The sequence below is a fragment of the Falco punctatus genome (genome assembly GCF_963210335.1).
Source record: "Falco punctatus genome assembly, chromosome: 1".
NCBI lineage: Eukaryota > Metazoa > Chordata > Aves > Falconiformes > Falconidae > Falco > Falco punctatus.
The window spans coordinates 70,404,278-70,692,635 of NC_137580.1; the positions used below are offsets into that span (position 1 = coordinate 70,404,278).

Genomic DNA, 288,358 nt, shown 5'->3' on the forward strand with positions numbered 1-288,358 from the left:
AGTGCTAATTAAGTAGTACCAAAAGGGGCAGAGGGACTGACTTAATTCTGCCTTGGACTGTAATCCACATAATCTCTCCTTCTGCACCCTACATGGAATGCCCTACTCTTATCTCGTTGCTTACATGTGGCAAAACTACTTGCAGTGTTGCAGCCCAATGATCAACAATATTTTTAGTTAACATAGCAAGCTTTTGAGGTTAGAAGCTTTTGTTTGTTAAATTAAAAACAAAAAAGGGTTGAAGACTTTTCACAGCTTCAGTCCCTTTGCTCCAATGCTCAGTTGGCAGAGTGGCCAGAGTCACTAGGGTAAGGAAAAACATATGGTGAGAACATGAAAATTCTGATAAAGCAAATAAAATCCCAGCTGCAAACACACACAAACCCTTCATTACTGACCCAATCATCTTGATTTCATGGAAAACACCAACTCCTACAAAGCTAGTTAATGATTGTTATGGCAAATTGAAGTGTCTAAAGTCATCTATTGTTATAATCCCAACACAGTTAAGAGAAACTCCTCTTTGGTGCTCTGTATGTGTTACGTATTTGATGTCTCACTGAAAATGATGCATCTCAAAGCACATGCAGTTCTTTAATGCTTGAAATGCAGCTTTCCAGAACTGTGTTCTCTGCTGAAGGTTTTCCATAATCATGAAGCCAAGATCTTTGATTTGAAGAGCTTATCAGCACATTTCTGTGCAATTTAGTGCATTGTTCATACTCCATATAAAGTAGAAGCACTTCTATCTTAACACATCCCACACCTGTTATAGCTCCAAAATATCTTCCAATTTACAGAGCTTCTGTAACAATTACTCTTTGTAGTGTTTTCCGGGTCAAACAGTTCTTTTTAAATAATTAATTATCTCTCATTTGGTTAAACAATTATTCATGACCTAGTCTCAGTTTCCTCTGATGGTTTTCACTATTTGTGATTTACCCAGGTAGTCCCACTAAAAATCTATGGTTTGTTTGGAAATCACTCACCTTTTCTGTGCTTTTTTATTTGTTATCATAGCTGGTCACTTACATCTCATGGGATTATTTTTATTTTCTGGTTAGGTAGTTGACACTTTTTAGGCACAGGTTTCACAAATGAGCTCTGCTGTGAAAGATGGGAATATAATTATGCTACTGTAACTATGGGGAAGCTAATAGTCATAAGCATTTAATTAGCATCCAGAAGTAGCTTGAATTCTTCAAAATAAGTAATTATTGCATGACTTACTCCAAACAAAATACACTCTTTTGTTAAAAATTCATTAGCAAATTGAGGATTGGGTTTGTGCTTTTAGGGGGAGGTTAGGGTTCTCAGACAGAGCTGTGACAGACACTGGTATCACAACATTACTGTGTTGCCCAGTGATCTCTGAGGACAGCACAGAAATTACCGAACAAATCGTACCTGCAGCACAGAAGGTGCCAGAAACCACTCTCAGCATAACTGAGTGTATAAAACCAGAAATTCTTGAGTATACAGGAAAGGAGAAACATAAATAAAATGTTATTTCCTGAGAGAGAAAGTGGAATACATCAAACAGACTTTGAGTGAGAAAGAAATAATCATGCTGTGGAACCTCCCAGGAAAAGAAAGGGAATGTAGGTTCTCAAGATTGTTCCAGTATGTGGTGTTAAACTTTTATTATGGTCCGTTGTTTTTCCCAGTTCTCTTCACAAGTGAAGCAGCTCTCTAGCTTCTTAGGATCCAGTCTGACTGATCTAGAAATACCCATCTCTCACACTCTGTCTTTTTTTAATTGCACGACACACTGAACAGTAGTCATCTTTGTTTACAGTACCTGTCTGGAGATCAAGCATCATTAACATCCCTCCATAGTTTGATTACTGGAGCTTGTGGCCGTTGCTTTGGTTACATAGACTTTGCTGTCACTTCTGCAGTTTTGTCAGGCTGTGGCTTCAGGAGCCTCTCCATGTCTCTTCCCTTTGCCACTTCAGTCTTCAGCCACTAAGGATCCTCTGGACTTCAGAATTAACTTTGTCGTGCCCCATTAAACACAATCATTTGATCAGTCTTGTAAGGTTTTTACTGAGTCTCTTGGCAGCCAAAGTAGAAGGATCTCTTCCAATAGCTGCTGATTATGTCCCAGTAGCTTTTGTTGGTTTGTTTAAGTCCCAATTGCAAAGTCCTAATGTTGGGTCATGCAGACGGAGCTGAGCAGACAGCTCAGGCCTGCATCAGGAAAGCAGGCTGCAGGGCTGGTACCCAGCTGGGGCTGTGAGGCCTCTGTGGCCAGGGAGCACAACTTTCTCCTGAGTCTGTCCCCAGCTTCAGTGGCCAGCACATGTGAGCACCTGGGCTTCTCTGTGTAAGGCTTAAAGGGTATGTGCTGCTCCTGATAGAATAAAGGGGCCTTTGGAAAACACAGACTTTGCAACATTTGGGACTTGTCAGAAGTGTGAGGATGAGACCCAATGTGCATGTTCGGTCACATAAATGTGCGTGCATTTTCTACTTTCATGTACAATAATGGATACAGTAAAATTAAAGCTATTTAATGGCTTGCTTTGGAAGGTACCATCTGCTTGAACATAGTATTTAACATTCAGGACTCTATTTATAAACAGGAAGATGTGTAGACTGCAAAGCTAGATTTGCTCATCCCAGTACTATGGCCACCTCACAAGCTATATCACCTCACAAGCTATATATATATATATATATATTTAACATGATACAGATCTACAGACCAAGCCCTGTACGTTTAAGTGAAGGAACAGAATGTGAAAGCGAAGGCTTATACACCCTCATCCCCAGGCTTAAACTAGAAGCAATCAGTGGGCGATAATTCTTATCATTCTACTTTCATTAAATAATCACCAGCATGTGAAAATATATTAGAGAAATAGAAATTACATAACCGCTTTGCTGTGATACAGATGTATTTATAAATAGATACTGGAAAAGAATACCTATTATACTGATCTAACAGTTTAGCTTTAGTCTTGCCACTAAAAATTATTCTTTACTGGTCAAAAAATAAAATTGGTTGTCCATGATGTGTTTGCACATATGATATTTGGATTTGATCCATTTTCTGCCTGAACTAAGTAGCTGAATGCAGGCAAATGAAAGCGTGAAGGAACAGTCCAGAGAGGTTTGTGGCTATCTGTATAACTAACCCATGAAGCAAAGCAAGCCAAGGTTTGTCTGTTTTCCACATGAAGGCAAGAGAGGAAACCACTTAAAGCCAATACTTATCAGTTGAGTAGTTTTGGTTTTGTATTATGTCTTTGTATTCAAATGATAAATTGTTCCATGTAGCAAGGACCTTTGAAGGACACAGTCACGATGTTTGCTTCCCTTTGGGAAACAGCCTGCCAGGTTACAATGTGTTTTACACTTAAAGGCAGTTGTTAACATATCCATTGAAATAGCGAGCAAATTCTTAAAGTTTTTTAGTAATAGTGATGATTTTTCAGAATCTACTTTTATTTTTTCTACAGAAGCTTTGAATTGGGAAACATAGCTATGAATTCATGTTTCAGATATGATCCAGATAAAAATTAGTAACTTGTAAGATAGGTTTACAAAGAAAAAGTTGAATCTTTCATAATCATGCTCTCATGGTTGCCAGGAGTATCATCTGCCAGCAGTATTGATTTCAACCATCTTTAGTCAGACAGAACTCCTGGATCCATTTGAAAAGTTTAAGCTGTCTTTATTACAAGTTCAAATGGGTTGCAGATGTGAAAAAAACCCCATCATTTTGATACACCCACAAATAAACTTGAGATGAAATCTAAGTGCAAACAAATTCAGTACTTTTTGTGATAGAGCATATGAAAGCACAAGTACCTGAATTGTAAACGGGTTTGTTTTCAGAACTTTTGTTTGACATTCTGGGTTGACAATGAAAAGTCATTTTGACATTTCACATTGAAAAGCTACATTTGCTTACTACCATGGTTGGTTTACACTACCATCAGCGTGTACTGTATTCTCCCTCGGGAGACAAGGTACAGCGCAGACTTTCTGCTCCAAACCTCCCTCTTGTTAGACACATGAATTTGGGCCTTTATGTAGATTTGGGACAGGAAATGACATAGAACTTCCTTGTTAAAATATTTTATTTTGATGGGTGTTTCATCAAAAACATTACATACATGGACATTTAATCAAAAGTTTAAATGAGGGAGGAAGAGAAGGCTATAAACTTACTCACCTATGTGCTTGTTTTGAATGTCATTGGACTGCAAACCGGAGAAGAACAGATCTGTTTTCTTAGGAGTTCAGATGTTAAGTAATGCAGAATTTAATCATTGAGATGAGGTAGCCTCTGCACAATGCATGTACTCTGGCAGTGCTGAGCCATGATGTTTCACCAAGAACTCATCCAGCTGTAAGTTATTTCCCTCAGCATGTACATAAGGTGTATATCTTAAAGACAATTGTGTCATGATTAAAGATGATAAAATCACTGGTAAATGCAAAGAAAATTGCCACCAAACTAAGAAGATAGAAATACCTGTAGCCTGATACACTTCAGACTTACTTTCCATACATCTGACAGCACAGGTTATTTATCTGCTATTTTATATGCCAGAATCGTGCATGTGTGTATGTTTATAGGTACATACTTACCTGTGTATGAAGCATGGAAGTTATTTATTGCCACTAAGATGTACATAAGTAAAGATGAGATCCCTGCTCAGTGACTCATAGGTTTTATCCTGCAAGGTTTAGATTTCACAGAAGAGCAGTGCCTCAAAGTCCCTCCCATTGCATTAGTGGGAGGATGATTTTTTTTCTTGTCTTGGAATTTGCTCAGGATGTTGCAGATCCTAATAGGAAAGACATTAAGATCCATTCAATTCCACAGGTGCATTAAGTCTAGACACACTGGCTGAGGAATAAACCTTTGCACAGGTTGTTTTTCATTTGTCTGGTGATAGACATTAGTGAGGCAAAGTAGGTGGTTGACTGGATTATTAAAAATAATTTATGATGGAGATTCGAGTCTGTTGAGTGAGAACTGGGTACAGAAATTTTTGGAAGAACATTCTGCATACCATACGTAATTTGAAGGAAGGGTTAGAAATGCTTTTTTATTGAAAAAATGAAAATAAACAAAATGTTGATTGCATTCAGCTAAGACATCTGTACTGCCTTTGCCTTGTCGTTGCTAAAACCAGTGGAGAGACAAAATGTTTACAACACTTCCACTAGAGAGAAAACAAGTGCATGAATGTATAAGTAAAAGAAAAAAAAAAAAAAAAAAGGTCTACAGAAGGCAGATAAAAGCTTCGGTTTGCCTGGCCAAGGGGTGAGCAGGGTTCGTTGTAACTGGACAACTGTAAATGCAGGACTGATGGAAAGACTCTTCCTTCCATGTAAATTCTTAGACTATTGGATTCAGTAGTGGCAGCTGCATTTGGGGTCAGCCTTTTTATCTTTTAGAATACCTAGAAAACAAATGTATCCAGAGCTATAACATTAAATGCACAGCAAGTACATAATCAGCTCTCAAATGTCAGAAAACCAAGGAATTTCAAATAAATAAATTTTGGGAGGAAATTTTTTTTCTGGAGACATGTCTCAGAAATTTTCCACTGTGTACTTTTTTGCTTGTATTAATAGCAAAATACTAGACTAGATGGAAAACAGTATGTCTTGATTCCTTATAGCCCAATGTTTTTAAGAAGATGCATGCTTTAATCTTTTTAATTACTTGAGAGTCTAAAACTGTAGTGAGATTTTCTAAACTGCTGGAGCATCCAATTAATACCAAAATCAACAAAAATAAAAGGGATGTTTCCTGCAGGTCTTAATGTTACTCCTCTGAGAATATCTAAAACCAGATTAAAAGCTGATGTAAATTACCAAAATACTATAAATTGGCCACCATTTCTGTTAAAGCTTGTAAATTACTATTGTTTGGTCATGGTCCTATTATATCTAGATTTAAGCCTATCCACATCCATAGAAACATCATGCATCATTTTACTTAATTCAGCCCTTTTCAAGTGCTGCATGAAATCCTTTGCCCTTTCTGAAGCCCAGGGAAAACCTCTGACAACAGCAGATAAAGAATTTACCAGGTTTGTTAGTGCAGGTTTGCTACTGAATGTGTAATTTCTAGCGAAAAAGAGGTAACTAGCTTAATTTTACCATGGAGAGCCTTCATTCGTCTCACCGGCAAACTTAAGCCAGGGACTATCAGCTCAACTTCATGGGCAGAAAGCTGAGTTTCCTGAGGGCAGAAGGAAGAAATTTATCCGGGTACCATAAAATTTTGGGGTTAAGGAACTGTATCATTGCTGTAGACTTCTCCAGTGCTACTGCCAGCGTGGGCCCCTGCTCCCTTCCAGTCTTAGACATATACATGCAGACTTAAGTATCACACGTAGGTAGAGATACATGCAAAAGGTTTTCGCTAATTTGTTTGTATACCCAGCTTTTTCTCTTATAATTGATACTTCATCATGAGGTAAATACTGCATGTTGCAAATAATGATCAACTCATTTCAGTTCCACAATGATTACACTTCTAGGGCCTACGTACTGCAAGTATGTATAATTTCTCTCCATAATCACTTCTTGCATCCATAGATATCCTTTTTTTAAGTTTTGGGAGCTGGGTAGCTAGTAGTAATTTGAACTGAGGACTTAGAAGGAATCCCATGTGTGACATTCTACATTGAGTAGAGGCTTAAATCTGAAACACAGCAGAACGATGGATAATTCTGGCCATCTATAGTTTCTTATTTTAAAATGAAATCATTTGCTAATTCAGTTTGACATTATAGGCCAAATCATAGCTTCCTTGTTTATCCTATAGATGTGAAATGTGAAATGTGAGTAGGAATGAACTGAGAAAGGGTAAGTTCTAGGTGAGATACTCCACAGTGTTTCATTCCCTCTTTACCTGAAAGAGGTGTTTATGAGCCCTCTGTGGAATAACATGGATCTATGAACACTTTGTATTTGGATTTATAAACTTATTAATATGTTTATAAACCGTATTAATCAATAAGCATATTTATGAAGCATATTAATTGATAAAAATGTTTCCTTGGGACAATATTACTTGCTCCATCATATAATATGTTCAGCCCTCACTCATGGTTTGTTTTATCAGTTGACAGTCATTAGCCTGGGAGTGGACTGTAGCAGATGCACATTTAGTTTAGTTTTATAGCTGCACACTCTTCGATAAACAGTTGGTGAATCTCCATTAAAAACTCCTGATCACTGAAGTTATAATACCATCTAATCCTGACAATTTTTTTTTTTTTTGCAAACACCAGCCCTCAAAGCCAGTCAGACTCCTCTGTCCTATCCTTTCTGGCTGCCCAGTCCCTGTTCTTCACAAAATGTTGACAAAACACTGGTGCTACTGAGTGTCTATTTAATTTTTGACTGATTTTCCTGCTGCATGAGACCACTGGCAACTAGAACACACTCTTGCTTTCCCAAACTTTGTGTTTATTTCCCTGAAGATCTTGCCATCTGCTGTGCTCAGCTGCCCAAATAAGTAAAATTTTCCATGTCTTTTAATTTTTTTCCTGAAAACATTATCTGTTCCCTCAATCTTTCCAATTTTCATCAAGTCCTCTATGATCAGTTCATCTCTAAATAACATGTATCGTAACAGGCCATGTTACCACAAACAGAAGTATTGATTTTGGCAGTACGACAGAAGTTACTGAAACAATGTTCAGTAAGTAGCATTCCAGATTCTGTCTAGAGGTCAGCCAACAGAACTGTGGACAACAGATTCATATATGATGCTCTTTGTGCAGTATATATTTTGTTGGCCTTACTTAGCATTTACACCTCATTTGTTCCAACTTGCTTACTGTTGCCAACCCCAAGCGTTCAAAATCATGAAATTGGCTTGAAAGTGATAATGCTTTAACCGATAATACATTTAGAAGTTCTTAACTCAGAGTGCTTGCACTTTCAAGCATTCTCCTGTAGCTAGCAGGAAATGTGCTTTCTTGCAGGGAGGGCTGAAGTGACAGCATACATTCACACAAAATATTGTGACCCCCTCTGATCTGAGAAAACATCAGATGTCTCACTTCTGAGAACTTCATGCTGGCTAAGTGGCTGACATACTCTTGATTTATACTACCATAAGTAAATGAGAACGCTGCATAAATAACTTCTAAAATGACTGTGTGCAACAAAAATAATTTTTTTTTCACCTGTTAGAACATACATGATCACTGCCTCTCCCCACTGGTTCTATATTATTTCTCTTTAAGAATGAAGTAGACAAAGGCTATTGCAGAAGGAAGGGTGTGCTGTGCAATTAAACAGAGAACTGAAGAGTGAAGACATCCACGCTACCAGACTGGTAAATTCTTATGTTAATCTGTTTATGCCTATCATCTGTACCACTCCACAATATCACAAGATCAGTTTGAGCATACCTTGGGTCAGCCTGAGCCTTGCTAGAAGTCACTGCAATATAAAATGGGAATTAGGTTTGATTGCATGAAAGTACTCTCTTCCTCTGCCTCGAAACCTGTTCAGTAATAGAAATGTGGTGAGGCCAAAGAAAAAAAACAACAAAAAAAGACCCCAAAACTTTGAATACCTCACAGTTAGCTGTCTGAAAAGTAGAACTGAGACACAGAGCAGAGAGTTCTTGTGAATGTTAACTTCAAATCTGTTTTGTCTATAGCTTCACTGAGCAAGCTCTTCACATTCTTATACTCAGGTCCTCGTTTATTTTTCTCTCTTAGGTGATTTCTAGTGGGATGAGAGTGGGAGGCTGAGGGAAAGAGCAGAATGAAGAATGAATGAGTGTTGCTCGTATGTGGATCCTGGGGACTCCCATAAAATCTAAAAAAGAAACAGTGGAGGAGGATGTGGCTGGCTGCTGAAATGCTCTGTGGGCTACATCCTGCCTGTGGCTAGGCCAGAACTTGCACACCCTTTTTGTTTGTTTTCGTGTGTGTGCGCTAGGTCCTTAGACGATGCTTTGCTGCAATGGCATATGTATCTATCATTAAGAGAGAGACTGTGCCTTGGCACCACATCCTTACTGTTGGTACACATGTACTGTGCACACTTGGTTCGTTAATTATCTGTTTTATACAGATAGGAAGCTAATGTGAACTAGCATGGTGTTACAAGGATGAACTTTCACTGTGGGAACCATGTTGGGATTTTTTCTCCAACACAATCTGAATTTTTGTCCTACCGTGCAGCATTTTCTCCCAGCTCTGCAAAACTTTTCTGAAATGTCTTTATATCACTTCATGTAGTTCAGCAGAGTGTAAAATAACCTCTCGGCATTTGCTTTAGTTCTGTCATATTCTGTTTACAAATTCAAAAGGACGTAACATAAATAGCTGTCAACACATATATTACTGTGATTCACTGACTTCACCACAAGAATTTTGGTACAGCGGCAGAAAGAGCATCAGTACAAAAATCTTATCTTGAAAGCCATTGCAGTTGTTTATCTCTCTTTCAGTGAGCATGCACCCTGAATCTAATTGTGCTAGTTGAGACGAAATTACACAGTTGCTAGAACAGGACATCAAAATGGTACCTCAGCATTAGTGTGTGGGCTTGAACCACCTAGAGTGAAGGGCTTTCTTTTTCTTGTACTGCTACAATAGGTACTGCTTTGATCATCTAGGTTTAAAAAGTCATGTAAATAGGGGGAAGAGGGAAAAAAGGCAAAAAAGAGAAGAAATCAGCAAAATCAAAGCATGTATGTCTCTTCTTCTTCTGTAGCTTTTTTTATTCATAGGTCAAAATTTCCTACAAGTCTGCTGATTTTTTGGGGGGAGATCAATTCTGAAAGAATCCTGCTATGCAGTTTTCAGGCCTGAGGAGTTCAGCTTTAAGGAAAGACTATTTGGGGTCTCTTGTTTGTTATAGCTATTTAATATCTAGTCATAGACTAGGAAAAACTTGCAGCACCGATAGGTAGCTGCCTACCTGTGTTCCTGTGGTTTATGACATCTGAAACCTGTCATGGGAAAAGCCATCAGCATACAGCAAACATTGCAGACTGGGGTTTAAATCGTGTCTGCTGTGCCATGGGAAAGGGGAAGCAGAGAGACATGTTGATCCACTCTTCCATAAATGTGTGATGGACAAATACACATCTCGTGTTACATTTTGAAAAAGCACTAAGCTCCAAGCTTTCCTTTAAATTCTCAAAATCAAAAATGCAGACACAGTAGAGGAGAGTTTGTGTTGCAAAATGAGGAACAGCTAGCTCATTTGTGGCTACAGGACCTCTATGCAGGCGGGACTGTGATGTCCCCAGCTGGTTCACTTTAGTCTTACTGTTTGGAAATGCAGTCCCAGGGAGCTCAGTTTGACATATCACCTAAGAGACCTGGTTTCTCTGGACCACAATGTTACCTCACTTCAGTGCTAGCTCAGGGGGCTCTGAATTACACTAGGACTATTCTGGGCAGTAAAAATATCCTAGGACACATATTTAGCTCTTGTGGAAGCTTGTGGAGCTTCACTGAAATAAATGGACTAATTGAGGAGTAAGGTAAAACCACTGGCTTTAGTGGTTTTCATGCACAGGCTGAATGGACTAAGTGTTTTCTTTTTTTTTTTTTTTTTTTTTTTTTTTATAAAATTATAAACAAGGTTCATCTTAGGGCACAGTTCTGGTTAAAATGTTCCATCTAGCTAGTCCAATTGATGAAGTTTATCTGGAAATCAAATGGATAATTGGATAAAGTTGAGCAAAGTAATGATGGACTGTAAGCAATAACTTGTACTAGTGTCACTAGAAAGATATCCTATTGGGCCAGTGCCATGAAGCAGTCAGGTAAGGGACTTTGTCACTGAGTTTCTAAGAAAAACGGTTCTGTGTTTTCATGCCTGGCATATTTTACTTGCCTACAGGTACTCAGTGTAGAGTATTTAGGAAAAAGGCTCGCATAGTCAGCAGGCTGGATTGATAAATTTGATGGCATAAAATGTCATACAGAACTTTCTGAATGAATCGGAGGTGGCAGGATGACATAGGACATTCAGCATTCAAATATGTGATTACTAGGAATGAGAAGCTGCCATGGATTCTAACTTCGGATAAAACCCAAATCTTTATGCAAACCAAAAAGGCATGAGCTATGGAAACAGCTTCACTGCTTTCTTGCTGCCTAGTCTGGCTGACCAGTGCTCCAAGGAAAATCTCCATCAGTGGGAGCTGTTTCTTTCCGGCAATGGCTGGTAAAAGCAGAGTGGAGTTTTATTCTTCACTCCCTCCAAAAAGGGTTTTGCTTTGCAGGGAGCTAAGACTGTCTGACAGAACTGTAATTATGCTTAGGTTTACTGTGGCTTATTCAAATTAAATGATGATGACATATAGGTGTATCAAAAGAAATCCAGACTGCAGTGCCTTGGTGGTCTCCGCAGGTTGGTCTTGGTCAATGCAGGGTTAAGCGACGTGGCTTTGACAAGCAGCTACACTTCTGTTCTTTAGCTGTAGCCGATCACTACGTTATTTTACTGGAATACAGTTCTTCATTTTCAGGCTATTAAAAATAACTGATTAAAAAAAAATACATGAACAAAAATGTGCAAACATAGGGTTCACATTTTATGGGAATTTTGGTTTGGTTGCACTTGAAGACATGCTCTGTTCCACTTGTACACATTCTGTTGTATACATTCTATATTCCAGTATGATGAGTGCACCCACAGACAGCTAATTTTAAGTTCAAGTGCTTGATTATTCTCAGCAAAAGTGAATGCATAAAGAGTGTGCATTACCAGTATTTGTGCAAGTTGTGTTTTACAGTTGACTTTTTCTGAGTCTATTTCTTAGCCGCTGAAGTCCTTAGGACAGTCTAGTCTAACTTTCCACATAACAGGGCCAATGGTTTCTATACCGAGTTCAGTATCTTGCAACTGAAGCAGACAGCACCTTTTTATAGACATTCAGACTTGATTTAAAAGTTCCAATTGTCACAGCATATTCCAGGGTAAGCATTTCCAATGGTTAATTACCCGCACTGTTAAAAATGTGTGTCTTGTCTCCAGTTTGAATTTTGCTGAGTTCAGCTTCCAGGCTGTGCGTCTTTGAATCTGAAATGTGAAACTCTCTTGTTGATGACTTACATAGCTTATCCGCAGAGGGAAAGGAAACAATTTGCTGTGGTTGGTGAGTAGGGTGGACAGAAGGGTGTTAGCATTCTTGCTCTTCTGCACAAGCAATTATGAAAGATGCCAAGCAGTGGCTTTTAAAGACCTAAAAGGATACGTAAGCCCTAGCAGGAAGTGGCAGAAGCAACAGGAGAGGCCTTGAATTAAAATAAATATATAGTTTTAGTCTAACATAAAGTGAAAGGCTAGAAAGCATCTGTTTACTGCTAAATACCAAGAAATTATAAACCTCTCTCTCCTTCCTCCCTCATTTGGAAATTCAGCATGCTCTTAGGAGAAAGTCAATGCATTTTTTTAAGCATTATTTCATATAAGTTTCCCTATATGATCTTCACATGTGAATATTATATATGAATGATATGCAAAATATGCAGAACTTCAGGGTAAAAGACTGGTATCTGTCCCTAGTGGATCAGCAGCTGCTTCTTCCTCAGTTTTGTGCTAATATTTATTTCATTGGCCTGCCTGATTATCCATCATCTCTGCAGTGTCTCCCCACCAATCGTTTGATTATTGCCAAGGCTTAGCAGTTTCTGGAGTGATGTTGTACTGCTTGTCTGGGAAATCTCAATGCAGATGGAAGCTGGCTGCTATGTGTGTTACTGTTGGCAGTGACTATATATTTAGAGCAGTATCAGCAATTTCTTTTTTTTTAATGGGAAAACAATAGATTTACTAAGCTCACCTATGTGAGTGACATAGGCAGATTTTACCCTAATGTATTTAGGTGGGTACAGACAGTGGCCAGGGAAAGCTTGAAGTCATTCTAAGTACACACTCTGATGGGGACAAACTGGAGACCACCTGCAATAATGGAGTTTAACATTAAGAATCTCCAGAATACTTTGGAAAGTGTTTCTGGACACTGTGAGCATTCTGGGAATGCTACGGAATGGCTTCTTCCTGGGACAGAACCACTGGAAAATGTCACAGCAGGGACTTATCCATCCCTCCCTATCACTACCCACTGTGGGCTGCAACAGAGCTAAGAAGATGAGTGGAAAGAGGAAAAGGGAGGGAGGGATCAGTAGCTCTAATCGGTATTGCAAAGGTTTTTCTAGGAGAAAGGGAATGTGTATGGTACTGCAAGGTGCAATCTACATCATTAAGAGGAAACATGCTCTTATAAACCTTCTGAAATACTGTTCCAGGCACTTCTGAAATAAGAGGGGAGGGGGAATAAAAAATCCAGAATAAGAAGAGAGAAAAGAAGAAAGGAAAACAAAGGCGGAAAATTCTGAGAACACAGAAATGGAAGGAGGTGAACCAGTCATACCCCACCGCATATTCTCCATCTGAGCCCATGAATATGCAAGTGAATATCTGCGCAAACATTATCACTGACACAGATTCCCTTCCACAGCATATTTGTGTTGCCATGCGTATGAATAATTGCATTAGTAAGGCAGAAGGTCCTGTTCCCATATTTTACATGCATCTATATTTTATCTGTGGCCATGCTTTGCGCTCTAATTATATGGTGCTGGAAACATCCATTAGTCTTGTTTCTTTCCAGTATGAACAAGACCTTTTTTCCAGCTGACCCAATGGCTAAAAGAAATTGAGCAAGAAGTTATCAGCTCAAGCTAAGTCTGGACAAGACAGAGACAAAAGGAAAGCATTTTAGTGAAGTGACAGAGGTCAAGTCATCTGTCTTCTGGTAGGATGCTGGTGTATTGGTAGACCACTTTTAATTGTGTATCTGCATAGCAGCAGTCACATCCTTCTGTCTTACCTCCTGCCCCTTTCTCTTTGATGTAAGCTTAATTACTAAAATAGGTAGATACGTAGATGACATGACATGGTTACATTCTTTAGGACCCTGTTTCCCAGCTGGGAGAATACACAACACTAGCATGTGGCGCTAGCATTCTCTGTGACTTGTGTTTGGCACCAGTCACAGTGTCAGGGATGCTCCCAGCCTTCAAGCCTCCACGGACTGATGTATTGCAATGGCATCCAGATCCTCCACGGATATAGTTGTGATCAGCCTTCTGCCAGCTGATGTATTTAAATGGAAAACTCCCGAGAATCTGCCAGAGTATGTGTGTCCTGGGCTACTCAATTTTGGAAGTCTCACCAATCCCACTCTGAGGTCAGGATAAACCCTTGTTGATTTTTGACTCAGAGCAAACCCATTTTTGCAGATAGGAGATGAATTCACCACTGAGCAGAAGGCCAGCACTGTAGTGCTTAAATATATTTTAGGCCTTATCTGAAGATTTGTATGAGACTTATTTGGTACATGATCTTGGCCTGGCCTTGGCACAAAGGTTATTTTCGCCTGAAATGAACTACTGAAGGGCTGACAACATCCTTTGGAAGACAACCAGCAAGAAGTCATTACTCTTGGGATAGCTGTGAACTTCAGGAGAGTTAGAGAAATATTTCCTTCTTAGGCAGAAAGCAGTGTCATATAAAACAACTAACACGAGTTCTGGGCTTATTGGCAATGCTAGGATAGCAAGAGTAACCGAAAAATATTTGCTTACACTTAATAAACAACATCTTCATAGTTTTGAATAATGTTAATGTCTGTTCCTTGCTTATGTTTCAAATTATTTCCACAAACCATTAAAGTCAAGATGATGAAATTGTCCCATCTTGTAGAGCACATCTATTTATGGAATGGATGTGCTCTGTACCAATATAGATCTTTTAAAAGGAAAATATACTATATGAGTGCTTTTCAACTGTGTTCTCCAGTCCTGTGCACTTGATTGTTGTCATCTAGAGCCATACCAGCCTCTGGATAGCACCTTTTTAGCAATTCAGAAGATTTACGTGTCTGTTGCTGTGCTGAATGCCATTCTTTGAGTAAGCACAGAGCACTGAAACTTTCTTTTGAGGAGTGAGGGAGGAGGAGGAAAGACTAAAGCAGCTCATGTGCTTCTTACATAAAACTTGAGAAGCAGATGAAAAGCAATTTGATTAAAATATGATTGAAAGGATGTTCTATGGCATGCCTGAGGCTGATGTTTTTAAATGACGTACATGCATGGGGGAGAAGAGAGGAGTTTTGTTGCCGATATTTTTGTTGTTTTTTTTAAGGATAGTAATACCTAATCTTGCAAGCTGCCCTGCAGGAAAGCCTTGTGGGACTGGTAGGGCACTGCTACAGTGAAGGAGTCCCTTTGCAGCAGTTGGTTAAGGTGGCAGCCCTGAATTTGCACCCTTAGTTGAGAATGTTTGTAGTCAATTAGAAACCTGGTTCTGCCTTGCATTAGGGCTGCTCTTCATCACCCCAGGAATATAAAACGGATTTTAAATGAGTGTAAGTGTCACTTATAACCGTTATAAAGCAGCTTTGTGTCTTACAGCAGTTTAAAAGCCTTGGGGTAAGTGAGAATCTGGATTCCCAATGTATAAACTATAGCCAGTCTGACTGAAAATTAATTGAATTTTTGTATTTTGTAATGCTACCACTAAGCCAACTTGAATAAGTTAGTTACATTTAATTCAATATAGCAATTGTGTTCATTACAGCTCCTTGAACTGTATGTTAATGTCCAGGTTTCAGTGTTTTACTTTGTAAATATTTGGAAATTTTACAGACACACACTCAGAGATCAGGTCATTTTGTCCTTTTTTTCCCATTCCAGAGTTTCTAGGGAAAGAAATAGCACAGGATGTTAGTATGGAAAACACATTCTAGGTGATTGTTCCTTTTCATATTCACTATGCTTCTTTAAATAATAGATCACAAGACACTTTACATTCTGTGAGTTTTTGGCAATTAAATTAAAGTTTTCATTGTTTGTTCCTTGGGTAGTAACTTATTGTGATTAATTATCTCACTCCTAACACCAGTTCTGGTCTGTTTGTTACCACTGAGCCCTCAGTTGGCACTGATGGCACTTGAATAAATCATTTACCCCAGGCTATGTTCCATGCACATTACCTTTAAAGTAGCAGGGATTTAATCTATAGTTTTCTGGCCACAAAGGTGCAAAAAAAAAAAAAAAAAAAAAAAAAAAATCATGGCACTTTTATGAAAATAAATAAGTCTCTACTCTTGCAAAAACAATTATACACATTCTTTTTTGTTCTTATGTCCCTGAGAACAGCATTGCTCCTGAAAAAGAAGGCAGAAAAACATCCTGGGGATTAAACATACTGAGTATCTAGTCTTACTTCAGGACCTCTTCAGCTGTTCCTGCTACGAGTAGCTTTTAATACCACACCAGAGTTAAATTAGTTATATATTAGATACTTATAAAATGAACATGTATATTGTTATTTTGCTGTTCCCATTTCCTTCAAATACTGTTCCTTTCCCTCTAAACAGGCATTGGTCTAAGATGGTACTACAAGAACATCTTAAAAAAGCAGTGAGCTTTCCTTCCATTCCCTTCTTAATTTATATTTTCTGGAAGATTTTAATATTCATTGGGATAACATCTTAAGACCCATTGCAAAATCAGTATTCTGTAGTCTCTCATTAAAAGCAATGTCTAATTAAGAACCAAATCCTGCAGGATGAACTCTCTGGGAGCAAGTGACTAATTCTTGATAGCAGGGCTGTGCATCTTGAGAATTATTTGATGATGGAAGCTGCTCCCAAGGGTCCTTTCTTTCAGTTTCATGAAGTACAGGCATAGGCGAAGCCGCTGAGGTTGGTGCTTTGGTGCCTCTGGGGCGAGGCCTGGGGATGCACACACCGGCAGGTATAGGTCTGGGGGTGTCTTTCCACTTCTGGGAGCCTTGGCATTGTTGCCTGCCTTCAGATACATCTACTTCTTCTACACTAAGGTGTTTCCACTGCACAGACTTGCAGTGCTTAATTAAAACTGTATTTTTAAACACATTTAGGTACATCACACATTTAAGCAGTGTTCTACTGGATACATAAGTTGAGTTAAATCTGCTGCTTGTACCAGTACATTTATAGGGACAAGCTACTCCTGCAGGTCAATTTTTAAGCCAGAGCACATTTATCCACACTGTTGGGCTCTGCCTGGGCTACTGGCCCTGCAGCTGGATGCAATAGGGCAACTGGGACTGTGGCCCAGCTGTGCAGGAGCTAAGGCTTGGCTAATTTCCTCTAATAGCAGATGTGTCAGGCAACTCCACCAGTTGCTCTTGGCAGTCTGCAGTGCCATTTGGCTGTAGTTTTGCTTCTGACTCTTGCTTTTCATTCTTGTTTGCTTAGTCTTGATCCCTGGTTCCTGTCTCCTTTGTGTTATGCTCCTATACCTCACCTTGTTCCAGCCCTGACTTATAATAGGGACTCTGGGTTTCAAACTTCTGTCTCTGTAACATTCTGGCTATGCTCTTCAGTTTGGTATGACTCTTTGTGTCTCTGATGTCTTGACTTACTCTTATGCTGACTTCAGTACTTGTCTCCAAACTTAATTCTAACCTGCTCTTCACCTTTGGGCTTGCTAGTGTAGTCTGATGAAAGTACGTAACTTTTAAGAAATCTGAAACTGCAGCAGAGGAAACTTGTATTAGCTTACTTATCTGTAGTATTGGAAAGGGGACAGATGTGGAAGTCCCTTGCACAATTTCTCTTGAGTCTGCATGCTGCTAAGGATTACAGGCAAGACTTTTGGATCAGTTTTGCACCAGAGGCTTAATCTGAATACAAATATTCATTTGCAGCCTTAGATGACCAAAGTTATGCTTCTTCTATATTGAAAGCTGTCGTAAGCAGGCCAGTTTTGGCAGGGGGTATAACTATTTCCAGGATTCAAGGTTATTTCCTTTCACTTGTGTTCTTTTCTTTTACCTATCTGTTGATTTTTCAAATGTCAAATCAGGCTCTATATAATTAATTGCTCATGGAACCATTTGTTACTGTTTTCTGTGTTGATTCAGCATCTTGGAATTTGGAGCTAACCTGCTTTCCCTGCTCAGTATTCCAGATGCCATTGCTTGCAAAACATGCAAAGCTCCAGAGAGGCTGACATGCAACCGGTTAAGTGCCTGCAGTGGATGGATGCATGAAGACCACACGTGGGGAAAGGAGAGGATACACTTGGTGATGGCTGTGTTTTGCCATCTGAACTTTCCATCCCTTTGCAAACACAGCCGGAAAGCATTTGGATGATACAAAGAATTGTTACCTGCTGCAGGCCCTTTTTCTAGCTCCCTCTTGTGTACTGAGGTAGAAAAGGAGTGGGATACCATTTGTCAAGAAAAACCTCAGACGGTGCTCCTTGATGGTGATCTAAATTGGTATATGGTTCTTTATATAGGCGCTCTGCCCGGGGGTGAATTTCCTGTCTTGGATAAGATAGAACCAAATGGCATGTGGGGTACTGATAAATTATATTGGCTTTCCAAGGCTGGTATACAGCACTTGCTATCAAATTTATTTTGATCAGATGTAGACGAGTGTAGTTCTTTTGGAAGTTTTAGGTCTCTGTAGTTGTCTGTAGTCAATGCTGTGAGCGTGGGCTATAACAGAACATTGATTCCACTATGGAGCATCTCCTGGAGATGCGCTGGCAACACAGAGTAGCAGCTAGTGGTTTTAATCTTGTAGACAACTATGTCATTGAGATTATGGCCTAGGCAATAGACTTAGATACACAGATGTTAAGAATCCCCATTAATTTTTATATTGAAGTAAACTGAAATCTCTCTTAAAAGAAAAATCAGGAAAATAATCAATTAAGGCAGCACCAATATCCAGACTAAACTCATTACACGTATTTTCCATGCAGCCATCATAATACTCAAGAGCACTCTCTAACTCCTCTTTACTTCCAAGATACTGTCAAAGTTACATGTGAAGCCAGAACTTCTAGGGGCTAAAAGCTAACACATAAAGGATAGTTTCCCTGTAGCTAGAACAGTTTTTCTCTAAGAATAGTGATTAAAATTTTAAATGTTATCTCTTATAATCAATACTTTAAAACAGTACCTTCATTGTTTGAGTCAGTGTGCAAATGCATGATTACATTTCTAGAACATAGTCTTCACCTTGCTGCTGAAATAAAGCCCAGGCAACTTGATTGCTAATTTTTAATGGGACATACAACAAAATTTGGAATCTATTAGTCTGTACACCTTTATGAAACTCTGGCTTAAAATTACTGCCTTCTCATTGTATGGGCATTCATTCCTCCTTCCACTTCAGCTGGATGATCCTGCTTTCTGGAGCTGCTGTGTGCTTAAAAGAATTGGCACGTCTCAGCTAAAACGGAAAAGAATCACTCATCTGAGGTGGGGACTGACTTATTTCAGACTTGAAAAAAATCCCTCTTCCCCAGCTCTCACAGACCTTGTCTCCAAAATCTGTGATCAGAAGTGACTGCTCTCCACAAGATCAGAGCTTCCAATGTATCATGCTGGGCTTGATTCTCTAGGGGGGCAAAACAACTAACTATGTTACTAGGGTCTGGTAATGCAAGAGGTCAAGTGTATTAGAATTTTCCCAGAATCCATGGACTGTGTTCTTTCCATTCAAAGATGTGATGTTCATGTCCTCCTCTTACTGTTAAATGAGAAAAAGGAATCTAATAGGACTGAGATCCCATGAAAAGGAATTCCCTTTATGGTAAAGGAGGTCTTTGTGAGAAAAAGCTGAAGGACCGCCTATGTAGGTGGGGGAAAAGGACAGATTTAAGTAATAAGGGATAGTTATACAACCTTTACTACTGACATAGATCTGAAATACAGATTTTTTTCTAGTCTGTTACCATTATGAGAGAACAAAGATGGTGTACGGTGATTTCTTTCTCTTCCTTTCCCTCCCTCACAGCAAGGATAAGGATTTTACAAATGCTCCTGAACGAAGTCATGGGGTTAAGATTGCACCACACCGTGACAGAGTAGTCATGAGGTCTTATACCTGTGATCTGAATCTTGGCCATATCATACCTTGCAGAAGTGGCATGATATGTGTTATTTGGCAGTAGTACTCACCTTTGTCTTATGAAAGCTTATATGAAAACTCCTAAAGAACAAACTAACTGAAATAGGGATTCTGCCTTGGAAAGGAAGACCGAATGAGTTCAGCAGAAGTTAACCAAGACCCTCCATGAAACAAAATGAGAGAACTTTACCTAGCCTGGGTGGCGTATTATTACCAAAAACTTATAAGCAAAGGAAAACTGTTAACAAAGAAGTCCTAGACAGCTTTCAGAATTAATACAAACATGCTGGAGTTGTGACACTGAATGCCCTTCAGTGAACATCCTTCTCTTGTTAAAACATCAGAGCTGAAGTCTTGTCCTGTGACTAATGGGGGAGCAAGCATAAGCTGGAGAGACCCAGAGTCTCTGTTATTGCAGCCTATCGAGAAGAATCCAGATGACTCATGCAAACAGCCTGCAGTCACAGAAGGACAGATCCAAACTGGTCTTCCGCGTCTCATGAAGTTGTGGCCCACAAGGTGTAGGCAAGAGCTGAATTTACTGGCCATACTGCATTCCTAACATGCTGCTTCTGCTGCTGTGTCTGAGCACTGAGTGCCGCTAAGCCAGTGCTTCCCAGCAGCGGGGATGAAGATGTAGCCTGTTTTTCTTGCCCAGATTCTTCTGTGCACTTGGTGCTTCATGGAGTATGCCTAACATATGGGTAGCCTTCTGCATACGTGTCACGGGCTTCAGGATTTGTTTGGGCATACACAAAAGACCCTTGCTTGAGCCCTAGATCTGTTTCATATTCTTGCGTCACCATTGTGACAGGACCCTCAGATGGGAACTTTTGTTATCCAGGTAGTTTGTGCTCATGGGGCCGAAGGATGGTCACACCACACGGAGCTCACCACTGTTGTCAGAACAGGCTCAGAACTCCTGCTGCTGTACTGAATGTCAGTCGCATACCGCATCTTCCCGTGTTCAGTGAAAATACCACAAGGCCAGCCAACAAAAAGTCCCCTAAAAACGTCAGGCAAATCAAAGCAGAGAGTATGTATAACTGCCATCTTGTTTTCTTTGTGGCTCTCTAAAGCAATAGTGTCTGCTAAGCAAGCACCTCGTACATCACCCTGGAGGGAAACGGGAGGCCGGGTTCGGTGTCTGCTGATTCTTGGCTCATCTACACAGAAGCTGTCCAACAGCTCTGTAAACATCCCTCTTCCAGGACAGGTGTGCCCTATTTTCCTCTTTAATTAAAAATCACAGTATTAAACTAAACCAGAAGAGCTCAGCCTTATTCTGGAAATTAGTCATGAAATTAGTCAGGAATAACTCCTCCTGAACAACTACATGTATAAACAAGCCCTAAACAATATTTATGTTGTCTGAAAGGATGGGGGACACCATCACGGATGAAAATTACTTTCCAATCCCCCAAGAAACATGAAGTAAGGATCGTCGTCTTCCAGCAGGGGACGACGACCGCTGCCCATCCCACATCTGGCCATCTCCGTTGTCCCTGCCGGGCCGCTGGAGCCGACGGCGGGGCGGGACGGCCCCCGCAGCAGGCTGCGCGCTGCAAGCGAGGCGCGCCGGGCCGCCGGCACAGCCGGGGCGGGGGGCGGCCCTTCCCCCCGCCCCTCACGGAGGGCCGCTCGCCCGGGGACACGCCCGGGGACACGTTCGCTACCCCCAGACTGACCCACAGCAGCTGCCCTTTCGCTCACGGTGCAGCCGGTGCCTGCCTGCCGTCGCAAACGGCCCCCTCTCGGGGCGGCGGCCGGAGCCGGGGCACCAGCGCGGGGCGGCCCGGCACGCAGGCGCGGCCACCGGGCGCGCCGCAGCCGCCGTGAGTGACGAGTGGCGGCCGCCCCCGCGGCCACACGCGGGCTCCCCCGTCCCGCCCCGCCCGCGGCCCCGCCGCCCCTCCGCGCCTGCCGAGCCGCGGCCCCGCGGGGCACGGCGGCGGAGCGCTGCGCGGGCCGGCCCCGGCGGTGCACCTGGGCGGCGCGGCGCGGGAGGGGCGGGGCTACCTGACAGTGACTGGCAGCTCGGCGGCAGCCAATGGCGGCGCGGGGGAGCGGGAGCCGGGAGGGCGGGGCCGGGCGGCGCGAGGGGGGCTGCGCCGCGGAGCGTGTGCAGCGCCGCGGGGCCGCGGCCGGTGTCGGTGCGAGTGAGGGGAGAGACCCTGCGGGGGGGAGAGACGGATCCGGATCCCGATCCCCATCCAGTGCGGCGGCGGCGGGAGGAGCCGGAGCAGCCGGCGGCGCGCCGCGGAGGAAGGAAGCGCAGGGCTGGCCGCTGCCTGTGCAACCTGGCTGTTCCTGCTGCCCGCGTCCACTCGCGGCTTTTCCTGCCGGCGCCGCCTGACAGCCGCCCGCCGCGGGTGTTGTCGCCGGGGTCCTTGGCGGGGGGGGAAAGAGCGAGCCGTTCTCAGCAGCCCGGAGGCGTGATTGAAAGCGAGCAATAATTAACTGGAGGAGGAAGAGGAGGAGGAGGAGGACGGGGGTGGAGGAAGACGAAGGAGGAAGGCACCGCGCGGCAGAGCCCAGCCGAGCCAGCGAGCGGCGGCGGGACGCGGCAACTTCGGCCGCAGCGGAGGAGCCGGAGCCCTGACCGCAGCGGCGGCCGCCGCCTCAGCCCGCGCCTGCCCTGCCCGAGGGGGGAGAGCCCCGCCGCCTCCCCGGCCGCCGGACATGTCGGAGCATAAGGCCGTTGATCCCAAGTTATCGACGACGGACAGGGTGGTGAAAGGTGGGTGCTGCGCCCCCGCCGCCCTTTCGGCCGGGTCGTCCCGCCGTGCCCCCGGCTGGGGTCGCCTCCACCCCCCCCCTTCCCCGCCCCGGGCAGGTACCGCGGGGCTGCCGGCGGCACGGCTGCTGGAAGCGGCGGGCTCGGCCCGGGGGCTTGCGCCGGGCCCCAGTGGAGGGTTTGCGGCTTCCCTCGCCTGCCCGCCCGGCGCTCCATTGCAGCATTTCCCCCCCTTCCTCCCCCCGCCGCCTCCCCCTCTCGCCTTGAAGGCGCTGCACAGGGCTGGCGCGAGAGAGAGGGGGAGCCCCAGCTTCCTCACCCGCCCCGGTGCCTGGGGGAGAGGGGGGCAGGGCTCGGCCCCCTCCCCCAGCCCGCCTGCTCCTCCGGGCATCCCCCCTTCCTCCTCCTCCGCCTCCGGACTGCGCCGCCCGGAGCCCCCCCGCAGGCTGCGCCGCCGCTTGTCACAGCCGTTCGGCTCCCCGCATGCAGCAGGGATGCCTGGAAACCGACAGCCGGGGCTCCGCTGCCCCCCGACCGAGCCCCCCTGCGGGAGGACCGCCAGCGCTGTCGTGTCGTGTCCCCCCCCGCCCCCCTCGCTCCCTGCAGGGCCGCCCCCGCGGCACCCGCGGCGGGGATGCCGGGCGCGGGGGGGGGCCGTGGTCGTGGGCGCAGGGGGGCGGCGGGGCGCGGGCGCTGTGGGAGGTGGCGAAGGCTGCTGCTGCCGCCGCCTCCTCCTGCTCCATCGCCGGCGCTTACCGCTGGCCCGGCCTGCGGGGATGTGAAGTTATCCCGCAGCCGTACCGCGGCCGTGCGGATGTGCGTGGGGGCGTCTGGCACACGCACGGACCGGCTCCATGATTCTCGCTCGGGCTCGGAGGTATGCGTGCGCTGCCAGCCGCGGCCCTGTAAACAAATTAAGAGTTTGGATTAACAACATATTGTGCCCTGCGGTACAGATCAAGGTCTTACTGGGGCAGTGCCCGATTCAAATCGCACATGTGCATGAAGTGTGTGTGTGTTCAGTTGCTTGCCGCGCCCCCCCCCCCCCGGGCCGCACCGCAGGGTGCAGTTGGACACCGTGTACTTCACCTGGCTGGGTTATAACTCGTGCACCAGTACAGCATGCTATAGTGGAAAAGCACAGATCCTAGGTGCAGTATGCATCCTTCCAGAACCCAAGAGGCTGTAAATTGAAATGGCCTTGGTGTATATATACGCTTTTGTACTTATGTGAGTGTACACCAAAACTGAACACTCAGTGTGTTATTTGGAAAGGCATAATACTTATATTTTTATATTTATATTTGTACTTACCTCCTCGTGCCTTTTAGCCTCTTACTTATTTTTTTTTTCCCTCCAAGTGAAATTGTAGATCTTACGATGCTGTAAGAAATGTAATTACAATAATTTTAAAAAAATGGCTCGGGAATTCACCTTACCTTCTTTCTAATATCTAGAATATTTACTACTGTTGTATCACGCTAAGTGTAGGCTTTAGAAGCCTCAAGCATCTATGTGTAACTGATGCTTATCTTCTGTAGAAATAACAAATGACCATCCCATTGGGAAGACATTTTCACAATTATGGGATGCCTAACTTATTTTTTATATTTTTTTATTTACTTTATTTAATCTGCCTTGGTCCTAATACGTGACCAAATGTCCTGATCTTTGCTGTGGCAGAACTTCCTTTGGCTTAAGTCCATGTTCATTATGAATAGGAATTATCTCTATGTTTACAAAACCCTCAGTAGTTTCAGCTCATCTTAATGTGTTTTGTCAGTAATTGCTTTTTGCATTTTTCACACCTGTAATGTCTCAAACGTCTGAAGGCACTATTTCTAAGAAAACTTACAGTATGTATAGTTAGATATTTTTATAAAGCAACTAAAACAGAAATCAACTTTGTAAAACTGAGTTAAAGTATTGAACAAAAAGAACAGGTCATACATGCTGCTTAAGTGTCCATCTCACCTGGTAACTTGTCTCATAATGTTAGTGTTTCAGTGGAGATGTGAAGATTTGTTTAACTGGTTCAGTCCTTTATTAAATATTGAAATCCTTTCAAGGTCTTAAAATAGCATCTAAAGAGAGTAGTACACAGTAAACAGATTCTTAATAGGATTATTCCTTGCTGTATTGTAGGGACTTTACACTGCCTTTGTATAGGTTGTAAGGAAATAGAGTAAGAAAACAATTGGTGGTAATACTAATAGATACAAGACAAGATTACTTTGTGTCTTTCCTATAGGACATGATTTGTACCTTCTTGAGATAAGCAACTGATGAAATAGGTTTGCAATGTTAAATGAATAAGGAATAATTATAAGAAAGAAAAAGGCACCTTTTAAGCATCTATACAAGCGGTTGGAGGGCCTTGGTATTTTAGAGAGGAAAACCAGATATTCCAGTGTTGGTGAGAGAGAGCCTGTGAAAACAACTTTTTATTTTTTTAAGTTGTAATATCATAAAACCTTACTTGGAAAGGAAATGTTTTTAACATATGGATGTAGGCTGTGGATTAAACTGTCTCTTCTGTTTGCATGTGTGGGCTTTTTTTGCTTGTTTTTATTGTTTGGATTTTTTTTAAACCCTTTAAATTTGCTGTTGCATGACAGGAGATGTCTCTTTCTAACAACAGTTCTGGGCTGGCTGGTGAAAATCCTGTCTTGGTACTGTTACATAACAGTGAGGTGGTTTGGGGGGGGTTACGGTTCCGGCAGCTTTGTGCAGATTGCTTGTGGCTGAGAACTGCCTCTTCGGGGGGTTGCTGTGGGTGTGCTTTTTTTTTCCCCCCCCCCCCTCTTCTCATGCTTAAGAAGCTCAAATATACTGAGAAGTAGGGTATTTCTATAGGTGAGGACCTCATCTCATACTCATTTTGCTTTGCTTATTGAATTGTCTGAACTGTACTTAAACTGATTTGAATCAAAAATAAATCATGCTTTTGGGAGAAGGGGGAAAAAAAGCTTAGGAGTCCCTAATGCTTATAAGGTCCTGGTCTTCTCCCACCTCTGTTATGCAGCTGGTGCACTACTACTTTTGATGGTTGGAGTGAAATTTTTGGATCTGACACTGTTGTGCAATGAGCAGTGTGAAGAAGTTGAAGTCCGTGTGTGACATTAAATTTCCAAAAGCAAATTATTTTTTGTTGAAGTTGACACAACTGTGTTCTGTTGACCTAAAGGAAAAGTATGTGAGTCCAGAGGATGCAGTTATGGTTTGAGAAGTAATTCTTTGATTTACTCTTGTGCCCTTCTGAAGATGACATGTATGTTATGCTGCGAACTAGACAATTCACCTTTACTCTCTGCATTTTGTGATCCTGTAGAGCAGTAACAGTTTGGTCTGACTGCAAATACAGTCACCTGTACATTCAGAAGTTTGCCGGGGCAAGGCTCAGGACAACATACTGTTGCAGCAAATGCTGACTTGATGTACTTACAAATTGAAATTCCTTGCTTTTTTGTTAGAGGGATGATGCACCCTTCACCTGGACAGAGCTGGTTTTAAGTTCTTGTTCTCCTTTAGGACTGAGGAAGCTATTCCTTATCTAAGCTGCTGTTAACTCCTGAGACTTGCCAGCCAGAGTGTGGGCTAGGTGGTTCTTGTGAAGGTAGTAATACCTGTTCAGGAAAAACTAGACTGAGGATACTAGCTCATTCCTCATGGGTCACATAACAGCTGTCTGATGTCAACAGCTTTTGGTCACTACTGACATAAGCAAGATTTGAACCCCACCGACCTGGAGGGAAAAGCTGTGTATCGTGTTACTTGACCTCCTTAAAATATTCAGTGTTGCGTTACTGCCTTCTAGAAATACTGTTCTAAAGCAGAGTAATCCCAAATAAAATCTTTGAAAGTGAACTGGAGTAGTCATACAAAGAAGTAAAGTCAGTATTTCTTGGAAATCCTGCTGTTAACTAGGTACAATAATTGTTGTGATTATTCTAGGCAGATCAGATGGTTATGTGGACTTGAGTGGTTTGGGGTTCCCCCCCCCCCCCCCCCCCTTCACCCCTTGAAAGAAAGTGGAGTTTTAATGAAGTCTTTTTATCTCAGCTGTTTAGATGGGTCGCTGCCACAGCTTGTGAACCTTGGTCTTGGTAATCTCCTTTTGTGCAGTGTGTGCGGAAGTGTCCGCATATCAACAATTGACAACACCCCAAAAACCTAGACACCAGCCTCTGCTGCCTCTGAATTTCAAACTGTGTCATTGTTAATGGTCTTGTAGTGTTCATGCTGTTGGTTGTTTGTAATATAATCTGAATGCCAGGTCATGATCAATAGGTTAGCCATCAGTGTTAATTTCAGGTTCGTGAAAGGTAAAATTGCTGTCAATAATGGGAATCAGCAGTGAAGCTTAGAGTTTCCATTAGTCCAGGGAGACTTGTGTGTACTCGCCAAAGGCTTGTGCTCTGGGCTGGAGTCCTGCATCGGTGTGTTGCAGAAGCCTGCCTCTGTGTCTCTGAGTCAAGTGTAATTCTTCCAGCATAGATGTATCCTGCGTGGTGCTGGACTGCTCTTCAGAAGTTTTTGAGTAATTATGTGATGACCTGAATGTCAGTAGCGTTGGTGAGTTTGGTATGTATTTTGGTGTAAACTTGGGTGTTAGGAAATGTATGACAAGGTCCAGTGTTACTTGTATAGTTACAGCTGTCCAACGACAACAAAGTAAATGTTTGTGTGCCCCCTCTTCTGAGGGTGCTGAAGATTCAGTATCTGCCTGATCCTCATGAGGGAAAGGAAGTAGTTGTTTTGTAGCAGTTCCTGTTGCCACAGGAAAGCTGACTCTACTTTTCTTTTAGTTAATTTGTCCTTATAGTACTTAGGAATTACTCACCTGCTCTGAGGAAGCCTAGTCTGTGTTTAAGGAGTGTTATTAGCTAAAGAATCCACCTTCAGCTATGCCAGAAAGGTGGCACTGCTACAGGTGGGGATTATCTGCTCTCCGCCATTCGCTTTTACCTTCATTCGAAGGGATGGGTGTGCTTCCATCTCAGCTTTGGTAACTCAGTAACTGCAGATCCCCTGGTACCTTCGTGAAGCAAGTGATACGAGATGCATCTGAGGGCAGAACACTAATGAATGCGCTTGCATAGGCTTTATGGTTACTTAATAAAGAAAATGAGGCTAGCTTGTTATTTTCTTGTACGTAACAGCTTTGTTCTTATCTAGTGGTCAAAACTAAGCCAATATGTGTAAGACTAGTGGATTCTGTCAGCTGAATGTGGCTTGGGTATTGCAGTCTTTTTGCGTTTTACATCACGTAAACCTGTAGATATGTGGGATGGGTGTATAACACTTGTAAATGATTGTGAATGTGGTAATGAGAAACTGAAACAAAACCAAAGTGCAGAGCTTGACAGTTATGCTTGTGTAATAAAGCTGGTGATTTGTTTTGATTTGTGAACTCACTGAGCCTCTTAGTCATTAAGATCACTCTGTAAATAAGCCCTTTAGTGAAACCAGTCCTTTGCTGTATAGGCAGAGGGGAAAAACCATGCTTGTGCTGAGGGCTGCCTGCCTTATGTAGTTATTGCTGCGCTATAGGGGTGGGTGGCTTTTCTCATGCTCTGTATTATGAGTGGCTTGTTGAGTGTGCTGAGTCTCAGGACTGATAGGACAAAATTGCCTTGTTTGTTTGAAAACCTTTTGTATACTACTAAATTCCACTTTGGCTAAAGCTGTCTTTTGTTACCTGCTCTTTTTGGCTGAGCCTAGGAGGAGAGCTGGTGCTTTTGATACCACTGGTGGTGGTAAGAAACTTAAAAGAGGAGTTCGTGCTGGATGTTATCAGCATTTACATTAATTGGAAACTGTGAGCCAGCTGAAGTCATTTTCCATAGTGGGATGTTGTAGAGAACAGTTGTTTCCTCTCTCCTATCTGTTCCCAAATTGAATGGTATCTACTTCCATTGCATGCATCCCACTTAGAGATGATAGATGTTGCATGGTTAGAGATGATAGATGCTTGTTTTTCTGTGCAGATTGTGGCAGGAAGACCAAATGCAAAATATATTTACCTTTGATTACATAACTTGATATTTTAAATCATTTTTTTGTAGTTCCATGGCTTCCAGAACTTGTCACATTCCTTTCTGTCTGTTATTTCTGAAGGGTTTTTCTGTCAGAAGTAATTTTGAGTAATGTCAATAAATAAGTACCTGTAGCTTGGAAACTCCAAACTCATGTCTTCCCCACCCCCACCCCCCACCCCCCACCCCCCGCAGTTTATTCTGTTTTGCTGAGTGGCTCCTACTTAAATTACACAGGCAGCACTGTAATTTAAAATTTGAAACTTCATTTAAATATGAATATTAATACATCCAAGGTTTCCCAATAATGTTGAAGCAGCATGTAGTGGGGGATATTTCCCTCTTTATACCTTCAAATAATGTGGAGAAAAGTACTTCCTTAAGAGTATTTTAAAATACAGAGATAATGCTTAACACTTTTCTCAAGCATGCCATAAAAGAAGCCACAAGTTTTTGAAGTAAAAGCCACTTCAAATCATCTTTGTGAAAAGGTGCCTTCCTACATTCTTTTGTATGTGGTTTCAGGAGTCAAATGCAAGTTACAATTGCATAATGGTTCTTCAGCTGAACACTTAAATCATTTCCTGTTCTGATAATCCGTCATTTACCCTGACTTCCCCCCATAAAACATCATTTTATGGCTACTCAATCAATAGTGGTGGAAAGTATCATCCCAGTTCTGAAAAATATTATAGCGTATGTGCAGCCTAGTTCACATCAGTGCGCAGCTCATTGAGTGATCTGCCACTTGGTTTGTAGATTCAGATGTATTATTGCTGGATGTTGTACCCTGGGTATGTTTTTCTTGTTTTCCTTTAATTATTGAATGAAGGAAGAGGTAAAAGATCATATATGCAGAAACAGGGAGACAATAAGTGCTATGATAAATTTCTCTTTTAAAGATAAAAATCTGAACTACTTACCCCTACCCTATTTACTGTTCCACCAGAAAGCTGCTACTGTTGAAATAACATCTCCAGAATACTACCTCCTTGACAGCCATTTACATGCATTTTAAACTGATACCTATATTTACAAGCAAGGTTAGTCATGTTAATGTTGATGTGGCAATACTGCTGTATGGGGAGAATGTGACTGTCTTATTTAAGATTGAATTACCATGCCAGCATAATCTCCAACTAATTTCCAGCTAATACCATGTATGTTTGGAGCAGAGTGGAAAGGCACCAGAGGTCAAACCCGGTGTTTTTAGTTAGAAGTTAATTCCATGTGCTTAAGGTGGAGGTGGTGTGCTTTCCTTTTAGGGTGTACTTCATGAAGTTTTGGAAAACACATCGTTCGAGGATTGCCTACCACTCAAACTTCTTCCTACTTCAAAATAAAGCTGTGCTGTATTCAACTTGTTGCAGCTTTCTTTTCGTTTTGGCAAGTTGTGTGGTGTTTTGTTTTTTTTTTTTTAATACTTCCTCGTGTTTCAATATGCCCTTTCTTTTCCTGTCTCTTCCTTTCCTATACTTCTGTAGACTTTTCTCTCCTTATTCTCACACTTACTGCTAAGTACCTCGAGCAGCCTAAGCGCTGGTAGTTGTGATTTGGGGGTGCGTACCTACACAAGAGGTTCACCAAACGTGGTGTCTTTCCTTTGGTGCATCTGTAGGCCCATGGGGAAGCATATGAGAATAGGGGAAGTGTATTCTGCCTCTTCCTCAGACTTTTGTGTTAATTCTGCAGCTAGCTGCTGACTCTGTGGCTTTCTTCGCAGTGAATAACTCTGCTATCAGTGTGCCGCTCAAGCTCTACACAACTTGTCACAGAAGGATGTCTCTATTTTGCAATTCAGCTGCTGCTTGCAGGTTACTTAGCAGTAACATTGAAAACTCACAGCGTGTGACTGTTAGTTTCAACTCATGTAGTTTGCAGAAAGCTGTGAGGGCTAGCAGAGACAGTGGTGTGTTTTGGTTAACTTGAGAAGAGAGGCAGTGTCAGCACTTGTGCTTTGGTGTTTTTGTAGCCCAGCATAGAAGTTAGTTAGCAAGTGCAGGTAAGATTTGGTAAAGTTGGTAATACTTGGAAAAAAATGGGTTATGCAGATGTGATTCTGCAGACAGTCTTTAACACTCACTTTGGGCATTGTTCAGTAGGCTTAATTAATAGAATCCAAACTACAGGCTTTTGGCCTAATTTAGTGTGTGATTGGATTTTAATTTTTAATTTAAACTTTTGTGACATAGATTGTACAACTTTGTTTAATATTTGTTTTCACTTGCTTGATAGTGACAGCCCAGTAATTGTGTGGCCACATCAAGCAAAGTTCCCAAGTTGTTCATGTTTTGAAGTAGCCATCATTTGGAAAGAAATCCTTTGCAGCCTAGTTAGATGGCCCAAAGCGAGAAAAAGAGGTGCAGCTTCTAGAGCTTTTTCCATTGCTGCATTTGGTTCTAAGTACCTATTTAACGATTACTTTTCTCTTTCTTTGGGTAGGGATGCTCTGTTTTTATTGTGTTTGTTACTGAGTCCCACATTGGTTCCTATGAAAATGAGTGTATGTGGTGGTAGTCTTTCTGAAGTGTTTGGAATTCCTCTTTGAAGTGTTTTTATCTCCTGAAGTGGAGAGACTGGTAAAATGAATGCTAGTTTTCCTAATAAATTAGTGATTTCCTTGGTAACAGGGAGGGGAAAAAAACCAAACCAACAGTGCAGCAGCTTGTGACTTCTTTCTGGTCTATAGATCTACATGGGTGATTTTGCAGGGGAAGGCATATGGCTGGAGAGGAACATATACTCATGTATTTTCTCTAGAAATGACATGAAATTACTTGAAATAGTATGATCAGGTCCTGTGGAGATTTTTTGTGGGAATACAGGCTTTCCCCTAGCTTTTTCTCCATCTGTCAAGGAGTAATGTGCCAGTAGAGAGAGTTATACCTGAAAATTCTTTCTGCCTCTGTGTGGAGTTTTTTATATTTTAACCTTTTTTTTGTGTTTGTGTATTTGAATCCTTATGAAAAATCTGATTTGGTTCATATATAGTGCTGTTAACAAAACAAGTAAAAGCTTCTAGATGGGGAAGCCCACCCAGTTGTTGGCTCCAGAGAAAAGATGTTTCATCATCCCTTTTGGACTTGAGATAGTTTTACTCAGAACACCTCTTTTCAATAACAAATTTGGAATTTCTTGCCTGCATTTTGCTTTTATTACTGGAAAAGACAATTTAATACTTTTTTTACCATAGGTTTTTAAGCAGTTTAACGTAATTGACAACTTGAATGCAGAACCATTCATACAAAATCCCTTCCTATCCCCCCAAACACAAAAAAACAACCCGTGAACAGAACTTTAAGAAAAAAATCAAACAGGATTAAAATAATTTTTTAGTCTTTTTTTCCATGATGCACGCCAAGTTTCAGTTTGATGTAGATTACAATGGTCATACTGTGTTACAGTCTTTGAAAAAGTGCAACTGGTCATTAGCTGCAATGACACGAACAGCTGTAGTATTTTATAACAGCTGGGAACAATCTAGTTCTCTTCAATAACTTTCTTTTATTGTTCCTTTCATGCCATTTTCAAAATGAGAAAGTCAGATTATTGTATTTTTTCTCTATTTTACACCAGGGATTTCTTCATAGGCAGTGGTGGCAATTAGGTATCAAAATATGTCGCTGCTGTTTGTGGCTTGGAACATTTCCCTCTGCAGGACCTGCTTCATAACCTGCTGAAATCTGGGGGACTTGGAGTCTTTTCATTAACTTGAATAAACTGTGAATCCAGTTGTCATCCTAGAACTTAATTTTGGCTTTCCTTTTCCATGCATGATTTCTCTTTGGTTTAAACCACTTTTTATATCTGATCTCACGTAGCTTAGGACAGGACAGCACTAACTCTCATTTAACACTGAGCTGAGTGCAACTCTACTTTGCAGTGCTGTCATCTAGCAAGTGCAAAGGGTCCTGTCTGTTTGTAGGTGGCTAGTTTCCCAAGAAATCATTTGCTTTTCTGTTGCTGTGTCTTCAGAAGTGTAGTCTGGAATCTTTTCTATGTATGTATGGTTGTGTTTTATTGGTGGAAAACCAAGTAGGAACCTTTCTCATGTGCAATTTTTTTGGATCCCCTTATAATGAGTTTTCTTCAGTAACGAACACATCTACATTGCCTTAAATAAAATCTGTTTAAACTTGTTATTCTGGTGTAATAGAGTAACTCTTCATATTAAAATCACACTGGTAGTACTAAAGATGTGCTCTTAGACCTCCGCAGGAACATAATCTTCCCTGAGAGACCCACTGTTCTGTGTCACACGAATGGTGGTGGCTGTGATTACTAGAGAGTAATGAATACTAGAATACTAATTTAGAATTAGTAGAATTCTAGAATACTAATGGCATAAACAAGGTGTGTTGGGTGTACAGCTGGGGACTTCAGGGAAGAAGTGAAGAGCGCAGTACACAAGGGTATGTGTTCTCAGTGCAGTAAAGTTTTATTTAGGGAATCCTGTCTAGTTTAGAAATTAAAACCAGAGAGCTGTTTTAGGGGTGCTTTGCCTGATGAATTATGTTGGCTTAGCTGAATATCTTAGAGGTGGCTGTGCAGTAGCTACTAGGGAGCTTGACTGTCAGTGAGCAGAGAACTGGCAAAGGTAGTTGTGTGAAATTTTTAGTTACATATTCTGTGTGTATAACTTTAAAGTTTGGTTTAGATGGTCAATGAATGGCCTTTCTGCATCTTAAAACTTTCCTGAGATAAAGTGCTTAACTGTTTCTGTTAACCATGACAACTTTTAAGCTGTTTGGGCTGAAGTGAGGTTACTTTAGGTAGAGGGAGGAAAGGAGGAGTGAGCTAAAAAAAAACCACCGTATTTGTGTGCTACAAAACAGGAAGAACCTGCATTCATTTCAGTTGACAAATTAGTTCAGCTTCTGGGCTGTTGACCACCTTAGCAGGTATGAGGTTGTTTTCTTTATCATTTAACCTTCTGCTCACCACTCCACTGGACAAATAGCGTATCCTTAATTTTGATGAATGATGTGTCAAAGAACCTTTCTCAACAACTTGTAACTAAAAGGTATTAGCTCTGACAGCTTCACAGAAGCACAGAATGGTTGAAGGTAGAAGGAACCACTGGAGGTCATCTGGTCCAGCCCCAGCTCTCTCAGCCTTTCATCACAGGAGAGATGCTTCACTCCCTTAAATCATCATAGTGGCCCTTTGCTGGACTTTCTGCAGTTGTTCCATATCTCGCAGTTTCTATGTGAAATCTAAATGTAAATAAAAGTTACTTTATATGTATGAAGAACGTGCACATGAGGGAGAAGCATACTTCTTTGCTTTTTAACAAGGTACTGCTGCTTCCCTGGAGCTCTGAAACTCAGGTGACACCTACCTCACATGCAAATACTGTTTTGCTTCCCTGGAGCTCTGAAACTCAGGTGACACCTACCTCACATGCAAATACTGTTTATGTCCCACATAGAAGATGAGGGATTATCACTTCCATTAATGAAAGTCTTAAATATGCATGAATTTTTTGTGCAGTATTGACCTCACATCTTGTATCCTGTTGGCACAGACAATACATCACTGCAGGATATTGTTTGTATAACTTAGGCTAATCTTGAAAGTACTGTGAGTCAGAAAGTTACTCTGCACTTACCTTTGTGGTTATAATTCAATGGCAATGACTTCTGAATGTGCATTAGACTCTTCCCCACCCACCCTGCTCAGCCCCCCAAATGAGTTCAGTGCAGGGCCACAAAGATGACGATGGGACTGGAGCATCTTTCACCTGAGGGGAGGCTGAGCACGCTGGGGCTCTTCAGCCAGGAGAAGACAAGGCTCAGGGGGATCTCATCCATCTGGGAGGAAATGAAGAAGGGGGAGGAAGGCTCTTCTCAGTAGTACCCCATGACAGGGCAAGAGGTGATGGGCTCAAACTGACAGTTCTCACAGTGAGTTTTCAACACTGACACAGGTTGCCCAGGGAGATTGTGGAGTCTCCATGCTTGGAGATATTCAAAAGCCATCTGGAGGTGGCCCTGAGCAGCTATAGGTGACCCTGCCTGACCAGGGGTGTTGGACCTGATGGCCTCCAAAGGTCCCCTTCCAACCTCGACCATTCTGTGATCATCTGCTGAATTCTTAAGTGGTTAATTAAAATGTGGTTTTCAATTCACAGACCTGTTGACCAAACATGAAATACAGAAATCTCCCTTCAAAAATGAAAGATTGTCTGCTAACAAGGTATTCTACAGGAAGAATGCTTTGTGTACTTATGAGGATCTTATTTTGAAGATATATTGAAAATACTTATTTTGATATAGCAGCAAGATATATTGTATTGGGAAATTATTCATATTTTTTGAACTGAAGCATTCATATGTAGCTGGTAGTGTTCCTGGCAAAACATTTGCACAGATCACTCTTGACAATTTGCAGAATCTCCCGAGCACATACAGCTCTGGAGTTTGGTGTACCTTGAAAGCAGGGACAGATAGTATGCCCACTGTACTTGCTTTGAGCAGCTGTAAGAAAAATGGAAAAATGCTTTTATGTAAATCTTTCATACTTATTACTAATGCTTCTGACATGACCATCAGAAAGGTCCCTTCTCTAATTACTGGATGGAAGTGGTTATCTTTTACTAGTCCTTGCTTAATCTGATTTTTCCATAGTGGCATGACAATTAAAACTGAGGGTGATGGCAATCGCCTTTCAGCTCCAATACTCTCTGGCATATTTTTTTCTCTGCTGCTTTCTTGTGCTTTTTCGTTTCCCTCGGAAGATGCATGTTGCCCTGTGAGGCTGACTAGGAAATACCTAAATATTGCACATGTGAAAATAAAATCAAACCTGTGATAAGGGGATCTCTTGATGTGGGTGACAGGAAGTAAACAAGTATTTGGAAGAGTTTGACTGTGGCAAAAATGTGCTGGCTGCTTCAGAAAACTTAGAGCCTACCACACCAGAAACTTCAGTAAGTTCTCTAGGTAGGATCACCTTCATAGATAATTAATCTGGGTAATGGAGATGATTTTTTTGGTAGTGAAAATGCAGCTTCCGGGGTTGCTCAGTTGATGAGATACATTTGAGGAAAATGATAGACATATACTGTAATTTAAAAGTCTGAATTGCCTTGGTGCTCATAGATCATACTGTATAATAAAAACCTGGGGCAACATACATACCTATGAAAGAAGCTTAAATCCATGTACTGTCTTTGCAACACACTGAACAACAACTGGGAAGGGGACTTACTAGTGCACCTAATAAATCCTTGACCTAATTATTTGTAATTAGAAAAGCGTATGTCAAAAGATCCCTTGTTCTGGAGAACTTCTGCTTGCAAAAAGGCAAGTAGTGCTGAAGAGTTGCCTCAAAGATGCTTAAAAAAAGGAAAGAGAACAGTTGAATGTAGATATCATGACCTGGAAGTATGACCCTGGCAACTAAACACGCCAAAGGAGCTGAAGAGGTGCTTTGAATAGATGGAAATGAAGAGCAGATGAGAAAGCCCAGCAACCTCCAGGTGCTGTTAATAGCGCATCTTCACCTCCCTGAAGCATGAATGACTATTCCAGGAATATCTCTTCTAGCCATGCTGCAGGGCATTTCTTCTGAAGTGGCTCTGATGATTATGCCATCTTCTCCTGCACAGGTACAGGCCATGCAAAGAGAAGGCTTGTTTCAGTAAAGTGGACACCTGCCATAGTCACAAATAAGTCACCAGAGGGAATTATTTCTATGGATTATATTGGTGAAAAAACGTCTTCAGAGTGGCCATAGAGGAAAAGTTACTCTATAGCTATTCAAACATGTCTTTATTTGTGAGGGAAGATATATGATGCTGGGATTTATTGTTGAATCTGCTGTATCCTGATGCTCTGATATATTGGGCAAGATTAAAAGCTGACTGATTTGTCTGAACTGATGATGCACGCTGCTTCCAATTAGTAATTTTATCACCAAATATTAACAAATTACCATGGTTTCACAAGGCTTCTAAAATTTTTGCTCGAAGTCTTAATATAACAAAACTGGCAAAACTAAACCCTGGTTCTGTGATGATTCCCAGAAAATAGAGGGCTGTGTGAGGGCAGTGAATTCTTCCCATGCTATGCAGGGGCAAGAATTTTGACTGCCTCCCTAAAGGTTTAGAAGAAGCATTTTTTAGTTTCAAAAATGCAGGTTTCATCTTTTTTCAAAGATAACTGTTGGCAGTAATAACACTTTTTCTAATGTGCAGAGCAGCTGAGTGAACTTGAAGAGCTGGTGAGATCAGATGTCCTGTCTAGCTAGGGAATGCTACAAAATCCTTTCACTCTGTATTTTTAACTGCAGAGGTTACCTTCACCTGAGTTTATGCTAATCCAGTACCATGGATTATTTTGGTGAAAAACATTCCTTTCAAAGTGTTCCTTTTTCCTTCTGAGAATCGGTCTTTTAGAAAAGCTGTATTTTCTTTACAAAGCCTAATAGAGCTTTTATAAACAGTAATCTGTAAACACAGGAATAATACATGGCAACTGTTTCTTTGCTGGAGTCCTTGTTGAAAGTAATGCTTTTGTTTGTTTTCACCTTCTGGACATGCAACATCAAATTTCTTGATGCGTATCTGCCAAGCTTTGTCAGATATATTTTAGGTAAGGTCAGCCTTCTGAGAGTTTCAGGGTAGTAGGGACCTAGGGAAGAGCAGGCTGGGTTAGCTCTGAAACTTTCCATGCTGTAGGAGGCTGCAAAAGTAACAGGCTAAACTTATTTGTGGTGCAGTACACAACAGCAGTCAGGATGTGCTCAGCTAGGGGATAACACAAGTGAAGTTTAAATTACCTTTCCTTTTCTGCATCAGCATCTGTGTTGAAGCTTGTCCTTATGCCTTCTGCCTGCTTTGCTACCATACTACTAACAATGTAAATATTTTCCACAAACCTGGGAGGGCCCTACTTTTGCACTTTTGAATTAAAGTAAGTGGCTTTTGTACTAGCTTGCCCTGGAACACTCCACTTGAATTGTGCTATTTAGTGTAAACTTCACATTTATGTAATTTGAAGGAGAAATCTTATTTGGTAGTAGCCTTCACGAGTGAGGAGTGCCCAATACGATAAATGGGCTAAGGAGGTTAGTTATTTATTCATGTTTCTAGAAGTCTCCATCAGGGGGGCTGGTTTCTCTTGAAAGAAACTGCCAGAAGCGAACAGGTCCATCTAGGTGACGTGCTTGTACATGGCAGGACTGTAATACCCTACAAACCTCTTGCTGAGACCAACGGGTGCTTCCAACCTTTACTTCAAAACTGAAAATAGAAAGAGTTTGGATGTTTGCTGTTGAACGGTAAATACCAGGTATGCTACTGGTTTGTTCTGGATAGAACAGCATCCTTAGTCCGTGTATGTGTACCTGTTTCTGATTTCACTGGTGTTGCAGCAGAAGGGGCGGTATTCAAACCAGAACCAGTGTATAAACAAAAGGGAAGTCTTAAAAGCTTTCTACTTGAAACCCCAGCAATTCCCTCTTCAGCTTTTAACTTCCCATTTAGATGGGTAAATAACTGTGGGTAGTTGTGTGGCCAGGTAGGTCTTACAGAGGTACTAGCGTGTTTTGTGCTATGTACTGGCTCAATTTTTTGATGCTTTAAAAAACTTTTTGTCTTTTTTCACCTTAGAAAAATCTTAGGTCCCATGTTGCTAAATCTTCCTGAAAATGAATAAATTTGTTCCTGAGTTAACCCAAATGAATGGTTTCAATTATTTTTTAAAAAATAAAATAATCAGCACACACCTTAGAGAAATGTATGCATCTGTACCTGACTTTTTTTTTTTTCTCTTTATATGCAAATTCGGACTCCTCATGAAAAAGAGGATGTTTTTTTCCTTTGGTGACATAGCTGCCATAAAACCTGTGTTAACATGGCCTGTCTAATGTCATACCCTTCTTCTGTACCAAGAAAATTGTGATGACTGGAATGCATGTTGTCAACTTCTATAATCAGGGTACTTGAAATATTTACAATACTGTGATTACTGTAGGACTACTTATATATATATATACACACACAATGTAGCTGCCTTATGTATTTTTGCCTTTCAAGTTTATGTTCTAGTTTGTCTCCTATTCTTGTTGTTTTAACTTAAGGTGTTTGGCAAAAATGAATAAAATAAAAACTTATCTCCCATCTGAGGTTTGCCACGGAGATGCTTAGAAAGTATCCTAGTGAAATAAGTAGGAGGAAGGAGCAGCCATGCAAAGTTTGAAGCTTTTCATAGGCCAAAACCAGACTCTTAAGCATCTACTGAAGCTGCCAAATTCTTGATCAGGGGATTGTCTGTCAAGTGACTCAGCCTTTTCATGGGTCTAGCAAATGGAATTGAACATCAGGGAGGTAAAACCTGGAAAGGTTTTGCTGGAAAGGCCTCTGTGTTTGGAAGGCCACCTCAAATGGCTGGGACCAACACATGAAGAACTGCCCAACCATGTTACTTTCAGTAGGTACGAGATGCAGAGGAATTTCAGGGCAAGAATCTGCAGTCTGATATGTTTCTTTTTGATTGTATGCAAAAGCTGTGAACAGTTGGTGCCATCCTTGGTTGGAAAGGCCAGTGCTTTCTGGAAGCAACTTCTACTTCTTTCAGACCCTGATAGTCACTCCAGTGATGGTAGCCCAAAACCATTACAGCTATGATATTTCCTGTCTGACAGGCAAAGTTCACATAAAATCTTCTAAACCCAGACTATAGACTCATTTATTTGAATCTCATACTTTAAACTGGACGTGTTTTGGGTTGAGTCGAGGGCATGAAGTTGGAGAGGATATGGTGGCCCTAGTAGATGTTGTTCTCCTGTAACTGGATTGCCAGGTGTCTGTTGGCTGCCCCGGAGGAGGCAGTGTTTAAGAACATGCCCACCCAGAGATAGGCAAAAACCTTCCCTCTTGGATTGCTCCTTCCTGGGGGTCTCATAGAATCTTTGTGCTGGAACCTAGAGCTCCAAAATGAGGCTTTTGTAAATGGTTTTACTCCTCTGGCACAAGAGAAATACCCACAGCAAGAGGATATGGATTTTGCTTTATTGCTAGGCTGAAATTGTGGGGTAAGTCCCTCTTTTTCCACTGGGATGAAGGCTGGTCCTAGATCTTACGCTCCATGCACCTGTGTAAAATGAGTTTATCTGTAAGCTTTCATATTCTCATGCTGTCCATTGTCCGTTTAAAATCTAGGTGATTTGATATAACTCCTACCTAAGTGAAGGTCTGTCTTTTTTTTTTTCTTTTTTTTTTTTTTTTTTTTGCTTGCTTGCTTGTGCGCCTCTGTGGAAAAGCAAATTGTTCAAAACTCGCATTGTTGTTTAATTTGGTTCAGGTTCTTTGGCAAGAAGGATGATGTAAGAACAAGTAGTGAAAAGAAGTTGTGGTAGGAACAAATCATGCCTGCATATGTGGCCATGTAGCTTTTGTCTTTCTTCAGAGCTGAGGGCGTCTCTGTTTGTGCCTGGCTGACTCACCTGGCCTGCAGTGCCGGGCTGTGCAGTCTGTCTTCCCTGACAGGTTTTAACAGTGGGTTGTTTTTTTTTCAGGTCTGTTTGAGGATTTTCCATTTTGCAGGCTTTTTTTTAGAAGTCCAGTCCCCTCCCCCAAAAGTTGTCTCCTTTATGTTGATGTACATAAACTACCTCAAGGTTTTCTTGAAGAATAGTGGAAGCAAGCCCGCTAGTTCTCCCAGGAGGAAAGTGCAGTGAGGTCAGTGGTATTCCTTTTGCTTCCCTTTCAGTTTTGTTCACTCCTATGCCTTGTAAAACAGCCAGGAAGACTTGCCACACATCACTTTTAATTTCCTCTTGTGCAGAATGTAATCCGATATGGATGTTTATTTTTCTTACAGTAATCTACCAGAAATTGTTTTTAAAACCTTAAAATACAAACCCAAAAATGATCCTTCTCTCTACAGCTGGGATCCCAGAACAAAAGCAAGAATTAATCTTTAAATGAGAATATGAATTATTACTGTGAAGCTTGGACTTGAAATACAGTAAGTTGTCCTTAACTTTTCAGTAGCAAATATCTTTCTCCAGAGAAGTCACAGCTTCTTATTTCAGTCTCATTTTTTTACTGGAATATTTGCTATCTTTTAATAACTTCACTTGAATTGTTATGGATAGAAAGTAGTTGAGCTGTTCACAGCACAATATTTAAAGGTTTACAGTGTATTTTAAGAGTCTGTTGCTTTCACAGCACATTTGTTTTTTTTTTTTTTATTCCTCTCTCTTATCTAATTTTGTCAAAATCCAGGGTCTTTGTGGCTCTGGGATGTAAATGTTAAAGGCCAAAATGTCTCATTTGGACAACTCAGGTGTGCGGTCACTTAACTTTTCAAAAGCTTTCTTGTATCTTAGAACAGTATGTGCATCACTCTGGTGTATCCTCAGACCTTGAGGATGTTCTTGGGCACTCAGCCAAGTAAAGATTATCATGACCCTTGAAAACTAGTTGGATACCAGTATAGTTTGCAGTAATTTGTTTTTATATAGCAGTGATGAATTAAGACAAATAACCTCTGAAAAGCCTCTTAATATTTTAGAAAGAAAAGGCCTTATTTTCTCTAATACATACTGTCCTAAGGCAAAGTTATTATTCTATAAAATCTAAATCTTCTGTGGTGATTTTTCTCCCCCAAGAAAATCTGTGAAATTCACGGAAGAGCTGTGTATAGAGAACATATTGCTCTCAGCTTTTCAGAGGGAGAAAGTGTTCTTAAAAATTGAAAGCATAATAAATTTACATCATTAGGGAGGGCAGCTAAGAAATATTTTTTTATGTTTTTACCTTGCAGCAATTAAAAAAGTAGTTTTGCAATTCAATCTAAAATGGACATTGCTGTTCATAATGGCTTCTAATTTGTGCATTTAATGAAAGGAAGGACCACAAGTATTTGTCCTGTCTGCAGAATGGCTCATGCTGTGGGTTAGGGATGCTGACTTGCAAGGTGGTGGTATCTGGGGAAGAAACCCTGTCCCATTTTAACTTTACTTCCACTTTTATCCCTTACCTCTTATTTTTCTTTTTTTTCCCCTTTTTTCTCTATTTTTTTTTTTTTTTTTTTTTAATTTTTAACCGAACTGTGTTGATTTGTGACATGATCCAAAAGACGATGAAAACGAAGTGTGTTGACAGGTTGGCGTTCTTTGAGATCTGGTGCCAGAAGGCTTTTGGAAAAAATACCTAATTCTAGCACGTACAGAAAGTCAGATGAAATATTCTATGGGAGACTGCTTTGGTCAGTAGAAAGGAGGAACAAATTATATTCTTGTAACAGTGTTCTAGCTCAGGCGGGCTGTCAGGAGTCTTGTCCTTCTGAGGCCGTTTCTATACAAAAGTGAGAAAGGCAGGTTGTGTAGTTTTAGGATGAGATTCCCCATATATGTCACTTCTAAATTGCAGTTATTTTTATATATAAACCGACTTTCCATCTAAACTCACAATTAAATGGAAGTATGCTGAAGGGGATATTTGTCTAAATCATTCCTAGTCATGTAGAATTTTTTCAGTATTTCATACCAGAGCTCCTAAACCTCTGTGTACTGGACTGGTCAGGGGTGGAAATGGACCACTGTCTTCAGCCTTGTCTAATAAAATTAGAAGTATTTGCTTCAGCTGTATGGAGACTATGTTTTGTCTTCAACTCAACTAATGTGATACCCAACAAAAGCTATCAGGTAGATGGATTTCTGTGCAAGAAATGCGTCTGGCTGCTGGGCTTGTGGAGCATTTGCTGGGTAGGATGGCTTAGCACAGGCTCAGCAGCTCACCTGTTGCAAGAAAGCCTCTTCAGGGAAAGGCAACAAGCTTCCAGTTGAGTCTTTTCAGTTCACAGGCTTCTTACTGAGCCAGCTTATTAAAGCGGCAAAATGCAGCCCTTTTTTTTTTTTTTTTTTTTTTTGCTAATGTTGGTTTGCAGTGTGGCTGAAGAGCCTGTTCCTTATAATGCATAGCATGTGAGTCAGCTGTGGTGCTCCCTGTATCAGCAGTTGGTACTGTCTTAATATATCAGATAAACATAATGGTTTATAGAAGGCTGAGGAAATTCACTTAAGGACTGGTAAATACTGTTTGCCTTATCTCTGTTAATCTAAACAGTTTCTCTAAATGGCTGGTGGTAAATGATCTTGACTAAGTTCTTCTATGAAAATAAAGTATTTAATTTTAAATTAGTTCAAGAGGCTAGCCAGAGTTTACTTGTCTGTGACGGTAAGTTCTCAAATAAGTCACAAAATCATGTATGGGTGGTCTTGAGGCGGGCTAATTAAATATATTGGGAATCTTAAACTCAAATTGAAATACCAAGATTTCTCTTCCTTAGTTTTTTGTTCTTAAAATGTTAGTTGGTTGTTTCCTACCCCCACCCCCCCCTGAATTATATAAACTGGTGTTTTACAGAACTTGTTACTAGAAATTGTAGAAGTTTCAGCATCGCCTCAGACTGAGTAGAAGAACTGTGTGGTGCTTTTGCAAATATCTGCAAGAGACTGAAGCTTGTTATCTTGTCATTTTGTAGAAGTGGGGATGGGTCAAAAGGCTTTTTCCTGCTGACATCTCGTTTGCTGCTCCATGGTCAGCTGGAAGGGTAATGAAGAGGCATGGTGTCTTGGCTGTGAGGGAGGTACAACCCTTGACATCTTCTAGTAAAAGCTAGAGGATGACCTGTTTTCTCTGGGTCTTGCCTAAAGCCAAGTACAGAGCACTTGTTCAGTAACTTAATGATGTTATGTTTTTTATAAGTGTTGGCAGGTCTTGTTCAGCTTATGATATCTTGGTGATTAATATAAAAGTTACAGTTCTTTTTAAACTTTGTCATCCTCTTGTGGTATAAAACGCTAGGAACATCTCTGAAATCTTACTTTGCTTGCTTTGCTTGACCTGGGAGAACCTTTTGACTTTATAATTTGTAAAAAAGTCTGTTTAAAACATGATTTTGCTGCCACCTATCCTTCTGGAGGGGATGCTGGGTGACTACCCAGGGTTTCTGAATTATTCAATACCAGTCGCTTCTGCTTGTTGAGGATGTCTTGGTTACTGTTGCCCTCCACATGAGGAGGAGATGCTGCTGATGGCCTGCTTCCTTCTGTAGTCATCCACCATCCAGACAGAGCAGCTTCAGCATTTCTGGTGCTGTTGCCATGATCGCTGTAACATCAGGCATATCAGGGAACTTCTCACCTAAGGGTGGGAAGGGCCTGTGGTCCTCTGTATGTTGTAGGATTCTTCAAAGCCTCTGTGCCAGTTTAAATGTTTTCTTTCAGCTTTCTTTCTTCTTTCTACAGAGTCCTTCTGATCCTACTTTTTCCTTTCCAGCATGAAAAAGCTTATTAGCTGATCACTAAAACGTACAGCATTCATCTGTGATGCAAGGCAAAAGTCACAATAACCAATTAAAGTTACTGTTAAATACTATTCTAAAATGAAGAATCATAAGACTGTTTTGCAGAACATCTGACATCACATCTGGAGTTCATAAAGTATAGCTGTGGATTTACTTGTCCCTCTTTAGTGGCTTTTGTGTATTTGAAAAACTTCAGTAAGTTCTTTCAAAGGTTTCATTGGGTTGAACACTTCAGCTTTTTAAATGACCAAGCACAGTGCATCAGCTATGAGATTCTCCAAAGATGAAGTGTAAGAGGGAAGTCACAAGCGCTTTCTAAAATAAATGAAAGAGTAAATAGAATTGCTGTAATCTGAATTTGCCTTTTATATCCAATATTCTTTATGTTGTTTATTCATACAGAAATCTCTCCCCAGTGCTGGAAGGTCCTGAAGTGATGCAGAGCTGTGCTTGCACAGGAACGTTTGTCCTTGGGTAGGGAAGTTTCCTTGCAAATCTCCTTACCAGTGTTGTTCTAGCAGAACTTTTCTCCAGCTGTGTGCAGAGAATAGGCTCTTGTGACTTTAAAAAATGATCCATACTGTTTATGAATGCAGCAGCGAGAACGAGGCCTCTGGAAATAGATTCAAATCCATATTTGTGGGCAGGAGCATGTGAGGTTTTATGGTGGTTTTTTTTTAATCTGATGTCTTAAGACAAGCAGCTGCAGTGCCCCTAGCATTGCTCAAAGGGCTGCAAAATTGAATTAATCAGACATGCTTCTTCTACTGATTATTTAGAAGCCAGTGGCAACCCTGCCACTGCCCATGGTCAGCTGAATTTCCCCCAGTTGGAAACCCCAGTGCTGTTCTTTGTTAGTAGTGGAAAAAGCTGAGCCACTGGACAGACCATTGCCTGTGGACCTTTCGTGGTGACTTCCACCTTCCTTTGGGAAGGCTTTCCTGCTCATTGAGGGGTGAAGGATTTAGTCCTGTTGTTCGTAGAAATGTTCTGTGATTCCGAACATTTTGACCTAGAGGTTAAAGAGTGGGGGGATATAGACCTGGGCTTCCAGGTTGAGCTTTTTTGTATCCATCTCTCTTCTTTGGGACCCAAAGAATGTAGGCTGAACAAAAGTTAAATTAGGCCTAATGTTTTGTGCCTCACTAGAATTGACATTTTTTTAAATACAGAGTCTATATGTAATTAGTATGTTGGAAATAGAGCAAGGGAAACTATAGAACTCATCATTTTTGGTTCTTGCACTTATAATATTTAGCTAATCACAAAACAGATGACCAACACTGTTTTCTGCTGGCATTACAATGCTTGGACAACTTCTCATAGCTTCTGTTTTCAGCCACTGAGTTTCCTTCCCTTGGAGTCCAGAAAAAATAATGACGATACTTGTATGTGTACAGGTGCAGTATGAATACATTTCATATAATATTTTAAAATCTGCTAGGTTTCCTCTTGTAACATGTTAGGTGGGTTTTTTTGATACTGTATATAGAGACAATTAGAGAGTTGATTGCTAATGCTTAAAAGACGTGAATGTGATGGATAAAATGCCTGTCTTACTCTTTTGCTTATTTCTCTTGTTGTTTAAAGATCCAGTACTAACAGCAAAATGGAAACAATATAATTATCCCAGGCTAATGTAACATCAGCTAAATATATGATATTTTATAATCTTCCAGACTAGCATGAAAAGTGCAAAACTCCTGAAAGGCTGGAGAATGCACGGCAGGCACAGCGTGGTGGCTGCGTTCCTCTGTGTCCCAGCACTCCCTGCCAGTACTGCGGTGGGGTGGGAAGCTCCTCCTGGCACATCGTGTCAGCTGTTGAGCACTGCTGAACTGCTCCCAGGTATCTCCCACCCTTCTCTGGAGATCAGTGTGCGCTCTGGTACCTGGCCAGATAATCATTTTGTGCTCATGGAGTCAAAAGGCAGAGCCTTTTCCCACACCTGGGTGTGGATGGTGCCTCAGTAGGTTTCCTCATTCATTTTTCTTTTAAATATGGAGATACTTGCCCAGGTCACAGAGTTGAAACTAGACCATGTCTCTTAGTACATGGCCCCATGTCTTTTTGAGCTGTGGCTATGCAACTTTAATTGCAGTATGGAAGCAAAAGTAAGGGAGGCAGAGTTTTTGCTCGCATGCAGTGTAGCATAGCGTGCTGGCCATCAGCAGTGTAAGGTTAGGTGTGTCTTGCCTTTGGTATTTATGCTAGGGGGAGTCAGGCTGAAGGCTGTACCTGCAGGAACGGAGCAGGATGGTGACAGTGGTGTATGGCCCTGCTGGCAGCACAGCAGAAGGCTTTTAGTGCTCTTGAGGGTATTTCCAGGTATCCAATTTGATGGATGTTTGGCCTTTTGGCCTTAAATTAATGCAGATGCTAACCTGCTCTCAGAGCAGTTTTGGGTATTATTCGTTTCAGATTTGTGAAAGCCTTCTGCTCAATAAATTTTTACTATGTGCATTTCACAAGTGGGGTGTAAAGACCAGGCTCTGATAGTGGCAGCCTGAGGGAGCCTTGGCATGAAGCATGTAATGAATGAAAAACATGGCTTGATCCAGAAGGTGGGGTTTGCATTTCATTTGGGATATCTCACCTTTACTATGCTCAATATGCTCAATAAAACCTGAATAATTCATGCAATTCTGACTAGTGCTTGACAACAAGAAGAAGCAGTGCTCTTGCAATTTTTGCAATTGCTGAGATGACTACTTGTTAATTAAACTGAAGTTCCAAAAAACTGAAAGTAGAAAAATATTTCAACTGGAAGCGTGCTGCTGTTAGATTTATTTTTTCCCCCCTTTCTTTGAAAATGGACCTGCAAACCTTGTTTAACAGAAGCATAGTGAAAAGGAATAGATACCATTGAAAAGGAGGATGGTATTCATGTTTCCTGTTTTATCATTATTTTGTTTTGAGCTTAATTTGTCAGTGGCAAGATTCACATGACCCAAAACATCCTTTTGAAGGAATTTGCCAACTTTTATGACTGTGCTTATTAGTTCTGCGTTTCAAAGAAATCCTGAGTGTGTTCATGAAGAAGCTTACTTTCATTATGATGCAATATATTGTGAGTTACCAAATACTGCTTTATTTTATTTCACTTTAAAGGAAATGCAGTATGGAATACCTTAAGTTATTTAGTTAGTAGTAGGTGGTCCTTGTACTTTTTGGCATGTAACTTACTGAAAAAAAAAAAACGTGTATGAACTGAGCCTGGGAAATTTACACTTTTCTTTTTGTATGAATAAACAACAAGGTTTCAATTGATACCCTAAGGAGTAGGATTTAATATTATAAACCTCTGCCTCCTTTTAGAGTGTTACAGATATGTTACTGTTCTCCCTTGGTCACTCTTGCATGAAACAAGAAAAAAGATGCAAAGCTTTCCTTCAAACTATAAAATAGCTACACTGTATAAAAGCTGTTGAAAGCATGGTGTGACTTGTAAGTTGATGTTTCCCTTTGGGAACGTTTTTGTTGAGCAGTCTCCAAAACTGTCGAGAAGGTCTGGTGGTGAGGTAGAAGGAGAGGTAGAAGGAGGAGATGAATGGTGCTGGAACTCCCCAAAGCAGTGGGATCAAGGCAGCTTCCCAGGCCCACGTATGTGTCTCAGTTACACAATGACTCTATCTCAGGCTGAGAGATGATATCTAGCATCTTTTTTCTTTTCCCCAGTTCTCTTCTGTTGTATTTTCCAACACAAGGAAGCTTGTGAGTGGTGTTTGGCAGGGTGCAACCTTGCCCTGGCTGGAGGTGCTGGATCCTAGGTGGGCTGTAGAAGGCATTTGCAGCTGGGCTTCCTCATGAAGTCTCCTCATTGAAGAAGAGGCACCCATGTACATTCCATGCAGGAGATGAAGAGTATGAGAGTTTCCAGGTAATGTGTAGAGTTAAGGGAAAGAATATTATTCATAATGGTCTTGTTTTAAACCCAGAAGCAAATCTAGGGGGTTGTAGAATTAAGAAATGGTACCAATAATGGGCATTGGAAGGAAGAGCTGAGTATTTGTGTGCAGACCAGAGCAACAGGAAGGTATGTGTAGCTCTTGAAAAGGCTGGCATTTGTCCTACTGAAGCGATCTGTATAATGTTACAGTAGACTGCTGATGCTACAGAATTTTGATAGATTAAACTGAAGTTTGTTTATATAGACTTTTCTCTAAGGTTCAGTAATTCCAATTGAAGATGTAGGTCTTTTAATTAAATTATTTTCATCTGTTTACAAAGCTTACATGGTGTTTTGGCTGAAGAGTAGCTGCTATTTTGGGACTTAGAGTAAGTTGTTTTTTTGTATAACTTCACAAACATGAAATAGCTTCCCAGTCAAGTGAATATTCTTCTAATCTACTTAGATGTGTTCCTACTTTATTTGAAGTACATGGATCATACACTATAGTTTTACCTGTGTCTTCTATTTGCTCGGGAAGGGTGAATTCCCATTTAGCACATGGTTTTGGGAGAAGTGCCTTACATCTGAGAACTTGGCAAGGAGTCTTCAGCTCATATAATTAGTTCCATTCCTAAATAGTGACTTCTTTTCCAGGTATCTTTGTGTTTCCTGCTTAATTACATACTTTTGGCAATGAGAAATGTTTTTTAGGACAGTAAATAGGTATATGCATATAAAAATTGGCCCTGTTCAAACCCTGACCACCAAAATAAATGTTAGCATTTAACAGTCTATCAACAAACTTGGTGAGGAAAGAAGTGTTTGCAGTGATGAGATGAGATCAGCTTGATTAAAGCAGATGCTGAAGAAATAATTTCTTTCCATTGCCTGGATGATGACAGGCAACACTGCAGTCCACTGAGAAATCAGGCTGAAACATTGAGCTAGGCTCTGTTGTTTGCTGTCAGACTATTAATTCCTGGAGGAGGCTGGCTTAAGTTGTTTACTAGTTGATACTCTCAGTATTCATCACCGTTTGTTACTGTTGAAGAGGGTAATTTGAGCATTTTTGGAAGACAAAGCAGGAAAGGATTATAAACAGTTAGAAGGACAGATTTAGAATTTCAGATGATGAATTGGAAAAATGGTTTGAAATCGATGAGGTGAAATTTAATAAAGACAACTGTGAAGTGTTATACTTAGGAGAAATCAAATGCACAAATATAAATGGGCTAGGCAGCACGCTGGCCAGGAAGGGCCCAGTAATTGCAGTGAGTTGCAAACGGAATTTGTTGGAGGTGCTGTGCATAGCACTGAGATTTTGTTGGGGCTGTATAGGTGCTGAAATATGTCAGATAAATAGTGGAGGAGGTAATTATTCTTCTGTGTTCAGCACTGTACTTTTAGCCTCTGCTGTAGACTTATTATAAAAGGATGCGGTAGATAAAGGGGGCAGGGTCTCAATGGCTCCAGCAAAGCTAGGGCATGAGGTTTGAAAAACTCAGCCTTTTGGGAAAATCTGAAGGCCTTGAGTTTCTGTAGGCTAGAAAACAGAAAGGTTGCGGAACGCCTGAATCTTCAGTGATACGAAAAGGTGGTGTAAAGAAGATGGAGATCAACTATTTTTCATTTCTGAGGCTAAAATAAATTATTTTAATTTACAGTGGTAGAGCTTTAGATTACACAGGATGGAAATTTTCTAGTACTAAACATGTTTTGTAGGCTGAAAGAAATTCTCCAGAGACTTAAGAGTTAGATGCAACATTGACACCATCGCAAAATTGCACAAGTAAAAGCTGGCCAAAGCAGGTAACCCCCTTCGTCCCCTAGCACAGGAAAGGAAATTGTAGATGGACTCTGAAAGCAACAGAGCAGCAAGTTAACCTCACTGAGAGCCTGTCACCTCAGCCTTAGAGCTGCACTGACGTAACCAGGGATATCTAGTTCTGTTCATGTAGCTTCCTGGGATGCTTCTGCAGGGAAATTATGTGGTGTGTGGTAGAACCGGCCTGGAGGCACCAGAGTCTGTCCTGGAGGCAGGGACTGGTGTTAGTCAGGGCTTCAGCTTTTCTAGTCCATACCCGATTTTTCCTATTAAACATTCTTGTCTCATTATGTTATGTGGTTCATGGAACGGGGAAGGGTCTTCATGCCTCACTTGTTTTCTGCAGTGCTTCAACAGTGCATTACACCTCACAAGTTGGGAAGAACAGGCTTAGATGATTGCCAGGGGCTATTTTTTCAGTTCTGGTTTTCTGTCATTCACTGTTAAAATGATCAGTTCTTTGTGTAATTCAAGACTGACTGCAATTGGTTGAGCCCGAAACCTTACATCTGTCGCATTCGGTTTCTTTTCTCTGTATACTAGCTTCTTTCAGGACAGCATCTTTCATCTACCAAGTATTAACACTAATAATATTGCTTTTAAGATGATGTTGATGTTTACTTATACTCTTGTATACAAAGATTACATTCACTTTCTCTCCAGTACCCTCTGAACTGTGTTTGGTAAGCTAATGTGATACTTAATTTATATTCTTTTGAATTTACCCAGGGAAAAAAAATGCTGTTTTACTTCTTTCTAATTGTCCAGATTCTTTAGTCCTGGGATTTCAGGTTGTGTCTTTTTAGCTTTGGTAAAGCTGCACGCAGCGGTGTGATGAATTGACGTTCTGTTAGCAAGTTGTAGCTTTATTGCTTCCCTTCTTATTTCTGAAGAGTACAGCATGTACTTCTGGATTCCCTCTGCGTGCGTGTGAATACTTCAATTGGATAGTTTTCATGTTCTTTAAATAGTACCAAGTGATTATTTCTTGGATGTTTTACAGTTTTATCTAAAGATGCATTTCAAAGTTAGGAAAATGAATATGTGAGGATTTGCTTGTGACTTTAAAACAAGTCTCAGATTCCTAAGAAGCCTTTAGTTTAGCAGGTTCAGAAGCAGGTAAAATAACAAAGTGAGCTTTAGTGTACCATCTGAGTCAATGCAAGTTGGCTTCTCAGCTGGGTAACTTGCCTACAAGTCTCTGATACAAGGGCTAAATTGGTTCTTGTACCTGAGCTAACGTGTTGGGAAGTGCCGTGGGAGTCTCTGCAGCACTGGCCTACCTGAGTTTCGGGCATGTAGTCCTCTGGTAGAACTACTGATTTTGAGCCAGCCTGACTATATTAACTACTGTATTTGGAGAATTATTAGGTGGTTACTAGAGTCAAAATGTTTTTCTTTTCCTGTCCAGATCTATCCTGCTGCACAGAGCAATGGACTTGGATAAATTGTTTACTTGCCTTTTGCTGTGACTTGTAGTAGGAGTTGCTTGCACTGATGAATAAGACATGATTTGGGTTTTTTCCTTTCTTTTTTCCCACCCCCCACCCCCCACTAGCCTTAAACAACAAAGCTGTAGATTAAAGAATTAGTTATGCTTGAACATCATGGGGGAAGAAAAAAAATTCTGATTACAGATCCTAATTACTTTTTTGCTTTTTAAATATGCTTGCTACTTTTGAAATTAATGTCTTAACTCCTGCATGCAGGAAGAGGGATGAGGCAGTTTCAGGGAAAAGGAGATTAACAGTTTTTATAGAAGTTTTGGAGCTCTAGTTCGTGATTTTACTGGAGATTGACTTTTGAGCTCACTTTTAATTTAGGTGCTAAATGAGAAGAATGCTTTTTTTGGTAAGTGAAGGGGGGAGGTTAATCTGAGCCTTCTGTGAAATGATTTTATTCTTGAGGGTGGAGGAAAGTACATAAAAGTGAAATGGTGATATTTATAATAATTCAAAGAGCAAACTGGCAATTTTAAATTCTCATTGTGTAACTTGCAGAGGCTAAAATTTTGAAACTCCAATATTCCTGTAAGTTTGATGCTTTAAAAGGGCCTGATTTTCTAAGTGCTACAAGCATGACATTCATGCCGTTCTGTATTATTTTATTTTGGTCAAGTGAAAACATACAAAACCAAAACATTGGCTTTCAACATCGAGGACATTGGTCACTTATATCAGTCTCAGGGAAGTCAAGTTAAAATGCCCTGTACAGAAGTGACACGCATTCCAGATGATTTACAGAAGATGATTATTATAATTTAGCACACTGTAATTTCCAGGCTGCTGCTATTAATTTGTCACTCAGGTGCTTCTTGAGGAGAAGGGAGCATTTCATTTGGAAAACCTTGTTCTTTGGGCAGCTGCACCTGGTGGTATTCAGACTTCGTGCCTTCTGGTATGAAAAGAAGACTAGTCTTAATACCTACATTTTCTCTTTATTGGGGTTTCTGTATCTCAGCTGCGGATCTTGTACGACGCTTGATGCGGTTGCCTCTTCAGCTGGTTCAAGGATTACGTTGGAAGCTCGTCTTATTGCTCAGAGTAAAATTAATACCATAAAGACTTTCTCAGGTAGCTCCTAGATCTGTTTTGTGGTGGTCATTGAGTTGCAGGTTGAATGATAAAGTGACAGTCATCTTCCAGTGAGCTCTTTCAGTGCACTTTGTTGGCAGCGATGCTGGTTTCACTTGAGCTCCTTTGTTTAGCAGCTTGCATTAGCCTAGTCTGTTTTAATTCCATTTCCTTCCTTGACAGAATATCTACAGAAGTTTCTCGTGCAGTTTTTCTCAAGCAAAAATAACTTTGTTAATTGGCTAACATCACTGTTAGGGTTCCCTCTGCTTCTGGTCAGTTCTTTTTTCTTCAGTGTATGAAAGTACTAGCTTCACTGTTTGCCGTAGTATAGTAATGTTTTTTCAGAAAAACACAAATATTTAGACAGCTGTTTCCTTTATTTGGTACAGCACTAAAGAGGATATTTTTACTACCCTGACACTGTGCTCTTAAACTAACTCATTAATTCATTTGGCTTGTTATTTTGCTTTCTCTGTGCTGTCTGTTTTCTTATTTCTCTGTGGCACTTTCTGCTGTCACTGTATGAGGTGCAGGAGGTATTCATCAAGGGGTTTGGCATGTGTAATATCAAGTGGTGTCAGAAATGGGACTTGACTTGCCTGAAAACCTGAAGTAATAATTTTCAGTGTTGTAAATTCACGCTTTGTAAGTATTTTACATGTATCCGACACAGGCTTTTTGCACTAAATTGAGACTAGTGTTCTGTGACCAGCCTAGGCAGAGCTCAGCATCAGTTTCCACACACCAGCACTTCTGACAAAATGCTCCAAACACTTTCCGTATTAGTTGAAAGACATTTGTTATTTTTCGTCTGATAGGATTTTACATACTGGCAGTACCTCCTACTTCTTGCAGGATGTCAGTATACTACTTAAATATTCCACATGCTTTAATATACTGATTTAAACTTAATACTTACCCAGGACATGCTTTGTGTTTTCAGCTGGTGCATCTTTGTGCATCCTAAAGTAAGACAAATCTGAGGCACCTCCTGACAGAGGTTTGCTGAACTTCTTTGCTAGTGGCACTGTCAGTCCTGTGTTGACCATCACGTATTCAATGACAATTTGTAGTCACAAAAGCAACTGCATAGGAGGGCTTTTAAACTCGTAATTCTGTGTAGGCTAAATAAATCTCTGCAGCATGTATTCTCGGCTTTCTGAATTACTAAAGCTTTTCATATTTTGAGAAATTTCCCCATGTCTACACTACCACAGAACTTTCAAAATACTCTTTATGGCACCCAGAGCTAACATTTGAAATGTATGCAATGCTGGGAAAACAATATAGCGCTCCCCACAACGAGGCTTTCGAAGTCTACAGCTTTCAGTGTTGCGAGGTTGTGAAGCATGGAGTGATGTTACTTAGCATGCAATATCTGTATTTGCCAGAGATTGTTCTAAATAGCAGATTCATATGACAGAAGCACATTTACATGAAAATAACCTTGTATATGTTCATGTTGTTTTCCACTTTTCGGATAGTGTTAGCAACAGAGGCAAATTTGGATAATGAGCTTTATAGAGTTACTGTGTGGCAGAAAGGTTCTCCCAGTGGTTCCTTCCTTTTCGTGGGAATTTTCAATATCATTAAGATGTCCAAAGGTGAAGAAACAGTATCTTTTAAAATATTTTTTTAAAGTCTTCCTTATTTCTTGTTTTCCTTAGAATTCCTTAACTGGCTTGTTTTCCCCAGATAACTATTTATAGCCAGTATCTCTGTTACTGGGAGGACTCAGCTGGCAGGGCTTGGGGGGGGTGTGTGTGTGTGATTCCTGGAGGTGACATCATCTTGTCTGCACAGCAGTCTCCTGCTGGCATGGCAAGGAGGGGAAAACCCTTTACTACAGATGAGATAAGAGAGCTTGCAAAATGCCTTTTCTAGAGAATACGTGCAGAGATGTAGTATCTCACCACTTCATACTGCCTGAAGAAATAATGTCTCAAAACTCTTGTTGCAGGCTTGGTCTTGAATTTTTAAACTGTCCACCCACTCTTTTTCTGTCCTGAAGATTGCTTTGTATTTCTTTTCAAGTGGAATTTAAAAGCTTTTTGCAGCAGAGGAGAGAAGAGATTTCCAATTTCCTTGTCTTCCAACTGGTGGAACACAAATTGGATGGAATGTCAGAGTCTTCATTCAGGGCGTGTAGGGATAAGGGGGATATGTATTTTATTGTCTCTTAGACCTCTTGGATACTCATCATCCCTCCTTCTACATATCCAATGATTAGATAGCGTCACCATGAGAAGTGAATGTACATGAGGCACATAGGTAGCTTATTTGCCACTTATATTTTTTTCTTATGAGGAGGAAAAATACTTTCTAAGGGGGAAAAAGGGAAATTGGCATTTTCTCCTGTTCATGGTATGCAATAGAATATTTTTTGACAAGTTACATATGGACTTCATCATCTGGGAAACTCCAAGTACCTGAGGAGGGAGGATAAACCTTCTTGTCCCACCTTGCAGATAAGGATTTTGAGTGGACATGGGTGCTTTTTTTTTAAAAGAATAATACTAAAAACCCAAGTGGCATGGGATCCAGCTTTCTGCATTTGAGGCTTGCATTTCCTGCAGCCCTGAGCCCAGGTAATACAGATAAGCAGAGAGTGAGTGACCACGTAGCAGAAGCAGCACTCGGGCTCCCCAGAAGGATTTTTGATTTGCAGTATGGCAGGGCTGGAGTTGCAGCTGATGAGCTGTTGAAACTTGACTAACAGTATCCCCACTTCTCTTGCCTCAGTGCCAGAATATTTGAAGTGCAACCCACCTTCCCTTTCATTGTCCCCCAGTGGTCCGGCAAACTCAAGTTCAAGGTAGTGCTTGCTCTAGTGATTTTAGTCATGGTGAATCAGATAAGGAATAAAGTGGCCAGTAAAATGCAGAGGAAACAAGTTCTTTTAAATATACCTCCAGTGACTTTTGCATTTCAGAAAAGTTCATGTGAAAAGGAAGTAGTTTGGGAGATGTACTTTCTGAAAACAAACTGTTAATTGATATGATTGATGTTACGGCTTTTTTGTGGCTGGCAGGACCAGAAGAGTATAGGTATGTATCAAATGGAGGTATTCAGGAAGCTACTTAAAATGGCAAGTATGACTCCCTGCTTCCCTCCTCAGTTCAATTCTATTTTGAGGCACGAAGTGATTTGCTTAGCTGGGCAGGGAGAAGTGTTCGTAGTCAGAATGTGTTAGCCAACTTGAAGATACTGGACTGGGTATGTTGATTTGTTAGCTGTAAAATGACTTATTCTTGCATCTTGATTCTTGTGCATGTCTGCAAAGGAGACAGCTAAAGGTGTGTCAGGGGAAGAGGTGGTCCACGCAGCAGCTGGATCGCTCCTCCTGCTCCTGTCTTGCCCTTACAAAACCAAGGGGGGAAGCTGTACAATTTCTTGGCTGAAAAATACTGGCAAAAAAGATTGCAGCTTCAGCTGTTGAAAACTGATCCTGAAATATTGCTGATAACATGCTCTTCTGAGAGAAGCTTGAACCCTGTTGCAGGTGACAGCTGACCTCCTTACTCAAGCCTGGTTGAAAAGCAGTGGCCAGCCCTGGTGCCTGTGAGGGATGGGGACACTGGGCTGCCCCTGCCACCCCATGGGGATCCTGCCCTGGCCATCTGCCCTACAAGAAATCTTCTGTCTCCTCCATGTAATTAGTGGCAGTGTTTAAGCCGGCACACTGGCAGCAGTTTGGAGCTTTTAATAAAAGCCTGTACCCAAGAGAAGAAAGGGACACGGTTTGCAAAACGCCTGCATGGTTTAAGCTTGTGTAAAAGGAAGGTGTCTAGTGTCGGGGAGGTTGTAGAAGGAAGGAAAACTTACTATGTAGATTATACTGCTTAACACAGTGACTTGTATATCCTTTGAAATATATGTATTTTTAAAATGTCAGAATAAAAAACTCACTTTGCTTAATCCCTTTTTAAACTCTTCAAAATAATATTTAGTTGCTTAAGGTGAAGTGTGTGTTCAGACTCTTGTACTACCAGTCATGATTAACTCTCCTTTCTTACCTTGCTATAACTGCTTCAGAGAATGTATTAATTCCCATCAAATGTTAGCAGCGACCTGTCAGTCTGGGATCCTAATTTACTTGGTTTTAGAATTAGAGTGGGAAGGAGGGAGAAGGACCAGGTAAGCACATCAGCAGGAGTTTTGTTATTGCCGTTTGTATACTGGTCATTTAAGTCAAGTGAAATTGGAAATGTACATTGCATGCTTTGCACTCTCACTGGCAGCCATCCTGAGGAAGGAAAACAATTAGTTCCTCTTCATATCACTGGGCTGTGAGTGTGTGCTTGGGGCTGAGTGCATGTTGGAGTGCTGTCCTCAGCTGGGGCCATTAGTCATAACGTGCAGCCCAGTCATTTTCTCTGCGTAGAACTGATGTTTTCATCAACCTTAAAATAAAGGGAATAATGGACACGTACAGTGCAGCTTCTTAGAATATTTTCAGTTAGGCTTTTATCTTGTTTATGTGAGAAGAGGTAAAGAAGCAAAGAGAGAAGAGACAAATGCAGCTGCCCAAAGCACAGCTTTTACTGGTGCGAAGCCCGGCATTGCCTAGCTGGGTCTTGTGAATGTGCGGTAGTACTGCTTTCTGGTTAAACAAAGATCTCTCCCTGTAAATGTCTCTATTTTTAAAATAGACCTGAATGTGTGTATGCTAATAGATCTGAAGTCTTTGCTTCATTAAAAAGTTCTGCTAGGGGCCCTTTTGTCCTTGATGACAATTATGTGGAGTCGAAATTTTGTGGGTTTGATCAACTTGAAAACAATATTAATGTAAGGCAGAAGAGAAACATATCTGCCAATTAGAAAAGGAAAAGAAAGAGGGCTAAATATTTTCAATACCCGTTAAAGGCAACGCCTGCTTGTAGTGTCTTGACTTAATGAAGACACTGTGTCATGGAAAGCGATTCATGTTGGTGTTTAGGTGCAAGCTGCTGTTCTGGACCCCTCCGAATTCAGTCCTGATGTGGCATGTTAATTTCTGACCATTTAAAGGGTAAATCCCAGGGTTGGAGACAGTACACAGGAGGATTTAGATTTCCCAGTTATTAAACTAATGGTGTGGGGGTTTTGGTTTTGCTTCTGTTGTTTAGCATGATGTTGGGGACTGAATGATGATGGGGAAAAACAGAATAAAACAGATAGTAACGGTCAGTTTACCTGAGAATTAAGGTTGGTTTTTCATTGCCGTGTCTGTTTTGGTGTGAAAGTTCACATTTTGCTCTTATTTTAAAACAAACATTTGCTTAGGATTTCAGGATCGTAATTTGTGGATGAGAAGTACGTCACAGGCAGCAGCTCAGATGTGATGCTTGTTTGGTAGGACTGCTTCCTTTATTTTGGTTGACTTTCCAGTTTAGCTTCCAGGCCCTGACAACATGGGAATGAACTAAAAAATGTTCATGCTATGGGTTAACTTAACGCTGGCATTCCTCTGCTGCCCCAGGTTGCCATGACTCCAGTGTGTATGATCTCCTGAATGCAGAGATGCTGAAACATCCAAAGCCATGTAGACAAAGCTGCAGTAGAACTTGCTTTTAAGCATCAGAAGGTGGCCAGCTACAGAATAATTCTTCAGGATGGATTTGTTTGCAGTGGGTTCTCAATGGGTCCATACCCCATGGCCTTGAGTCTTCCTGGTGCCAGGAGCCAGTGGCATTGTGATAGGTGTGACAGGCCATGTACTACTGGTTCAGGATCAGTTAAACATGGTGAGTGAGTGGCTACACCTAGGTTTTTCTTCCCAGTGGCTGTGACTTGTCTCAACCCCAGAAGTAAGATGCAGGAATAGAAAATAGTTGAGCCTGTAAGGTTTAAGATGCAAAGAATGAAGTTTTGACCAGCTCTGTCTCATTCAATCACACAGAAGCTGCCGCTTTCTTCTGTGGAAGCTGAATGCCATGTGTGATATCCAAAACATATATTTGTGGGAGGTGTGGGGGAATCCTTGGGTGACCCAGGCTGTCACACCCCCATCATTCACATCCCTAATATCCCTCTTCACAGTGGCATTGTGTTATGAGGTCTCTATGGCTCTGAATTCAGTGTTTGACTACTCCAAATTCCTTGTACGCAGTGCAGCATTGAAAATCCATAAGCTGTAAAATTATTATATCTTAACATCAATTTTCTACCTCCTTCTTCCCATCCTGTTTCTTTGAAAAGGGATGTTTTTTCTGCAGAGCTGTTGATTATGGCTACAGAATTGTACAATGTGGATCCAAATACTTAATAGTACTAAGTAAGCTTTTAAATAGCATTCGTAAGTGTCAATGTACCATCTGTGTTACTGAAATACAGTAGCTAAATTCTGACCCTAAGACATATTTGTAGAGTTGAAATTTTTTTGTGTGTTTAAGTGAGTCAAGACTGCTTTTAGTCAAGTAATAGCTATATTTGAAGTCCTATAGTCATTGTCAAGGCACTGGCTTCCAATTTTCCACATCCTGTAATGTTGCATCCTGTAATATTATATTGACTCTGCAGTTTGTGCTGGAAGGTGAAGAACCTGCGTGAGATTTCTGTTAACTGCTAGCCCACACATTTTGGGCCCTCAGGTGTAACCTTCCCACCTTTCAATAAATATCTTTCTGCAGTTTTGAGCATATCACTGAGCATATACTAATCTGTAAAGAATATTAATCTAATGAAGAATAATAATGATAAAAAAATTGCCACTAACGTACCTCTGTTTAAGAAGTTTATTATTTTATATTGAGTTTTGCTTTGGTTTTAGTATCTTGTCATATTCAGTAATTAGTAGTTGACAGTGCCTTAAAGAGCACATCAATACACATTAAGTATTTTTCTCTCTAGTTGGGCAAAATTGGACTTTGGTTGCAGACAGGGCAAGGTTGGGAGCACCTCTGTAACAGTGTTAGTGCATGTGACCGTTCTGAAACCAGATTTTGGGATTGTTAGGACAGTGACTTCATTGACAGTAAAAATAGTTACAGGGAATGATGTTGGAATTTTACTGCAGCTATTTTCTATCTCAGGATTTGCAAATACAACACTATACACCTACATTATTCAAGGAAAAAAACTACTTTCTGGATTTTTTGCAAAGCACCAGGTTTCATTTCCACGAGGAGGGAATGCTGTTTCAGAGTGTGTTGTAGCGGGAAAAGGGATGTCGGAGAGCAATGCTGCTGCTGCTTGCAACAGCATCCTTGAGAAACCTGTACGGCTGAACTACCAACAGTTAAAAACTGGCAGAGGCTGGGGGAGAGGGAGGATATTGCTTACCTGGACAAGGACACAAACATTGTCTAACAGTGCCACCCAGTGATGTCTGCCATAACAGCACGGGGAGCAAGGTGCTGTGTGCCTGTGGGAAGGGGGGCGGGCTGGGGGGGTCCCAAGCCCCATGGGCAGGAAGCCCTAAGCCACACACAGTATCAGTTTTGCTTGTGCTTAAACTATCCTCTAAAAGTTGCATATTTGAAATGAGGGAAATAAAGCTACCTGTTGACAAGATACATCTACTTCCAGCTTGAGGGGGGCATCTTATTTAAATACACACATACAGGATTAAGCTTTGTAGGCAGGTCTTGGGAGATAATTCTTTGAGTGTACAAAATGCATTTAGTTTAGTGTGCCTCCTTTCATGTACAGCAGGATTAAAATGACGGTGTGGTCCTGTTGCTCTAAGTGTGGTAAGAGCTCAGTCTAGCTCTTTGACCCGTTTCTGGTCTGTATGTACTAAGAATGCAATAATTTTGAGGCTGGGTTCAGGGGCTAAATGTGACAGTAACTGAGCATAACTGGGCTGTTAAATCACATCACCATGGAGTATTTCTTAGTGATCTAAACTATAAATAAGTCTTGCAAGCACACTTACCTTTCATTTTTTTTTTTTAAACAGAGGTGATTTTTGAACTGTTATGAGAAAGAAAGACTGTATAACTTCCATCTTTAATTGGCATCAGTCCTTCTCTGTCTTCTGCTATGTCTTCCCAGTTATGATGTTGGAGAACAGCAAAGTCTAGAAAGTTGGAGTTTGACTTGCAAGTACTGAGTCCAAGGTTGGAATTCAGCAGAATTGTAACTTTTAACTTCTGAAAGCTACCTGTGCAGGTGGAAAGGTGACTGGGCTCTGCACAGGCAGGCTTAACATTTTAAGAGCGTAGCAGCAGCGATCACATTTTGTAGGAGGGCAACACAGTCAAATCATCTGAACGTTTTCACAAACCATTTGTATTCAAAACTGTAAGTGGAGATCACATGAAATAAGATTAATGTGTATTTAAAAGAAAGACAACAGTGTGGTTGTGGTCTGAAACTAAAAAGGATGGGTTTTATTATTATTCAGCACTTCTTTAATTTCAAGCCAGTTAATAGTCAATAAGTCATTTCAAGGCTATAGAGGATGAGCTGCTGCCTTTTAGGGTTTACACTTTTTAATAGTATCTGGCTCTGAAACATTTTGGAAAAAAATGAAAGTAAGTGTTCTGAGTACTGATGTTATCATTGGCTAATTTATCTTATTTTGCATTCTTTAAAATATTGATGTGTTATTGCTTCAAACTGTGAAATCTTTTAGCATCATTTTAACATCACAAGGAGGAGTTGCACGTTCATGCATCGTGCTTCCTAGAAATACTTTAAAAGAAAGGAGGGGTAAAGTAGACTTTCTTCAGAGGTCAGTGGTATAGTTGCCAATAAGAATGTAAACTAGCAGTACTGTTTCAGAATATGTTTGATTTTTTTGGGTGAAGTGTAATAGTGTTGAAACAGATAAAAGAAATGCCCTTGAAAAAGGGAGTTATTTTTTATTTTTATTTTTCTGTTTTGTCTTTGTTTTTATTTTTTGTTTGGCTTGAGAGATGTAAATTCTTCAAAAAATTAGGAAACTGGAGCCTGAAGACAGGTGCCTTTATGTAGATCAGGCTTTTCTGCATCCAGTAAAAGTGTTGGCACTGGCACCTAGTCTGCAAAAACGGCTTCTTTCTAAAACAGGACTAAATCTTTAATGTTGTTTCATAAACTATGTGGAGTGAAAGTAAAAATTGCTTGTAGGTCTTTTCAGACTCTCCCACCTTTTGAATTTCTGGATGGTGGCGAAGACCTAAAGGGGGATGTCTTTTCTACTCTTGTCTTTGAAAATCTGCAGGTATAAGCTGGGTTTGGCTTTTGTGCTGTCTGCTTGGAATTAGCTGAGTCTGTTAAGCAGTGTGTCACTCTACAATTTTATTATTGTACCTTGGGACTAATGGGGTTGGGGTGTGCATGAACTCCTCATGTGTTCACAGAGAGTGGTGGTACCCGAGAGAAAACTCCCCAGCTGAATGAGTTCAAAGCACTGCCTGAATGCAAGGCTGCCTGACTGCTGAGTGGAAGTGTGCAAGGAGATTGGCACTGACTTGCACAGAACTGCTGTGAACCTTCATGTACTCCAACAAGCAGAATTTGACAATTTTCGTTTAGTGCTCTTCTCTTGCTTGTAGTTGTGTTAGGATGGAAGAGAAGGAAAAACATTAAAGCTCTGTACTGCTTGGAAATTCAAACAAGTAACTTCCAAAAAAAACCACTACTGAGCCTTTTTGGCATGAAGGGATCTCCTCTGTACCATCACTGGTTCTTCTTGATGTAAATGTTTTTTTTTCCTAATGATTTTTAGTGTTGAATCTTTGGTGTATGGACATTCTGTGGTATTTTGCATTAGTAATGTCTGAAAAACATGCTGTATGGAACAAATTGGCAGTCCCTTCTTTCACGTCAAAATATTTGGACCTGTAGCTTGTAAAGGAAGAGTTACTGAGCCATCTGCATTCAGGGCTGCATTATAGCTGCTGTTCCTGTGTGACAGTTACGATCTAGTACTGGTTTCTCCATAGCAGGGCTGTTGCTCCGTATGCTTTCTGGAGTCCAGGATTAATGTCTGTACACATGCAAACATAACGAGTCCTTTTCTGCAGTAAAGGCAGTTGTTATTTTTTAAGCTATGTGCATGATGGTGTATTAAAACTTGAAAATATATTTCCCCATATTGCACAAAGGATAGCTCTTTCTGCTAGAGGGAAAAAAAACAGGAGTGATTTCTCAATGTATTTTTTCAAGTAGTCTTTTACAGAATCAAATACTTAGACTTTACTTGGTCTCACAGTCTGAATTCTGGTGCTTGGCTTTCTTTTTGGCCTTTGTTCTAATATGTTCCATAACTAGAGTTAAACAATTCCACTCCCCTCCCCCCCCTCCCCTTGGTTTCTTAATGTCAGGTTTTTGTAACATGCTGTGTATGGACCAGGACATGAGTGTGTGTAGGTGTTCTGGTCCATGTTAGTTCTGTACTCAGATAATTGTTAGCACAATTTAAGTATTTGCTTTCCTAGCGTAATTTGCTTGTTCCTGTTGGGTTTCAAAAAAGTAGTCTGGTGCCATCTGTTAGTTTCGGACTGCTGTATAGCTTGAACTTTGTAATCCTTGTCAGATGTAGCACAGTGCTGCCTTGGCTGGGAAGTGTTTCACAAGGGAGACTTATTTTCCTCCCTGCACACTTGAAAACAAACCTGTGTGATTTCACTGTTTTGTGGGGTTTAATTACTATTGTGTGTTTTGTAAAGGCTTTTTCCCATGGAAGATGGAAGACACTTGATCAGTGTATGGGCTTCAAAACTACATGTGCTTACTGTTTGTCACTGCGTGCAGGCCATCATTTTGGTCTGCCATTTATTTTAGTCCACAGGACTGTTCAAAATATGAGAACATATAGGAAACTTGTTCAGTTTGTTCTGCAGAAGTATGGTTTGTTTTCCTTTTTAAATTGGTAAACCACTAACCTTTTAATGCTCAACCCAAAACATGGAAAATCTATTATTATTAAAAGTGTGTGCAGTCTTCCTACTGCAAAGGTAGGGGGGGGGGGAAAAGGCAGTAAAGGAATACGTGAATTGTAAACACCAAAATTCTCAAATCTGAGTGATTTGTTTACTGTATTACTGTCTTACTAAGGGGCTGATTTAAATCTTATTGAAAGGTCCATCAAAATTTCAGTTCAGAAAGTAAACTCTCAAATTTGAAGTCTGTGATGAAGATTCAAACGTATGCCACCATTTAAAACTTAGTTACACTTAGAATTAATTCTGATACTTACGATGATGATATTACAGTAGCAAAGAAAAAACAACTACTGTGGAAAAGTCCAGGAAAAGAAAGGGAGTGTTAAGACTTCTGCATTTTCAAGAAGAATGCTTAGGAACTTATAATGCTTATACATGGGACAAAACCATTGGCATTCATAGTCTTTAAATACTTAACATTGCTGTTTCCTAAACCAAAGGTGTCCAGTGTTCTTCAAACTACTTAATGCCATCTTAGTGATTAAAAAAAGACTGCAATAAAAAAACCCCAAACAACCCAAGCCCCTCAACCCTAAACTAGCCACTCTCTCAGAAACATGGCTGTGTGTTTTTCTGTCCAATTCAAAGCTTTTTATCCTTCCCAAACAGTAGAACATTGGATTTGTTTTTTGTTAAGATTTTTAAGCTCACATCTGTTAACATGTTCTTTGTTTTCATAGCTAAGCTTTTTTAATATGTTTTAAATTATCACGTTTCTTTCAGTAATTGAGCTGGGAATTAGCAAGACTCACAGTTAATTGTGCATTTCTAAGCAAATGTGTAAGCCTCTGACTAGTACTTCCTCTACTATTAGTTTATCTTAGAGAAATTAGGTTGAGTGAAACAGCATGGTGATTTTTCTTGCTGAACTGCTTTTTAGAAATACATTGACCTGTGTATTAGGTAATTGAATTGTTGGGCAGATTAATTGAAGTTAACTAATAAATAATAATAATGTTGTAGAAAGTCTTACATATCAAGCATTTGATGTCTTAATGACATCTGAGACATGTCTATATACATTTTTTCATGCCTGAAGAATACCTTACATATGGGGATCAACAGAGGCGATGTGCCAATGTCATAAAAATGTATCAGTGAAAGAAGAGAGAAGTTCCAACATGTAGATTTAAATACAAATTGGAAGCAGTCTAGTTTTATAGGTAAATAAAATACTGGTCTTAAGATGATAAACCCTCCTTGCATCTGGATGTTAAATTGCAGGAATAACATGTGTGATAAAATAGAAATTGTAATAATTGTCCTTGTCTTTAGCCACGTGAGTTTTGTGAAGTGAAAGTGCCTAATACTTAGCAGGGTTTCATAATGGAAACAGTTGCCAGAGTGTCTCTGAAGATAACTTATTATCAATAGGGGAAAAAAAGACAATGATTAGGAAAATTATTCTGGCTTTTTGAGCCAGAAGAGACCTGGTGGCTCAAAACTGAAGAGCCTCGCTCAACAAAATGGATTCCTTTACAGAAAGCACTGTAAGGTAAGCGATGTGGAAAGGTACACAGGGCATAATGTTATTTAAACTACATTGTAAAATCATCTATATTTTTATTCATACTTTCGCACCAAATAAGAAAACATAGAAATATTAGAAAACAGTGAAACTGTATGTGAGCAGTCTTCAGCCTTATATTTAGTTGAGAGGCTACTGTTCAGTAGTACTTTCCTAAATATTTATGTGAAGTAACTTTTGGATAGGAATGTGTGATATAAATATATACATTAACACACGCGTAGATAAGCGTGTGTATGCACACTATAAAATTACTAAAATAATTTATGTGAAATACATTTAAATGTTATATAAAATATAAAGATATCTTTTATATAGTAGCCACTGAGTAATGCTAGTAGTGCCCACTGTATAAGGGTTGCCTGTGCTGGGCAGTATTACCGAAACCCAAACCGTAACTGCAAATGTTGATCTTGGAAGAAATTTCTGCCTCTCAAGTCAGGAGCTGATGTTCTCTCCCTCCTGTAGCAGTGCTGCCTTACTGCTGTTAGGGCTCTTCCCTGTGTTTCTGCATATATAAATATTGGTTGATAATGAACTAGCAGTTGCTAATCCTCTGGGAAGCTGCTTACGTGAACTCTGTGGCTTGTTCGCAAAAGCAGAGCACCGTAAGCATGGCACCGCTGCAAAATTGGGAGAACAGTAATGGCAACTGTTAGAGAATCTGGAGGGATTATTTTAAAATCACAAAAGGAGAAGTTGCAGGACAGGGAAGGACCTCTCCTGGAGCACTGAATCCATTCATCTGGCACCTTCAGCACTCTTGCAGCCCTCTCCAGAAGTGGTTTAAGCTCCACTTTAACGCTGTTCAGATTTGTTTCTATCTCTACTTGGATTCAAAGACTGCGTGAGACCTTTTCAGTGCTCATGTCTGGCAAGCTTCTTATTTATGAACCGGTTTATACCCGCTTGTTGTCTGGTCAGTACTGCCCACTGGTTTCTCTCGAGCCCAACTTCCCCCTTTACGGCTCTGATGTCCCTACAGCAGGCAACCATCTCCCTCCCTTCCCCCTGCTTTCATTTTGCCTAGCAGGAGGAGACACACAGTTTTAGCTTCTCATAAAACAGACACAGGATTGCTGTGATCATCTTAGGGTACCTGTTAGGGTATGAATTTATTTTTTTGATCGCAGGTGGCCAGAGCTGTATATGGTATTCCTGGTGATTGCTCACCACAGCCTTCCCAATTACTGCATCTTGGACTTGCCTCATATGTTCCAAGGTTGTACATATTAAATAATTTGTGGTGTTTACTGCCTTTCTTTCCTATCTCATAAGTGTATTTAGAAATAGAAAGACTGAATGTGTGTAGCTAGTTTAAGCAAGGAGTAACCTGATTGTGAGGGTCTAGAACCAGGGCAAGTTTTGAAATTACAAATCTTGAGAAATAGAAATGTAAAATTTGGACTAATTAAATGGAAAATTTTAGTGGAGTTTTTCAGGAAGAAAGCAGAAGACCCTCAAACCTCTGCTGGTAAACAGGTATCAGTGACAAGAATAGTTAAAAAAAAATTACTAGTTGATATTTTTCAAGTTGGAATGTGCAAAACATCCTAAATTTACTAATAGGAACAAAATCCTGCCCTGTCAGGAGAATGCTCTGGGTGATGCAATCAACATTTCCTTTTTTAACCTCAATATTTCTGTAATACACCATTGATATTCACTTCAGGAATTCAGGTATAGAGGCAGCCTGAAATAAATAGGGTGCAGTGGAAACGCAGAACAAAAACGGTCTTGGATGTGGTACACCAAGTCTCCTAAGTGCAGTAACTAGCTTGAGGGGAATCATCAGCTGTTTTTGCTTGGGACTGAGTTAATTTTTCTTCGTAGTAGTTTGTATCTGGCTGTGTTTTGGATTTGTGATGAAAACAGTGCGGGTAATGCAGGGGTGTTTTAGTCATGGCTGAGCAGCGCTTGCACAGAGCCAAGGCCTTCTCTGCCTCTCACCCACCAGTGGGTAGGCTGGGGGGGCATAAGGAGCTGGGAGGGGACACAGCTGGGACAACTGACCCCAGCCGAACAAAGGGATATCCCATAATGTATGGTGTCATGCTCAGCATGTAAAGTTGGGGGGGAAAGGAGGAAGGGGGGGGTGGGGGTGGGGGGGATGTTCTGAGTGATGGTGTTTGTCTTCCCGAGTAACCGTTATGTGTGATGGAGCCCGGCCTTCCTGGGAATGGCTGAACACCTGCCTGCCCGTGGGGAGTGAATTCCTTGTTCTGCTTTGCTTGTGCATGTAGCTTTTGCTTTGCCTATTAAACTGTCGTTATCTCGACCCATGAGTTTTTGCACTTTTCTGATTCTCCCCCCTGTCCCACTGTGGGGGGAGCGAGCAGCTGCCTGGTGCTTGGGTGCTGGCTGGGGTTAAGCCATGACACTCTTCACCCCAGAAACTCAAAGCTCAACACCTAATATGAACTGGGCAGAATTTTCAGTTGGTGTTTGTGGCAGAAAGTACGATTTTAGAAACACTTTAAGTATTTCTGGATTCATTTTGATTTTATGCAGTGGTTTATCTCCTGCGGATAGATGATATTTCAAAAGTTGAGGAGAATGTAATCCTGGCATTTAGAAAGAAATTAAATATTTTGACGTAAAAGTTCCATTGGTTTTCTTAAATATGATATTATTTAACCCAAATCAGGCTCCATAAATTCCTAGTTGCCCTTTTGCCTATGTAACACTCTCATAGGAGGTGAGCTTCAATGAAGTGCTAGTGAATCAGAGCTTGTTTGCTGTCATGATGCTCTCACAGCCAGTTCTGAAAATTTTTATTGCAGGGAAAATGAACAGGAGAAAGTAAGACTGATGCTTGATGGCATTCAATTTAAAAAACAAACCCAAACAAAACTGAAAAGCCAACAACCTGTTGGCAATCTACAGAAGTAATCTGTTTCTAGTATAATTACTGCTCGGTAATTCTTTCTTAACTCATCACCACCTTCTGTTTGATGGGGGGAGGACAGAGTTTGCCATTTTCTCAGCTCATAGGCCTCTCCTGCTGTCTCCCACAACATCCTCCAAGCTGGCTTCCCATCCTTGAATAATTTCCCTGCCTGTGTGTCCCGCAGCCGTGCGGTCGTGACGGTTTTCGTTGATCGCTCTCCGGCTGGCAGAGGAGCCCCGAGCAGCAGGCAGGGGCAGCTGGCAACTGGAATCTCAGGGAGCTCAGCTCCACCAGCGTTGCTCTAACTGGCAGCCAGCCACAGCAAGCTGCTGTGCCGCAGACCGGTGCCGCTTTTGGACTTGGCACAGCACAGCTGCAGTCTCAGGTAGCAGAGGAAGCAAAGCGGTGCTTTCCAAGCCATTGTGAAAAGAGAACTCAGGTTACTGCTCTTCGGAGTTGAGCAGAAACCTTTGCTTCATACACCTGAATCAGCACCTCAGAAGGACTTCTTGCACCCATTCCAGTTTTGCATCTTTTTCTTGCTCCTTCCCAGCCCTGACAGAAGGGGTGCAGTAAACGGGGGAGGCAACTGAAGTAAGGCTGCAGAGGGGAGGGTCTGCGAGCCCCGAGGAGGGAAGGTGGTATTATAACATGGGCTGATTCTTGCAGAAGTGGTTTAAGAGATGTAGACTGGAGGACAAGGAGGTAGCCTGCTACCAAGGTAGTAATGAAAGGGAACTGTCAGGATCATCTAATTATTCATTCCCTTTTTATTAAGTATTGCTTGCTTAAATATGTATGAAATAGAAGGTCAAAGTTGTTGCAAGCTGACTAAAAAAAAAATAGCTAGGATTTTCTATAACTGCTTCATATAAAGGCTTCCAGTTACAATTTCTGTTTCTTAGTGGTAGATAGTTACACTTTGTTCCTGAGTAGGACTTTAGGTAGCCTGTTGTGATTGTGGTATTCTAATAAAGCTGATGTGATTTTAGCATCTTTTTGTCAATTAAAATAGAAGAGGTACAGGCATACTACTAATGCAAGTTGTGTCACCCTTAACGATGTTGCGTTTTTATGATTGTATTGAAGTGACCGTGAACAATCTACCAAAGTTATTTATTTACAGTCATAACAGGAAAGAAGATGGCACTTTGCTTCAACAGTATTGGTCCCTGTCTTTAATCTTTAATTAACTCTCCGAGTTTGACTAGATCTGCAAATAGCAGATGGTGAAGTGTTGCCAAATTGCCACTCATCATCTGCTTCTCACATACATAATTTGTAAGAATATAAGTATAAAGAAAATATATCAAAAGTTCTTGGTGCAGTATTCCCTGATAGCAGGGAATTGTGTTTGTTTTTCTTTTGGCAATTAAGTTTAACAGTGAGCAAGAGATTAAATAAAGGATTCACATAAAAGAACACTTTCATGATTGATTTTTGAGAATAAGCAAATGTGCAGCTACTCAATACTTTGCCTTGTACTAAACCAAATGAATAATTGATCTTTGATATGTTCAGATGAAATGGATAGTGACCTGCAGATGAAATATTTTACTTATTGCAGGTGCTAATAAACAATGCCTTCAGTTACTTGCAGTGGTGCTTCTGAAGTCTGGCTGGGTTGTAGTAGCTGGACACAGAAAAGGGAAGAAGTGCGCATTAAATGCAGGAGTCTCTTTTGGGGCTGGGGGAAGCATGGTGACTCTAACTTTACATGGCAGAAATACAGAAAACTTTTCCTGTCAGTTCTGAGGAAAGCTGGAATGAGACTGTTTCTTGACAGCATCTATAAGAACTCGCCTTGGTTACTGAGTATCTGTTATTGCCTTTAAAGGATAAAATATAAAAACAAATTTAAAAGTAAAATTGGAATATTGAGAAAACTTGCTGCTTGGTCAGTTACTCGTTTCCTGATTTAAAGGTATTTCATAATCAAGGCTGGTTTTGCTTTCTGTTTTCAAGGCATAAGTTGGTAGATGTAGATGGTACAATCCTCACCTTTTAATATTGCACTTGTAATTCAAATGTGGAGTTACATCAGCAGGTCTTTTTAAGGCAGTGATTTGAACCTTAATGGTGTGAGCTTGACCATATTGCTTCTACAGATGGCCTTGCCATCCTCTTATTTAGGAGTCATTTAGACTTCCGCAGCTGGGAGATATGTATGTGAAAACCTACCAAGGTGGGGGAGGAAATTGCTTCTGTCCTTTAAGAATTTATTTAGTTGTAGAAGCTTTTATGCCAGAAGAAGAAATTAGTCCAGATTTTTATAGCAGGAGCAGAGCCTTACAGCACTCAATGTTTAACAAATGCATAACTAAGCAAAATATGTCTATAGAAGCAACAGACTTCAGAGAAGGATTGGGGAGAAGTAGCGGGGAGGGAGGGGACAGGGAGGACTAGGAGTTTTTATCCATTATGTACTCCTTGGCAATATTTTATTAATGTTTTTTTATGGCGGCTTAACTTTTTGATTCCACTCTAATTAAGTTTTCATTTAGAATGTACCCATTACCTCGAACGGATATTTGTCATACTGTCAGGGTTTTATACTTATTTTTGCTGTCTAGCAATAGACATGTGGAAAGCTACAACTTGAGTATATGGGTTGAAAATGGAGGCATTCATTTTTGCCTTCTTCACAGATCAGTCTGTCATGTCACTTCAAAAAATCTGTTTCTGAAGATAGTCACTCTGAGCAATGTTCTGACATGCTTGTAGTGGGGGGGGGGGGGGAAGAAGAGGTTCCCGAAAGGGAAAAAGTAAAATATGTTTCGCTAAGTGTGGCTTGGGAGGTTGGTTGACTTGAATCAGATTAAACCTCAGAGCTCAGATGGTGTCATCTGTGTTGGTGGGAGCCTGGTGGAAGTTGACAGTTTCTCCTGTTGTCGGTATTATGCATGTGGGTAGTGTGGTTGCCATCATTTTCGAAAGAAATTCACAGAAAAGAACTGTAGCTTCTCATTTCTGATTACTGTCATGTAAGCATTCAAACAAAATAGGTGGACAGCCCAGCTATGTCATTGAGAGGTTTACATGTGCCCCTGTCGTGTTGTATATAAGCAGAGGATGGACTGTGACTGATGGGGTTTTTGTTTTAGTTTTGTTTGTTCTGCTGACTCAAATCTTTTAATCGACTATTGCTGAAAGTGTGTGGTGGTAGCAGCTAGAAGCCTTAGCTGAAAAGGAGAAGCCATTTCATGAGGTATGTATAGAGACTTGGGGCTAGATTCATCTTGCCCTGTGTCTCCACCTCAGCTTAATCTCACTTAGGCAGCGGAGAGCAACATGCATGTGGGGCACAAATCCAACCTATTTAAGATTCATCCTGTAGAATGAGCTCAATCATGCCATCAAAATGCTGGTAAAGGGAGTCTAAAGATACTTGGTTAGTCATGCACATCTGTAGGTAATCGTATGTTAGGGATGAGCTTTGCCAGGATGTTCCTGCAGTTGAAGTCTCTGCTCTGGGAAAGTGTTCTGCTTTAGGACAGCATCTCAGCGCTTGTTACGTTGACAGAAAATTCAAAGGGACTGGAAAAGGTGTTCAGCGTAGTTCTGTCTGGGATGGTCACCAAGGTGGTTTCCTAATCTGGGTTCTGGTTTGCCTGGGTTCTCAGACAAAATGCAGAGTAGGCAAGCAAAGAGTATGGGAAAGTGGTGAAACTTGCTTGCAGTCATGGAGCAGGTTCATGGCAAAGCTAGAAATGTTTAGAGCATATGAGAGCCAGTCCTCTGGACTGAACTAACTTTTAGGTTCGTCTAACAAAGCATGAAGGAATAAGTTGGTCTAGCTTTGATGTTCAGTGTATTAAATAATCTCTGGGAGTCTAAATATGACCTGACTAATTTTATAACTGGGTCAGGCAGAGCTAGAGGAATTACTTTTCATCCTGGTTTTAGTGTAGCGAATGTAAAGTGGTCTTCAGTAAAATAAGGGAGGCCCAATATTTTGAGAAAAAAACCCCGACTTTATCCCCCTAGTCACCTCTTCTAAGTAAAAGAACTCAGACCAAAACATCACTTCCTCCGGTTTGTATTTTACTTGGAAATGAACGTATCTGATGTATTCATCTGAATTTCAGCTGCTTTCTCCTGAGAGCTGTGAAAAGATGATTATGCTTCTTATGCTAATCTATAGATTAAATGCATAATGTCCTATATTTTGTCTCCCAACAGAGAGAACAGACAACTCTTGCAACTGTTAGACATAAACCAAAACTGGAAACCCTCTTTTGCAATAAAATCATGGGGACAGCAACAAGCTAAATGGATTTATGATGACAAAAGCATGTTGAAACCAATGTACAACTGTAACTTTTAAAGCCAGACATTTAATTTCTGCTTTGTAAATCCCTGTCCTTAACAGGGGATAACAAGAGATATAAGAGATAGGAAGACTTCATAGTTGCAGATAGAAGTGTAGCTGGGGTTTGGGCTAAAACCTGATTTTCTTTTAGCCTGCCTTTAGTCCCAGGAAATATGTCAAGGAAAAAGAAAAGTGACAAAAAATATGGCTGGAATCAACATTAGTAGATGAAATATGTGTGTTTGTGCTTTTGTGATTTGTTACATGATCTAAAGCTAATTTTGAGTGTTAATGTTTAGCAAGAGTGACTGATCGAAGTGGGTTGTTGTAATCCCTTGTACGTGGGAGTGTTACAGGAGTACATAGGAGGGGAAGAGAGTCCCTGGCAGAGTCAGGCTCTGATGTCGGGGTGCAGAAGGTAGCAGACAGGTCTGCCTGCACGTCAGAACTGCGTAAAGAACCAGAGATTATCCACTTCTTATCCCTCGCCTTCAAACCTGGTTATGTCTTTGACTCCAGTATAGTCTTACAGTGGTAGGACAGAGGTCGGTAGTAGTTTATTGCTATTCCTGTTACCTTTCAAGTTAGCCGTTGTGCATTTGTAACGCTTCTGGGTTGCGCACAATGGCTTTATCTTGGCAACTGCTTTGTTTGCTGTAAAGCAGATAAAAAGCTGTATAATCCTCCCGGCCGGGATTTGCAGGAGATTTTAAAAGTAGATGTGAAATTACTGCCCAAGCGAGCACTGCCATCACATGGCAGTCCCTCAGGCAGCGTGTTCTTCAGCTGCTGTGTTCAGAGTGGGAGGTGGGCATGCCATTCCCCCCTCAGTCTTGCACTGATTTCTGAGGATGACCAATGAGGGCATGTGCAGGGATTAATTTTATTGATTGTGAATGAGCAATGTACTTGACATTGGTTCTTCCTTCTTGCTTCTTTTCTCAGCGACAGTAATGCCAGTGCTCAAAGGAATGAAGTTTCTCATGACTTCTTGCAACTGTCTGTTCCATTTAGAGATGTTCATGGCATATGGATAGCAATATTAAATATGAATAGGAAGGCCAGTGGTGGTAAGCCGTGAAGAACAAGAATATCAAAAGGACGAAGTAGGTAGAGGCTCAGTATTGAAGTGCTAAAGCTTTTCCATTGTTTGTGTGTGCGTTTGTGTCTTCCAATTTTTGAGAATACAGTGTTGAAGAGAGAAGTTTTGGAAGACCTCATCTTGCTCTCTTGGTAACTCCCTGAAATCAAAATATTAGGAAATTAGGGCAGTAGGGAGTATAGCTCAGTGAAATGTACTCATACATCTTTTTGTTCTTGTTGTAACTGCTTGCAAAGATATGTTAAAACAGAGAATGAGAAATGCTGACTGGCCTTCTTGTTCTGAGGTAGCAGTATCACACCTGAAACCTGTCATCAGCTAATTTTAATTTTGAAAAACGTGCTTGTGGGTTTCTTATTTTAGAAATATAGACATTTTAAGAATAATGCTACCCTCACTCTGTTCTTCTGTAGGTATATTTAAATCAAAAGCTATTTCTTACAAGAGCAAAGGCAGTTTATCAAGTTTCTAGGGAAACCTGCAAATTGATTTCTTCCTCTCAATCATATGCTAGACATAAAAAGGTATTTTAGGTATTGATAACCAACTGATCAATGTACTGAGTGTGCCCCGTCTAGTTTGGATGTTGATAGTAATCTAGAGGTTTGGGGCCTTTGGAATGAGAGCATGGTAAGCTTTAATCAAAATTAGCTGATGTTTCTGTTCGTTGAGAGTTATTGGAAGAATAATGGCACAGTCACAACGGAGAGTTGCACAAACCGAGCACTTCTCCTTGGTAAGGTTTATTTAGGCTGTAAGTAGCCCTGGGTTGCTTAAACCTCAACAAAATACAACATTTTCTCAAGTTGTACCATAAAAGAATTGTCTGGTTAGCTTCTGATAGGATCAGGCTGATGCTGCAGCTTTTGTGTGGTTGCACTGTATGACGGGGTAGGTAATCTCTTTGAATGCATTTTGTTCCAGTTACTAACACATTAGTACTTTTTTGGGGGGGTGTTGATACTGTTTTTCTTCTTCTTTTAAGATTTTCCTGTGGTCTAACATATAGTGAGGACAAAGCAGTTCTAGGTTTGTTAAGTTAGTGTGTGTGTTATATAATGTTTTAAGTATGTGCTGAGTGAAAGTCACAACTGGGAGACTGATTCCATATCCCTGTTTAGCCCTTAGTGCTTTCAAGTAATTTTTTGTGTGTGTGTGACAAAAGAGGATTTTTGGTGCTTAGAGGTGAGATTTTTTTTTTTTTCCCCGTAATTAACATCAGAGAACTTTATTTGCAAAAGTACATCAGCAGATGCTTTTTTAAGTATGATTGATCATGACTGAGTTATGCTTTTTTTTTTTCCTCGGCTTGTAGTTGCCAGCTTTTTGGTCATAGCCTAGAGCATGAAAATGAAAAAACCCACACTATATAATATGTATTTTTAGTACATACGTTACTCCTGTTATGTAGAGGTCCTACAATTAAATTTAAGAGCTTTTTTAATGATTCATGAGTCAGAAGAGACTCCAACACCTACCCCTGTAGGTTTCAGCTGATGGTTCTGTGTTGTTCGTAGGGATAGTGGGACACAGGCTTTTGACAAAGCAGAAGACATGAAGTCAGAGCTTACAGACCAAGCTTACAGAACACTGGAGCTTACAGACCAAGCTTTCCTAAAGTGTGAATACCTGTTCAGCTGCTGCTTACATATGCATCATGGTACCACTGTCAGTTGTGCGATCACAACTAAGTCTCCCCAGAGGGCTTATTTTTTAGCTGCTGTGGCCTCCCAGTTTCTCTTCCTTTGTGATACACTTTCCCTTTGCCTCTGAATTTTAACTCCTGTTTTTGTGCCGTGAAGTTCCATGTGCTGAGTGAGGGAGGAACTGTTCTGCAGAGCTGACCACCTTCTTGTGGCTACTCTTCTTTTTATTAAGAAAATGTAGAAGTTCATTGCCCAATTTCCTTTGGTGAGCTGTTCTCAGTGTCAGAGTACCGCTATTTCTATGTGTCAGAATAAAAGTTGAGATTGTCAATTGAATCTGAGTGCAAATGGATGCTCTGGTTACCCAGAGTATAGCTAACTCAAATGTAAATCCATGTTTGTCATTCATTTTTTTTTTTATGGGTTTTGTCATTTTGTGACAAATTCTTCTTTCGAGATGAAAGCTTAGTTCATTTGTCATCTTAGTTTGTGGCGACATTATTCCATTAGAGTAGTAATAAATTCCTGCAAATCAGTAGTGCATCAGATCACTGTGTGCTGTAGGACAAGCTGTAGAAATCCAGAACTGTGCTCATTGTTTAAATATCAATTGATACTGATTTGTACATCTTCATATGTGTTATGTAAAGCTGATGGTTCTCCACCAACATCTCGTCATGCGTTGGGGTATCTTGGCACAGGCAGGAAGTACCAGGTTGTAGGATCAACCCTACCCCGCAGGGGTGAGGTCACACCTGCAGTGCTGTGTCCAGTTCTGGGCTCCTCAGTACATGAGGGACATGGACATACTGGAGTGAACCCAGTAAAGGACTATAAAGGTGACTAAGGGACTGGAGTATCTTTCATACAGGGAAAGGCTGAGAGAATTGGGGCTATCCAGCCTATAGAAGAGAAGGCCTGGGTGGATCTTGCCAGTACGTATAAATATCTCAGCAGGGTGGTGGGGAGCGGGAAATAAAGACAACAGAGCCAGGCTTTTCTCAGTGGTGCCTGCTGATGGGACCAGAGCAGTGGGCACTAACTGAAATACAGACAACTTTGTTCAAACGTAAGAAATTATTTAACTTTGAGGGTTATCAAACACTGGCGTAGGTTGCCCAGGGAGATTGTAGAGTCTCCATCCTTGGAGACGCTAGAAACCCAGCTGGACGTAGTCCTTGGCTTCAGAACTTTTCCCTTCTGTGAGAATCTAAAGATATAAATGAGAATTAATGCAAGGTTGACGAAAATTCTAAAACAACTAAGATGAAAAATTAGTATAGTACAGGTTTTAGCTTTAGGTGAAGCTGTTTAGTCATGTTTATCAGCTCATGCTGATCTACTGGGTCTTCTGCAACCACTGTATTTGGAGGGACGGGAGACTCTGGAGCCCAGGCTGCCGCCCTTTCTGGTTTTATCTTTCCTCCTGGTTGATCTCCTTGCATCCTCCGCTGCAGTCTGCCTTAGCTGATCTTCCTCTCGCTGCTGGACTGAAGTGACAGATTCATGTTGTTAGGGCTGTCATATGCAAGTGAAGCAGCATCACTTGGCAACTGTCAGAAGCCATGTGATTTCAGAGTAAGCAGGGAGAGAACCATGCAGGAGCTGCACCTCTGACAGGCCAAAGTCTGGACACCCAGTACTGCTCAAATCCTTGATGTCATGGGTTTACAGTTCTTAGGTAATTTCTTCTCCCCTCCTTCCAATACCGAAGTGCTGAAAACACACAACCTAGAAGGATGCACTACCAGTGCCAGACTGTAAAAGCGTGATATGTGAAGAGATTATTAAGGATACCATGATGTGATGAACATGTTTTAATGAGTTGAAAAGTCATTAAAATAAATATTTTGGCAGCCAAATGTTTTGTGCAGGCCTCTGAAATGCTCATGAGTAGGAGTCTGAACAGAAAGAGCAATTGGGCAAATGAAAAAGGGCGCACAGAGGTACGGCACCCCTCTTCTCTTTCTGTAATTAGGGAGGGAACAAAAAGGGGAGGGGGGGAAGCCCACAGACCAAACCAAATCTACATTTCAGAGTTACAAGAGAAAAAAGTTTTCCTCAAATCCAGTGTTTGAATTTCTAATTGAGGTCTTTCACTGTCTCTTGCATTCTGCTACAAGCAATAATTTCTGGTAAATTCAGAAAATGTAGGCAAAACTGAAAAAAACCACTAAGAAAATCACAGAAGGAAGAGTTTTTTTTTCAGTAAATTAAAAAAAAAATATTGTATTAACTTGTAACTCACACTGGTTGCTCATATTTTGTTGCCTCTACCTTCTATCCTACATTATCTTCCTGTTTAACTATTTCAGGAAATCTATGGTAATGGATGGTGCTATGTGGCTGCAATACAGAGATGGTTTTACGAATAGAAATTTGTGTTTCTGTATTTAAGCCAGTTTCTAGCTACTAGACGTGATAAGCAGTGGTGAGGGGGACCCCAGCCCTCAAATGTTGATGAAGTGTTTAACAATGTGTAGTGTAGAGAGACGTGTGTAAGAGCAGGAACTGTTAAGATACTTCACTGTGTAGGGAAATAATGTCATCCCCTCTGTGCTGACACGCGCGTGCGCACACACCCCCACCCCCACCCAGCTTTATAATCCTAGTATCCAGACCTATGTGGACACTTAGCAAAGCATTTACTTATGTACCCAAAACCTGACTTTTTTCAGTTGATCTGAGACCTGCTTTTCTTCTGGCTTAGTTGCTACAGCATATAATGCACATTTTTTGCTTTTGTGCTTCAGGAAGAGCTCTTACTGCTATGCAGGTTGTAATTTCATGTAATATTTTTATAATTAGACCCAGATTTTTGTTTGTACCTGATCTTTGTTATGTTTTAAAAAGTGTCAGCTGCTGAAACTGGTGGGGACAGTGATAAATCTATTATTATCTTTTACTGTAACTATGTATTGCATGAAACCAAGGTATGCTGGCTGGAAGTTTTATTCCTGACTTCTGTAGCTATTGATTTCATCTTCTATCTTCTAGGTCATAGACATTAATCTAAGCTTCAGCTGTGTACTTCAGGTTTATGAGGAATTCCTCCTTTATTAATCTTCAGTAACTTAACTGCAAGCCTTGCACCATCTCCTTGTTAGGCACAAGCTGCTGAGGTAGATTTCTTTTCAAGTCTAAGCACCCAGCTGTTTCACTGCTTTTCCTCTCTCCTCTTAACTACTGCCTTGCTCAAACATGTGAAGTCTCACCAGGTCTGCCAATCTGTGTTTTGTTAACTCTTTTCAAAATAAATCCCTGTGCTTTAGATGTCATCAGGGCAGGAGGCCCACCAGATTATTAGTTCATCTTGCTGTGAGACTGCAGTAGCTAGTGGACTTGAAATTTTATGAAATGGAATGGAAGATTGTTGGCAAAAGCCAGAATGTGTATTGTGATCATGGAAAAAGCTTCTTCTTGTGCTGAAATGACATTTAAACAATCTCACTCTAGTTTTCTAAGTAGCATGGCTCAGTACTTGCCCTGAAGTTGGAGTTCCTCATTTTACATTCCCTTTGAGCCAAGTCCCTGATAATAGATCAAACTGTCATTTGTAATAGAGTCAAGAGCAATGAAATAAGGACAGTGTGTGATGTGTTGTAACAGTGTGAAACTGGAATCAGGTCTGTTACTGCAAGAGACATAATGGCACATAGCTCATTCCTGCACGCAGGCTGCATCATCTCAGGATAATGATCTCTGTGATGAGACAAAGTGTTTCTGAGAGAGGATGCCAAAAATGAAGAGTATGAGTAAGACAGTGGGGTATTTTTCCCCTGCAGAAAAGCACTGTGTTCTGTAGCCTTAAATGTCAAATTCAACGGTAACTTCCAAGTATAAATACACTTTGGAATAAGCAGTATCAACTGTGGAAAACTGGAAACCTTGTAATACGTATTGGAAAAATAAGATGAGATTTCTGCTCGCTGTTGTGTTGGCTGTATAAATTATCTGGAAGAGCAGGTGAACAGTGAGGTAATGAAGTACTAATTTATTCAGGGTATTTAAGGGCCAGCTCTAAAGATTTGTGCAACTATCTTACAACCCTGCTTAACTAAGCCACAAAATTGTAAATGAAGTTCGATGTAGAGAAATGTGAGTACACACATGGGAATGGGAAACATGAGAAAATTACAGTTCTACCATGCTAGGCTGTGACCTGGCTCTTGTCGCTTAGTTGTTGCTCCAGGATCGTCTTCCCATGGGTAACTCTGGAAAGGCAGCAGCTTGTTGCACAGTAGGGCTAAGTAGTGCACAGCAAAGGGAATGGCAGGTATCACTAGGGGAAAGACAAGTCATAAGACACTGTTGTACAGCATTGTGCCTACATCTGAAATGTTCGGAGCAGTTATGGACTACCATGCGGTGTAGTTAAGCTATAAGACTGTCTACCACAAGCTGTTCTGAATGCTGTGGTAAGCTGTGGTGAAAGTTTGTAAGAATTAAAGAAGTGAATTAAAAAATTGAGGGGAAGAAATCCATTGAGTGCAAATACAAAAACATATCTGGCTAAAAAGTTCCTCAACTCCAGGTGTTTTCATTCCTCTGTTTTTAAAAGTAAGAGTGAATCCTAATATAACAAAAAGCTTCCTTGGATTACACTGCTGCTGCTTGTTTATATTAGCGTAGTGAGATGTTAGATACTGGTTTGATATCTTAGCACACAAAAAACCCCTACAAATTAAAAAAAATCAAACCCAAGTACCCCCACACCATGACAGCTATGAAGCCCTGCAGACTGACTTGCAATGTTACAAATACTTGTTCCTAAGAGGAAAAGAAATATTAGGGGGGAAAAATTGTTCAGAATTTTCTTGGCAGAGTCTCTGAGGGTGAATATTGCCTGACTTCTATGGCAAACCTTGGAGAGCTTAGCTAATGCAAGCTACCAGATGTTCAGGGGTTATTTTCAATTCTGGAAAAGAACGAGCCTTTCCTTGGGCCTAAGGCTTCATGAAAAGGAAGCAAGGGAAAGAAAAAACATCAACAACGTAGAGGCAAAGGCAGGCAACACAGCCTCCTGTTTGAAAGAACGGCTTGTCTATGTGTTATGTTTAAACTTACTTTAAAGAGCTGCTAGGTATTTACACCAAAATAAGTATTTGGAAATAGTGTGTTGCCTGTTACAGCTGCAGGAGAGATTATTTGTTGTTTCTGGAGGTGGTTTTATTTTGGTTTTTGGATTTTGAATTAACTATACAAGCCTATTAGAGAAACATGCACGGCCCTCTTCTATCCTTGCCTCATAGATGTGCTTATTCTGTGCTTGTGGTTTGCCCTTAGGGTTTTTCCAATATGTGCTTCTGAACACTGGAAGATGAGGGGGAGAATGTTTTAAGTATTGTGTTTGAAATGTCATTTCTCAGGTAACCAGATAGAGTTAAATGGCATGGATGGCAGACTTCGTTTAATGCTGGAAAAAGAATACAAAATGCAGTGTGATTGCATCTCCTGCTTTATTCTGAATTCCAGAGAGAATTTTAAGCTCTCCCCATTAACATGTGTATATAGAAGTATTTATTTTGGGTTTTGATAGTAGATATTTTTCCCTGTGGCAAGATTTTTGGAATAAATACAGCTTCAGCATGCTTCTGTATTGTGTTTTGCTGGAAAATATATGAATTTAGTTCAAATGAGGGAACTGTTGGTGTTTTGCACAATACAGCTCTCCTGCATGCTGTAAGTAATGTCTTATTACTGTTTATAGACCCGGTGCATGGGGAAACAGGCCTCTTGCTTTTGTGCTGAAACATATGTCTGTAACACAGATCAATTAAATCTAACTCATTTTGAAGTTGTATGTGAGCATTGATGGAGTTGTGATTTCAGTATTTTCATCTTGTTACTGGGGGATTCCAAAGAGAAGAGCAACTTTGGATGCAGCCCAGCGTGCATCCCAAAAATTTCAAGGTGAAGTTTGAGGAAAGTGGGACTGCTGTGAAAACTAGATCAGTTCTATTTGGCAGGATCTCTGCCAAGGCCCTTCATTGGTTGAAGGCGGCATAATTTGTTTTTTCTGCTTTGTGGCATTATAAAGTGCAGTCCCTTGTACAGAAAAGATGGATGTGCAGTGTTTTCTTTCTGTTCTCTGGGACTCTGTGAACCTCAGAAAACCCATTCATTGTCTCCTGCCTTGCATTTGCTGTGAGGAACAGCATTTTCTTCTTGCCTACTGGATTAGCCCAAACTACTTTTAATTTTTTTCATCTTGAAAACATAGCTTCATACACAGCTTCTAGCCAGGAAATATTCCGGGTTTCCTTTTAGAAGGTTTTAAGCATGTGGGGCAAAGAGGGGGGAAATAGGCAAACAACTTAACTTACTTGACATCTGCTGCTAAAGTTGACGTGCATAAATGTGTCAGAGCATTTTCGCTGCCTGCAGAAGAGGGAAACACTAAAACCATAAATTCAGTACTGTTTTGTTTGTCCTGTCAGCTGAGGTTGCAGATTCAAGTGATGATTACGGGTTAAGAGCTTGTGATTCAAATTAACAGATCTCCCCGTGTACCTGCCCCTGACTATAGGCAGGATAGATTCTGACAGTGATACTACCAACATATGAAGTGTAAGCGTAGGATTTGGGTAATTTAGAAATAGTATTTTTGTAAGACTGAGAATTTAGTAAGTAGGTGGGTTTGTTGCTTTTTTGTGTTCCCCCCCCCCCCCCCCCCCAGGAGTTAAATCAGAAGCTATTAAGTTTAACTGTAAAGTTTTAAATGTAGAATTTATCCATTTTAATTTGCCATTAAGTATCCATTTTAGTGTTTAAATATTTTTAAATGATTAGGGCAGTGACATGGGCTTTAGGAGCTTCACATAATGAAAAAAGACTGGATATCCATATACTGTGATTCTTTAATGCATCCCACAGGGCACAACTGTCAAACAGGTCTAAGTTTGAACTCAGAGACCTTAAAAAGTGTGATAACTGCCCTCATGCAGCAGAGTCTCTTGGTTTTCAGGCTGACAGGCTTTCTATGAGGTTTAGTCTATAAAAGGTGACATTAAAGCAGGGGTCTGAAAGAGCCTGATGATGATGATGCAGGTTTTGTCAAAGAACATTGTGTGATGATGCCTTAGAAAATGGCATTGATGTAGGAGTCAAGAATATTACTAAAAATTAATTTGATTATTTAGCTTATAAAGTTTAGTTCTGACATGTTATACTGAACTAGCATGAGGAAGAGTGGAAACTATAACATTATTTGCATTTAGGGGAGCAGGGAGTAGTTTGGGACAAATCTTTTAGACCCGTGTTACTGCTTTTTGGATGACAGTGCAATTAGTCCAGCATTCTTTGAGGTTATGGTTAGGGTAATATTTAAACAAAGAAAAATGTGAACATTCTTCCGTGACCAACACAATCTAAAAATGATAAAACTTGAGAAATTGGAGTTTGAGCTTGCTGATTTGCCAGCATCTGGATAAGGGGTGGATTCTTCGCTGCTTCAGGAAATTCCCAGAGGTGGTCTTGGACTTTGTTAATACACGTTCAAGAAATTAAGCACAAAGGATTTTGTTTCTTGTATGCTAAATCCTATTTAGTAAACATTAGTATCTTTATGTACTTAATGCTAAGATAGTATTAATCTTAGAAAAGCCTTTGTGTCATATGCATGTAATATATAATACATTGTACTTGCCTTTTACTTACATGAGAGAAGGGCAGGATTTTCTATTCTTTATCAAGTTGCTGAGCAATTTGAGACTGCTTGATTCTGCAGAAAATGATTCAGCTGAAGTGCACTTAAATTAATCTCCTCTGTTTCACTGAGTATTTGATAAAAGATAATTGAAAATGCCTCAACTTGTGCTTCAGAAAGTTGTAGTTAAACCAGTCTTTGCTTTGCTCTTTTTTTCCCTACTGTTCCCTCTTAAAGGTCAATAGATCTTCTTTGTAATGTAAAAAAGCCATTTATGAATTCAGTCCAGAGCTGATGGAGCAGCTAGTTAAATGTGCATCTAAAACATAGTTGTTGCATTATTCTCTGTTTTACAGTGGGAATACTGAGTTGCTAATCCAAGCAAGTTATTGCTGGCCGCAAGGTGGCCAATAAATGATTCAATAGCCGATGAGTTCTAGATTTTTCTAACATGCCTCTCTTTGTTCGTTTGTGAAGCAACTTGGAACAGGTCAGGAGAACACATGAAAGGTTAGGATTGGTTTTGCTGCTGATTTCACAGACAATAGCTTGCTGGAAGGCTGATCAGGGTGCTGGTTCTGTAAGGTGAGTTCCTTACCAGTTATCATTCCAGTAACAACAGTAAAAAAGGCAGCTCTTTCTGTCTCACTTGCATGTCCCAAATTTTTCTTTTTAAATAAAGACAAAAACGGTGTCTCCTTTTTTTGTTGTCAGTGCTTTTGTACTGACTTTCTAATTCAGTGTGTAGGGTGTTCTGTTTTTTCCCCAGCCGACAATGCTAGAAATACTACCCTATCTTAAACAGAGCAAACTTCCTCCCTGTCTTTCACCATCCTTTTTCTTAGAAAACAAAGTTGTCTCTTCCTTGTCTAACAAAATGGTGATGGTTTTGTTAACAACTGTTCTTTAAACCTTTTCAGGAAACCTAAATGTCTCTTAAAAAAGAAAGATCAGACATGGTTTATGAGCAGAGCAGTCAAAGAGATTAACGAAGTTTGAAGGAGATAGATAGTGAAAGGAAACAACTTCTAAGAAATAATGACTGTAATTAAATCTACTATTTTGTAGTTCAAAGTCTAAAATAACTTGCCAGTTGTGAGGTGAAAGATACTCCTTCTACAATCTGTGTGATATTGCTGCTGCTGTGCATTATTTCTTTGCATTAATGAAGAATTAATATAGTAGATAATTGTGGGGTTTCACTTATACTAAAAAGAGACAGAGGGAAGTCTGTGGCTGCACGGCATAAATCCTTGTTAATTAAAGAATTCCATAAAATTATTTGGAAAATGGTTCAAGAAGCTGAAGCCTACAAGTTCTGGTCAGGAACTTGAGGTGGAGTGCACCAATGAGCTGCCGTGCCAAGGAGTTCCCACAGCTCTTGGCAGGTCTCTGGCAAAGCAAAGCAAGTAATGATTGTGTGGCTCAGGTAGGGCTGGAATTATTCCAGCAATAGCTTCTCTTCACCTGATATACCAAGTCAGGGGATGATATGGCATAATCAGTGTATTTCACTGGAAATGCGCTGTTGGAAATGAATATGCATAAGTTATGTTGGAAAAAGACTTGGACAAGCTTTTGCCATAATGTGTAGCACCAAAATACCTTCTTTTTAGTATAGTGGACTTTCTTAGCAGAGATGTAATATAAACAAAGGCTCTGTGCATGTGATGTGAGGCATGCATGGTTTAAATGAGCTACTTTGAGCTGAAGGACACTGTGCTGTGTCTTGTTTGCTTTGACGGAAACCTTACTGGTTCTGCAAACTGTGATGGAAGGAAATGAGGCGTGCTGAAACAAAGAGCAAAAACCTAAACCCTCTGGAGCTTGAATATACATAGAACTAAATTTTGATAGTTATGTATTCAAAGATGGATTACTTCTTGGATATGCTCCTCCAAATAGAAAAAAAACCCAACCACAACCCAATCACCAACTTTTTTTCAGACTTCAACAGTGGTGGCCACCAATGGTGGTAGGCAGAATACACAGAGCTAGTTACACTTGGAGTGCTAGCTGGGTTTTGAGCAGTAACAGAGTTACACCACCACCATCACCACGCACTGCACTCCTCCAAGCCATGGTAGTTTATTGCATTGTAATAAAAAGATGTAACTTGGATGTCAGTGTTCAGAAGATAGTGACATATTTTCAAAACCAAATTAGATGCAAATCACTTAGGTCTTTGCAGCTCCTATTGACGTTTTGCACATGTTGGATGACAGGAATTAGTTCTGATAAGTAAGTCTTAGGCAATACAGTATAAGCATAATGAAAAATACAGCTTGCTTTTATGGTAATTGAGATGATTAATTGTAATTTTAGTATGTTTTAGTATATGGGGGGGGCAGAATAAGAGAGGCTAGACATGTTACTAGAGAGGTGTGAAGTGAATGGTAAAAGATATGGTTTTTTCGATGTCAGAACTGGAACCAGATTAATGGACTGGGAGCATTCTGGACTGAAAGAGCGTTTTTTTCGTATGACTTTTATAACAGTGTACAAGGAGCTGGTTTTAACAAGTACAGAAAAATGCTTTTGTGTATCCAGTCATAACGTGCTCTGGGGAAAAATAGAAGTTATTCCTTGTGCAAAAGTGGTTATTGTTCTTTATTTATAAATTTATTTATCTTTAAGCTATTTTCTTTTTATACTGGAATACTTTATCTTTCTGGTGATGTGCATACAATGTATTAATAATGCAGCTCTCAGCTGCATTCAAAGAAATACTATTGTAGGCAATTTTGGAAAGCTGTAGTTAAGTCAAGAAAAGCAGCCATTCCTCTGCTTAGTATCTGTTGCATTACAAATATGAAAAAAAACCATTAAAAAAGTGTGGAAGCAAGTTTAAGTATTGTTTCAGGTCTCCAGTGGTATTCCAGAAGAACAGTTAGCCGAATGGGAGGGTTGGGAACTGCTACCATCTATCTTATTTGTTCTGTGCTGTAAAACTTAAAAATAGATTATTAAATTGGAAACAAAGGGGTTCTGTTCCTTTTTGATTGTGTTTTGGAGACCTTCATAACAGGGCACACATTTTATACCTGATCAAAAATTACTCCTTAGGGTAAGGAGGAGACAAGCATCTGTCCCTCATTTGAGCACTTACCTGCAGTGTCTGCCTGGGTTTAATTTGTACAGAACTTACTGTGAAATGGGGAGGGTTTTTGAAAGGCTTACCTTCTCTCTCGAGTTTTCTGGTGATAAAAGAGGGTACTTCAATACTTCAAACCTGGAGCTACCCACTAGCTGCCCACAGAACATGAAAGACTTTTTGTGTTCTCCTCTCAGAGCAATATTGCTTCTGGAGATAATGGCTTTGCTGAAGATACTCTTTGAACAAAGGCAAGGTTGCTGTAGTGATTTGGGTCAAAATGAAGGTAGCCTGTACTGAGAAGTTTCTTTGGGCACGCACTTTGGATATAATACACATTATTTCTGAAGGATCCAAATTGCCTGGGGTGCATGCAGCCCCAAGACACATTTCTTTTTACCCACTCCCTCAAAAACTTGTTCAAATGGAATGGGTATTTCTGGTGGCAATGTGCTTTGGGGGCTTTGTGCTTGAACTTATATTGATTGAGAGTTAGTATAGCTTAGAAGCCTTGTAGCTATTCAGTACGTTTGCTAGATACGATCCTTGAGGCTTTGGGGAGCATATACGTTAATGTCCATTACCTTTTGAATTCAGCTGGAATCTCTCATTTGAGGCGGTGAGACTGAGATGTATACTTCCCCCAAACTGTTACGAAGTTGAGTTAATTTCTTAGGGCAGTACTCTGAGAAGTGATAGTTTGTTCACACCTGCACAATGTAACATTACCTGTCAGCAAACTTAAAGAAGCATTTTTACTTTCTCAGTTGCATGTCATGTGGGATGCTTTTAGTGTGGAAAGGAAATAGAAGTTGGTACAGCTTTTAGTAATTCTTTATAGTTCTGTATATCTTTAAAAGACAAATTCCATAGTCCGTATAGGTTTTATTTATGTGCATGAACATGTAAACAAGCACAGATCCGTGGAATTTACAGTTTCTGTAATCATAATTCACTATATTATTAAACATGTAAGAGAGTGTAATGAGGGCATTAGCCATATGTCTTGATATCACTGTGGTGTGTGTTATTTCCTCAATAGATTGTCTGTTAGATACAAAATGCATCACTGTTTTGTTAAGAATAATTGTGCACAGACAGGTACTATGAATACTTCATGTCTGTGTGCAATCCCTGTCCACCTTACAGGTACTTCTGCAGGTACACACTGCAGATGGTGCAGGTTAACAGAAGTTAGAAATTACTTCAAGAAGCATAATCACTGGAACTTTTGCTATTAATTTTAATTGTGTGAAGCAGGTGGTTGTTTTTTTTTTTTAAAAAAAAACCACGAAACATGATTATTTTGAAAACATGTAGGGCAGATTGCTTGCTTTGAGTTACTTCTGTGCACATTAAAGGTGTTTCCTTCTGTTACACTGTCCCCCAGAGTAACTGTTGCCTTGGTCACAGCATATCCAGAGAAGTGGTGATGAGGTACTTACTGGCTATGCAAATCTTCATATGCCTTTCAGGTCAGTAAGGTCTATATTTCAACTCCATCTTCCAGTTAATTATATTATGTACCCTTTTTCAATGTCATCCCCACATACGCTCAAAACTAGGTGAGCTTTGCCCTCTCCCTGAACAACATACCACTTTGCTAAGGCATTCATCCTCTTACCGAGGAGAGAATCCTAGCAAGCCTTGGCAGAGATGGTTTGAAGTACTTGTCTTGCGAGTAAATACCAGGCATGTGCAGGATCCCTGCTGGAGGCTCAGCTGAAGAGATGTAGCAAATATTTTGCTCCTTCTGTGATGTTTTCACCCAGCACAGTCAGGGTTGCATCAGGCCATTGGTCAGCATGTAGCATCACCTCAGAGGTTTTGCTGCATGTGTATTACCAATTCACAGGTCAAGCTCACAACACAGGGAGGCTGTGCCAGAGGTTTTGAATATGTGGTACATCAGAAATTTGCCTTTAAAACAGAGTGAAAAAAACCTGAATGTTTCTAAATTTTGGATGCCTGCAGAATTGCCAGGTTTTATGTATTTTTACCCCAATTGATTTTAGAGGCCAGCTGTACACCAGAGTTCTTGAAGATTGTTTTGTGTAGGAGAAATAAAAAGTGTGTGAGGAGCTGTTTTGTTGATTGTTTCCTAAGGCAGTTTATTAAAACTGCATGAGTACATACAAATGTAAAAGAGTTAAAAGACTTGAATCAAACAGGAGAAAGTCTTCTGCACGGTTACAGATCTCTTTCAGGAGGTGTTGAGCCCTGAAACTCTTTTCCTCACTCTACCCCCCACCCCCAAAGCTTGTGTTCCAACTGCTTGTGCAGGCTGTGAAGTTTTCTTTTCCCCCAAGCTTCTCTGTCCATCCTGCTGCCTCTCTTGCTCCGGTGGGGCAATCTGCATGAGGCAATAGATGATGAATTCTCTGTCCTCGTGCTGCCTTGTGCCCCCTCATTTTGAGTTGCGAAGCATGCCTTTTATCTGTGCGTCTTTATTATCCCCTTAATGCAAACCCATTGTTCAGTTTGAGAAGTAACTGTAGTCTTGGAAAGATGCTTCTTTCATTTACAAGTAGCTGGAACTAGATCCTTGATATTTGAATAAAAGCACTAACAATCCCATGTTCCACTTAAGTCAGAGTTGTTTTCCTTGAGTCAAGATGATATGCAGAAATGAAGTAACACATCTAACAAAACAGAACAGTGCAGCACTGCGTTGAGGACAAAAACAAAGCGGCATGTTCATGGAGTGTGTATGCTGGATGGGTGTGTATGCTGGATCGCTTTTTGGTGCTATGTTGTAATTACGGCTTGCTACTCTAGGTCCTGCTTTGCCTTGTACTACTTCGCTTCATTATGGTAATAGCCTAGTACACCAGCTATATTAGATCAGTAATGTCGGTCTAATGATGATTCATATAGTAAATTCCTGTTTCTTGCTAAAGTCATTTAATCAAAACATTCTGATGAACCTTACAGGTAAGCTTCTCCCTTGGTAATACAGTGAGCAAATGATCTTGACAGATTAAGAACCAATGAAAATGTATAGGCTAGTTTTATCATGTGCAATCCGTTGGTGAATGGATCTGGGTTTATATTTTCATGAGAAATATCAGCTGTGGCTTCTCGTTTGGCTGATGGTGCTTACCTTCATGTATAAGTAGAAATCTTACAGAAAACCTTACTTGAGATCTTTGCTAGAGCAATTGAGTGCTGTTCACCACTTCCGGTTTTTACTGTTTGTTATGTGGAAAACATCTTAATTTTGTTTGTCCTAACATTCATTATCAATAATTTCTATAAATATATGCACACTGCAAGCCTGCTGTGCTGCGGCAATAACTTGCACGGTTGTCCCTCCATTCTTCTCTTTCCTTAATCTTGTAGCTGTATTTGCATAGCACTAAAACTTTTCAGGTCAAGGAGGAGTAAAATTTCTTGCCTTCTGGGAAGGTGCACTACAACTCTGTTACTTCTTCCTGGAGGAAAAGGCAACATCCTAGCTTCTCCTGAAAACTTAACTGCTTAGTGTGAAATTTTTTTCAGACTCCTTCGGACCAGAGAAATGATGCTTATGCAGGAGAGGAATGCTGCCATTGAAATTCCTGACCATAGGACAGATGAGGTTACTTTCTTTTTATGCCCAGCAACCACTGAATTGCAAATGTGGAAGTGGTCTTTGGAGCAGAAGGCATGAGTTAATAGTTTCTGTGCTGCCTGCATCTGCCAAGGTTGCAGCATCACATTTCCTCTCCTCCTGTCTGATCCAGGGCTTTTGAGTCATCTTTGGAAAAGTTTTGGGCCTTGTCAGGGTAGGGGAGAGGACCTCCAAAACTCAGCTTGGACAGGTCTACAGCTGAGATCTTCGCAAAGAGAAGAGGAGGTGGCTGAGAGATCTTAGCTCAGTACCACAACACTCCGCGGAGTTCCGCGAGCTCTTGCTGACTGACATAACTTTTTTTCTTGGCTTGAAATAAGCTACCTGTTGTGCAGTAAGGGATTTGAAACCTGAGGTGTGACCAAACGGGCCTCCCTCCACCTCGATGTTAGCAGATGAGAGAGTCTTCTCTTGGCTTCCCTCTGGTAACTGTGCTTGTTTGCTGGATTTTTTTGAAAAAGTGCTGGAAGTCCTGTTGTGCCATGCTGTTCTCCATGCAGGCATCCTTCACAGAGCTGCCGTTCCCAACACGTGCGAGTGAATGTTTCCAAACTGTGCGCCTTGGTGCTGAGGGGTCTCTGGGTGTAATCATTGGCAAGTGAAGATTAAATTGCTTGCACCCAACAGACCTGGGAGTAAAGCACAGGTCTCCCAGTTCTCTCATAGTCTGATAAAGCTGCTTTTTTAAATTAAAAAAGAAATACAAAAATTAAAGAACAAGATGTTTCAGAGAGTATCAGCAAAATGGTAAGTTTAGACAGAACTATTTTTATCCAACGTGTTTATTATGCAGCAATTGAGATTTGAGGGAAGATATGGTTTACAAAAATATAAAAGCATCTTTAATAAATAAAATGAGGATTTAGATATCCTTTTAAATACAGGGCTAGAAGCTTATACTGATGGCTTTGAAACTGTTGCTGCCACATATACCCAGATAAAAACCAGAGCAACAGTTTAAAAAAGAGCCAAGCCTATTAAAGTACATAATGGTCCAATCAACACAAATTTGCCTTTTTTTTTTTTTTTTTTTTTTTTTTTTTTTTACAATCCTGCATGTGTTATTTTTAAAATAAAAACAACTTTCTGCAGCAGTTCAGGTTAATTGATGGAAACAAATATGCTTTGCAGATGAGTCCAAGGCAGAGTTTCCATGCGGATGCTCTGTGGTGTAAGCGCTGGTAGAGGGGAGTCATGAAAACTGAACAAAAATACCAGGGCTGATTCACAGCCATGTTACTTCAGATTAATGCCAGTGTCACTGGGTTTGGTGAGTTTTATTTAGACAATGAGAGCAGGCTGAACCCTGTTTCAAAGCTCACAGTGTGATCCGTTAATGCTGGATTAGAAAGAACATTTGTTTAATGGCATTACAGTGGCATAGCATGAAGGTGAATGTAGTCCATAATCTTTAGTAGTGATCTATGTGAACTGTAATAACATGTAATCACAGGAAAATTAGTTCTTTGGGCGTGTTGGAAGAAGTAATTTTTGACAATCAGTTCTTAAAATGTACTGAAAGAGTTTAAATTCTTTTCATCAGGAGTGAAAGGCAAAGTCGCTTACAGGGCTGTGCAAGTTTTATGAACCCTTCGCCTTCTGCTCATGCTTTTTCTGAAACCAAAGGGCAGATTTTCTCTATTAAATGAACTGGGGAATTAGTTTGAACTGGCAAGCAGTATCTCTCATATCAGGCAAGATGAAACAAATTGTGCTGAGCATGTGCTGGGTTGATTAAAGTTCAGTTCCAGGAGAAGCCAGTCATTTAAACTGTCTTTGGGTATTTAGTAAAGACTGGTGGTTTTGTGATGTTTGTTTGGTTTGGGTGGTTTTTTTGTTTTTGTTTTTTTTTAACATGTCTCTGTGTAACATGATGTGTGTCCCTAAATCCTAATCTAGACAAAGCCAAACCATGCTGTGAAGATTGTTGGTACATAGCTGTTAAACTACAGAGGAAAAAAAAATATTAAAAATTACTCAGACTTATTTATGTCCCTGTTTTTCCAGGTATATGGCCTGAGCCCTTAAACAAGAAAGGGCTGTTATTTGATCAGTAGTAGGTGTAACATGGCACAAATTAGTTTTCTGAAGTAATTAGGAGGGGGTTTTATGTCATGTTCTTCCCATCATGATCTTTACTAGCTTAGGTAAGGTGTTTGGGTTTTTTGTTTATTTTCCCCAAGATTTGCTTTTTAAAACTAAAACTTACATGATTAAAAGATGTTGCTGACAAGTCCTTTGGTCAGGGTTAGCAGCTTGGAGCCTGGAAGATACACACAGTAAAGTACCAAGCTCTGTTAGTGTCCCTATCCTCTTGGTTTTGCCCTGTAGGCTGCAGGCTTTTTGGGCAAGATATCAATTGCTAGATGCCAAAATGTCCTAAATTTGAATTGTAAGATTTTGGGGTTTTTTTAAAGGATTACTTTGTAACGCTAGCAGGAATTTCCACTTCCTCTGCCCAGTGAATAGCTTTTTTTTCTTTTTTTTTCCTTGCAGCAGCAAGAGTTGAGCTGGTGTTTCTTGTTCCAGGAAGCAACGTCTGCAGAGTTAACATTCAAGTAGAGCAGCTTCTGTAGTGTAGCATTTAAGCAGTGTTAGAAGACAGAATGTCTGCAGATAAAGGCTGTTTTACCTGCAGTTCCTCATCTGCCCTTCTACGACTGGTTTTAAAAAATTTATGTGACTAAGGCCAGACTATGCACAGTGGTCAGTTTTTGGAAGCTTACATCTTCATTGTGTTTAAACCTCGTCCTGATGGAGCAGCATTGGAAAGGAGAGGGCGGTTGATTTTCTGCCCTTTTGCATGGCACTGAAGACTTTGCCAGAGATCTCAAAGCGAAGCTGATTTCTGACCGAACTTGGTAACTGTACCCCGTTATGATCAAAAGGTGTGAGAGAGTCTTGACTAAGATTTCGGTTTCTAGGTGAAGAGTTTTCTGCAGAGACCCTTCTAGCTACCTTGCCAGCTAGGAGACTGAAATTTGGTAGTGTCAACTGACTGAAGTAGGTTGAACCAGGAGGTCAGAAGAAAATGGTGCCATAAATCTGGATTGTCACCTGAAGGTTATTCAAGTCATAGAGTTGATTTTTTTTTTTTTCCCCAGTAGATTGAAATAATTTCACATGCGGTCATTCCAGTTATGAACAATAGCGAAGTCTTACCGTAGAAAATAAAATACCCAGCAGTCATGTATTTTGGGGGATGGAGGAGTGTGCATGATTCCTTACCTAAGTCTTGGAAGACTTTTGGTATTTTCTGTTGTTACAGGGTTTTTTTTCCCCCTGACTTTGTTTTCTCCAAATGAATTGTTCCTATAAGGGAGTTTAAACTCTGGGTAATTATTGTTCTCTGTTCCAAAAGCTAATAAAAACAAAGCTCAACAGTATGCAGTTGGAGGCCTATGGAAAAACTTGGGTGTAACACACAAAGTAGAAAAACAAACTTTTCTGATGAGGCCAGGAAGCTACGATCACATTTTCCAGTTTTAACTGTATGTGTTGGTCCTAACTGGGAATGTTTCCTGCTAAACTGAGTTGTTCTTCTCTGTTTTATTTTGTAGTTGCTTTTTTAATTCATAAATTATGGACAAGAGGGGATAATAAATGTCAAACTTACTTGCATATGATCTTGAACACAGGGAAAGAATATATTTTTGTAATATTTTATAGGGACACATGTTGCTTTGTGCTCTATAAGACTGTTAGGATTTGTTTGCTTATTCCAATAGTTGGCTAAAAGATACTCTGGGAATGCTGTTAGTAAATAACCACATACCCTACAATTTGATATTTCAAACATACCTGTTTCTTTGAACTACAAGGCTTTTCTTTCATGCAGTTCTCTTAAAGTGCACCTCCTTCTGTTCCCCTTTCTAACCTGTATCTCTTCCTAGGCTCTCAGGGTATGCTTTCTGATGTGTCTGTTGCCTGTAATTGTTCTTCTGTAAATGTCCTGATGTTGGGGTTGGGGTTTTTTTAGGTTTTTTTTGAGATACTGGAAAACATTTTTATTGCTGATTGTTTGACAATGATTGAAAAATAGAGTTAGATATGGCTGGTTACAGTAATCCACATTTATTTGGATAACAGTTACTGATAGCTTTATTATAAAAGTGTTCAGAGCATTTGGGTTGGGTACTTGTCAGTCAATCCACCAAGGGAATTTTGTGTGTTTATCCAGGCCTTTGTGTATTTTATTACTCTTCATTTGAGCCCAGAGTAAGAATTAATGTGTCACTGCTCTAACCTTTTTGAAGAACATCTTTATGTAAATTCTTCTTGAGGGTTTTTAAGGTTTCCTGTGGTGAATATTAAGAATATCATATCCTATATTGCTGGGTGTTTTTTAATGCATTTTGAGGTGGGCAGGGGTGGTGGTGATGGGGACGGACGACTTCAGGTGGCATAGCTACTTCTGGTTGTTATTTTCAAGTACCGTTTGACCTGAGCTTATAAGGGGATAGGTTATGTAATGTTAAAGAGTTGAAGAAAAGTATTGCTATATACTTATTGTTAGGAACTGTATGTCTTGGAGAAGGCCAGTAGTGTAATGAAAAGACCATAGCAACTTCTGAAGTGGGGGGAAGGGGTAATACTGTGATCTTGAAATCCTCTGAGAACAGGTAACTTTGTTGGAAGGACAGAGTTAGGAATGCAGATTTAAGGACACTGAAATACTCCCTTACCTCGTATATGGGGTTTGCATGGCAAGGTTCTGGTAGCGGCAGGGGTACTGTGGTGGCTTCTGTGAGAAGCTGCTGGGAGCTTTCCCTGTATCTGGTAGAGCCCATGCCAGCCAGCTGCAAGACGGACCTGACGCGGACTGAGGCCAAGACCTTCAGTGACAGTGGTAGTGCCAGAGCAGATTATCCTGAGCCCACCTTGAAGGCTGTGGTGAGGCAGGCTGTGCCCCTGCAGCCTACTGTGGTTAACCAGGGAGGTTAATAGTAGAGCAGGTATCCACCTGCAGCCCATGGAGGACCCCATGCTGGAGCAGGTGGATGCTTTGGGGAGGCTGTGACCCCTTAGGAAGCCCTGTGCTGGAGCAGGGTCCTGGCAGGACCTGTGGCCCCATGGAGAGAGAAGCCCAGGGGACCCATGCTGGAGCAGTTCATGAAGGTCTGTGGGAAGGACTTACGTTGGAGAGGTTTGTGGAGGACTGTCTCCTGTGGGAGGGACCCCATGCTGGAGCAAGGGGTGAGTGTGAGACCTTGCCCCTGAGGAGGAAGGAGCATCAGAGACAGTGTGATGGACTGATGGCAGCCCCATTCCCTGTCCCCCTGCACCACTGAGGGGGGGCAGGTAGAGAATTCAGGAGTGATGTTACACCTGGGAAGGAGGGAGAGAGGTGGGGTAAGGTGTTCTAAGGCTTAGTTTTTATTTTCTCATTTGAAATAAATTAATTTCCCAAAGTCAAGTCTGTTTTGCCCATGACAGCAGTTGCTGAGTGATCTCCCTGTCTTGACCCATGAGCCTTTCATTATATTTTCTTTCCGGAGTCCAGCTGAGGAGGGGAGTGATGGAGCAGCTTTGGTGGGCACCAAATCCACCACACTTCAGCTGGGTAATTAGACAGAAATGACAGGATTTCAGCCCCATTCTGTGGTTCCAAGCTAATGGTGACTCTCAGTGCCATTCTTCTCTGCTGTGCCACCCATCTGTTTGCAAAAAGATCCCTGTGTGCTCATTGAAATGGCGGAAGTAGTTGAGACAAGGTTATCCTGTCAAAAACGTTATCCGCATCATTGAGAGGTAACAAAATAGCTCCTGGCACAATGTGCAGTCCTGGCTTTGCAGTTGGTTGGATGCAGCCTTCTCCTGTAAAGTTTCAAGGTGCTACAGGGGGTGAAGCAATCTTTCCTTTGCAAGTTTGAGGCTTAAATCCTGCAAAAGTGTTTTGTGTAAAGAATCGGCTTCCCTTAGGTATCATGGAGTTATGCTGCATGAGGGCTGCTTGTACTGTGCTTAAATGGGTTGGATTTTGGCTTGGGTGGGGCATTTCACTTCAGGAGTGACAGGGTGAAGGTACCAACTAGAAGGCCACATCAAGTGCCTTAGCATCTGGAAACAAGGTGGCAATATACTGGGGACACTACATGGTAGACATAGCCCTTCCTTTTACAGACACCTTCCTAATGTAACTTCTGTCCACAGTTAGGTGAGCTTCTCTGAGGCAGTTCTGTCTTTGCTGTTGTGTTCTCCAGTTATGATTGAAATGTCAGAAAATATTAAAAATAGTCATCAGAGCTGGGATATTTGAAGTGTCTTTTCTTTTTTATTTATTTTATTTTTGAGCCTTCGTACATCAAGAAATTATGCTAGCAAGGCTCATCTTAGTCTTCTGTGAGGCAGTTTCCTTGCCAGCCTGTAGCACCTTCTGATGATGACATCAGGGACTAGAATTGGTTAATGGCTTCAACAGCAGTTTGGGGGCTCTGTTGTGGTGGGGTTTATTGGCCTCAGCTGTTGTTTGATAAAGATGTTCCCCCCAACATATTGCATGAAGAGGAGTCAGTGATCTTTAGTAAATACTGACCATTTCTACTGCAACTGGCTGCCAAGTCTATTTTATAATGGTTATTTCTGGGTCGCAGGTGCTATTGCCTTTTTTCACGTGGCCTGTTTTCCATGCTGCCAGCTGAGATAACTGTCAAAGGAACTCCTATTTTCTCCGTAAATTTGGTATACGTGGGCTTTGTTGAGGCACGATCCTCTTGTCTACTCCTGATTTGGTTTACAAGTGCTGTTATTCTAAGGCGACTTCATGCATCAGCATCTTCTTTTTGATGGATTCTTTATGCAGTATTGACTAGTTCCTCCAGTGTGAGCCCCAGCTTTCTGTGAAGCAACATACCTTGTCCTTGAGTGACATTAAGCCTTTAAACAAATACAGCTGTGAACACTTCAGGTTACACTGCAAGGTCTTCTTGGCCACTGGGAAAAAAACCAATGCTAAATTTCTACAGGAATCCTCATAATTTCTTATTACTGTATATTTTCCAGAATCTAATTTCTGACACTTCCACCATCCAGTGAGAAGATCCAGTAAAAAAACCATCCTCGGTCTTCAGATACATCATGTCTTAAAAGATCAGGGTTTCATCTGTCATTTTAGAAAAGGGTGTTGTCGCACAAAGGGAGTTTGTTACTGGGTGTGCAATGAGCCAGTCTCGCACACAGAGCCGAGATACCATTTATTGTGTGTCTGTACAGAGATGGGGGCTAGACGGTAAACCCAGAAAGCTAGCACACCTCTTAACACATAGTAAAACATTTTATACAATTTCAACAGTAGTTAACAATTATGTTTAGTCACACTTAATTCTCACTGATTCTGAGGAGCCTTGTGTCCATTTAAAGGTACAGAATTCTTTTTTTCACTGACAGTGATCAGTGGTGAGAGGGGTTTGTTAGTAGGAGGCTTTCTTTACTCGAGGGTGGATCTTTTGGTACGCTGATTTGGATAGTTCATACATAGTTCAAGTAATCTTCTGTTTGGTCGTATTAACCATTTGGTTCTTCTTGAGCTTATCTTGTTGTGCCCCAGCTTGACATATTTATGGTGTCCGTTTCTTTTCCCAAGGCCATGTTTTTTTAACTATTTGTAACATCCTCTGTTTTTCAAATACTTCCTTGTGTTTAGTTATAGATATTTACATATTTTGTCTAAATTTCAAGTTAAATAATACTGACCTTCTATTGATCGCGCACCTGGGAACCAGTTGGCTACAAGGGTTGCTAATTCCAGTGATGTTTCAGAGTCAGGAGTAGGTTCCAGGCAGGCTTTACATCATCAAGTGTGCCTAATCTAATGACAGTAGCTTATGTAAAATGAAACCTGATAGTTTTTGTTAGAAAACAACAGAACACGAGTTCCACTTGTAGTTCCACTGATAAAATTTTGGGTTGAGCCTTATGCTGCCATATAAATAGTTGAGGGTTTGTTTTTTTTTTTACCAGGTAGAAACATATTTTAATGTCTTTAAAATTCAAGTGGACAAAAAAACCTAATAGGAACTTGCACATGTTATGAATGCTGTAGTATAATTTTTTAAATTTGAAAAGAAATTTTGTCTTCTAAATTACTCGCCCTTCTGTATGCTACTCCTAAAAAATTCCTGCTAAGAAAAAAAATGTGTAGTTTAAAAAAAGATCCCAGTGACCCAATGTGTCTGAATGGTGAATGTGTTGCCAGGTAACATCTTCATAGAGATGAAAGCAGCATCCATGTACTGCCTGAGGAAATCTGTGGAGGGGGATGTTTATCATGTGAGAACTCAGTTTTGGGTGGCTGAACGTTTTTGGCAGCACCTTGTCCCTTTGCTACCACTTTGGTGAGCCCAGCGCTGCCTGGGAGGCTTTGCTCTGTTCCCCTTGGCAGCTGTGGATCACAGTGACTCATCCTCTTGTTCCTGTCACCTGAAGTAGTTAGTGTTCTTGGGGGGAAAAAAAAAAAATTTTTTTCATTGTTCCTTCCTTTTTAGCTCATAGTAACCCTGAAAGCCAGAAGCTTGTAGGCAGCTGCACAGGAACACGCTCGGAATTAAGGAGTGTTAAACTGTTGCTGTTATGTCAAAAAGTTGGTCTTTGGCTGCTGCTTTATATACTGGACCGTAGCTTTGGTCATACATGGCCTGGTACAGAAGTGCAAAACTCTGATTGATTAAAAAGTAAATAGTCTAGTACGGTGGCTGTTATTGTTCAGCAGGAATGCCCAAGAATATGCCATGTGTTGAACCATGTTGTAAAATGGAGGGGGGAGATTTTCAGTCAGCCTGCAAAAACTTAGTGAGCTATTAAAAATGTTCCTCGCTTTCAAAAATACAGTTTTGTTGGAGTTTCTGGGATGACAGGAAAATTTAATGTGTAGCAAGTCTAAAAAGTTATGAATAAGTAGATGTAAAAACAAAATAAAGCTGCAGAGTGACCTGACTTTTTTTTGCATGTGGAGTGTCAAACCATTCAATAACTTGTGCTGTAGCCACTGCTATAGTGCCAATGTTTCTCAAAATGCAGAACTGCAAATTGTCATCAGACAAATGCAATTCATTGGGTTATTGAGGTGATGACAGTTCATTGGTGTGTTTTCCCTACAAATGAAGAGGAAAGTTTGTTGGTTGGGGGGGTTTTGTTTGGTTTTGTTTTTTTTTTCATGAAAGTATGGTGTGCTATAAATATAGTTACATACAGCATAAGTTGTATGAAATTACAGGAGAAGCATTAGAGGGAGATAATTTGCAAGAACTTGAATATTGAATAGCTTTTCTTATGGGTAGCCTCCTCTGAGAGTATTAATTTAGTGTACAGCTTCATTTTAAAATGAATAATATATAAACAAAATCGTTCTTGCTTTGCTGCATGCTTGTATTTTATTTATGTGTGCACACATGGTCCACTAATTAAGCACAGCTCTTTATGGTTTATTTATTTGTTCTAGAGAGGCTGCTTAATATTTGAGAGAAACAGTAATGATGTGCCTGACCTTTGCAGTGGCTGTGTTAATGGTAAGATGGGTTTTGCAGGAGCCTGCAAAAAAAATGGGTTGATTGTTTTTCTCCATTTGCTGGAATATGCTCAAGAGACCTGAAAGCGCGCGCACACACACACAAACAAGGGGGGGGGGGGGGGGGGAAGCCTAAGTGGTTAAAGAGTATTTTCATGTGTTTTCAGATGTCAGGAGGATGGTACTGACAGGCTGAGGTAAAGGGTTAAAAACTTTGTTTCTTTGCTTTTTGTTGTGGTCTGTGTTTTATTACCAAACCACCAGGGTATAGTATATTCACCACATGGTGAATAGTTGTTAGTTTGTTTTTCTTAATACCAATATAAAGAAATAAATGTAAATGGATATGGAGACCAGTCCAGGATAAGCTGGCATGACTCTTTTGTGTGGTGGTCTGGTAGTGGGATTTGTCACTAAAATTCCTAAAAATACATGTGGTATGTATGCACAAATGTTATTGTCTTTGCCTTTTTTATGGCTTTTGCTTAATACAGATTCCCACCTCTTTTTACAAAAATGTCCCCTGAGCCTGTGCTGTGGTGAGGAACTCTGTGCTGGCAGTTCAACCCGCTGCTCCTTCCCCCTCCTGCCTCTCCCAGCTCCACACGCTTCCCTGTTGTGCATGTTATGTGCACAGTTGCTGTCTGATGAGGCTCTCAGGTTTTATTTCTGATAAAAGCGAAACCACTGGGAGCGAAAGATTTGGTGGAAGGGCTAATAGCAGAGATTTAGAAAAAGCAGAAAAAGAAGGCAGGTGTGGAGAGGCTGATGGATACCTGTGTATTGAGATGGTAATGCTGCTATATATAAAGCAATGGAAATTAAATGTTATATTTATAAAAGGATGTTGGTTGGTCCAGGCGTTTGTGGGTGATACCAATAAACAGTGATGTTTAACTGACTTCCACATGAACATGACCATTTCTTAGATTGTTCTTCTGTGGAAGCTCTGTGTGTGTGTACATACAGAATTAATATTCTCATAATGGAAGATGGAAGTTGTGGTCTGTTCAGTTTCTCATGTTTTTTTCTAATTAATCGTTAATCACCTGCTATTGGAATGTATCTTTTTTTCTTTAATTATCCACTGGTACGTGTTAGAAATCTGCCTGCGGAGCTCTTACAGTGCCGCAGGGTATGCCATATTTTTCTTTTAATCAGTAGGTAACATTTCATAGCTTTTGTTTGTTTGACTGCTTGTCTGTTTTGCTCTGTCTTTATAAATATAAAAATCTACTTTCATCACACATGCATATAGAGTAGTTTCTGCAAAATAATAGGATGCTGCATGGGTTTTTTAACACTGCGATACCTTTGGGAAGAACAGAGGCAGTTGTCTTGCAAAGGAATGCAAGCTAATGGTATGTGCTTCTTCTAGCCAAACTGATTGGACGTGAGTAATAAGTTTTCCCTCTCCTTCCTCCACACAGGAAATATTGGATCATTAAGACTAGCAAGCCTTCTGGGTTTTTGGTTTTGTTTTTGATGGTTGCTTGGAGAATTGCGGAGTTCTCATACACCTTCCTTTTCCTTGCAGTGATTATTCTTCTTCCATGTTGCATAATGAATTATTGTTTATAGCTCATGTATCTGCCTGAGGATGGGTGAGGAGCTGACCAAGAGCTTTATGGGTCAGGATTAAAGGGAGGGCAGGGACATTATTGTGCAGGGGTCTGCTACAGGCTGTCTGACCAGGAAGGATGAGCAGACAAGGCCCTCTATAGACAGATAGGAGCAGCCTCACATTCACAAGTCCTGGTTGTCATGGGGGACTTCAGCGACCCCAGTATCTGTTGGAGGGACAACACAGCAGGGTATAAGCAATCCAGGGGGTTGTTCCTGGAACGTGTTGATGATAAATTCCTTTGCCAAGTGCTAGAGGAGCCAGTGAGGAGAGGTGCTACGCTGGACCTTGTTCTCACCAACAAGGAGGGCCTGGTGGGGAATGTGAAGCTGCAGTGACCATGTAATGGTGAAGTTCAAGATCCTTAGCGCAGTGAGGAGGGCGCACAGCAAGCTTGCTATGCTGGAGTGCAGGAGAGCGGACTTCAGCCTCTTCAGGGATCTGCTTGGTAGAGTAGTGTGGGATAAAGCCCTGGAGGGAAGAGGGGCCTGAGAAAGCTGGTTGATATTCAAGGATCACCTCCTCCAAGCTCAGGAGCAGTGTGGAAGTCAGAAGAGGAAGTCAGGCAGAAGAGCCAGCAGGCTTGTGTGGATGAACATGGAGCTCCTGGAGAAACTCAAACACAAAAAGGAATTCTACAGAAGATGGAACAAGAACAGGTAGCCTGGGAGGAATTTGTCTGAGCAGGGATCAGGTGAGGAAAGCTAAAGCCCTGGTAGAATGAAATCTGGCCAGGGATGTCAAGGGCAACAAGAAAAGCTTCTATGGGTACATCAGTGATAAAAGGAAGGCTAGGGAAAATGAGGGCCCTCTCTGGAAGGAAGCAGGAGACCTGGTTACCTGGGATATGGGGAAGGCTGAGGTACTCAATGACTTTATTGCCTTGTTTTTCACTGGCAAGTGCTCCAGCCACACTGCCCAAGTTGAAGAAGGCAAAGGCAGGGACTGGGAGAATGAAAAACTACCTACTGTAGGAGAAGGTCAGGTTGAAGACCATCTAAGGAGCCTGAAGATGCACAAGTCTATGGGATCTGATGAGATGCATCTGCAGGTTCTGAGGGAACTGGTGGATGAAGTTGCTAAGCCCCTATCCATCATATTTAAGAAGTCATGGCACTCAGGTGAAGTTCCCACTGACTGGAAAAGGGAAACGTAACCCCCCTTTTTAAAAAGGAAAATAAGGAAGGCCTGAGGAACTACACGGCAGTCAGTCTCATGTCTCTGCCCAGCAAGATCAAGGAGCCGATCCTCCTGGAAACTATGCCAGTATTGGGACCAGTGCTGTTTAATTTCTTTCCCAGTGACATAGACAGTGGGATTGGGTGCACCTGCAGCAGGTTTGCTGATGACACCAAGCTGTGTGGTGCAGTTGACACGCTGGAGGGAAGGGATGCCATCCGGAGGGACCTCAACAGGCTTGAGAAGTGGGCCCGTGTGAGCCCCATCAAGTTCAACAAGGCCAATTGCATGGTCCTGCACATGGGTCAGGGCCATCTCAAGTACAAATGTAGGCTGGGTCGGGAATGGATTGAGAGCAGCCCTGAGGAGAAAGACTTCTGGGGGGAGGTGGGGGCATGGCGGGGATTATTAACAAGAAGTAACAAGAAGCTCAGTGTGACCAGGCAATGTGTGCCTGCAGCCCAGAAAGCCAACCATATGCTGGGCCACATCAAAAGAAGCGTGGCCAGCAGGTCAAGGGAGGTGGTTCTCCCCCTCTACTCTGCTCTCATGAGACCCCACTTGGCAGACTGCCTTCAGCAATGGGGCTCCTAGCATAAGGAGGGCATGGAGCTGCTGGAGTGGGTCCAGAGGAGGGCCACAAAGATGATGAGAGGGCTGGAGCACCTCTCCTGTGAAGACAGGCTGAGAGAGTTGGGGTTGTTCAGCCTGCAGAAGGGAAGGCTCTGCGGACACCTTATTGAAGCCTGCCAGTACCTAAAGGGGGCTTACAGGAAAGCCAGAGAGAGACTTTTTGCGAGGGCCTGTAGTGCCAGGGCAAGGGGGAATGGCTTATTACTGAAAGAGGGTAGATTTAGATTAGATATTAGGAAGAAATTCTTTACTGTGAGGGTGGTGAGGCCCTGGAACAGGTGGCCCAGAGCAGCTGTGGATGCCCCATCCCTGGCAGTGTTCAGGGCCAGCCTGGATGGGGCTCTGAGCGACCTGGTCTAGTGGAAGGTGTCCCTGCCCATGGTAGGGGGTTGGGACTAGATGATCTTTAATGTCCCTTCTGACCCAAACCATTCTATGGTTCTGTGATACAGGTATCTTGCTTTTGAGGGTCTGCTGCAGATATATGAAAGATTGACAAAGCATATAACCTATTTTTTGTGAATGTCATGGGATGGGTTTAACTGCAGTAGCTGCAGAGAAGGGGGTGAGGTTTTTATCTTTAACAGCCTACCTCTTACAGAAGTACCATTTAAAACATAAACTAATTTCAAGTGGTCTAGTTCTTGTCAGTTGAGTGAGAGGTTTGCCATGGCTCTGTGGCAGGGCTTTCCAGAGCTGAGGACTGTATTTTAACTTCGATGTTGGTTGTAGGTCTCATTGCTTCAGGAGAATCCCAGTGATGTCTGGGACATCACAAATATTCACCTTTTCCCTGTTTTGTGCCATGTTTAAGTCTGAGAGCAGTTGGACTTCAGTGTATTGGTAAGACCCACATTCATTAGTCCCACCAGACTATTTCAGTAAATGGATTGCTGGAGCTGGTGCAGTAAAAAGGAGAAAAAAAAAGAAATTGAGCTCCACGCCCTGCACCCCCCCCCCCAAAAAAAAAAAAAAAAAAAGCCCAGCATTTTCTGAAGATGCTTGTGTTTAAAATAGCAGTGGAAAATAACTGCAAGAAGTGAAATTGTTTATTATCTGCTCTGTTACTTGTGGTGTAAGTGAAGAGTTCTTGGCTTGGGCTTTAAATGAGGTGTGTGATCTGTGGGCTGTTTCTGAAGTACACTGATTGTTAGCTTCAGTTTCCTTCTTATTTCACAGATACATTGATCTGCTGCATTAGGGTTTTGTGTCTCACAATGTGACAGAGCTGCCAGTAAGACACTCCACGGGACACAAGGCCCTTTGGCAGGGACAGGGCTGCACTGCAGATGTGGCCAGCTGGGACCAGCCCAGAGGCCACCTCCCTGCTTGGAGCTCCCAAACAACCTGACCCTCCTGCAGCTGTGGTAGGGATCAGTGTAATTACCCTGTGGCTGGTGAGGCAGGCAGTGCCTAATGCCACTCTGATTGAACTGTGAGGGAAAGGGGATTAAGCTGGGATAACACTCCAGCGTCATCCTGGCAGCTGACAGCATCAACTTCAAGCCTTCTCGCTCCAGCTGGCTCCAAGAGTGTGAGAGCAGAAACATCTGAAGTTTGCTGTATGCCTCAGACCTTACGTGACAGCAGTACGCAGCTTGCTAGTTGCTGCCATGTTGCTAGGGTAACCTGCCTATTTATTCATTTATTTCCAACTTCAGTCTGATGCATCCTCTGCCCTGCCTTTGCTGGAGTGGTCTGTTTGGCACTCAGGACCGCTTTGATGGGCTTCAAATGTATCTTGAGTAGCTAACTATTATGCAGGGAAGACATCTTCCATCTCCCTGTCCCAACTTGTTAGAGAGAGGTCTGTCTTGGATTTTAGCATATTAATTGGAGTGTATCGATGTATGTCCATGCAGGGAAATTAAATATTGCACTTGTTTGTGCATCTTATGCTCTTAATGGAAGGAAGTGTTATATCAGTGTTCTCTAGTGCTGCTAGAGCAGTTTAAGCTTTATTCCCTTCTTTCCCCGATATTCCCATGCCTTTTGGGGGGCTTGTTTGAATGTATCTACCTGTAAATGTGGCCTAAATCTTCCTCTCAGTTTTTTTATAAGGATGAATTAGTTGTTCTTGCATGCATGAATAATGTTGCCAGCAGAATACATGCACTTTAATGGTATCTTTGATAATCTATGTACAATGTAAACTACAAATTATGAGACAGTAGAAAATCCACGTTAACACTGCTTTGCAGCAGAGGTGTCTTTTGAAATGTGTCATTATCAGCAATAGAGCCTTTGCTGTAAAAAGTGACCAGATACTTTTGTTTTTTTCCACTCAGCTGTCCCATTTCCTCCAAGTCACCGGCTCACAGCTAAGGAAGTATTTGATAATGATGGAAAACCTCGTGTGGATATCTTAAAGGCACACCTTATGAAAGAAGGGAGACTGGAAGAGAGCGTTGCTTTGAGAATAATAACAGAGGGAGCTTCAATTCTCCGTCAGGAAAAAAATTTGCTGGACATAGATGCACCAGTCACAGGTTAGTATGGAGTTACGGTGATGGAGGGGATGTTTGCTGGTTTGGGATGTGTTAAGTAATACATTAGTGTATGTGGCTTCCTAAGGAGCTGAAAGGCAGCTTGAAAATATTTTTTTTTTTCCAATACTTGATTCTCTTTTTGTCTGCTACCACTAGGATAATGGAGGCCATCAAGCAGCTTGTAAATTAGAGGAAAGGATCACATCTGCTGAGCCTTCTGTTTCTAAGGCAGAGAACATTTTTAGTTGTTAGGAGAAGATCAGAACTTTCTTAAACTTCAGAAAATATCTGGGCTTTGCACCACGTATTAATTCCGTGATTTTATAGATGTAATTTACCATAGTAGCACTGTTCAGACATACAGACACTGTTGGGCTCTGAAGGAACAATAGTGTCAGAGTAAATGGAAATTTTAATTAAATGCTAAAGGAAAATAACAAGTTCAGTGTAAAGGAAAAAAAATAGCAGAATCCCAGTTTGTGTTGCCTGGGGGATTAATGAATTCTGCTGGTTGCAGAACCCATCCTGCCCTTGACTATCAAACACTACCACCCACTCATTAATCCTCAGGAAATGCCTTATACTTTGAATTTCCTTCTCTAATTGTCTCCTGCCTCTGACTGCATTCTGAATGTATGAATGCATTTGCCTGCTGTAATGTGCCTCCTCCTCTGTTTTGTTGTTGTTATTGGATATGAATGGATTTTTGGCAAGAAATTTTCTGTGGCATAGAAAGTTAGCTGTGGGGCAAAAAGTAACTGATTCCAGCCAGCTTGAACTATGAAACCAAAGTACAAAACTCTGTTTAAGAAGGCAGGTTTTTTTGTCACTTTTGTTTCTGGAGAGACCTAACAAAGATTAAAGAAATAGGTTCATCTGCTGCAGAAGAATGGTTACCTGTCTTTATCATTAGTACTGGTAGCATTCACCAAAATCTATACGGAAGTAGCAAAACCTTCATTTTCAGGAAATCTCTGAAGAGCATAGTATCCAGACTAGAATGATGCACAAGTTATTAAAGCTTGTAATTTTAAAAATGACATTGAAATAGGGGATTGTAGATTGACCTGGAGAGGTAATGTGTATCATCTTTTATGTAATAATTAGCTTGTCATACTGCTATACAATTCTGATGGAAAAGATGTCAATCATGTTGTGGCTTATGTATGAATAAAGGAAGTAGGATGAATAAAAAGATCCCCTGAGTAGGCTAGGAGTGAAGCTCTGCAGACATTTTCTTTGACACTTTAGGATAAATGAAAGAAGTCATAGAGGTGTGCAATACCATGTCCATAACTGAGTAGCAGACATTCAGAAAATTCTACTTTTCTGTTGATTTTTTCCTTTTATTTGAGTGTAATTTTTTAAAATCCATTGAGTGGTGTAGACTGTAGGAGGATAGGTGTGATGTGGTGTGTCCCGGCTGATTTCTATAAGTCCATGTTTAATGTGTTCTCTCTCTCTGTCTTTTAAATTTTTCTCTTTAGATTTTTTTCTTAAATGCTTTTGAAGGTATCGGAATTGTTCTGAATTATTTTTTGGAGATTAATCTCCTGAAGGTTACCCCATTGTATAACACTGGTATAATTTAAGTCTTTGATTCTTTTTTCAGTTGAGCCTACACGTTGCTTTGTTCCTGCTTTTGAAATTATTCTCATGCAGTGGTTGTGATCAGCAGTCTTCGGGGTGGCTACTGTCTTTTAAACTAGCGTAGGAAAGCTGGGCTCCTAATGCTTGTTAGCACTTCTCAGCTACCCCGCTAATGTTCTATATGAACAAACATGAAAGCTGGAGCTATGAAAGCAATCATCAAAAGAAGAAAAAAAAAATTATGAGGGGGAGGTTGGGAAAGCTTGTGAAGCATGTTGTTGTGGGCCTGACAGTTTTCTTTGCATGAGTAGTATGACAGCAGGTGACTAGATAAAGAGAGTATCAGTTGACCAATGATGTGGTCGAAGTGAAAGATACACAGGCAATCAAGAAATAACTATGGAGTACAAGAAAGTTTTTCTCAAATGTATGGAAGAACAAACAAAATCACTGACAGAGTGGAGAAGAAAATAAGTTTTAGATTTTAGGCATGGCAAACAGTCTTGTTGGAGTGACAGTCATAAATCATTAATATGGGGTGCTTTGTGGGAGATGCATTCATCTTTTAGAAACATATCCCTATAGCTGGGTAATGAGATGGTGATCATCAAAAAGGGGAGGTATAACAGCAAAACTGTTGAAATAAGAGTACTGTGGGTTAGTACAGTGATATGCTTGATAAATGGTAAAGAACATGCAAAGTTTTTTCATAAAGCCTTGTGTAGCCATCCCTCAGCTCAAAATTTATTCTGTTTATTTTAAGGGGTGATATAATTGTCCTCAGAAAAAATATCAGAGTTGTGTTTATAAGCAAAGTCATGTGAAACAAAGCGGGTACATAGAAGACCTGGATTTGAAGGAGATGATTTGTGTGATGGGGGGAGACATACAAACAGCCTTAATGTGGAATGCAAAGTCCATTATTTTGCATTTATGTGTGAAACCTTACTCTGTGTCTGTAGTTAGCTGGAAGCACCAATGTGACACTCACTTTGAAGTAATACATTTTGTTTTCAAATTTGGCAAGGTTATAAGCCTTTTGAATTATTTCTAATTAATTTGCGACCTTTAGCTCAAATTCTGTCATTTGCTACATACATATGTACATGCATGGATGGTTTGCTACAGTTCTGGCTTACAACCCAGGTGAACTATTTCTGCATTTGTTAGACAGATTGGCTGTTCACTGGGTATAAATCTGAACAGAGCTGGGACTAAGGAAAGACTCAGAGTCCTCTGCTATCAGGACTCTTCTTGCATCTGGGAAGTGTTGAGGCAACTTTGTCTTGACTTGTGCATGTGAGTTGGGAAGGATGGAGAGAATTAGGTCAAAAGAAGTGAGTGTATTGAGTGGGAGGCTGAAAGTAGGGGTGAGAAGTAGTGACAGGCTGCTCAAGAGATGACAAGGAGGTGATTGAGACTGGCCACTTGACTTGAAGACAAGAATGTGATAGAGGTGAAAAGCTTGGGAGACAAGAAAATGGCCAAGAGGCTGTCAGAGGTTGTCAGGGGATGGCTGGGCAGGCAAAGTAGGAGGATCAGCAAGAGGTTGACAGTATTTGGACTAGTATTGGGACTAGCTGGGCAAGGCATCTGCTCTGTCACCTGCTCTGGGAGGTGAAGGGGCATATGGTGGAATGGGCCTGGCTGTAGACCAACAGCTGTGGTAGAAGCAGTTACTAGTATAGATCTGTCTCGTGACTGGAAGCAGTGAGGGGTTGGCACAAGGGTTGCGAAGTAATCTGGGTTTCCAGTGTGGGGAAGAAGTGAGCCAGGCACCCTGGGCTACCAGGATGCTTTCCAGTTGCCTGCAGCACCATGGGGAGTGTCCATGCCGACCTTCACCCACCAGGGAATGGGCAGATGGCAAGGGGACAGGGAACCACCTTTCACAGATGGATTGTTCCTGACTTCTTCATCTATACCCTCTTCTTTTGGAGGCATGTGGTCTTTGTCTTAAGCTTGTGGGTTTAATGAGGTTGATCTACCACCAGATTACAGCTGTTCAGTGTTCAGATGAAAGACTTCTCTGTGGCAGCCTTAGAATTTCCAGTCCTGATTTATGTTCATAACAGTATGACACATGGAGAAATGGGCTCATTTTTAATTGATTTTTTTTTTCTAGAAAGCTAGGTAAGTATATGTCTGAACCTCCCTGATGGCAATATTTACTGAAGTCATGCTCCAAAGAACAGTTGGGAATGCAAGATTTTGGATTACCTGGGTAGCTTTATGTGGCTTTATTATATAGGTTCATAACTATAACAGAGTGGTTCTGGGTAACTGATGTATGCTACCCTTTGCATGACTAGTAATTACCTGCTTGTTTTTGTGGACCCTCAATTCCCGATCTAAAACCTGCTGTTCTTAAGTACTGAGCACTCTTAACTGCATGCCAAGCATGTGTCCCTTTCATTTCAGTGCATGGGTAACTTTCTCTGTGCGTGAATATATGAGAATACCTCTGTATATTCAAGAACTATCTATAAGATAAGTTCTTGGGATTTTTGAGTGTTTTATGTCAGAAAAATGAATTTAGGTAAAGTTTTGACAGCAACGTTGCCTTGTTTGGCTCCCAGTAAAATGGATCCTTTACCTCACCTGTGTGTTGAACACAATAATTAACACGGGTCTTTAGTAATTATGTAATACTGTTATACTGGGTGGTGTTGCAAGACTGTGAGCAAGCTGATCATGCTGTCTTCAGAGTAAGGTTCATAAACATTTTGTGGCTAAAGCATATTTCACACAATGAAGAGAACACAACTTGAAAGTTGCTCACTGGGTGAATATTCTGTCCACTGCATGGAAAAGAGCAGAAAGTGACTATATAATTAAGGAATCTGTAGCATGATGCATATGCAGGAGAGGTTGTACTTGAAACCTTAATTCTGTCACATCCTAAATATGGATATTTTTTATTTTTGCCAAAATTTGTAGTGTTTACTTTAATTACTAGGTGTGTGATTTATTGACATTAGTGGGCCTCAGTTCAGTGGTCCTTTACAAAGCAACTGAACCTGCACTTTTGGAACATGGTAAATTGTTGTTTTCCAACATCTGCAAAAATTACCAGCTACAGGAGGTTAAATGGCTTTACTAATCTGGAGGGGCTAGGATTAAAATACAAGAACCCCAAAGGTCATGTTGCAGAATTTGTTGTCGCCAGCTATTTTGGTGTTCAAAAAACAGCCAATTCCAGCTTCAAAGCTAGATCTAATTTTGAAGTTGGCCCTGTTTTGAGCAGAGGAGGTTGCTCTAGATGACATTCCCACCTTAACTTTTCTGTGATTTTTAATTTATACCTCCTTAAATAACATACTTAACTAGAGGGTAGACCTAGAACTCTAAGTGGTATGTTTGTTTAATATCTATTATTGTGTGTGTTTGTACCTTTTGGATTATTTTTCTTGAGGATATTGTTAGATTTTAAAAAATACTGAATGAAAATAGCATATCTCTTGCATATATGACTGCACAAGTGAATAAGCTAGTCAGAGGTGCGTGTTGGTGTTTTTCAGGTAAGTCTTTTTTTCCCTGTCAATATCCATTTAAAAAGTAATTGCTCTGTTTCTTCTTGTAACATTTGGCATCTCTCATTTTTTGTACCCAGTGTGCATTCCCTTTGCTTAGTCTCTGCCCATCGTTATTTACAAGAGCTTCCTCCAGTAAACTAAGAACAAAAAACCCTAAGTCATATTCATCTTTATAGACTTGTGCTTTTTTGCATGTGATGATTTTCTGTAATGTATGAACATTACCAAGGCAGCTGCCTGTGTACAGATGTTCTCAATTCTGTTTCTGTGGGTGCCACCAACAGCAGTGGCAATGATAATGGTTTCTGGCCTGGTAACAATAGTCAGGCCATGTGCAGGCACAGGGGGCAGCATCTGTCAGTCCCTCATTTAGAAAAAATAGGAAATAGGTAAAACAAGCATATAATCTTCTTCTGAACCTTCAGGTACTTTACTGAAAAAGCCCTGACTCTGCTGTACTGTGTTCAAAGCTTCCTGAAATGCCAGGTGCATGCAGCTTGGTATGTGAGGATAGGAGAGCACTGGATAAAGACAGAATAAAAGCTTACTGTTGCAGTGTAGGAAGTTTCAGTTTCTACAGGTCTTTTCCTTGGCCATATATTCCTCTACTAACTCCTGGTTTTGCAGTTCATGCATTTATGGATGTGGTAGATACAAGGAAACCACTGTTCCTTGCTATTCTCTTTGCATTGCGTAATGTAAGTAGGGTGTGTATGTATTTCCAGTAGGTATATAAGAACTAACCTTGTGCGTACTAAGGGGGAATACATCCACTTGCAGTTTCATTGTAATGTCTTTGAGTAAAAATTCTATTGGATTGGTTGAATGTTGCGGCAGTATGGATTTACAACTTACTTGATTTGCTTGTAATGTTTGTATTGTCATGAGCATGCTGAGAGTTTTTGCAAGTTGAACTCTAAATTGATGGGAAGGGAGACATTTTGGGCATTTGGGGATAGCCTCTGTCAGAGCTGCAGCAACTCTGGTGACCTTCAGAAACCTCTGCTGCATTATAGGCCCATAAAAACTATAGAGGGAGTGCCCTTTCCTGCCAGCACGTGCCTTTGAGGTCTTTGAGGCATACAGGTATTCTCTGGATATGTTATTTCATGGGATGGTAGGGTCTCCTAGGTCTGAACGTTTCCTCATGTTCCACATAATTTTTCCTTTGCCTAATTTCTCTACTTAAGTAGCATAAAATAATATTAGTAGGTTGCTAGTGCTGTGCAAATTACAACTTTGTAAAAATCAAGAATGTCTAGCTAAAGTGATCAATGCTAAGGCAAGCTACTAGAAGTATTTATGCCCACATTATAGTAAAAAGACAATCATGTTTAAAATTGCATTGAACTGTAGCACACGTAAATAATCTGATGCAATGGAGAGTCAAACTAACACAGTTCTTTCTGATTTTTACCTTTGAAGCAGTTTAAGATAGAATTCCAGTATGGAAAATAAACAAGATTTCTTATCAGGGACCTACATGTCCTATGAGATCTAAGCATATTAGCACAAATCAAAGTTTGTCTGAAATTAATGTTTCAGTAAAAGCACGTTTAGTTAAAACTTCTCTATTTCTCACTTAAGTAATTTACTTTATACTCTAAACTTAATATACCATGATTACTGTTGAGGCAACTCTTTTGAATTTCCAGGACAGTGTTGTAACTAAAATATTTACTTATGTGTCATGAAAATAGCATATACATGATCATATTTTAAATCTTCATCCTGAGTGGCTTGTGTCTTCACATTCCCAAATCTAAAAGCTTTAATGCCCATTTGAAGCCTAGATGCCTGCAGCTTCTGAGGTTAAGTGTTAACCAGAAGAATTATTATTTTCCCTTCTTTGCCATAATGCGCATACTCATTAGTTATCTTTAAAAAAAATCTTTAATACTGTTTGCTATACTAAGAGTATGTAAGTGACGGCATCTGCCCTCCAAACAGGTTTGGAGTTCAACACTTTTTTTCTGTATCTTAGCCAAGTAATGGTATCTTTCAGTTTTGAATAACTTCTTTAGCTGTTTTAACTGCTTTGGTATTCCTTCAGAAAATGTCCTGGAATTTTGTTTGTTCAAGCCTTTTAAGGCATGAGTCCCAAATGTTTCTGGTATAACTACAGCATTTTGAGTTTCTGTGTTACTCTGGTATACGTTCCCTGTGTGGACCAGTAACATCTGAGCACCGCACACATTTCAGCAAATTATTCTTGCTCTCAGAAGAAATTGCTTGCAGTGAATTCTCCTGCATCATAGGAAAATGAACTTTGGCTGCCCTGAGGTAACTGTCGGTTTGAAATAAACTTTTGACTGGTTTCTTTCTTAGTATCAGTTCACAATCTCATTTGTGTAAATAACATGACATTTCAACAGAACAGGTTGAAACCTCCTCCAAGAGGAGGAAGGGGAAAGTATCAACAGCACCATCTACTCTTGCATCCTGCTTGAAAACAAATCATAGGCTAAATCTTTTTACAAGCCTGTATAAGGCAGGTGTATTCTCTGACTTAAAAATAAATCTCTGACATAAATAGTGAATTAGACTTTATGAAGAAATATTTCCCATCATTTTTTAAAATGTTATTATACTCTTTTTCTCAATGTGCGCATGAGCACAGTTTGCTGTTCAAATAATTATTTCTCTTTACATATTGCTGTTGAATGTGTTATTAAAATACAGAGAACCTGCACGTTAAACTCCTGTTAAAAATAATTTGTGATATAAACATACTGTTGAACAGCTAAAGTGAATTTGATTGGATCCTTTAATTGGATTGCTGATTAAAACTGACACTGTTCCAGCTATTTTGCATGCTTTATTGAGAACTCATAATACATCAAATCACTTGTGGCTTAAAAACTGCGACTTCGGAAAGAAAGTGAAGATGTAAGGCTGTACGTATTCAGGTGGCTGTTTTTTTTATTTGTTCCTTCCATAAATGCTTCTGTCAGTTCCAGATATAGATTGAAATGTGCCTGCCTGTATCCCTGGTAGAACAAAGTGATTGCATCTTGTAGCTTAATTGAGCTGCTTCAGACATTAGCATCTGACATTTTGGCAGAGCTGATGTTTTCTAGTAGCGACTGCTTAAATCTATCATGATTGCCAAGACAGTGGATACTACAGATCGTATTCTTTACAACTACCTCCCTTGTTCTTACAAATAGTCCATCTATAGTTAACTTGCTTTGGTGCAAAAATCATAGTCAAATAAACGGGAGTGAAATTGTGGAATCTGAGACGCCCTTCAGATGTGGAGCTTAATTTGATGCTGTGAAATGGAGGATCAAATATGCGTTGGGCTTCAAGTCAGTACAGAAATTGCACTGATTAAAAAATAACCAGCAAAAATAAAAAAACAACTGCTTGCAAATATCTAAGTCTTTAGGACTTCATTCGTCTTACCTTTTATTTACCATGTGGGTGCTTCTTCATCATGTAAAAATACTGACGGAACAATATAGCATGTTAGCATTTCTTGTAGGGCTGTTCCAAGAAGACATAAACACCATTGCTATGATGTACTATTGTAGTTTCTCAAAGATTTTTCTGAAACTTGTACATCAGGTTTTTTATTTGTTTTGCAATTGTGTAGTCAGTGGCACAATTTTAGTTAGGACTGGGTAGTTCTGGGTCTTAGACACTTGGATTATTTTTTGAAAATAACCATGACGCTTGCACTGTGTAATCCTCATTAGAAAGAAAGAGATCTTTTGTTCTTGCCTTTCATGTCCTCTTAGTATTGCTTAGTTATTCCTCCTTTTGATTCTGGCCTCAGGTTAATTTAACTCAATCTTAGGTCATAGTTTATATTGGCAAGGGGTGTGGGAATGCAGTGGGATCACTGTTGAAATTGCAGCCACCCACATTCCTTCCTTCCCCATTTTGGATGGAGGAGCTACTGAAATGAGTAAGACCTAGAAGGGGGCAGAGGGAAATTCCAGCATATGTTTACCTTCCCCCCCAGCAAAACAAAAATCTGCTAGTCACACATGAACCTGCACTCCCCACTTTGTGCGTGATGCTGGAAGGAGGATTGTTTCTGTCTTAATCACACTTTACCTGCAACAGTTGTAGAGCAGCTGTAGTGTTGAAGTCAAGCCAGGAACAGCTATGGGAGAGAAGAGGAGGAACTAGAAGAGTGCAAGGGGGTGGACTAATAGCAAGACAAGAGACAAACAGTGTTTTGTGTCAGCTGACCGTTGCCACTTGGTGGAGGTACCACTATGTTGATGTGATTTGGGAATCACTGTACAGATGTGTGCCCCTGTTGTTTAGAGTCCAGCAGTGCTTTTGGAGCTTAACACCAGCCATCTCTTGCCTTCTTCTGTGCTTTATGTTTGTGTGTCTAACCTCTCACCAAAACCTGACTGTGAAGCACTGGCAAGTGAAAAAGAGATAATTAGTAAATTAATTCCCAAGAGATATTATGAACATTACCTGTCATCACTTAGGAAGAGCATAACTGAGAGAGCATCAGAAGTTGTAAATCATGCTTATAGAAGGATTTTATTCTGGGGTGGGTTGCTCCTTACTTCGTCCTGCCTTTAGATGCTTTTTCATAAGCATTTTAATTCTTCTAAATAATGCTGCCAGAGGTGAGACAGATACTTTCTCTGTTTAGTTTTCTACAGTTTATCTAGATAAAACATTTCTAGAATAATTTCCAAGTGTATATGGTATCCTCTGTGAAGATACTGCCTTTTTAAATGAAAAAAAAACCCCAACCCTCTATAGTTTTAAATATTTAAATTATTTTTTAAAAACCCTCATATTTTTAAATTGTGTTTAAACTCTGTAAAATTTACACTTACTAAATAAATGCTCCAATCGTGAAAATTAATTATGCTGAACAGGAGCATGTTTTTAATCTGCAGTTGCCTTTGGAAAGTCTTGGGAAGTGTCATAGGGGATTGTGGAAATAGTGTATGTGATTTGTACTAGAGTGTGTCAAGCCATGGCATTTTTCTTCTGACCCAGGGGTCATTATGTGCCTTTTTTAGGGCATCAAATTGTTAAATGGTAAGTTTCAAATGTTCTTTGGTGCTGTCTCCAGAATGACTGTGTTGGCTTCTTTGTTCTCTTAAATTTGGGCATTTAAATCTAGTTGCAATTCATGTATTGATACCACTCGGGATGCTAATTACTTCCTGAGAAAATTTTCTTGATAAGTGAGGAGGATTGTGCTCCTCATCTTCTGCCAAAGATTCAGCAAGAATTAAATTTTCAAGAGGAATCTAAATCTGAATTTTGTCATTCCACTTCTTTATTGTGTAAATAATCCCTTGAGCTCAGCAGTTGTCTAAACCTCTTGGATCACTTGATTTAAGTCAGTGTTGTTCCTTTTTGTGATTTTTTTTTTTTTTTTTTTTTTTAATCCAGCTACATTGTCATCTTTAAAGCAGGCAACGCAAGAACAGTGGTAATGGATTAAGTTCCAATTTAACAGCCTGTGACTAAGAATCAAAAGCATCCTTTTGGTGCTCAGCACAAGGGAACGTGCTGCAGAGAATCCTTCTGGCTCATTAGGTGTATCAGCACCATTGCTTTCAGATGTTACTTCTGTAAGTTGCCATGTTGAATATTTGACACTCACTCTTACTCGCCCTTCTTGCTCCAAATGCACTTCTGCAAGAAATTGTACCTTTACAAGTGGAAAACACCACAAAAGTATTGCTTTAATCAAAATGGGTTGAATTCAGAAATCCAATTGAATTGCATGTAGGAGTTCACTGCAGGAGTTTATCCAACTAGATAATTTTTTTTCCTGAAAACTCAAGGAGATAAAATTGAGCGAACTGTATCAAGATTTAGTCTTTATTAACCTGTATTAATAAACAACACTTTAAAATAGGATTTTAATATATAATATTAAAAAAACCCCAAACAAATAAGACAACCCACAATGCGTTTCAGTTCATCTTTCATGCATGTATGTTCTCTTCTGTGTTCAGTGCCATTTTGTACATACAGCCTGAGAGTTGCAGGGTGCTAGCGTGGGCTGGGGACATTGCCAGTGGCCTTAGAAATCAATCCTGTGACTTCAGCCTTTGACGAAGTGGCAGTACAAGAACACTTCAATTTTGTTTCTGCTTGGCTTACTTTCTGTCATGGGCAATAGTCGGAGTTGTCTGTAACAATAAATTATGAAAGCTAATGTTGCTTCTTTGTTCCACTTCATTTCCTTTTGGCTCTTAGCAGGCTTGAAGAGGGGAAAAAGCTAGCCTCAGTGCAGATAAACAATTAAAAGTAAAGAGAGGTAGGCTTGAGAGCTGCTTTTGAGATCAACCTACATATCTAAAACTAGGCTATACTTTTTTTTCTCAAAAAAAATAACAAAAACTCCGGTTGGAAGGGTAAAACTCCTTTTGAAGAGAAAATCATCTTTAGATTCTAAACAAATAAGAAAATGTGTCCCTGAACCACAATTAATTATTAGCGCCTATGACAGGTGATAGCCATTTCACCAAAATTTTACTTGATATGAGTAAACCATACATACATGGTAAACCAGTGTTCATGTGAGACTAGGTGGTATGTGTTTGGTATGTCTGGCTGCTTCCTGATGTACCTGCCATCAAGACTATATATTCTGTAATGTGCAAGAGAGAAAGAATAACCATTATGGTAAGGCCAGAACACGAAGCTCTCCAGGTGTTGCTGTAGGCATAGGCCAGACTACCACAAGTGTGGGAGAGAAGATAAGCAGAAGCAATTAATGTGAGTTAGCCTTTAATTTTGAAGTCTAATTTTCTGAGCAAGCATTTGGGAAAAATTTCAGGTTATCTTACTTGGGGACGCACTGAAAAATAAACTGGATTTGTGTGGGATTGAGGTGGCAATGAAATGATGATGATCTGCTACCTTTACTTGGTACAGATTTTTATGGCAGAAGGAAGTGTGTTTCAATTGCATAAGCAAAAAATTTTAAGTTTTTACATTAGTTGATCGAACTTTGTTTTGTGCGAGTTCTAAAACCTCAAGGGCTGTAATTTTTGTAATCTATAACAATATCAGGAATATGAATTCCTAGTTTTTATATAAAGCTTTTTTTCTTTGAAGAGCTTTTAGGGTTTAACATTAATCGAATGTGTAAAGGTTAAAACTTTGTAGCAATAGCAGTTATTCGCTGTACTATTGAAGCTAAATGACTCACTTTAGCTAGTTTAAACAAAATGAAAGCATTAGTCTGCCAAAAGATACCTGTCTTCTCTTACATTTCCAGGTTCTTTTGCTCTTATTTCATCACATGCTTTCCCTAGGCATCAGTGACTTATTCTCCAAACAAAAGCTTTTTTTCAGCATAGGATTTAATTCAGTAATGAAGATAATGTTATTTTTGTTATGTTCTTCCTGCATTAAGCCCTTTCCTTAAAATCACAGAATAATTTAGCTTGGCTGGTACCTTTGGTAGTCACATGGTTCTGCCCCTTGTTCAGAGCAGAGCCAGCTTCAAAGATAGATCAGGGCTAAATTCTGCTGCTGCTTTTTTCAACGAATCCATCTTCTTCCTTCCAACTTGCACACATTCCTCCTTCCCTATTAACACCATGTTTCTGAGCAGACCTCCTACTGTTCCAACTGCATCGGGAGGGAGGGTGGTTAACTCCTCACAAAAGCCATCATATTCTTCAGACATCAAGACTATCCCTCTTAATGTCTGAGCCTGTTTTATCAATTATCCACGTTGTGCGTTTTGCTCCAAGAACCCCAGTGACTCATCTGATCTCAGACCAGTTCATCAGACTAAGCCTCTGCAACGTTTCTTTGACTCTTCATAGGAGGACTATATGCAGTTCCTTCCCCACCCCAGTGAGATTATTCTTGAAAATCTGGCCATCGAAGAGTTGCTCTCTGAGCTGTGAGTCATCTGTCTTTTCTCAAGACCAAGTCCTTTCATGTGCTTCCTGGGACAGGCAGTGTTGACATCTAAGCTATCTCTAAGAGCTATTACTCTGCAGTGCCTGACTGATGATCATTCCCCACTAAGGTTACTGAAGTATATGGAGGAGAGCATGGTGTTCAAAGGCTGTTTTGAGTACCTGCGGCTGTCTCATCTGCACCCTCCTTAACCACCTACTCTCTCTGTCTGTCTTTGGACTCACAAAGTATTGCTTACTCAAGACTTTGAAAAAAAAAAAAAAGTTATCATGAAGAGGGTCCATCCTCCTGATGTGTCGTTGTTTCAACTGAAACCTTGGCCTCACTGATAGGTGATATATTAAATAGATTTTTGTGTCCTCAGGAGTACCTGGGCACAGAATCTGGCTTGCACAAAAATCTGACTGGTACCTTTATTCCATATTGAGGTGGCCCAAATCTCTTCAAACCTTTGGAAGTGAAGTATTTGGTTCAACTCACGTTAGTATTTTGGGCTGCAGGGGTGTAAAAAAGGACCTTCCCAAAGTACCTATCTACAGGGAAAGCATGGAGAAAGGTATTTCAGTAAGAAGGGTATGTTTCTAGTTGCAAGAAATGCATTAATATTGACAAGACTTTTGTGGAAAATACAGATGCTAATGCTTATAATTTCTCATATGATGTCTGTTCTGCTGCATTTTCCATTTTTTTTCTTGTGCACTAGAAACCTTTTCCAGTAAATAAGTGTTTATACCTAGAGCGTACACCATATGCGATCCCAAAGCACAATTGTTACAGCTGATAAATGTGCTGTGTGGGTGCTGTATCATTTGTGAGGCTCTGGTGTATTTGCATGCATACAGAGAATTTGTGTAATTAACCACACTAAACTGAGTAACACACAGCCTCCCCATTGTTTTTCTTTATGGTTGTAATTAGATGCTGAGAGAACTATAGCAGGAGATAGGAACAGTTTCCTTCTGCCACCCCTCAAACAGGTTTTCAATTCCAATTAAAATAAAGTACCTTTTCAACCAGAATATGTTACTCACATGATATCTACATCATTTAGAAACAGGCATGGGAAGCCTGGTTCAAAGGTAAATATTAGAAAAGAGAGAGTGGAGGAGAATAATTTAGAATCCTGAACCAATAGAAATTCAAGAGGTGATTCTTTGACTTGTTCAGTTATGCTCCAGTGAGAAATTTATACTAGAGGTCAACTAATGGGAAGAGGGGGGAACCCTGCTCACAAGAATTTGGGCACTAGAGATTTTTTTTTAGTTAAACTATATGATGTTCTTTGATACTTTGAAGAGTAAAATTTTATAGTTTTATAAATTTTTCAAAAAACCTTTATCTTATGAGACTACTTAAGGAAGAATTAATACATGACAATTTCTGGCCAACACCTTCCTATGTTGATCCATCAGATGTTCCAAGAGTGCATCTTTTCCTGCGCTGCTGTAGCAATTGGCAATAGAAGAGAAGAAAACTCTTCATTATGATGCAGCTAGGTGGAAGGATAGGATTTTTAAATTGCTGGAACACCATGTGTTTCATGTCACAAATAGTTGTTTCGTTTTGAAAGCATCAGTATAAAATGAGCAGAAAAAATGTATAGTGAAAATCACATGAAAAAGGAAAAGCCTAGTCTTTTGGGCGATGATAAAGTTTAAAACTAGAGATTATATTTACATTCTTAATAATAAACTATGTAAGGGAAACCAGTGACCTATTTAGTAAATGTTGTCCAGGATGTGGGAGCCTTTTATCCTCTTTCTGAGGATAAAAGGATGGGTAAGGTGGTGCAAGAAAGATTGAGATAAGAATTTCTGAATTCTCTATTATCATATACTTCTGGTGACTTTTAAATCTTTTGTTAGACATTATGACAAATGACAGCTGTCCATTTAGCTTAATCATGCAGAAGAACTTGGCATTCTTTCCTGCAATGTAGCATGTCTCCTGTCTTTTCCTTAAGCTGTTTCAGATGGTGTAAACTGTTGTGGCTGTTTTAGATGGTTTAAACATAGTTGTGAAGAAATATAGGATTAGTATATTAATATCACTGCTTTCCATGTTTGGAGTCTTCATTTCAGTGGCTTCTTAATCTGGGTTTCCATTGTACCTATTATGTACGTTCATACTTCAGTGCGCTCTGATATCAAACAGTGAGGGAGATACGGTCAGGGGAAGAATCTTGGATCAAGCAGAAGGGAGCAGTAATACACTTAAAATATTGCAGAGGTGTGTGGTTTTTCAGTAGGTTCTTATTCTACAGATGAAGTCAAGCTGTTTGAGTGTGTCTAGTGGGGGAGGCTTTTGAGAACCAATGCCTGATGGTCTTTTATGTTTGTCCTCCTTGCTTTCTTGTTCTCTATTGCATAAATACGCTTTTGAAGCCATTTGTGCAATGCATCTGTTAGACCAAATTCAGTAGTGTTTGATACTTCTTGCAGGAGAGAGAACTCCCATCATCCAAAAAATAAGATGTGATCTGCAGTCTGACAAGTGCATGTTTTGAAGGTTATGGCTGATACACTGCATATCTTTATTTAAGATACAGAAAAGCAAGAAATCTCAATGTAACCCAGTTTGGGGATAGAAGAAGCAGAGAGAGAGTTGGAGAAGCTGGTCAATCCATGCTTGTTACATTGGGGTTTGGAGCAACCTCACCTTTCTGTGAGTTTTCTGAATGGCTTATTTTGAAAAGTTTAGTACAAAGATGATAATGTAGTTCTGGACTGAAAATCTGAACTGCATTTGGAAGATTTAATAGTGGTTGATGTCTCTGCAATTGTGTGGTAAACTTTGAAGTAAAAGCACTGCTATGACAATTCAATTGGAAAATGAACTACACAATATGGAAGATAGCTCATTCTCCTCCTACTTCTTCCCCATCCTTTCATCTACAAAAGTAGCGTAATTCCTGGCAATCTTCTTATTTTCTCTGCAATTTTCCAGTGTCCTTGATGATACTGGGAAAAGTACAAGTCTTAATTGCTTCCTTTTTTGAGTTATATGAAGAGATTGCTCTTCATAGTTTGAATATGAGCTGTTGCTTTTTGGGCGTTGAAGTTAAAATTCTGAGGCAGTTTTGTAAAATTGGCTGTAATAATAAATTTGTCTCATTACATAAGGAATTTAGAGCACGTTCTTGTACTGTCGCTGCTGTTAGTTTGTCAGCCATGTAGCTGCAAGTATCCATTTTGGCCTGAGACAATCATTGAATTATTATAGTACCACTGTCATACGTATTGTTGGTTGAAAAGGTTGGAACAAGTCCTGCAGAAGATGTTTCCTCAGATGAGCAGAGCTGGGCACCTGGGTCCTCCATTTTCCTTTCACTTTCTGAAATGCTGAGTAGGTCAGTGACCCTTTCCTCCAGTGTGGCTGGTGACCTCTTGAGCGGCATTTGTGGTCAGCTGGGCGTATCGGGGGGGTGTTCGGTGGTAGCAGCCTGACCTGCCCGCTGGCTGTCCTGTCCTCGTGGGCTCGGGAGCTCCCGTGGATCCCTGTTCAGCTGTTCTAGCATGCTAAGCCCACTGAAATCTAACCTCACGAAAATTACATAATTAAATATAGTGCTTGGCTTTTTTTGCTGGTTTAGTATGCTGAAGCAGTTCAGTTTGCTTGAGGATGTCTGAGAACAGGAGCTAGAGCAAGGGGGACTGCAATGGCCAGGACCAACTGAGACTGCCATGAACCCTCAGGCTGAAATTAATTTGCTTATTAGGGAAGCTAAAGGTACTTTGTAATTTCTTTGAAATAAAGTATTTTCCTAAATGCTTGGGAAAGAAAAAATACCAGGACGTGGTAAAGTCAAGTCAAGTATATAATCTGGGCATGTTTAATATGCACAGCCAAAGCATGTAATGCTTTTTCCATTTTTTTGTTATGGTATGATATTTAAATTATAGGAGAAATGCAGCATTTCTTGAAAAATTATTTGCTATAGTCTGTATATTGCTACTATAAGAAAAATCTGCTGATTTTACTGATTATTGTGGAATAATCCTAGAATCAGTATTTGAGTCATCCTGTGTCAAATGAGCTGTGATGCTTTTGTCATCAAGAAATTCAGTACAGCATGATGCTTTCTTGCTATGATTTCTATCTGGTAAATATGTCTATATTATACTTGCAAAATTTGCTCAGAAGTTGAAAAGGTTGTGTTTGTTTTCATTGAAATAATTCTCTGTGGAACCAGTGTAAGGGAGGTCAATGATTCGGTTCTAGGCTTAAAGAAAATCTGAAAATGGTATGTGTATATGAACACATCAGATACAAAGCCTACTTTTTGAGTTAGTTTTCAACCAGTTGTGTGTATGTGCACACATGCCGTACTCTATCCAGGTGAATCATCAGACAGTGTATACATTTGACATAGATTTTAAAGGTATTTAAGGCATTTACAGTAACTAAGCTCATATTCTTCTTAAAGAGTAGTAACATTGCTTTTGCCAGTGCTCAAAATTATGGTTTGGTTTGCAGTTGGGTTTGTCAGTTATATAACAAATACTAGCTGATTATGTACTAGATGTACCTCTCAGGGAGGGATGCCCATACTCTGTTTTGCTGCAGTCTTCCCAGGGTTTTGAATTCTACCCTTGCAAGTTTTGTTTTGTTGTACTCCAAGGTGTATCAGTTAAAAAGTAATTTCTGATGCCTTCACATCCATTTGCTACTTTTTGTCCTCTTCAATCATGAAGTCTGTTTATAAAAAAGTTTATTCTCTGGTGATGAAAAATCTCTGCTTGCTCTTGGTTGTATCCTCTTTATGCTGTCCTTAAAGGAGCCAGCTAACTTTGTATAAGGAATGCTAGCATGTATTTTTTTCTGGTGGGAAGCTTTTAGCTGTATTTCTCATTTGGGATATGGAGACCTGAAGAGGTGATTTTTTTGATGTTGTCTCCTCCTCCCTGTGTATTTTCCTTTTGCAGAATCTTCAGTGGTTGGTGTGGTGTTCCTAGCCTTCCTGGGACAGACATCCAACACTACACCTGTTTCTCTTTTCACCTTTGGGTGAAGACTGCTTGAATACTGGGGCTGAGAACTACTTAAGCCTGCTTAGATATTTTTATTTTTTTTTAAATCTCATTTTATTTCACCAGAACCTCCTGCTGAAAGTGTGATGGTGGGAGAGAAGTTTAAACTTCTGATTCTGGGGACAATTTACCACATTCTCTCAGGTTACAGAAAACAGTTATTCTCAATCAAGAAAATCTAAATCACTCAAGATTCCTGTTTTTTAATGCATCATGCAATGTGTTTTTGAAGCAATTTGTGTTGTGCTAAGTTGCCTCATACTGAAAGCACAGCAACACCTTTGCCTTGTCAAAAGCCCTGTGCAAGTTCTCATCCAGTCATCCTCTGTATCTCTCTCCCCCATCAGCTTTCACAGGTCTCTGTGACCTTTTGTTAGCTTCTCTCTGCTTTCTGAACACATCTGGCCTTGGCTCTTCCCATTGTTTCTCTTTGCTCCATCTGGAGCTCCCTTCCTCTCTTGGTCACTTCCTTTCCTTGGAAACACGTGGAACCAGTGCGAATTTTTGACTTATCTTGGCTGTCCTTTAAATGCTGTGTCTGAGGGCTGATATATGCATAATGCAGAGCTTCCTCTGGAAGTTTTTTAGATTGGTGAAACAGCTGCGGATTTTTGATACCAGTGTGTCAGCTCTTTATCAGCTCTCGTGGTTCATATGTGAGATTAAAACATCGGGGTCCCTCTGCAGAAGGGTGAGATCTTTCACCTACAGAGTCAGCTCCAAAGTCTAATGTCAGGAGCAAGGTGGTAACCCCTGCCCAGCCCTGGAAAGTCAGATTTGCCCTGTAGTTTCCCTTTGAAGTCTGGGGAATGTATAGGAGGCAGGATGGAGGCCAGGTGGCTGCGACGCCCTTGCTCTGGATGTAGGTGCCTTGTGAAGCCTCAAGGCATACGACATCCCTCCAACTGCTGGAGAAGAACTCCTGCCACCCTTCTGTTGCAAGGCCGCTAGTTATATCTGCAGCAATGCAGATTATTTTTTTTTTCCAAAGGCCCAGTATAAACAATGTTGAAAGGACTTGCATTTGAAAAAGAAAGAGAAAACCCCATTTTAGGTCTGTCTTTAATCCAGGAACACTTCAGTAGGCTCATGTACAGTGAATCTCACAGAGTTGCATTAGCACCTGTTGAATATCCATCTGCATGAAGGAAATGCAAAGTTTTAGTTTGAAAACAAGCTGTTGAAATTGACTCCTGGGATGCGAGGAAATGTGAAGATGAATTCGTTATCTCAAGTATGTTTGCTAAAAGATTTTAATAACTTCTAGGGAGAGATGCAGCACTGCTTTAAAAAAAAGGGGGGTGGGGGAGTGGGGTAGGAATTTTTAATGTAAGGAACAAATATGTCTCTTCCCTCAAGGAAAATGGGGTCAGCTTTAGATGTGTCTGAGTTGGGGATGGTTGTGTGTGTGTGTGGGGGGATTTAATAGTTTATTAAAAATACTTCTGTTCACAAAGGAGCTTAAACTTATTACAGTTCTCATCTCAGATGTTTCTTATGAGTTGTACAGCTTTGGAATTTAAACAGATAAAACTACATTAGCCCTTGGTTGGACATGAAGCTTTTAGATCTGTGTTTTTGGTATCCCATACTATGAAATACAGTTTGTCTGCATTTGATACTATAGCAAGTGCTGGAATACTGGTATGCAGTGATTTTAGATGCTACGTCCAGGGTAGACTGCAGTAACAGGTGTGACACTACTGAAGTTCCTAGTATAATATCTCATTTTAAGGGTACTAAATGGCCTTTTTGCTCTGGAATTAAGCACGTGTGTTCTCTGCTCCCAACTTGGGAAGACTCAACTTCTAATTCATTTACTGAGTATGGCTTTTGAAAATAAGAATGGCAGCGAGCACAGTGTGCTGCAGTTCTCAAAGGAAACTTAAAGCTTGACCCTCTGCTTAACAGGTGACTGCTGTTAATCCTGAGTAACGATTCTCACTGTAGTTAATGTTTTATAACTAGGCAGAGTGTTTGCTGAAGAGAGTTTTAATATAGTGGGCTCTGGTCTCAGGAACAGCTTAAGGGCTCTGTACCCATGTGTGCTCTGACAGAGTGGAGCACAAATCTCCTCTCTTCTGTGTCACTGCTCATATTTGCAGAGCTTTCAGCCGTGCTTTTATTTGCTTATTAACAGTTGGTTCTAAATATTTTGTCTGGCAAGCACCTTTTAGGTGTCTTCTATTTTTGTAATAGCATATGTGCAAGTAAGGCTGAAGTCTGTATTCCTTAGGTTACTTGTTGTCCCAAGGTACTGTACAGCCTTCCTGCTTTGTTGTTTCTAGAAGTCAGAGAAAATTATATTGTTTAATCTTTTATTCCATGAGATAGTTACAGTATGTAGCAATGAATACCACAGAGAACTGGGCATTAACACTGTTTTAGTTCATGCACTAGTAGAATCTAATGTGCCTTTTCCGTTCTTTTTTTCATTTGTTAGCTGATTATATACTGTTTGAGCAGGCCAATTGCTCTTGGTGGCAGGTTGCTGTTCTTAGCATAAGCAGCTCATAGGCAGCCACTTGGGTTTTTTGCTTTGCAACAGCATCAGCTATGGAAGCAGTCACTTGTGTTTGTCCCTAACACAATTCAGTCCGGCTGTAGTATTGTAGTACTGAACACCTTGCTTATAATACTTTTGTCACTGAATTGTCTACAGAAGAAGAAAACAGTTATTTCTGATAGGCTGAGTTAAGCCTTTGGTAGCTGGATTGAGCTGTAAACTGTGAGCTCCAGAGATTTTGGAGGTATGATGGCTGATCACTACTGTGATCATGCCGGTGACACTGCATCTTCACACACCAGTTTCTGGAGAAGGGCAGAAGGGTGGGTGGGTAGTAATCACTGGGAAACTTAATTTATTGGTTAATAAACTGATAGGAAGTTCTCTAAGGAAAGGTGCTTCTAAAGAACAAAACATTATTTGTGCAGTTGACCTGGAAAGAACATAGGCCATTGTGTTTATTCTTTAGTCTAAACGTGCCTGGAGGTACTGCTCTTTGGCACGTTGCTATTACCCTTCCTTAACACTGGTGTCAAGCACAGTCAGAGATTGCAAATGCTATTTTACAATGTTTGGTATAGTCACTTCAGAACAGATGAACCCTCAGTGGTATTTAACCACTGTTTTTTATTGGTTTATACTACATGCATATATATGTGTGTGTGTGTGTGTGTGTGTATTTTGTTAGTTCTGTTCATTTGGGCTGCTGTTTCTTACCAGCAGAGATGAGGAAGAGCTAAAGAACAACCTGGTTCAGAGGCTGCTATGGAAATAAATTTGAAAGAAACGCATACTTCTGGGAACAGCAAGACATGTTTGTTCCATAGAGTAGCTAGATATGTTGCTCTAATCTTTTTGCCAAAGACTTAAACCCCCCATATTTTAAAAAGCCTTGAGCTTTGCATGGTACTGCATTTTGTATTCTCTTGGAGCATGTGGAGGTTTGATGCTTTATTCTTTGGAAAGGTATATTAATTTTATGTTTGTCAGAAAAGTTTTGGCAGTAGCTGGCTCATACAGAGTATTCTCTAAAGGTACAACGAGAACAGGACAGGCATGAAACGTGTAGTGTGCATATTTACTATTCAGAGGAGCAGTGTCAAATAATAATAAGCGATAGAAATAAAAATGGTAGAGTTCCAGAAAACAAATTATGTCGGGTTAAAAACGGTAAATCGGAACGGATTATGAACTCCCAAGAAACAACACCCAAGCAAGCAGTAGGATTTGAAGACTGCATTAATTTCCTTGTACCAACACCCTCACCCCCCGAGGATTTGAGTATGATGATGTGTGCAGTGGGCTGTCTGTAGCCAAAGGCTTTTAGAAAGTGCTCAGCCGAGGTCTTTGTTTCATCCTGCTGAAATGGAAAAAGATAAAGGATTTCCAAGGGACAGAATCAGGCAGATGTTAAAAGGTTTTGAAAAGCTCCCAGTTCATACATGCTGACTGGATTAATGAGGCACTTCCCAGCTCAGAGCATAGTTGTTATATACTATTTTTCAACTAAAACAAAAAAAGTTAGTTACCTTTTTAATCCCTCCTCTTTGATATAACTATTCTATTTACCTGTTCAAACATCACTTCTGACTATTCCTGATGAGTTTTAAATTAATTTAGAGCCTACATATGTGTATTCTAGATATCTACTCCAACAGGAAGTCAGTGGTGGTGATGTGAAAAGATCCATCAAATTTCCACAGATGTTCCACTGTGGAAAAACACACTAAACTGAAACAAAATAATAAAACCAGGAACTCCGTGGCTACTAGATACTGTAGTAACTGGAAAGTGTATATGTAATGTATTTTTAAAAACAGGCTATTTTTGTTGTACATCCTAAGTAAATGGAAGTACTGCACAAAAGTAATTTTTTAAAAAATATTTTTAATGAAGTTGCTTCTACCCAGGTGGTCAGCATCTAAAACCTGTAGAGCAGATGGTTCTCTACAGGAGAGTGAAATGCAGATTTGCAGAGTGCAATCTAATGATGCCAGACCATGCGGGACAATCTGCTGCCTGACTTTGCTTTAAAAGCAGAACAGGAACCACCCAGAATTCACAGATGAAAAATAGTCACAGGTCAGAGTGGGGCAGAACATAATTTACTGGATTATTTCATGGGAAACGCAAAGAAATACTTGAATAGCAGCAGGCGAGAATAGATTTTTTTCAAATGTATAACTGTGCTTGAGATTAATTCCCTGCTTTTGCCTACTGAGTTGCTAAACAGTACAATGAGGAAAGGTGACTGCTTTTAAAAATCATAGCCCCTTTCCTTTGATAAATACATGGTTTGCTGAGCACCTGGCATGCAAATAGATGTAGAAGGAATACTTCTATTCCTGGCCTTATAGCAAGCCCTGTAAACCTTGTGTTCCCTGCTTTCTCCCCTTGTCTGAAGCCAGTGTCCAGTCATTTTTGCAGTCACACATTTATTTGAGGGATTTCTTTCCTCTCCTTTCTGTTGTGTTCTTTAAAGTGCAGAATTTCCTGCAGATAATGTAACTGTACCTTCTATCAAAATGGTGGTGGCTCCTTTCTCAGCATGGAAGCATCTTTTTCTTTGGCTTTCGAGGAAATTTCCTGTCTCTTTAACAGACATACAAGTACAGCTTGAAAGGCCTCTACAGAAGAAATTTGATCTTGCTTGCATAGGCTAATTTTTTCATATACTTTAGCACATCTGCATCTTGCTTACCCTTGGGAGATTTGCAGTGTTCTGTGTGAGAGACAGGATGGGTTTGCATCTCAGAGAATAGGCTATCAAGGCAGGCAAGTGTTAATTTAATATCTCTGTAGAAAGTAGCTAGGTTTGATGAAAGTCTGGCAGCAGATGGAAACTCAACTAGGAATGAAAGCGAGAAGGAATGTGTCTTGTAGCATCCCTGGCTGGAGAGGATTCTTGAAGGAGTGCATTACATCAGTTCTCCATGTGATTAATGGCTGTTCTATCCTAAAATTTGAGTGAGGCATTTTTCCTTTTGATTTAATTCTGTTTGCAGCAATAAAAATTATGGTGTGTAACAGGGTGCTTTCATTTATGAAGCTGTCCTTTTCAAGCAGCCGATGGTTGAAAGGATATAATTAATTTATAAGCATGTGTTATCTTCTACTTGGGGCATTTCTTTCATCTTTTGCTTCTATGCTTCCTTTTGCTCATGTACATGTGAGACTATCAAAAAGAAGTCCAAGTTTTTGTTGTCCTGTTAAGAATAAAACTCTTCCCTTGCTCCTGCACTGAAGCATCTGAGAGTAAGTACCAATAGATTTTCTTCCAGGCTTGAACCTGTGGTACTCTCCGCTATCATCAGTATTACATGGGACTCTCATCAAAACTTTGCTGAGGGTGTCCTGTTTATCTGACTGTAGATGACTCTGGCAAAAGGCAGGTGGTCGTGGGGCTAAACACAGTGCTGAAACACAAGCCTCTTCCTTCGGGGCTTTTGTGCATGCACTGAGATGACCAGTTTCTTCTTTTGAAAAGACCGTTGACTTCTGCACTGGCGCAGGGCTCCGCATTGCCCAGCCTCTCTGGCTACATGTGAAGGGGAGGAAGGCTTGGGCTGATGAGTGGGCTTCATTTTATCTGTATATCCACTGCAGAGGAAGGTTGTTGCTAGCTGTTTGGATGTGTCACTGTGTCAGCAAGATAGCAGAAAGGGAGATGGAGTGATAGGGGTTAGTGTCCCTGATGTGGTGTATACACACAGCTGATGTGGAGCAGTTAATTCAGAGGAGAGTCCTCATGATCAGTTAACATATGCTAGAATCTCTTCTAAGAATCAAATTTGGTCATGTTTTTGGTACCACCTGAATCTACTGTAATACTGAATTATTTTCATCTCTACCATCTGAGGGTTCATTATTGTAAGTTATTATTTAATAAAAGAAGTAATGAGCCGTGCTAATCAGATTGCAGTACCATTATGCCAAGCTCTCCGCAGTTGTCTAGTAAAAGACAGTTTCTGCTTCACAAATCAGTCTGTCCACTACTTCTGGTTCCCTCTGTTGTTGTGAGTATTTGTTGTTGGTGGGTTTTTTTGCTTATGTGTAGTAACTGATGCTAAGAAATCAACGTAAGAATTTGAGCTAAACAGCATTTGAGGCAAAATTCTTTTTGTTCTACATTACCCATCCAGTTTTGGTGCAGGTGCACTGGATAAAAGAAAATGACAGTGTTTATATACTGCAGTGTTTGATACCAGCCCAGAGTGAAGATACCCATCATTTAATCCAGACAATGTTTAATCTTTCTAAAGAAGGCCTATAAAGTCTTCTCTTTCATTTGTGTTGCTCTTGCTCTTGAGCGTGTTTTTTTTTAGAGTGACTTTGGCCTTTGCTTTGAATTTGGGGTTCTCTGGATACTGGGGAAGTAGTGTTGTATGGTCTGGCTTTACTCATTCCAAAGGAGAGTAAAAGTGTTTGTCATGTGATGTGACTTGGCATCTTTACCTAGGGTATAAAGAGAAGGAGAGAGGAGAATGGAAGATGGAAAGAGGTAGCATGTGTACCTGGTACACTGGTTTGTCAACATTTCTTGAGAAACAACAGAAATTATGCTTTGAAAGTCACAAAGGACAAGAAAAGGGGGTTCAAGCCTTCATGCTTTCGGTGTGTTTAATTTGCATTAAATAACAGTTGTTGATGTTGCGCTGACATAACAAAATAAAGTCCATGTGTCACTTAGAGTCCCGTCTCAGTAAGACCCTTGACACTGTCTCCCACCCCTCTGGAAGAGTGGCCCTTCTGTGTCAGCTGTCCTGTGAACTTCAAGTTTATATCTGAGTTGGGATGTTGATGCCCAGATGTTCAGACAGAACAGTGAGGGGCTGTTCAGTTCAGCTGGGTGTATCGGGGTTGTGTCATGCTAAATACATTTCTGGACTATTTACTATCTAGGCAAAAAATTCTAACAGTAATAGTTAAGCAGTTTTTTTCAGGTTTGTCTGTGAGACTGTAGTAATGTGTGGTGCTGAGCATGTCACAGAAGAGAACACTACTTTTCAGTTGTAACATGAAAAAGGATAAACACACAGTAGTATGAAGCCAGTGAAAAGAGAGATATTGCATGTGTGACAATGTAATTTCATGTTTTTTCTAACATCTTTTTTTAAACACTTTTGCTATGTTTTTTGCAACTTTTTTTGGATTACAAATATTTCCACTGTCTCAATCAGATTTTAATTCCAGAGTTGCAATATAGCAGCATCATGAAGATGTGACAATTATAGCATGGACCTTGTGACATTTTTGGTTCCAAGGATGTGAGGCAGCTTTTGCAGGGTAGGCTGGAATGCCTGGTACAACGAAGGAAGTGAGGAAAGAGAGATGTGACAGGAGACCAGGTCAAAGAGAGATACAGAGATTATAGAAATCTTAAAAATTGAATTAATGGAGAAATTATTTCCAGCTCATTGTCCCCAGACACATACTGTAGTAGGAAGCTACTGGAACAACTGACAGTATGTAATGGAGCCTCCCAGTTTTCATGTATGTCTTCAAACAAACATTTTTAACAACTTTTTTTGAAGCAGCCATTGCTGAAGATAGTGATTTTTACTGGCGTCCAGATAGGTTAGACTTCTGTAGGGAAACTGAGCATCTGCAAACTAGGTTGAGAGAAACAAAAGAATAGAGCAAGTTTAATTTCTATATAAAATGTAATGTAAAATTAAGTATATATGAAGAAAAAAGCGATAAGGATGTTGGGGTTTTTGAAGTCAAGTTTTCATTATCCAAAGTGGGATTCTTAGTATAGACTGAGTGTTCTCTTTTTTCTTTTTTTTTAAAGACAACATGGAGAGAGGAACCTGACAATGATCTCTGTCTTTAAATGCATGTCTTTAAAGTTGACTTCAAGGATTTCTATAAGTGATGGAAAAATAGGCTTGCTTTTCTTAGAGTATTGGCTTACATCGTTCTCATCTGAATTTCTAGTGCACGCTGTTACTGCGTTAAGACATGTACACCAAATATTTATGACTAATCTCTTGAAACTGAAACAGTAAAACGCACTGTTCTTGGAAAACTAAGGACCATACAAATGCTTGATTGGTCATTGCTAATGCATGCTTTGAGGAGTACAATTCAGATTCTAGATGTCCAGTTGAAATTGCAGGGATGCCCCAGAATATGAGGGGCAGGATGCCCCTTTACCTGGTATGGCTATAGATGAGGGGTTTTGAGAGGCAGGCATGGTATTTACTGAAAACAGTAACTAAAATGCCAACAGAAGAATCCTTTGTCCATGACTTTACTTGTGGTAAAAGGCCAGTAAGCCTAATTGCATATTCCCCAGCAAGTCTGGCCAAACAATGGGGTTTAAAATAACATTGTGTTAGCTACGGAAAGTGTTCAGGTTTTTTTGACAAGAGTATTGCAGTGTCTTTGTCCTAAACGGTATAGAGCAGGCAGCTCTTCTAAGGCTCTGTATTTCAGTGTGAAATTGTTTCTGGAAGGGTTAAACTACTTTTAAGGTATGAGCTCAGCGGTGTGGGTGGGTGACCCATGCTGCTTTACTGCCACTGAATGATCTTCTGCGATACAGGATGACTGTCTCTGATATGGGGTGGCTCTTGCTGTGGAGTGGAGGGGAAGAGAGAGTCTGCAATTCCTTGCCTGGGCGTTGATGTCAAGAAAAACAAACCAAAGCGTAATTCCTCTCCTGAATCACCCACGGAGGTGTCTGACTCATGTTGTGTATCTGGTGCTTTTGTTAAACAGGTAAGGGATCCTTGCTGGCGAGCAGTACTCTCCCTTGCCAGGCTAATCATGGGGCGTGCTTGGCTGTTGTGCAGATGTTTGCCATGTGTAGTGACCATGTCATGCCAGACAGCTGATGCTCCACTAGGGAGCCTGACCTGCAGCTTTGACAGTAATGTCTAGAGTTGTACCAAAAAGAAAATAAGGTTAAAAGGGACAATGAGCTGTTGAGAGTTGTAGTCATCCTCCTGGGCAAAGCCTCTCCCCTGTGAATAAGTGTTGATTGACAGGATCAGAGTATATGTCAAACCTGGGATGATCTGGAGCACATGGGTTACAAACATCTAGGATGATCAGGGCCTTTTCTTTGCAGATATAAAAAGAGCCTGCCCCAAGACATTGTAGCAGTGTGCAAACAGGAGACCACCTTGCAGGGTGTTTGGAAGAAGTGTGTGGCTTTTGCAGGCTATCTGCATTTTTGCCAGCTGAACTGTGGCCATCCTAATGAACCATTAGCAGATGAACCATTAGCAACCAACTGGATGCAGGCATAGAGTCTTTGGGGAGGAGTTTTGCCCCACTGCTAAGAGGGTGCTGTCAGCGCAACCTTGAGACCTTGACATTCTTCAAGGTACAAGCAATGATTTTGCATGTGGTTTCTATCACTAAAACTGAGGTAAAGCAAGCTGTTAATATTTTCTGGGAGCTTGTATATGAATAACTCATGGCAGGCATCTAAGAAAAAAAGAGGAACTCCTTTATTGTGCTTCATTGCAGCTGCTGTGGTTCACCAGAATTAATACATGCTGCTAAAGTTTTCCTGAGGCTTGCTGTGGTTTTTATTTTTTCCTGAATGTATGGTACTTAGTCTGTAGTACCATAGCTAGTAAAGCTTTTTATTGAGCCAAAGGTGTGATGACAGTAGCATGTTGCTTTCAGAGACAAAGGGGACTGCTGGTCAGTAATTAGAGGGCTTGTGGCTGCCAGTTGCTCTGCACCTGAGACATTACAGCTGTATGATGTTTCTGGAGCAAATGGAGGAGAGCTTTTCTGAGGGCTCGAGAGGCGAGATTTTAGGGATTTCTAAAATGTTTAGAGCATCCTGTGGAAAATGCTTTTTCTTAAATGACAGGTTATCAAGGACATATTACAGAATGGTTGAGGTTGGAAGCGACCTCTGAAGATTGTCTGGTCCAGTCGCCCTGCTCAGGGAGATACAGCTAGAGCCAGCTGCCCAAGACCATGTCCAGACAGCTTTTGAGTATCTCTGAGGCTGGAGATTCTACAACCTCCCTGGGCAATCTGTGCCAGTGATTAGTCACCCTCGCAGGGAAAATGTGTTTCCTGATGTTCAGAGGGAATGTCCTGTGTTTCAATTTGTGTCCATTGCCTCTTGTCCTGTCACTGGGCGCCACTGAAAAAAGAACCTTGTCTTCTCCAGGCTGAAGCATCCTAGCTGTCTGAGCCTTTCCTCAAGAGAAATGCTGAGCCCCTTAATGACCTTGGTGTCCCTTTGTTGGACTGTCATCAGTATGTCCATGTCTGTTTTGTACTGAGGAGCCCAGAACTGGATGCAGCATTGCAGGTGTGTGCTCACCAGTTCTGAGGAGACGTGAAGAGTTACCTCCCTTGACCAGGGAACCATTAGCTTTTATTGCAGCAAGGGCACGTTGCTGGCTTATGACAGCCTCTGTGAGAGTGATTTAATCCTCTACCATTTCACAAATTGTTTGTTTGCAGTTTTGATTTGTGTCATGATGTGTAGTTTTTCTTTCTGGTTCTACTTGCGTTTGTGAATCTAAGGCTGTAATTTAAGGCACGGTGTTTCATTAGTAAACGTATTGGCAGTTCTGCAGCAGTGCAATATTGACTCCTGCAGTCCTGAACTGTGGGACCAAACAGCATGTGTGGAGGAAAGCTAAATGAAGCCAAGTTATGCACAGCCACATAGTCATGGGCAGAGTTGGCTGTATTGTTGTGTCATGTGGCTGAGAGTGCCTTGGCACCTAAAAAGAATGAGGGACAAGGCAAACCTGTCTCGTAATGCCCTGTAAAAGCAATTTGTGCATCTGTAATTCCATCTTCTGTTCCCTACGGTATGATTAAAGCTTGCTGTGCATAGATTTTTTTTTTTCATGGTGACATTAGGTAGTGGAGGTTAACCACCTCTGTGGCTTATAAATAGCAGTGTGAATTACAGGTTTCTTAAACAGAGTTTCAGAATTGATACAATGCTATATCTTACAGGCTTTATTCTGATAAGTCCTTGTTAAGGCATGTTGAGGGGAGGATAACCCAGCAATTTTGCACTGACTACTTGATTGTATTGTCTGCTTCCGTGAACAGATTTGTGTGATCTGATTTTTCTTTTGTTGTTTGGACACAGTTGGCATCTCAACCAGGAATGGGATGCTAAGGGCAATGTGGGTGACATTGCAGAGCAAGGGAGGAAAGGTGTGTAAGTAGGAGTGTAGCTATCCAGCTGGTCTGTTACAACGCTGGCTTACAGTATTCCTGCTAAGTATTAAACGATTGTCCTTTCAACATTTAGCAGGGGAAATGCAGGTTAATCAGAAAGAAGAGGAAAGAAAGGCAAGAAAAGTGAGCAGGCATAGTGGCTGATAAATTATACTTTGCAAAATTGATCACTCCATTCTCTCCAGATGCCTGTGCAGCTGCCGGTCTGTGTGTGCAGACATTGGAGATGGGAGATAGCTCTGATGAAGGGCAACAGCAATAGAAAAGGCTGCTAGGTCACATCCTTCCAAGCGGAACTTAGCACAGGGGATAACAAATAATTCTAGGAGAATATCACAGGATACAATAACTTAGGATAAAGATACTCTCTTTGTAATATTGCAGTCAGTTTGTTCGAGGGCTGACTGGCTGCACGAGAGCTTGGGTGTAGGCCAGGCGTCTAGGCAGCCTGGTTATCATGGAGGTCACCAGGCTCCTGATTCTCATCAATGCTCTGTCAGCCTTGTAACACTAAGATGAGGTGCTCTGAGCGCTGCTGAAGGAAGTGCCTCTTTCCAGAAGGCTTGGAGGTTGATCAGGAGACAAATTGTATATAATATTTTCATTAATTATCTTGGCATAAGAGAGTGGGCATGTGCTAATAAACTTTGTGAGGACACTCTGTGGGAGGTACTGTCAAATAGAGGAGGACTGGAAATGAGGGAAGAATTGGAATGTATTAAAGGTCGCAGTAGTAGAAGTGGGATGAAATCCTTGGTTTTGTACGTGAAGCAGAGAGTTTGTTGTGAGCATGTTGCTCATCAGTCTGTGGAGGAGAAAGTCCTGGCTTTGGTAGTTAATTACAGAATGGCTGTAAGTGTGAAAAAGACAAATTCCGTACTGTCTGAAAAGGCGTATCTAATAAACACAGAGAAGCGTAGAGCTGATTTTTGTCAGTGTGTAGTTCAAAGCCCTGGTGAAACTTGTCTGAAACAATACATGTATTTCTGATTGTTTGTATTAAAGATAACATTAAACAGAAACAGGTATAGAGAAAATACTCTAAGGATGAAGGATGCAAAAGGGGTGTAACGGGGCCGACTGAAAACAGAAGGTTTGAGGGGAGAAAGCTGGATGGAAGATGACCTGTTTTCTTTAGAAGTCAGTGTTGGTACAAGAATTCATGGTCACCTATTAATAAAGATAAGAAGTTAGCTGAGAGTTATAAGACAAGTTCCTCATCCTCATAGCAAAAATATTCTTGAAGGATTCCACTGGAATTATAGAGGACAAAGAATGAATGCACTTGAAATTGAACCTTCCTTTTTTTTTCTTTTTCCTTTTTTTTTTTTTAAAGGATTCATAAGCAGAATTATCAGGATGTGAGGACAGTGGGCTTTGACCCCCTTCAATTCTATATTACAGCTCCTCTCAAAATCGTAATTGAGTGTTAGTGTGTAACAATGTCTTGACTGACTAAAGGTGGGGGATTTTTTCTATTTATTTTTAAATATTTAATCTTTATATGTCTTTATGGCTTGAACTGGTACTGCTGTAGGGAAAAGCATCTGAGTTCTTGCAAGACTTACAGATTGTCAACTGAACTGTTCTCAGTGCACAAATGAATTCTTCCTATAGTATGGTGTCACTGGAAGGTCTTTAGGGTTTGGGGTTTTTTTCCTCTGAGGGCTTCAGAAAGCAATCTTAGGACAGTAGCTGCCACATGTTGGCTTTTTGTATTAACACATGAGCCAGAGCTCTAGTTTGTGGTTTCTTTTAAGATCTCGTGTTGCAGTGTAAAAATGGAAGTGTATTCAGATTCTGAAAAAATAAATTAAAAAGTATCTTTAAAGTAGCTCTAAAACAGCTCTAGCATAGGGTGAGGAAAGGACCTATTGGAGAATAAAAACAAATCTTGAAAACAAAGAAAACTTGCTTCAGTAGCTTGAAAATTTAGAAGCACAAGTCTGTTCTTGTAAATACTTCCAGTTGCAGGTGCTGGTGGGAGTAAGTGCTTCTGCCTGATTTACAGGGGTTCACTGGACACAGAGAAGAATTAAGATGACAAACAGAAGAGTCAAAGTGCTATCTATTTCAATAAATAGTGTTTCCTTTTCAAAACGCTGCTGGCTTACTTAGAGGTTTGGAATTTTATTGTATTGTAAATTGTAGTTTAAGCCATTGGAGGTATTACAGCAGAAGTCCAAAAGGAACGCTGTTGGATTTGCAACATAAAGGCTGTAAAGATCAGACCAGACATCTCTCAGCTGGACTTAATCACTGCAGTACAGCAATGGTACAGGCGACAGGGACATTAACTTACAGTATCTGGGATAACTTTAGCCATATAGTCATCTTTAGGCTTCATTGTTTCATTTCAATTTCGCTTGTGTAGTACAAAAACTAGGGAGCCCCCACTAATGCTGTTAAAATTAGAGCATAGCCAAGGAACACACCCATGCCTGAACCTGTAATTGTAAGAACTGAGATTTAAAGTCAGATAGCCCCCAGGAAGGACACAAGCACACAAACTTAAGTGTGATTTTGTGGTTCCTCTGCTGTTCATGGAAGCTTGCTGCCTGCCCAGGCCTCACCCCCTGACAGAGCCAGCAGTGTAGGCTGTTTGTCAATGCCACCCAGATGTTCTACAGCTGGCTTTACATTAGGTTTATATCAGTATATGAGCTCCTGAGTTGAAACCCTGGCTTATGATTTTGCTAAATTGCTAATTACGTAGTTCAGCACATGAAGTCACTAGGGTCTGTGGTTGAATTCATCATATACTGAATGTTGTGTTGTTTGGTTGGGGTATTTTTTCCTCTTGAGAGTTTGCATTAGCCTTGTGTATCTCAAATTGATACGCAGAGTTGATAGGTATTTAACAGGAATCCAGCTCCTGTGAAAAGATTGTTATGATCTTGAAGCCCCCCTGTGCCGCCTGGCGCTGCATGCCTTGGAAGAACCCCTGGGGAAAGTAAGCAGCTCTGTGTTTGAATCGTGTTGTGAGAGAGGAGGAGTGCAAGGCTTCAGCATGGAGCCATATGTTGGAGCAGGAGAAACCAGAACATTGCCCTTTGAAAGTCTCTGCAGTCCGTCCTTTGCACTACATGTGGCAAGATTCCTGGGGAGAAAGGAGGTGATACTGTGGTCTCTAGTTGAAGATGATGATAACACACAGAAGGTTGAATTCTGGTAGTGAATACTTGACTTTGCAACCTTAAAGTGTTCTTTTAACTCTTTTACCATGTCTACAATTTAGTACTGTGGTTTGGTTTCATGTAGACAAGCACAGAATTTTTTTTTATTTGATTTTAATGAGGTATAAAAAAAAAAAAAACACCACCAAGTTCTATAACTTCAAATGGAAGGGGGAAAGCTAATATTAAAAGATGAGGTAAATTTCATTTTTTTATTTACTGTTGTATCGGTTGGCAATACGTATCTTGTGAAGGAATAGTAGTGCATTGTCAGCAGAAAAGCAGAGCAGCCTGAACATCTTAAGTCACCAGTATTTGGCACCTGTGACATGCCTGATTGGGCCAGATAACTGGAGTGGGAACTGCAAATTGAGCACATGGGTAGCAGTGCTGGCAGCCAGACCTCGGTCCCATCACTTAAGGATATAAAGTATGCTGGGAAGAGGAGGCTGGGCTGGGGGACAGGAGACTCTGTTGGGAATGTCCATCTGTTCTCCCTGCTGATGAGGTTACATGCCTGTGATTTCTTGGCTGGGAAAACTTGAGTAAATAAATTTTTAAAAAAAGCTTCTGTGTCTAATAATAACAGCTTGTGCCAGAAAAGGATACTATCAATTTGGGAATTAAAAAAAAAAAAAAAAAATATCTTTCCTGTGGATCATTCAATATCAGTGTGAAATTATTTTTGCTTTTTCCCATTAAGATCTTTTAACACTTTGTTCTTTGTTATCTTATTCAAACCAGTAATTGCATGTGATAGTGCAATTGTTCTTACAGCTACTCTTCCCATGTGGGAAGTGCAGTGCTATTAACATAACCTCCTGCTGAGAATATAAACCTTGCTATTACATGTTGGAGGACTGAATTGCAGGGAGCTGATTTGAAGGAGATATAGATTCCTTTCTGCAAGTGTGCTGTGCTCCTTTTTTATTTTAGTACCACATGTTTGTCATGAACCAGAAAGTTGCAGTCGTCATAGCTGGAAAGGTAGTTAGCTTTCTGCAACCTGTGAAGTAATATATATGGAGTAGATTACAGTTCTGGTAGCTAATTTGTTAATTGAGTTCGGTAAGATGGAAAATAGAGGATAAATTCCATTATAGGATCGCTTCTTTTAATTAACAGTAATTACTTTTAGCTAAGAGTAGTAAGAAGATTGACACTGATATTTCTAAAGCATTTTCATTAGTTTTATAAGGTTTCCAAAGTCATTGCATGTTTCTAGACTCTGTCTGAAAGTTAATGAAAACAGATTTAAGTTATTTTCTCCTTTTGTGACTCTCAGCATCATAAGGTCACAGAGATTTATTTTTTTTCCCTGCTAATATCAGGGTAGAAGAAATGTTTTCTTTGGTACTTAAACTTTCCTTGTTGCTTATGGTGGCCTGTCTAGTCATCAGTTTTGGAGTCATGAGGCAATATGCTGTCTGTTGTGACCTTTTGTTGAATCTTCTAGGTTTTGTTTTGGAAAGCCAGTATAGCCTGCCCAGCCCTCTTTGAGTCCACCCAGAAGAAGTTCTGTGAAGACAGGTACCAAGTCTTGGAAGTGTACAAGGAACTGCTGAAATTTCTTTACCCTTCTGCAGAATTATAGTTAGGGATTATCATCAAGTGAGAAATAGGTCTTTTTATTTATAGTTTTTTCATTTTTTCTTCTTCAATATCAAGAGTTTAGTACATACTAAGCTGTGTTGTTTAAGTGTCTTTATTTTTGCCATGATCCTTATGATTGAGAGCTGTCAATATCTGTTGCATCTGGTGACTGTTTCCTGAGGAAATATATAAGGAATACTCTTGAAGAATAAACTCTGCTTCAGCATACCATACAGCCATTTTACTTGTATATAAGTACAAAGAAATCAATGCCTCCAGAAACATGTGGAAGCATTTAATTATGAGAACCATTTGTTATCGTTATTTCACATGCTGTTAAGGAAAATAGCAAGAAAAAAAAAAAGCCAAAACCATCCTAGGAAACCAAAAGCTTTTTAGATGTGTTTTGTGGCTGATTTTTCATGCTTGTTAACTCCCAAGATTTGGTTTCAACCCCCTTTCTAATAGGGATGCTAATGGATTCTTTTCCATTTTACAGAATCTTAAGAGATTTCTGTGCGAGAGCAATGTGGGCTGCAAAGGGCAACTTACCTTTCGGTAACACTGTCCAGACTTGGATAAAGCTGGTGTTACTGGGTTAGTATTTCATAAGACAAAGGGAACAATTCTTCTCCAGGCTTTGCTTATATGCTTGTTCAGTGCTTGTCAGCTTACTGACAATCTGCTCTGGAATGTGTGGTTAAACTTGTTTGTTCTTTAAAAGCCAAAGTATCGGTAGGAATGAAACTAAAACATCTCCCCCTCATCAAACACTCCAGCGAGGTGCCTCCTTCAGCATGGCCCTCCTCACCTGCTGTATGAAGGCTTGCACCTAGAAACCTGCTTCTGCCTACCTGCAAGTAGCAGTGAGTGATATGCTATAGAGAAACCAGAAGTAATTTGCTAAACAGATTAGCATGGACACCTGCATTAGCTTGATTTCAGAGCCTGGAGCTTCATGTGGGCTAATCTACCTTTTTTTTTTCAGGAAATTTCCCTATTCCTGCAGGTCAGCTGCTGTTAATCTCCAATATGGCTTGGATGTCCATCCATGGGCTAGAGTGTCTGAGGCACAATGGCCAGAGAAAAGGAGATTTGAGGAGGAGGAGGGTACTTCCTATGAACTCTGAATTTAGTTTTACAGTCTCCTGGTCAGTCTTTGGTTTGTAACAGCTCATCTTGGTTAAGGCCTTAACCCACGTACTTAATTAATCCTGTATGGATTATGCCACTGATGATGGTAAGGCTTTACTTTATGAAAATAAAGTTTTACCTTATGGGTCTTTCGTTTCCTTTATTTCAAATCTGTAGATGTTTCTTTTAGCGCCTCAGGTCCTTTTGGGAGTTTTAGTCGTCCCCTGTGTAATCATAAAATAATATTGCTGTTCTAAAGTTAGCATATTGTGCTACGCAGTAGATTTTGAGCTGTGGACTTGCTCTCTAACCAAAAGTTGACTTAAGTGACCATAGGTTTGGATTTGGTGGATTGTAGTCTTCATTTTGTTGTCTTTTGCTGTCACCCTGCCAAAGGTAAACCCTTGAGATGAGCAGGTGACGTGAAGGATAAAGATCTAATGACACTTGTTGGGAATCAGTTTAAAATTAGGTTGTACTCTGGATGTATTCCTTGATTCTTGTTGATGCCCAGACAGCTTGAAAATAGGTTTTGGTTAGATTTTGTGATTGCTGGTTTACATGCATTCTTTTCAACTGGGAATGCTATAAATACATTTCAAATAATGTCTTCCCATGCCTGTAGTATTAACATCAGGCGCACCCTGTCTGTACTAAATACATCAGGAACTCTTTCCCGCGAAGATGCAGAGAAACAGAATTACGTCTGAATGGCAAAATCAAATGAAGCTGAATTGAGAAGGAGAGAGAAAGAACTGGCATGAGTTTTCTCAGGTGAGGGGTGAGCATATTGTATGGTAGGCTGTAAAACTGCTTAATTTAGTAATTAATGTAACTGTGGCTACCCAACGTAGCACGGTGTCTACCCCTGCACTCTATTGACCCTCTCCTTTACAGTCCTTAAAAATGAATGTGAAGTTTCACTAGCAGATACTGGGTTTTTTTGTAGAACAGTTACCTAAGGTTTGACAGCAGTTCTGCACTGAGTACTGTGCACTAAGAAACTAATGACACACAATCTTTCTAAAGTAGTATTCTTTTTTTATTATATATATTTCCTTATTTCTTTATTTTTACAAAAAACAAGGGAGATGCAAATAGTTCCTGGGAAAAGGAATACCACCTCCTGTAAGCCGCCAGCTGTTCTTCTGGTGGTACTTGAACCTATTGCCCATCCATTCTGGTCCTTTCTCAGCCCGGTAGCATGAGGCAGGATGACCTGGCTCCACAGTGTAGTGCCGTCATTAATGTATCACCTGTGATGCTAACTTTGCAGAAGCAGGCTGCAGTGTAAGTCCAGTGAAATTGGGATGATGCCTTCATGATAGAATCATAGAATTATTTAGAGTGGAAAAAGCCCTTGAGATCATCAGGTCCAACTGTTAGCCCAGGACTGCCAAGTCCATCACTAAACCATGTCCCTAAGCACCGCATCTACGTGTTTTTTTAAACACCTCCAGGGAGGGTGATTTCACCACCTCATGACAATGAGGCCTTCATGCAGACTCTGACTCAGGACACTCGATTCATACCAGATCAGAGTCCAAGCTGATGCAGCTGGTCTTGATAGGTAAAGTATGAAAACTGGAGGACCACAATAGGGTTTAAAGGCTTGGAGAGATGATTAAAATTTAATGATGTTGTATAGCCTCATATGTGGGTTTTTGTGTTGTGAAGCTACTATTTTCTGCTTTTTTCCCAATTGTTTTCAATGGAAACAATGATATGCTTCTCCTTTGCTTTTTCTGTTGAAATAAACTTCTCTAATAATATGAAGAAAGTGATGAGGGAGAATTATTTTATCTGGGAGGCAGAATCTCTATATGACTCATGCTTATGGGTAACGTTAGACTAATGATTATAGGGGACGTTTTCTGTAAAAAATGCATTGAACTAAGCATGAAACTTGATTTGAACTTTGAATATCCGGAATGGCAGATTTTTTTTCTAGCTTAAATCATTTAAAAAATAAAGTCTGCAAGTGGATTTTTAGATGATGGCTGTTGTCTCGGAATTCTCTTCAGGAATTCATTTTTTTCATATCTGCACTTCATTTATTCTTGGTCTGTCACTTAAGTATGGGCCTGTTCCTGCCTTGAGACTGAGAATTGATTTTGGGTGTCCCAGGTTTTGATGCAGTCCAAGCTTCATGACAAACAGGGGCCTTGAAAGCCGTGCTCCTTTCCTTCCCTCCTGCTGTAGCTCTGCCATCTTTGTCCTGAAGTATTGAAAAATAGGGTGAAACAAAGCACAAGAGAAAGAGCAGAGTAAAAGTTGAAATTAAAAAAAAAGTTGTAAGGCATGTATTTAGAGCCATTTTAACAGTGTGCCTGTACTTTATTTCACAAATATATCAGTACTTTTGCATTATCATATTTTTTTTCCTTAGTGTTGCTCTTCCTATAATGTCTTCTGTAATGTAGCAAAGCCTGCGTCTGCTACATTGAACCCCTTACTGTCTCCATTCCTAAACAGGCAGGTCAACAACAGACAGCTAAACTGTATGATTAAACCAATATATTTTCATTTGTATTTAGGCAGCCCTTTTCCTCCTGTAATTGTTACCTTAAGTAGCAGAAGGAAACCTTTTTGATTGTGTTATTTTATATGTGTTTTGCTCAGGATACATATGGCCTTGGAAGAAAAACACAGTCTTCTCCCCCCACCCACCCCTCCTGAACACAGAAAATTACCATTCTTTGTGCAGAATGATCACTCTGTTCGTGACAGAAGTTTGGGGGACTTGTAAAGTGACCTCCTGTAGCTCGTAAGGTGCTCCTCTTGCACCGTGTGCTTTCCTCTCTTCTCCCACCACTTATACCATTGCTCCAGTTTGAGGGATGTATTCTTCAGCAATTCTAAAATGTAGATTTTTAGTTTCTAGAGATATACTGAATTAACATGCATTTTAAAAACCAAGAGGCACTCTTGTATGAAATAGCATTTGTAAAAAACAGAAAGCTAACAAAATGACTTCATCCTGGTTAGCAACTCAAAAACTTCATCAGCCAATAAAGAATATTAGAATACTGTACAGAAGAATGATGAAAAACTTAAGTGAGGCTACGGGGAATAGAAATGGCCTTTTTTAAGTTACCCAATACACTCTTTTACTGTTGCAATTTACAAGACAGAAATATTTCCCGATTTCCCAGCAGACTAAAGTAGCTGAAGGGCCTGCTGCTGATTCTTCTGCTAAATTTTTGATTCAACAGAAAGCCAGTTTTGCAGCTAGCACTTGCTTGCGTTGTCACTAAATGAGTTTTAAATGTTGCAGTCTGTTTCCTGCTCTAATAATGATTTATATATTTCTAGTTAATGAGCCTAGATCATTAAAGCATCCATGTTCAAGGGCTGCCTTGAAAAGCCCAGCAGTCCTGCAGTCTACTGAAACGTTATCTTAAGTGATGGTTCTCTAATCTTTTACTTAAAAAGGAACTTCCCAGGAATACTGTTCTTGTAGGTGGCAAATAAAAACCTCTGATGAGGCAGAACCTCAATCTGAATAAGTCTTTTAGGCTAGTCAGGTGCAAAATAATCCCATAAATCATTAATATGAATGATCTACAGAAAGAAGAAAGAGTTAGTCCAGTTCTTAATGACTATATCTTGTAATGCCTCTTTAGTCATGTGGGACTTGACATTTTACAACATCATCTTCTGTGCTTGAAAAGACACCATAATTAAAGGCAAGTAAGATAATCATATTACTAACGCCGATACAAAACTCACCCAGAAAACAAGCAGTAAGTGTTTATTTGGGTAATTTTTTCTTTGTTGCAAAAATTTCTGGAGGTGTGTTTTACTGAAGAGACAATAGTTAATGACTGTGAGTCAGTTTGTAAGTGGATAAAGATTTTATTGTGAAGGGACTGCTTAATGCTAATAAGTTTCTTGGGTATGAACTGCCCACCAATTTCTTTAAATGGCAAAAACTATGTTCTTTAGTTGAGATGATTTTATATGAGATAACTATTTGTATTCAGTTATATACAACAAGCCAGCCAAGGCTTGAGGCAAGGAGCACAGCGAATATTAAGAATCATTGATCCCATGCAAATCACATCTCATCCTTATCATTTACCCATGCTAGTCATGGCTCACTAAGAATATAATATTTAAACAGTTTGTTTTTAGCAGAGATACGAATACCATTAGTGGAACTCAATTGTACCTATTTTCACAGGGGAAAAAAAGTGAAAACTTCTGCAAGATTTGTACCTGGTGCAGGAGCCTTGCTAGACTGCAGAAGTCTGTTGAGGCTTTGTTCTTTCAGTTGTGTTACTGCTGCTGTTTGGTTTGTAAGTGTAGATCAATGAGAGGGGCTCAAAGAAAGTCCTGAGTCCTTCCCCGTTGCAGCTCAGGAGTGGAAGCTGCTCCTTGCTCAGCTTGGGAGGGACAGCTCAGACTCTGCCTGTGTTGGAGGAGGAACTTCTAGACCCTATCCAGATCCTGGGATCCCCTGTCGCTGTGTGCTTGGTTTGTCAGTCCTTGGCGGAATAGGTGACAGTAACATTGTGCACAGCGGGTTTCTAATCCTTAGTCCTTTAAGAGAAATTGTCTGAACAGCTCCAGTGTTTTAGATCTCGTTTTTTATGTGGTCCAGTTTCAGTGAGTTTCTTAAAGACTTTAATCAAAGCTGAACAGGTGTTTGAAATGAACCAAGGGGACTTTTTTCATGTATTTAGTTCTTAACTAGTCTTTTAGACTTTAATAATTCCTAAAAATGTACTGATGTTAATGGAAGCTGACACTTCTTGTTCTTAGCAACAGTTGTAGAGATTAATTTTATCTTTTGTAGTCCTGATAAGATGCTATTCCAGAGAATGTATACTTATCTTCCATATAAGTATTTTCATACCTAACTGTCTTTTTGTATATAGCTTTTTACTTTCTTTGGTGGAAAACCTCAAATATTTCCTAGCTTTACATGCATTATTTTGAGTTAAGAGAATTAATGGTTTTTGATTGTATTTTAGAATCGTGTGTTGTCCAAGACAGCATGAGAAAGGAGAAAAATGGGTTGAAAGCCTGTTCTTTTTAACTTGCATTTTTTCATAGCAGATTCATCAGCCCCACTTCCTGTGATGCACAGATATCCCTGCTTCTCTTGGACACCAAAAACACAGAGCCACAATTACTTTCTTTTGTGGGTGATGATCTTCTGAAACCTGATTACTTGTATGTTTTCTAAAGATAAGATCCTATCTGCACTGACTCATATTTTTAGTCACAATGATGTATGAAGCTTCTGTTCATTTGGCTCTTTTGGTCACATGCTTTTCAGCTTTCTAGCAAGCTGTTTATGGTAGATAGACCGATGTCAGTTGAAGGTCTTTAATCATTTTTCTTTATGAAGTTCAGTAACATTACAATTTCAAATTGAAATTGTATAGACACAAGAAACTAATTTAAGATTTTCAGTGAAGGTTATAAAACTTTTCAGAGTCTATGAAAACTTTTGGGTGTAATAAATACAGGTTTACAATCCAAGAGGTATTTTTTATTATTATTACTTGGCCAGATACAAGAGGCTAAAAAAGGAGAATGCCAAGCAATTTCTACAGTTTCAGTTAAGCACAGGCAAGCTTTAACAAACTTAAGAATACATTAGAATTTTATTATTTTCATGTGCCTGAAAGGTTTCTGCCTTGCAGTCGCTTCAAATAACTGTGTTATTGCAATCCAGAGGGACTAGCAAGCAGCCTGAGAAGTCACTGAAGTGAAAATAGTGCATTTTTTTCTTAGCACACATTTTTCATTTGACAGTAACGAATCCATGAGAGGACTGTTTCCCTTGAATTGCCGGGCTGCTGAGAGCTAAATTTGACCTATCAGTTATACTAACCAATACAAGGGAGAAGCAGCAGCAGCAGTAGTCTGTGCTTCATAAAGGAATCTATAACAAGGGTAAAAGGTTTTTGTTTCATAAAATCAAGCAGCATGTTCTTGGGAGTAAGACCTCTTGCTTACTTGTAAGCAAGGAATAGAATAGCCAGAAATAGGCATAAAAGAAATAGTATAAATTCTATAGTGAAAATGTATCTTCAGTGTAGAAGATGGCAGGTTAGCTATTCTTCTCCTATAAAGGACCCAATTAGTTAAGATACTTACACATTACAGAAAATAAAGCAAATTAGACATTAATAAAGGAATAAATGAAATAGTAAGTAAAGGAAAGCTGAGTGGACCCAGTTTTTGTAGTGAAGGTCTGTTAAACTCAGGCTGGAGTTATGGTTTCTTGCCAGGTGCTAGGGCCCAAACTTTCTGGCTAACACCATGTGAATGGTGGTGGTAGCATCAGCTCTCTCAAAACAATAATTACTGGTTTTTACTGATATTTTATCAAAACAATAATTACTGATTTTTTTTAAATTAGTTAATATTATGTAAAAGTCAAGCATCTGGAACTATCACTTGACCAATAAAAGCTTATAAACCCAGGGTAGATGCAGACAAAAACATCATTGCTTGAAAAAGCCAATGGAGTCTTGTGTGTTGGCTGATTTTTTTACCAATGACAGCAAGAATATTTGTCAAAGTGCTGGGTTTAGTGCATTTGCCCTGAATATGTGAGAAAGTTGGCTCTTTTCTTTTGGCATTTGTTTTTTGATTTGTTTGTTTGGGGGTTTTGGTTTGGGTGGTTTTGGAGTGGTTGGGGTTTTTTCCTTTTCTTTTTCTCTTTGGTACTAATTTTTTGTTTTAATGAATTTAGTGAATGATGATTCAGTGGTTTAGTCAATGATTTCATTGTTCTAGTCAAGGATTATGGTCAGAGTGACTCCCGTATCTGCCTTGATAAGGGCCTGAGGTTTGGAGCACTTCCTTGGATTTTTGCTTGACTTTGACCAGAGATTTCACAGCTTACTTGAGGAAAAGCATGTGCTGCAGAGGTCAGCTCATCAGCAACCTACATGGGATGAAACCTCACAGCCTGTAAAAGGTTGTAGAAAGTGACATATCTCTCTGAAATTTAGTGCTAATGAGGAGTCACAAACACCCCACAGACTAATAACACTCTAGATAGTTTAAAGTAGAAGATACTCTCTAGCTCTGGGCATTGCCGAGTATTTCCTTTTGCCAAATAATTTTTCACCATAAATGTTTCCTCAGTCCTTGTTTTCTACAGCTGTGAGCTGTATTAAAAGCTGCAAAAAGTGCATGCTAAAGAATGGAGAAATGAGAAAAATAAATGCAATTGTTTTAATATCATGAACAGGATTTGTGTGTGTGTGTACAGGACAGAAGTAAACTAAACTATGGATGGATTTGGGGTTAGTATTGTAGTAGTTGTAGCTAGAAAGAACATTTTCTGGAACAAATTAAACTGATAATGTATTTGATCTTAGCCAAAAGTAGACAATGTTCTTTCTGAGAGATGAGTCATTCTGCAGAGCAAAGGAGTTAAAGAAGAAAGTTCTTCTGAAAGAAGGGCGTAACTTCTTCAGTTACTGCATGAGCATGGTGATGTTAAAAAATATCACCAGTACCCAACTCGCATAGAATAGAAACAGGGAAATGGTCATCTTTTGGTGCCCCAGTAAAGCTTTGTAACGAACGCCCTGTATGCTTTGACCAGGATACTGTTACATACAATATTCAAAGGAGTATGTGCACTGTGGTCTAAAATAATGACAGGTCTGTTTAGCCCAGTGTGTTGTGGAAGCTCAGCCGATACTAGCCCAGTAAGGTTCTCAACAGTAAGTGTCTCTTCCTAAAATAGATTTGTGTTTGTGCACTGGATTTAATAGTCATTTAGCAGTACTCTGCTCCTTAAACACATGATGTCGTACAGAGCTATAGTATTATGCTTGTATCCAGTCTCCCAAGAAAAGCGAGCGCAAGGGACATTGTTTCAGAAATGACTTCAGTTATTTAAAACAAAAGAAAGAAAATGATGGGGTTTTTCCTGTCTGTCATATTTTTGATTTTTCTGTCACCTCATTATGAAAACTAACAGATGTAAAGAGATTAGACTTCCTCCCTGAACTAGGAGTTCTTCAAGTTTAGACTGTTTATACTGTCCCAACACTGGAAGAAGAGTATGAGTTATGGTGTTAATACAGACAAGTAAATCCAGAGAAAGAGGGTTCAATAGGTGTTTCCCAGTCTTCTAAGAATTAGCCAGGAAACTTTACTTGCAACCCAGATGAAATACTGATTTACTTATCAGATAGCTTTTTCTTAGTAAGTATGAATTCACAAAATGCACATTTAGGAGATTATCGACTTCATAGCAGTTTGGAAATCCCTGTGACAGAAGGTGTAACAACAGAAGACAAGGTTGCATTAACTGAGTGGAGCGGAACCAAATTTGGCCTAAGAACTGTTTGAAGTCAATGCCAGTAGTTACCAAGTGTAGCTGTGTCTCTTCAGATCTGTGAAATCAAGGACTACGTAAGCAGGAAGACAACGGACATTGCGTAGTAGAAATGTGGCCCAACAACATTCTGGTTTGAGTGTTACAGCCGTCAGCAGAGCAGTGGAGCGCAAAGCCAGCCACTTATCTTTACAGTCACATTAGGTGCAAAGCTTTATTTCATACTGGTGCAGCAGTCTTTCGGCACACAGATACGGCTACTTTGCCATTCAGTAATGCACACCCACAGTTGTAGTACTGTGTTTTGGAAAAACCTGTATTTGAGGGGGTTTACACAATTTTTTGGTCAGGAACTTTGCATGGATTTGCATTAAAGGACGGTAATTGCTTCTTTGGGGGTGTGACACCGTTACCATCGTTACCATCCTGCTGATGGGATTTGCTGGGTTTATGTTTAGGGTTGGAATTGCTCTCAGAAAAAATCTGGTATCTGAGGGAATCAGTTGCTGGTCTCACCTGTTGTATTTTCAGGTAAAAGCACATCCTTATTAATGTTGTTGCTTTGAGAGGAAATGCAGTGTATTTGCAAATACTTCCTTTATTATACATGCTGCATTTAAATGGATGTACATTATATTTTAAACCAAAATTTTATAAGGTCACATAAAAAATATTTAATATTTGGATTATGTATGTGTCGAGGATTATGGTATTCCATATTCTTTGAAACCAGATAATCCAGGAAGTGCTGTGGAAGAAGTAATCACTTAGCTCCCATCAGAATTAATGATCTCTGTAGCTAGATCCTCTGAACTTCCTGCAGATCTTGTCCTGAAATATAAAAAGCTGACTCAGGAGTTTATTTAATATCTGTACATACAAGTTTTTATTAAAATCCCCTATCTGTGAGAATATTTTTTTCTCATCTGGAACTGTAGCTGGGAGTGTTTTCAGACTTTATATATTCTGATTGCATGATTTTGCTTTCGTATGATCTCTTTGGCGGAAACCGATTCAAGCAATGGATGCCTTTATCCTGCAAGTGCAAAAAGTAAGGGGGGTGGAATCCTTGGACAGAGATACTGAATTCACATACACTTAATTCACATATCAAGTTTAACCTAATCAAATGCCACTGAAATCCTGTTTGGCTGATTGGTAAGATATTCAATATTTATTTACCTCCCCTTGGAATGTTTGGTCTGTAATTATGTGTTTGATAACTCTGTAGTAGAAACCTGAAAGGATGTCATAATTGAGACTACTGACAGACTACAGACCAGAACAGTGCCATAAACGCCAATTCAGTATAGTAGATTCCCTGGTTATGGTTAGACTTTGGTTATGGTATTCAGATTCTATGATTTTAAAAAAGTCATTTTACGTGGCTTGAGCTAGAACTAGGAAATTTGCACATTGTTTGCTTTTCTTAACCCTGTACCCATGTACTAGCACATGACCACCTGTAGTACAGAAAGGTTAGATTAAAATAGTAGCTCAAGCCTATTCAAGACATGGGTGCAAAAGTTGAGGTTGAAGCTCAGTAGGTCTGCACTGCTGGTTCTTTTTGTTGTTAAGCCCAAACGCTGAACTTCAAAGAACTTCTTTGAATTGGTTCCTTCCACTCAGGGTGCATACAAATACCCATGTTGATATTACCAGGTGCTTAATTACAGCCCAGAAATTTGAGAAATAGTGTTTTTATTTGTTCTTAGTAGCTGTTTCTGGGAAATACAGAGTGCTATATATCCAAAGGTAATGAGCAAATGTATTTGTGTCAAGCAAATGTTTGTTTTCCACTGACAAGACAACTTGTGGTGGTTAAGGAAGAAAGATGCTTTTTGTCATAGAGTAATGCTTCTGATACTTAATAAAACACTGAGTAGGGGTGGGATGCAGCAGAAAGCAAATCTGCGATGATATAAAATGATGAAACTGTGACAACAAATGTTATCCTCCAGTGAAAATGGAAAATATATAATACAAGCCAACATGAGCATCCAGTTTTTGTGGTTAGGTGTTTGGATGCTAGGCATTCATATACTGAAGCTCGACAAGCTAATGCTGCTACCCATAAAATCTTGTAAATTGTTGGGTGCTTGGAAGGTAATTGTATTGCAGTCTGTTAGGGTAATACTGCTCTAAAATTCTACAGTAAGAAGAGCAAACAAGGATACTATCCATCAAGCCCTTGTAAATACCCAGGGCTTCCTTGGGCTTTATATAACTATGACTACATCTGTGTAATACCAGTGCCTTTGTTTTAACTTTACTGGGGTTTGGATTTGTGCTGTTGAGAGAAATACTAACTGTAAAGAAACCTGATCCTGAGTTGAATTAAATCATCACACCTCCACACACACACCTCCAGCCCATCACATTAAATTGCAATGGGCTGGCTACAAACCACTTCTAATAGCAAATTGCTGACTCTGGAATAATGTTGTCTAACAAAAAACGATTAGCAGTCTCTTCAACAAGGTTAGTGAGAAGGATGAACAGTGTGTAATTCTAACAACGAACATGTATGTTATAGATGGATATTATAGTCCAATCTATGGAAATAGAAGGTATTCCCAGAATAAAACACAGCATGAATTTAATGCTGCTTTTTTGTACAAAGATGAGCATATTTGAGCTTTTCCTCTTCAGAAGACCTTTTCCTATTTTGCCTTGTTTCATCTTCCCTAAATTTCATTTGGAGCATCATATGTAAAGCCAGGCTCTGCAGGACCTTCCTTTGTTATTGAAAAGGCTCTCTTCTTCTGGTGCATTGAACTGGATGGAGCAATGTGGGGGTGTGTTGCACCCTCTCTGGCTATCCTTGCCCTTCCACTGACTGAACTCGTGACCTTATAAATTTTTGAGCTTCCCCAGGCCTTTGTTTTTTATCTGTAAAACTGAGGATAACAGAATTTCCCTATTGCTATAAATAAACTTGATCTAAGCATATGATCTGGAAATCCAGACCTGTACACCAATGAAGCACTTTGCTCACGAGTAATCCTTCTGATGGGGTTATCTGTGGAATAAGCATTGCTCCCTGATACTGAGGGTGCATTAAGAGAAGATAAATTTGCTTTTGCTTTTGATGTGTGTGGCAGTGAATGTTGTTTTAATCCCATCCCATTTTGTTTCTCTCCCTGTGACCTGATTCAGCATCTTCTGGTATATGTGATGAAAGCACCTTTCCCTGTTGATCTTGGAAAAATTCTGTAAATTATTCACCAAATCATCCTGTTTCTACTACAATTCTGCTGCATTGCTTTGACTGGGAATTGAAAGTTTTCATTTGGCATTGCACTGCTATGTCACCCACTTATGCTCCTGAAAAATTCAGATAGGGTAGGAGTGTGGAAGGAAGGGATTTTTCTCTGCAGTATAGGTTCTACAGTACTTGGTAGAGAGCCTGTTTACTAACATTCTGTTGCTTCTGGTATCTTTTATATATATGAAGGCATTCCTCTGCTGGCCAGGCTGTACCTGGGTTTTAATTTGTTTTGAGACACTGCAAATAATGTTGTGATACAAAAAGTAATTTTGTGGAGCTATTTTTAAAATCTTTGGGCTGAAGATATTTTTGTAGCCTTAACAAACATTTGGCTTGCTGCCACATGGTTTAGGGGTTTTTTTGCTTCCTCCTTCACCAGAGAATATTAATGACTGTTGTCCTGAAGGTCTTTTCTGATGTGATGTTCTCCCTTCCCCACTCTTTTTCGCTCTACCTCTTCAAGTGTCATTAATTTGTTCTAGCCTTCAGGGGATGGTGGGAGAACACTCACTCCCTTTACAAAGAGTAAGCGTGGGTTGATCTTTACAGACACTAGTGTTTCAAGTGTTGGCAGAGCAGAACACAGTATAGTGTGCTTGTGTGTTCACAGAAAACAGTTTTTCCCAAGGTGATGATGCTTTTTTTTTCCTCAGTACAAGGAAGGAAAGTCAGCATCGAAACAACATTGTCAAACGTGGTGTTGATGGTCCATTTGCATTTTCGTTTGCTGTGTGGTTAATAGTTTCTGGCTCTTTCTTTGGTGAAGCAGGCCTCTTTATGAAAATATGTAATTGCAGTTTTTTGTTAGTGCAAATTCAGTCTTGTAGTATAAACTCATCAATTTGCATGCAGTGACTGAAAGGAAACGATAGATGAAAGCCTAGTATAATCGTGTTAGATAACCAGATATGAATATGAATGAGATCTTGCTTCTTTTGGAAATACAGAGCTGTGTTCAATACTCTTAATATAACAAACATTAATATGAAAGCCCATTATGTTGAGTCTAGTAGATGTTTTCTTAGGATGGTGAGTTACTTAGCTGTCTAAATGATTCTGACTTTATTTTGAGTAAGTAATAAAGCCTGGAAGTTGTGTAAAACATCTGACTTACACACAGAACTGCATGACTATAAAACAAGACACAAACTCAGTGGTTAAGTTACGTTAAGTTGTGCTTCAGCAAGCAGCTACAAATAAAACTTTTGGTGTTTCTTCTTTTATTTCATACTTCCTTCTTGTTCTCCAAAAAGTAAGGGAGAAAATCGATCTATCTTTAGCAAATAAAACAAAATACATATATGGGACAAAACTCTGGTGTTTCAAGCATTTCATACTGCTGTGGCGATATATCATGTTCCTCAAAAACACATACTCTTGGAAACAAAGCTCATTCAAATTCATATATTGTGTAATCAAAGACATGTGACTCTCCTATGTGACTTGTTAAATCTTGGGGAAAACAAGAGCCTTCTGGTTATTAGTTGAGCCCTTCAGGAGCAGTGCGGTAGTTTTTCTTGAAGCACCTGAGAATTTCAGGCATATAGCTCTTGTAAGGGGTTTTGGTGTTTTCGCTTCTATTATCAGTTGGCCAAGGAAGCCCGATCTTTGACTCCTTAGCTACAGAAGTTTGTCTAGCCAGTTTTGCTTTGCCTTTGTGTGTCCACTGTTGCTTGTAAGTATTCCTTCCTCACTTGGCTTCTTCATTCAGCCTTTGGTAATTTTTCATTGCTCCAAATTTCTTCCCTGGAGAAGTGGTTGGGACATACTTCTCACTGCGAGTATGCAGCCTCTTCACCGTCCTATCCTGTAGACCTGGACAAATGAGCATCCATAGTCAGCTCAGACGTGCAGGTTTATGCGGCGTGCTCATCCGTTTGTCAGTAAGGCTTACTTTCTGGGTGTCCTCGGAAAACAGTAAGCTCTTGGAAGCATTTGCTAGCTACTGGAATGGTAAGCAGCTAAACACTTCCTAAATGTTGCACAAAGCAAACCCCTTTGTGGCTCGAAGTCTGCATTCTGCAGTGTAACTCATAGGGTGTTTTTCTTCCTTAAATTTTGCAGTATTCCATGCTGCTTTGCTGAAGCACAATCTCTTGGACCTCAGTACAAAGACATCCCTAACTCAGTGAATGTAAAGAATGAGTTTTCAAGCGATGGATAATATTCCCTATGCAGTGTTAGTTTCTTCTTTAAAAGGTGTCTTCGCTTCATTATTTTTAATTGTCATATGTGTATGCGTTTGTAGATGTTACTTCTGAAGCTGATGATAGTGTTGTGTAGCTGCTCCTAATCCCTGGTGACATTTGAAGATGGGAATATAATCTTGTGATACATGGAATGGAAATTTATTGAAACATTAATGGTATTTTACTATCAGACTGTAATGCTAACACTAATTAAGTACATCCAGGATAAATGAGAAAATAAGTGCAGCATATCCAAACTGTTTCAGATAGAATTTTTTTTGAATTTACAGTGTTTAATGTTCTATGACTATACATTTTGTTCTTAATATCCATCTGGAGTGGGAAACCACACAGAATAATCTCTAGACTGAGTTTGTGTAGTGAAGAGTGTTTAGTTATTTCAAGGAAGGTATCTGAAGAGCACTTTCAGACTTTTTATTTGTGCCAATAATCATTGCAATCTAACTTACTGTGTTGCTGCTTTGTCTTCTAGAAATAAGCTGACAATACTACCGCTAAGCTTTGAGTTTCCTTCACTGCTAGTACAACTTGAACTTAAGAGTTCCTGTTGCTATATTGCTTTTTCCTTTGACATAAAGCAGAGGGACATCCTCGCAATGAAGCCATCAGAAACATAATTTAATTTGTATTGGGATGACAGTTGCTAAAAACAAACAAAAAAAAATTCTCCCTTCTCTCCCCAATGTCCAATTTCTATTTTTATTTTTTAAAATAATATTTTCTGTACAGTTACATTGGGAAAGTTCTGCTGCTATAATGTAAGATGGTGTAGTGGATTGAAGTACTAATCATAACAAATAGGAAAAGCTGCTCAGAAATACGATTTCTCAGTAATTGCATGGGCAGTCCTCTCAACCTGAATCTTTTGGAGGGGCCTGTGTCTTCCCTGAAAACTTCCTCAACAGAGATACATTTCTAAGGAGTCCACAACCAACCAGTGTTTCTTAAACTTTGATTGCCCTAATGAATTCTGTAGGAGATAAGTTTAAAACAGTTTAAAAATGTTCTTTACGTAGTGATCTGTAGAGGTCTGGAGCTTGCTGCCCTGAGCAGTTAGGTAAGTAGACACTGTTGACAGGCTCAGACAGACAAATCCATGGACAAGTTCAGTGCCTGAACTGTTCCCTGGAAACGGTAAGCCAGTGGAAACACTGTTTTATGTTGCCCAGCTGGCAATTTCAGGATATAAAGGCAGTTGAAAAGTACTGGATAAATTAAGCAGTCTTTTTAAGAAAAAAAAATAATCCTGTCATATTATTTAATTATCAGAAATTGGTAAATGTAAAAAGGCCATGACTTGATGGCACTTTTGGGAAACCAATGACATAGCAAAATATTTGAAGTTCTAATAGAAGACATACCACCCTGTATTCCTCCTTTTGATAAATTTATTTTGTACAAATACAGCTGCTTTTAATGTCAATCCCACACACATACAAATGATGTTTTATATTCCCTGTGTTCATACTTTAAATCCATAAGTATATTGATCCTGGAGATCTTAATTAAGAATTTAATTTCCTGCATCACTGTGCTGGGTTTTATTTTGTTGGTTTTTGATGGAAAAGTGTTCATCTCTCATTGAATGAACTGTAATACCAAATGCTCCAGTACCAAAAAGGGCCTGCACAAGTATAAAAAAGGGCATTTTTGGCAAAACTAATTTTTTATATATAATATATAATAAATATATAATATATAATAAATATATAATATACATAATATAATATAATAATATATAAATACAGATTCAAAGGTAATGCTTGTACAAGCGTAAACATGAATATAGAGTAGTGTACTTTCAGAGTTTTTTTCTGCAACATGACGGGGCAAGATAGTGAACTTCAAAAAGAGCTTTGCAGAGGCAACATGGAGTGGACATAGTAGAACCTCTCCTGTGGGCTCTTGGTGGGACAGTACTGCAAAGCTCGCCCTTAGTGATGGGAAACAGCAAAGCAACATGAAAGTGCTAATGTGATTAACTGTATGTAGCGTTGTAGTCTTTCAGTAGGAATCTGAGATCTGACCATAGTAACCTAAAATCTCAATATTAACTGGAGTGCCTCCTTCCACTGCTTTTACCTACTGATTTTAAGCTTCTCTTTTGGAACTACTTTAATTGGCAAGGCTGGATTTGAGGGGCTTTTTAGCTGTGTCCTGCACCACCACCACCCACCACCACCCCCTCTTTTTTTTTTTACCTGGATACATTTATGCATGTGTTGTCATGGATAAAAGAGTAGGCTCCTGTGTGCAAAGTGCCTGGAGTATCCACTGAGTATCAATTCTCAAGTCCAGTTCAGAATTTTGCAAGTCATGGGATTGCTAAGCTCTGCACTTCTTGTTTCTGTCCAGTGATTTGTGCTCTGTTGTTCTGACTTGTGACAAATTCATGGACATAGAGCTACTTGGAGAAAGCTCTCTAACCTTCTTGGTTCTCTGTAAAAGCCTCAATGTGTTTACCTGTTCACACATGTCCACGTAACAACAACAACAAAAGTCTTGTTTCTTTGTGCTTTAGTGAAAGAGCAAAAGTTAAATCCCTTTAAAATCTTTCAGTCTTGTTCGACTTCAGGTTTTTGCACTTGGAGCAAATGGGGGCGGGTGATAATTGGTAGAGCTGTACAGTTATATAACCAAAAGCTTTTTTGCTGGAAGTTAGGAGAGCAGATTGCTTGGCCATCAGTATGCGACATGTGTTTTTAATCTTCCCACAGTGTCCATGCAGAGGAGTACAGTCAAGCGGTGTGTATTAGTTTGGTAGATTAACGTGTTCAAATGAAAATGCTATCAAAAATTTCCTTTGGGGTACAAATATTTTTTAGAGACATAAAAGTGGTGGTATACCATTTGAGGATTTAAATACTTTTTTTTTTTTCCTAATTAATAGCAGATATTCTTAGGAATTGTAAATGTTTATGTTTTTCAAATGAAGGTTGTAATCTAAAACTCTTGGGGTGGGGGAATGAACTAGGAAAAAGATTATACAATGTAACATAGTGGTGGTAAGAGTACTATGTGCTGGTTTATGGGGAAAAATACCCTGTTACTGTCACAGAACGCTCACCTAGCTGGTACTGGTGAATTGTGTCATCAGTTTCACATAAATATTCGTGAGGGCAGTGACTGGGGTATCAGTAGTGTTTTTTCTGTACCCAGGGAGCAGCTGTTTGGTTGGTTTTGGTTTGGGTAGGGATTCTTTTTATCTTTAGTTTTTGGATGGAATGCCAATATTGATCCTATTATTACTGTATACATTCAGAGAAAAGTGATACAAGTAAAATATATAATGTGACACTGGACTGAGATGAAAGACAATAATGTCTGAACACTGCATTGCGAGTTTGTTGAATCTGGTGTTACAGCTGTTCTGTGTAGTCATTTTGTGTCCATGTGGAGATGTGACTTCAGCTTCTTCATGGTATGCCACAAACGTGAGGTTTGTTTCTCTGTGATTGGAACAAGAACATTGCATCAGAGAGAGCATCTGAAGTCTACTGAATTTAGTGTTAGCAGTTAATAAGAAGCTGGGCTGCTGTTGCAAGACAAGGTTGAACCCTTGGTTTATTCAGTTTTGTCATAATCACCCTTCTAGTTTGAAAATCAGGTGTTTGTTTGGATCACTGAAGGGAGAACCAGTCCAAACTGACCTCAGTAAGTCAGGGCTGTTAATGTTTTCTTTGTTAAAGATCATTTCCAGAAAAGGCATAGGCTTGGCCCTATACTGGGGGTGTGGAGCTCTCCTCCTCCCTTGGGTGGAGGAAACAAAACAAGGCAAAACAATGCAGGTTTTGACACAGCACTGTTAGTTAAGCTTCGATGGGGTCCTCCACACGCATTGCCTGCCTTCCTGCAGGAGCTTAAAATCACCCACCACAGAGTTTGCAATTTCACAAGGTGGCTGAGCCAACTTCTTAACTCTAAGGCACAGAAGGAGGCATCCCCACTTAGCCCCAGTGGCACACCACTTGCGCTCTGTCTGTCATGTTTATTGGGGCTGCTCTTTCTGGGGAAGCCACTTGTTAGAGTGACTTCATTGCAGTGAAGTGAAACAAATCATAATTATGTGAGGTTAAATAAAGCGGTAGAGGTTAAAACGTGAAAAGCCACTGTCCTCGTGTATAAGACATGCTGTGGGAAAGGAAGCAGGCCATTTTTTCTATACAGAAACTAGAAGTCAGAAGTTTGTCGGCTTAACCAGTGGCATACACAAAACAGGCATGCTTTGCATTTTGTGGAAAGCCTTCTGGTGTTTGTCTGAGTTTAAGACTAGGAGAAATAGAGCAGCAATGTCAAATGAAAGAGTAACTATGCTTGTACATGTTCTTTTTTTCAGGACTACTTTGGTTTGTCTTACCACTGTTGCCAATGTTGTGTACTGTGCTGGGCAGTAGGAAGAATAGACAGATACCTATGAAGATAATTGTAGGTCAGATTTGTCTAATGGCTCTCCTGTAATTAGTTGGTAGCCTTTTACACGCACATATATGGATGCGTGTCATAGAAAAACAGCTACTGAGCAGCTGCCGGCTCTCACTGGTCGTTTAACTAGAGGATGATGTACAAAATTGTCATAATGTGTTTCTTATAAGACAGTGACTTCAGAATGTATGTGCCTAAGATGATCTTTGCATGGTAAATCTGAATATTGCTGCTCTTCTCTTCTAGTTTGTGGAGACATCCATGGTCAGTTTTTTGACTTGATGAAACTGTTTGAAGTGGGAGGTTCTCCAGCCAACACGCGGTATCTCTTCCTGGGGGACTACGTGGACAGAGGGTACTTCAGCATTGAAGTAAGTATCTTCTGGTTTTGGCTGTGAAACTGCTTGCAGCCTATTGTGTGTATTTAGCATCATAATTTAACGAGTTCAGGAATACTGAAGCTCTTCACAGATACCAGTTGTGAGCAGAAGTAGTCCATGTTAATGTCACTATTGGTGTTTTCGTAAAGGTTGCTTGGTATCCAGCCAAATCCCACTGTATCCATGCTGGAAAGTTGATGGAGGATACACCTTGGTGCTGACTAGTGGCTGTCCAAATATAGCACAGAAGGCAGTCTGCAGCGTGCACAAGCTAAATAAACATGAGCTGTTAGAAAAGACACATAACAGAAAAACTGGATGAGCAACTCCGTTTAGTTTAACTTGTAGTTTTATTTAATCTGAGTCTCCTGGAAGCAAAAATTTATGAAAATGGAAGCACTAGACAGGGGATAAATGGGACAAAAAGCCAGCAGGTAACATGCTGTGCTGGAGAGGCTGATTGAGTTCCATGCAGGAGTAAGTGATCTCTGGCTTTTGATGCAGCACTTTAATCCACAGAGAATGTACAGGTGCCCTGCTGAAGGTGCTGAGACCTGGTGCAGACTCCAGTATCATGTTGTAGAATGTCGAGGTTAAGTGATAGCATCTTTAGCTTGTGAAAGAAACAGTGTCCTGTCCAACCTGCCTGTCTTTGACTAGAAACAAGTCAAATACCAAGCACAAATCTTTTGTTCCAGTGCTCATAAAACAAACTGGATTTTTTCTTCTATTCTGTGTTGCTGCTTGTTTTTGCAAACTGACAGATGATGTGCATGTTTATCAAATAAAACCTGACCTGCATTTATTCATCCAGATCATAGTTGATCTAGTCGTGGAATGGCCAGTCAGAAGGCCTTGCAGCAGCTTTTGAGCTACAGGTTGACTCCTTTCTCTGAAAAGTTCAGACTTCAACTCCAAGTGAGGAGGGGAGAATACCCATTGTCTTTTAGAAGCAATATAGGTCCTACGATACATGGCTATGTGTCTGTGACTAGATAAGACGGCAGCACACGAGAACACATATACTGCTGTTTCGTTCTACATACCACATCTTAGCACACTGTTGCCATACTGATGTGATATGTGATCCCAAGGAGCTGAGTTATTTATAATGTGTTTGTAAAATGGATCAGTGCCTTATCTTGCCAGTGTTATATTTACAGTGTGAAAAGTTTCTTAAAAATAAGATTCCATAAAACTACTTTTGCTTTATTAGTTCACGTTAAAACTTAATTTAAAATGTAAACAGAATCTTTTGGTACATTTTACAAATAGAAATATGCTATTCCAAGTGCAAATGCTCTAAACACTTAAGAATTGCAAGGTTCTTTTACCCACCTGCCAGACGTCAATATAGTCAGGATTTAGTCTCATACTGAAGTCAGCACTTTGATCATGTTTATTTTTTTGAGCCATGTGTGCCTACTTCCTTCCTTTTCTGATCCACAGTGAACTGTGAGCTGAATTATTGCTGTGGATTACCATGCTGGATCACTTGGGGAAGGTTGGGAATGTTGGGGGGTGGCTTCACAGGTTTAAACCTTTGTGCAGCTCAGTCGTGAACCACCATTTTTCAGTTGTGATAACCTAGTTCTGATCTCCTGTAGACTTTGAGTGACCCAAGTTGTATCTGGAAGAGGAGGGTTTTGTCTTCATTTCTATAGATGTTTTTAATATAAGGAATAGAACAAGTGGATTTGCTTCAGCTTTCAAGTGCTTATCTGACAGTTTGCCAAAATGTACTCCAGGGCTATTACCAATTAAAAACAACAGAAAGGCATATAACACAAAGTAAAATAGCTAATGGGTGGGGAATAAGCCCCTTAAAATTCCTCATTTAGCAACCTGCACTTACATATTTAGCAAATTATATTCTGAATTTAGCTTTTCTGTTCTGGAATGCTACTGTTCTACCGGAAGCAGTACTGGCTTCTGGCAGTACCAAGGAAATATCTGAGCTGTCGCTTATATTGTTCCTTTTTGTATGTGATGTTCTCAGACCACTACTTTTTTGGTCACATAACTAATTCTCCCCACCTGTCACCTTGATTAAAGAATGTCTTTGAAAGGAAAGGCGGGTTTCTGTTCTGTAAATTTTTTTGGATGTAGAGCTATGCATTCAGGCATGAACTCAGAACAGTAAGTAGCGACAAGGAAAGGAAAATGGTGAAGAATGCAACTTGGCATGTTGGGGGGTGGGGGGATAGGGGGTGATTTTGGTGGAGAAGGGGCCCTGAGCATTTCTAGCAGGCACCAGCTCTTGTCTGTAGTTTGTGTTGAAGTCATGGTAGTAAACAGTCCTAGCCTGATCTCAGTGTGTATTTCTACCATGTCAGTAACACAGTGATTTTTATTCCATCAGTCTGTTGGCTCCCCTTTCTGCTGTGTGTTGCAGAAGATTACTGCAGTTCTGGGGTCTTTCTGAAAGAATTAAGTAGGTAGTCCAAGGTACTAATGGCGAGTAATATAAGCTTTAAAAAAATCCCTTCAGTTGCCATGTGATATCTAGCGTAAAAGTGACACCATTGAGCTTAGACCTAGCTGAGTTCTGGAAGTGGGCGAGATAATCCTTGTCTGTGGGCTGGAAAGCATTTGGGATTCTTCTGGATGAAAGGTACTATATAATGTAAGCTATTATCATTAAGAACAGAGGAAGAAATTGCATAAGGTAGGTGGAAGGCATTTGATAATGCAGAGAGGAAAAGGGAAAAGTATTTGCTTAAGAAATGACAGTCCTTGCCCCACAGAGCTTTTTGATCCAAGGGCTCCGTCCTTCATGTATGTGCTCTGTTTTGTGCACTTGTTTTTACCAGTTAGCTCCACTGCTTGGGGCGGGGAAGGGGGAGGGGGGGCGGTGGAGGCAGTGGTGGTATGTATTTTGTGTCTTTAAAATTAGTTCTAAGCAAGGTGTCACAGGATGAGAGACTAATAAAGGAATTAAAACAGGTAAAACAAAAAATGTCAAAATTGTAGGCAGACTGAGACAAGGTTTCTCGGCACAGACCAAATCTTTATTCTGTAGCTGCAGCCTCTTTTCCATTTGACCTTTCAGCAGAGCCCGAGCATTTCTTCACTTAGAATAAAAAATTTCTGCAAATTGCAGTATCTGATTCAACACACTTGTTTCCTTGGCTCCATAAGTGATAACATTTCCCTGATGTGCTTGTGCACCATTCCAGGGTGGAATGGAATGGAAACTCTGGAGTAGAAACTCCTCAGTACTCACTTTCACATAAGTTTTGTGGTCATGGAGGAAAGAAACCCAAATGATCAAAACAGAGGGCTATTTTTAAAACCAAAGAATAGTTAGAGCATAAGTAATTCTACAGGAATGTACTGTAAGGAAGAATGACTAATCTCTACCTGAGTCTGAAAACTCTCTTTTGAAAGGCAGACATAAATGCCATGCGTTGTAGGCGATGGGGGTGGGGTATACACATATAGACTGCTTCTTATCACAGTCTTAGAAATATTGCAATCAGAGTAAATACTGACTATAATGCATTAATAATATTATATAAGTGAATTGTTGGAATTACTTTCCTGCTCAGTCCCACATGAAAACATACAGGCTTACATGTCAGTTGAATATCATAAGGTTCATAGTGATAATTTTTAATAGAGCAGACAGTTAAGAAATAGTTAATGGAGAATTAAACCAATGTTCAAAATGAATAAAACTGGAGTTATGTTTTAAGGTTCAAAACATGCATGCATCTTCATTTCTCGAACACAAAAACCAAAATTCCAGACCAAGAAACTCTTCTTGGGATATTTCCAGCAAGAATAAAGTGAAGTGTTTGGAGTGAGTCTGGAATTTGATAATCGGACTTTGCATCAATTAAAAAAACATCTGGCACTTGAGATGCATCTGAACTTGGTAAACTGTTAGAAATTATTAACTGGTCTCTCCCAAGGAAAGAATTATGTATAAATAAATTCATGTTAGTAAACTGTGGGTGAAGTTAATGCTAGTGAAGTCGTGTGTTTATTACCTCTCAAATCTCCATGCACTTTCTAGGACTTTATTGGAAGAATAAACACCTTTTGGTTTCCTCCATTGCTCTAATGTGCTAAGGTTTCCCAATAAACAGCTTGATTTAAAATTTAAAAGTTTTGGCTGGCAGTAATAGTTCATCAGTGAAGACAATTGTTTGTTTCACTTCTCTCAGTGTAAAAAAAATCTCTGCACCTTAATTATCCTAAAATTTTCTTGCTGTTTTCTTTTATGTAACAATAGCAAATATGCTTCTCTGTAATAAGAGTTTGCTTCTTGTAAGATCTTATTTTTGCTGGGCAGTGCTCCTCGGAGCTGTGAATATTCAGTAAATCAGCAAATTCAGATTTCTATATGTATTAGATTCCCAGACTGGAACATCTGTTTGCACCAGGGCCATCCTCTCAGCTTGCCTGGTCCTGTGTCGGCTCTTCCCAAAGCGGGTCCCCAGCATGCCAAGAACCCCTTTTGGCTGCAGGGGTTAATGCAAGTGGGATAATGCCCTGGAGGTTGCTGGCACCGCTTAGCCCACACTGCTTCCATCTCTTTGTGGGACCCATTGTACCAGAAAAAAACTGAGACCAGGACATGAGGTCCAATGAGGAGAGCTAGGAGCCAGCACACAGATACCCGTTGAGAAAGTACTAGCTATAAGAATTAGAGGAACATTTCAGAAAAAGAATCTTCTAGTCACTTTTTGGTTGAAAAAGAGGTCCTTCCTTCTTGGATATTTTAAGGTCCTTCCAAGGGCTGAAATGGGAGTGATGCGGTCTAGATATAATAAATACTAGAAAAGAGTACAAAGCAAGTAGCAGTGTTTTGCAGGTGATGTTTTAACAAAATCATCTGGGAGACTAGCTAGAAGAGAGTTAAAATAATTGAAGTCTAGAGATGCTAAAGGACCATGCAGATTTTAAAACAAGATTCCAAAGCAGCTTGGGAATATTCAACAGACATTCTTAAAAAAAACAAAACATAAGTTCTTGAACAACATCTTAAAACAGCTGAGACCCAGACCATGAGGAATGGATTCACTGTTTCTCCATAAGAAGTCTATTTCCACAGCAGTAGCCTTTTTTAATTTTTAAATAGGCAACCTGTATGTGCATAAGCACTGGTCTTAGAAACACAAAAACCAGGTAAATAACAGCACATTGATAAACAAGCTGCAACCAAGACTTTAAGTTGTTCACTGAGGATCTGCTTGATGCAAGTGGCACTACCTTGTTGTCCCTGTTCTGCAGCAAAGCCTTAAGAGAAGTGATCATCTTTTATGCCCTGAAAGTTTGAGACAAAAAGAATGAAGTCCTTGTTGTAGTGAAGACAATACAATTTTTCTTTATTTGTAGTAGTGTTCAAAGTTTTCTTTCCCTGTGATCAAGGGATGGTAGTTCAGAAACAGCAATAACTTGCATCTCTTGTGAGTATTTTGGTTACAGATCCTAAGTATCTTTATTTGTCCCTGAAATAAAGTCCTAATAAATAGTCATACCAGTAGTGTGAATGCAATTACAATTTCCATTGAGGTGGTTATTCCGTTTTTGTAAGCTGTACCTGTACAAGGTACTATGATGATATAATTATTTCAATGCAGTGTTTATATTTAGGTGAGGTGTGTGTTACGAGTGAAGGAGCTGTGCTAGTACACTGTTCCACAGAGCATCAGTACAGACCTTAGCAAAGCATGGCTCAAATGATGCTTCTGAGTACGAATTACCTTGCATTTATTCACACTTAATTTCATCTGCTGGGGGAGTGCCCAATGCCAACAGTCATTTGGAAGGAGAGTTCATCTTTTGTTACCCGTACAAAGCCACACAGCTAACAGAGGGAGCTGCATCTCTTTCTTCCTGGCAGGATCAGTGCAAAAGCACCCAGAAGTGAGTGCACCGTGTTACAGATTTTGCTGTGGTTGCAATCCAGTGGCAACGGTAACCATTTTCCAAGGTTCCTTGTTTTGAGCACATAACTTAAGATGCATGCAAGAGGTCTGGGACTTTCAGTTTTCCATTTCAGGAGGTGTCAAACTGTTGAACTGTGCAAAGGCTGAAATTCAGCATGCAACAGTGGAGTTAAATCCTGAGTCTGTTTTGAAAATACATGCCTTTGGCTTACACTGTGCTTAATTGCACAGACCTTTTCTTTCCTGATGCTGAGGCTGCCAGAACCTCAGCAGGAAAACAGCTTGACTATAGAAGGTGGGAGGTGGGCAGATTACCTCTTTGTTACAAACTTAATATATCTGCTATTTCAACAGCTGAAAGACACTACGCAAGTAAGCAGGGGTGCAGTGTGAAGGCTGGCATTTAAGAGATGTATTTTTTTTTTTGTTGGTAGTATGAAATGGGACAGGCCAAAAATACCTTAGAGATGTCCAGATTGCAAGGTTACTGCTGTGTATGTTACACAGAGTTACAGCAGAGCTGATGAGTAGTATATTTTTGATGAAAAAGTTGAAGGAAAAAAGAGAGCTTTTTAAATTTTGCTATTGGGAAGCAATATTACCAAGTAATTGAACATTGTAAGATCAGATTTTCACCAAAGGCAAATTATTGTAACTCTTTTGACTTCAGTAAGAATCATGATATGCAAAGCAGAGTTAGAAAAAAATACAAAGTTTGCTCATGATATGTTGTTTTTGAACTTAAGGATTTTGTATGTAAATGACTAAGTTGAAAAGCCATGAAAAATTGTCACCCTGATATTTGCTGTTTAGTTTGCATGGGGAAGAAAAAATCTGCTAATTAGTTCTTGTTTACTGTTACAATGTTACATCACTGGACTACTGAACAGAAAAGGGAGAAAATTAAAGGAATTATCTAAACAAAATAAGCCTTTGATATGGTACAGCTGACAACACAAAATATGAACGGTAGGCTTACATTACTTGAATACTGTCAGGGAAACACAGAACTTTCTGGACGGCATTGGTTCTCCTTTATCTTCTCAGTCTGGTTCAGTGAGTCTAGAGGGGAAAAAAAAATAAATCTGTGATAAGGAAATTTAAAGAGATTACCTGTAAGTAAGTACCAAATGCCAAAAAGATAAAACTTCCAGCTTTCCTCATTTTTACTGCTTCCCAAATCTGGATGATATTTTGAGTACCGAAGTAGTCACTTCAGTGTTGCCAAAGCTTTATGAAAATGGAAAAGGTTAGTTATGAGGGAAGGTTAAACCACTTCTCTTTCCTTTTTCCCCTCTCTCCTTCTTTCTCCCCTCTCTCCTTCTCTTTTCTTTTTTTAGTAAAGCACTAATCATTGTGCTTTTCTAAATTATAAGATCCTTTGGCAAGATTAGAAGCTCTAATACACAACTTTAAAAGCTGGAGTTGTTCTTGCATGGATGGAGGTGTCACTTTAAATTTACTGTCTCACAGCTTTTACATCAAATTTTTGCATTAGCCAGTAAGCTCTAAGAAGAAGAAAGTTCTGGGAATTCTTGGAGGAATGAAGAAGTCATCTTCAAAGAGACGGAGGGTTGAGCTAGTGGTGTGGAGAAGTGCAGGCTTCCTTCCCCATTGAAGTGAAATCCTCAAACCCAAGTCTGCTGGAGTTTGTACAGAGAGAAGACATTCTCGAGGCTCACCCTTTGTGTTGTTTTGGGCCACAGCAGGTAATTCCTGTGACCTGACGCCATAATTTCATGCTGGCTTCCGTCAGCATGACCTACCTGGCGTTCTGATGTCTCTTCTCTCTTCCTGCAGTAGCAATAGTGCCTGGGAGGCAGAAGAGGTGGTGTGAGCTGGGAGGCCTTCCATCTGTTTCCAAGGGGGAGAATTAATTTTGCAGGTCCTGGAGGATGCTGCCTGTACTTTCTGCTCTTTTACCTGGCTCTAGACCCTCTGAATAGAAGAACAGAAATTACAGAGCGCAGGCAGAGCATCCAGGTGTTTATATGTAATAAATTCAAGACAAAGAGGAGTAGTATAAACCCCCCGTTGCTATGCAATTATCTATGGATAGTGTGAGGCTTAGCACAAACATAAGTGTTGTATCCTTTTTCCTTTTTTTTATATGATGAGGACTGCATAGCAAATGAGGGAGCAGAAATCAAAACGTTGAGACGTGATTAATGTAATCATGCTGTTTATCAAGACATTCTGAACTGTAGAAGAGAATTGACGCTGTACAAATACAGAGGCATTACATTGACAAAAATGCTGAATTTGCTCTTTAGTAGAAACTGGTTAGGAGTACATTCTGAGTTTCCAATCTATTGATTATTAAGGTAAATAAATATTTTTTGTCAATAGAAGGAAGGGGAGTGTTAGGAGGTAGCTGCAAATGAAAGTTGAGGGGGCAGGGGCATTGTGACCTTTTGTTTCTCGAGCAACAGTTCTGCAGTTTGTGGGTATTTAATGAAGGAAAGATTGGAATAGAAGTTGTTCAGGCAGTTTTCTACCCCCAGTTTTTTGAGAGGCCATTGTGGTCTGTACAGTGTTCTTGCAGATGGTGGTGCATCTCATGGGGTGAATGGGTCTTAGTTCCATCAGCTTCCTTGTAGCTGTGAGTTTGTCAGCCAGGTACCTGGGCAGGGTCATTCTGCACAAAGAATAAATCTTCCATTAAGTCTGCGAGTTTACTCATTTGCCAAGAGTCTTGTAATGCAGCATTGCTGTGTCAGTTTTGTTTTCAAAACAACTATTTTAATCCTATGGTTTTGAGAGGTCTGAGCACAGATTAGCCTCTCCCAGGCTTCTCTTTTTTTATCTTTGAAAACATGTCTAGAAGAAATGTCATCTCAAATAGAAATCTGGAAAGATAAAAGGCTTTATAGAAGCTTTATAGTAACTTCATTTAATGCAAGAGCTTTGTGGGTTTCTTCTCCGTTGTTTGTACAGAAAAATGTTAAGTGAAAAATCAACAAGCATTCATTGAAAAACTGTGTAATACTGGAAGCTGAGGTATTTCCTGAAGTGTGAGTTAAATTGTTTTATGGCAATATTTCCTTAAGCCAGGAAACGTGGATCTTCCGGTGAAATTGTTTCCACGGCAGATTTCTGCCTAACCTACCAGGTGGAGAGTGCGCACTTTGTTTTAAAGATGTGCAGCAATTGCATCTTGATAGCTGCGGCCCCTGAAGGCAGTGCACCACTGAGCAGAGGTGTGAAACTTTATCAGAATATAAGATACTAGTTTCAGCCAGTGCAGGTTAAAGTGCAAAGAAATGTTTGCATGTTATGTATGAAGAGTGAAGCTAACCCATTGCAAGTAAATGTTTCACACGGAATACTTTTTCTTCTGCTAGTATTTTTGATGGAGCTGTACTTACGTGGTTGAATTACACCCTTAATTGTGAATTATATTTTTCTTTCTTGTTTCTGATTCACAGTGTGTGCTGTACTTGTGGGCCTTGAAAATCCTTTACCCCAAAACACTGTTTTTACTTCGTGGGAATCATGAATGTAGACATTTAACAGAGTATTTCACATTTAAACAAGAATGTAAGTCTGCCTTAACCTTTCTCCTCTTAACTCCCTTTTCAACAACTTGATTTGTTATTTTGTGAGTATTTGATGCTTGTTTAATTTGAAATGTACTCTTCTTCTTAACGATCACTAATGTCAAATTGTGATCATCGTTCTCTGAGAAGGCAGTCACCTTGCAGAGGCTGGAGAGGGTCCTCAGTGGTGGAGAAAGGAAGGGGTTGGACCCTCCACAGTGGGTAGTGACCAACCACCTGTACAAACCCAGGGGTGTTGTCACTTGGTGCTGCAGGTATCAAGGCACTTCAGCTTGCCAGCCTGGCCTGTGAAGCAGCCCAGGGCTACTGTGCAGACACCTGAGCCTGGATGCTCTTGGTAAACCCATGTTGGCACTGCTTTTTGCAGTAGCTGCTGGTTTGCTGCCCCATGCAGCCGCCTAGCAATCAAACCCTGCCAGCACACCAGCTCTGGTATCTCTGCCAGGACCCTGATCACTTGAGGAGGAGGTGGCATCTCACTGGCTCTCCTGTACAGCAGGAGAAAAATGCAAAGGATTTTTATATTGTGTTGTTGGTTTTTTTCTTTAAGTATAGCATTTTCACATTTAACCTCTAATTAGGTTTAAACTTTGCAGTATGCCCTTTTTATAGGAATTCCTTTCTCTTTTGCAAGAAAGGATACAGGGACACGTAGAAGCTCATTAGATATAGACCTTCACTTGCGCAGTGAAGCTTTGTTTGTTTCAGTGGCACTGTAATCTGAAGCTATTGCCATAAATCTGTGTTCCCCTTTTGGCGTAAGGGATAAAGGAAATATTAATTGGCTCCAAAGGCATCATGGTTTACTGAGTTTAATATGCATATTGGTAAATTAACATTTCAGCCTCGTTGTACCACCTCGTTCATTTCATAATGGCATTTCTGTGGATAATTATAAGAGACTGTGCTAAAGTTCTGATTACTTCATAGAGATTATATTGAGTGGTAATGTAGCAGAAGACAACCACTCAACAGACTTCTTAAGGTTTGCTATGTAGATTTCATGGCAGACTATAACAGTATATTGAATTGTTTATTTACATTTTTTTAGAAAATAGTAATAAATTTGGCAGAACTCTCAATAGTTTCACCTCAGAATCTGAAGAATTTTCCAGCAGCGAATAACAATAATCCAAAATAATTTTTTGCATGAGGCAAGCTTTGATACAGTCCTCAGACTGAGAAACTAAGTAGCATCCTAATTTCTTTTTTCCTCTTAAATATTGATGGCACTTTCTAATACCATCTTGATCTTTAAAAGGTAAAATCAAATATTCAGAACGTGTGTATGATGCCTGCATGGATGCCTTCGACTGCCTTCCCTTGGCTGCTCTGATGAACCAACAATTCCTGTGTGTACACGGTGGCTTGTCTCCAGAGATCAACACCTTAGATGACATCAGAAAAGTAAGTCTGAATAGTGTTCAGGCCTAATAAGTGAACCATTAATCACCAGCAACTACAACTTGAATCCTTTCTTACTGTTGTTCATTTGTGTGAGATGCTCATATGTCATTTTGACGTTCATGTTGACATTATCACCTTTTAAAGGTCTCTTTAAATGGAACATAAAGGAATGGCTGCTATTAGTCTTATTTTATTGAGGTCAGGGAATCACCGGCATCCAGTAAAACAAAGTATTTATCATCTTCATGTTCTAAAAAAAGCCCAATAATCTGTAGGTGTATAAGTATTTGGGAATGAATGAATAAATAGCATGAATTTCTTTCAAGTATTAATCTACTAGCACAATGTAAGCACACCATCGGCCCTCTGCACTTCCTTGGAGAAGAGGTAAAAGTAGCTGTAGAAAAAACTCACGATACTTAAAAGATATAATAAAAAATTACAGTATAATTGTAATTACTATAGTTAAAACAACATTATTATTAAAAAAAAATGTCAAGAGCTTCATTCTCTGTAGGTCCTGCCACATTTTTAATAGTACTGCATTTGAGTGCCTAGTAAATGAAGTGAAGCTTAGTAAATTGATGCTTGAGTGGTACTCTCGTGTTCTGAGAAGTTTCTTTAAAATCTCATGAAAGTTCAAAGAACAGTGTCAGATTCTTTTTTCACATAATCCAGTGTTGCTGCACGTTATGAAAGATTAATTTTTTTTCAGATCTTTTTTCAGTAAAAGAGATCTCAGTTGATATTTCTAAAAGCAGGTATTTAAACCATTCATTCTTAGTGTTCTCAGCAGAAGAGATTTTCTTGTTTGTTGCTTGCAGTTTGAAACCTGCAAACACGAATGTATACTTCTGAGCTTTAAAGTTACTAAAAGATAAATTATATTCTGAAGTTAATTTGTAGCCTACTAAGAAATTAGTGCAGTTATAAAAAGAAAAAAAAACCAACAAACTTGAGCCAGTAATTCCACATTTTGATTTAAAAGCAGTTAGATTAATTGCACTTTTAAAAATTATTGAATGTAAAGTTTTGTTTCTGAGGTAAAGGTTTGCTATCTCATTACATAAGTATTCTCTGCCTAAAAATTAGCTGGCTTTGCAAGAATGTTATGGCAGAATAAAAAGTTCCCAGATTCTAGATTAAGGTCATTAACATCTTCACACATGCACACACCCTGCGAGCAGGTTTATTCATCTTGGTTCTGCATATTTATGAATTTTTATTTAATGTAAAGTTAATTTTACTTACAAAAGCATTATTGTTAGAGGGCTGAAATAAGTTAAGTGTAGGTATGCTGTGAATATTTCATGACAAGGACACAAAGGTAAAATTGTAGAGGTCTCATCACAACTTTTTAACTGAGTGTTGAAAACATACAAAAATTCTTTCTCTTGGAAATATTTTTTTGGGGAGGAGTAGGGGGCGGGGGGGGTATGAGTTGGGTATGCTACTAAATCATTACTTGATCTTTCTGGTCAGAGTAGAGAATGTTTTGTAGTGCAAGCCTGATTCATACACACGTCTTAACAAGGGGTGCTTTTATATTAAAGAATTTTTGCAAAGGAATGCTGATTTTTAATATTTCTGTATTTTGTATGCTTTGTCTTATTCGCAGTAAGATTCCATATAATTTGAATTTTTTAATACCAGTAGTCAGGCAGAAAGAGGAGGCTTTAGCTGCTTGATTAGGGTTAATGTTATGAGAGCAACAAGAATATCATGGCAAGATGCTGTAATGCAGAGATATTGTCTTGGTATTTAAATATGGGGTTTTTTGTGAAAATTTATTTAAATAAAAATGGGAACTTGCTTTGAAATAACTACAGTATTTTTTTCTTGAGGTGCCTCATGCACATAAATTGAGTGCCATGATGTTAAAAAAATTTACAAAATACAGAAATACCATCTCCTCTTTTGTCTACTGAAATGATTGCAAAATACAGTAGAAAAAAGGGGGGAGGGAATTCCACATAAAAATTATATAGAATGGCAATCTACTGTATCTCTTCATTTTTGGTTATATCTGTTTTTTCTCCTCTTTGTCAGTGTTAGCAAGGAGTGTTTTACTGTTACTCAAAATCGGTTGCTATAAAGCTGAGAGCGGCCCAAAACTGAAAAATAGATTGCTTTGGGTCTCTGTTTACCCACCCATGGGATGAAAAAGGGCAACTTTGCTTCAGTGTTTCTTTGATACATGGTTGAAAGAAGTTAGTATTTCTTTGTCTCCTATTTTTCTTAGTTAGATCGATTCAAGGAACCACCTGCGTACGGACCTATGTGTGACATCCTGTGGTCAGACCCACTGGAGGACTTTGGAAATGAGAAGACTCAGGAACACTTTACTCACAACACAGTCAGGGGGTGCTCGTACTTTTACAGGTGAGTATTACGACTTTGAATGGGTTTCTGTACATGAACTTGTTCTGGTTTTGCAGTATATAAACATTTGCTTGAAGTTTGTGGCACTAGACAACTGGGCCTTTTTTTCTGCAGTCTTGCCTTGTTTTCAGGTAAATTCATGCTTGGTTTGTTTGTATCTTGCTTTCACCCACAACTGGGAAACCCTAAAATTATTTAATTTTATTCACCAAAGCCTGTGTGTTGTGTTTATGGCTGTTCTTGTAATTTAGGGAATTACTGTGATGCTTTTTAAAAGGGATAGGTAACTACATCTCTAGTTTGAAAATTAGAACTTAATTTTCGATGAAAGATGCCAGCATTGGAAAACGCACTACCGTATCACTCTGCAGGGTAAGTAAATATTGTGAATTCCCACACACGGGTACTTTTTTTCTCTCAATTTTATCGAACTTTTGTTTTTGTTTGGGAATAGTTCTTCCCAAGGAGTTCAGGATTTGAACAGCGTTGGTGCCTGTAACATTCTTACAGAAACATATGACGACTTAAATGCTGCAAAGACATCACATTAATAATCTTCAAAATTATTGCTTTCTATGGACCTTTGTTATTAAAACATAACTGAGAATGTTCCTGGAAAACGTAATAGTAATGGGGATAGAAGGATATCTAAAACAAATGTAAATGTGACTATTTAAAGGAAACCACCTTCTCCATTTCTGTTCTACTTCATGGTAATTGTCCTTTGAGTGTAGGGGCTTTTTGTCTCTGTCTCTCTCTCACTCTCTCTCTCTCTCTCTCTCTCTGTAAGGAGCCAGAAGACTCTCTCTCCTGCACATTAAAGGAGCGGATTTCCTTGTGTGCCAGGGGACATGTCCCTGGCCCCTCTTTAGCAATGCACAGGGAGACCAAAGCAAGCAACAAACTGTTCCCTTCTCCCAGTGGTGCCTGGGTGATGACTGCTGCCTTTCTCTGTTTCTAGTGGTAGGCAGCTTGGTTTCTAGACAGAGTCCTGTGGACAGCAGGCAGAGGACACCCCATTAGGTGTGCTTGAACTGGTGAAGAACCTCCAAGCAGTACTTCCATTCTGTCTTCCCCATAGGATGGGCCTGTGTTACCTCGTAAACAGTGGCAATGATTATATTATACCCTCCTCTGACAGTGTGGCGGGTTTGAGGGATTTTGATTTTTTTCTTGTTTGTTTGGGGTTTTTTTTTATTGTTGCTGTTGTTGCGTATTTTGTTTGGTTGGGGTTTTTTGTTGTTGTTACAAGGACACAAGAGTAACAAAACTGGCAGGGGAGGAGGTTAAATGGCAAAATGAGCAATGTATCCAGTGACATCTTAATTAAAAAAAATACTTCTTGTTCGGAAGAAATGTGAAGATGCTATTGAAGTGTTAAGGGGTGGTTGAACCTTTTAAAGGGTGCGGTTCTGGTTCAGCCCATGCTAGTGACAAGCAAGTCTAAATTTTCCCAACAAGCTCAACAGAAGTGAGGAATCCAGCTCTTTCAGTTATCTTGGAAAATCTCACCTTGGACATAGCTGACCTGTAGCTGTTTAGTAACATGTCAGAAGTAAATCAATGGCTTCCACCAGTAACCAGGAGACAGAGCCGCTGGAATCAACCGCCTCCTTGTTGGTAACGTTAGTTAGGAAGGTAGCAGATGGTTTGACTTCTAGAAATTAGTTTTCCTAGTCCTTCTGTCAAGCCGTAATTGCTGCAGCGTGGGGCTGGACAGAGAAGGAAGCAGTTTGCAGCGCAGCCTGGGCTGCTGCCATGCACCTTGTGCAGGCCAGTCACACTGCCACCTTCGGATCAATAATGACTGGAAGGGACTCCATAAACATGTTCGGTCTCATTATGAAAGAAGGTGTTATGCTGCTGCAAACAACTGATTGGTGCATAAATGGGCTTATGACTCTGAGGGCTGAAATCATTCCTCCTCATCTCAGCAGCACCGAACGCCAGAGCGTGCCTGGGACTCCCAGGCACCGCAAACAGTGAGTAATAGCGGTTTTCCCTCGTAAACCTCTCTTACAAAAGTGAAAACCTTGCAAACATGCCTTGCGCTTAGATGCAGGGCTTACTGTACACTGGAAGAGTGCTTAGATTTTTGTTGGCTTGTATCAGGTTTATCCTGAAAATATACCAGATCTAGTCTGTGTCCTGACTCATAATGAGAAAAGTGCGTGTTTCAGGAAAAAAAGAGGTATTTGGAAGATACCTACTTGTCAGGTCATGCGTGAGGGACATGTAACCGCTTAATGATGCGAGCAGACGACTAGCTTGGAGTCACACTATCTGGGATTATATAAAGGCAAGTGTTCGTGTCTTCTTAATAGAAGTGCCTCGTTTCTCTGGAAGGTCGTTAATTGCTCACCTAATGATAATCCCTGGGGGAAAAAAAAAAAATAAAAGGTATCCATTGGTATGCAACATCTAATTTTGCTTGCCTTTTCTGATTACTTCCTGAGAAAAGGAGTGAATTTCCCTAAGTTTGTAGCCAGCTAAGTTTGTAAAGGAAGGACTGAATTATGCAGTCCTCCCTCAAGAATGTCTGTTGGGTGGATGGACTGTGTTTATTCTTCAGTGAATAAAATTTGTTTTGTTTCTTCAGTCATTTCCAGAAAGGGAAGTTAAAAGGTAGCAGTGGGCGTTTTAAAGGAAGGTCAGGAAGATTTCAGACACACATGTGAGGCAGGAAAATTTCTAGATGATTCTGCTTAATTGCAAGAAAGAAAATGAAAGTCATTTATTACAGTTAACAGACATGTTCATTATAAAGGCACGTTTCAAATGTCTTTTCTGTGATTTAAACTTCCTACAACAAAATGCTATGAGGAAAATGACGGTTTTGTGGCTTTCTAACTGTGTACATGCAACATGTTAACAGAACTTCCCAGCTCAGAAATACGTGAATTCATCTCCATTCAGCCAAAACTCATTTATGAAACGTTGAGCCATTTGTATAAGGTAAATACAAATGGGAAAGTAGAAAGATTGTAGCTTACAGTAGTCTGACCAGCATCTCAGTGCATTAACTTAGGTGGTTGCTCACGTATAGCCTATTGAATTTCAAACTGACACGATTTTTCTTCAAGAAGTTTCCTTTTGTGTAAGACTTCTTGAAACTGTTATGGCTAGTGCTGTAAAATGTCAGATCTTGAAACCAAAGGCCTAACCTATCATTTAGAGATGTAAAGAACAGTCAGCTTAATTTTCAAGGGTGCTAAGAGTCACTGCTTAATGCAAGTCTCTTGCATGCAGCAGCATTTTGCAATGTGGATTGTCAAAATTTATGGATCCTTGAAAACAGCAATAGTATAATGCCACAGTGAAAAGTAACTCTGAAATTTAAGTAAATCTTGGAAATCTATTAATGTTCTCTGGACTTTAAAGTGAGCAAGGAGTGATAGTGATGAGATTTCCTTTCCTCTTTCTGAAATTTAAGGTTGTACGTCCTTCATAGTCATGGTCATGTTGGTGCAATTTTATGAAAAAGTAGAAATAGCTGGGTGCTAGTTGTGAGTTGTTTTTTAATTAAGTGAAGCTTTTCTTTCATCCTTACCCAAAATAATGTCCTATTCAGGGAATCTTATGAACAAGAGAGGGAATTAATTTGTCCCTGAGTGGTGTTCCTCCCTCTCTTCCCCTGCTGATTTTCCAGCTGATCCAGGTGGTAAAGAAGTTTTCCTCTTTGTTTGTCAGACTATCTACTATTGCCTTGAATTTATTTATTGAATACTTAGTTGCACATAGCTGGCTGTACTGATCTTGCCAATGACTCTTTGCATTTATTTCGAGGACGAGTGGCAAAGTAACTCCCAGGCATTTCTATAAGAAACTTATCTGACTTAGCAAGATATACTGCTACTTACAGTCTTGAGAATAGTTTTTTTACAGTGATCAGAAAGCTTGAAGAAGTCAGCTGGACTTCTCTCTCTGAAAATAATATTAACTTAAGGATTAAGTTAAGCAATTGGGTTTAAGCAATTGTTGAGGTGTGGGGAAAAGTCTTTTCTTTATAAGCCACACTAGGACAGGGAATGTCATCATTCCCATAAGATTTACTGGATGGATGAAGAATTAAAATATTCTTTCATCACATTTGGACAAAGTTACTATGAGCATGCATGGTTCTAACTGTGAAAAATTGTGATTGGATCCACACCCAGCTTGTTTCATTTCCCTATTGTCAAAGCTCTGGTAAAGAACATCAGGAGTTTGGTTGCACCACTGAGTTAATTAGCAGTGTTTTATCATATGTAAAGTATATCAAGGGCTTCCTGTCAGGAGTAAGCACATGTGCAAGCTTAACACTGACTTTCTGGGATCCTTTATGTGTATAAGGCTTGGTTAATTACTGACTGTTAACAAGAGCATGAGAGTGGCATGAGCCTGACCAAAGTCAGTGGATGGCCTCGGAAGCAGAGCAGATATTCAGAAGTTTTCTGCTGGCGTGGTGGTCCAGCCTTGGGTTTTTGTAGTGAGTCTACTATCAGTTCTTAAGGAATGTTGAGTTTTATAAAGCTGTTTGGCTGTTGACTATGTTGTTACATTTTTCAAAAGCAAAGGCAGAATGGTTAGCAGTGGCAAAGAGTGACTAGTTTTGCAGACTTGTCAAGAAGTTCATTTGCCAGCCTTGGATAGCAGTGAAATGGTTTGGCTTTACAGATGTTCTGGGGCAGAATAATACTGCCAGCACATCATTTCAGCGGTTTACTTTACATGTATGTTAAGTTTGTGAGTATGCAAGGACTAGAGAAATATCTGCTAAAAGCTTTGGAAGATTGTACCATGTTTCACCTCAGGGTGAAGGCAGAGTTGTATGAATGTTTTGGGTTTTTTTTTTTTTTTGCAGTAGCAGCATTTTAAACATTCTCTTCCCTGCTCTTCCACTCTTCCTTCTTCCAGGCCAGAAGCTTTTTGCTGCCCTCACATTATCTGCATAGCTGTATTGGTAGAATTGCTCATGTGCTCCATCAGACCTGGGAATATATCCCAGCCTAAAGAATGACTCTGCAAAAAAGATAACATGTTTGTTCTAATCCCATGCAGTTCTCTGCTCTGCTTCTCAGTGCAGCTTTGCAGACAGCACAGCTAAGGGCAAGAAAAAGCACGTGGAAAGATATGTGCTGGGAGCTGCCTGGGACAGAGCACCAAAAGCATTTGCCGTTTGGAGACTGAAGTGTGAGGCTTGTGGGCTTTGCTGAAAGCCTGTTTTTATATGTGCATGTAATCTTAGAGAAGCTGTTGGGTTAAATTTGATTTTCTTCTTTTTAAAAAAGCATTTACACCTCTGCTTTAATGGTTTGATGAATAATATTAAAAAATATATATAATTAAATCCATCCAGTTTTTTCCTGTTATTGGTTGAGGAGCAATCTGAAAAAGTCTGCCATTTTGGTTCACATTAGCAAAGTATTGCTCCTCTCCCAAAACTGTGTAGAAGTAATCAGTGATCATGCAAAAGAGACCTCAGAACTAGTACACTATGCATGAAGCATTTTAATGAAAAAAGGGTGCTGAAGTAGGGAATATCAGTCACATACTCCACGGGGAGTAACATCTCTGGCTTTTACAGGGGGAGGGGGGCGTATTTTGTTTTCTCTGTGAGTCACTGCTCTTCCATGATTCAGCATGACACATGAAGCACAGGCAGAAGGCTGGGTTGTTCTGGAAAAGCCTGTTGCGTGGGGGGTTCTGTTTGTTTGTTTTCCCTGTTGGCCAACTGCTTTATTTCTGGCTCATCTGAGTTACAGTCTGGGTTCTGCAAAGGAGGGCAAGGAGGAGAGTTTCTGGAAGGGCAGCAATCGGAAAAACTAGTAGGGAATTTGATGACAAAATGATAATTTTCATTAGAAAGACTAGAAAAAAATTTCCAAGCAGAAGTATTTTCTGTTGGAGCTAGTTTCTGATAACTTTTGCCATAATATCTATTTTGTTGGCATTTTGCAGGACTTCCTGCTGTTTACCTGGAAGGCATGTATTTTTGTGTTAAGGGAATATTGTTTAATGTGAAATTACATTTGGGCAGGAGCACACTGATGTTAAGAAAGTGCTGGAAATTAAAGCCCCTTATTTATTGTCACACTGGTATAACATATATAATAACTGCATACGATGAAACTTTGCTTCTCCCCAGCTCCAGCTTTAACAAATAGCTAAAGAAAAATGCCCGAGAGTTGATCTGCTTCTTTTTTAAAAATAAAATATCCAGATAGACTGCTCATAGGTTGTAGTGCTCTGGGTAATATGAGTGCTTGCTAATTGCAGATACCATGCTATTCACTTAGAAGAGAAAATGGCAGCCAGATTTTTATTTTAATTTTTGTGTGTGTGTGTGTGTATCTGCATGTAGCACTATGTAGCACCTCTGCCTTTCTAGGTGTGGGACCTGTAGAATCAGCCAAATTCTGCTAGTAGAAGTCTATTTTCCACGATTTATGAAGAGTAAGATAATTAAGAAATAAAAAAAAGCAACCCACCACTTTTGTACTTTTGAAATGGAAAGAAGAGCCTATCGTGTCTATTCAGGAGCATTTTTTTACCACTTCGTTATATCTACTTTAAAAGCAGTACTTAACAGTGGATGAGAAGAATACTACAGGGGGGAAAAAGTAGTAGGCTAGACATTTTGGGCAGCTGCATGGGTAATGAACATAATCAACTGTCTATCAGATTTTTCACTATAGACCCCAGTTTTCAGAAGTTAATGTAAAAATTTCTAAACAAAATGTACCATAAGTCTACATTTAGTCACAATTAATTATGAAAATAAATGTATGCAAATTAGTTCTCATTTGCCAGCGGTTTGAATGGCAGCCTGTCAGTGTATGTGAGATCACTGCAGTTGCCAAAACGATACCCCACGTAATTTGGGTATTGAAATTATTTTATAATGGCAATCTTTTTAGGCAATTCCAAATACCAAACTTGCAGCTGAGAATATATGCTAGATTGGTCAAGTCCAAAACCAGCAATATACCATTCTACTGGATTTGTAGCCTCTAGCTGCAAATGACATTTCAACTTTGCAAAATATCCAGGAAGACTGGAAGCAAGCCGTAGCATTTCTCTTGGATAAACTGAAGGAAGATGATGCATTAGATTTTGCATTTATTTTTTTTTTTTGAGTTTTCATCTGTTTAATGCATGAAGTTGAAATTCATGGGTCTCTTAAGCAATTGCAAGTGGACTCTGAAGGTGGTCCATGAAATCATGGCTGGGACAGCAGGTCTCTTGTGTAATGTTTAGCTGAGAGATACTTTTTTTTTAACTTGCTCAGTATTTTTAGCAACAGCTTTTACTTAAGTATTTTGCATAACTATAACTGTATGACTGCATCTTGCCCCTAAGGTACTGCAGAACGGTCTGCTCTTGCCAGGGTCTTTGATGGTATGTACGATCCTGTAACATACCTGTATGTGAGTTACACTTGGAGATTCAGAGACTCTGCAAATTTGTGTTATTTACAGGCACGCTGTGAGCCCATTGTGCTGCAGAACCAGCACAGAAGCGATCATGGAGATGCCTTAATGTCTGCCCCAACACCTTGTATTTCCTTCTCTAAACTTTTCCAACTGTTCTGTTATTTGAACAATGGGAGAGTTGAATCGATAGTGGAAAATAAATATGGGGAATGGGTGTTAATGTAGGGTCTATCTCGCTTTTTCTACGACTGTCAGATGATGTTTCAGAGCTGCTATGTGAGGTTTACACCTTTTGCCACCAGTTTTGATGGGTTTTTTTGAGCAATGATTTTGATTGTTGCTCTCCAATTTGCCCAGCAATGAGAAGAGAGGGAATTATAATGTCTGTGTGTCACATCCTGGGCCTCAAATCCAGGAAAAGCTGTGTTTTGGTCCTGGTCTCAGGTTAGATGTTGCTCTGGGGCAGGCTGCACTCAGAAAACAGCCCAACTCTCCACATGTGCCAGCCTGCAGCTCCACCACGTTGGCTTTGGAGCTAGGGTGCTTGGAGCTGGTCAAGCTCCAGTCGGACAGGGGGGTGCAGGAAAGTACCAGCTCAGACTCCTGTGCCTGGCCAACTTGTCTTGCTGCTGATGTGCAGGCAGCCTCTGGGACTGGAAGTAAATTCAGATAGTGACAGGAGGCGGTAACACTTGGTTACTCGCGAGATCAGTGTTTTAAAATGTGACTCCTTTAAGCTGCTAGCCAGAACGGTGCCAATACCATGCTGCGTACTTGCCAGTGAGCAATGTTCAGTTCAGAAGTGCCTTTCAGACATAGGGTCACTGGGCTGCAGGGGTGTGGGTGAGGTCACCTGCCACCTCGCAGGGGTGCCCACTTCCCACTCTGCTGAAAGGTCATGAAATATAAAACAATCAGCTGAACAATCGCTTGGTTTCAAGGCTGGGAAATAAATCTGGATAAGGCAAAACAAAACGTATAGGGCTGGCCCAAGGAGGGGGGAAAGGGAAGAGCTCTAGGTGTCATCGGAATAAAAAGTCTTTCCCACCCTTTAGCATTGTTTTGTTGTGGTTTTTTAGGCTCCTGGTAACCTTTTGTCAAATTTGTGAAGTCTTTCTTTATTCTAGTGCCGCTTCTCCGTTACCCTCTTCCATGCAGGTTCTTTGTTCAGTTCTTGCTACAGTTGGATTTTGACAGGAGAAGCCAGGAATCTGGCTTTCTGGGGGTTTGTATTAAATTACTAATGACAGGAGAAGAGAGGTTTTGCTTCCTGTCTTGAAATGATAGATGGCCATCGTGCTTTTTATCCTTCAGTGCAGGCATGGAGTCTCATCAGCGGTTTAAAAGCAAGAAGAAAACAGTTGTTACAGAAAAAAACTTATTTTCAAAAGCAACGAAATGTGGAGTCATTTTAAGTTCTGTAACATTTAGGTATAATTTTAAGTAGGTTTTTTCTGAAAACTTAATATTTCACACTTGTGCTGTCAAAGCTGCATTCAGGTTATGCTATGTTTTGTTTTTCGTGTATGTGATTTCCGTAAGTGTTCAGTGTCTTAAACAGGGTGGTTTTCACAGTGCTGAGGTTGTAAGAAAGGGCTCCTCTGTTCTCCTCAAACAACATTGTCCATGTGCAATGAAAGATATAATAGAGATACCTCTATCACCATTTTTACTTGATGATTATTTTTTTTTCATTCATACAATAGAACTTGTCTTGGAATTCAATGGGCACATTTGGGGGATTTCAGAAGTCACAGAATTTACATGTAAAGTTGCCAAGGGGAAAAATAATTCTTGTTTATCGAGGAGATGAAGTTCAGAAGATCAGAAGTCTCCAGTTTGGAGACTGATTTGCCTTTCTCCTTTCTGTATTTCTCCCTCTCTCTCGGCACACCACTTCATTGTCTGGTGCTGATGAACAGCCTGTGGGTACTGTAGTTAGTGGGTGAGGATGTTTTTCTGTTGCAAGCAACCATTGTATCACTTTTTTTTTGAGTACATTGAATCTTAAGGTATAATGAAATTACTTTCTTTCTGACAAGAAATAAGGTGGTTGTTGTTATGCAATGAATTGCAACATTCCAGAGTTCCTCTCCACACAGTTATGGGGTGGGATTAAAGAAGGTGCTGCTGCTAGTGTTGTCTCTACTGAAATCTGCCGGCAGAGCAGGGGCTGATTTCATGAATGATGCATGTTGGATGAAACATTTTTGAAAGCTGGAGCTGAATGTGGTGCTTCTGATAATGCCATAACAGGTGCTATTATTTTCTTCTAACAGTTACCCTGCTGTATGTGAATTCCTACAGCACAATAACTTGTTATCTATACTCCGAGCTCATGAAGCCCAGGATGCCGGGTAAGTGTGTGTGGAGAGGGGGCACTAATAATGTATAATGGCTTACCATTGTCAAACAGAGCAAGGAAAGAAAGAACTGAGCGAGAATGAACTGGAAAACTTAAAGTTGCAACAGCTATCACTTTCTATGAATGCTGAACAAACATACACTGGCATTAGAACGTCTTTTACATTATTATTACTGAGTTACAGGACTTAATGAACCCTCATATATCCCACTTACTTAGCCTTAGTGATCTTAAGTGGCATAAAATGACCAAAAGTTACTTGAGTGGCAGACTTGGGAAGGAAAACAAATTCAGCTCAGAAAAAAGAAGTTTTGCAAATGATCCTGAGACTTCTGACACACTGATAGCCGTGATGCCTTGGAAGTGATTTGGCTCACAAAGGCCATAACTGTCATCCATTCAAGTCTTTCATACCTACCTGAGACTTCTGGGCCTGGTGGTTATACAGTTTATCAAGAAAATAAACTTGTGGAGCGCAATATCTAAAAATGATTTAATGCAGGACTATCATTAATTAACGAGTTTATTAAGACACTTGTGCAAAAACAGCCCAGGTCAAGCATCAAGTGTTGATGGTTCTCTCATGAAACTATTGTTAGTGTAAAGCTACAACTTTTTATGCCGCTTTAAAAAACAAAAACAAAACAAAAAAACCAAACACCCTATCTATTCATTGAACTGTACCATACTTCTGAGATATTAATGAAGGATTAGTATCTGAATAAATAGCTTTGCATATCTTGCATAAATTATTAATGTGTTTATTTGGAGGTAGAAACTTTACCCAACCTGAATAGTGATAAAAGATAAAGTAGCAAGATTGTAGGAATGAGGTCGATATTCACTATGCATATAAAAAGCTATTCTGAATGTTTGAATTGTCACATACTTAAAAACTTCAATGCAATTAAAAGCAAGCTATTACTCTGACAAAAATAGCTGGCATGAAATACTCATGGGTAATGAAATTTCATTTTTATTGTATTGCTTTCCAATAAAGGGTGAAAAAATTTTGTGGAAGGGATTGCAGTGAAACTACACAATAGTTTCAGTGCAACTATTGTGGATATTTGTCACTTTCTTCAGTTTCTTGTAGTTGAAGACTAAAGAGCAGTATTTGTGTCTTAGTAAGATAAAAGCACTGGTTGGTTGGTTTGCTTCCAATTGCTTGCAGCTTTGATGCTTGATTGATTATATGTTGGTCCAATAAGGCTTTTATTTTTCATAAGGCAGCAAGGTTAGGTAATGAAAACATGAAAGCATTCATACACTGGCTAATAGACTGGATGAGATTAGACACAGCACTGAAAATATTGGATCCCCTGTTTCCCCTCCCTTTCTCATACTTTCCATCTCCCCTGGCCTTGCCATCGCTTGCATGCGCAGAGTGCAGGCAGCTGGAGGGGCATGGAGGACGTGCACTTCTGAAGACACTTCTGTGCATCTCCAAGGCACGTGCTGGTGCTTGCCTTCACCTGCAGTCCCACAGAGGGAAAGTCTGGGAAAGTCCTGGGGTGCATGCACATAGAGGCCACCTGGCTTCAGGGACAGGCACTGAGCGAATTCATAACAAAAACCACCTCTAGCTCACCAAGTTTCAGGCGGAGACACAGCTTTCAAGCATGGTGTTGCATCCCCGGCCATCCCAAATGAATATAATGAATACGCCTGCAGGAAATATTTTTTCTATGGCTTTTAAAAGCAGACATGCATGGTTTTCTGTCTTGGCATTTGTTACCAGCCAGCGCAGTAATGTACTAGGGGTTTTTGCACTATAGTTGGTCAGTGACAAATATACATGCAACACTGAGCAATAATTAGTGTTGTCTCTTTCCTTTTAGGTATCGTATGTACAGGAAAAGCCAGACAACAGGCTTCCCTTCACTAATCACAATTTTTTCAGCACCAAACTATCTAGATGTATACAATAACAAAGGTAAGAATTTAATTCCTGTTTGGTATATGTAGTGGACTGTACTTGTCTTAACTCATATTACACTGGTTTTCCTTTTCACTCCTTTCTCTATCAGTTCATGCCCATTTTCTTTATTTATTAGCTCATGCCTATTCCATTTGTTAAACAATACAAATCTAATTAAATTTATTACAGGCAGATGTATGTCTCTGAACATAACTGTAGATACAGAAATATCCTAAGGCATATTAGAATCTTGACTGCAAGTTATTAAGTAAATGTTACACAGGAAGCAAAACTGAAAACAGCTCTATTAACTAATAGAAGTATATTAAGAAATGCTGTGGGTGAGATGTTCAAAGCCAAGTGTTCCTTACAATTAATTACTTGCATCTTTGCTCCTTTCCAAAAACATTAATGGAGTTTGTATATGCAAACCCTCTAGCCAGCTAACACACTTTGACAAATCATCAGTGGATAAAGCATGGAATAGATATGGTCTGAATTCCTTTATGTTTTGGGGGGGGTTTATCACTGGAAAACTATTATGTAGGAAAAGAAATATCATTAGCCAAAAAAAAAAAAATAATTACTGCACAAAAAAGCAGTCACTTGTCAATCTATAACTCCACTGAATATGAGTATTTGCAGCTTCTCTGAGTTTATTAGTTTTTTGTATTCTCTGAAATCTTCTGTAAAAGAAGGGGGGAAAAAAATCATGTTTCTAAAAATAAAGCATTCTAATAAACCTGTCCTCCTATATCTTGGAATGAGCAGTAATGTTTACTTTTTCCTATTCCCAGTAAAGCTAAAGTTATTTATGTTCCTCTGTGAGCAAAACAGACAATTTTTGTTTTCTATATATTCTTGAAAGTAGCTCCATTGCAAAGAGATCAATCTTTCTTGAGAAGAGACATTTGTAATTTGGGTGCTTGCCTGCAAAGGAAGTAAGCAATTTTTAAATTTTTTTTTTACTTGCTGAGGAAAACTTTTTCTGGCATAATTTTATATTCTGAAACTTATAATCTAAAAGCTGTTATACCATGAACTGTACGGAAGGGAAGGAAACACTTCAGTATTAGGTAATAGGGTTCATACACTTCAGTGTTCTTAATATGTCTATTAACTTGTGCAGAAATTAATAAAAGCATTCTGCAAAAACATGCAAACAGAGCTGTCAGTAGCCACTTTCGTAAAAGTAAATAATATATGGACTCTGCTAGCAGCCCAAAAAGTGCCGGATGGAACAAGGAATGTGTTAATTTTCTTGGCAGCATCATTGCTGTTGGTGGAAAAGTGTGTTTAGTCTCTGGGTTGGCTGCTTTGGGCAGAAGGCAGGCTGATGACAGGTTTGTACAAGTAAGGTGACAGAAGGTGTTCACCTTTTGCTTCTTAATGCATGGAGGCAGCAGTTCTGTGCACATGAAGGCAATGGGTGAACAGTGTGAGATTTTTGTCATGAAGGTAAATGTTAAATGTAAAGCAATGACTTACAATAATCAAAATCTTGAATTTGAAAGCACGGAGTTTGGGTGGTGAAGAGAAGTGCCTCTGTTTATTTCCATTTTAGAAGAGGAGGTCATTTTCCTTGTTCCAGGGTGATGCACTGTGTCAGGCAGGTCTTAAAACTAGTGGAAAGCCTTTTCTCGTGAAAGGCTGTAGGCGAGCTGCTGAGAGGTGCTGGTTATCTGTGGTCACAGCTGAAGTTTGGGTGCGTAGCTGGCAATATCTGCTCTGAGCGAGTTCAGGCAGATCAGCAGTGGTTTGAGATCAGCAGTGGTGTGCTACTCTTTTAATGTGTGACTTGTAAATTTGCAGGCTGACCTTTAGCAGCTTTGTAATGAATTTCTGCTGAGTTTAACTGCCTCCTTTTCTCTCATTAGAAGTTTTGATGCATTATTTCGTGTGACTGCTTGCACTGGCTCTTGGCATTTAAAGACCATCGTGTAGTTTTTCATGCTGTATTGCTCATGCATCTTCATATGGATAGCATTGGAATGCTTGCTTCCCTCTTCAAGAAAGAAAAACACCATCATCCTGAGTCAGTCCAAAACAGGGCTGCTTGTTGGCTTCCTTGATTTGCAGCAGAAGAATTAACTAAGAACACAAAGCTTCTGACTGACTGATTTCAGGAGGTGAAGGAAAGCTTTTCCATTCAGGGGTATTACAGGGCAATTGTGCCAGCTGACTCATTGTGCACTGGTGCAGAACCTGATTGATTTTTGCAGATCATTCGAGGTTTTGGTTACTGTCAGTCCTTGGAAAAGGATAGGAAGTCCCTTCCTTTCTAGTATGCATTCTTAGTATGCTTCTGATTGTCACTTAGCTAGTAAAGTCACCCTAAATAAATTCCTGAGGGGCTCCAGCTCCCACTGACATGAATGGGTCATTTTTAAATGCAGTGTTGCTCAAGATAAACGCATTTTTTAAAAAGCTGCAAAGGGCTTGGAATGCTCGTTTTCTACCCCAGGTTGATAGTTCTTGTACTTGTTAAAGCAGATGTATTTTCTTGTATTTCTTGAAAGTACTTCAGAAGGGGAGTGAGCTTCCTTGCCAACTTTATCTAAGGGCTTATTCAATCCCCGCTGGAGAGCAGCCTCTGGGATCAGATATGGCCTCAAAGAGCAGTAGGGGGGCAACATTCCCAGAGTAAAAGGAGGCTCAGCAGGAGTAGCTGAAGGTAAACTATCTAAACAATAGTACATTCAGCATATCTGCTGTCAATAGTGCTGCTGTGTACCCTCTGTACCGGCTGTCTTACAGTACCAACCCACTACGGGAATCTCTTTTGGCTTTGCTCCACTGAATTCTGGCACTGAAGGGAGTTTTGTGTATCCCTTTGGTTACTGGCCATTCCCTTGTGAAGGCTGAGTGTGTAATTTGTCCATCACGTGGCTGCTGGTCCTGTCGCAACCCCAGCCCACACACATGCGTAACTTCGGGTGCCAAAGTTAGGTTTTTCAATTAGGAGGCTCCTGTCAGGGGCTCCCTGTGTGGTTAATGGAGACAAGAGAGAGATGTTTTCAGAGATTCAGAAACTACCTAGATATGGGGAGCCTAGTGTCCCTCTTCTTTCAAGACTATCCTTCTGCATTATTGTTAATGCCTTCAGTAATCCTTATTATGGAGAGCGTTGGCAAAGGGGAGGAATTTATACGTATGTTTTTGGCAAATTCTGAACTTCAGTGCCTCCGTAGCTTTCTCAAACATTTCTGCTCTCATTTGGACTACTAAAAGGCATAAATAAAAAGGATACTTTAAGACTATTATTAAAACTTATTATAAGAAGCAATGGTGCATTGATGATTTTCTAAGACTACTCCTTCTGGAGAGGATCAAAAATCCTTATGCAAGAAGATAAATGTTAATTGGATTGCAGTAGTTACCTGTGACTTCAGGGTCTTGGAGGAAGGCTGTACTTACAAGAAACCCTGAGAAAGTTGTGTAAATACAGCTTTACCCCTGGATTTAAGGAGAAGTTGTTTATATCAACAGATATGTCAAAAATTTATATAAAAAATTACTGCATTGTATGATCTGCTGGCTTTGTGCTTTGTCTAAATTTTCATTCCCACATTTAATACTTCTTAATGCCTTAATTAGGACTTGCTGTAATGCTTTTTGTGCCCCAACCAAAAAAACCAACAGCAAAAAAAAAAAGTGAAAGATTTTACCAGAGTTCTACAGAGGCAGGCAATTTATTTGTAAATCATTGCAATACTTCATATTTTAGTGTCTGGCTGTCACTTCAGAAAGTGCATGCTTTTTGGCTGAGTGAACAATTTTAACTAGCTGTCTACAGACAACTTTTGAACACTTTGAAATGATTAGGTTTTGTAGTGATGAGAGAACCACCAGAGAATCCGAAGCTATCGAAATAAATGACAAGATGTTTCTTCCAACGTGCTGCAACATACACATAGTGTTGCTGAAAGGAAAAGCAGATGACAAAGGAAAGAAACATAGAAAGTATGCAGGGGAGTTTGGGATACTAGAAAAATCAAAACCAGCTGTACATCAGTATGCTTGTTAACGTATATCAACGAAGTGTGTATGAAGAATCAGCGTGTGGTATACCATAGGTACACATTAAGAAATGTACCTGGTCCAAATGGATCTAACAGGAAAATTATTTTCATATTGGAAAAAGGCAGAGTAACATACCTGGAGACAAGGATGATCTTTGAGAAATAATAGCACTTTGGGAGAGAGAAAAGCATCATAACCTTCTGTTTGCCCTATCAGTTTTCTTTAATGCTTTATCTCTGCTGTTGTGATGAGGCCTTGTCATGGAAACAAAAGCTCTTAAAGAGGAGCTGTCAGAGTATCTAGGCCATCTCATTGCTGATGCAGAGAAGTTTGCCAGAAGTGATTTTCGCAGTCTATTGATAAAATCTTGAACATTACTGTGCTGTTTCTTTGGAAGACGCAATTACACATGTAAAATAAAAATCCTAAGGATTCTGTAAGGGAAGATTTTCCCAACTGCAATTAGCCCTGCTTCGGTACATCATTTACATCATTACCTTGTATAGAAAATATTTTTTTCGTTTGATAATGTTTAAACTCCTTAAGCATTTTATGAACCCTTATCCTTGACCTGTCTCGGGCAGAAAATGCTGTGGTTACTTAGCAACACTGCTGGAGAAGAAGACACAGTTCTCAGTTGCGCAGTTAATGCAGAAGTTAATTTGGCATTAAAATCAGAAACTGAAATTCTTTCTAAGGTATGAAGAATTTGAGAAATCTTTCACTGCATTTATTTTCTAAATGAGGGATAAGTTTTGTGAAAAATACAAGAAAATTACTTGTTTGCTAAAATTATTTTGAGGTTGTTTATCTAAAAACATCTAAGTTCATTCTGGGCTAGTATTTCTACAATGCTCATTATTTTTTTACCTCTGAAAACGTTGCTGAAAAATGATTCAGGAGATGCTGAAGCATGATATGTAATATCTTTCGGTAATTCTGAGCTATTGGTCACACAGTTTAATGTTGTTTGTGTTGCTGAAGGCCTTAATCAACCTCCCAACATGGCTTTTAAAGTGCTGTTTGAGATGCTAGAGGTGTCTGAGACACCTAGTTGGATCTGACAGGTATGACACAGGAGACAAGGGCATCTGGGCTCATATTTAACCGAGGGAGACCAAGGAGATGGATACCTCAGGGGGTCTCAGATGGTGCTAGGTGTTTGTATTTGGCTCTGAGAAGGTTAGAAGAGCTGTCTCCATTTCTAGCTGAAGGAGGTTTCTTACCTGCACATTTTTCACCTGTATTTCCAGCCTTAGGTGCCTGTTATGCTTAAAGCTAAACAGCATGAATGCCCTTTGCCAGCTGCGTTAGTGTTTCATTTCACTCTGATGTGATTTCAGCATCTGATATCTCAGTTTACTAGCATTGGAAAGAGCTGTAATGTCATTTGGGATATCTGCACATCTTCACTTTACAAAGCATTAGCTTCTAAAACTCATTTACAACAGTGAGAACCAAAATGAGGTTAAAATGTGTGTGGCTGTTAAGAATAATAAAATAAGATTCTTGCTCTGGTTGGTGATTATGCATGATAAAACTGTGACTGGTAGCTTAGTCTGCTAGCATCTGTCTGAGTATACATCTGGAAAGAAAAGTATAGGGGTTGCAGCCTGTAATAGTAAGCAAATGTTGGAGAGTCGGGTTTTCCTCGGTTATAGGTTTTATAACCAAAGGAACCCATCGTGCTTTCTTCTGTCTCCATCAGCAATCATGTGGCCTGTAGTCATAAAACATTCAAAAGATTCCTGCTCTTTCAGGGCAGCTGGGGTCTCCTACAGCGACTTGGGCATCAGGTTAATGTAGACTAAGAAATGAAGCAGAGGTGAAACCCCCAAACCTTTTCTGAGCCGACAGAGAGGAATAAAAGAGCTATGACTGAAAGAAAGCAAGGGGCCAGAAAAGCTTGGGGAAACTCCTGCTGTTACCCAAGAAGCATCTTCTTGATATAGGTGTTTTCTTTTGACTATTAAGCAGTAGTCAGAACTACACATTCATAACAAGAGCCGCTTTGTTTAATGTCAAATATCATCTTTGTTAATTGCCTAATAAAAATATTTGGGGTACCTTGTGCTTGTTAAATGAAAGATTTTTAAATGAAAAACTCAGAAAAGTACCTGTGATACTGGTAACTACCCTATTTTATTTTATTCTTTTAAGTGTAGGGTTATTTCAGAAGACATCTTTCTCTGTTATTACCCTGCTTTATTGTATAGTGTTATTTTTTTTCAAGTGGCTTTTGAAGTCATTTGTAGAGGAGCTGTACAGGTCATTTACAGAGAATAGTTTTTAAAACACTTTTATTAGAACTTGCTTTTGTAAGATAGTCAGATATATAAATTAATAAGGTGTGAAGATATTTTTTACAGTAATCTCAAAATAAATTTCCTTTTAAAAAAAAAAAACAAACAAAACAAACCCAACTAAAGCCATTTATATTTAATTTTATGTTTTCCAACTGTTCTGCTTATGGTTCAAGCTTTTTTGGAGGCCAGTTTTAAAAGTTCCTTGTAAAAATGATTTATTTGGCTTTCACAGAATTCAGAAATAGGCTTAGATAAATTGAAGCAAAAGTGGGAAGGGGAACTACCTTAGCTCACTAAGATGATGAATTTGAAGTTTTAGTCCATCTAAATGAATCTTCACAACCATTAAGTGGTCCTTTTTCTGTGGTTTTGACTCATTTTTGCTGTAAAGCCACAAGCTATTTATTTTTATTATGCAGTTGTGTCACTGTAATAGAAGAATGAATTACAATCTGCCTTATATAATTTCAGCCAAAAAGCAATGGAAATATTAAGAGCATCAACACTGGTTTTCTCATTTTTGCTAATAGCAGTATTAAGCCATTTTTATTTTACTGAGCAGCAGAATGGCTGCCAACTGTCAGACTAGGATGGGCAAGTCAAATGTGGTTTATTTAAATGGAGGGTGTCTGCCTGGCAAAGGTTCACATAAATGTTAGTGAGCTTTTCTGTGTCTATCAGTGAGTAGGCTTCAGAAACTCCCAGGTCACTTTGGAATCTCATGAGCCACAAAATGGAAGACATGTAGCAACCTGATAAATTTTTGTTGGTTTTGTGCAACAGTTTAGTGCATCAAAAAAAGTTTCTTCTCTGATTGATACACACTTCAGTCAGTGGACGGAGATGAATAATCAGAAGAAACTGTTCACCTCCTTCAGCCAACGCTGTGATACAGTGCATTTCCTATGGTGCTGTGCCATATTGCAGTCATGCAACTTCATTGCTGTTAAGTGATAACTAGCCCTTGGAACTATGTTCCTCCCTGGGGAGCCACAGATGGGAAGGCCGGAGGAAAGAGGAAAACAAAATGTGATATACCTCCTTCTCTATGTGTCTCTGGTGTGGTGTATTTCTGACATACTTTTGATTCATGCTGTTTCATTGTTTATGAAGGCATTATTGTGGGTGTTGCTTCCTTGATTCATTTTTCTTTCACTGAAGCAGAGGAGGACCATCTGAAGGTCACAGGTTACTGTGATCTCATCAGGATGGCTTAATTCCTACTTTAAAAAGGCAAATTGAAGATGATTTATGTAAAGTTACCTACATGTCTTCTGGTATGTTAAGTACATTGTCCCTAGCGTAAAAAAGTATTTGATGACAGCTCATCTACAGCACAGAACTAGAACTGCTACAAGCTCAGGTGGTGACCAGCAGGACATAGTAAAGTCAGCGCTGTCTACAGGAGAGTAAGCATCTGAGCAGCGATTGCATTCAGAGCTATATGTAAATGGTAGTAGTGAGATGACCAGCAAACTTCATGTAAAGTTCACGGGGCTGTCTTTTAAAAAGTGAAACCCCACCCTTATGTTTCTGGTAATAAAACTGTAAAGTGCCAGCACCTTTGACAGTGGATGGAAGCCTCAGCTTGCGTTGACTCTTTTAGTTCCACGTTGCTGATTAAAGAACCTGCCTGCAGACTCCTGTAATTGTATTGTTTACAAACTTTTATGTCTTTGTGTTCAGGATAGTTATGAGTCCCTTTGGGTTTAGGCAGTCATCTCAAAATTATCTTTTTCTCCATGAGCAAAGAAATACTTGCTCTTCTGTTTCATAAATGGCTCTGTTCACATCCAAGAGCACATGTATTCTGTGCCTGTGCAATTTAGAAATTACTGAATTTCAGGAAACGGATTATGTAAATTAAAACATACCCTAATTAAGTTAGGGATACTGTTACCAGGTTGAGTAATTGTGTTATTAAGGTTTGACATTACATGTGTCTTTGCAAGAAGACAGAAAAGAAGAAGGAAGGCATGAGACTTAGTTTTACTGTTTCCCAAGCTGAGGCAGTTGGTCCATAAAGTGAGCAATAGAAATCCAGCACTGCATGATTTTTATTGAAAAGACCTTATTATTGAAAGCTCTCCCTCAATGCATTCTTCTAAAGCCAACAAGTAGACCTGTTATACAAACAGCTGCTGAGCCCGCTTCCATTCTGTGTTCTTCCAGGCAGTCCCAATGAATGGCCTGTGGTTTGGGTAATCCACAGCACCTAATAACCACTAATTCCTGTAGAATTTTTTTTAAAGTGCATGAAAGTCTAGATTTGGTGTGGAACAGTGTTAGCATAGTGTTGGGCAAACTTTATGCTTTGGAAAATAAATTTTGATAAAGACAGTTATCTAGGCTTATAGTAAGTGTTCATTTTATTTCATCTGCCACATTTTCAGTATGTTTACTTTGCTCCTCCTTAACCAAATTGATATTGACCCTTCCTCTCCCACCTGCACACTATGCCCTCTCAGTTATGCCCAAGCCACATTCAGCCTTTCCCTCTTTCGGCTGACTTCTAACTGCATTGGGCCTGGGAACAGCTATAGTCTCTTCTAGAAATAAATAGCTGTTTCTTGCTGATAGGCTTTGTAAAACTTTGGTTTACAACAAACCTGAAGTCCATTAGTGCAAGTTAACGCAGAACTTGGTGTAGTGCTTTACAGAGTGGCTATGGCATGAATATCTGTGTTTCTGCCCATTAGCAAATCTAGTCTTTCTGTGAATGTGCGTGTGTTGACAAGAATGATACAAATTTTACATGGTGGTGCAAGGCAAATCATATTATTCACTCATACTATAGGGAGCACGGTCTTGTGTGCCTAGAGTTTGAATAATGTGAGAAGAAAGTATCATCTGTTGTCCAGCACTATGAATGAAATATGTTGAAAATGTTTGTTGGAAGAGCAGCATTCAGGCTCTGAGTGATAAGCGCTTCTCTCTCTTATCTCCAAAGTATGGTTATGAGGAGCTCAGACAACTGTGTGAAGTGGCTGGTTGTGGATTCTCTGCCTTGTTCCCCACCGGTGACAGATCCCAGAGCCTACGTTCGTGATTACTCACAGTTATTAATTCACTTACCAACCCATCTTAGGGCCGGGGAAGCTGGTGGCACCGCTTTCAGACTGGAAATGGCTTACAACTTCTTTGAGGCTATATCCTGTTCTAACTAGCAGTGAAGTGTTGCTGCTGGGTCAAGTGACTGAAAGCTGGCAAGCAGCTCTGCAGGCTGTGCACACTCTGAGCGTTGCTGATCTGGTAGCTGGTGACATGTACGTGGCTGACGTCTCTCTTCTTTTCTTTCCTTTTTGTCTTCTAGCTGCAGTATTGAAATACGAGAACAATGTTATGAATATCAGACAGTTCAACTGCTCTCCTCATCCATACTGGCTTCCAAACTTCATGGATGTGTTTACCTGGTCCTTGCCGTTTGTGGGTGAGAAAGGTATGTAAATTGGCTCTGCTCATAGAAACAGCAAAATCATTTCTTAGTCATTGTGCATGTGGCCTCGTTTATTTGAAATGGCAAGAATAATTTGAAGACAGATGACTTGCTTTTGAGGACAAATTTGAAGAAACAAGCCTCAGAGGGGCAAGTGATTACCAATGGTTAATCACACTTCTCATTTGTTTTTATAATTTCCACTCTTTCCAGGCTGTGCCATTATGTTTCTGCTGTAGAAGCAGATTTTATGGTATTGCAGACTAGAGATGCATGCACTGAATAAAATTCTTACTAGTTGTTCCTTTATAAGCTTTTGGGCCTTCCCTTGGTTATTGTTTGTGGCTCAAAGGACATCACAACAGGCTTCACAGCATTATGGTTACATCCTTACCCACCTGACCTTTCTGATAAGATGATGGTAGGTTGCCTTTTCACCAGCAAACACAGATCTGATGATGCTAAGACCCAATCTGGTTAACTGTTCCTGGAGACAGTAGAGAGACGGCAGGAAGAAGGAAAACCTGCTCCTCAGCTCCTTCTCTGCCCAGGGTGTGTGGCGCCTCATTACTGGCGAGAATACTCTAAAGAACATAAATGATGTTTTATTGAAACACGATACTGTTGATGTTGCCGGAAGACAACTTCCTGCTCTGAAATACAAAAGACATGAAAACACCTTGGTCTAACATATTAAATGAATACATAATGCAAACTGCTTAAACCCCAAGTCATTTTATTTAGGGCCTGAGATGAAGTTTGCTTTGATCCATCCATTACAGTATATTGCTGCAACAACAATTACTGCCAGAAAACTATAATAAACTCTTAAAAGTTTCTTGGAATAACAGTTCTCTCTTAATAGGCAACTGGAAATATAGCCAGCTGTGGCTCTTACCTGCAGTCATGACCGGCTTTGTTTGCAGCTACTCTTTTGTATGAGGAAAGCCGCTGGTGAGACGCCCGAGGTCTCTGTGAACAAAGCAAATAGACAATGAAATAGGGATTAACAGAGAATAGACAGCTGTTTCTACTAACAGAGACATTACATAATCCACACTGACACGTGTTGCAGGCTCTTGTTTGACAGATAAAATGCTTTCATTTTCTTTGGCCATAAACTCAGCCAGGCCATTTTTAAGATGGGCCTGTTCTCCATACTCATAGTTCTGTGAGATGTTCTGCGAGATCATTTTTTCAGAGGCTTCCCACCAGTGGCCTCCTCAGGTATGCATGGTCAGATCTGTTGAGGTTCTGAGACCCTGGATGCTCCTCCTTCTTTTTTCTTTTTCTTTTTGTTTTCCTCCTTCAAGGCCTTCCCAGTGGTCACTCTTACCAATTGCTTGGAAGTTTTAAAGCCCCGACAAGTGAAACCAATGTTTTCCCTTTCCCTGTAAAACAAAACTCATGGATGTAAGAGTTGATGTTCTACACAGCTTTTTATTTATTTTCCTTTTTTTTTTTTTTAGATTTTTTCCCTCAAAGGCCAACTAAGGTAGGAAGTTGTTAGTTTCACTGGTTGTTGTTAATGTGGAAAATCTTTCCACTAATCCTGTCAAAGGAAAATATTAAATCCTTCACTAATGTAGGAAAAATATAGCTTTTTCCCACCCTTCTAATGTTCCAAGCCATCATAGTTGTCACAGAAGAGGATTTCAATAACAACTTCATTAAAAAAATTAAAGTTTCAACCTGTGTAGCTAGTGCAAGACTAGGCATGCCTGGTAACCCTTTTAATAATGCTTACTACATGTAGATGTAGTGGAGTTTTTCTCAGTCTGCTAATGATTTCACATTTTACCTCATAACTTTGGCTTTTTTGATCTCTAAATTACATTTCCTTGGTTGTGATTTTTGCTGGGGTTTTTGTGTTGGTTTTTTTTTTTTTGGCTGTTCTTACTCTGTGTACTCTCTGGTTAGTGTCTCACTGTTGCCTTTCCAGAAAGAGCTGAGACCAGGTTAGGGATAGCCTCAGGCTGACCCTTCTGTGCCCAGGTTGCAAACTAAGCAAGCTGAATGTATTCTGAATTCACTGATAATGATGTTTCTATTGAATATAGAACAGTTCTGGCTGGAAGGGACCTACAATGACCACCTAGTCTATTTGTCCTGGATTTCAAGGGACATTACCCCTTTATGAATATCTTACAAGGGTGAATGTTGTGTTGAACTGAAAGTACACAAGTCACTTCAAACTTACATTAATACATGCATAAAACAAGGTCATATTGTTTAAAATGTGGATGCCATTTCTGTACTGAATTTTCATTAACACTACTACAGCTAGAGTTTGCTCTCTGACAGACCAAGGAAGCTTAACATCAACGTTTTGCATTTGTTTTCCATTTTAGTGACAGAGATGCTGGTAAATGTGCTGAACATCTGCTCAGATGATGAATTGGGGACAGAGGAAGATGGGTTTGATGGTAAGAGCCTTCTGCCCTTAGTTGAGACTGTTTGCCTTAAAACTACTTTAAAAGTTTATTTACTAATCCTGGGATAATTTTCTGAGTCCTGTTTAAGTTCTGTGCTGGTAAAAGCAACTGTTGTGGTAGACTCCAGTGGATTTGCTTACTGCATGCTTTGGAAGGAGATAACGGATCTTCTGCCCTGTTCTAACCCTTTCTTTGGTCTCACTCATTTAGTTTAAAAAAAACTGTATTTCCCTCCTTGAAATCAGGGTTGTGTTGTCACAAAGGGGCAGATGTTGATTTCATGCATAAGATCCCAGGAATTCCCATAGAAAGTTGAATTATATCAATAAAATTACATTCTGACAATGAAATAAGCATCCTGCAGAGGCCCTTCCAAAACATCGGTACTGGAACTTTAAAAGACTTGTACTTGAAATATTTCATTAGTCTCCCCTTTGAATGCACTTGTGTATCTGAAAGGCTTTAAAAAGCAACAGAATCAACAAAAATAAATGTGCAAACACAGCCAGAGAATGTTCCCACCTGACATTTCTGCTGAGAGAGGAGTGGTTGCTTCTGTTGGTCATTTGGGTTGGAGTTTATATGATAAATTGCCTTGTACCATTGGTTTGACTGTAAATAATACTTTGTACCTTGCAATTTGGGGAATCTTGAAAGTCAATTCATTTTATTAGCCATTATTTTCTGTTACGCTGTGCAAGAGTAAAGTACAGCTTTCCAAAATGTCCCTACTGAGTACTGAGCAAAACTGAAAACAACTCTACATATTCCTGATGTTCTTGCTATGAATGCTTTGAGTGTTTACAAAAAAAAAAAAAAAAGGAAAAAACAGAAATTTTAAAAAATTCTAAAAGAACCTTGAAAAATCTAGCACTACCAAATACAATCAAGATGTTTATAGGTAGAATGGGTGAACAAGGAAAACAAAGAACTGCATTAAATATTTGTCTTATTTGGAACTTTTAATAATTAAACTTCTCTCTCACAGTCTTTATTTTTAGTCTTTGGAAAAGGAGATAGATCATGGGTTTTGACAAATGTTTCCTTTGCAATGGAGAAGAAGGGTATGGATGACAGTGCTTTGATTTTACTCTGAAAAGCCAGGTGGAATTCCCTGTTCTGCATCCACCACTGAGTGTGGATGTGAACAATTATCTTGCAGGACTTGGGACAAAGACTGAATTTACTGAAACCAGTAATCAGTGGAGAGAAGAAAACACCTGTTTGAATATTGTGCCCAATTTTTTTCTCATGAAATTTAAATAAGTAGCTACTGTGCAATTAAAGCAGCATGTGAAATAGTACGGAGGCATACAATGAGTAAAAACTGTGTCAAATTAAATACAGTAGCAACAAACCCATGTGCTTAAAATCCGTGGCTCAAGAAAGCACTTAAGTGCAGCCTGAAATCCCACTGATGCAATGCCAAAGCAAAGGCTTTATGGGAAGGATTTTTAATTAATTCAGCATTGGCTTAATACTTCGTTTTAAAGTTGTACTATAAACTTCCATTTTGCATCAATAGGCCAGTGCCTGTAGTCCTTTTTTAAATTTTAGTGTGTTGGTGTTCCCATGCCTAAGTTACAGTTCAGAAATGTTTTCAAAATCAGAGCCAGAAATGCCAAGGCATTATTAGGGGTCTTTGGGGACAGCAGCCTTCTCTGCCTGCAGGAGGTCTCTGCATCTACTGCGGTTTTTCTAGGAGGAGGGTGAACCCCCTCCCCATCTCCCGAGGACTTTGACTAGTGGCACTCCTCCAGACATGGATTTTGCAGCATTGCAGGTGCCTAAGCAGAGAGACAGGCTGAAATCCTCTGGGCTTGCATGTGTGCGCACTGCATAACAATATATAACAGCATTAAAGTTTCTAGATGAGGAATAATTAAACCATTCCTGATACTGTAATGCTAATACTGTTGTCTAAATCTGCTTTCAGTTTTTCCTGTATGAATGATTTCTCTGTGTAAAACATTATGTTAAAGAAAAATATTAGAAGTGTTGTCTTCTTCAGCATGTGTAACTAAAACCAGAGCTGGCATATGTTCGTGTCTGCTTTCCTGGATAATCCCCTGAAAAGCTGTAAAATGGGATCTGTGGTGCTGGAGCTGCAGCTTGCTGTGGGTGCACACTTGTACCTCAGCCCACTTGAAGCAGTGGGCTCATGGGGATCATACACATGGAAGAGATTGAAGGGTTTGGGCATAAAATTAAACTTGAGGATTGATTTAAATTTAAGTAGAGGCTGGTATCTGTAACCATTTCCTGGTGGGCTCTGATTTATTATCTGTATGACAAAGGAAAATCCTCTTTCTCTCAGAGACAGTTGAGTTCCTTCTCTCTCTTTTTTTTTTTCTTCTTTTTCTCCTTTTTTTTTTTTGTTTTGTTTTTCCTTAGAGCCTTGCCTTTTGGGGGAGAAATTACAAGGTGTATTTCATTTGTGTTCTTGATGAAACAGATTGGAATGATTATCGACTTAAAACTGTTTCTGTAAGGCCTATATATTGACAGCCTTGTAGTCGTTCAACATTTCTACTATTCTTCAGTAATTTCTGTCAAGCCTTCTTGGGGGACTGCAGCAGTAGAGTCCTGGTTGCCCACTGACATTTTTCTTTGGCAGTATTTCCCATAGAAGGAAATGCCACATCTGCAACAGCAGATGCATTTTGTTTGAAGGAATGATTCTTTAAAATCATTGCTTATTTTAATAACATCAGTAGTTTTCAGGGCTTGCTGCTGATTTCCTTTCTCTCCTTGCAGTTTGAACATGCCCTGACCTGGGTTCCCACATGTATTGAGAATGGTCCATCGCTATGGTTTGCACTGATCATTCATTTGTTATCTTCTCTTACACTTTCTTGCCCTCTGTCTTCCCCTCTCACTTTCCCCTTCAAAGCAAAAGTACCATCAGTATTGCCTGACCTCACTGCATGGTGTTCTTGTGAACCCTTTTTTTTTGGTTCCAAGTCATGCATGTTGCATCTAGCCATAAGCAGGATGCTCAACAGCGTGTATTCCCATTCTTTTTTTTACTTTTTTTTTTTTCTTCTTAAGGAAGGACACCATGGGGATCTGATCAATTTGTTGTAGACAGTTTCTGTGTATGCTTAGTGGGAGAAAGCCAGAATCACAGCAGTCGTAGTGCCCTTTATCCCATATGTCCCTGCTGGCCTATATTGGCCTTTTGATTTCACTTGCTTTAAAAATGAGAGGATCTGATAAGTCAGGTTTTCTTGTCTCTGATAGTTTCCTCTTGCTGTACTTTCTCTTTCCTGTTTGCTACAGTGGTTGCAATATAATCTGATCCAGCAAAAAATGTTTTGGGTGAATGTTAGCTCACGTGCTGTATGGTTTGTGCATCAAACATTGCTTAGCAACAGGAGCTGCAGATAGTTCTACCTAGCCAGCATATAGTCAGAGTCCTGCTTTATTTTAATTAGCAACATTTCTGGCCTCATGCATTTAATTGAAAAAACCCTAAGCTGCTAATTAAAAGGGTGCAGTAATATAACAGACAAGCTGACACAAATGCACTGCTTGCTTTGTATGCATCACTATCATGATTTCCCATAAAGGCACTCCGAAATCACCTGCATTGTTTTGTATTGCCTTCAACATTGTAGCTTGCATCCTTCTCGTGGAGAAGCCACTGTCACAGTGCTAGCTGCAGCATTTATTCCCTGGTTGGAATACAGCTTCCCCAGTACAGTGCTGTAGTCCAAGCCTAAAGAGAATTACCAAGTTAAAACATCTCCTGCTGATCAAAACCTGGTTCTGCTGTGAACAGTCCTGGATCTGCTGTAAAGAGTGGCATACGAAAGTTGACACAGCTCTTCAGTGCCATAAACTGTGCCTGGAGCAAGCTTGGTACCTAACACAGAGGCTGACAGAGCAAAAGAAAAAGCCTTGTCATTAGGTCTCCGTTACTTAATTGATAAGTGTTCATGATACTACCTGATGAGAGGCTTGGCTTTTCAATGAGTTAATTTTTAACTGGAAGAGAAATGAAGAGGTTTTACCACTGGTTTGTGTGTGTTCTTCCTCCAAACCAGCAAGGTTGGGCTGCAGTGTATACCTAATCTCTGTGAGTTGGTGGCAGAGGGGCCTTTTAATGTGATCTTTTGATTTATTTATTCATTTATTTGGCCAAGTGTGGTTGTTTCCACACCCAAAGCATTTTGCATGTGAGCCATGTTATGGCACGCAGGTTTGCTGTGCCTCTGGACCAGCCTAGCAGTGTGCACTAGATAACCAGTGTCCCCAAAACATGTGTGTCATGGTGCAGTTGTGCCTGGGCACTGAGTGCTATGCTTGTCTTGCTCTCAAAGAAAAATGCAATACTTTGTGCTGTGGTAGTGTTTGGATTAGATAACTGTAAGCTGCTGGACCATTTGAACACATGCATGTGTGTGTTAGCACAGGTTTTTGGTAGAAGCAGCAGATATGTCTATGATAGTAAGCTGTTCTGTCAGATATCAGACATAAATAAACTGGAAGAATTGTCTTGATTCCTCTAAGAAAATAGGTGTCATCAGGCAGGCATGCCCACATGAACTGGGGTGACAGTCTTGGAGACGTGATTAAGCCTTGTTGACGCAGCTGCAATAACGCAGCAGGAGAAAGTATGTGTTCAGGGGCTGGTAACACCAAGGCAAAGCTTTGCTGCTGGTCTTCTGCCTGTGTGTTGGTTTCCTGCAAAACCTACTAACAAGGCTTTAAGCTGAAAAGGTGTTTTTTTCTTTTTTTTTCCCATCATTCTCAATCTGTTTCTTTCCTTTTGGATGTTCCCTGCCTAATTTGTTTCTTTTCTGTTTTTCAGGCTTTACTTAAACATTGCATTTCCATTGATGTTGTCAAATGTTCTGTATTTTTTTTAATTTTCGTTCTACAAACATCACTGATCTTTTTCTTTCCCCCCTCCCCTTTGGAATTCATAAGAAGATCCCATTTATGCACAGACGAAAGGTATTCAATAATTTGGAAGGCTTAAGTTTCATTAATTTTCCAAATGCTTAATTAGATAATATGTAATATATTAGGATACCAGTGAGAGATTAAGGTTTGGCTTTTTTACTCAGTATTGTGTTCTGTCTATTCAATCCTACATCTTGGAATAGTTTGAGAGTTTATAGTCTTTTTGTCATTGTTCTGCTGCTTAATCTGAAGGTTTAAGTTACATTTTGCTTTAAATCCTGTATATCCAGGTTGCAAGATCTGTGTTTGGATGCTACAAATCCAAAATCCAATAGAATTGTTAAATTCCCAAAGTAAGATTCCAAGCTTTTATTCTACCTCCCTAATAATTTTTCTGCTCCAATTTTAAACTTGACTTTGTTGATGATTTTTTTTTTTTTTTAAAGTTCCTTCATGCCTGTAGGGTTTGTTTAGATATTAAAAGAAAACTTAAGAGGGTATCAGGCAATGTTTGCAAAGGCTAAAAATCAACCTTTTTACCCATAGCCAGTTCTCGGGTTATGACCCGTTTACTTTCATGTAAGTGTATGCTTAAGTGTAGCTGAAGTCATCCATAAGGATTTACAGTGATAGTGCATTTCAGAATACTAAACGGGAGTATTCACACTTGAAATGTGAGTCAGATTTATGTACAAATAGGGAATCCAAATACTATATCCAGTTAGTTGTAGTCAGTCAAAACTAACAGGGCAATAAACCATTGTGAGTTTAAAAATAAAAATAGGCTAAATAAAATCATTACTAATATTTAGTAAACATAGAATATTTTAAGTCATTTTCACAGATCGGTTACAAATCAGGGAATTCAGTGGAGACCAAAATCTTTTAAGTGTATTTTTAAGTAGCCTTTTATGTATATTGATGAGCACAAAATACTCCCTTTGAGCCTGTTGTGGTTTGTGATTAAGTTTTTTGTTTTGTTTTTTTTTTTGCATTCTTATTTAATACTTAAGTGTAAGGCATTGTAATTCACTTCAGTCATAAACTATATTTCCATTTTTCAGTTCTCAACTCTTCTGGAAGTTAATCAGTGACTACAGGAAAAGGTCAAATAGAAGATATACTAGAACAGTGTGGGTTTGTAAATAAAGAAGTAGGGGTAGTGCCACTTGGCGGGGGGTGGGTGAAGACAAATTCTGTTTAAGTGCTTTCAGGGTAAAAAAGGCTGAAACTCGTGTCTTGAGAGTACAGTTCAGTGAGATTGTAGTAACTGAGGCAGGAGTGTATCCTCTCTGTTTCCTGAAGAACCCAGCTGAATCATTGTTTGTGGGGTTTTTTTATTTTTTCATTAAACTGTTATGAACATATTGTTTAATTCAGTTACAGCTGAATTACAGCTGTTTCTCCCACTCTTGTCTAAAATGAGATATGTATGCTTAAGACTTTATTTATCTTTGGGTTTTATATCTTTTCTTTATGTTTTTATCTTTATGTGGGGGAGGTTTGAAAGCCATTCTGAGCATAGTTTCTTTCAGCTTGAACTTCAAGAGACAGGCTTATAATTTAAGACTATCTAGGAGGACCATTAGAAATGCCTGGAAATAATGCATTTATACTTGCCCCAAAAGATGGGTGCATGCAAAAGTGTCATGCATGATCGTAAGACATCTAGTTTACACTCCTCAGCTGTACGATCGTATCCCAGTATGTAAGCGTACAAGTTATAAACATTTGAGCATGCAGACTGTGATAGCTGGGGGCACGTACGAGGTGGCTTGTGTGGACCCACTTGTATGTAGGCTGGTCAGGGACATGCAACCCCACAGGCAGCTTTGCAGGATTCCCTGGGCATGGCTATTGAGCTCCCGCTTTATCAAACTCACTCCTTGCACTGTTTGGGGTTAAATCCCACAGTGCTAAAAGTTGTGGTGAGATTCATCCTGAATTCATTTTTATGTCTTTATCTGTGATATTTGTTCCTACAGTTACTTTGCTGCCTTTTGAACAGCTCTAGGATTTGAGCTTATTTTCAGTTTTGGAAGTTTTTCAGAAAGGATGACTATTTGTTTTGAAAGTCAAGCACAGAAAAAAAAAAAGATGTACTTCTTTTTCACCTCTTCTAAAGTGCCAGGGTATCAGCCAGGCCACGTAGTCATCTAGTAGATATCATGAGGCAGCAACGCTTGCATTTCCAGCAGTAGTCTCAAACTGTTATGAGTTTAATTGTAATTGAGAAATCTACAGTAGGAAAGGTGACAGCACCTGGTAGAAGAGCCACAGGTCTGCCATCAGCAGAGATGTGTGGAGAAAACTGAAACTGAGAATTATTGCATAGTCAGCTCCCAGAAGCCACCCAGCAAATCCCTGCGTGGCTGCGCTGAACTTCTCCTCCACTGCCCAGAGCGGCCAGGACTGCACAGAGAGGGAGCAGCGTGTGAAACGTTGGTGCTGCTGAAGCAGATGGGACATTTGCCATTTAGTTCAGCAGAGCCCACGTTTCATTATGAGCCCTTCTGGCTGAAGTAACTTTGTGCTCATAATACACATAGGGAAGGTCTGCACGGCAAGGCTCCGTGGCCATGTCTTCTGCAGCTTTTCATCTCTGGCACCCGTCATCCCTGTTTGGCAGCACCTTGCTCCCCTGCCCGGCACCCGCAGGTGGCTGTCTCTGTTGCCACCTTGACTCCCTGGGGCTGTTCCCTCTGCTGCCATAACCTCCTCCCTCATTTTTGGCCCTTTCTGCTGTTCTAGTTTCCATGATGGACTCCATAAAATGGATCAATTGGCTAAGAATTGAAAATAGAAATTTTCACTTCTGTCCTTGAATTCTGGAGCAGTGAAGAAGGAAGCGTTATCGTGATGCGTAGTGGCTTTCAGGTTGCACTCCTGAACCTCCCAGACAGGCATTGTCAGGCAGCGTCCATATGAGCCAAGGTTACCTGTCGTTGAGAAACCTTTGGGAGAAATCTTCATGATGTATGTGGTTATGATTGTGATAATTAAATGAAACTGGTTTACTTAGTATAATGTGGCATTTTCTTGGGGACATGGGGGTCCTTATTAAAATATGTTCCTCATTTTGATTACTTAGTACTATTTGCTTTTCCCATTCAGGTGGTTCTTTCTTGGATACACAGATAATATTCTAGGTTTTGATGATATCTAAGTAACAAGTACACATGCAAACTTAGCTGAAGTGTAGTCTCTGTTCCAGCATTACATTTTATTATTTTTTTAAGGCAGATTATTGTGTGAGTTACCAAATTTCAAAGTGATCGTAATTTCGAGCAGGCTGTAGCAGTGATAAGAAGGATGTTGCTCTATGGAACTCCCTTAACCACTGCCAGCCAGCACAATCCCTACCATTTCATGCTGGTTTTCAGGACTCTGCCTTTAAGTTTTATAACCATTTAATTACTTTTTATCTGGGATGGGAAAACCCTAACTGGACCCTCTTGGTCTTAAGCTTAACCAATCACTTTTTTTTAGAAAATTAAGTGAAATGTGATCGGTTTTCACTCAAAATGATAAGATTATGAAATAGATTTTTAAATCTATTGTTGTTTAGCTTTTAACTTTTTTGTTTGTTATGGTTTGGGTGCTGTTCATGTTACATAACTTTTGGGGAATATGACTACTTTCTAAAAAACTTGTTTTCATAAGAGTATGGTCTCTGAAAATGTTTTTGAAATGGAAAATTATGTTACGTTGATGAAAAAACATTCAGCCTTCATGTGTAGCAGGAAAAGGATCACATCTCTAAAGGTACTAATAACTAGATTGTCAAAAAATCATCAGTCTTGAGATTTACATAACAAAAATAGTGTTTTGGCGTTTGACTATAAATATGGCTTAGTGTGGCAAACCATGGTGTTAATATGATGTTTCTTCTGTTTGGAGTTTAGAATAGCTACATATTGTTTACAGCTCTCTGTAACTCTTTTAATCTGTTTTCCACAGGAGCAACAGCTGCTGCTCGAAAGGAGGTTATAAGGAACAAGATAAGAGCAATAGGAAAAATGGCTAGAGTTTTCTCAGTGTTAAGGTAAGGTTTTGTGCTGTTTCAGATTTGGTTTTTAATGTTAAAGGACATCTTTGAATGATTATTTAGAGTACTGTTAATCAAACAGCAAAATTGATATTTTGGTATACCAGTATACCATCCAACTAAGTTTTACTGGAACCTTTTAAAGATTTCTTTTTTTTTTTGTTTATTTATACTGCTATTTATTATGGCTCTGAATAATCATCTTCCTCAGGGCTTTTGCTGAACATAAAACAGACAAACAAAAGACATCAGCAATGAAAATTGCAATTACTCTTTAATTATTATTTTAAGACTTTGGCTTGCCAAGTGTACTAATTAACTCTTAGCCACTGGGAGGCAAGAGTTAAATATGGAGAGAGGGCATTGTCCACATCATGTCTCATTAGAAAGGAAGCCAACTGTCCCACTTTGTCACCCACAGTTGTTGCTACTGACATGAGTAAAGATGATTAAAGATGAAAGCATTAGGGTATTTTAATGATAAACCCAGGAAATCATTGTGCAGACAACAGCAACTTGTTACCTTGGGCTGCACTCCCCCAAACACATGAACATGCATAACTAATTGCTACCCAGTGTTTAGTGCACTCCATTCGATGTCTCTGAGCAGAACAGAAAACATGCTGTACTGTGCTGAAGTCTAAATATAGAAAATACAGTTCTCCCTCCCTTTTAGCAGCGGGATTATTTTTCCCCCCACTCAGGAAATTTTATGTTGCTCTGCTGTAGTCAGTTTATGGCTATTATGGTTAGTACAAAATAAAGGAATTTTCAAAGAATATATTAGTAGGATTGTATGATTGAGATAAAAAGGGGAATTAAAAATAGTTCCTTGAAGAATACACTCTTAATTTCAGATGAGACTGTCAAACTTGCTTGATTTGAGACTCTTCTGCAGCATGCAAGCAGTGGGCAGGTTGTCAGTAGGGCTTCACGTGGACACAGCAGTTTGCCCATGCATTGCAGATTGCAGCAGCATGGCTTTAAATAGCATACTGAGATGGAGGACTTGTACCTGGGGTTCCCAAAGTGTTATATGTGAATTACTAGTGATGCACAAACTACTTCAAAGTGGTACCCATAAAAAAAAAGAGAAGTTGGCATCATGCCTTTTCCTTAAACAAGGCGGGGGAGCAATCAAATGTTTCCACCTGCTCCTCTGTACCAAGTCTGGCACAGAGCCTGGAGCTGACATTGCCACCACCTTCGTAAAACAGCACGATTAGTTTTCTCTGATGATAGTTGAGCAAACAGTTTGGGAAACCTGGCTTTCTACCATAACCTTGAACTGCAGGTTCTGGATCTGCTGTATTTTGTTGTCGAGCACTTTTTGAAATGTAGGATTAATTCAACAAAAAGCAGACTTTAATAGGCAGAAAGTCCTGAAATTAGATGCTCAGCTGATATATCTGGGTTTTGATTACTTGCAGGTGATTGACGTCACCTATATGTCAAAGACTTTTTCAAAGGGGACTATGGGGCTGAAGCTTTTCAATGGTTTCGGGGATGGAAGAAGGGTACAGGATAATTCTTGCATGTGTCCTGTCTAAAGTGATACGCATAAGCCTCATAACTTAGGGTTTTAGCACTGTTTGAAACTGTGAGCCCTCTTAAATTATTTCATGAAAATCAGTATTTTAAGCACTGATGAAAATCAGTCTTGATCTTCCCTGAAAAGTGGTCAAATTCATCTCAGAATTGTTCATGAGGTGATTTGTTTACCCCTACCACATGCATCCCAGCATCTCCAGAAGACCAGAATGGACTGTTTCTGGTAGAGGAGAAGCCACAGGTTGACTCAGTGAAGCTGCTTTTACAGTTCTTGGTTACTGATGGACCTTAAAACTTTGCAGGAAGGACTGAAGATGAAGAGTATATTTCTTCTCCCTTAGCTTTAACCAGCAAATACAGTGCATCCTTACTGTGGTCAGAGGTGTAGTCAGCAAATAAACAGATACCTCCAATGGGCAGTTTGGCAGACCAGTCTTCTAAGAGAACGAGTGACGTTTCATCCCAGCCATCATTGCTCCCCTGGGAGTACCTTTTCTCTTTTGCTGGAAAAGGTTGATTCTCCTCAGCTAAGGTGCCAGGCTTCTAGGCAGCAAAAATTAGATGAGGTTAATCTTGCAAATTCTGTACCTATAGGAAAGCCTGAGTTACATTTTTGGTCTTGGCAGCACAATCCACACATAACACACGAGTGTCTGATAATTGTGTGTAATCCTGCAAAGGCTGTGGTGGCACCATCATCTAAACTAACCTGTTTCAGAAACCTCTGAAGTTCCTGTTAGAGTCATTGCTGGTTTACAAAACTGATTTCACTAATTCTTGAAAAGCGTTTCCAAATGATCAGCACGTGATCTTGACCACCTTCAAAGGACTCGGTCGAATGTCTCTTCTCCAAACTGGAGTGGCCACTTTCCTCAAGGATGTAACCTGAATGTGAAACTGAGGTCATTTCAGCCACTTTAGTCTCAAAGTTAGGTATCAAACTAGCTTTGTATGGAGTTTCAAAGGTTATAAATGAGCTTTGCTGAGAATAGCCACAATAGAAAGATTGGCATAAACTCAGTGGAAGACTTCACAATTCCCTGTCATTGCCTCTCTCCAACTTTGTTTCTTAAGTCTGACTTTTCTTTGGGTATGTTTAGACAGGAGGGAGGTAAATAAAATGTTTAATCAGTTTGTTTGCCTTTTTTTAGAATGTAAGTGAAGGACATCAGATAGAAACTAAGGAACACCAAAGGCTAAAAAAAATAATCTTGAAATTTGTGATATAGAGGTTTCATGGGAATATGCTGTTTAAAGATAATAAAAATACAGTGAATAAATTTATCCTATGAAGATGAGGCTAGAAGTGCCATTATGGTTTAATTAAAAAAAAAAAAAATAAGAGAGAGAGATAAAATGGACAGAATTGAAAATGCGGATTATGCAATTGCTTGCAGGGTCAAATGATCAAGAGAAACCAAAAACTTTGGTGTGTAACTCCAGATGATGAAAGTGCTGTGTTAATTCTGGAAATATTTGGCTGTCACATTGGTTCTAATTGCTTAGGAAACCTACAAGGAAAACAGTCACAATTTGATTTTGACTATGACACAAAGAAAAGCATGTACAAGGAGAATTGTTTTTAAGCTAAAAATAGAACTTGAAGAGTATATGTAGTAGGTAAACAAGAGTTGTTTGAAATACATGAGTAATTCAGGGCACATAGGTCTAAAGAAAATTTTAAGTAGTAGAATTGCTGAGAGATGGTTTTGATAGACAAAACCACATTATCCTCAAGCAAATGTGGAACTAAATTCTGTCTTTGTGATTGCTTCCTCCAGCTTAATGTCGTTATGTATTTCAAAGTAAAGCACTTTGAAAATAGATTTCTCTTAAAGAATTGGTGTCAGGTTTGCTGCTGAGAAAGTATGTCATCACAGATAGCACTACAGCTCATAGAAAGCTGTGTTTAATGGCTTATCTGGATAGAGCTGTTGTACTCCTCTAGCCATATATTAAAAACTGTATGTATTTGAAGACCAGTAAAATATATTTAGATTTCCTAGAACATTTTTCTTGAATCAGTACCATTTTTAGCATACAAAACTATTAAGAATAGTGCTGGTAAGGGTGGAACTGCTTATTAATTTTAATGAACTTTTAGCTGCCTTTTTTTTTTTAAATGGCTGGTGGTCATTAATAAATAATGCACCTGAGTGCTAGCGCAGACAAAAGCAAAACATTTTAAGTTGATTTTGGACCACATGGTGTAAGACACCTAAATACATTGTTGGCAATAACTGCTCCTTACGAGTTTGTGGGTTTATATGTATATGTTCAAAAATTATGTCGTATGTTGTTTCATAGATGTAGATTAGAGTATTAACTATAGTGGGAGTCTGTGTATGGTGTGGTGCAAAGGTGAACCACTTACACAGCAGTGTAACTGCACTGGTGCTGGTGTTATCACCAGATATTCAGCCTGTCCTGGTGAGGAGAAAACCAGATCATTGCAGGGCAGGTGTAGCTTAAGGTGTCTAAAAGGTGTTCTGTGTTTTTGTTTTTTTTTAAAAAAAGAGACAATTGTTTACATCTGGGGTGTCTTTTTTTTTTTTTCTTCCTTCTGCAGAGAAGAGAGTGAAAGTGTTCTGACACTGAAAGGTTTGACTCCAACAGGAATGCTGCCCAGTGGTGTGCTTTCTGGAGGAAAACAAACACTGCAAAGCGGTAAGCGTGTTTGCCTGTGTGTGTTATTATGTGTAAAAGAAAACAATTGTTTTTCAACTGCAGAACCCAAGAAAATTAACTGCAGTCTTCTCTGAAAAAAATAAAGGACAGAATAAAAGAGGCGGTTTGTTGTGCTGGAGCATTTGTGAGCAGTTCATGTAAGGCCACTTCTCAAGACTCATTACATGCCACAGATTTTCAAAGAAAGAGAGGGGCAAAAGGTCCCTGAAAATCAATTGTTCAGAATGGTAGATCAGCATTGCATGTGAGATGCACTCTTTCCACAGCTTACAGCATCTTTCTGTTTGTTTTGGTTTTTTTTAAGAGCAGCCTTTGATACATGGAGTACTGAAGGTGCAGCTTAGATAATGACACTCATTTTATCTGATTTGTTCTTCCTCACAGAGAATCACCAATAGAAAATAGCTCTAGAATTAGATTTTCTCTCCTAGCAGTTCTAGGTGACAGCATGAGAATAATTTCATTCTGATTTAAGCCCAAGTGAAGGGAGGCTCTTGCAAACACCACATTTGCCTTGTACACAAACACAATACAGATTGTCAGTTCAGTTTTATACCAAGTGCTTCTTGTTACAGGAAATCTGTAAGTCTGTAGTAGGGCTGCTTTTGATGAAATATTCCTTTTGGAATAAGGAGCTGCAAAGTATTTAATTTACTGTTGTAAGCTCTCCTTTTTTTTTTTTTTCCTGTGTGTATTGCTGCAGAGTATATTGCAGGCACACAAGAATGTCTCTCACTTATTGAGGTTCTGTTGGCAGTAGGTGTAAGAAATAGAAATGCCTTACAACCTTTAACACAGTCTCAGCCTCTTGTTTTCCTGTTTCCTTCCTGGAGCATTCTTTCTCTGTATTTTCCCCTTTACTATCTCTTTTATGTAGAAGATTCAGGTATACGGTGGTAAACCTTCTTTCCTCTTTTTTTTTTTCCCCCCCTTGCCTTTTTTCTTTTTGATGACTTGTGTATTACAGACATAGTAACATTCTGCATTGAAAATGCTGCAATATGATTCCACAGGATACCTTTCTTAGTGGGGTTGTGGTTTTTACCTAGACTTTTCTCCATAATAGTTGTTTAATATTTTTCAGAAAATTTGGTCCGAGAAAACTGCTATTGTTGCCCTGAAAAAATATTAGGGAAAGAAATGAATTTGAGAAAGTTGCCTAAAGTTTTTGTCACAATGGCTAAAGGGAAGATCTCCTCATACTGCAGTATTCTGGCTCAGTAAAATATTGCTATACACAAGCTTCTGTATTAGTTAACACATAGTACCCCATTTACCAAATAACCTGAATTTTACATAGTTTCTGTTAAACACACATTCATATTACCATATCTATTAACAGAAAATAAGAGTACTGTGTTCTGTTGTGGAAGTATACATATTAGTCATCATTTTTTTTTCTACTGTGTCAGTGCTGGTTCGGATTTGGTTATTCATTTTCATTTCTCATCCTAGTTATGGTGTTTTCTCTTCAGTTTGCATTGGTTTCGTTCCCTGATTTTTTGCCGTCTCTCTTGCTCTGTAGCTTGAGAGGCACATAGGCTTACCTTGGTGCATGTGGGTTAGATCCTCTTACTTCCCTATGCAGCAAGATAGTAGCATACATATTTTAGTGTTGATCTCAATTAATATTTAACGTCCTAAGTAAAAAAAAAAAAAATTGCTTTGGATTTTATGGAGGATGAAGAAAGCTTTTATGTAGGGGATAATAAGACAAAAAAAGAAAAGAGGAATTCCTAAAAACTTGGCTTCTTGAGCTGTTCTCTAAACCAGAGAAGTTCTTGGAAATCATAATTTCTTTTTAAATATTTGAGCAGTACCATTGCTATATTGGATTGCATTTGCTGATTTGCATCAGCTTGTAAATCTCCGACTGTAGAAAAAAAATCATCCCAAATCTGATGAGTAGAATTGAAATGAAATTGTCTTTAAGAACAATGAATGATTTCAAAACAGTGATTGATGGTATTCATAACACTGCAGCAACCTCCTGATTACAAGCTTTTCTCTCTCTGACCAGGCTTTGCCATTTTGGAGGTCCAACAGCTTTCAATCTTGTACCTATGTCCATTGATTTAAATATAATACTAGAAAGTTTTTTTCAGAGACTGGGTTGACAAAAAGGATGCTTACAGGTGGAGCAGACTGGGTGAGATTGCAAGCAAAGGCAAAGCTGTCTGAGCAAACTGTCCTATGCTGAGGGGACGTTTCTTTTAGTCAGAAGAGAGGAAAAAGTCATTCTAAAAAGTTGTATATGTGGCTCCCTTACCTTGTACTGGTGGCTAATACTTTTCAAACTGACATTGTAAGTGGTATGAATTTTGTGTGATGGCTTTATGCCATTTTTCATTCTCTTTTGACAGGGCAAATCAAACTGCTCTTATTCAAAGCTGGGAGAATTACACAATGACCTTTTCAGGTCAGGTGTGGAATATGGAAGACATTTTAATTTTGTAGTTCTTTTGAGTCAAAAGAAAACTTCTCAACTGTGTCTTTAAAAGCTTTTAGTTTGTGAAACTTCTGCTTCAGAACAAACTGTAGCTTAATTCAGTCTGCAAATTATTGTTTTTGTGTAAGCATTTCTGTGTTTGTCTGTTTTGCCAAAATCCAGCACTTACAGTAACATTAGTGTTGTAGCTCCTTTGCTATTCACTGACTTGTTCTTAGAGTTAAAATCCTCTGCTCATTTTTCTCATTCGTTTTGCTACCCCTTTCTTCTCTTCAGCTACTGTTGAGGCTATTGAGGCTGATGAAGGTAAATTGGCCAGTCCCCTTTCTGTTGGTGCCACAACAGATAAGGGCTCTGCTGGGTGTATTCATTTTGCTGTAGCTTGTACAGATTGTGTGGGTGTTGGGCTAACAATTGTGGCTCGGTATTAACCAAAATGTAATTGCTTTAAAGGGGAAAATATTTTTTGGTGTTTTTTTTCTGTTGCTGCTGTTGTGGTGTTTTTTTCTTTCTGAAAGTTACAATCACGTTGGAATTCCTGTATGTTGAACTACACACTGAGTAATGCCACAGGAGGAGATCAGGGGACTTGGATTTCATGGGTCATAACTCGGCAGCAGCTCGTAAATGCTGTGTGACGCATAGCTCAAAAGCTGTGTGCTGGAGGCAGGGTCTTGTCTCTGCCTCAAACTATCCTCAGGAATCCCTGGTCAAGGAAAACACACAGCTTTTTATGAGTATTCTCTCTTTTTGTTCATTTTGGTTTTCCCTTTTTCTTTTTTCCTTCAGTTTGTTTCTTTTCTTTAGGTCACTAGTAAAAAAAAAATTATTCGTCTTTTGTTACAGTTCAGCATGTTTCTGTTTCTCTTTAAAAGTAAAACAACATGAGACATTTGTCTGCAAGATGTCTGCTTCTTCTGGTAGTGGCAGTTTACACACTGGATATTTACATTAGAGCAACCATTAACACTAGCACCATTTTATCTACAAATATAAAGTCACTGGCTGCCTCAGAAGATTTCCGAATGTTTAGTATTGAAAACTATGGTGCTTTATTGACAGACCCCTAATTTAACCCTTAAGCAATTTTTAGCGCTATGGTTGAAGCCTAAGTAATCACGTATTGCAATGTAAAAGGCACAATATTCATTCAGCATTATAAAGTTTTGGAAGAAGAGTTTTCAGAATTCCCCTTTAAAACAAAATTCTTCAGTTGTATTTTGTTCTTGCCCCTCAAATTTTCTGTGGGTATTTTTTTTTAGTTAAAAAAAAACACCAAACAAACAAATCTGATGATTGCTGTCTGTTGGTAAGATGTGCCCTTTTGGCCAGTTGAATTTGTTTTTGATTTTTGTAAAGCAGTGAATAAAATTACAGAACAAACAAGTAAGAGAAAATACAACTGCTTTCTAAATAGCAGTGAGTAAGCTGCTATTTATGTTGGAATTATCTATTCCTATCGGCAATCTCTAATCTGCAGTGTGCATTCTTGTTGACAGTTTGGCTGTTTTCTGTGATTTTCTGTGACTGTGTTGTGTTTTAGTATACTCTCAATGTAAACTGCTAATCCTCATTGTCTGACCAGCAACTACAGCAGAGCACCTTCCTCAGTATTACAGATGATACCGTGTCAGCTTGAAACACAATCGATTGAACGTCCCCATTCTAGCAATATGCACCCTTCTAGTTGATTCTTGATTTGCCATCATTGCTAGTTAGACACCGTAACCATAGTCGTAATGACTAGTCTACGTAGATGAAGAAAATGATGGAGAAAATGTTTCACCCTGTACCAATTGTTCCTCTGCAGTTTGATTCAGGGCTCGGTAACAGCAGCTGGGCTGTGCTACGGGCAAGCTCCAGGATGCAGAAAGTGTTTCAGCGTCAGCATGGCCATCCATTAAACTGTTGCTTTAAGGGATTGGCCTGGGTGCTTGTTAGACATCTTCATTTTTGTGATAGAAGATAAAGTTAAAAAAAAAAGAAATAAAAAAACCCAAAACCTTGAAAAAACTCACTGTAGGGCCTGTTCTGTTTTCACTGCTCCATCCCTGCTCACTTAACTAATCACCATTATGTTGTTGTTGTTCTTCTGAGTTGAAGTATAATACATGTTAAAACCCATGCACTTCACAAAGTTTCAATATAACATTTGTGAAACTGGCTAAGGAACTACATCCTGAGGCAAACAGGATCTATCCATTTTCACGGGAACGGTTGGCAAAAATATCAGCATGGAAACACTTTCCTCGCTCCCCCCAAAACGCAAGGAGTGGTAGATTGGTACCAGGGATGCTCTAGGGTTTTGGGTTTGTTCACTTATTTTTTTTAATGGAAGTTACCAGCTTGTCCAGAATCAGGACTGCGTATTGGAAGGAGAGCAGGAGTACTTTGGGGTAAAGAAGATAAAGGGAGGGAAGCAATACTGAATTTGATCTTTGAAACTCCCCTACCATTCTCTCCCCAGGGAGTTTACAGTTTCCTGGTACTAACACACCATTTCTGCTCTGTGGCATGTTAAGATAGTGGTGTATCAAAAGTGTCAGTTCTGGAAGTGCAGTGCATTGATTTGGTGCAGATCAGAGAATAACACACAGAAGGCTATGACATACTGTCTATGGAGCTGTGACCTGCTGTTTGCCTACAGTGCTTTTTTCTCTTTTGCTTTAAATTTAAAGATCTTCAACTCTTCAATTAAAGAGAGAACAAAATAAAATAAAAATCACACTCTAAAGATACGGTCCCCAGCCTGTGGCTGCCTTCTGAGGTTGGTGTGGCCTCATCAATGTTGCTGCTGAAGAGCAGATGAAAAGTCCTCAGCTTCAGTTGGAACTTTGGTCGTTTGTCAGTGTGTTTCCAAAGTTAAATTGTACAAATGTGCCAAAATTGCGATATCCCTGGTCCGTGTTGCACGGCATTACTGCTGTTTCACTCAAGCTGCTTTCTAGAAGTCCAGGGACGTGTCGGGGAGGATAACTGCCCTGAATGATCAACAAGCAGCTTGCCTGTGTTGAGAGCACAAGGCAAACCTGTTGCAGGGTCACCCCAGATTTCCCATAGCTTTAATGTATAGCCCGCAAACTGGCCTCTCCGCATCATCACCACCTGTAACTGGCCAGCACTTTTTCCCCTGGTCTTTGAAAGTCAAATGGGAGTTCTGCCTGATGAAGATGTTACGGCGAGGCACACTGTCTTTAAGGCTGTAAGTGATGATGACAAATGCTAACTCACCAGCTCACGGCTGTGCGCTAAACATGGTTCCTGATTGCAAACTGTAGTTTCCTGTCAGCTTCTTAGCTTTTTAAGCTGAACGCCAGTGGGCAACAAACAAAATATTGTAAGTTGATCCTGTTGAAAAAAGTAGTTGTGTTGCAAGACACAGTGGTAGTTAACCCCCAGCTCTTTCTAAGTACGGTAAGGAGTCGGTCATGTTGTCAGATCTTCTCATTGTCGCCTTCGCAAAGGAGGACTTTCGTACTCATTGATAAGTTGGGGGAAAAGCTGCCGAGAGTTTTACGTTGCTAATTTTACTTTTTAATAATCCTTTATTTAGCTATCAAAGGATTTTCACCCCAGCATAAGATCACTAGCTTCGAGGAGGCCAAAGGCTTAGATCGAATTAATGAGCGAATGCCTCCACGCAGAGACGTGCCATCCGATGCCAACCTTAACTCCATCAACAAGGCAATCTCCACAGAGACTAATGGCATGGACAGCAACGGCAGTAATAGCAGCAATATTCAGTGACCACTGTCTGGGAGGGGGGTTGAGCTGCAGGGCGCGATGGGGTTGCTGCACATCAGCAGTGGGATGTTCTTGCCTCTGATAATAGCTTACTTGCTCTGGGGGCCAGGTTTGGATTCAGTTTACAAAAATCATCTATGAAGAGATCGTCAATTTTAATTTGGTGGGAGGGGGGGTGGGGGAGAGACACCTCCTTTGGATATGCCTTTAAAATGCTTGTAGAAAAATGAGAGCTCATGCTGGTATATATTGCAAAGTTAGGGGAATGAACGTGTTTTCCTACTGCATTGGGAACGTCTAGGTATGTTACTGAAAGGCCTTTTATTATGTTACTGGACATGAAAACTTTGTTTAATTTCTTACTAACTATTGTACGTTTACAGTTGCAGCACTAAACATGGACAACATCAAAACATTTTTAACAAAATGTACAAACTAAATAAGGACTATTTATTGATAATGTTTTGCTACTCTTGTCAGACAATGGCTATGAGATAAATTAGGCAGTCTTTAAAAATATAGAAAAAAAAAAGAAAAAAAAGAATGTTGGAAATTTGTTTAAAATGCCAAAAAAAAAAAAAAAGATGAAGAGAGAGAGAGTGAGAGAGCGCGAGAGAGCGATAGTTTAATTTTGTACAGATTATGCTTACCTCAGGTTTCTTTAGTGTGCTTCAATGCCCTTCTTTAAATATAACACTTATCTTACTAATTTGGCAGCAATTATCCTTTTCTTTGTTTAAAAAAAAAAAAAACTGGAATAATGATAACATATTTCTCTTTTTTTTCTGTTTATATTTAGGGGTTTGGTTTGGGGGGTTTTCTGGGTTTTTTTGGTAAATCAAGTCTTGGTTGTGGCTTGCTGAATTTAAATATTTATGAGTGGTGCATTTTTAAGTATAGTGAACAAGACACCATATTAAGTGCAGTGAAAAGCATCTATATTCTGTAAAAATCTGCCTATGCATGTTTTTTAAGAAAAAATGGCTGTATAGGCCTGTATGGGACTGTAATGCGCTTAGTGGTCTGACTTATACTGGAAATGTATGTATACTGGCGTACTTTATATTCTCTAAAAAAAAAAATGCTTAATGCCTTTGAAATTTTGTAATCAAAAAAAGCTTTGAAAAATCTAAGGGGAGAGTATTCTTAAAGTTTTTAACATAAGCTTGTCAGTGCACATATAGATGGGTAGCATGTTTAGCAAACCTTGTGAAATTTAAATAAGTTTGTAGTTACATGTGGAATTCTAAATGCATGATAACTGTTAATGTCATAATGGTTTAGTCATTTTGTTCTGTTCTGTCATGTGCCACAAAATGTGTAATTTTTTCACTTTTTTCCCTTTGTATATCAGTTACGGGTTTCAACTGGTTCATTCTAAAAAAGAAAAAGAAACAAAACAAAACAGTCCATTAATATTTTTTAACAATTGTATAAGTGCCCAAGTAATTCACTACAGCCTACAGCCTTGCCTTTGTAATTTGACTTCGAAATGTTGGCAATCAAAGCATGCACTTGTAACAATGAAAGAAGCATTTTATATTACTACTCAATAAAAATGTGCATGAACTTAAGCACTCTTCCCTTTCTTGCTGGCTCAGTTGCAGAAGTGCATGCAGGCACATGCGTGTGCACTTGCTGCTCTCTTTTGCTTTGGACAGAAGACCATCTGTGTAAGAGAAGAACGACTCTTTTCACAATTCAAGGTCAGTTCTTTACTAAGAAAAAGCTTATTTTCTTACCCAACTGTTTTAGACTACTGAACATCTGCAGACTTCCCCCAAGTTCTGGTTAGAAAGTTGGATTCTCAGTAAAATGAGTAGGATGTATCCCACAGGTAGAGTGCAGAAAAAAAATGTATGCTTCCCCCCCCTCCCCCCCCACCCCCTCATCTGGAGTGTTTGAAAAGGTCAATTAATATCAATTACAATATTCCTTTAAGGAAAACAAAAAAATCAGCAATTTCAGCTGTCAAATGCTCTCTGTTTTCAGTCAAAGGTGAACTGTCAAAGTTCTGCCTTGTTCTCATTTTCTCCCTAACTGTGCTCAGCACCCTTCTACAGTCCGTCATCCTGCAGAGAACTGATGGGTGATGCCAAATGGTGTAATATTGTGGGTGCTGCTTTAGTCTTCCTTTCAGGTAGCATTTTGAAATGTTGGCTCAATGCCTGCGCTCTTATGTGTTTTTCCCACTTCAGCTCCTGTTAATTTTGGGAAAATATGACAGGTGGCAAAAACGAAGACTATTCATAATATACAGGACCAGGAAGCTGGATCAATTTTAAATGCAAATTTTTGTTTCAGATTGTGTAGAAATATAGCATAGGGAGAGACATGCAGAGTCTGACAATTCATGCGATCAGTGAAGCAGTTCATCTGGTTAATGAGCATGGTCTCTGAAAAAGTAATGGTGAAAATTTGAGTGACCACTTTACTTTCCAGTTTGGTCCTGTGTATGTGCTAGGTGAACAGCTGTAGGTTACCTCAGCTAAGTTTTTTTTGTAGAGACAATTAGCACCAATGTAACAGCAAGAAAGAGGGTTTTCATCTCTGCAGTGACAGTGTGGCATAGACTTCTCAATTGGTAGGCTTAACCCAAAAGATCCATGCTACAAGTCAGTGGTAGGTTTGTGAATGCCTGCTGTAATTGCCAGGGACCTTATGGGCAAGAGAGGTAGCCCAGGCTGAATAACGCATTAGGAAATGTACAAATTCTGCCTGGTTAGTAAGGAAGTTTTTTGAACTTTTTATATCTTGGAAGAATGAAAAATATCTGGAGCGTGCAAGATAAGTATCCTGTGTGTCCATCTAGGATGGCTTGGCTCTTTTCTGGAGTGAGCTGCCATTGTACCATGGGGCAGGTTCTGGACTGGCTCTGAGGGGTACTCTAGGCTATATTCAAATGTTCCTGGAAGGACAAAAAAAAAAAATCCAAAGGTTATCTTTTTTCCAAGGCATTCCATCTCTTCCAGTGGTCCGTCCTTTTCCCTGCTGCAGAAGGAGCTGTAGATGAATTTGAAGAAAAACCCTGGCGCCTCTGAAGGCTGAGTTTTGGATTTCATGGCCTCACTCAGTAACATGTCAAGCACTGGAGTATGTCTCCCAGTACAGGTTTCTTCCTTTTTACTAAATATGCTATTCTAATGCAAAAAAATAGCATTGCTGCTTACATCAGGATTTACTGTAACTTTTTAACCACTTTATTCCCAGTGTGTGAGATAGTATATTGGATACATTATTATAATTTCTGCACTGTCATAATTTTCCTTTTCAACAGCTATTAAACATGAAGTATATTAGCTCTTAGCATACATTTTCTGAAGACAATGTTCAAATTTTGTCCAGGGTTTCCCCGAGAACTGCAGTAGGTTTAACCCTGCTTAAGCTTGTGCCAGAATTTCCAGCTGTCGGGCACAGATATAAGTTCTTTCAAGCATTTTTCTTCACACTTTATTTATTGCCAGAGGAGGACGTCTTCAGCCTCTAGAGGAATTTGGCTTTCTCTGAGCACCTGGCCAGTGAAATTGAGGTCATAAAGCAGGGCTGAAAACTGGCACCAAAAGATGCTGCTTGTTAGCACTGACCTGATCTCTGTCCTCTCTCACTTTAGCCCTGGTTTTTAGTGAAACAGTGGAGTTCCAAGTGTAAAAAACAGAAATTCACAGACGCTTTCTAGGTTCAAACTGAATTTACAATTTTAGTCCTTAGGAATCAGTTTCCCTTCTTTTTTCAAGGTACTGTTGCTTGGATTAGTCAGATCCATGAATCTTCCCACTTCTTTCGCAAAGGGATGGATGTGAGAATCGGCTGTTTCAAATGTTAAAAAAATACAAGCACCAAAGCAACCATCATCTGGTAAATAGTTTGCAGATCGCTTTCTTTGTTGCTTTTGGGAGGACGTTTGATTCTGCTCAAAATGGCCATTTTTGGCTTGCGAAAGGGTGAACTTTCTGGTTCTTCAGTGATTTAGGAAAAAACACATCCAATTTCACCTGTGTTCATATGTATGTAAAAACACAGAGGACTTCCAGCCACCTCCATGGGAGTCACAAAAAGGAGGAGTTCGTGGAGCTAGAAGTAGGGGACTTTTTTTTTTGTCTTGCTGAGCTGACTACAGTATCAAGCCTGGTATACCGTATAAAATGTGTGTTTCATGAGGCTGTGATTTTATTAGTATTATTATTTTTAATAACTTGAGGGCAGATTTAGTTTTACATGCACCACGACGTTTCATCAAGTTGACAGATAGCTGTGTGCTCTGGGCAGGATTCTGCTGCAGCACACGATTGCAAAGGGAAGGGCTGCCTTGGCTCTGTCATCCCTGTCAGAAGTTTGTTTTAGGTAAAGTAACTTGGCAAAGAATGTGCTAAAGGACTGATTTTGCTGCCAGTGGGAAGTCTGCAGGCATGATGGCAGACATGACAACGACCGCTCCTTTGTGGAGTCCACTAGCAGCTGTCACTAGTTACTCTGAAGTTCACCAAGGCCTCTTCTCCGTTTTGGGCAGAGCCTTGCATGGTGGTTTGCTGGAGGTTTGGGTCTGGGCACCCAGTTAGGCAGTTCCTACCACAGCAAGACTTGAGCAAGAGGTGGTTATTTCATACTTGCATCTTGGAGGCAGCTGGTGCAGACAGCCACGGTGTGATCGAGCAAGCCCATTTCTCTCAACATCTGGGTATTTAATAATCCTTTTTGCTTTAAATGGGCAGCAAAATGCTGCAACTTGGACTAATTTCACAGTGGTTTGGGCCCAAGGAGCCTACTAAGTTACAGAACTGAGACACACAGAGGCCAGCAGGCACCACCAGGATGGGCTCCTCCAACCCAACTGCTCGTGCAAGGGCAGCTGGAGCAGGCTGCTGAGGGCCATGGCCAGGCAGGTTTCAAGTATCTGCAAGGATGGATCCACAGCCTTTCTGGCAAAAGTGCTTGATGGCTCTTACAGTAATTTTTTTTTTTTTTCTTACATGTAAAAATGTCTTGTGTTTCAGATCGTGCCCTTTGCCTCTTGTCCTGTCACCAGGCCTCACTGAGATGAGCCTGGCTTCATCTTTTTTTACTCCCCCCCCCAAATATTTTTACACCTTTTCTCCAGGTTGAGCAGTCCCAGCTCTCTCCATCTCTCCTCGTAGGTCAGATGTTCCAGTCCCTTAACCACCATCATGGCCCTTTGCTGAACCCGCTCCAGTAAGGCCCTGTCGTTCCTGTGCTGGGGAGCGCAGGCCTGGGCACGACACTCCAGGGGTGTCTCACCAGTGCTGAGCAGGGGGAGCCACAAGTTAAACTAGCTGCCCTGGTTCCCTGTATATACCATTAAGTTCCTAAAACATATATTGATGCTAGTAACTTAAGACAAGTGAAGACATTTCTGGCCTTGTAAGTTGAAGAGATGGGAGCCATACATCAGAAAATGGGAGCAGCAGAGGTATGTTGCAGTTGCAGAGCTGAGATGTACTAAGAATCAGATCCAAGAAGGTAAGAGAAAATTAACGCCTCACCGGTCTGAGAGGGCAGTGGAAGATTGGAATAATATTTATTGCCAAATTTGGTAATAAATTTGATCAGCAAGTTATCCAGGTAGGTATCAATTGCAAGAGGGAGGACCCTCATCCCTGTCCTGTACTGTGTCCTGCCTGCTGCTGATCCTTGGTGCTTCAGAAGACAAAGAAGTCATCAAAAGAATCTGGTCAGTCTTGTACTGAAGGAAATAGTCCTTTCCTGGATTCAGCAGGCAAGCGGCTGAAGCCCTGAAGCACATGATTTGTGTAGTCATTATTGTAGTGCAGATTGTGCACGTGTAATCAGGACATCACATAAATGAGCGATCTTGTGCCTCCCTGGGGAGGGAGGAGTAACCTGCTGAGGAGGTTGCCTGAGGAAAAGATGCATTTTTTCGCTGTCACTTGGTGGTTTATTGGTTTCAGTACATATTTAATAAGCTTTGCACTTGGACTGCATTTTTCTAAAACAAGAAGTGCACTCTGAAGGGAATATGAGGGTGACGCTGTGGCTGAGCTTAAACAAGGCTGCAGAGCTGATCTTTATGCAAAAGTCTGAGGAAGCCCTGCAGCCAAGGACCAGGGCACCAGAGAAAGGAAAGGGAAGAGGAGTGGGGCTGGCAGGAGAGCTTGGTGTATTTCATTACTTTCTCAGGGTAGGTAGGAGAAGAGGCAGTGGTGGCAGCAGAGACCTGAGCACTTGCACTGCAAGACAGAGATGATGAAATAAAGAAACTCCACCACATACCTTGGCTTTGGACAGGCAATGACAAATTATTTAGGCTGATAAAATTCACCTTAGACTAGATGTGCACTTAAAGATGGTGATAGAGTTCAGGCTGTGACCTGAAGAGCAGTCATGCATAAAAGGAGAGCAGGGAGTGGCATGGGAAATGACGTTTTGGAGGGCAAACCCATGATGAACATGCTCACAGCCCTGTCAGAGGAAGAAGCACAGATTGCAGGATTGAATGCTGTGTTGCATGCTGAAGAGTTTAATCAATTCATCTTAAATGCAAGGATGCCTGTAACTAAGGGATTCGGACCTGATACAAGGGAGTTGCCATGAAGTCAGCTGGGATGACAAGCCAAAGCCTGGACTCTGTACAGGATAAAAAGCCAAGAATTATGAGGACCTTAAATCTCAACTAGACTTGTAAGGCAGGACTTGCAAACCAACCAGGTACTGGACGCCTCAAACAAACAGAAAAAGCAAAAGTTAACAAGGAATGGAAAAATGGCCTGACAAGCCAAGTTGGGGATGGCCAGTAAAGGCTAAGAATACAGTGAAAATCAGCATGAGCCCAGCTAAGTAAGTTGTCTTGGTGATAGTGGTTGGAAAGCAGCAGAAAACATTTCTAGCCACTTGAACAGAAAGAGCAAGGTATAAATAAGTGGGAAATGATGCAATGAGGGTAAGGGAGAGGTTTAAAGTAGATGTATTAGCTAAAGCACCGTGGAAGGAAAGCCAACAATGAGATTCAGGATATGGAAACAAGAACTATAGGGATCAAGACAGGAACAAATTCAGAGTTTAATGCACTTATTTAATGAAAATGAGTTTTTCCTGCAGTTGCAATAGAAAATACCGTATTTGCTTACTTGTCAAATAGCAATTCTCTGACTGGGTGGCATATTTTGAAAATATACTTAGAGAACATATAGTTCAGAAGTATAGATAAATAAGGAGCAACCGCAGGGCCATTGGTCTGAGCGTAATCACATGCAAAGATTTAAAGCAAATCTTGAAGGAACCACTGATCAAAATGTGCGTGAGAGGAGCTGTTCGCTACAGTGCTGTGTGGCAAATAGAAGTTAGTTATGGATGTCAGGAATCTGTACGTGAAAGTTAAGGTGGAAAGGGAAGGTGAAGGGAAGACCACAACTGTCAGTGTTGGGAGAGGACACTCTGGGTGGTGACAGTGTTTCTCAGAGGTAGTACATAGAAATTTAGCTAGGCAAGAAATGCTTGTGGCATCATAATTTGTTTCCCCCTTCCCTTTTCCATCTGTGTCTCTGTCCACCCTCAGCAGCTTTCAGTGGGAGACAGGATCACTGGAGGGTGATGGGGATTACTAGGAGGGATCACTGCTGGAGGGAGCTCCCTTTCACGTGTTTTCCTTTCCTCTCCAATTTTCTTCCCTCTTGTTCCTTTTCCTTTTCTCTCCCTCGTTCTTTTGCTTTATCATAGCCACCATTTTGCCACTGGTTCCTTTTCCCAGATCCCCTGGGGCACTGCCAGCTGCCTGTCTGCCTGCCAGGCAAGCATGGACTGGCAGTGTCTCTCGCTGCAGCCAGGATCACGCCTCCATGTGACCTCGGGGGGTGACCTTGCCTCAGTTCCCTGTGCTGCTGCCATTACCTCCACTGTGCCTGGACCTAGATGCCTGTGTGTCCAGGCAGCTGCTGCTCACAAGAAAACAGAATAAAACAATGAATTCCATGGAGACTGGTTCTGAGTGCAGGAGCATCACAGCAGGTCACTGGCTTGAGCTTTCTGTTCTTCTTAAGTCAGGAGCGTTCCTTGTGAATAGGTGGTATTACGAAAACACTGGTGTTTGTGGAGAGAGGGTGACTTGGCAGGAGAATAAGACAGTTATTTTTTCCTTTTCAGAGCTGAGGAAATAATATTGGTAACAAAAGCCTTTGCATGTGTAGTGAGAAGTGCTGACGTTGCCCTGGAAGTTGGCATCAGTAAGTGATAACACTCATCATTCCTGAGGAGCTGGTGGGGAGAAGCAGCAAGATCCGCTCTGGATGGGGGGAGAAGGAGGGCTTCTCCCAGTCCTTTCTGCCTCTGCGTGGCTATTTTAGTTAGTGGAGAAAAAATAAATGGTCAGTTTTGCCTTCACTATCTCCCAGCAAAGAATTTCTCTTGGCCCTTTCACTTCCACAGCTTTTTCTTATAAGCTTTTTCTTATTCATGTGTGTGCTTTCGCATGGAAATAGATTTGCAAGACTTGCCAAACAACGCACCTCTTAAAAGCACAGCTGGGTGCTGACACGGCAGTGTTTCCCTCAGTCCAGAAAGTTAAATCCAGAAATAATCTCCTGTTTCTAACAGCTCGATGACTCATGCGGGCTTTGGGGAGGGTGCAGGGATTCCCGTCCCCAGAAAGCCCCGCTGCTGCCGGGGAGGGGGGGGGGTGGGGGGTGTCGGGGGGGCTCAGCTGCAGGGGAAGCAGCGCTGAGCTATCAGAACCCATGCGAGGAGGGACTGGGCAAGTCAGAGCAAATGGCTTCTGTGGGGGCTGAGAGTTAGAGGAGGTGGGCAGGGTCTGAAGCAATGCTGATAAGGGCTGCCTGCCCTGAGTGCTAAACGCTCCCTTTCTCCCCCAGAGTTGGAGGAAAATGCCCTGGGTGTGCTTACGGAGCAAACTTTCTGTGCCACGGTTGAGGCTTATTTCCCGTGCCCAGGAAGGGCTGGGGCATGAGCCTGCAAAGCTCCCTGCCAGAAACACTGGGTGAGAGCCACGCAGACCTCCTAAAGGGGTGTAAAAGCAGGTGCACCTGGCTAGAATTCCCTGCGGCTGCATGTCTTCAGCTTCCCAAGGAAGCCAATGGGTGGAACGATGTCTGTACTTGTGGTCCTGATTCATCCAGTTTCCCAGTCAAGGTTCCTGCAGTGCCTGGGCTGGCAGCACCTAAATGACGTGTTTTCTCTTAAACCATCTAAGCTATCACGTTGCTTGTCCGAAACTCAAGGGGCTTCATCCTTGTGAATGAGTACCACTGTGGCAGTCTTCCATAATGAATGAAAATATGTGGTATGAGATCTACAGTAAATTATTCTGACTATTAAGATAAAGATACTCATGCAGTAGTTACAGAGCACACAGTTACTCTGCAGTTTCCAGGATTTCTTGCTGGGCTGGTCTTTGGTATCTTTGCTTGCCCTTGTGCCAGTCATAGAGTCCAAATATTTAGGTAAAACTCCCTGTGAAAATACTTTGTCTTTTTCCTTTTCTTATTGATTATGCTTTTAATGTTTTTCAACACAGTTAACCTAGTGTAACCTTTGTATCTAACGTGTTGAAATGAAGCCGTGAGAAGCCAGGAGTAATCAGGAGTGTGAATGTAGCGTCAGCACAGGCTCTGCCTGCAAGGATATAGATATAGACATATATGTATGTGTTAACTAACACAGGTGTTCTGAGGAGAAAATATGATCTTTTTTCAGCATTTTACATTGGACCTGTCTTATTACCCCACAGGCATCAAGAGACAAGATACAAAAGTGGGACACTGCCACGTCTGCTGTTTTCTCCCCTCCCTGTGTCAGCATGTCTAATCTGACCCTTCCTCTGGGTTTCTTCACTGCCTTTTCCTAGAAAAACAGAGGGACTTTCTACCCCACTCTCTGGGAAAGCTGAAGCACAGAGAAGACCCAACAATGCCTTAAAACCAGCAGTGAAAACCACTTAGCCCAGGTGTGCAAGCACCAGCACTGACAGCACCCACAGCCCAAACCCCTGGGCACTGGGTCCATGGGAACCAGGGCTAGGGGGGGATAGCTGAGGCTCACACAGCCAAAATTTTTCAGGAACCAGAGCACATCCCAGGAAACAACACTTTTGAGCCAAAAAACACATGACTGGGTAACATTATTGTTATTTTTCTTGCTGTTCCTGGCCTGGCAGCCTTGCCTGTCCATACCCTACTTCCTTCAGGTGAAGCAATAGCTAGAGAGGACTCTATAGGTGAGGACATGCTACAGAGGAACTGAAGCCAGCAGCTGACTGGGGACTCACCTGCCTGGAGCACGCTGCACCTATTTGCAGAAAACCTGGACCTGCAGGAGCCCAGCAGGGCTGCCCAGTCAGTTGCTGGGATTTACATCAGGATGATGAGAGCATGTGTAGAGTATTTTCACCATAACAAACAGCTGGGCACTCTTTGCCAAAGCATTCTTAGAAGAGAATGATACAGCCTGGAGCGGTAGGACAAGAGGATATCTGGGCCATTCAGAGCTGGTAGGGAATTTTAGGTAATGTTATTAACTGTAATGCTTTTTTAGTGAAGCTTGTGGAGGAAAACCTTTGTATCTAATGGAATAACTGTCATTATTTCCTGGCTCAGAAATATTTCCAGTCTCCTGCGGTATCACATGTACTGGAGAGGTCTTGAAGATTGCCTGTTTGCAAGGGCAGTGAAAGGCCAAGGCTGGAGGAGTGGAGGGACAGGAGAGAGGAATGGGAGAAAGTACAAATTTAATAGCAGAAAATACTTTTTTTTTTTTCCCAAAAAAGTTCCAGGGTTGTTTTCTTATTATTGTTGCCAAGATTAATTACAGATAAAAATCCTTGAAATATGGATCATTTGAAAGAGATCAGCTAGGAATTAAGCTTTGGGAAAACTGTCAAAAATCTAAACACATAATTTATCTCTGCGCCACAGCTGAAGTGCAACAAAAATATATATTCTGCTGAGCACTGAAAATTAAATTGTTATTCTCATGTGAGCATTTGTATGTTGTTAGAATAAAACCCTGGGATTTAGTAATTGCCTCAAGCACTAAACTCTTTGGCATAGCTGTTTCAGGGTGAGCTTGCTTGGTTACAGGCAGGCAGCTGCTCCATCGGTGGATTGCAGTGGATACATTACACCTGTAATGGCTGCAGGGGACTGTGGGATGTGATGGCTTGAAAATTACAGATGAAAAGCTCAGTGGGAAGCTGCGTGTTGCTGTTGGACGTGGCCCTTTCCTAGACCCAAGAGCATGCCTTGCTGCTTCCCCCGGGAGTTCTCCTGCCTTCCCTCATTTCCTGCAGGCTCCCTGGCAGGACACATGTCTTCCTCAATGCAAAGAAAACAAGGGGGGAAAGCCCAGGCGTGAAATATATGTGACCCCTCTCTCCATCCAGTAAAACTACTTGAAGTTACAGAGTGTGCCACTGGAAGTCAGGAGCAATGGGCAACACAAGCAATAGATTATTTAAACAATATAAGTCATGCTTTAAATTCAACCCTGCTCTTTTCCACCCCAGCCGATGGTGCCCCAGCCTCCCAGGCCATTGGAAAGGACCTCACCCTCTTTGAAAGCTGCCGCCATCCCTAGCGATGCGTGAGGTGGTCTGTGGCTGCACAGCTGCCCGTTGCAATTCCAGCAGCCCTCTCCCCTTTCCCTCCTGGAGAGCTGCAGTTTCGCAGTGCAGCTCAGAACAACAGAGGCTTGCAAGGTATGTCCTTCAGGGACGTCTCTACGGACACCTTCCCTGAACTGAATTTTACCTCATGGGAAAAAAGAAAGAATGGGAACTCCTTTCTTCTTCTCCATTTCCATGTCAGGCGATGCATTCGAACGTCCAGCGAAAATATTCCGAAAGGCCAAACTACTAATCTCGCAGCCCTTAACCCTACTGCGTGGCAAGCACTGATACAGCCCCTCGGTGAGGAGCTTGGGTGTCATCGCCTTCCTCCCTGCACAGGCTTGGAGCACATGTGCCTGTACATTGCTATGTGTAAGTGAAACCCGTTGCCATGGTGACAGTGGGCTTTCTAAATATGGTATGCGATGCCCAAAATCGCATGGGCATTAACTGCTGAGGTGCATTCAGGGGTTCACCAGAAAAGAAAACATTTGCACTGGGGGCAAATCCCCTGAAGTGGTGGCGGTGTTAATTACAGGTTGATGATTTTATCTTCTGCAGCACCCCGGGTGCTCTCCAGGACACACAGGCTAGCTCTGGGACCCTGTGCTGCAGCTGATAAGAGGCTGGACTGTATTTATCTTACAAGTGCAGGGAGGGATTTGTAGCATTTTCACTACTTGGTGGCTGGGTTCCTTCTTGCTTAAAGCAATGTAGCTCTTCCAATGCTTATCTATGCTGGGCTGAACAGAGGTAAGGCAAGATTACACCTGATATAATTATCGGTCTTGTAATTACATGCAACAACCCCAGACAATCTCCTGGGTTTAAAGTACAAATCTAATAATAATCAGGCACAGGAGTATTACAGGCTAAGGAAATCTTCATTTGCCAGACCTTTGCCTGCACCTTTCGGTGAGAGCTGCGGCATGAAATGCAGTGATGTCTGTGAAGCTGCAGCGTTTGCCGTGCATGTGTCCATCAGTCGGTGTGTAGTGCCCTGCTGAGGAGGGGCAGGAGGTTCACACACCAGCCATCCGCCCGTCCCCGTGATGCTCATCCCTCCGGAGCACGGGGGCGGTGTTTGCTTGTGGGAGGTGAGAGCTTTTCTGCACCACCTGTCCATCCGAAGGCTGAGCTGGGGGTTGTTGGAGCAGTGGGATGTGAGGCTGCGGTGCCCCTGGGTCCCTGCAGCAGCCAGGGCTTTCCTGGCTCTGGTCCCAGCCCTGCTGCGCTAGGGAGAGCTACCTGGGGACCACGCACCTGCTCTGCCCCATTGGTCTGCTCCCGCACTCCCCAAAAGACTTTGGTTTTAATAAGAATTAGGAAAATAACTGGGACCTTTTGTTCCTAATGCTGTAAGTCATAAAGATTAAAAAAACATCATTTTGGACTGGTTGGTGAAACCTCTCTCCTCAGTGCAGGCAGCTTCTGGGCTCCCCCCCCCCGCCACCCCCTGACTGATTTCAGTGTGAGGCTCCCCACAGCATGGGGCAGGATATCGGGGTCTGGTCCCCACTGACAAAAAGTTACCCTCAGATGTCAGAGCCAGCGAGGTAGCGAGGCAGGAGCCACACACATATCTTTGCAAGCAGTGTGAGGTGCATGTGGGGTGAGAAGGAGGGTGTGAAGTGAGGGTCCCCCTCAGCCTCGCAGCAGGAGTAGGAGAAGGGAATATGGCAGAGGTTACAGCTCCTGCTCAACCGGCCTCCTAGAGCTTCCCGGCCTTCTGGAGCGGCCAAAAACTTTCTATCATCAGATTTCCTGAAAAAGGACAAATAGTTCATAGTTGAGGCATGAGGCATGGGGAGAAAAAAAGGGCAAGGACTGGGAAATATGATGTTGCAAAACTTCCAGAGGCCATTGCAGCTAATACATAACAAACCTAGAAGCAGAGGCAGAGAGGGAGGGAGGAAGGAAGACTGTGGGGCAGCCCTTCAACGGGCTGCTGCTCACTGCAAAAGCCGGGAGATGAAAGAGGAGCCAGGCACACCGGTTGTGCAGGTGAAAAACCACACAGAGAGAGAGGCCAGCAACAGGAATTATTCAGATGTACAAGGCCACTGGAGACATCCTCCCTCAGTAGGAATGCCAACTTCTGTACTGGGTCTGGTCTCCAGGCTGATCTGAGGTGCACAGCCAAGTGTGGGGCAGCTGTAGCCAGTGGCATCCAAGGGGGCAGAGAGGAATTTGGGGGAAGGGGGGGAGACTGGAGGATGGGAACCCCACATGTCATGCTGGTTTCCATTTCACAATGGAGGCGAGGAGGTGCCTGTTGGAGCTTGAAGGTGGTTAAGCTTTTTAAATACTGAGTGAAATGTGAAAAATAGAATTGTTCCTGGTCCTACACCCTCAGAATGATTTATGCTGGTATTTAATCCCGCATGTGTTTCCCTGCCCACTGCATTCTGGTTTTCTCTGCGCTTTTGTAAGTGGTGGGAAAGCAGCACACTGCTAATTACAACCCAGGGCTGTTTAGACACAGAAATGGGGAGGGAGGTGGAGAGAAATAAATAAATAAATGGAAACTCATCACCATAAATCTGGGTCCTGCTTTTTACAAAGCCCGCCAGTGTGTTTCCAGGGAGATCGCAAGTTATTGGTAGTGATTTGGCTGGCAGCGGTGCTTGCTTTCCACCATTCACACCACTGAGATGAACCAAAATCTGCTGGTGTCAGGTGTCTCACTGCTGTTTTTGTGGGGGAACATCTGCATGGCCAAGGTGGTTCATCTGCCCCAGCCCCACATGGGCAAAAGGAGGATTTGGGGTCTGGCATTGGTTGCAGGGCAGGACAGGCAGCTGCTGCTGTGATGCCCAGGGAAGCGTTGTGTGGTGTGTGCACCAGCAGAGGCATTTGCTTTTATGATTACCATGTCTTAAAAGATTGCTTTTAAACTTCCAGGTTCTGCTTGTGTTCACAAGCTGATGGACTGCACAATTGTATCCTTCATTTAAAAGAAATATAAAGGCACCTGGGTTGCCTCTGGGCAGAGGATGCAGGTATTGATAATGCGAGTGTGAAGATGGGGAAGCGGTGGCAGACGTGCATTGTCGAGGTGCTTCTTTTGCCTCTTCCCGGGGTGCCTCTGGCACCTTGGCCAGTGGGACCAGTGGGCAGGATGCAGGCAGGGGCTGGTGTTACCTGTGTGGTGCCCGCTGCCAGTCAATTAATTAGTGAAGCTTTCTGGCCTCTTCTCTGATCCACCATTTCAGTCTGTTTAGGCTCCCTGAGGCAAGTTGTCCATAACTGCTTTATTCACTTTTCTTTCCGGCTGAAAGTCCCTCAGCAGGCTGCCTCAGCCCAGTGAAAAATCATGCAAGCTGTACACAAATAGGCCACAGGTGTTTCCTCTGCTCAGTGCTGTGACCTGCAGATTTGGCTGGCTGAGGTCTCTGCACCATCTCCATGAGCCCATTGCCCAGGCATGGTTAAAGCAGTTGGACGGTGGCCACCTACCAACAGGTTGGGGGTTTTTTTTGCTTTGTTTCAGGTTTTGTGGGGTGGGGGTGTTGGTTGGTTTGTTTTTTTGACGGCCTGAAGGGCAGGAGATGGTTTCAAATGAAAGCAGACCATTGTGCTGTGGCTCTTCAGGCAGAGGCAGGTGGCCCGGCAAACGCTGCAGTGGCAAGGCAGCCTCCTGGGGGATGAATTAGGAAAAGATGTCTGGAGACAGGGGAGGCATGTGTCCTCCACATGCTCCTCCTGCAGGCTCTACTGTCTCTCCTCAGGAGGCCCCACCACATAGACCAGCCATGTGCCTGCCCATCCTACCAGGCCCCTGCTCCCAGTCCCTCTACAGCCCTGGTCCCCCCGTGCCCTTCCCAGCTGGGATGCCCAGGAGGAACCTGACTCCATTTAGCCATTGAGCAGCCATACCTCACACTGATGAAATCCATGAATTGTGAATATGAAAGCAGCGCTCTGTCACGACGCCTGCAGCCACACCACTGCTGCCTTGCCCCAACGGAGTTAGTTGCCACAAAAATTTATGCAGGGTTCTTTTGGCTCCCCAGCTCCGGTCATACCACGCTCGCTTCTCCTGGCTCCTCCCTTTGGCCTAATATAGTAACCAGAGAAATACCTAAGGATTAATTAACTTCATCCCACCTCTGCTGAGACAGGATGGAGCCCTGGTGACCGCTCACAGCACTTGTGCGCAAGGTTGCGTGGGCACAAGTGGCCAGCAGGTGAGGGAGAGCACCTGTGTCTGCTCCCTGCCCTGCTGTCAGGGAGCACAGCCAGCCCCTCACAAGGTTTCTGGGGCTAATGGAGCTTTTTCTGCCCACCCCCCTCCGCGCCTGACAGCTCTTGTGGAAGCAGTGGGTTTCTTTAGCAGAGCGCCGTGCGGGAGCTGTGCCATACGGTAGCTTTGGGATGTGCTGCTGGTGCCCATTTCCATTTCTGCCACCACATTGGCTTCAGAGGCAGCCTGTGAGCTGGTACCTGGCTGCCTCCAGTGCCTCTGATGCTCTCTGAGGCCTGATGTCTCCTAATGGCTGTATAGACCGGTCTGCAGAGGGATCGATCCCAAAGTTTTGACTGCAGTTCGCATAAACACCTGCTTTTGTTTCAGTGATGACTGGGGACCTCCCAGCATGCAGGTGCATGAAGACAATGCTTCCTATCAACTGTCTCGAAGCTTTCCCCGGGTGCATTTTCCTGCAGGAACTTGGAGGAGCTGTGACGCCTGCCAACCTGTAGCCCTAAAGCATCCTCCCCATCCCACTGCATGGGAAAGGAAACCTGTTGCCTTCAGTTCATCCATTTGGTTCGTAACAGCAGCATCTCCACCTCTGATCTCTCCATGTGTCAACCTCTCCTCTCTGCAGCCACTGGCGCACACCAGGGGAAGCTGCTGTCACAGCCAGGGCAGCCCAGGACAGCTGCTGCCAGGTCCCTGCCACCATGAGCTGTGCCATTGTCCCACCAGCCCAATGAGGATCCAAACGTGAAGTTTCTGAGTGCCATGCAATGAATAAAATTTGAAGAGGAAAAAAAGAAAAGTCAGCCTGCATTTAAAACTGAAGGTATTTCCTTGTTCTTTTTTTTTTTAATCCCTGATCTTCAGAAGAAAGGCTGTTAGGAAGCATTAGGTCATTGCTTCTCCATCAGCCTTTCTCTTTATAGAGAAGAAAGGTGTTAGCAGAGAGAAATGAAAGTCAGTGCTTGGGATTTGCAGCTGGAGATGGAGGAGCAAAGGGCCCAGATGCCTCCAATCTTTGACATGTGCGGTTATACTTTCCGCTGCAGAAACACTTGGAGGATTGAAGATAATGACATTTAGGATCATTAATGTTGTTGCTAATTACTTGTCTTCCATTAGTTATTAAAAACACACTCATGGCTCACCCTTCTGCAGTGTTCAACACAAAAAAATGTCACTTCTCACTTTCCAGACCAACTCTTTTCCCATTGCCCAGCTGCGCAAGCAAGGTTGCCCTCACTTCAGCTGTGCCACTACAGGATGTGGTTTGAAGGGTTTCCATGTGGTCACATGCGCTGCAAACCCAACATCTCTTCCCCCACTGCCTTAATCTTCCCCCCATCCTCTCTCTCTTCCTCATCTTCCTATCTCTGATCGTCTGGTTCCACAGGTCTCACCATCCAGGGCAGACCAAAATTACACATCCAGCAGTGTGATCTGGCTGTTTCCAAGCAGTTAAATATTCTTGGGTTTACATTCAAGAGAAAATTAATATGACTTAAAAGAAAACAAATTTGCCTTGAAACCTGCAGATTTATATTCTAGGGCATATGAAGAAACTTAGGGATTTAGCTAACTTCCATGAAAAAAAGGGAAAAAAGCCCTGCTGCAAGCAGATTTAGCTGCCAAAGCCATAATTGTGCAAAACTGGAAATCCCTTGCTCAGCTGAACCTAGCACATTGGTATAGCATCTTAAGTGAATTAGCTGGCATTGGAAAGCTAGCATTTCTTATAAATAATAAACCAAACATTTTTTTCCAAGTCATCCTGACAGTTTTCTTGGAAATCTGCAAATACAATGCCTATGTTAACCAGCTGTGTCATCTGGATCAGCATTTTAGTTTTCTGGTGGGGAATTAGAAAAAATAACATCTATAAAGCAGTAGAATTCATACAGATTACAAAATACTGTTTCTAACGGAGAAATAGATCAGCTATGAAGTGATAATTTATAAAACATTAACCCTGTAATTTATGGACAAGTTTATTTTGCATAGTAATTTATCCTGTTATTTTGCTGCTTTTCTTCTTGTTGTTTGGCTTTTATTTTTCCATGTTAGTCTTCTATGCACAGAAAGATTAATAAGTTGCACGCCCAAGAGCCAGGATGCTGGTGTACATCATGGGTGGGACTGCCTGTTTCCCCACCAGGCTTGGGTGCATTTATAAATGTTAAGACCAGGCCAGAAAAGGGGGCACAGCAGTCTGATTGTCGTGTTTACTGAAGGAAAACTGTCTGATGTTCCTGTTCTTAAGTCCTTTTAAGTTGCGGTAGATAAGGAGTGAGACTGTTTTGTTAGCATGACTTTTCTTAAGGGAGATCCTTCTACTTCTACCACCCAGACCTTTGGTACTCTCAGATCCCTTTTGCAGTCACTGGGGGTTTCAAAATTTCAACATGTTGGCTCGTGTCCAGTAGCATCCAGCCACCGGAGGTTCCTGAGGACAGACCCATTTGGCTGTCACCGCTGGCAAACAAAGCATCCCACTGAATTGCAAAGGCTTGTGGAGGGAATAAGAAAATAAAATTAGTTCAGTGACAAGTAGTATTAGGTCTGTCTTAGCTGTGTCAGGAGAGAAGTTGGTCTAGTGCTGGGATCTGCCTCACCTCCTCTAGGAGACTGACATCCCCAACAGAAGAGACAACAGGTTACTTGACTTGCTACTCTAAGCCTTAAACCTAACCATCATTCTCTTGTGTGATGCTGGAGAAGAAAATAAGGGGTAGAAGTGGTGGAAGAGCAGGCTTCTTCCTGGAGATCATATACCCTTTACTTTGCTAGAAGAGCTTAATGATAGCTGTTGGTAACCATAAAAAGTTTAAATTTAATTCTGTACCCACATACATTGTCACCACTCAAATTAGAACAGCTATCCCACAGCAACGTGAGAAGTCACAGGTTTTTAAAAATACATGGTAATTAAAACTATTAGAAAAATTAAACATTTTTTGTAGCCTGAGTTTCCCAGTTCTCCAGTGTGATTGCAGTGTTGGTAATTTAAGATTGAGGCTGGGGGGAAGAAGATGCACATATCTTGGAAAGTTAATTTGGGGCTGAAGTGAAGGAATCCATCCTGTGTTATGAAAATTGTCAGCAGCTGCAGCTGAAGGAAGCAGAAACAGCTCTATCCCACTTGTCATACAACTGTCCATATGGAAACACTTATTTGGGAAGAAGTAATTGAGAGTCTTAATACGAAAATCGTTTCAGATTCGCCTCTGAATCAAAAGGTCTTTCTCCTTCAAGATTAAAATTTTACATTAAATATTAACAAAAGAATGAAAGCAATTTCTGCTGAGTGTTTGCAGTGTGCCTGCAAAGCTGTTGGGAAAGCCTTTGCAAGGGTTTGCAGTTGGGGGAGTGTATGCATGCAGGGCCAGGGCTCCCTGCCTTGTGCGAGGCAATCGGGCCCTTGAAGGGCTGAGATCCCAGCCACAAAATCACCACGGCTCAAATAATTTGAAAGTGAAAAATAACTTTCCAGAGAAAATAAATGAAAGAAAACTGGTTTGCCTCTTCAGGGGGTTGCAATTAAAACAAAGCATTTTGGGCTTGAGCTCCTTTCACTGCTGAAACCTCCATGCACTTGTAATGTTGCACAGTCAATGCAGAGTTATGCCTGTGTCACGATCCCATCTCCTTTCCCTCCTCCTCCTACCACTTTGATGAATAGGCAATTGTAAATAATTTATGGCTGTAAATTGTCCAAGTCAGTGACTGCCTTTTAAGATGAAGAGCCTTTAAGTGCACTAATGTAATCCATACATTAGTTTGAAGTTCTTGACTACAGATACCAGTATGATTTTATTTTGGGGTTTTCTGGCCATGGTAGCCCAGCCACTGGAAAAAGTTTAAAAAGCATATTCCCATCTCTGCCTAGTTTTAGGGATGGCTGGATCTAGGTTTGGTCCATCTTCCTCTTTAGGTGTTCTTTGCCTTTAACATGCTTTTTGTGCAAGGGTGTTCCCCTGGCTCGTGGGTGCTGGAACGCTGCCTTGGATGGTCCCACCACTTTCCAACCTGCCACCTCTCCCCTTAAACTCATGCATAGGCAGGGAGGACAATGCGCTCAAAATCTGAAGCTAAGGGCAAAAAATCTGAGCACCCTGACTGCCTAATGCCTGGAGCAGAGCCAGGCTTTCAGATATTTAGAGCAAGGGATACAAGCAAGTATTTATTTATTGATTGAGAAACAACACAGTGTTTCTCTGACTCACTATCCATTTCCAAATCTGATTTAAATAAACTCTTCCAGTGCATAAAACAAGACAAAATGTCATTCACCATATGTTTATTACTAAAACTTGGCTCTTGCTTGCATCAAAGTAGTTTTCACATGCAGGCTGTTTGTTACAAAACCTCAGCGAAGCAGGTATAATTAGCATTAGCACTTCAGGGGGAAAACTGGGGCTGAGAACAGAGAAAATTTCCTCACTGCTGCAGAGGGAGTCAGCACAGGGATTTGGATTAAAACCAGCCTTTCCTAGCTTCCCATTTTCATCATGCAGATGACTAGATTTGCATCTTTTATTAGTATTTATAACAATTGGACAAATAGTACCTTGTTTATTTCTTAGCAAAAGTGCTTAAAATGCTTGTAAGGCTAGCTTAGAAATATCCAAATAAATGATCTTCCTACCTGAATGGAGATAACTACCTTGCAAAGCAGATGTATGATCAGTTGCTGTATGCCATTTTGCATACAATTAATGTTTATTAACCAGAACAAAAACCCACTTTCTGAACACGTGATTTATACGAGCTTTATAAATGATTAATTATTGTACTGCTGGCATAAGTCACACTGAAACCATGCAAAGAACCTAAACAGGATAAGCAACTACCACGCGATGGTTTTGTACAAAACTTCTCCAACCCTCTATATTACCTTACATTACCACTAGGATTATTTTCAACTGTTCAAAGATTTTGGACTTCCAAAAGAAGTTTGAGAGCTCTATGGAGGCAAAGATAATGGATCTTTCTCCTTCTTTTCACTGTAGTGTTTATACATGAGCAAATAAAGTTATAGGGTGATTTTCATACTTTCTTGGCAGCAAAACAGACCTATCAAAAATTAAATTCATGTGCAGGTTTCCCATTTTAGTTAAATTCCTAATAAATATAAACTTGAAATTTTGTCTGACAGTGGCAAAAATAAAGATTAAAAAAGCTGTGAGTTCTTTCTCCTAACACATGGAATTTGATTCTTCATTCCTCTTAGAAAACTGCTATATGGACACTCACGGGTCTTTCTAGCAAATCCAAAAGAGCATAATTATGCATGAAAAGTCTTTGTCTTTATATTTCATTAAATACCACTTTTTAATTTACTTTCTCTTATTGTAAAATCCTTCAAGTCCTTCTGTATTAGAAGTGTGAGAGAGAGAGGCTGGGTAAGAGATCAATGGAAAAATACTGCCTGAGATCTGCACTGCCTCTCCTCTGGGAGGCTTTGCTTCTTCTGCATGCTTCATCTGCCATCACTGCTTTCAAGGCTTCCAACTCCCTTTTGCCCTGGTCTCCCAGCTCAGACAGTCTAGCCAGCCTCTGTCTCAAAATCTCCAACTCCTGAGTGCTGTACTGCTCACTCTGAAAGTCTTTTCCCTCCCCAAAAGCTCACAGTCACCTTTGACACAAGATCTTCTTTGTCATCCTCCATGTTACATTTCCAAAACTTCTCCTAAATTAAAGATCTGCATTTCTGGATGTCTGGTGGGAGACTCCAAGTGGCCTAATTTGAAGTGGACTCCAGAACTCTTAATTTCGAGATGAATTTCACAGGCCACACCAGCCACTCCAGACCTGTTCACGCTGGGACACTAAGATTCCGGTCATGTCTCTCTGCTCACCCAGCCCACAGGGGTGTTGGCTTCTTCCATGACCTCTCATGATCTCAAATCTCCTTCCTTCACTCACACCTGAGTCCCTTCAGCCAGTTCATGTGATGGCCCCATCAAAGTGAGATGGGACTCAGTGAGGAGCATCTCAATACCTCGTACTGTCACTTTCCCCATCCCCATTTGAAAAATACAACAGTTGACCACCAGGGATCTCTGCACCCTATGGCAATGAGAAAGCAAAATGTCTGGGTATCCTGAGTAAAGTGTATAGGGGTATGTTCAATTTCTGGGGACTTCAGTGGGATGGAAGGGAAATCAGTTAAAGGTGACACTGTAAAAACAGAAACAGGAGTGGGAGCAACAGAAGGGTAAAAGGAAATGTTGGCCTCCCAGTGACTACGTTTAATTTTACAAAGAAATTGTATGTTTTATGTAATCCGCAAAAGTAATTGGTTTTGAGGGGACATGATGACGCAAGACAAAATAGTGTAATCCTCAGCTATGGTACGTCCTGTTTCGAGGCACTCAAATACGACGTAAAATAAGCAAATGTCATCTGCTGCACAAACTATAGCTGACCTTCAGCGTGAGTTCAGGGATTTAGAGCTCCTGGTCTTTGTTTTCAAAACATGTACCTGTGCCATGCAATGCCTGCCTTGTGATATACTTTGTCTTTCAACGTTACCATCATGTATTGGCTGTTCCTGTTGAACCCAGTGGGATGGCTTCTCAGATCATGCTGAGATGGAGGAAAGGCATTGCAGCCCAAGGTTAATTGATAGAGTCTACAAGTGCAGAAAGATGATGCAGTTGGTGTGAAACATATGATGTACACAACGTCACTTAGGCATTTTTCTGGGTGTTAGTACAGTATCAGAGACAAATTAAACCAGTTTTTCTACTCCCCAGGTTGTGCTGGAAGCTGGAAAGTTATGGGTAAATTTTAGGAATATTACACATGCTGCTACTGTAATTTGGTGATAGAGCATACTATTTTAAAAAAACCCTTATGGTACTAACTCTTTCACAAAAGCATTTTTAGTGCATCCAAAGAGCTACTTGTACCTTTAAAGAAAGGACATTATCAGTCTTATTTTTGTCATTGTGCAAAAAAAAAAAAAAAAAAAAAAAAAAAAAAAAAGAAATAAAAGCTGGATAAGTTATATTTTCATAAGGTTTGTTTCCCTGATATTTTGCTATGCCCTCTGGGGAATTTTGTGCCTAGAAATAAACATACCTGAAGGGCTAAACCCAAGCAGTGTGTAAGGCTTACATGGCAAATGGCTCTGATGCTTTTAAGCCTAGCCCATTGCTATGGCTGGTTTCCACAAAGCACTTTCTAGGCTTGATGGTCTTTGTTTTGGGCTGATACTACAATCACATGGGCAGCCTGTTGAAGTGCACAGTGTTTGCCCCAAATATTTCACCAGACGGGGAAAACAGGTGCTGCTGGAGGCATCCCGCAGAGCGTGGACTATGCCTGCACTGTGTAGCTGGGCTGTCCTCCGCAGGGGCACTGGCCAGGCACCTGGGGCCTCTCTGTTCCTGTCCAGATACACTTCTGCAGAGGCAACTGAGGTTACTTGTCATCCCCATGCCCTTCTTTCCATCCTCTTGACTGCTGTTTTGTTGTTGGTTTTTTTTGAGGTACTGAAAGTGGCAAAGCTTTCACTGGCACATTAGTGCTGCTTCAGGTGCATAGGTAGCAGGTAAAAAAACCTGAAGCACGTGGGGGAGGCTCCTGGGATGTGGGTTGTGCTCTCAGCATGGAGGCAGGTCATGGAAAACCTAAGGGAAAAGACCATTAACCACCTTCCTGTGTGCTGGGCTCTGGAGCGGGGGAAGGGCTGCTCTCCTTTTGCCTACAGAGCTGCATCCTGCCAGGGCGCTCTGGCATCTTCAGCGGGGGCAGCCTGCGGAGGCTGCAGCTCAGGGATGGGTTTTGCAGGGTGGTTTATACCCTCATACCCGCAGCCCTGGCGCAGTGCTAGGCTGAGCCCCTGGCAATCATCACCATCCCCACATGCAGCAAGGATGGGGGAGGAACGAGGACATTTAGAAAACGCACGAACCCCTAAATTTTAACAGAGGTATCAGTTTAAATATTGTATCTTTTTGAATCACTTAAAAAATCGTAGCTCAGGAATGAACCAGAGAATAAAACCCTCATCCAGAAAACAATTAGTTCCCCACATAAGCCCACTGGGACTATTACAGGAGATGGGCTGATTTCAGGATGGCACTCTATGGAAATTAGAGTTTTATTCAGTTTCAAAGGGGAGAAATCGAAAGACATGGAAAATGTTTTTTAAATCATGTCTTGTGATAAGAATCGGGAGTTTGGGAGCAAGGCAATTGATTTTCTTGGGAAATTTGCCACTATTTTGGTAGGTGCAAACAGAAATCGGTGAGAGGGTGCTGGGTTTGGCCAGCACGGGTGAGGCTGCAGCATCTGCCCACAGCATCACTCCCCTGGGTGGCTTGCTTTCCCTGGCTGCTGGCAGTGTGGCTGAGCTTATGAGTTGTCCTCGCACAGGCTTCGGTCAAGTATTTTCATCTCTTGGGAGTGCTGCTTTGGTTATTCGTCAACATATGTTGGGGGGAGAAGTTAAGTAAATCCTGCCGCTTTAGGACAACATTTCCCCAAGCAACGAAGTTGTTTAGAAAGGAAAATGAAATAAGACCAGGTTACAGATGATACATTGAAATGCAAATATCTGTTGACTCAAACATGCAGAGGTGAAATAACAGTTTACATCAGCAGAGTCACTGAAAAGAAAGTTGAAAACAAAACAGAAACCAGGTTGGGCAGGAGCACAGTAAAGGCCATGAAAATAAGACCTAACAACAGCCCTGTTATAAACATGAATGAATGGAGATGACAGTAAACTGAGTGAAATTAATTAGAAACGTAACTTTGCATACAATTAGGTTATTTGTTTGAAATGCTGGATACACGCATTTAAGCTTATTTCAGTTGCCATAACAACCCAATACAAGCATCGTATAATCTTTTATCACATTATTTTGGATACAATTACATTATTTTACAACTTTGGTTGCTAGGAGAGCATAGTACCTTTCTGCGTGCTTCAAACAATTCTCACTTTGCAGAGGCATCAGCTTCTTGTGGCTGGCCTCTGAGAGAGCTTATGGAATCAACAGAAAGGCAAGAAACTGAATTATACATGTAAGAGTGGGCTGCACTGGGAAAACTCTCTACAAGAGAATGGCTGGGATTTTCTCCTGCCACAGGGCTGGCAGGGGTGGTCCTTGTCAGAGAAGAGCTGGGAAGTGAGGAGGTGGCAGTGCAGGGGGCAGCCTCGGAGGGAGCTTTATTTGAGAGGGACCTTAAACTGAGGAGCTTCTTGTGCTCTTGCTTTGATGAATTTGTATAATAGAGTACAAGTTGCATTTCATGCTATCAGATTAATTTGATGGAAAGACTAATAAATATGCAGTTATAATTCCAAAGTAATTTCTAACATTAGAGCATGAGGCAATTCCCAGTCTCTGAACCACAGTTTTGGCCACAGAATAATCTAATATACCCAAAGTAAAGACAGCAGATAAGCTGTGGGCCAGTGCCCTGTGTTTTACAGCTCAAGGGCATTGCAGAAAAGGAGCAGTTGCTATCTAGGATATATATAATGGCAGAGGAATTTCTTGGGCTGCACCATCCAGCAGAAAACAGTAGTCAAGGCTAAATGTGATGGTTCGTGCGCTGGAGATGGGTGTACATCACATGGAGGAGGCATTGTTCCAGTATGTGGCCTTACAGATAGATTGGGGACCAGTGTCAACGGCTTGCAATGACAACTCTGGGCACAGGGAATACAGGACAGAACATGATTACCTGCAAATATGACTGCTGAAGAAGGCACTACAGGGAGAGAGGCCAAGGCTAGTGAGTGGTGTTCCTCTTCCTGGAGAAAACACCAACAATACTTCCTTACCTCTGATATCTCCGGCAGCTTTAATGCTTTGCAGCTTCTGGAGGAAAAGGCACCACAGATCTTCATGTGGATTGTGGTTACAACAGGTAATACGGAGGTCTAAAATGAATAGGAAGATGAGAAGAACATTGAAATATTTTTAAAGTATGTTTAAAAGCCGGGAGCTGTTAGTAGGAGTAGCACTTTTCTTTTTCCGTTCAGATTTATTTATGATTGCAGGAGCTCTCTGCGAAGATGTTGTTCTTAAACCACACCCAATAGACAGAAAGGGAAGAAAATTGGTTTGGTTTTTTTTTTCCCCTCAATCTTCCCTCCTGTGCCTGAAATTGAGATTGCAATTAAAACAAAAGCCCAGTTGCCCAAGAAAGAAAACAGACATTCGCAGGGAAGCCTAAATATCAGCCTTGTCTTATTTTCCTTTAGTCTCTTCCTTTGAGAGTTACAGCGACTGGACAATATGGGCAGCAGTGCCAAGCCGAGGGTTTGAATAATGCATGCACATTTTACAAGGAAAGCATGGAAGTGGTGTGTTCATCGCTCCTTGTGACAGCTGTGCATCTCCTTGGAGGTATGGAGGGACAGAGATTATGGGCACAGACCTGCAGGAAGAGGGATTTGATCTCCCAGACAGTGGTCTGCTTGACAAAGCTGCCAAACTAACGTTTCTCAGTGGTACGGGACCCTCCTCCCTCTGGTACGAAATGTCAGGCTTTGGCAACTGCAGAGTACCTTGCTGCGTTGAAATGACAGCCTGGCTCTCCAAAGTGTCACCAGTGATCCAGTCCCCAATTAACGGTGTGGGTTTGTGGGTTTCTGACGCTATTCTTAAAGCTCCTGTGGGCTGCTGCAGCCTACAAGCCAGGGATTGTTTCTGCTTTGCAAGGCTCAAAGGGGAGGAAGGGAAAAAAGCTGGGAAGGAAAAGCTACGGTTTCATTATTCCATGCTAGCAGGATAACAGAATACATTTCCTTTAATACTAAAATGTGTCATTTGAGAAAAGATCCTGCTGTCTGATCAAGCTCTCCATTAGCTATTTTTGCATGTGCATGCACAAATCCAGCAGCTAAGCCTACAGCACTGCTGTATATTGGAAACCAGAAAATGCTGCAGGGTGTTTCTAAAGAATAGCAATTTAGAGGTTGTGGGTGGTTTGTGGGTGTAATAAAAAAGGCTGCATACCGAGGCATCTGAATTAGGCTTCTCTTTAGGCTGCTTACAGTCTCTATCAAGATTGTTAAGAACCTGATTCTGCCATCCTTATCCTCACCTACTAGCATTTGCTCCTGTGAGCAATTTTATTTAAGTGCCACCCGTTGTATCCAAGGCCCTAACACAGATGCTGAGCACCAGCGTGGCTGAACAGAAGCAGGAAAACGCTGAGTTTTACCATACATACTTTACTGATGCTCCTCATATTTTTAGCAACTGCTGAAAGCTGAGATCACTTGGTCACCAAACCATGGTGCACAGCCAACTTGCCACCTGTGTCATCCCTCCAAGTTGCTCACCATCCTGGAGGCTGCCAAGACCACCATGGTCAGCATCAACAGCGGGTGCAAACCATGCAGTTCCTCTGCATGCCACCAACTTGCACCATCTCCTTCCTTGCTGTGCTGGAGCATCAGCTTGATGCCACCCCTGGGGGCTTCCCCTGGCTCCCACCCATGATAGTCAGCTGCAGCCACCACCATCTGAGGAATCTCAGTAGCTCTTATCTTCTTGATTGGGCTTTTTTGTTATGTTTTATTTTGGGGTTTTTCTTCGTTGGGTTGGGGAGGTTGTTTTGCCAAATTCCCTCCTCTTCCACCTGAGGCTTCTTGTTCTTGCCTGGCTTGAGGGACACTGCGGGACATCATCTGAGCTCCTTGCCCCTCAGGGAGGTAGACCACTGCCAGGCTGCCGGCTTGTGCCCCATGGGCAGCCAGCCTGCCACACAAGCAGCTGACTCCAGCCTTTCCTAATCTAGTTGATCAGTTACTGCGGAGGGAAAAAGCCAGTCTTTGTGCTCCCTTGAGCTGAAGTTTTGCCTGACTTTTAACTGCAGTAATAGCACGTTTTATAGCCTCTGCGCTCCCACTATGCATCAGCGCTGGAGCAGCACAGAAGCCAGATCACCCCAAACCGCTATTTCAAGAGCACACCTAGCAAGTTCTCCTGGTCATTTATAGCCCTTATTTTGCTAATGGAAAGTTAATCATTAGCTTGAAGCTGCACAAAAATGCCAAGGGAAAGAATCACAAGATCACAGGAAGAACTCTAACATGTTTCCTAGTACATCCCTTTCATTGGCTTACACAGATTGTGGCTCAAAATACCTTGGGGTGAAATGTGTCTGAGCATTTCAACACCTAGCAAATATTAACTACCTCAGAGCAGGTTTGCACAAGTGGGGGTGCCTTTGTGCTGGAGCCTGCAAAATCATGAACCCGAGGTCTGTGGAAATAGTCACTTTTAAATTCTGCTGCTTTAGTCTGTAATCTTGTGGAAGACCAGCACTGCACAGAGTAATGCCACAAAAGCACTCACAACACCCAAGGAGCCTCCAGTGCTTGACAAACATGACTTCATTAAACTTTTTAGTGCCCTTCCAAGGTAATTATGATATTGTTATCCCTTCCTGCCTTTAGAAATGGGGAAATGAGGGATTCTCAGAGTCAACTGACCTGTGAAGTCCATCAGTTCTCTGCAGATCCTCTCATCACTACCCAGCTAAAGATGTTCTAGCTGAGCTGTTTGTAAAAAGACAGGGTGGGGTGGGGAATGAAAAGAGTCTGTGTTCAATAATGCTGAACATTTTTCTCTCCGAAATTTACTTTTCCTGCTCAGAAGCCATATTGTATTAACTGTCCTTTGGAAGCAAACATGGTAACATGAATGGCCACCCCTATGCAAGGAAGCTGAACAGGTAGGATTACTTATAGCTATACTCTTTCTTATTTCTTTTAGGTCCTTCCCTAGCATTCATTACTGTCCTTCCCAGGGGAACAGTGGATAGTGGGCTGGATGGACTTCATCAGTACATGCTGATGTTAATGACCTATTTGGTCAAAGAAAATATGAAAATAAATCTGCAAAGACTTGAAATGGCCTTCTTCGCAGACCAAGGGGACTAGACCTGTAGCTCACACCTGATAATGTATTTGTCCTGTAGTAAAAAGCAAAGTCACTTTACACCCTCCTTTTTTCCAAGCAATGTTTTCTAAAACAGGAATGATACTCAGCTGGTTAAAAATGCCTATGGTGAAGACAGAAAAATAAAATTCTGATGTTTACGCAGAATGAGAAAGTGGTGAGTGTGGAAGAGCTACATGCCTGTTGGTAATTTTTCTGTGAGGTTGGGGGTGGGTGGGTGAGTGGGTGTTTTATAGAGAATATAATCTGGCCACCCATAGAGAACAAACTTGGACCTTGGTGGGCGGGCTTGTTTGCCTGACAGCGATGCAGCTGTGCTCTTTAAGGAGCAGCATCCCATAGGAATATAGCCCACAAAGCAAAACAGGCTGGGCTTTTTCTTGCCTCAGATTTGAACCACTTGAACAAGTTGGGGGGAAACATGGAAAGAAGGAAGCATAGCAGAGACAGGGTATTGCACATTGCTATTCAATGTCTGGAGCCACAGGTCAATGTATGCATCAGACTGCGGGTGGTGGCTCTTCTGCCCACAGCATCCCTGTGTCACCGCTGCAGCCCCTGTTTTGTAGTCATATCCCTACCTGCAACTCCCCTTGGTATGTGTCCAGTGACGTTTTCGTCAGTGAAAAAGCACAGCCTCAGTGGCTTCGCCAGCTTTCCCTCCCTCAAGAAACCAGTTTTCTGTCTGCAGCAACATGCAGTGTGGAAGAGTGGTTTCAGTATGTTTGCATTTCAGCTTGCTTGCTTTACTGATTTAGTATACATTACACCAATTTCTAGCAAACCCAAATGCTCACAAAATTAATGAGGCAAGAGAAGAGCATTATACATAAATGCCAAGGAGCAACCTGTGCCTCTGTCATTTATGGTTGTATTTCACTGTATTATGAAAGCTCCCATTGAGGTACAAACCTCTCCATGGTGAACAAGTTTTAAGACCCCAATAAAAATAAGATTGAATACAATGACCAAGAACTAGACACTTAAACAAACTGAAACCAGGCACATACTCACAAAAGAGTAATTATTTTCTCCATACCACTGTGCTCCTGTCTCTCTGGTGAGTCTGCAAGGTGGCATGAGAGCAATCATCTTACTCTCTTGCTGGATTTCATAGCAGCCTCCCCAGATAGGACTTCAAAGAGACAATTAATGGGAAGCTTATCCCTGAGAAGGCTTTATTTGCTGCTGAGCACTGGGCACTCTCACTGCTCTAAGTCAACGGTGTCTCTCCCAGGGCAGGATGACATGGTTAGGTACGGGCACATGGGCCACCGCCCATATCCTGAGCCAGACAGAGCAGAGCCAGCTGCAGTTCAGAAGCTGCATTAACTTGGGTCCCAGCCCTATAATGTAGCTGATTTGTTGGTCAGCTGCTTTTCAGGACCACGACTAGTTAGTTTCCTTATGTCTGAGGGTTTGGAGGTAGCCCTTGTGCTTCAGTACTCTGTATACCTCTGCAACAATTGCTCCTGGAGGACTTCAGTGTCTTTCTGCAACACATCTTCTGTTGTTCAAGCACTGATAAAGGCAGATGTCTTCAATCCCATCTGCCTGTACAAAACACTGATAAACACGTCAAGTACCTGCTGGTTCATTCCTGTTGGTAGTCACTCCTTCCTGCTAGGGACCAGTCTGACCAACACTGCATAACATATTCTTTCTGTAGGTCATGAATAATTATGTTGAAGGAGCTTTTGTCTTAGACCTAACAGTGAATCAGTAAATGCCTTCCCTCACTTCTAAGATCAGTACAAAGTCACAATCGTGACTCCAGAAGCCATTTCTCCCACTGAGATGTGCCAGATACCAATGCACGGCACCCTCTCGTAAGAAGTCCCTAAGGAGTAGGCAGCCGAGCTGTGCTGGCCCTGGGCATGAATAGCCAAGAAGGTACACCAGCATGGGAAAGTATCTCCTGCTTCATAGCTTTATCTCATGTTTTTTTCCAGCTGCTGCGGTGCTGCCTGAAAAGACTGCTGCCTCTCACATGCTGTGACTGCCACCTCCAACCCACCAGTGCAGGGGATCAGGTAGGTCCTCTCGAACATCTTTCTATCCAAAGGAGCCAAAACAGCAACAGCTGCTGCACAAGAGTGGTCAGCTGGTTGTAACTGAGATATGGTGAGAGGCTGCCACTCTGGGAGGGCCATGGCCTCTGGCAGGGGGTCAGTGAGGAACACAGCTGCTGTGGGAGAACCCAAGCTATGTGGATGCACAAGATAGAACTCTGGTGTTTGTGGGACTGTGGTTTTCAGCTGAGAAATGTGCCAGGCCCAAGGTATCTCTTTATACTCTGCTCTGGTGCTGGCAAAAAGACTCTTGGATCAAGTAGAGCTTGGGTCTAAAGAAACCTGGATTTGACAAACCATAGGTACTTTTTAATTGCATCCTCATCCCAACTTCCTAGAGATTTTTGTCTTTTATTTCACAGTAGGGTGTCGATGTTACTGTGCATTTGGTGCACTTACCTCTGAATTTAATTTGTTCTCATTTCATAATTGAATCCCAGAGGAAACTTTGAGTGTACTACAGACAAACACAAGAGTACAGTCTCTTTTCCAGGTCTGATGTGTGCTCTGGCAGAAAGAGGTCTCTGTGGGTGCTCAGTCATCCCCAGAACCCAAATTGTCACTCTGATCTGATCACAGTTCCCAGCCCTTCTGCTTGAAGACACCTGACCATATTTCTGGCACATGTAACAAGCAAAAGGGGAGCCAGGTGCTTTAGATTGAGACTAGGTAGTTCCACTACACAGATATGTGAGCTGCTCAAATGCTGCCAGAGGTTTCCTGTGGACTTTTTACTAATGTCTGACCTGCTGCCTGGATTCAGCCAGGAGGAGAAGTTTGCAAATGCAGGTGGTGGTTGCCGATTCAGGACTCCTTGGGTTTAGGTGATGAGTGGAGATGTTCAGCATTTCTAGCAGATCTATGCCCAGGTGGCCTTCTGAAGTAGAGAACCATTAACTGCTCAGCTAGGGAGGCATTAACTGTGATGCTGTTACAGCTGCAGCTGACTATTTCAGGCTGTAGGCAAACTGTCCTATGGTGTCTTTTGGCCCCAAGATGCTTTCTAGGCTATATGGAGATTGCTACAGCACAGAAACCTTTGTCATGGCAAAAAAAAAAATAATCCATTGAAAGTATCAGTGGGAGAAAAAGGGAATGACTGGCCCTTCAGGTTTGCTGGACTTGCTTCAGCCAGAGGTGGTGAGCCAGCCAGAAGGTAGGTGAGACATGGGGGAGCGAGCTGCATAGGCGCCTGCCAAGTCTGTGTACTGCAGCCTAAAGCCTCTTATCTTTCTCAGGTATTTTTTTAGCCTTATTGTTTAAAGATGTGATGCTTCCAGTAATGAACTTTGGAGGCCTCTGTGCTGTTAGGAGGTTGTGCTTTTTTATGGAGGCAACAGTTTGGGTTGGGGGGGGGGGGGGGCAAGCCTACAGCAGCATAGGTGCACAGGGCTTCCTGCTCAGCCCCGCAGCCCCAGCCGTCCCCTGGCTGCAGAGTAACCTGCAAGTGCTACTTTCAGTGCATTTTCCTCTGGCCTCTGCTGTGACTGCAAAGCTGCAATGAGTGGTGCATATCTGAAGTGTTCATTTTGGCCTAATGGTTTCTTAATCCTTAGCAGTCAGGGGGTGGGGATGATGCGCTGGCATTATATGAGCAGCAGACAGCTCTGTCCTCAATACCTCAAGGTACTCTAAATTAATGCTGATAAAGCTGGCAGCCTATGCTAATCCTCAACTAAATGCATGAAAACTGATTAATAAAACAAAGCTTCAAGCTCCAGCAGCTCCTGCATTCAGGTCACTGACCCTATTTTAAGAAATGGGCTTTTGTGCTCGTACGTGGTACCCATTCCTGGGGTGAAGGGGCAGAAGTGACAACCAGGGCCACGTACTGGTCTCTGACATGGCATGGATTGTCTCAAGTTATTTTCCCCTGAACAGAAAAAAATTGCTGTTATGTATTCTTTTTATCTATTTAAATCCCCACTTACGTCCTATTAAATGTTTCCTGATGTTTTGTACTGGTGTTCTCATTATTTAGTAGTGACAAAAGAATATATTTTGTTTCCAGGAGAGCAAAAGCCTTATTTTCTAACCATATTTATTTCACTTAGGAGTTTATTCTAAATGCAGTGTTACTAAGACTGCATAAACTTAAGCCAAGAGTGGTTTATGGCATGCTTAAAGTGTGTCTCTAATTTATTTATACTGGTGAGTTGGGCAGGAGGTAAAATGCATATTACTTCTTCTGGACACAATCTGAGGGCTTAGTTATATGTAATTCAGCCGAAGCTAATGAAATATTTCGGTCCAAGAAGCAGAGACCTCTGTCTTAAGGTCTCTGCCTCAAAGGGAGGGCAATGGGAGTCCTTCCACTAATGCTTTCAGGGTGTTGTACTTGAGAATCAGGGGCGGCAGCGTCTTGCTGCTGCCACTGCTGTGGTCTTATACCCATAGAACAGCCAGGAAATAATAAATAGCTGTCGGCTTGCTGTACTGGAAGACCAGCACATTTGTCACCTACCCCCTAGGAGCTACCCTCATGGTTGACTGCTTTGCTGTGATTAAGCTGCAAAGAATTCAGAGATCACACCAGCCTCAGTGCTGGGATTTGCCTTTATCCTGTTAAGAGGGCTGTTATTGTTATCATGTTCTTTGCTAGGACAAATTTGGTCAAATGTTCCATCCCAAACAACTTGAGTTTGTAACCCATCAACGTGGGCTCCCTCCATCCACCCCTTGGCTCTCATCCTTGTCTGTCTCCCTCGGGGCCAGCTGGAGCAGATGTGGCACAGGGTAATCTCCAAGGGTTAAATGCAGAAATTTACTGGTGAGAGCTTATACTAGCTGAAGTTTGAGCCTGCCTTCGTGAGCTGTTATCTCAGCAGAGGTGCCCTACCTTCTCAAAATGTTGGAAGGCAGACATCATTCCTTAGCTGCTTGAGCATGGGAATTCACGGATATTTTCTTCAGCCTTAGCAGGGAACTGTAAGCTGCAATTTGGATTCTCTGCAAAGTCCTCTGAGCACAAAGCCTTGCACCAACAGCTAACGCTCGCTCCTGCTGCAGACCAAAGGGTACATTTGCAAGCAACAAAGATACAGAAAGCATTCATCTCGTCTGCAGTTTATAGATGCCACTTAGCATCCCCAGCTTTGACTTCCAAGTGCATTCTTGCTTCAGTGCGAAACCTGTGACAGAAAATTGGATTTCACTGAAGTATGAGGTGTTCAAAACACTCATTCTTCTGTCTCACTTGAAAAACAGCTCTCTCTCAGCCCCAAGATATATTAATATCCTTCCCCTGTCACTTCCCCCAAGTTCAGCTACAATAGGAATGAAATTCAGTGGAAGTTGCAAGTACCAGATCATCTTTGTCAAGAGATGGCAACAAATCTTTATGGAGCAAGTTATATTTAATCAGCATTTTTTTTAGACACTCTCAGGCTGGGTTTTTTTGTCCCAATTTTCTTTCTAAGGTAAAATTAAGTTCCATTTCAAAACTGGATGAACCTTCTGTGTTTGCTTAGTCTAGTTTTGACAGGGAAGCCTGAGCTAAAATAAGGCTGTGCTGGTCCTGAGCTCAAACAAAGGAAACTGAGGGACCCAAGGGGTCTGTGCGAGGGAGGGAGTGCATCTCCATCCAGTGTTCCGTAGAGCTCATCCCATATTCTTCCTGAGCACTGGAGATTTCACTGTGTGCTCTTTTCATGAGGACTAGCATTCAGCCCCTTGAGGAAGGCATGGTGCATCTCATGTTGCTCTGTCAGAAGTAAAATCTAAATTAAGATGGAGGAGGTGGTGGGTTTCTAGCCAAGGAGAGGAGCAGAAAGACTTGCCTTGGAGAGGAATATAACCAGCAGGGCTCTGTAGGATTGTAGGACTTGCTAGACATTTCTTTTTTAAACCTACAAAATCTGAAAAGCAAATTAATAGGCTCTTTGAGTCATTCTGTGAAACCTGTAGCAAGCTGTGAAATTTTACTCAATGGCTAAACTTCTGTGTAAGTTTTTTGGGCTATTTTTCCCCCCATAGAGAGGCATCAAGAGAGAAAAGGAAGCTACAAAGTGGAAAGGACTAATGCTGAAAAAGAGAGACTCTCTGCCAGAGTTTAATTTCATTCCACTCCAGCATTTCAGCAGAAAACCCATGAAATAGGTTCAGTCCCAGAAGGTTTAAGTGGGGGGTTGTACATGATGCAGCAGGTTTGCACTGGGCACCTATGCAGGGTAGTGAAGGTCATCAAAGCCGAAATGTGGCACTAGGGGTACAAGGACACACAACTGTGCATGTGTGCTGCATCTTCCAGGAAAACTGGGACAGTGAAAAAAGGTGCTCTGGGTAAAGAAAAATGAGCTGATTAGTGAGTGGGTTATCTCCGTTTTATGCTACGTCAGATCAAATCACCACTGTAATATTTGGGCTATTTCATCAGATCAAAATTTTGAGTGTTGTATACTACAAATTATTTTGCTGACATGATAAAACTTTTTCTACAATGAGAAATTATGAGGCATGGTACTGAGTCCCAGTGAAAGATCTCCTTATTTTCCTGGGATACCAAAACAGGGACTAGCCTTGGTTCCTCTGCCAGTTCCTTGCCCCTTCTCTGTTTCTCTGCCCTTCTTTGCTTTCAGTAAGTCAAGGCTTATCAGAGGGTCACGCAAGCATCCTCAGCTAGAGCTCTCACAACTGACAAGCTGCCCCCATTTTGTAATTTCTTTCCTTTCCCCAGACCCTTCTTTCGCTTTAAATTCACTGCAGGACCAAATAAACCTCATGTTTTTCCACAATGCTTTGTGCTGGGTTTGGGCTAGCACTGACAGCAAGCCCGTGGTCTTCAAAATCTCCCAAGGGGCCTGGATGCTGTTGCACAGGGAATCTGTATTACTCAGGCTCTGAAATACCCCAGCCACAGCCCTCCACGTTTTTGTCAGGAAATTAAACTGGTTTTATGGTGGGGTGGGGGTGGAGGGGAAAGAAAAGAAAAAAAAAAATTTTCCTCTACCAAAGAGACACAGTAACATCTTCTGTGCTCAGGGGCAAATTTCTGCTCTTGGATCAGCATGAAAGCTTGCATCTTGTGTTGGGAGCAGCTCAGGCACATGGGGAATGGGGTGGGGACCCATTTTCCATGCAGCTGCATGCAACCCTGCAACGCTGGTGTTGGTGTGGCAAGCCACTAGTCAGCCCCTTGAAGTCTAAGCTGAATAAGGATTCAGCAAGTCTAGTGATTATTTGAAATGCTCGAACTGGCAAGATTAATCTGGTATTTCAACCTCTAGACCCACAGCTTCCTGCATGGGATTTCTAGTACTCATTATGTCTTATACTGATTGAACGCAGCAAACAGAAAAAGCCCAGCCATTCTGCTGTGACAAGGTCACAGAAATCAGAGACAAAACAAGAACCATTCCACACTTTTATGTAAGTAAAATTCGAATTTAGTTTTTAAAAAAAAGAGGGTGGAGGTGGGGCGGGGGGTGGGGGTGGAGAATGCCTCTGTTCTTTTTCTCTCTCTTGTTTGTCCCATATACTTATTATTCTGCTTTCCTACATGACATCTGTAAGAGTCCAGCTTCTATCCCAGGGGCACAGCAAATCTTTCTTGGCATGATACAGAAACATAGTATTGGAGGATTCTTTAATCCATATGGATCTGGTTCAGTTTTAAATAAGTCTGAGAAAGAATGCTGTTCAGTTCACATAAAAAACTTTTGTCCTTTGCTATCAGTGGCTTTTCCCCTTTCTCATATATCATTATAGCATTTCTGTGCTGTCTGTAAGACCCACCTTTACACGCGAAAAAAAATTATTTTATTCCACTTGTATCCTTCAACTTACTCTAATAAGAAGTATTAATGTCATGAACATTATACACTGTGGAGTTCAAGCAGTCAGTATGAAAAGCCTCATTAAGTGTAGGTAATCCATGCCAGTGCACTGACAACCACATTAGTGCTGAGAACCTGAGGGTTAAAAGAATGTTTTGCCCCCCACACTCACCCCTTCTGGAGGTCCCCACATGTCATACAGGGTCTGGAAAGGAGACGTGTTTCCCTGTTTACTTTAATAAGAACATGTAGCTCAGGGCTAGTGCTTTCCACCAAAGGTTTTATCAGAACCTGTGGCAGGTTTCTCTTCAGCATCTCCTGTCTGTCTGTGCCTACACCTCTTCCAGGGGTGGGGGAAGGAAACGTGCCTACATTTTAGGCACTGCCAACATAGTATAAAACCACTGATCACTGGTTTGCATCACATCAGGACTGTGATGAACCAGAGTGGCTAAAGGATGGTCACATAGCTTGGTCTACTGCCTTTCCTGCAAGAAAAATAATGTTTGCTAGGATGGCAGCTGTGGGAGGGAATACCTTTAAGCCTTGCATCTAAATCACTCGGACTTCAGCTTTAATCGCTCCTCCACAGGCCTGAATAGGAAGTTAAAACAGCTGGAGCCACAATTTCAGTGGTATACATGAAGGTGGTTAGTCTCTCATTTGCAGGATTTTTTTAAAGTGCTGAAGTATATCTTGTGGTAATTAAAAAATTTAGCCATTGTATGCATTACAGACAGGCAAAAACACTTGGGTGTTGGGGTTTTTTTCCTCCAAAAATCCAACTAGGCCTTAAATCAGAGTAACCAATATGACGTGTTTACATTTGAGAGGAGTGGGGGAAAACATAATTATTGCAAGAAAATACTGTTTTGACACCACTCTTTTTCTGCTGGGAAACTCAGCACCTGAAAGGCCTGGAGCTGCTCTCATGCAGGGAAGATGCTGCCATGCTGATGAGCTATGGCTTGTGGGGAAACAAGTCCAAGAGAGAAGTCCTCAAATTACCCTGAGTCTTGTGTTACGAAAAACAAAAGCAGCCTCAGGTATTTCTGCAAAAAAAGAAAAGGATGGAAATGTGGTTATTGGGAGGGTGGAAGTTGGGGGAGATGAGAGCTATGAAATGCATTTATTTCAATCTTGTGAAGTACCATAGCATATCAAAGCACTTCAGTGAAAATTGGGAGAAATGGATTTTGACACAAATGTGTCTTCTGAATCAGCTAGATGCACATCTCCCTGCCAACATTATTCATAGGTGAACTTTGAGAAGTGCTAGCCTCATCAAAATGAAACACCAGATCACTTCTTCCCATCTCCAGACAAGCTAAGCTCTGAATGAAAATATATCGTTAGGTGCAGGAATGTGAACTTTGATGAGCATATAGGACTGGATGGACCTCCAGAGATAAGCTACTGATTATTTTTTTTCTGAGAGTCTGAGTAGCTCTGCAAGGAAAATGTAATTTTGTGTTACTGAAATATAATAAATTTCTCATTTCTTCCTATTTCACACAGGCCCTTACTTTACCGGCTACTGTTGCAAAAATAACTAGAGTGTTCATAACTGAGAATTTAAATGGAATATGAGGTGCTATAATCCATCAGCACACTCAGCTTTTCTTGCATACAGGGCAGGAGGCTTATCTGGAGTAGAGGCAGAATCTCTCTTCTGACACCACCAGGATCCATTGCACTGTTATGAAGCTAAGTTATCTCAAACAAACAAACAAACTATGCAGTTCCTGGTGGTGTCAAGCAAAACTTTCAGCTTGTTAGTTTTTTTCTCCTCCAGTTTTCCAAATGGGTGTTTTCTGAGGAGTTACTACCAAATGTAACTTACAACCACACTGGTCAAAATGTTATTGTGCTGCTCAAGCGGTGCAGAGCTGCGTTAATGCTGTGAAAGAAGATGAGGGGTGAGCTGGGGAGGTAGAGATCAGGAGCTTGAACACCTACAGCTACTCTGGCCTGAGGAGTCTGCCACCTAGATGAAAGGAAAATGTGCTCTATCTTCACCTTTCTGTAGTATTTTGTGATGTTGGTGAGATTTGTGTCTACCTGTTTGTCCTTAGTTAGAACACTTTCTTTTATTTTTTTGGATGTTTCTGTGGAAGGATTATAATAGAAAGAGAAAAAAGATATGAAATATAGGATTATCTTTGGAACATAGTCCTCAGACCAACAAAGAACATATCTGAAAATTATTTAGGCAGATTTTTCAGTCTGCAAGATAACCTATTTTGCTGCAAAACCGCCAGTTAGCATTCCCTGAATACTTACATTTGATTCAAAACCCACAAAACTGTGCTCCAATGTGGTACAGGGAAGGTTTTTAAGATTCTCTGCTCTGATGCTGATGTCCAGAGTAGACCTGTAAGTAGCTAACGTTTACATGAACAACCCAGCTTCTTGGCTAGCTGTTGCCCATCGGGCATGCTCTGACCGCCGGCAAGGCTCTCCTGGCCCTCCAGTGCACACCCTCCCAGTCAAACCTGACTATTAAGTCTGGAATTTAGAAAACTTCAGGCTTTTTTGCCAAACCTAAAGAAAAGCCTTGTTAGTTGTCCATACTGGTGAACATTCCTTCAAAACCGTGTCGAGGAGCAACGCCCCATTGCCCCTACCTCTGCTGACGCTCACAGTAAAAATGAAAAACATTTCTCTGTTGACATCAGTGAGGCAAGGAGTGGGCCCAGCTTCATTCACACCCACACAGTATGTTTAATTAGAAACTATTTTCCTCTAGGAGCAGGCATTTGAAATTCTTGAGATGTTGCAATGAGCTTCAAGAAGGAGTTGCTGTGGGGTGGGGGTGTTTCAGGTAGGAGGAGGCAAATAGTGATTGGAGGAAAAAAAAATAAATTAAGGTCTTGGATCAGGGTAGTTTTGTAATTATCCATAATCAAAGGCTGTTTACATGTTCTTCAGATTTTTCAGTAGTTTTGCTTCTCTTGCAGGATAAATTTGACCAGAATTTGGCTAAATCTGTTTTCTAACCGGAGTTAACATGGGCCAGGATTGCCCTGTGTCAGGGAACACACTGCAGCCATGAGGAATAACCGCCTTGTGCCAAAACTTGCTTTCTTTTAGATGTCCTCTTCTAGCTTGCCATGGACCTTTTCCCATTCTGTTCTTTCAGCCCCATTCCGAGGGAAATAGTTATTTATTAGCGTTGAAAAGAGAAGGTTTGCGCTCAGCTTAATTAGCAGAAACTGCGTCCGTAGCCTGCTTACTGCTCAGCCGCCAGGATTTATGAAGGAGCCATTAACCGTTTGCTTTGTATGTGCAGGTAGATGGAATTACTGCAGATTAGAGCCCATGTGTGACAGTTTAATGGCAGAGGTAAAACACAGTTGAAGCCAGAGATTTCACAAGAGCTGTCCTAATTCGTGCCCTAATGATGTGCTTGGAAGTTTGCATTTGTAAATGCCCTCATGGCTTGCGCAGTGTACAAAACACAGAACTGGGGAGTGAAAGTTGATCTCTGACTAACAGGGACATCACAGGCATTAATTAAAATCCCATCCTTATTGCATCCAACGATACCCAGTCCCTCCATATGTGAAGGCTGTAACTGAGATGACCTTCGAGAAAAAAGTCCTTTGAAAGCAGCTAGTAATTTTTTTGCAAACATGGGAGTGAAGTGTTTCTGAGGTTGCTCCTTTCCTCTGGGACTTATAAAGGAGAAATTGCCTTTGGCCTTCCAAAGAAACCACACCTCCCACCATGTCCATCATAGCTGGTGGAGCACAGGAGGGATCAGGAGCACTGACCAAGCACAAGTGCTGCTCTCAGTTAAAGGTATGAGGCGGACTTGCTGGGAGGTACGAACAATTTCAGGCCTTCTTATTAGACTCTTCAAAGCAGATAAAGATAGGCATGTATGCATGCATGTATAACTTGGTCCCATGGACACAAGCTGGACTGACAGCTGTTTCTGAAACCTGGTGATAGGTGTGGCAGGAGGAGCTGGTTTCCTGGTGGACTGGAACTGCTCAGAGCTGCCGATGGCAGTGGAGAAAAACCCAGGGGGATAATGAAAAAAGGAAGATGTGCAGTGACACTCCAAAGCACTCCAAATGCCCACTGCTTTATTGGATCCTAGTGGAGTTCTTCCTTCTGCTGCTTAATTTATTCTCATTACTCCATAGCTGTCTAAAATTGAGTAAAGCTGTTGCTACCAGCAGTGAAGATTAAGATGTGCTGTGCTACTCTTGTTTATTTTCCTTTCAATTTGGAGGATAATGCAGTGCCGAGACACAGCAGTGCTATGCTTACACCACAGCCCCCCATTTCTCTGTGGCAGTCCCTCAGCTCTGCTCATCCAAGCAGGGAGGAGGAGGAACGGGGGGGTGGCACAGGGACCTACCCTCTGAGCATCTCCATCCCAGGGGACAGGATGTTCAAACAAGCTGCTGTAGGCAATGCACTGTGTGCAGCTCATGAAGTGGAAAAATACTGCTTCAGACTCGAGGGTGGAGGCTATCATAGAAAAGATGATGGTGCTGTTTAGCCTCAGCATGCTGGCTGCCGAGGTGTTCTGCAAAAGCACTGCAGGAGCAGGGTGACGCTGGGGATGTCTCGGAGAGGCAGGGAGATTCTTGAGGAGTGTGGCTATTTCAAAGGAGAAGGGTTCTTCTGAAGGCAAAAAAAAATACCTTAATCTTATGAAGGAGGGACTGTGTAAGAGGCTGTGAGCCAGTACCACTTCACTTTGCTGTGCCATGGGTTTAGCCCTCTTGTACTCAATAATATGGATCCGATTACAAAATATTACTAATCTGTTACTGGATGTTTTAACAGCTGACTAACAGCTGCTAGGCTCATGTAGTCCCGTTATTCACTTGTAAATACAAACAAAAATGTTTGTTAGGAATTTCATGTCAAAATGTAGCTCTTCCATTATCAAACTTCTACAAAAGAATTCTGGTTTTCCAGGAAGGAAAATGCAAAGGAAATCTTTTCTTGCCATGGGGATAGCACAGACTGAAATCTTCATATTTGAAGCACAGAAGCAAAATACTGTAGTTTGAGTGAGTTCAGCATTGACCTACACCACCCCCTAAATGCTTTCTCGGTGATGCATGTTTATGCCCGTTTTCCCCTGCTGCAGCTCCCCAAACTGTGATGTTCCTGTCCATCTGGAAAGAAAACGGTGCATGTAGCAGGCCAGTTTAACTATATCCCACAGTGAAAAATGCCCTCATTTTTTTGGGCAGCTGGCAGCCTCCTGGTGAGAACTAACCTGCCATAAAGTTCTTTATCTGAGGCCTAAGCTGCGCAATAGGAAATCCATTTAGCACGGGAAGCTCCACTGTGGGAGGCACGCGGAGAACATGCAAACCATAACTCAGGGAGGCACTGTTAGGCCATGCAGAAATACTATTTCACTTTGAAGGGAGCCAAAGCAACATATTTTGATTTGCCTCAACATACACAACTGAAACATTTTGTTTCAGTCAAAATTAACATGTTGAAAAAACTTCAACTTTGCATTAGAATTTGTTTTTTAAAGTCATTTTAAACAAACATAGAAGTTCCCTTTTGCATAGGAATTCAGAGTTTTGCTCAGGTGTGACTGTAATCATCGATGATTGTTTTGAGATACTACATTCTGACAATTGCTGTTTTTCTGTATCAGTGGCTCATCACAGTAAGTTTTACAGACAGTAGCGAACTCACTTCCAGGGACATAACTTTTAAATGAGGAGAGATTCTTTAGTACTATTTACTGGCTGAAAACAGTGACCAGAATATGAGCTAACTGTGGCTTCCTGCTCTAATGTTTTCTTCTGGCTTCACCCAGAATTGTTCCTTTCTTCCTGACAATTTATTAGACTGTGGTTTTTTTATTATGGTTTTGTACAACTACTACTTGAGAAAGGGCACTATCCTTCCATTATAGGGCTTCTGGCACAAGGGGAAGCTGAGCATGATTACAGCTTTAATATGTGATCATATTATAATAAGGGGTTTGTAATCAGGAACCTATTATAGATAGATGACTTTTTTCCAAGATGCAAGTTAAAATGTCCTGGTTTCAATAAAGCTTAAAAAGCAGTGTTAAAGTGATCTGCTAGAATTGTATTTTGAGTAATAATAATTTCCAAGATCCCACAGTCAAGATCTACAGGCTCTTTTTATTTGGGGGAACCATATAATAAAGGCTGTAGTATCTCATGTGCTGTGGGAGTGAGTTATGTGTCCTCTGTGGTGGCAGCCTGTGATTATGGGGAGCCGGGTTTCCTCCTCACACAACTGAGAGACCAGAAAAAAGCTGTGGTCCTCACATGGAGCAATCCAGTTACTTGCTGTGTGGCACAATCATGCCTAAGTAACTGCTCCTGCTGATGCTGCAGTCCCAGGCGCAACCCAAAATGAAACCCCAGCCAGCAATCAATGACTGAACCAATGTAGCTAATTTTCTTGTACTCTTTTTTTTTTTTTTTTCCTTTCTTTTTTCTTTTGTGCAATGAAAAGAAATAATTGGATGCCATGGACAGCTGCTTGATCCAAGGCCTATACCTTCTTTCTCCCAGTAAAGATAACAGTGAATTCCATGTCATCGTCATCCCGTCGTCATCCTCCCCCCCCCTTTTTTTTTTTTTAACGGTCTTTGAGCAGCTCAGTGGGAAGCTCTGAATCCTTCATGCAGTAGTAGGGAATTTATTCTACTGGAAAATTTACTGTTCCTAAAGACTGGAGGTGTAGCATTAAAAATCACTAAAGCAGTGATGTTTACCAAAGACAATGGGAATAGTCAAGTTTTACCCTCTGGTAAATTGCTGGTGAGCAAATTCAAGCAGAGAAGATAAAGGGTCTGTCTTCGGTGGGGAGCAAAGCTCCATGGGCAACTCTACTTTCCCAGAAATAATGATGGTGTCTAAAAATATTAGTAAACGATGAGATGTTCCTCATTCCAGTGAGATTGTTACTGATTCTTACCGTTAAAACCTCTGTTCAAAGGTTTACTGCAAAGGAAAAAAAAATCATGAATGTTTCTAAACTCACTCAACCTCTGGTTAAGGCCAACCTGTTCATTTGATAGGTCGTTATCAAGCAATTCTTAAACTGATTTATAGTCCTGGTTTCTGTGCTTCGAGAACTGGAACATTCGCAAGTTGAAGCTTACTGCTGAAGCTGGCCTGATGAGTTACTGAACCTTGAGGAAGATGGCATTGGGAGAGCATCTTGTTGATCATCTCCTCACTCAGGGAGTTATGAAGGGGTTTTCATAACAGAAGACAAAATTACAAGTAGGAGTTTAAAATTAGGCATGAAAATGCAGTCATTCTCAAATAGATTATAAAAATGCAAAATCCAAAGATAATAATCTGAGTGTAGGTTGGACAGGTTCATGAACATTTTTAGATTGATGAGGGTCCTTCAAAGTAAAATTTCTGAAAAAATAGTGGAAAGAACAAGGTTGGGGTAAGAAAGAAAGAAGGCAGTAAAGCTCAGAGAAAAGTGCCATTTAAGCAGCATTTATGTTTGTCTATCAGATGAGGTATAGAAGATTCATGAAATGAAAATGACTCCTTTTATATGATTTTTTCCAAATTCAGAAAACATGGTAATTGTTCCATGCAAGCAGCAGAGAAGAGATGTCAGCCAGCTGTCCCAGCTGAGGAACCCAACAGTGCTGTTTCCAGACCAAGGACGAAATGAGAAAGTAAGCCTGAGGCATTATAGGACAGTTGTATCTGGTAGTTAATTCTTTCAGATCTTGTTCAACAGTTGAGTTTTCCACAGGACAATATCCCATACATGAGAGTTTCCAATCTATTTTGATTTAAGTGGCAGTGAGTTAGTCTATAGTGGGGGTTTTGAAAATCTTCTGTCTGTCAGAAGATAGGTCTGATGATCATTGTGTTCATATAGGATGTGGATAATTATAAGTGCAAATGGGATTATCTTGGGTGAATGTCCTTCCAACTGGCCGTTGCCAGCTCTGTGGTGTGCCTCTCCCTTTCTGAGTTTCATGCAATTTCTGCTCTAGACCTCAGCAATGCTGCCAGTGAGTTTCATCAAAACTAGTAAGTTACTGCAAAAAAGGGTCAATTTTGACACTTTTTTTTTTTTAATGAAAAAAGTAATTAGAAGATTCTCAAACCAGCTCTCATTTCAAATTTCAATGTCATTCTTCCCGTAGAGGAAAAGCTTTTTGAAAGAAGAATTAAATTTTCATTTTACCTATCTCCTCCAAATGTGCATTTCCAGAGATGGATCCCTTCAAACACGAACATTTATTTTGAGCCATCAGAAGCTTTATCCTAGATTATTTGAGCTTCTTAGTTTCAGAAACACAGCAATTGCTGGTAGTAATACACTGAAATTCACTGACTTTTTCATAGCTGGACCTTGAGTTTAAAGCCTTAACCGCACACATGAAACTAAGGAGTAGAAGGGCTGGAGGATAAATCTCAAATATTCCTCTAGGCACAGAGAAGGCAAGGAAGTGAGCAACCCCATACTCTTTCCTAACTTGTGCTCTAACATACCCTTTGTATCTGGCATCAGGTACAGAGGATGCTTGCAGATGAGTCACAAATATAGGGATCATTCTGGGCAAATTCTCATATGAGAGTTGCGAGCAGGGTTTCAGACCATGAACAATGCTGTCTGGTCATCCAGGCTTAGCAGGGTCAAATAGAAAGCATGTGTTGCAAGACTTCAGCATGTGGAGGAGATAGGTAGGACAGGAGAGCGTCTTCACTGGTTCTCCAGATTTCTCCTGTTTCTTGCTTGTTTTTTGTAACACTCACTTGAGCCAAGTGCTTTTTATTTAAAAGCTGATTTCTTGCAACCATTTTGATTTGTCAGGAATGGGGTGGGGCATAAACCCATAGACCTTTAAAAAGTAACTGCAGTTACGAAATATCTCTTATGCCAGCAGAAAGCCCTCAAACTGATAATGAAAACAAATTAATTATTTGACCATACAAATACCTTGCTTTAGAGGGAGCCTTGGCATGCAAGAACGGTCACTCAGGCCTGTAATGACTGAACTACTGAGGAGAAAGGTGGGCAAAAAAAGACTTTAATAAAGACAGCAGTAAAGATAGTTCTGTACTGCTACCACAGGTGGAAACCCTAGTTATCTTCCCACTGGGTACTACAGCATCAGGTGGCTGAAAGAGCAAAGGAAGTCGATCTCCACATAGTACTTACGTGGAAAACCCACCATGACTTCTGGCAGATCTTGATGTTTAATTTAAAAAACAAAAAAAAAAACCACCAAGTAAACAGCACATGGACTCAGTATTGTAATTTAGAGCATATCTAGACAACAGGCCTAGCAGTTTCTAAAATTTAAAGCATCATATTTGTTCATTACAGGGAGTGCTTGGCTCATGGACACTGCCGCATGTACACTGTCAGGTACGAAGGTGCTAGTTGTATTTTAGGAGAAGCCTGGGGAGGAATGGAAACCTGTTGTTGCAATCAGCACAGGTCTGACAGTGGATGTTGAAGTTCTAAATGAAAAAAAACACCTTATAGTCACATTTCCTCTTTCTGCTCCATCCTCAGCCATGACTCTGTCCTTAAGAGTGGTATCTCTGTTTAGCAGACAGTGAGCAGGGGTTGATGAGCTTGGGTTTTTAGAATTGTAATGTGGAGAATGGAAACATAAACCTTGGTAAATATTGAACGATATACTGAAGAATGTTTAATTGCTTTGAATTATGAAGTGTATCAGTCACCAGGGGACACAACCGGTTGTTTAAACTTAATTTTTACAAGGAGGCAGAAGTACAGACTGGAAGGGGAGGGGAATAGATTAAAGAATATTTAGATAAGATGGATGTACTCCAGTCAGCAGGGCCTGATGGAATTCACCCCGGAGTACTTAAGGCGCTGTCTGAAGCAGTCGCTGAGCCATTAGTGATTATCTTTAAGAACTCACAGAGGAGTGAGGAGGTCCCTGAAGACAAGAGAAGGGCAAACACAGTGTATTATATTTTAAAGAGGGGAAAAGAAGGACCCAGGGAATTACAGAGCTGTCAATCTAACTTAGGCCCTTAAAAGATTCAGGAACAAATCATTAAACAATCAATTTGCAAGTAGCCAGCTGATGGGGGGTGGGGGTGGGGGGGTGCACAGGGAAGAAAAGAAAAAAAAAACAACAAGGAAAGCAGGCTTTTCAAGAATGGTTGACATCAAATCAATCTAATTTCCTTCTTTGTCATGCTAGCATGTCTAGTGAATAAAGAGGAAGCAGCAAATGCAATAGTGCTTGATTTTTGGTAATGCTTTTTGACATATATGACAAGCTAAAGAATATGGTATAGATATAATTACAATGGGGAAAGTGTATAGCCTGTTGAAAAATAGCTCCACAGCAACAGCTAGTGCTGGATCATGTTAGGGAGGGTATTTCAAGTAGGTCTTTAAGCAATTTGTCTTATACCCAGTTCTATTAAAGAGTTTTTATTGACAACTGAACAACAAGCAAACCCAGCTTGTGGATGACACAATTAGGAGATGCTACAAGTCCTAGGAGGCCAGGATCTTAATTTGAAATGATCTTCACAGTTTGGAGAAATTACTCTCAAATATTTAAATGCAATTATATCAGGAATAGTCCAAAGTGCTGTGCCTGGGAAAGAGAGATGGAGAGACTTCATGGTGGGGGGGAATAACCAGGCAGCAGCATGTGTGTAAAAGACTTGAGGATTGCATGAAATCATTAATTAAATGTTCTGGGTTATAAGAGCAGGAGTATCAGCCTTAAGACATAGCCCACAATTATTTTCCTTTCTTGGCTTCACCCATGGTACTGCATCCAGTTGTGGGTGCCACCTTCTCCTGCAAATAAAACAGGAAGTGGAGAAAATCCAGGGAAAGCAGTCAGAATGTAGGGTGCTGGGAAGCACGAACTGTGAGGAGATGCCGATGGAATTGGGTTTGCTCACTTCAGAAAAGCAAAGGCTGAGAGAATAACATGGCAGCAGACATCCAGTATAGAGGTGGGGACTGTGAATGAGACAGTGAGCAACTGTTCTGTTTTGTTGAGGAGAGATAACAAGCAGAAATTATCTTGATTTACTGCTTAATGTCAGGGTGAGATGAGCTGGCGCAGTCATGCAAGGATGCTTCTTGCTGGCTTTTTTGTTTGGTTGGCTTAGTTTGGTTTGGTTTTTTCCTTAAGACAAGTCAGACAGTGCCGGTTGGGAACCTCTGGTTCTGTGTCAGTGCAAAGAACTCATGCCACGAGGTTTCCTACAGCTGCACATTTCTACTCAGGGAAAAAAATCTAAATGTAAAAATGTTCTTATCTGTTGAGTTTCCATTTTAATGTTGCTTTGACTATATGCCAGAAATTGTTTGATTTGATGGTCTTGCATTGCTCACCATGAAAATGTCAACATTTATTCTCTGTTACCATCCTCTGTATTGAAGATACTGCAGTATTTTAGTTCATAATAAGCCAGCTGGTCCATTACACATACTCTCTTTGTGAACATCAATTACTGCCTGCTTTAGTCTCTCCTTCTTTCTCCATGGCAGCATCACTCCAAACCTTATTTCATGGAAGATAAGAGACAAAACAGGCTTATATAAATATTAATTGAGAATGTTGTGAAAAGAGATTATCTGAGAATCTGTCCCTTGGAGAGAGCAGCAGAACAGACTGTTGCATTAAAAACATCTTAATGCAGCTCTCTAGCAGAACACAGACACCCTTAAATACTCTGAATAATCAAATCCGGACACAGGCAAAAACCCGAGGCTTTTTTGATGTGTTGCTGGCAAGGGTGCAGCTCCTGATTTCAGTAGTTAGGGTTCTGCTGACCCCTGTGTGAGTATGAGGGGTCTGCAGGATTCTGAGCCAAACCACTCCATCAGAGGCAGCCGGGGGAGCACAGGGACAGTCCTGTCTTTGCCACAGCCATCCCACGCAGATTTTCACGGCACCTGCACAGCCTGCCCCATGCGTGAGCACTCTCTACTGCGAGGAAAAAGCTGTCTGTGCAAACTTCACCCTTAAAGCCTGGCATATGCTCTCCCACACCATCCTTCCCAGGTCATGTCAGTCTGTAGCCAAAGCTGCACAGCTGTAAGAGGAGGTTGCACAAGCATCTCCCCAAAAGCAATGGGAGCTTTGGACCCCAGACCCTACAGCTGAGCTGTGTTTGCAGCTACACTGTTACCCCGCTGCCCGCTTAGGGGCATGTGGCTCAACCCACAAGTGGGCGACTATTTTTCCTAATGCCACCACCTAGTGCAGCCCAGCTGGTCCCTTCTTTAAATGATACATAGGCTACCCTGTCGCTGCAAGAAGTCACTGATTGTAGGGCATGTTAGCAATAATCCCACAGTTAATGTCTGCTGGTTTGTTAGAGCAGTGAACACCCTCAGCTTTGCTTTCAGCTATTAATTAACCAACCAGTCATTAACTGCTGCTAACAATTGATTTACAGGGAATTATTGCTTAAATAGCGGGAGGTATTTAAGAGGAAAATAAATTAAAACAAAGAACTGCTGGATCCTTGGGCACAAAAAGGACTCCTTGTAATATAGAGCATGGCTGCTACGGCTCTGTAATTACAGAGTGATAAACAGTCATTGGGAAGTACGTTCCTTTCCAGAGACAATGACATTATGTCTCCTGGAAAGAGCCCCTTTGTCTGCACTAATTGAATGATCTGAAATGAATGATGTTATCAGAAACCTAACCGAGGCAACTAATGTTATATTTATAGGTTATCAAAAATGTTTAATCACAGCAGCAGTCTCTTCAAGATGTGTCATGGACACTGCAGCATCCAAAAATATGATTGAGGGCCGGTGCAGCACATTATCTTAATTATAAAGGAGAATTGCAAGTTCTTGCTTTGGTCTCCCTCCACACTGGCAGAACAAATGAGACCTATTAACCTAAGTGCAAGTGAACACTGCCTCCTAATGACATTTTTTCCTCTCCGTGGACAGAGAGTGAACAAGCGGTTGTATTTTTTTTCCTAGGAAATAGTGACCCAAATAAATTTTTGGACCTTGCAACACGTGGAATCCCACTCACAGCTCCTCCTGTTGAACCTGCCTGGGTCTGGGCCACCAAGATCAGTGTTTGGGTTGACTAAGTGGGCATTGCTGAGCAGGTCAAGGTGCATTTGCCCTTTCCTGGCCAAGTTGAGCCGTGTTTCACTGCCCTCTCCTCGAGCGAGCACTAACAAAAATTCATTTAACATGGAGGCAAAGGGAGAGGACTGCTGCTTTTTCAGACCTGAGGCTGTCATTTCTCTTCCTGTGAGGTTCTGTGCAAGATGGATGGACAAGGCATGCGAATGTATCACCAAAAAATAGATCCTGTGCTTGAACTTTTGAGATTGTTTGCTTTTTTTGGATGTATGTCAGTTTTCCCCCTCACCTGCATTTCTGGGAATTGGTTTCTTGTTAAATAAGCTAGCAAACATGTGACCGAGCCTAGGTGGCAAGCAGTGCCCATGGGGGAGCTCAGAAATAACTGCTGGAGGGGTTTTGTTTGAGGGTGATAAGAACAGTGAAGTAGCTGAGGGCAACACCTGACTTGCTAAAGGCAAAAACGGCACATCTTTGGTCAGTTCAAGAAAGTTGGCAGAGCCCTGAGCAGAGTCCTATTCTTACGACTCCTACCAGCAGCTGTGTCCTAACCTATAGCCTTGCCTCCCTCCCTCTCATTTGTCTGGGTAAATCAGGGTAAATTGTATACCTGAGCTGTGGAGACAGGCAACACTCCCAGTTTCAAATCTTCAATCAAAATCTCAGGATTTGTATCCAAGGTTCAGAAATGCTGCAAGATTTTCCTTAATCCTGCAATGAATGCAGACATTTTTGAATAAAACTTCAAACTTCCAAGCCTTCGCTTGTTCAACTTCAGCTGCTTTGATGAGCATTTATTTGGTTCGAGTTTACCTTTGTTATGGATATCCTGGAAAGGAAAATGCATAGTGACTTCTTGCTTTTGGCAGCTCCCTTGCCCTTTCATTCATTTATAGCTACAATAATATGTAACTTTTTGATTATGTGTGAAATAAATAGCTGTTCATGAAAGGCTGTAGAGAACAGCAAAAATTGAATAGGAAGTGGGAACTGGGGTATTTTGTGTTTCTTCATCCTTCCATTCCTGCATGGCTGGATCTCAGTATGTTTCTGTACCAGGAGGTGGCACCGATAATCGCAGGGATCTGCAGCAGACCTGAACAGAAAACCGGCTGGTCAAACCTCTTTGTTGATACGATATATGACTACAGCTGTGTGAATCCTCACAAAGGTCCGCATGTCTGTTTTGTCTTTACTTAGCTGTCTGCAGAAGAATGGGAGGCAGCCTGCCTCCAGCTCAAATTCTCAAATCAGTCCCAAAAAGGCAGTGCAGGAGTTTTATGGATTATTATAGAATATGAAAAAGTGAGCTGCTGCTAGCGAGGACAGCATCAGTAGCGTGGTTCCCTAATTTATTTACAGTACTTCAGAACATCATCAAACTGTTACCAGGTCAAATGTATTTAATCCTTCCTAAATATGCCTGAGAAAGTTCTCATGCTCCTAAAGGCGGCAAAAGCATTACCAGCATGGTTTTTGGATTGAAAGCTCTTTTGTGATGGTTGTAGAGCTAGAGCAAACAAACAACTTCAGGCACTGCAGTGCTTGTCTTCTAGGTCCCAGAGAGAGAAACCTAGATGCCTGGGACAGGGTAGGTGCTTTGCATCTCTGGGTAAATCAATAGGTATCAGAGCAGGGAATCTTATTCGAGGTGTTTCTCAGACTTCGGTCCATAGACTGTTGGTACTCCAGAAGATATCAAGAGGTATCCTGTCGAAGAACTGCAAAATTATTTTTAAACACTCATGCATGCAAGCAAGGAAAGAAGCAAAATGAAAGCAGGAAGTGAACAATCAGCTGTCAGTCAGCCTGCCTGAGTTTTGGTTCTGCACTGGGTAGTCCTTGGGAAAAACATTTTTTATGGTTTTTTTAAAGGTCTGGAATCATTCTTGTTTCCAGAGTGTCCTCTCAGGGCTACAAGAAAGGCCAGCAGCTGCCTGCCTTTCCTGAAGACAGGGGGTTTTGTCCCCTCAGTCTTTTGGAGGGCAGAGAGGGCTACAGTCTTACCTTGGAAAATGTGAAGGGTGCTTGTGGTAACTCTTGCTTGAAGGCATTTTGGAGATACATTGTTCAAATCTCCCATTGGCCTAAGAAATTTTAAAGCCACATTTGTGATCTTCAAAGAGAGTTTTGTAATTGCCAGGCTGTAAGGGGATGAAAACAAAATGTCTCCCTTGAAGCTCTCTCCAGAGTTTCCTCATCTTGTTTTCAAAGCCTGCTGGAAGCATAAGCATGAAGTGCTGACATACGGCCGCTGTGCTGGTCCAGACATGGACCTTTCCTGCACATAAGCTGCTTCCAGTGCTTGGCTCAGCTCAGGCAGAGGTAGCTGGGAGTCTCAAGCACAGCCCTATTTAGGCTTACCCTGGCATGCATGAGGCGTAAGATGTAGCAGTAAGAAAACTAAATAAATTGTAGTCTGTTGGGGGACTCAGTATTTTTAGACAATGTGACCAGTTTCTGTGGGATATAAAGCCCGGTCTCTCACTAGACACAGCCTATACAAGTCAAGGTGCAAACTGCCTCAGGCCTGGGAGCAAGCAGTGTCTCAGTTTTTGTATTTTAGTTCTGTGTGTATGAAGGAACCATAAAACTAATAAAACTGCGATTGATTCAGTTTATCTAGTGGCAGTTGCCTCTGATTGTATCAGCAACTCCTCTCAAAACAGTTACTATAATAATGAAAAATATCTGTAAGTATTTCAAGATCTTTAGGGACAACAAATGCACAATTTAGTCCAAGAAGTATCCAAGAAAGAAGTGATTAGGGGGAGGTCATACTGGATTACTTCTCCGGATGGCATCTCTCCATGCACATCAGGACTTAACCACAGGCCCTATTCATTTTCACACCTGGTCTTTGCTCTTTATCCACATCTCCCAAGATCAACAGGGATAGCCTGTTGAACAAATTTGCTTTGTCCTTTACCTAGGCTTTGACAAACTCAAAAGAAAATGCCTTGCCTAGACAGTCAGCACAATTCTCTTTTTCTGCAGAGGAACTGACTTGTCATTTATTTAATGTCATCTTTTTTCTCACATTTAATCAATATAAATTGTTCTCTATTGTTCCTAATTCAACTTAATGAAGTACTGCATGTTTGAAACAGTCATAGAACTGATGAGGTAGATATAGGTAGATATAACAATTACTTTGTTGTTTTTCTCTGTTGATACCTAATTAATGCCGTTTTTTTCTGATTTCAGCTTTAAGTGGGATTTACAAATTCAAGAGACTTGATGCAGGGAGAATGATTACATCACTATGTTATTGAACAAAAATATTAGAAAAGCTGCTAAAATCCATGCCAGAGCATTAGTAGTGGCCTTGAATTAAGCTTCTTTTATGTTCTCTCTGGTTAAATGAGGTTTTTTGGTGACTGTTGGAGAATTCAGGTCAAGCTACAGTAAGAAAAGACTCCAAATAGAGCCTATCAGCAATTTTAAGACCCTGATTAGTTTGTGGTTTCCAGGTAACCGAATGATTTTTGTGTGAGCTGCTGCCTGAAGTCATGGATAATAATGGACTGGCCATTGCTTTATAGTATCCCTTACCCTTTTTTGTTATCTAAAACACAAGAAGCATTTATTCACCCTCTCAATTATTCTTAGAGGCTTGATGTGTCCTTAAATTCCTGTTTAAAAGTCCAAATATATATTTCAAGGGTCGAGTGCCCACAGTAAAGACCAGGAGGAGGAAGGGTCTGTGGCGAGGGCTGCGAGCAGCTCTGAAAATGCCTGCAAAGGTTTTCCTGACTCCAAACTATGCAAAATATTTGAGCGGAGGAGAGAAGAGAAGGCTAACATTTGGATTAAGAATTGTTGAGCACTAAGTGTTTTTGAGACTGAAGATCTGGCAGCAAATAAAGTGAGCCAAAGTGTAGCTTATCTGTTTGGCTCGATTTCCAGGGCTGGCAAGTCCCTTGTCCAGGAAGCGGAGTGATTGTTGAGGGAAAAGCAGGGCTGGAAAAACATTTTTTTTTTCCACTGAGGATGCTTTCACAGGTGCTTTTCCCTTTCGGTGATTATTCCCAAACAGGGTTTCTTTCCTTCATCCATGTGCAAAGCTAACCTGCATCTGGGTGCCAGCAATTTGCTCTTGAACGGCCACTTTTTGACAAAATATCAGGGCAGGGGGCTTCCCAATAGCCTTGAGTTTGGTCCATAGTCATCTGGACTTCTTAACCAGCACCTCTCACCAGAAGTTAATTCTGTTTCACCTACAGTACTTTGTTCAAGCTGATTCTGTCCAGTGGAACAGTTAAGGTATTGACAAATAGTAAAGCATAACAATGACATCAATTGAAAAAGCAGATCTTTCCCTCCACTGGTTTTATTTAAAACATCTGAAATGATTTCTGCATAAGTCGAACTCCTCAGTGAAGATAACATTTCTTAAAGAAAAAAAAGAGTCACAGGGCGTGAGAGGGAGCTTGCATTTTTAATCAGTGCTGGAAGCAGTGCATAGATGCAAAATACTTGTTTCTGTAAATTCTCTATAGAGAAGTGTTCTGTAATTTCCTGGGGATGGAATGAAAGACAGAGATAAATTCAGCTAAAGAGGGTTTAATAGCCTCCAAAACACTCTTAGGATTTTTTTCAGCCGTCTTGTGGTGTACAGTTACGATGCTATGTTGTTTAACTTCTGTATGCAGACAATACCACTCATGAGAATGATAATTTGATTTCTATGGCTTATTTCCACAAGAGCTGAGCAGGTTCATCATATGACCAATCTTGCCACACCAGGTCAATTTGATATTTCAGCTTAAATGGCTCCAAGACCAGTGAAGGAATGAAGAGGAACACTTTTAGCATCCTGATCTTTATCCAAAACCTGCTTGCATATAGAGGAATGATTTCTTGGAGAATTAACACTTGCTGTTAAATATATAGAGGTGAGGGAGACCTTTTAAATTCAATGTTCACATCCTTGTGTGCATTCTTTTCCCAAGATTAAGATCGCTTGGCACTGAGTGCTGGAAGCTTCTCCTGTCACCTAATGAGCAAACTTGAAGTACACAGAAATGCAGATATGCCCTGTGAATTAAAAAAAAAAAAAAATATGCAAGTGACAGGATCCTGATTCAGGACAGGGCCCAGCTACCTGCACTTGTGCTTGCCTGTTGCTGTGAGACAGTAGCCTGGGTTTTTGGATGGCCTGAGAGAAACTTGAAAGGCATTGTTTTGAAGTACTGCTGGCTTTTCCTACAGTTCATTGCAGATCTTGTTAGGAAATGAAGGAGGGGAAACTGGGCAACAGCGCTGCTCAGCCACGAGGAAACGCACAATGAGCATGATGAAGCCAGCAGCTGCAGGACAATGTGAACGGGCTGGGGCTATTTTTGTTAGATGTGAACAATCAACTGAACGTGTGAGACCTTATCATGTTCCCTCCCTGCCTTCTCCCCCCTTTCTTCAACACTGGAAAATTTCCCAAAGAGAAACAGCTTTCCTTTTCTCTTAGCAAAGTTGATTACCATAATAATTTTCTCTTTCATCTCAGAGCAGGTTTGTTTTGGAAGTCTTTGATGGCTTCCTCTGAGCGCAGTTATTGTCTTGCTGTGACTGAGCGACTTGCAGCTGGGTCATACTCGGCACTGTGAAACCTAGAGCAGCACTTGCCGGTATTTATGAGTGGGTAAGGGTCCTCTCACCTCTCACTTGGTGGATACGGAGGCTGAAAGCATTTGTCCCAGAGTTATCCTCATGCCAGAAATCTGAATTTGAACTGGGCATATCTTTCACAGACAGAAAATAAACAGCAAGCGTTTGTTTGCATCCTATCAGATGTAATGAGAAGGAATACATAATTAAGATGGTAATCAGTGCTCCACTAGCCACATTCCCCCTTATCTTTATGACTTTCTTCTCAGAACTGTCCTTTTAAATGCCATAGGAATAGTATCTTCAACTTACAAATGGAAAAATGGAGGGACATACGCACATGATTTATCATGTTAAGTGAGAAGGAAAGAAAAAAACATATGTTGCTCTTTCTGAACAAAACTACATTCTTCCTTTATGTTCAGACATAAGTGTATAACCCCTCTGCTATAGTTATGTCTCATAATTTCAATGTTCTGTGTGCCAATAACAGATATACTACCCTAGATTCTCATACTTCATAAATATGAAAGGAATATTAATCTGTAAATGAGCTTTTCTAACATCTTGTGATATTTCAAGCATGCACTGAAGCAGCACTTCAGGTTTGCTGTTAACAGTTTTTTATCTTCAGTTCTTCAATGTGTAAGTCTTTCTCCCTTTATTAAGCAGCCTATTAGTCACATAAGATCAATACTTTCTGCACTTCCACCTATTATCTTAATGTCACTGAGATCTGGCTTGAACTTGATACCACAATTCTTGCTACTACTTAGATTTCATTATAATTACATGTTTACATTGGTAGCAGTTCAATCAAAATTGGATGCGTTTGTAACATTTACTGCAATTTAGATTAACACCTTACTTCTGCTTTACTACAAGGAAACCACTAAATTGACTGTAATTCCTAATCAATATAGCTATTATTCTTAGAATTTAAATAGGTTTTAAAGTGGTCTTGCCCATGCTGCTAAAGGTGGCATGGATGTCCTGTAGTTTGTCATCCAGCTACTGCAGAATCCCTTTCCAGTCGATTGTTTCATTCTGCTTCCAGTTACCAAAACCAGCAAGATTTAATTACAGGCTCTTCTTTCCATTTCCCACTGCCTTTCCTTCACCTGGACTTGGTTTAATGAGCAATGACATTGTATCATGAAAGCAAATCTTGAAACATCTAATGACTGAATACATCATATCATATCCATGCCTACTGCAGAGGAGATGATGCTGGTGGGTACAACTGGGTGACTCTTTCTTTAACCTCTGTCTCCAGAGGGTCACTAACTTTCTCTTACCATCCCACCTTATCATCTCGTTTGGGTGAGTTCAACTACTCACTCCACTCCACTGTCTCCAAATATGTTTCTCTGTTCCAGATTTGTCTCTACCAGTTCACCAACATTTTTCTCAAAATCAAGTGCAATTTCACTGGGAACAGTTGCAACTCAGGCTCACCTCAGCACTGAAAATGAAGATCACAAGTTTACTCAGTGTGGCAAAGTCAATGCTGTGACCTCACCGGTCATACTTGAGAAGCCTTAATGTTTGTGATCAGAGTTCACAGTTTAGGAATTTATCCTCCATTTCTGACTGGTCTACAACACAATGACAGAATTTGCAAGCATTGCAGTGTCATGGTCTGCACCTTGAATAACTATTTTTGTCAGTGTTTTGGCTATGTTTCAGCTGAGGACCCAAGTGTGTTTCTAAGCGTCACCCTGCTCCCATATCAGAGGGCACCGGTCCCTACCCAATACCTCACTTTTTCCCCTCTTGTGGGAATAAAACCCAGCTGCAGCAGAACACAACGTTTGTTTGGACCAGCCACTCATGTACACAGCCAGGTGCTTTCTGGGCATACCTTGCTACTCAGCCACTGCTTAGCTCAAATGTGTCCAAAAGAGATTTGATGAACTTCTCTCCCTCTCACTAACCCTCCCTTATGCCTTTGCAGCCATCATGAGAGGAAATTTGGCCTTGCATGCTTAAGCACAACTTTGGATAGACACACAGCGATCCATTGATCAGATGTAATACAACATGCTGATACAGACTAGCACTTTGTAGGCTATGCAAAAGCTCTCACTGAAAATAGATGCCTAATTCTCATTGACTTCACTTCTGTGGCTGCTTGGCTTCATAGTGAGGGAAGCTTTAAAGGAGGCACTGGGTCAGACCCTGCTGGGGTTTGTGGGGTTTTCTTGGATGTAGCTCCAGTGGACCAAGCTGCTAAAGGCTTTGGGAAAAAAGCTATCAGACAGGTAACTCATGTCTAAATGTTACAGCACTATGCTTATTATTTGCTTGCTTTTTTTATCCCATGACTGAATATTTCTGAACAGAATAAAATGAGATTAAGGAAAGTCTTTTAACAGCCTACGTACTTCCATAACTTGGTTTCCCAGGTTTCCTAACAAACAAGATGCTTCAAAACCTCTTCCCTGAAACAGCTGGAATGAAACTTATTTCTTGGCCCCGTGACCCTTCCCTGGAAAGACTGCTGCCCTCTGACTTTGGCTCTGAATTGCACAGTGAAATGCCTAGAAACTAGAGCCCTGTTTTATTGGTGCTTCTGGGTATTTAAGAGCTCTTTTATCAAGGAGAGATGACAGTTTTCTTTTCAAATCAACTCACTTAGAAAAAAAAAAAAAAGACAGGGAAGGAAAAGCTCAGCTCACACAACACAAAGCTCATTTTTTATGTTGTTGGAGACAGACAATACTTCTCATTGATTTCTCACAAGTCTGAGTTCAGTAAACCTAGGATCCCTTTCCACTGTCTCAGAGGCAGTGAATTGAAAGCAGGTTGCCAGCAAATCCTGAATATACTGGGTTTTTCATTGTATAGGAGGAGGCAAGGTTGATGGGACCCCAACTATCTGACTTTAACTAACACTGAGCCAGCTTTGGGAGCTCCAGTGCAAGCAGACGGGTCCCTTCAAAGGCAGTCACCTCTCTCTGCTGCTCAGTGATTTCTTAGGCACTGAATGCATGGGTGTAAATGATGCCAAAGCTGGGCTAACCAGATCCTGTCCCTTCCTCTGAGCAGCTTTTCTGTATCTAATGATGGAAAAAAATCTTTCCCATTTCCAGTCCCTGTGCCTGAGACTGTAAATGTGAGTCCTTCTCCCAGTGAAGAAGCTTGACAGGTTAGCAATGGCAGGTTGTTAATACTTATGATAACTTCAAGTACAATATCAGATTTGTTGCCTGGCTTGGGGTTTGTCAAGACGGATTGTTTTATTACATAGCAGATGGTTTGGAAATTGTTTGCTGTGACAGAGCTCAGTGGAATTTGAATTCTGTATTCCCAGACCAAAACTGGGTTGGTTAGGGAAGGAGGAGAGCAAAACTCCCACGTTTCCCATTCAGATTGAAAAATGCATATATGTGTGTGTATGTGTGCGTGTATATATTATTGAGGGAAATGAGCTTTACTGTGCTGATCACAGATCCTTATGCAACTCTGATCAATTGCAGGATGAATTTCCTTAGTACACCCTCAGGGCCAACATTGGGAAAGTGAATTTATGATTTCTGAGTGTTTAAATTTTACAATTTTGAGCAAGATAAATAAGCAACAGCAGGGCATATTGGCTGAACCAAAAAAATTGCATTGATTCAGATTCTGGTATTGGGTAATTGGATCTACTCTATTTGGACCCGTGCAGGCAGAAGTTGAGGCTGACTCCTTTTCAGAGAGGTCTGAGAATAAAGTCTTGCTGGCAATGATTTTGGATTTCTTTTCTGTTATAGGCCAAACTTCACGCACTCAAATTAATTCATTTGCAGGGGAGGCAGCAGCTCTCTCCCCTCAGAGACAGCACAAGGCTCTGCAGATGGGCTTTGTATGTCAATATGGACTTAAGTGTGAAGTTTTAAACAATTTCCCCTCTGTCTTTTCTGACATAAAGGTTCCCCAGGGAGGAACTGGTTACTGAGTCAAAAAACTGTAAATGTTGTGAAGCAATGCCTGTTCTCTGAAGAGATGCAAAGCTTTTGTTTCTGACTGCACAGGAATGAAAAGCCATGTTTCTGAGCAGAAGCTGGGCCATCTGCATGCGCTTTGAAGTATTTCAGATTTTATACCCACAGTTAGAGTATGTGCTGATAGAAAGAAGATCAACAACAGGTTAAAATTGACAGCCTACAGGCTCTGTTAGTATAGCTGCGGTATTGTACAACCATATTTTGGACTTAGGATTCAAAGCTGAATGGTGTTTCTGGCTTCCTAAGTTCTCTGATAGTGCATCTGTGGGGGAAAATAGCTGTTTCAGGGGCAGGGAGCTGAAGGGTCAAAGGCTGGGCACCTTAGTCTAGGGTAGCCAGCAGAGCTCACAGGCTTGCTCAGCAGGGCTTGGGGTAGGAAATCCCTCATACCACTTTCCTCATCACCTAGAGCAACGGGAGAAGCAGCAGCTCTGAGTGTGACTCCCTCTTTCTCGGGGGATGACATAATTGTACACCAGCCTGTATTTATATCTGTGTGGGCAATCACATTTTTAAAGAGCATTATGCACTGCTTTGGCTATTTCTAACCTTGTTTAATCACAGCATCTGCTAAAATGTCAGGGAACTCTCAAAGGTCACATCTGGCTCTGGTGGGCAAAAACTATCAGAGTTTTTGTGTCACCTTTTTAAACTAGACCTCCACCAACAAACCTCTGACATTTTTGTGGGGTGTATTCATCAGGAGGAAGAGGCACCTAACTGCAGGCCTGTACTTCTATATTTGTGCATTTTGAATTCCTTTTTCATCACAGGATGATCCTGGAGTGAAAGATTTTAGACTGGATTTTGAAGCAATGAGCTATCTACCATACTATCTTCACTCTGTAACCAAGTATTAGCAAACAATTTCATATAAAATAATGTATATCAGTAATATAATTAGTGGTAATAGCTTTTGTGCTTATTTTTCATGCAGAATCATGCCAATGGCAAGATGCTTATTCAGGGAATAACAGATGCCAAATTTTGCAGTGATATGCCAACTAAACTATCTGCTGACAGTGACTGATGCCTGCCCTGGTGCTGAGGGCATGCAAACAATGTGTTACTTCAGTCTCCAAATAGTTTGAAGGAGAATATAGGCCTTATGCTATTTTTTTTCTATAAAGGCATGTGTTGTTCTTGTCTGACATTGTTTTACCAGTCTATGGCTGCTACTCATCAAATAATTGACAAAATGGTAACACCCACATTTTGCAAATGCCTTGGTTCTCAAATATTGGGTTGCATTTTTGACTGATGTTAGGTCTAGCATGAATGTATGTACATGATTAAGGGATTTAAGGCTTATCAGTCAATAATACAGTGGCATCAGGATGTCTGGAGTTAGTGCTGTTGATTTATTTAGTGCAATTCCCCAGAAAAAGTAAATGCACTTTTTTTCTGCACACTAGAAGTTAATGCTTGATGGTAGCTGCACATTGCCATAGAAACTAGGGCAGGTTCCACTGTAAGTCAAAGGTTAATTTATAATTATTTTAAAAATCATTGCATTCAGATGCATTAGTTTAGACAGAACTTGTCCAAAACCTCATTTCTTACCAAAAAAAATCTATCATTCTATTCTAGCTCTTCCAAAAATACATTAACACGGCTCCCGTTTGCTTAAGGCAGATTCTCCATAAGGTGTTATACAAGATAACTGTCTGGTTTTGAGTGTTTGTAGCTATGTTTGCAAATGACAGAGTGACTGACAGCACAAGCTCTCTGTGGGATGGCTGTGGACCAGAGCACGGGTGACTCATTGTGTATGATGTTGTTTCGCACCAAAGTGTTTGCTCTATATACCGAACATGTGTGCGAGTCAATAGCAAAAAGTTCAAGAGCAAACACAGCTTAGGTGGATATAAATTCACACTGACTAAAATCATTATGCCCAAGTCAGAAAGCGAATTTCATCGGAGGGTAGATGACAAGTGAAACACCCATTTAAATGCCTTTTTAAAGCAGGAGATTTACTTGGGATGGTTCCCGTGTCCTCCACAAATGCTTGAGGGTCAGGCAGTGTGAACAGAGGGTCTTGGCATTTTCTTTAACAGAAGTCTTTTCAGTCTGGGGACAGACATAAGTGAGTTTGAGTCCCTGCTCAGTTCTCCCCCATACAAGAGCAATACCCAATAATTAGATACTATTTTTCTCTTGGAAGCACAGACTTTTGCCAAAGACTGGCTTTCTCCCCCACTTGTCTCTCTAACTTCCTTTTCAGAGTTCAGCAGAGATCTGAATAGCTGGTTTTGCATTGAGCACTATTTATTTGCTGTGTTGCCGATTAACCCTCCCCTACAGCCCTTGCATGTCTATAAGGTATAATTAAAACCAAACTCTTTTTGGTTTGATGACGCTGCTAACATCCTCCTATGAACAGCCCCATTCTCAGGCTGGCTCAGTGGTATGGAGGTGCTCCCCTCAGCTGGCTGCTCTTTCCCCAGCTGAGATAATAAGGATTGTGAGAACAATGTGACACTACCTCGGTCCCTCAGGGGTGCTTGACTGTACTTCTGGGCCACCTCTTTCGTTAAGAAAACTCGCCACAACATATATTGGAAGATTTCCAATCCCAAGGGACATTGTACTGAACATATAAAGGTGATATCACTTATTGTGCCGCCTCTGAACATGTGGTAAAGGGACACAGAAATATTCCTCTTATATGACTGGTGTATAACAAACTGTTTTTACACAAATGTGGGAGATTAAACTGTCCGATTTATGTCTTAAATCAGGTTTCTCATGGGGTGTGGGTGTGAGCCCACAAAGACTTCAGAGGTCTTTGCTGGGCTTTCACTTGTGGTCCATAAGAACCTGTTGTAGGTGAGGGACTGGTTCAGACAGTGCTGTCTCATAGGGCGCTGTGGGGTGAATCTCCCACTGGTGCTTGCACAGAGGCTCTTGTTTGTGGTAATGTGCACAGGGAGCTGTGGGGCAAAGCACATGCACCTGGAAGACACCTTTAGTCAGAAAGCCTTAAACTCATCCCCCCAAGTCTTTGGGATGTCATCCTAGACCTTTTCTTGCAGCCCATGTGTTTCTGGAGCCACGTAGCCAATGAAACCGATGGGTCCATACCCTCATGGGGTGACCTGAGACACAGCTAAGCTTTGTCAGCTGCAAGGCTCCATACGAGGCAAGGACAGACAGGGAATTCCCATTTCCTCATGCTACAGACGGGCCACAAGGCTGCAGTACCAGCCCTCCCTTTCCTGAGCTGCAGCAATGGAAGCTTCACCCCGAGAGAGCCACCTGCTGGGAAACTGGGACCAGCCCAAGGGACAAATCCAATCTTGGAAAACGGCCAGCGGAACGGCATGCAGACCAGAGGGGTATTGCAGAGCTCTGCTAAGAGATCCCTCAGAGACTTGTAAAAGCATTTTAGCCCACCCTAAACCTCACAGGTTCTCTCTTGGAAGAGACAAAAATAAAGAGACTGGGACATGCCTTGAAAAGCATGGGCACCGGAGGAGCATTGCCATCTTCTGCAGCGCTGTCTGCTCTGACCCTGTGTTGCTTACAAAAGGTTTATTATTGCTGTCGTACCTTTAGAAATATGGCACTGCAAATCTCTGAGGCTGGAAAAACTGTTTTGTGATGACATTTAAACATTTTAAATGTGGCATATATGTATCCAATTTCCCACGAGGTGTGGGCAATGTGTATGGGTGTGAAAGAGCCTTCTCAAGAGCAAGAGGTAGAGAAGTTGTTCCAGTGTTTCATGTGCCTTGGTCAATTTGTTTTTAATTAGAGATTCGGGGTTTTTTCAGTTTCCATCCTCCAGTTCAATTTATCAGTCTGTCAGTGGACACAGACACTGTACGGGCATGAAAGTGTTTGCACGTCAGTGAAGATTTCTGAAAGGGTACAAGCTACTGTGAGCCATCCTATTTTGCTGCTAAATTCCATGTCTCTGATGGATTTCCCCACACTGTTGCTAGGAGATGAAGGTACTGCCTAACAAAGGATATATTGACAAAAAATTTTCCAGAACAAATCTATCTTGTTATGGTAAATATAGCCTCACATAAAATGGATATTGCAGGATTTACTTCCCTTGTAGTGGCACTGGCAAAATTACACACATCAAGTTAAGGTGAAATTTCCCAATCATGAATATGTTTTTGGTTTTGTTTGTTGACATGAGGACTTTCCGTGTGTTTAATCTCAAAGCGCTGTTGCCTTCCAGTGTGTTTTGTTGCTAGGCTAATAGGATGAACACATCTATGTTAGTGTTTTTCCCTCTTCCTTTCTCTGCTGCTTCTCCCTTTCAGGAAGAAATGTGGCTTATTACAGTGGTTTCCTTTTTTTTGTGACTCTTCTGGGAAACATGGATTCCTTTGCTTATTTTAAAGCAGGGAAGAAGTGTGCATGACTCTGGATATGTTGAGATTTGGCATAGAAACAGCCAAATGCAATGGAAAAGCAGATCAGCCTCTTGCTTTACAGCTCTAGGCACATTTTTGAAAGAAAAAAACAAAACACAAAGTTGAATGGAAATCTAATAAAGAGAGGAACTTCAGGAATTCTCATGGAAAGATTACGTTTCTAGAGGATGAGAAGTTTTCTCCCTTTCTTGTGGTGACGTAATGAACAAACAACAAACGGATCAGAACATCAAACGCCAATGTGGCTGAAGTCACACAAAATAAAACTCTTTCCTGGTGACTAAGTTTAGCTCTGGTGTGCCGATTAAATCTGCTCATCGACTGCAGTCCCAGCAGTTCCTATGCCACCATAATGGTCTCTGGCTCTAAACCCATGTAAGTAAACACTGTCCAGAAAGATGTGAAGGCTGAAAATGAGATTGCCTCTTACTTTGCAGGGGAGGAAAGGAGCCAGCGAGAACCCAATCCCCTTCATTTTTCTACATGCATCATTGCACAGAGGGAACAGACAATCTGAACTTTTTTGTGTTAAAACTACCACATCCCTTCCTCCAGAGCTGTGCAAGTGTTGGTCTGGGTTTTTCACATCTCGCGTGTGAATCAGCTCAAGCAGGTGAGGCTGCCAGCACAGACCAGTGGCAGACATGGTCCCCTCCTCCTCCATTCATGAACGTGTGGTGTTGAAGGGAATTAAGGCAGAAATCATCACTTCCTATCATCTCACTCCTTGACCAGTCCTCTCCTGCGACACACCATTACCTTCTGCCTCACAGGGCACAATGAAGGTGAACCCACCAGCTGAGCAGAAAAATGCACATAGGGAAGGAGGTGACATGTCAAGCCTGGAGTCACTCAATTGCCATCCATCTTGGCCGCTCTTTCTTGCTTGGGGAGAGAGGGAAAAGCTGGTTTTGTGATGTTGATGCAAATGCCTTTGGGAAGCACTCTTTCCACCACAGTCCTGCACATCTGCATCAACTGCTGCAGCACTGGCAATCACAAATAAAACTTGCCAGAAGTCAGAAATCTGCATTTAATTTGTCTATAAACTTGCACAGGATTTTAACTGGACACAAATGCATTCAGATGTTATCTCTACTTGTTTTGATGGGCATAGGAGAGGGGACAACTGGGAAGGGCCTTCCAGCTCTCACTGTTACTGCACAAACCCAGTTTTCTGCTGTAATATCCTGGGTTTAGATGCTTACGGTTTAGCCAAATGTTAACCATCTAGGATGAGACTGACCATTCTGGGATGGCCCAGAGCAGCACCCGCGAAATATAAGTAAAAATAAAGTGATGTATTTTTTCCCAGAACAAAGCCAAGTGGGGGAAATATTCTGTTCTATATTAAAAGATCACTTCAATCTCTTTGCTTTGAAATTTGGCATGGTGGTAGCAGTTAGGTCACAGTGCTGTTTGCTGAACATATGGCAAACCAAGCACGTTTAGCCAAAATAAAAAATAGCAACAATAAGCCCTTACAGTACAAGCAAAGCACGCTTGTATTCAACAGAGACTTTGGATCACATGACTGCATTGCTTAAGGATTTGCTCCTACCATATACACCTGGAGGGTTTTCCTCCTCTTGCAGCTCTGCAGGGTGTGGATCCCCTCCTGATGGACCTGTTCACCAAGCCTTGAGCACCGTGTAGGAGGCACCTTATGCGCAGAGGTACAGCTAGGGGGTGGGTAATGGAGCAGAGCTGGGAGCTCAAACAACCTCCACCACAGCTAAAGTAAAACTCCAGTCTCTGCTAAGTAGCAATGTCCTCTCTGGGCTGGGGGCCACCTGCAATGGGATGACATAATGCAAACAAGCAACACAGCCAGTACATTACACCGGGCAACCTGGAGCGGAAGGTTTGGAAAACAATCTGTTTGATGGAAAAAGAAGGAGAGCCACAGAAGGAGAAAAGTTAGCCAAGATGACAAAGGAGATTTTGGGAGGAAGGGAAATTTACTGGTTAAAATCTGAATGTAGATTGGTAAAACCAGGAGCTCTGAGGAGGAATAACAATTTGCATATTAAAAAAGGACTGTGGCACAAGGAGCAGTGACTACCAGGAGACAATGAAGTAACAACCTCAAGAAATTCATAGAACAGGAAAGGAAAAACAGAAAAGAGAGAGGCTTTCCTTCTTTTACATTTATGCCAAGTGCTTTTTTTCTTTATGCAGCATGGTGCAGTTCGTATCCAAGGGTGACTCATGGCAGTGGTTAAAAATCAGTGTGAAGTCTTCTTCAGCTCTTTCCAGCTTTAGGCTGAGCACAAGAGTAACTCTCTTTGCCAGACTCACTGGCTTTTGCCATCTTTGTGGCACTGGTGACTTCTTTTTGGAAATGTTGATAGGGAGATGGTTGTGAAGCTCCCATTTTCTAATGCCTGTCATAGATCAGCAACTTGCAGCAGCTCCCAAAAGCTATACGTACACCATTGCTCAGCTTTAGAGAGTTCCCAGTGTTGTGGAGGGCAGCACTCCATGCCCATGCCCTCCATGGCTTTTCAGTGTCAGCAAAAGCTGAACAAGGACTTTCAAAGCACTCCAGTCTTTGATAGTTTAAATGGTGCAATGGCTACAAATTACTGTGGAAATCTTGGTGACTAGGGTGCATTCACAATGGAAAATTTATGCTTACCAAAGGGTTTCTCTGAAAGATGCTCACATGTAGGAGTGACTCAGCATCACTGCCATTTGTCAGATACTTACTGAACTTCAACAAATTGTCTTTGGCAGGCTTGAATCAGCATGCAATAAGTTGGTCAAATGTGGCTGAACTCTGTGGCCCCTTAACTGTGAGTTAAATATATGTTTTGTTCCACTGAGTGTTTTTGAACAAACGTATTTTATAGTGTGCTCCCTGCAGGGTGGGGACTGCCATTGCACACATATTTATTTAGCTCACACATTGGCAAGTTGAAGTGGAAAAAGATTTTTCACGGAAGCTGCATAGGAGAAAATCCTAGCTATATGCAAGATCCTATTTCTTCTGTGATCCTGCCCTTACAAGGAGTAACCATAATTCTTTTCCTATCCATACCAAATTAGACATTTTTCAGTACTTGAATATAGTATTTATCTGCCTTGTATGGCTCCTGACTTTGTGAAGAATGGATGGCCCACGATAGCAGTGGGCTGCTCCGCTGAGCATCTCAAAGCTTGCTGCAGTGGCTTTAGTCACTTTAGTTTCTCCTATGTTCCTAATGCTGCACTTCCAAAATCTTAGTTTATTCAGCGTGCCTGGGCTACAGTCTTGTGTCCTCCTTTTCTATTTCCTTCCCTCCTCAGTTGACCCATAAGTGTTACTAATTCAAATATGTTTCAGATACTTCTGTTCACTGTAACCAGTTTATAGTGCTCTTTACAGAAATGGTTGGAGCTGACTTCAGGTTTCCATTCTGTTCGCAAAGAATTGGTATTTAGAAGATTTCTGTGATCTGTTCAGGTATGTTGACACAAGTAAAAGATTCCTTAAATTGTAAATTGTCTAAGATGGGAAGACTCCAGAAACAGGAACTATAGTTTATAGTTATCTGTAAACTGTGGAATAACAGACCATTTCCTGATTGAAATATGAGGCCCTACACACTGTATGACACTCTTCATACAAATGATACTGAACTCTTAAAAAGCATTACAATGTCCTAAATAGATGTTTGTTGTTTTTTGGTTGGTTTTTGTTTTTTTGTTTTTGGTGGGTTTTTTTAGGGGGGAATATCTCTCTTAAGGAAACTTTGTTTTCTCTAATCAGACAGTAAGAGTTAAATGCATTGAAATAAACATCTTTTCTAGGTTTTCTGCTTCAATATGATGTGGGTTTTTTCAAAGAAAGAGTTTATTTATGAGGAAGCAATTGGTCATTAATGCTTGATTGAAATTACCTCAGTCAGTCTATTAGCATGAACTTCAGCATGTATGAAACCAGCCTGTTCTGTTTTTCAAAGCCACACTACAAAATTCTTAAAGCACATTAGCAATCTTAAAGTTGTGTTCAGTCACTGAAAAAGTTTCTTGTTCCCTCTTCTGCATTCTGGATTACTTAGAAACCACAGTTGCACAAACTGTCTCTAATGTAAAAAGTAATTTCTAATAGCAGGACCATAATGAATATCTTCCAAGAGAACGACGCAAAATTAAGCAGGTTCTTTCTAGCAACATTTATTCCAAGTAGATGGAATGGGATGTCAAATGTCGTTCCACAATTTCTTTGAGAAGTAAGGAAAAATATTCAAAAGATCCCGTTGCATACTTCCATGATCAAAAGATGACTTATCTGTGACCAACTAACCATATCAACAGGTATGAACTGAGAATTAGCTGGGGGCAAATATTCATTCTTTTTTAGCATTCATTTGGAGACATACTGGTTGTTACTAAAGTTAGCACTAGCATTATCAGCTGTGAGTGACTATACTTTTGTTGTGTTGCACTTCAAACACTTCCAGTATCTAAACGTGATTTCACTTGCTCTTCATCCAAGCAATCAAGCTGCAAATGGATTTTTCCCTTTTCAGTTATATACTAACAAACCTAATATACAGCATACATCATTAAAAAACAGAGAAATTCCCGTGACTTCAGGTATTAACGCCCGTGACATACTTTGCCTTTGGGAGCAAATCTTTGTTTTAAGGAGGACCAAACATATTACTGAGCTATATACCTCTCTTCTGTAAGGAGTATCTCTTTAGCTACCATTTAACTTGTTTCAAACAAGTGACATATGAGTAGGACTAGGGACATTTTACCGGTTCTGCAGAAGTTACCTTAGTGTTTTCTGGGGGTTGGGGGTTTTTTTGCTTTTCCTGGAACCAAAAATATTCCCAACAATATTTTGTTCTGAAATGTTATATTTAAATCACTTGCTTGGTCCTCTCCGGTTGCACGCTTATACCTGACAATTCATTACCTTAAGCAATGGAGACATTTCTGCACTGACTACAGTAAATCTTTGGCAGTTGTTCCTGTTCTGACTGGTTCTGTGCAAAATCACCTCTTACTCCTTTCAGAAAAGACAAAATGTGGTTTTCCTTAGCAGAGTGTCTTGAATTCTTAATGGGACATGACTGTGATAGCATTGCTGTGGTCTCAGTTCAAAAGGGACATTACAGCTAATTACAAATTCACAAAGGCTGTAATATTCATTATTATTAGATCATATTTCTCCTTGATTATTATCAGATCATGATTTTTCTTTCTGCCTTGCATTTGTCTCCTGATGGCATGGTTATCCTCCCATACAACCGCTGTTTAACTTATAAAAATATACAGGATAAAATTATGTTTGGGTACAAGTGTGGCATGCAGAGCAATCTAGCTGCAGTGCTTTTAATTAGTCTACAGCTATTTTGCATATCAAATATATCTGTTTGAATTTCGGCAGGAGGTGATGTAATTTAGATACAAAGGCTGTAAAGACATGTGGAGCCCTTTGTGTTTAAAGATACTGCTTAAATGTAAACCACTGCTCTTTGATATACACAAGGTTCAATCAACAAAGCGGCTTGGAGAACATCAGCAGCTTTCAGCTGAGATGAAGCCAGTTGGGTCCTCACTGAGGAAGAACATCTCCTCTCCTGTCCTCCCCAGATCCTTGCTCAGGACCCCCAGTTCAGGTTCCTCAGCTCCAGGAGCAGCCTAGCAGAAGGATCTAGGGGAGGATCAAGTAATTTTTTTAAATTAATTTTCTACCTTTGTTCCTCTCTTTACTTCACACACAGCCTTTGCTGTAATACAAAGAAAACTGGCTTTCTAGCATGCTTCCAAACCCAGCGCTGGACATAGCGCTTACTGAACCCTTGCACAAAAGCCATGCTGCTGCAGCTGTGTGGCAATCACTTGCTCTTTACATAAACATTAATGATAAGAAGTCTTTCTTTCTCTTCCTTGACAGGTTTGCAACTACAAAGAAAAAAGATCTGGGGAAATACTGTGTTTAAACTGGCAAAAGCTCCAAAGAAGAAGACACATCTGTGATTTCAGGTGTGCACTTCAGTACAGCAGCATAAAGGGAGAATTTTTCTCTTTCTCACTTGTTTTCAATTTCTTTAATTTTTCTAAATAGTTTAATTAGTTCAGGTGATTTAAGTAATAATTACACTGCTTGGCTTTGCTCTGAAAAGATCTGAGTGAATCAAGTTTTCCCCTTCCTTTTGCAGCAAATTAATAATGTCAGGACCACTTGTTAAGCACGAGGGAGCTAATCAATCTAAGCAATAGATTAAATGAAGCCTAACCCCAGAGCCTGGTAGCCACAGCTAGCTGCTGGTGTTTTGGTTCCCTGCACGTTGCAAGGGAGAAGGCAGCATGTAGCATAAAAACCAGAGGTTTTTCCAAGTATGGACAAGGAACGTACTTTGTGGTTGTTGTTGTTTTTTAACGATACCTTCACTTCGGCAAAAAAAGCCTCACGTTTCAGGTTAGCGGCCAGCACCTCCTGCCCACCACAAGCAGAGAAAGCATGGCTGTAATCTTAACTAAATGTTGGTGCCATCTGGTGTGGGCTGGGGAAGTAGCAGGGATCTTCCTCTGGCAGCACTGTTCTGCTAACAAGCTGCTGTGAAGAACCAGCTGGGTTTGTTTGGATTTTGTGGGTTTTTTTCTTGAGAAGGAACACCCTACAGTTTGATAGCCATGGTGTTTTATCCCCCGAGGGAGGAAGTGCCAGGGTCTTTCCTCCTGCTGCCTTCCCCAGGGCTGTGAGGAGCAGGGCCCAGCCAGGCCTGGCCCGGGGCAGCACTGGGCCCACGGGGCGGCCAGGCAGCAAGGCCCGGGCACGCCTGGTCCTTCACAGCTTCCACTGCTGTTAAGGTATGCTTCAACGCGGTTAGTATTTACTAACAGAGATATATTCAATAACATAGTTATTTCATGGCTTTGTTTTGCCATGAGAGGCTGGAAGCACTGGCTGGCTGAACGCCAGCTCCGGCAGGGCCTGTCAGTGCACAGCACTCCCTAGGGGGGCTGTGAAACCCTTAGCTCCCCTCAGGAGAGCAGCCCTGCACAGCCCTGCCTCATGCTCCTCTCCTGTCCCCTTTTACCCTGCAGCGCCTGGGCTCGTAGAGTAACTTTACCCCAAGACCAAAGGCTTCAAAGACATGAAGCCCTGAAGAAGGGTGTGAAAACTAGTGTCTGGAGAGAGGATGGAGAGCCCCCAAGCTGTGTCCTTCATAAAGGAAATCGGCACTGCTGACCCCTCACTTTGCCTTCTGCATTGCCCAGCCAGCATGTGTGTTCTGGAGCCGGGCCGGGGAGAGGTGCCCAGACAGAAGGTACGGCTAGTAGGAGGGGTCAGGCATGGTCAAGGCGTGGGGGGAGGGTTTGGAGTAGGGAAACAAAAGCATTGCAAGGGTGCAGGAAGAGCATGGGAGGTGGAAATGGAGAGAGGGGAGCTACCTGGATAAGACGAGGCTTTGCTAACACATCTGCTCACAGTGTGGCATGTTGGATCCTCAGAGCAACATCACCCTCCCCACTTGCTTTCTTAGACAGAGCATGGCTAAAGTCCTGTGGCTACAAAGATGTGGTTGTTACTGAAGCTCCTTTTCCTGCTGACCTTGATTTCTCTCCTGTCTGAAAGTTTACTCGCTTATCCACATATTACAGATTTTGGGGGGTTTGTTCTTAGGAGTTATTTTTACCATCTAGACAATTTGTGATGTACCAGGAAGGCAGGCAGCGGCATTGCTTTTATTTTGCCGACAGTTGTCATGATGGGTGGTGACAGTAGAGTTTCCATCCACTGTGTAGATGTTAGTTATTTGAGTGTGACATGACCTTCAGATTAGATAATCATGGGCTGTTGTTTTTATCAGATCTGCCAAGAAAAAAGATTACTTCCTTCAAAACCAAATTAGAATTCATTATTTTTCCCAAGGAAACTGCATACTTTTCGGGTAAAATAAGGAGATGTTTTTGTGACTGAAATCTTTCTTCTCTTATGTATATGAAAGGGGTAGAGTAAAATATGGCCTTGACATTTCTTAATGATACTGTGCAAGTGTGGTGCTGTACATGGCCGTAGTTCCTGGGATCCTGGAGCTTAGATAATATAGGCACAGGCTCGTATGTAATTTGCTTTTTAATCCACTGGACAACACTATACAATTAAAATATTTATTTCGCAAAGTAGCCAAGAGCTTGCCTTCAATCAGGGATTACTGCAATTTGTTTGTATGTGAAGAAAATATTCCAACAGTTGCTGTCAGTGTTTGTGGAACAACAGCCCACAGTCTGCTTGGGTTGTGTGCCTAAGCCGTCTTTCTTTTGTGTTGCACATTTTGGTGTAAGATTTGTAGAAAAAGTAAAAGCTTAGCCAGTGTGTCTGAATATCGTAGACCCTTGCACGCTGTGTTCAAATTGTGCCATGGTTTTCTTCAGGGAGTATGTGTTAACTGCCAAATATTATATTGACATCAGGAAGTGAGCTTTCTGCTACTGGAAGTACATGCTGCCAAGTATAGCATTCCTAAGTAAATATGGAAGCAGAGATCATTGTTTATGGTCCACCTATTCACCCATCCAAACCTCTGTACCCTGATATCCGAAAGCAAAAGGGAATTTCAAAAGTATACAAGACCACTTTTCACATTTGACTTTGGGCCTGATCAGGCTCCTCTTGAAATCAATGGGCAGAAAAACTCTTACCCCTTTGTAGCAGCAGCCCCTTCCAGAGACTTAATTCCTCATTTGGAAGCCTGAATAGAATTTGACAGCCATCTCAGGTGAACTGAATGAGAAAAATTTTTCAGCATTATCCTAACTCTGATTCCACCAATTTGAGGCAAGTCAGACCTGACCACCTGAAAATACTCACTGTAATATTTTTTTTTTTGTGTGATAAGTCATCTGAAGTTTCATGAAAGACACTGATATCGTAGAAACAAGCACCAATGCTGCAGCCCTTACATTGTTCTACACAGTAATAATGGCTGTCTTCCTGGGTTTTGACCTGAGAAACTGATGAAATCGCTTGCAATTTTTACATACATATGTGTGTACATACATGCAGTGTGGTACATTAGTAATATAAAATTAATATACATTTGATATAACATACCTGTTAAAATGAACAATACCTGAAGCAAAGAAATGTTTAACCTAACACTCAGCTCAGTTCTTGCCCCAGGAGAAGCTCCCCTGAGCTTTGCCTGAGTAAAGAATGAGAAAGAAAAAAAAAAAAAAAAAAGTTGTGGAAAGTAATACACCTCTGTAGTTATACAAATAACAGTTTTGTTGGGCATATATGTAAACTGTGACCATGTATTCGAGGTTTATTTGAGCTTATTTGGTCCATCTGCCTCAATTGCCATAAACATTTCCATTTAAATATGGTAGGCAGTTAGTATAGAGAAACATACTGATTATTTGTAGACTAACGATTACACCCACATGGATGCTGTGGGATGCATTTGGTTCATTAGTTCAAATGGACCCAATCCTGGCTGTAACAGCCAAGGAGTCCTGTG

The 288,358-nt window shown here is 40.8% G+C and overlaps 1 protein-coding gene and 2 long non-coding RNA genes across 3 annotated transcripts; 2 read left to right on the forward strand and 1 right to left on the reverse strand.

The window, feature by feature from the left end:
- Positions 1-22,554: 22,554 nt before the first annotated feature.
- Positions 22,555-216,805, forward strand: PPP3CA (protein phosphatase 3 catalytic subunit alpha). The gene is made up of 13 exons (XM_080368667.1): positions 22,555-22,688; positions 104,255-104,455; positions 158,557-158,681; positions 168,019-168,130; positions 169,412-169,557; positions 171,800-171,939; positions 181,634-181,711; positions 183,561-183,655; positions 193,283-193,408; positions 195,757-195,831; positions 204,712-204,796; positions 208,920-209,017; positions 215,041-216,805. Exons 1-13 carry the CDS (start codon positions 22,631-22,633, stop codon positions 215,232-215,234), a joined length of 1,533 nt encoding a protein of 510 aa, XP_080224793.1. The 5' UTR covers positions 22,555-22,630; the 3' UTR covers positions 215,235-216,805.
- Positions 33,066-63,217, forward strand: LOC308055107. Its single transcript, XR_013924335.1, has 2 exons — positions 33,066-34,053; positions 34,111-63,217. It is a non-coding gene; the product is annotated as an uncharacterized lncRNA (long non-coding RNA).
- On the reverse strand, positions 215,973-226,986 carry LOC308055111. The gene is made up of 2 exons (XR_013924337.1): positions 226,697-226,986; positions 215,973-225,149 (listed from the first exon to the last, which is right to left on the reverse strand). It is a non-coding gene; the product is annotated as an uncharacterized lncRNA (long non-coding RNA).
- Between the last annotated feature and the right edge of the window lie 61,372 nt (positions 226,987-288,358).

What these genes read in the sequence shown, in the direction of transcription:
- PPP3CA (XM_080368667.1), top strand. Translation starts at nt 22,631, where the DNA reads ATGTCGGAGCATAAGGCCGTTGATCCCAAGTTATCGACGACGGACAGG. An exon ending in TTTCACATTTAAACAAGAAT is followed by an intron (nt 168,131 to 169,411) that starts GTAAGTCTGCCT and finishes GATCTTTAAAAG; the next exon opens with GTAAAATCAAATATTCAGAA. An exon ending in GGGTGCTCGTACTTTTACAG is followed by an intron (nt 171,940 to 181,633) that starts GTGAGTATTACG and finishes TTCTTCTAACAG; the next exon opens with TTACCCTGCTGTATGTGAAT.